This window comes from Zootoca vivipara, chromosome Z2 (genome assembly GCF_965207765.1).
Source record: "Zootoca vivipara chromosome Z2, rZooViv2.hap1.1, whole genome shotgun sequence".
In the NCBI taxonomy this organism is placed as follows: Eukaryota; Metazoa; Chordata; class Lepidosauria; order Squamata; family Lacertidae; genus Zootoca; species Zootoca vivipara.
Genome location: NC_142585.1, coordinates 40,720,007 through 41,007,746, shown reverse-complemented (window position 1 = coordinate 41,007,746; position 287,740 = coordinate 40,720,007). Strand labels below are relative to the sequence as shown.

The 287,740-nt window shown below is 45.3% G+C and overlaps 8 protein-coding genes and 1 pseudogene across 16 annotated transcripts in view; 4 read left to right on the top strand and 5 right to left on the bottom strand.

Moving 5' to 3' along the window:
• Nucleotides 1-964, bottom strand: part of LOC118084282 (P2Y purinoceptor 2-like) — a 1,434-nt gene extending 470 nt beyond the window's left edge. Inside the window, exon 1 of the mRNA XM_035113658.2 lies at nt 1-964. This exon is cut by the window's left edge and continues 470 nt beyond it. Within this exon, the coding sequence (XP_034969549.1) occupies nt 1-949 (949 nt within the window). The 5' untranslated portion in view covers nt 950-964.
• Nucleotides 965-7,715: 6,751 nt separating this feature from the next.
• Nucleotides 7,716-8,798, bottom strand: LOC118083371 (P2Y purinoceptor 2-like). The gene has a single exon (XM_035111670.2). The coding sequence runs from the start codon at nt 8,796-8,798 to the stop codon at nt 7,869-7,871; it is 930 nt and encodes a 309-aa protein (XP_034967561.1). The 3' UTR covers nt 7,716-7,868.
• A 20,598-nt stretch (nt 8,799-29,396) lies between these two features.
• On the top strand, nt 29,397-38,568 carry LOC148686643 (uncharacterized). The gene is made up of 6 exons (XM_088665427.1): nt 29,397-29,605; nt 31,047-31,137; nt 34,327-34,436; nt 35,921-35,991; nt 36,859-36,988; nt 38,022-38,568. The coding sequence occupies exons 1-6, from the start codon at nt 29,397-29,399 to the stop codon at nt 38,566-38,568; spliced, it is 1,158 nt and encodes a 385-aa protein (XP_088521553.1).
• Nucleotides 38,569-41,677: 3,109 nt separating this feature from the next.
• LOC118084110 (negative elongation factor B) lies at nt 41,678-66,184 on the bottom strand. 3 transcript variants are annotated; one of them, XM_088664963.1, is made up of 13 exons: nt 65,777-66,184; nt 54,254-54,417; nt 54,056-54,155; nt 52,617-52,847; nt 51,029-51,214; nt 49,370-49,482; nt 46,608-46,710; nt 46,056-46,151; nt 45,185-45,327; nt 44,482-44,588; nt 43,718-43,859; nt 43,133-43,241; nt 41,678-42,084 (listed from the first exon to the last, which is right to left on the bottom strand). In XM_088664963.1, exons 3-13 carry the CDS (start codon nt 54,080-54,082, stop codon nt 41,944-41,946), a joined length of 1,398 nt encoding a protein of 465 aa, XP_088521089.1. In that variant the 5' UTR covers nt 54,083-54,155; nt 54,254-54,417; nt 65,777-66,184; the 3' UTR covers nt 41,678-41,943. The 3 variants fall into 3 exon arrangements, with proteins under 3 accessions (XP_088521089.1, XP_034969314.1, XP_088521088.1); XM_035113423.3 differs by lacking the exon at nt 65,777-66,184 and adding an exon at nt 64,859-65,262; XM_088664962.1 differs by lacking the exon at nt 65,777-66,184 and adding an exon at nt 64,700-64,811.
• A 15,200-nt stretch (nt 66,185-81,384) lies between these two features.
• On the top strand, nt 81,385-122,829 carry CAMSAP1 (calmodulin regulated spectrin associated protein 1). 7 transcript variants are annotated; one of them, XM_088664960.1, is made up of 18 exons: nt 81,385-81,924; nt 84,106-84,268; nt 100,036-100,298; nt 100,532-100,693; nt 102,496-102,576; nt 106,543-106,684; nt 107,586-107,725; nt 107,805-107,901; nt 109,089-109,233; nt 110,701-110,792; nt 111,882-111,966; nt 112,601-114,947; nt 116,853-116,989; nt 117,101-117,315; nt 117,401-117,503; nt 118,428-118,543; nt 119,058-119,170; nt 121,459-121,599. In XM_088664960.1, the coding sequence occupies exons 2-18, from the start codon at nt 84,106-84,108 to the stop codon at nt 121,462-121,464; spliced, it is 4,407 nt and encodes a 1,468-aa protein (XP_088521086.1). In that variant the 5' UTR covers nt 81,385-81,924; the 3' UTR covers nt 121,465-121,599. The 7 variants fall into 7 exon arrangements, with proteins under 7 accessions (XP_088521086.1, XP_088521084.1, XP_088521087.1 ...); XM_088664958.1 differs by having other exon boundaries at nt 109,089-109,266; XM_088664961.1 differs by lacking the exon at nt 81,385-81,924 and adding an exon at nt 82,301-82,366.
• Nucleotides 95,373-98,160, bottom strand: LOC148686642 (microspherule protein 1-like; annotated as a pseudogene).
• Nucleotides 122,830-131,839: 9,010 nt separating the features above from the next.
• Nucleotides 131,840-142,955, top strand: LOC118084281 (uncharacterized). The gene is made up of 5 exons (XM_088665439.1): nt 131,840-132,161; nt 137,117-137,212; nt 137,501-138,025; nt 138,734-138,913; nt 139,326-142,955. The coding sequence occupies exons 1-5, from the start codon at nt 131,945-131,947 to the stop codon at nt 140,777-140,779; spliced, it is 2,472 nt and encodes an 823-aa protein (XP_088521565.1). The 5' UTR covers nt 131,840-131,944; the 3' UTR covers nt 140,780-142,955.
• Nucleotides 142,956-144,878: 1,923 nt separating this feature from the next.
• LOC148686641 (uncharacterized) lies at nt 144,879-154,933 on the top strand. Its single transcript, XM_088664965.1, has 6 exons — nt 144,879-144,912; nt 147,362-147,490; nt 148,946-149,794; nt 150,788-151,336; nt 152,014-152,856; nt 154,121-154,933. Exons 1-6 carry the CDS (start codon nt 144,879-144,881, stop codon nt 154,918-154,920), a joined length of 3,204 nt encoding a protein of 1,067 aa, XP_088521091.1. The 3' UTR covers nt 154,921-154,933.
• A 4,203-nt stretch (nt 154,934-159,136) lies between these two features.
• Nucleotides 159,137-283,511, bottom strand: KCNT1 (potassium sodium-activated channel subfamily T member 1). The gene is made up of 31 exons (XM_088664964.1): nt 283,211-283,511; nt 243,283-243,324; nt 229,295-229,374; nt 223,166-223,262; nt 222,309-222,368; nt 220,343-220,391; nt 219,523-219,582; nt 219,106-219,180; nt 216,699-216,782; nt 215,332-215,426; nt 214,709-214,889; nt 212,432-212,596; nt 210,860-210,996; nt 208,572-208,635; nt 207,038-207,146; nt 201,602-201,710; nt 197,287-197,436; nt 195,352-195,590; nt 188,806-189,022; nt 186,457-186,562; nt 185,000-185,172; nt 183,437-183,508; nt 182,867-183,001; nt 178,890-179,001; nt 177,841-177,942; nt 176,889-176,972; nt 175,740-175,868; nt 174,373-174,393; nt 173,484-173,790; nt 160,164-160,248; nt 159,137-159,594 (listed from the first exon to the last, which is right to left on the bottom strand). The coding sequence occupies exons 1-31, from the start codon at nt 283,360-283,362 to the stop codon at nt 159,474-159,476; spliced, it is 3,612 nt and encodes a 1,203-aa protein (XP_088521090.1). The 5' UTR covers nt 283,363-283,511; the 3' UTR covers nt 159,137-159,473.
• Nucleotides 283,512-287,740: the final 4,229 nt, after the last annotated feature.

Sequence of the window (287,740 nt, the reverse complement as noted above, 5' to 3'; positions counted from 1 at the left end):
TCTGAGGGACATCTTCCTTACACTTGGCAAAGAACAATCTTCGCAGGGAGACAGAAAAAGACTTGTAAAATTTCTCATTGGAAAAGTTGTAGATGAAGGGATCCAGGCAACAGTTGACCATGCTGAAGACTAAGGAGACATAATAAGCTATTTCTACACGGTACCGAAGCCCACAGGATGTCCAGTAATATCTCACAATCAAACCCACTGTCTGGCAGATGTGGAGGGGTGTGAAGCAGATGCCAAAGATGGCCAGAGTAATGGTGATCATCTGCTTGGACTTGGTCTTCATCACCTTGCCTCGAAGATTGGCTTGACTGATTTTAGCAACAAAGGCACCCAACATCATGTAGGACACCAGAGAGATGCCAAAGGGAATGAGGAAGCAGAAGATGCCCAGGATGATTCTGTAGGTTAGATAGAAGTAGGCCAGCTCCGACTGGTAGATGCTCAGGCACTTGATTGAGTTGCCGATGACTGAAGTCTTGAGGAAAAAGAAGAGTGGAAGCCCCTGCAGGAAGAGGAAAGCCCAGAAGATCAAGACCAACCTTTTCAAGGCAGACTTCTTCCTCCAGAGGGTCTTGGCGTTGTAGTGGACAATGGCTTGGTACCTGTGGATGCTGATGAGCATGAGGAAGTAGATGCTTCCATACAGGTGGGTGCTGAGCAGGAAGACTTGAAGCTGACAGACAAACTGCCCAAAGGGCCAGTGGTTGCCCAAGCTGAAATAGGTCACCATCAATGGCATGACCGGAAGGACAATGATGTCCACCAAGGCCAGGTTGAACTGAAGCATGATGCCAGAATTCCAGCGCTTGATGGCAAACCAGAAGATCCAGAGGCTGATGCTGTTGAAGATCAGCCCGCCCACTGAGAGGATGCCCCAAAGGATTGGGATGGAAAAGTGGAGCTCCCACGGCTGGCATTGTGTCATGTTGGTAGCGTTCATTAAGTGACGGAGACAGGTGGCTCCAGATGCTTTGGAAGAGATGTCCACACGACTGCTCGTCCGGGAAGAAAAGAGGAGAAACAAAAGACAGGTTTTCAGTTCCCTGCCACTTCCTAGAAGATATGGTTCAACTGTGTCCTTTCTGTTGTGTAGTTGTGTTGTGCTATGTCCCCCCCCCCTTTCATATGTTGTAGGTGAAGGTGCATTTCCTTTTAAGGTCTTCTAATATGTCCTCAGACAACGGGAAACAAACCCCAAAGGTGGAACCTGTTGTTCATTTCATGGCCCTTGCGGTGTGCTCAGAAATTATCTGGTCCTTCAAATGCTGGAGAAATCTGAGAGTGTCTTTAAAACTAGGGCACTTCAATTAGAACACTTGTTTATATAGCATTCATCCTGATTTGTGTGCAGAAAAATCTAAGAAGAGCCCTGCTGGATCAGGCCAGTTCTCACAGTGGCTGGCCAGATGTCCCAGTGCCAAGCCTGCAAAGCAGGACCTGTGTGCAACAGCTCAGATTTGATGACAATTGCCATTTTTGGAGCATGCATTCACGTTTGTTTGCACGGAGGCTAGATGAAGCTGTGTCAAAGTAAATATTATCCCAAACTTTGCAGTGCATTTACTAATTTCGAGGGGAAGTGGGTTTGCCCTGTGAGAGCTCCCAATGGGCTCTAAGTGTGTAACATACTAGCCATGATGGCTATGCTCTGCCTGCACAACCAGAACCAGCAATGCTTCCAATTGCCGGTTGCTAGATGTTTGAAGCTCAACATCAAAAAAACCAAGATCATGGCCACTGGTCCCATCACCTCCTGGCAAATAGAAGGGGAAGAAATGGAGGCAGTGAGAGATTTTACTTTCCTGGGCTCCTTGATCACTGCAGATGGTGACAGCAGTTATGAAATTAAAAGATGCCTGCTTCTTGGGAGAAAAGCAATGACAAACCTAGACAGCATCTTAAAAAGCAGAGACATCACCTTGCCGACAAAGGTCCGTATAGTTAAAGCTATGGTTTTCCCAGTAGTGATGTATGGAAGTGAGAGTTGGACCATAAAGAAGGCTGATCGCCGAAGAATTGATGCTTTTGAATTATGGTGCTGGAGGAGACTCTTGAGAGTCCCATGGACTGCAAGAAGATCAAACCTATCCATTCTTAAGGAAATCAGCCCTGAGTGCTCCCTGGAAGGACGGATCGTGAAGCTGAGGCTCCAATACTTTGGCCACCTCATGAGAAGAGAAGAATCCTTGGAAAAGACCCTGATGTTGGGAAAGATTGAGGGCACTAGGAGAAGGGGACGACAGAGGACAAGATGGTTGGACAGTGTTCTCGAAGCTACGAACATGAGTTTGACCAAACTGCGGGAGGCAGTGCAAGACAGGAGTGCCTGGCGTGCTATGGTCCATGGGGTCACGAAGAGTCGGACACGACTAAACGACTAAACAACAACAAGAGACCACAGGAGGAAAGAAGGTCCTGCTTGTGAGTGAATTTCCTATAGAGGCTTTTAAAAGGTTCAGGCTTTAGGGTGAGGGGTGGGATGATCATCATCATCATCCAGGTCTGAAAACAGGCACATGGTCAGGGAGCCAGCCAAAAATAAATCACACAAAGTAAGTGAAGTTAACTCTTTATTAGAGGAAACAAAGTCTTCTCAGGGGTAAAGGTAAAGGGACCCCTGACCATTAGGTCGAGTCACGGACTGGGGTTGCGGCGCTCATCTCACTTTATTGGCCGAGGGAGCTGGCGTACAGCTTCCGGGTCATGTGGCCAGCATGACTAAGCCGCTTCTGGCGAACCAGAGCAGCGCATGGAAACACCGTTTACCTTCCCGCTGTAGCGGTGCCTATTTATCTACTTGCACTTTGACATGCTTTAGAACTGCTAGGTGGGCAGGAGCAGGGACCGAGCAACGGGAGCTCACCCCGTCTTGGGGATTCGAACTGACGACCTTCTGGTTGGCAAGCCCTAGGCTCTGTGGATTGGCAAGGCCTAGGCTCTGTGGTCCAAAGAGGCTCCCTGTAACAGCATTGAGTCCAGACTCAAATATTGCCTACACACACCACAGATTTCAGTTCCCTAATTCTGACCACCTGGGTTCCCTATCTCCAAAATCCATTTCCTCTGTTACATACTGCCCTGCAAGCCAGAACAGAAGCAGATAATCAAATAGAGGTATGTACTTCCTGAAATCCATGCCCACTTCTGAGCCAAAACAAAACTGGGCTATTGGCAACTTGCATGGCAGTGGGAAGCCTTTGGCCGTCTTGATTTTGTTGAACCACAACTCCCATGACCCCCAGCAAGCAAGGCCAATGGTCAGGGCTGATGCAGGTTGTAGTTCAGCAACAATTAGAGGGCAAAATATTCCCCATATTGGAATTAGATCTTCGCCTTTTGCTTTCAGACCTCTATCTAATCATCTGTGCCTAAGGAAAGGCTGGGGGGGCTGCTTTTGCCTTTGGCCCAGCCCACCACTGGTATGCAGCCCCTAACATTTGTTCAGAAGGGAATGTGACACCCCTGGATTGAAAAATGTTCCCCATCCCTGAGATAAACCATTGTTTCCCGTTGCATCCAAATGCAAGAAGCATCGGTTTGGTGCAACCCAGAAGCAGAGCCTTCAAATTTCCTCCATTCATGCATAGATAGACAGATAGATAAACTTTATTTCAGCCATAGGCCCATAATACACAGCAAACAAGGATAAAACAGTATAAAACCGTCATACATAAAATTCATGCATAGAGGAAGGAGCAGAAGGAACTTGCAAGATAAGGGCTTGTGCCATTGCTTGTGATCTGGGCTAGTAGGTCACAAACTGGTGTGATTGTGAATCAAATCTAATGGCCTTAAAACAGGACTGGGGAAACAGCTGTCCTCCTGATGTTGTCCTCCAACTCCCAGCAGTCAACATCTGAGGGGGCCACCCATTCCCCACCATTCCATTTGAAGAGCTGGTCAACAAGATTTAGTGTTTGTAAATTAAAAAACACATATCTAGGGCTTCCCGAGTGTTCTGCGAAAACAGCATTTTAAAAAGCCATGGCTGCGACAATGAAAAGAAAAACAACACAACCAAGAGTCCTGTGATAATGTAACAACTAAGTGGTGTTCAGCCCAACCCGACTTGTTTAGTTAGAAGCAAGTCCTGTTGTGCTCAGTGAGGCTTGCTGCTTAGTAAGCATGCATCATACCACATCTTAATGGCAGAAGAGACATAGCAAGGTGCAGTGCCGTGCAGTTAATTTTTTATTTTTATTTTGCAGGGGAACAGTTAGGACCAGAGGTGCCAGCTTGTGAGGGCGATTGGTGGTAGTGGGGGTGGGGGTTGCACGTGTGACATTGCGATATCCTGGCATTGTGCACATGAACATCATGCCTCCCTCTCTAAGCCAGGCAGAAGCTTCCCAGGTTTTAGGAAGGAGGCACCAGATACTGAGTAGACCTGCCAGTATGCTATTTGCAGAAATAAATGGGTCCCACAGTAGCTTTCCTGTGGTTTGACAAGCCACAGCCCTAGAAATTTCTCACCGTTATTTCCTCTTCTGGGCTTGGTTTCTTGAGAACAATCAAGCATCGTCAGTCACAGGAAAATAAGGTTGAGGCAGAATGCCAGCAGCCCCTGATGCTCACAGGAGGCTCCTGCAAGGAGGGAGGTACCTGCGGCCATGATGAACATGGATGCTTCCTTGGTGTGCATTGGAGTCCTTGGGGTCCATTGCTTCATGTCTGGGGACAAGCGGGGCCTTTGCACCTCCCTTAGCATTTGGCCTGGCCTCCTCTGTTCTTTGTCCCCCTCTCTTCCCATGCTAGGTACATAGCTGTCAAGTTCTCCCTTTTTTAAAGGGAAATTCCCTTATGCTGAATAGGCTTCCTCATGAGAAAATGGAAAGCTTGACAGCTACGGCTAGGTAAGCCAGTGGTGGTTAACAAAAACTGGAATGATTCATCCAGGGCTGGGGTGGGGCAAGAACTACTGAATTATTATTATTATTATTGAAGAAGAGCAATAATCAGAGCCCTCCTGAATCAGCCCAAGGAAGACCCATCTAATCCTGCGTGTCAGGGTGCTACAGGTGAGAGCTGTGAGCAGGGTGTTGACCAAAGGTGGACAAACTAGCCCAGATGGAGAATGACCGTTCCCCCACCAGAGGTGCTACCCCTCCCCTAACACCCATACAATGAATCTTGAAAAGGCATGGTCATAACGAAAAGTTAAGCCAGAGGTCAAATCAAAGCCAGTTACTAACTGGGTTGAAACGAATCATTTATGTGTGTATGTGTGTTTGTGTGTGTTTATTTCACAGCATTTATACACAGCTTGATTGTAATAAAACCTCTGAGACAGTTTACAGGAAAAAACTAAAATTAAAATTGTCAATAAAATATATTAAAAAACAGGTAATTAGAAACATTTTAAAAAACAATTAAGATCAGCATTAAACTAAAAAGAGACTAAACCATGTAAGCGTCATCCTCTATGCGCCTGGGTAGGAGTGCTTGCTTAAATAAAAAAAATTAAGCAAGCATCGAAAAGAGTACAGTGAAAATGTGTGCCTAATGCCAACAGGCAGGGAGTTCCAAAGTGTAGGTGCTGCTACACTAAAATAAGAATTACTTAGAAGTGCACAATGGGTATTATGGTATGTGGCACCTGTAATAGCACCCGTTCTGCCGATCGAAGCTGTAAGGTGATCCCACAAATAAACCGACCCCAGGCGGTTAATGGCTTTCCACACGAATAATAACACCTGAACTTGGCCCAATAGCAAGTGAGCAACCGTTGCAGGTATCTGAGCAGAGATGTTAAATGCAGACAGAAGCAGGTCACATTCTGACAGCAACTGTGCTGCACCAGCTGCAGCTTCTGGATCAAGTACAGTCATACTTCGGTTTAAGTACGGTTCGGTTTGAGTACTTTCAGTTTAAGTACTCCACGGACCCTTCTGGAACGGATTAATCCACTTTCCATTACTTTCAATGGGAAAGTTCGCTTCAGGTTAAGTACGCTTCAGGTTAAGTATAGACTTCCGGAACCAATTGTGTACTTAAACCGAGGTACCACTGTACAAGGGAAGCTGTATGTAGGGTGTGTTGCAGACCTGGCCACGTAACAGAGCCAGTGGGATTTCTTTTTGGGAAATGGATTGTTGTCTCCCTTTCCCTCTCCTTCTGTACAACCAGATTGCAAACTGGTTTCTCTATGTACCCTACTGAGTAAAGATAAAGATGTTCTGCTTCCCCCTTTCACAATATTTGCCAATATAGGAGATAGTCAAACAGTGCTCCAGAGCCTGCTGTTTCCTCTTACTGTGCACAATGAATCAAAGAGCCAGGAGCCATGAACGTGAAGAGCATTCCGCTTATTTGCCAACCACCTGGCAAGCCTTAAAACTTAATAGGTATGCTGCTGATGCCTCACTTTTTAAAGAAAATATACCTGTGGTTAAAACTGTACCCTCCGGAGGCCACATTCATGTGGCAGTTTATTCCATTTCCCTAACTTATTTTTCACATGCTTTCATGCAATGTAAAAGCCATCTCTGGGAAACTAATGGACTGTAGTTCATGTTTAGTGCTCACTTCTGTTACCTGATTACAGAAAGTATCTCTATGCAGCCCTCTTAAAACAGAAAACTCAGAAGTAAAGCGAGGAAATTTGGGACAGCATACCAATTCTTTTCTGCCATTTTCATGGGAGGGTCACAGGGGAACAGAAGCAAGCATGTGCAGACAGGGTGGGGGAGCAGCAATGTTGACCACCGATATTCATTGGTGCGAATGAAATTTAGCATGACATGTCAGCATATTGGTTTTAATGCAACGGGCACCACAGCGTGAAAGGAGTATTAGAAAACATGAGAGAGGAGCTAGCATTATAAGGAAGACTAATGCAATATTCCCCACTCCCCTAAGTCTCTTTACCCTCCAACTCAGAAACAGTCCCTCTCATGAGTCTGAGTGTGCATATTATTAAGAATTTCACATTGAAAGCTGACTTCTGTTGCTTTTTCTTTGCTTATTTGTGTCCTCTGATTTTATTTAAATTGGCCTCGATGGTAGCACATGTGCCGCTTTCAATTTCCATATATTTCAATAAACGTCTGTATACAGATAAAAAACAACAACCCCAAAAGGCAACAAATACAACCATAAAACACTACGCAGCTGCAGGAAGCCAAGATTCCTATCAACTGTACTTTAACACAGGGATATACGTATTTTTTGTTTACCAAGGCTGGGGTGGGTGTGTTTGTGTTTTGCTAAGAGATCCAAAACTGCACACACTTAGAGGTAGGGTTGCCGGACTCAATAGTGGACAGGACTTCTGTGCCCTTAATTGCCCTGCTCTCTTTTGAGTCTGGAAACCTTAAAGAGAAACCAGCAGACCCTTTGGTCAAGGCTGTGGACCTTGTCTTCCCCTCCCCACTTTTTATAGTCACAGCAGCCCTGCGAGGTAGGCTAGGCTGTGACTTGGTAATTCAGTCCCCAAAATGGTGAAACTGCTTTGCTTGTGGTTATTTATCAGGCAATTTGGGGTCTCGTAGTTTGCTGTAAATATCACATGCTGCATTTAAGCTGCTTTTCTGGCCTTGTGCGTGTTTGTTTTTCTTTTCATGATCTGTGAATGACGCTATATCTTTGTAACTCGCTTTTCTTCCCAGATGCTCATAGTTGTGTACATTATCCTCCCCACCTTCATATTTGCAACAGCTCTGTGAGGTAGGCTAGGCAGAGTTAACATATGTATATAAGCAGCAGTTCTTGTCAATCGATTGCTGGCAGGAGGGGTAGAATCCACATAGCGTTTACGTGGTTCAGACCCTGTCAGCACCCGTGCACCTGACAATGTCTAACATTGCTTACAACCCCATACTGTTTTATCTCTTACCTTTCCTTTTCCGAAGGACATTTTCTCACTCGGACACCAATAATCCTCTTAGGGAATTGGAAAAGAGCCTGTGAAATTTCTCGTTGGCAAAGTTGTAGATGAAGGGATCCAGGCAACAGTTGACCATGCTGAAGACCAAAGAAATGTAATAGGTGACTTCTATGTGATATAGAACGTTGCAGGACACGCCATAATATCTCACAATGGCAGCCAGGGACCCACAGATGTGGAGGGGTGTGAAGCAGGTGGCAAAGATGACCAGGGCAATGGTGATCATCTGCTTTGACTTGGTCTTCATCACTCTGCCTCGGAGATTGGCTTGACTGATTTTAGCAACATAGGCTCCCAACATCATGTAGGACACCAGAGAGATGCCAAAGGGAATGAGGAAGCAGAAGATCCCCAGGAAGGTGCCATAAGCTAGGTAGAGATAGGTCAACTCTGACTGGTAGATGCTCAAGCACTTGACCGAGTTGCCGATGACTGAAGTCTTGAGGAAAAAGAAGAGTGGAAGCCCCTGCAGGAAGAGGAAAGCCCAGAAGACCAAGACCAACTTTTTCAAGGCAGACTTCTTCCTCCAGAGGGTCTTGGCGTTGTAGTGGACAATGGCTTGGTACCTGTGGATGCTGATGAGCATGAGGAAGTAGATGCTTCCATACAGGTGGGTGCTGAGCAGGAAGACTTGAAGCTGGCAGACAAACTGCCCAAAGGGCCAGTGGTTGCCCAAGCTGAAATAGGTCACCATCAATGGCATTACCGGAAGGACAATGATGTCTACCAAGGCCAGATTGAACTGAAGCATGATGCCAGAATTCCAGCGCTTGATGGCAAACCAGAAGATCCAGAGGCTGATGCTGTTGAAGACCAACCCGCCCACTGAGACGATGCCCAAAATTACTGGGAGGGCAAGGTGGATCCCCCCTGGCTGACATTGTGTCACGTTGGTGGTGTTCATTCGGTGAAGGAGACAGGTGGCCTAAGTAGAGTTGTCTGTACACGTTCCAGTTCAGAATACAGAGTCGGCAAGCAGGGGGAATGGTATTTGCTTGTGGTAGGTGAAGTCAGCTGCTAGCAGTGCCCTTCTGTCACAGGCCTGAAAGTGTGGCTGAGGTGGGGCCCCTCTCCCCTGCCCATTTCCTATTTTTCTAAGGACTTCTTCTGAGTCAGTTTCACGCCCAAAAGAAAGACTGAAACTTGTGTGGCTTCTCTTGCACAGAAATCTGGCATTGGCACTTCAAGTCTTTCGGTTTGTGTTTTTATTTCAGAGAGTTTAACACTGAAGTCTAAAAGCATGGGGCTGAATCCAGCTAAGGCCCCATCTGCACTATACGTACATTTAAAGCATCATCATACCACTGTAAATATTCATGGCTTTCCCCAGAGAGTCCCGGGGACTGTAGTTCAGAGTGCTGAGAGTTGTTAGGGGACCCCCTTTTCCCCTTCACAGAGCTACAATTGCCAGTTTTCCGAGCAAAAGGATGGACTCTTAGAACATTATGGGAATGGTAGCTCTGCATGGGGAGTAGGGGGTTTCCTAACAACTCTCAGCATTCTGAACAAACTACATTTCCCAGGATCCTTTTGGCAGGGAAGCCGTGACTGTTTACAATGATGTGATACTGTTTTAAATGTACGGCGCTGAAAATGCCTGTCATCCTAAAAGTAATAAGTCACTTTAATAAATGTTTTGTACTGTTTTTTTAAATGATGTTTTAGTGTTGTACACTGTACTGATATTTCAGTACTGTACATAAATGATGGTATATAAATACAAATTAACTAAACAAGCTAGCCAAGCACACTGATTGCACTAGGCCTGCTCTGGCTTTCATTGTCAGAGGCAGTAGATCTCTGAGTATACCCGTTGCCAGGAATTGCAAGTAGAGAGAGCGCTCTACTTCAGTCCTGCTTGTGGACTTTCTGTTGGAGTATGTGGCTGGCCACTGCAAGAACAGGATGTTGGACTATCCGGGCCACTTTTTTAAAAAAAAATAAACTTTATTATATTTCTCAGTCATTACAATAAAATGAGTTTTACAACTATGACTTTGTACAGTTATCTTATTCCGTTCTCACCCAGTAGATCCCCCCAAAGTCCCTCCCCACCCTTCCCGTCCCTTTGACTTCACAACCGTATCTAAACTTGTCCCATTTCTCCCTTATAAGTTCTGCATACCTTAGTCTACTATTCCCTATTATTTCTTACAACGTTTAACCTTCCTCAACTTCTTTGCTTTACTAGTTTCTTTACATTACTTCAATTATTATTTTGTTATAGAGCCCTTTAGATATCCGAGATATGTTTTGGGTTCTCTAGCTTCTTTTGTAAATAGTTTAAAAATGGTTTCCAATTGTTTTGTGAATCTTTATTCTTTATGCTATTGATTTCATCATATTTTTTTGCCAAATTATAATAGTTAAATAATTTTTCTTGCCATTCTTCTTTACTGGGGGCACTTGTAGTTTTCCAACTTTTTGCGATCAAGATTCTCGCAGCGGATACTGCATAGCTGATAATAGCATCTGTCTCTAGGCTTGATGTCATTCGGTATCATCCCCAAAAGGAATAATTTCGGACATTTCTTAAATGAGTATTTCAAATTTTTCTTTAGTTCTCTATGGATCATTTCCCACTTGACCCTCTTTCAGCTCCATCAAAGCTGGTGGCTATAGCTACCTCTTGTGGGTAGTGAGTTCCATCCTTTACTTCTGTGTAGAGTGAAGAAGTACTTTCTTTTGCCCTGAATTTTCCAACATTTCAGCTTCATTGGATTCCCTTGGGTTCTGGTACCCAAGGGATGTTCACCATTAAATGTCACCTGAGTTGAATTTCTCCTCCATCCCTACCTGTGATTACTAATGGTGCTGTGTAGTGTCAAAATTGCACTTGATTACCACCATTCCCCTGTGCATCCAAACTTCTCCTCAATCGCTCAGGTCCCGATGCATAGAATCATAGAATTATAGAGCGTGGGTGGCGCTGTGGTCTAAACCACAGAGCCTAGGGCTTGCTGATCAGAAGGTTGGTGGTTCGAATCCCTACAACAGGGTGAGCTCCCCTTGTTCAATCCCAGCTCCTGCCCACCTAGCAGTTCGAAAGCATGCAGTGCAAGTAGATAAATAGGTACCACTCTGGCAGGAAGGTAAACGGCGTTTCTGTGCGCTGCTCTGGTTCGCCAGAAGTGGCTTAGTCATGCTGGCCACATGACCCGGAAGCTGTCTGCGGACAAACGCTGGCTCCCTTGGCCTATAGAGCGAGATGAGCGCCGCAACCCCAGAGTCATCCATGACTGGACCTAACGGTCAGGGGTCCCTTTACCTTTAAAGCTGGAAGGAACCACAAGGGTCATTCTAGTCCAACCACCTGCAGTGCAGGAGGCTTTTGCCCAACATAAGGCCCAAACCCTGAGATGAAGAGTCTCATATTCCACCAACTGAGCTACCCCAGTGCAGATGGAGAGGTTGAAGTGCCAAGTACAAGCAAAGATGGTGGTGCCCACTGGGACTAGTAGGGCAGGAGAAAGGGATCCCTGGTGGTGCCAGAGCTAATGAATCACAGAATCATAGAATCATAGAGTTGGAAGAGACCACAAGGGCCATCCAGTCCAACCCCCTGCCGAGCAGGAAAGACCATCAAAGCATTCTTGACATATGCCTCTCAAGCCTCTGCTTAAAGACCTCCAAAGAAGGAGACTCCACCACACTCCTTGGCAGCAAATTCCACTGCCGAACAGCTCTTACTGTCAGGAAGTTCTTCCTAAATGAGTGGCAGAGACAACTCATTCTACTTTTGTTCCTATCCCCGTCATAGCTGCCAAGTTATCCCTTTTTTTAAGGGATTTTCCCTTATGCTGAATAGGCTTCCTCGCGAGAAAAGGGAAAACTTGGCAGCTATGATCCCCGTTCCTGCTGAGTTCCCTTATTGACTTATTTATTGCACTAATATTCCATGCTTTTCTCCAAGGAGCTCAAGGTGGCATATGTGTCTCTCCCCCTCCTCATGTAATCCCCACAACAACCCTGGGAGACAGGTTAGACCAGACACCCCCAAACTTCGGCCCTCCAGATGTTTTGGACAACAATTCCCATCTTTCCCGACCCCTGGTCCTGTTAGCTAGGGATCATGGGAGTTGTAGGCCAAAAACATCTGGAGGGCCACAGTTTGGGGATGCCTGGGTTAGACTGAGAGGCAGTGACTGGCCCAAGGCCACCCAGTGAGCTTCATGGCTGCGTGGGGGATTTGAACCCTGGTCTCCCCCAGCTCCCAGCCTGACACTCTAAGCCATGGGTAGGCAGACTAAGGCCTGGGGGTCAGATATGGCCCAATCGCCTTCTAAATCTGGCCCACGGATGGTCCGGGAATCAGTGTGTTTTTACATGAGTAGGATGAATCCTTTTATTTAAAATGCATCTCTGGGTTATTTGTGGGGTATAGGAATTCATTCTTTTTTTTCTTTTCAAAATATAGTCTCTCTCTTCCCCCCCCCCCCAAGGTCTGAGGGACAGTGGACTGGCCCCCTGCTGAAAAGGTTTGCTGACCCCTGCTCTAACCACTTTGCCATAGTGTCTCTCCAGTTCTACAGGGGCAACACTAAGGAAGAGGAAGCTGATAGGCATTGTCTGCCCCAGACAGGTTTTTAATAGGCAAGGCAGGCAGGCAGGTGACAGCAAGCTGAGGGTAGAAGGAGTATAGGGCACTGCCCCATATGTCCTAACAGAGCAAATTTGGTAGCACACAATTCTCACCCTGTTTTGCGTTGTGAAGCACGTGAACCACGTGGAGGGGATATTTCTCATACAATTAAGCTTAGTTTATAATCCAAAGTATTCCCACACTGGCCTTGTGTAAATATTCCTCATTGACTCAGCACTTTATTTCTCTGCTTCTGTTTATTGGTAGCTGGTCTTGCGGTGCATCTTTGCATTTCTGTATGGTTTAAATTAAAACGGATAAAAAATTAAATTAAGAACAAAGTGACCTGGAAGACTTCTGTGAGCTGAGCCAAGCCAGCCGCTTATGCAAGTAGCTATGAGGACGGGTTAAGCCAGGTTGGGGAAACCTCAGGACCGGGAGCCACACATGTGTCCCTCCAGGGCAGGGGTGTCAAACTCAAATTCATCGGGGGCCGCATCAGCAGTTTGGTCACCCTCAAAGGGCTGGTTGTGTCTGTAGGACTATGTGTCCACTCTTTATTATCATAAATTATTGTCACTGCATTCAATTATTACTGTTTTTTGTAATAATGTAAGCTCATTCCCGCCCCCACGCGGATCACATTCCTGCTTCGTGGCGCGTGTGTGGGAGGGGATGTAAACGAGGGAAATTTGAACAAAAGGTGGCGATCGACGGCTTCGGGGGGGGGGCTCAACTAAACCTTCGGCAGGAAGAAGAAAGCCACTGCTGGGATTAAAAACCTGCAGATGGAAAGAGGGCTTCCCTCTCCTGCCCTGCACACACCCAAACCCCGCTAGGCAGGATGCCACACGCTGCAACCCACCCCATGCTTTGGAGAGGGGCAGGAACATGCGGTGCAGCGCCAACTCCCTGCTTTGCTTTTGCATCCTCCCTCCTCAGCGCCAGAGTCCCTTCCCCTCGCGCTGAGGGAGGGCAGCGGATTTCCCGAGGAGGAAGGCGGCGGCAGCCCCAGCGGACGTGCATCTTCGCCTCAGAGCTGCTCTTCCCCCCACCGCCTTCCCTTCGCCACCGCCTCTCCCTACTGGGACTGCAGGCAGAGGAGGCTTGAAAACGTCATCCCCCCCCCCGAAAAAATTCCCCTCCCACCTACTCAAATCGCGAGGCGACTCCATCTGGAGCCCTACATCACGAGGGGCTGAGAGGAGGAGGTGGCAGAGCGTGAAGAGCAAGAACCCGTGCCGTCGCCGCCGCCTCCCTCCCGGCCGCCCCCCGGGGAGCAGCTCCGCCGGAACTGAGAAGCCAAAGGGCGGCCCCCCGGGGATGGGGGGCAGAGCAAAAGCCAGGCACCCTCCCAAGTGTCTATGAGGAGAAAACGGGGGAAGAGGGAAGAGAAACCCGGCTCCATCAAGAGAGCGGCTGTTGCGCTTCGCCTACTTCCCCCTCAGGCTCACTCCGCGTCCCTTTCGCCCGCTCGCTCGCCCACCTCCCGGATGCAGCCGAGAAGAGGAAGGGAAGCGGCAGGCGGCAGTTACCCAGTGCCGCCTCACTCGCTCTCGGAGACAACAGCAAAGCCCGCCAAAAAAAAATCCAGCGCTGCTCCGTCCCGGCAGCAACTTTGCCGGCGGCGCCTGTAGGGCTTTCCTACCTCCTCGGCGGGCTTCCTCCTCCTCCTCCTGCATCTCACTTCCCCGTCTTGCCGCTGTGCCACCGCCTCCCTCAGCCTCATTCAAAATTGAAATTCCCTGGCCAAGGCTGTCAGCACGGCTCCAGCGCCCCGGCCTCCGCCTGCAGCCCCGCCCCCAGTTTTGACCCTCGGCCAATCACAGGCTCCAGAACTACTGTCAGTGGCTAGTGTCGGCGGTGGCTGCGCGGGCCACATGACGAGGTCTGGCGGGCCGGATTAGGCCCCCGGGCCTTGTGTTTGACACCCGTGCTCCAGGGCTTTCTATCTGGCCCTCAGCACTCTCCCCAGGCCACGCCCCCTTGCTGCTCCTATTTTGCCCCCTGAATGTTTTTGTTTGCCTGGAATGTGTCTTTGTACTCTCTTCATGCTGCTTGCTTGTCTAGATTGAGGATAGGGGTGTGTGTTTGTGTGAGAGAGAGTGGAAACCAGCCTACTGTATGAAGGGAAAATATACATTAAGTGCTCCATCTGCTTTTGCCTCTGGTCTCACCCACCACTGGGATGTGGCCCTTGGAAGATTGCCTGGAAGGGGATTAGTCCTTGGGCTGAAAAAGCTTCCCACCTCTGGGTTAAAGAGTGAAACACTGAGCTCCTGGTGAGCCTTGGGTGGTGGTCAATTAGGTGTTCAACAAGCTATCTGTTTGGGCTGATTACCTGGGAATGCAAGTACTTTGAAGGTCACAGTAGTAGATGGTTAGTGGATCGCAATCATTATTGGGGAGAGGCGCAGATCATATTCTTTGAAGCTTTCACGAGAAAGGAGGGTGAGCTCTCTGTAGCTGGCGGGAGCGGATCTTCAGGCAGTCACCTGAACCCTTTGGCCTATTGCTGCAAAGAAGACTCCTAGACTAATCTCCGCCTCCTCTCAATCAACCAGACCTTAGTGAGGGTTCACAATTTAATTCTTGGCCCCAACATACTTCCAGTTCTTAGCTGAAGATCCATTGTGGGTTCCAATCCTGACAAGAGCTGTGCAGTACTTAAGTATGAAGTACTTAATTTATTAAATAAATAAATAAGAGCTGACCTTTAAAAATATTGGCAAGATTTATGTGTGCGAGGGTGCATTCTCCCTCTCCTCAAGTATGCATGCACAGATTCCTCCTCATCAGCCTTCACAAGTCAGAAATTTTGGGTCCCTCACCCATTGCAAGCTAAAACCAGGGATTGTCTGGTATGGCATAACCAATAGCAGGTTTATTGTAGCATAAGGTTCCACCTGACCATGAGGCCTCTGTCCAGTGAAAGTTTACTGTACAATAAATGCATTCTCCTTCATAGTGTGACAAGAAGACTTCCTTTCTCATTTTAAGCTTTCAGATGAGAAACATCAAAGTGCTAAGTCTGTACTGGTTCATATTTTGATTCACATCGTCTCTGCAACCACACAGCTTCTTTCAGCTTGGAATCCTTCCCTCTATTTCTAGTGTTTAGTGCATGTGTGCCGTTCCTTATGTAGCCGAAACAGTACCACCCAAACACAGGAGGGAGGTATCAGCAGCCTTGGGAGAACTCAAAGTCTGCAGAGGTACAAGCATCTTTTGGGGAGAGGGACCCTAATGGGGGAACCCAAAAAAACCCTCAGCAAGGATGGAGTGTGTTTGGTGGACACAGGAAACTGATTATTGAAGGGTGGGGACACAGTGGAACAGAGAGGTGAGTAGGGGAATGTAATGGAGTCACTGGGACCCTGAAGAGCAGCACTCTATGGGCCCCTATAGACCTGGGTTTTATTGCAAGTGTATTCTGCAATGTGTTCTTGACACAAAAAGAGTGCATTAGTGATGGTTATCTTTCTGCCTTAGTTTGTTCGGAGATGCTCCCCCAACAACACCACATCTTGGTTGTCCAGAGCAGGGAAACCAGAATATTTGTGAGCATGAAAAGTTCTGGGATTTCAGCAGGAAGTTATGGGACGTGCACAGATGAGAAATGAAGCCATGTGGCCACCCCAGAACATTTCACAGGTGGGAGACAGCATTGAAAGCAGATTTGCATCATACAACCACTCCAATAGCATTATGAGAACAAATAATCATGGTACACAATGAAAAGGCTGCATGGAAGGGCCCTGCCCTGCCACATTTTCTCACGGGTCCTTCCAAATGCCGTTTGTCCTTTACATTTGCCAACATTTCCTCAATCTAGCCCTCAAACCTGGAACCCAAATGCGGGTGGACTGATGCTGAATATTCATATTGTATCCTGTTTTAGATACAGAGTGCACCAGACCAGTGGCAGCGGAGGGAAGGGCGGAAAATATTCAGACGGGTGATGGAGCTGGTAGGCTACTGTTTGCAAGAGCCGCAGAAATAATCCTGTCTCACTTCTGCCACCATTTGCTCTTGCGATGGGTGGGTTTGTCTCTCATTTTTGTTTCCTCTTTTAGGCTCAGCTGGTTGGGAACAACCAAGCACCATGAGCCACAAGAAGAAAAAGCTGAAGGGGAGCTCCAAAAAGCCAATCTTGTCCATGGGGTGCTCCTGCCTTGGTTGCTGCAAGATGGAAGGTATTCAAGGTCATGATCGGCATGAAAATGTTTTTGCGTTCCTTGCAGTCAGTTGCTCAGTTGAGCCCCCTTGTGGCACTCAAGTGGGGTCCTTATACCTTCCTGAGGATTCGGCCCGGCTTCCTCCAGTCTTTGTACCGCTCCCTCCGTGGTGGGTAAACCAGCGGCTGAGAAAAGCCTGAGTGGTTCATCCGTGAGGAACGGCTGAAAAGAAGCAAAAGGAGAACATCAAGAAGAGTCCTGCTGGAATGATGCTGAAGTTGGCTACTAGTTTCCAGTTCCTTCTTTGCACAAAACTTCAGAATGCAACTTAGTCAGGCTGCTTTCAGACCGTTGCTATTTTCACCTGAGAGTCAAGAAAGTGTCTCCTTCACTGGAGGTTTTTAAACAGAGATTGGACAGCCATCTGTCAGGGATGCTTTAGCTGCGATTCCTGCATTGCAGGGGGTTGGACTAGATGGCCCTTGGGATTCCCTTCCAGCCCTACAATTCTGTGATTCTATGGTTCTAAGCGCATCCCACCACATTTAGGTTGCACAATTAAAGCTGATTTGGCACCTTTTGAAAACACACTTCCCTGAAATCAGACTTTTTGCAATAAAGTAACAGATGTGAAAATGCCATGGAAATTGTTGGATAACAATTGCTTGAGGCAACATCATCGAACCTCCCTGGAAACCAGTTGGCTTTTTCTTGAACATTCATTCAAATGCCATATAAGCCACCTGCCAACTTTGGCCAAAGGATCAGGAAGATGGCAGTAAACTTGTAAAAAAACCTTAAATGAGAATCAAAGTGAATATTCCCTGAACCCCAAAGTAAGTAAATAAGTGAATAAGTAAGTAAGTTTGGTGTACAATATTTCATATATCATATACCTACATGACTGAGCCAGCATGTATATTCTATAATCTCATACCCCTCCACAAGTACCTTGATTTTCCAGGGACAGTCCCAGAAATTACAAAAGCCATCCCAGCTTCTGATTTGATCCTGGAATGCCCCTGTTCCCCCCACCAGCACTGCCAGCGCAAAGCTTGGAAAGGAGGATGAGCTGGTGCTTATCCCAAGCTATGGCGAAGGTGGCTGTGGCTGCTGCAAGGGAGCGCCCTGCTGCCTCTCCATGGCTGCCACTGGCCTCCTCTGCTGGGCTGCTGGATAGGGGATGAGAGCAGCAGCATTGCGTCCTTCACTGGCACCCAGGGTACACATATGTACGCACATGCACCGGACAGGACCAGGGGATGGGCCCAGAGGGTAAACCCCCACCACCATACAAGCCCAAGTCTTGCTGCCACTGCAGAGTGAATGCTAATGAAACATCTCCTGTGTTGCAGACTTGAGTCAAAATACCAAAAAAAGAGAGGCAACACGTCGACCAATTCCAACGGGCAAAATATATTTGTTTTATCTTTATAAACTATAACGACATGCGAGACTGTGATCCAGGGTATGGGGGTTACCTACATAGCAGGGGTTACATATGTGTATGACCCCTGTTACGCAGATTGTATACAAACACTAAGTTAAAAAACTGAAGAAGACCAAACCGAAACAGTATGCATACCTTGAATCACTGTCTCGCATGTCGTTATAGTTTATAAAGATAAAACAGATACATTTCGCCCATTGGAATTGGTCGACGTGTTGCCACTGCAGAGTGCGCACACAGGGCAAAGTGGGTTCACAGGGCTGCGCTGTGCCACACTGCCCGCTTGCCCACCTGCACAGGGGGGAGCCCGGCCACACTGTAGTGGCAAGGCCAGGCCAGGCTCTGGGGCCCAAAGCGCCACAGTGGCAGACAGGGCAGGGATCCCTCTGTGGGGGCTCCAGTAGCATAGCTAGGGGGGAGGGGAGGGGCGCCCCCAGCAGCACTTACCTTTGGAGGCGGCACGCCAGAGCCCAAGGTGGCCCGCAAGCCCAGGTGCCCCGGAGCCCAGTGCGCCACTCCCCAAAGCACCATGGCCCAGGGCTGGGCTCGCAGGGCACCAAGCTGCTGCATCCCACCCCCCAGCCTCCAGAGGGTAGCTGAGAAGGACATAACTGGCACACTCTGGCCCCTGTAAGAAGCAATGGGCCTGCAGTGTGCCCAAGCCAGCAGGTTTCTCTTGGGCACCCTCCACCTGCCGCCTCCCCCGCAGCTGTGCTCCACCTGGAGGGTGCCTGGGAGTGATGTGGTGGCTTGGGTATCAGCCCCATGCTGCTTTTGCAGGCAGTGTGGGATCAGCGCATGCAGGCCACGTCCCCCTCAGCCCCCTTCCAGGTGGAGTGTGCCAGTGAGGGATGCAGCTCTGGCGGCCAAGCCCAGCATACTCTACCCTGGCCTGGCATGTCCCGCCTGCATGTTATGGCATGTGCATGCTGGCACGCACCCCGGGTGCCATGGGAGCTTCCTACACCACTAGGAGACACCTGACTTGCACACCCTCAAAAACCATGTGCCTGGGGCTATGCCCCCGCCCCTCTACGCTGCTTGCCTGGATGAGAGGTGGCCACTGTCGTGCACCAGCCCTGTGTGATGCTCTGGCTTGGAGGGGCAGGCAGAGGGCAGAGAGAAAGGTGGAGCAGAGGGCAAGGAGTTGATTAGTAAAAATAAAAATAATAAATGCTTTGTGCATCCGCGTTTAATCTTGCCCCTTTCTAGAATTTATTTATTGCTGTGCGTTTTTCTTTTTGTAAATCTCCCAAAGAATAAAACAAAACAAAGCTGGGATCAAGGGGTTTCTCGGGACGATGTGTGTGTGCTGTGTCCCGTTGGTGTAGTAGTGGTGACAATCGCCCTTCTTCTGATAGGAGGACAAACACAAAAATGGTAGGCTGAGGAAGGTCAGTTGTGGGGAGAGTGAGAAATGTCCCTATTTTCATCTGAGGAATGTTGGGGTATGTAATCCGTAGCCAGCTCCTGCAAGAGGAAGCTTATAAGCTTTGTGTGTAGTCTTAAATATTACTCAGGGCCGTCTTAAGCAGGTCGGGTGCCCTGGCGCCATGGCATGCAGATCGCTCCAGCGCCCCCGCCCCGCCCTGTTTCTTCCCGCGGCTGGTGGGCGGGTGCAGCGTGGTTTCCGAGCGGCTCCACCACGCAGTGCCCCCCTGCCAACCCGGCGCCCTGGCGCCCCGCACCACTAGAGTCAATGGGCAAGCCGCCCCTGGTATTACTATTACTATTACTATTATAAGAGGGACTCTTACCCACTTGGAGATTCAAGCCCTACACCTGGAGGGGGCCAGGAAAACCTGGAGAGACTGGAGCTCCAGCAACCATACCAGGAAATTCACAGATAAGGCATGACTAGGGTTGCCATATTTCAAACTGTGAAAATCCATCAGAAAAGTTGTTGAGCTTTTTTGGCAATTTTAAAAAAAGGTTTTTGCGCTTTTTGAGTTTTTGAGCCAAATACAACACCGCCAACATGGGCTGCCATACACCTGGATTTTCCCAGACAGTTTAGCGATTTCCGCCTGGACACTGCTTCAGACTGCAGTATTCCAGATATGCCATGGGAATTCTGGATGTGTGGCAACCCTGTGGGCACGACGGCAGGGGCCTTCTCTTGCTGTTGCTGCCCATCAACTGAGGGCTCATTCACACTTCCGTTTGTCCCTTGATTCCTAGTCACGGGTCTGAGATGTTTATCTTTTGCCCCACCGCTTTACCCAGAAATACCCACTGTTTACTGCTGAAATGGAACAAACATAAATCAGCAGAAAACCAGATCGACTTTTGCTCTGATTCAGCAGTACACCAGAGGTTTTCCTAGGGAAAGTGGGAGGGCAAAAGAAAAACCTCTTAGACCTGTGTTTAGAAACCAAAGGATAAACAGAAGTTAGAGGCATATGATGATGATGATGATGATGATGATGATGATGATGATGATGATGATACACAGCTTCATTTAGCAGTGCAAGGAGTGGGGCAGAGCTTCCCTCTCAACATAGCGTAGTAGTAGTAGTAGTAGTAGTAGTAGTAGTAGTATTCATATCCCACATTTTCCCTAGACTCAAGGCAGCTTACACAAATGAAAACCAATGATTTTTGCACTTGTTCTTATCCAAACGGCTGAGAAGCTATTGAAATCCAGTGGGTTTTCTTTAAGACTCATGATGGTAGGTGCTGTACAACTGCCCAGCTGCCAACCGCAGTAGACACTTCTGCATTCTAGTCCCCAGCATACTTCCATACTGGGAGAAGTCTAGAAAGCCATAGAAACAGACTAGAAAGCAAACAGACTTGTCCCTGCTCCACAGAGAGCTCCCTCACTACAAGCATAGCTACAGGAAGGTGATAAGGAAGAATATACAGTATTCCCTGTTGAAGAAGGCATTTGCCTTTCTCCTGCCACTTTGTGGCATCCATGGAAATGAATAAAATGTGTGTCTCATCAGAAGAATGTTTCCTAGCTCAAACAGTGCATGCGGTGTTGCTTTGGTTTGGTCAGGCTTACCGGGAGTCAGACATGTCAGCAAGAGAGCTTTGCCGTGACCCACCCGAGATGGCCTTGCAACCCACCTGGTGGTCTTGATCCACTGTCTGAAAAGTTGTGCTCAGCACTGATCAGCAGTGGCTGAGGGCTTCTGGGGTTTCAGATGAGGGCCTCTCCCAGCTCTGTCTAGAGATAACAGGGACTGAACCAGGGTCCTTCTGCATGCAAAGTGGGTGCTCTGCTTCTGAGCTATGGCCCTTCCCCTCCTCCTCGAGATCATTTAGCCAACTTGCAACATTCAGAGCCTGGCGATTCTGGATTTCGTTTTTCTTGCCAATCTTTCGACTCAGTGGTGGTGGTCTGTTTTGCATTAGAGTAATATTACCAGTATTTTTCAGGAGGGATTCAAGTGCATACAGTTTAATTTAGATCTGTGCTCTCTGTCACACTCTCTGTCACACTAGCTTAGCGATTTCACCCCTTTTATCAGACTATTTCCAGTTAGAAACATTGCAGGGAAAAGCACTGAAAACTGGTTTGGCCAAAGGAGGGCCCTGCTAGGTTGGTGGTCCCTGGTCTCCCCCTTCCCCCCCCCTCCCGCAATATACCATGGGCATAATAGTCCATTAGCGGTGGATTTATACTGGACCATCCACACATCATTCTGCTTTGTTAGTTGTTCTGCAAGACTTTCCCGATGTCACGACATTACTGCCGCCTTGTGCTATAGTGCAGCAAAGGTGTGACACCCTGCCCCTTGGGAACATTTGTAGTATAAAAAGTTACAGGTTTCAGCAGGAAGTTACGGAACATTCACCAACGGGAAGCACAGAAGCATGTCTGTCCAAAAACTTTTGCAAATGGTGTTGAAAGCAGGATTGTGTATATCCATCCTGAGGTCATCATGAGCACAAATAATCATGAATGCACAATTAAAAGGATTCCTGGTGGGGGAGACTTGATAGGAGGAAGACGTGTAAACACCCTGCAAGCAAATCAGGATGAGTGCAAGATGAATGCTGATTGTCTTAATGATGCTCTGTAAACAAATCCGAACAAATGCTCAATAAAGACTGGACGTGGTCTAACCCTACTGTAAGCTGTGTGCAAGCCAAGAGGGATGAATGCTCAATAAACATGCTGCCTGTAAGTAATTTGGGGTGTCAAAACCAGGGTTAGGCGGCCTCATTATTTCAGATGAATTAACACAGAGCATTGTGTGATATTGTGTGTATCTGCAGCACCGGTACATGCTGGCAGTCAAAAATTCTGCCACCCAATTATGTCACACAGTGTGCAGACAGAGAGTCTCAGGGGGCGACAAGAGCCCTAGTTCAGCGGCAGAGCACATGTTTGGCATGTAAAAATGTTTCACGTGCACACACACACACACATGCAAACATACACACCTATGTTTTGCTGTTCTGGGTGAATCCTCTCTTACCTTTATACTTCAGCATTAATCAGCTTACCTGGATGACCAGAGAGGCCCAGCTTGCTTCTTGGGTTTGGTTGCCTGCTTCTGATACTCCATCCAGCCGCTCACAAGCTCGTGGATGATCATCAGATAAAGGAGGAAGATGAGGATGGCCGGGTCCATTGGGGGCACTTCTGGGTCTGCTTCATTGGGCCCGGGGGACATGGATGCAACGGAGCAAAAGGCAGAGGAGGGATAATTCTTGTCTGCTCTTCCGTCTTTGTCTGGCAAACAGGAGGAGTGGGGATGCAAAAGCAGCTGTCATAAATGATGGCTTGCTGGCTGGGACCGTGCAGAGTGATTTACTGCTGTTGGAGTCAGGAGGCAGGTGCTTTCCATGCCGCTGAGCAGCTCTGATGTGGCCACACATCTTGTCGCCGTCTGCCCCTCTGCCTCCACCACCATCTCTTGTCTGTCCGCAGGCTAGCTCCTGTCCTCCGCTCTGGTGCTATTTACTGCATCGTTCTGCAGATGCCTGTGCAGGCAGACGCAAGAACAAAGGAGCTTTTTGCACGTTTCTTGAGACACAAAACAAGCTTGTCTCCAGATCAATCCATTTGGAGGAGCAGGAGCAGAAAAAGCACCGGTTAGCTGCCTCCCTTACAGTGTTGCAGGGGTCCAAAGCCAGCTTATCAGGAGGACCTAGACGTCTATGGACATTAGCCTTCTGCAAATATTTTGTGGAGGGGTAGCCATGTTCGTCTCTTGCAGCAAAAACTATAGAGTCTTAAAGACTAATGAAGATTTGGGAAACGGAGTCCTTATAAGAAGAATGGCTACATTTCCAGATTCACCACCAAGGCAGGAAAACGTTGGCATTATTCTCTCGCCTCTCTGTACATTTAGTATGGTGATCACCTAAACAATGTACTGCAAGTTTAAATCTGGCTTTGTTCACACCCTTACACCCACAGATTCAGTCAAACTCCTGAGTCTTGCTCCAGTATTACCTTTGACTGTGTAATAAGGATTGAGAAGATATTCAATTCAGCTTGCATTTAATTTGCACTTTTCAAAACAATTCAGGAGCTGAAACATAGCAATTCTTCAAAATTTACAGCTCCTTGAATTTTGCAGTGCAGTTCTCTAGCCAAGTAAAGCATGTGAAAATGGATAAACTGAAGTGCACATTAAAATGCATAATTGGTTAAAATAACATTCAAAAGTGCATTATATTAAGCAAAATTGCTTGTCATAGTGTATAGTAGGTCAACCTGCATATAATAATTTGTACCTTAGGAGAAATTTGCACTAAATTGCTGATAAATTTTCATGAGTCCTTTAAAAAAAAAGGAAGGTAATTGCAAACTGATGTGGAAGTGTGGAGAATTGAATTTAAGACTGGAAACATGGGGAACTGGGAGAAACCAAAATTGACGAAGCTGACCATCTCTAATTCCTAATGATTATATTGGCATTCTTTATTCAAAATGCTCTAGGAGGAGGAACAGGTTATAAAATACATGGAAATTAGCAGTTACATGGGAATTAGCAGTTCCAACCCAAAAGAGCTTTGCCCGTTTAGCACCATTTGTTGCATCAAGCCACTTGTTGTTATATAAAAGAAAAAAGCCTGACTTATGCACAGACCTTTACATATGCCATACCTATAGTGCGTATGAAAGAGTTAAAGCCTTTGTTATAATAAACTTCTGTAGTATAAACTGTAAGCATCAATACCGAAGTATTTTGGTACAGCTGTATCTATTATGGTATGCACATGTTAATGTGCTGGCTACTTCAGGAAAACTTGAATGTACATGTGTATATTATTACAGTATATGTATAATAATGTGCTTATAATTACACCTATATGTGTATAACAATGCAGGTAATATGCAGAAGGGGACGCAGGTGGCGCTGTGGTCTAAGCCACTGAGCCTCTTGGGCTTGCTGATCAGAAGGTTGGTGGTTTGAATCCCTGCAACGGGGTGAGCTCCTGTTGCTCAGTCCCAGCTCCTGCCAACCTAGCAGTTCGAAAGCACGTCAAAGTGCAAGTAGATTAATAGGTACCGCTCCAGCAGGAAGGTAAACGGCATTTCTGTGTGCTGCTCTGGTGTCGGTATTCCATTGCGCCAGAAATGGCTTAGTCATGCTGGCCAAATGACCCAGAAAAACTGTCTGTGGACAAACGCTGGCTCCCTCGGCCTGTAAAGAGAGATGAGCACCACAACCTCAGAGTCGTCTGCGACTGGACTTAACTGTCAGGGGTCCTTTACCTTTACCTTAATATGCAGAAATTGTTTGAGTGGAGCCAGTGTGGGGAATGAGTTGTTTCTCACTGATGTCCAGTACAAGACAGGAATGTGGGGGGCAGGGGAGTCTGTGTGGATAAGCTGGGCACAGAGATTTTTTTTTAAAAAAAATATCCACTGCTACTTCAGATGCAGGCTGCATTTAAAACACACAAATCTCCCCACTGCCGCCACCAATTAATCTTGGGAATTTTAGCCTTCTTAAAGTTGCTCAGAATTGTAGCTTTGTGAAGGTAAGCTACAGTTCACAAGATTCTCTGGGGTAAGCATTTTCCTTAAACATGCCAGATTCTTGCAATGCTTACCATGCTAATTTCGAGAGCTCGCCCAAAATCGTGTGAGATATTGCACACTCCACAAGATCTCACACAACTTCAGTCAACATCTCAACCAAAATGGATGTGCTGTGGCCCCAAACCGCTGTTTCTTCACCATTGGCAGCAGGGCACCCACAGGGTTGCTGGACAATCAAGCCAGACACCTACCTAGCCCAGCTTCCTGTTCTCACAGTGGTCAACCATATGTTCCAGTGGGAAACACGTGCAAGCAGGGCCTGAGTGTAGCAACACTCTCCCCACATGCAAATCCCGGGAATTGGGCATTCAGAGACCTACTGCCTCCAGTAATGAAGGGTAGAATGTAGCCATTGTGACTGGTAGCGGTATATTTCATTTCTTTCTCTGCTGCTCCTTTTTCTGAAGGAAAAAAAGAACTTTGTGTGGAGCGGGAAAAGGTTTTTTTAAATTAAAAAACCAACAACGAATCAAGTATGTGACATTTAAGTGGACCCAACCGTATGCGTGGAAAGGGGCTAATCCAGGAACAAAGTTTATCAACAGAGAAACAGATTACCACATGGAAGGAAGTTAGAATCTGGTTCCCATAGCAACAGAGGCAGTTGCCAGGGTACCTGAGAAAGGTATAACTGGCAGCTTCTTTGCTCCCATTGTGCAAGTGGACTCCCTCATGGGCAAATTTAGCCCATGGATTCTGCTGTTTTTATTAAGTCTCTCCTTCAGTCTTGACAGTGAAAGCAGCAACCTGCCCAAGGTGAGTGAGGACAGCAACAGTATTTTTGTTAAACACAGGAGGTGTTCTGCTGCATCACTCCAATGACCCATCTAGTCCAGCAGTCTGTTATCATAATGGCCAACCAGATGCCTTTGGGAATGCCATCAGCTTACAGAATATGATAACTTCACTGAAGTTAGGCAAATTGTAAACATAAAAATGTCACAATGGTCTGTTGATGCCTCTTCTTTTTAGATCAGGGATGGAGAAGCCCAGAGGCCTCTCTAACTGGCCCTGAGGACTCTCCCCGAGCCACATCCCTTACCAACCCTGCTTCACACCCTCCTGTATCATCTGAGTAAATGGAACGTCTGTGTGTTTGCCCTGAAGGTCCAACCCTGAGGGCACTGCTGAGTTTATTTCCACAACCATTCTTAAATGTTTCTGCTTCTACTTCTGGATGTCCGTTCACCCTCACTTGGGCACTATCTGATTTTAACTTCTCTTAGGAAAGGAGGAATTGGAGTGGCTCATTTTCTAAACTAATGCAGGGGGCTTATGAAAGGAGTGTGGAACAGTATTAGTAAGATAAAAATATAGGAAGATGGATGGGTGGGTGGGTGGTCTTGTGATGCGACAGGTCAAGGGAACAGAATGTTCATTGTTTGAAAGCTCTACCCCACTATTTGATAATTCTGGTGCCATTCATTTAACAACAGGAGTTAAGAATAAAACCTAGCACAGCACTTGAACTGGAAAAAACAAAATACAGTAATTAACACTAAAACAAGAAGAAATGTAGACCAGTTTTTAAAAACTATTTAAAAAATTTTATTAATGAAAACTTATTTTATTACTTGTTATTTTATTATTACATCTATATCCCACCTTTTCTCCAAGTAGCTCAAGGTGGTTGGTTACACACTTCTCCTCTTCTCTCTTATATCCTCAGAACAACCCTGTGAGGTAGGACAGACTGGGAGAGAATGGCAGCCCCAAGGTCACCCAGTGAGTTTTGTAGCTGAGTGGGGATTTGAACCCCAGTCTCCCTAGTCCTAGCCCAGCACTCTACCACCACACTGGGTCTCTCTTATTAATCCATTTCAACCAATTACATCTGCATTCATTTGCATATGAATCAAGACAATACTGTTAAATAATGATACGTTCTGTGTTTTTAGACAAAGCAGATGCCTCTGTAGAGAGGGAAGAGTGGTAATCTCTTCTGTTCCATCTGCAGTTTTCAGAAACACGTGTATTAAAAACAATTAACATTAGCAAACAAAGGATTGCGTCCAATGTTAGTCACATTTGGAATAGGCCCATTTAAATTAATAGACATGGCTTAGATCTGCCAACTTCAATGGGTCTACTCTGAGTATAACTTAGTTCAGGGGTGGGGAAGCTTTTATTGGACAGGGTAGCTAAATCATGTAATAATAAAATCATGTAATGGTGGAGTTGCAAGGGACCCTGAGGGTCATCCAGTCCAACCCCTTGCAATGCAGGAGTCTCAACACCTGGTCCCCCATCCAATTTGAAACCATACAGGACCCTGCTTAGCTGGGTCAACTGTGAGAGGTGGACAGGGGCGACTCACCTGTTCATCTTCTGACATCATGATGACATCAGGTGACTATTGGGTGGGCAGTCCCACCCTTCTGTGAAAGCTGACCCAAGGAGATGGAAGGCAGGTTATCAGCTTTGGTACTCCTAATGCACAGAGACATCAGTCTTGCTCTCTGCTTTGCCAGCGCATTTCCTGCATGGGATCCACAGACGAAGCTGCACCAAGCAGGATTGAACCCTGCCCCGCCCTGCCTATCAGCCAATGCCACCCAGTAATGTTGCCTCCTGCCCTAGAGGAGTCCTGACCACCACCATCACTGACTCAGATTAAGTAAAGGTAAAGGTAAAGGGACCCCTGACCATTAGGTCCAGTCGTGACCGACTCTGGGGTTGCGCGCTCATCTCGCATTATTGGCCGAGGGAGCCGGCGTATAGCTTCCAGGTCATGTGGCCAGCATGGCAAAGCCGCTTCTGGCAAACCAGAGCAGCACACGGAAACGCCGTTTACCTTCCCACTGTAGCGGTTCCTATTTATCTACAGTGGAACCTCGGTTTACGAACACCTCGGTTTATGAATTTTCGGTTTACGTACGCCGCGGACCCATCTGGAACGGATTAATTCACTTTCCATTACTTTCAATGGGAAAGTTCGCTTCAGTTTATGAACGCTTCAGTTTATGAACCGACTTCCAGAACCAATTACACCCATGCTTCGGGTTAAGTACGCTTCAGGTTGAGTACTCCGCGGACCCGTCTGGAACGGATTAATCCACTTTCCATTACTTTCAATGGGAAAGTTCGCTTCAGTTTATGAACGCTTCAGTTTAAGTACTCCGCGGACCCGTCTGGAACGTATTAATCCACTTTCCATTACTTTCAATGGGAAAGTTCACTTCAGTTTATGAACGCTTCAGTTTATGAACAGACTTCCGGAACCAATTGTGTTCATAAACCGAGGTACCACTGTACTTGCATTTTGCCGTGCTTTCGAAGTGCTAGGTTGGCAGGAGCTGGGGCCAAGCAATGGGAGCTCACCCCGTCACAGGGATTCGAACCGCCAACCTTCTGATCAGCAAGCCCTAGGCTCAGTGATTTAACCACAGCGCCACCTGGGTCCCTTGTCAGCCAATGTCACCCAGTAATGTTGCCTCCTGCCCTAGAGGAGTCCTGACCACCACCATCACTGACTCAGATTAGTAAAACCCAAAAGCAACATGTTGCCTGCTAAATTGGAGATGCCCTTTGAGTTGATTACAAAGGCTTTTAATTAATTATTTTCCATTTATTAAACATTTTGGCCCAGATAAGAAGTCAATCCCCCTTTCTGGGTTTGATTTGGTCATAGGCACAGTTCTGAGACCAAGGAGCTAGACCAGTGTTTTTCCCAAACTCATGCTGTGGCCCCCCCATTTATGCATTTTTCACCTGTGGTCCCCTTGGAATATCCTGGGGGCCCCTAGGGGGCCATATGGTCCCCGGTTAGACCACAGACTTATCGCAGGACAGCACAACCAGTTTGCTGAAAGGTTGCAGGGGTTGTGGGAGCCTGTTTCGTCTTTCTTACTCCAGGCCTTCTACATAGCAAGGAGACATTCCACCAAACATGCAGAGGAAAGCTCCCCCAGAACTACACAGCCAATCAGAGCACATGATATCTCACCAGAGATCATGCTACATGTTCTGGCTGCTAAGCCATTCCTCCAGCACCACTCCTTATGTAGTTTACAGAGAACAGAATTAATACTCTAAATTACAACCTAAAATTTGATCCCTGCTGTTGCATTTCCAACAATAGAGAGGCTGTGAGGACCGCTCATTCAGTCCCTGAGCCTGAGGTTCCCCATTCCTTTGTTAGAAAGCGTACTTCTGCCAGAACCTCCTCTTGCCCTATTGTGCCCAGGTGGCTCATCTCTTTCTCCATCCCCTCCCCTCCCCTCCCTGCTGTGTACATAATAACTCCCATCTTTGCAAACAGGTCACTGGGTACCCAAATGTACGGAGGAAGCTTACCGAAGGTTGCCCAGAAGGGAAAAAGCAAGCCCAACACCGTGGAACCCAGCTCAGCACAGCTCCTTAAGCAGCCACGGAAGAAGAAGAGGCGCATACGGAGGAGACGAAGAAAACCTTGCTGCTCCCAACGAAAAAGGACCAAGTGCACCAGCAAGCTCAAAGTGCAAGGCAGAAGCTGCTCAGCCCTTAGGTAAAGGGGCATCATCTCTCATTGGCTTCTCCCCATCCACACCTGATACGTGCACTGCCTCTGTAAGAACTCAATTGTCTCGTGTGGCAGCATCAACCCTTTGGAACTCCCTGCCTCTTGATACCAGGCAGGCATCTTTGCTGTATTCTTTTGGGATCCTGCTGAAGACATTCTTATTTAGACAGGCCTACCCAGATGTTTAGAAAGTTAGCATGTTATAGCCTATTTTTTGCAGTTTTAACTTTCTGTATGCTTTAAATTGTGGTTGTAAAATCTTTTAGTGAAAATTTTATTGTTTTATCTCATTGAGGGTATTTTTCCTGCAACCAAGCTTAAAATAAAATAAAATAAAATAATGAATGAATGCAGATAACAAACTGCCTGGGTGTTAGGTCAAAATTTGGGATAATGGATCTGTTCCAAATCCCAGGTCAGAGGCTTCATAAAGCACATGATAAAGCACATTTAACACACACTTAAAACACATCAGTTTCCCCTAATCAATACTGGAAGCTAGAGTTCCCCTCTCACAGAGCTAGAATTCCCAGCACAGGATCAGATGGCAACCTTTAAAATTCATGTAAAGGTGCTCTGGAACACAGGTCTTGATAATGGTACACTTTGAGATTATGAAAGGTTGGATGCAGGACACGTTGGACTAAGGGTTTTCACTTTTGCCATTTGCGGCAGTATTCTGCAACATGTCATTGTCACAATAATAGTGCATTAAAGGTAAAGGTACCCCTGATCATTAGATCCAGTCGCGGACGACTCTGGGGTTGCGGCGCTCATCTCGCTCTATAGGCCAAGGGAGCTGGCATTTGTCTGCAGACAAAGCTACTTCTGGCGAACTAGAGCAGAGCATGGAAACACCGTTTACCTTCCCACCGGAATGGTACCTATTTATCTACCTGCACTTTGGCATGCTTTCGAACTGCTAGATTGGCAGGAGCAGGGACCGGGCAACGGGAGCTCACCCTGTTGCAGGGATTCGAACTGCTGACCTTCTGATCAGCAAGCCCTAGGCTCTGTGGTTTAGATCATAGCGCCACCCACGTGTACTAATAGTGTGTTAGTGCTGGGTTTATACTGCACCATCCACATGTCATTCACTTTATTAGTTGTCCTGGGATGCTTCTTCATTGCTACTGCATGATTGTTGCTTATAATAAGTACATTAAAAACTGAGCAAAGTAAATAAAATAAACCAACCAGAGCATTTGTGGTATGAAAAGAAATGCAATAATTTCAGCAGGAAGTTACAGGACATCCACCGGTTGGAAACAAAGCGGCATGTCTGCCCTGGAACATTTGCAGCTACAAACAGTATTGAGAGTGACACCATGAGTGCATGGTAAAAAGGATGCCTGTTGTAATGCCAGGAGCACCGATGATTCCTAGCAGATGTTTATCTGCTTTTTGTCTGTTTTGTCTTGTACAGGCTGCCACTCCAAAGCCAAGAGAGGTGCAGTTTCAAGGGGGCCATAATCAACTTCACACCAGACCCCAAGGTTGAAATCCTTCCTTTCAAGGTATCCAAACTACATAAATTACAATTACAGTTTCAACCTCAGAATGTCCCTATTTCCTCCCCGACAGCGCTGCCACCATCACAGCCCAGGGAGGAGAATGAGCCAGCGCTTGTCCCTAAGCGGTGGCAGCGAGGGAGCTGAAAGGTCAGCCTTCTTTATGTGACCTTTCTATGGTCGCATTTGTCAACCTCCTCCCTTGGAGCTTGTAGCAGCTGCTGCGGGGTGAGCAAGGAGGAGGAGAGGCCTGCCACTGCTGGGGCCCAGCCCCATGTGACAAGCTGGCTATGAGGGGCAGGCAGAGGGCAGGGCTGCCCTGGGCAGGAATAAAGGGGGAGCGGAGCAGAGGGCAAGGAGTCTTTTTCTTCATTTTTTTTAAGCTTTGCGTGCCCACGTCTAATCTTGCTCCTTTCTTAAACATCATTTATTTATTTATCTCACCAAAGAATAAAATAAAATCAGGATTAAGGGTTTTTATTTCAGGATAGTGGAGGGTGTGTGCATTGTGTCCCGTTGGTGTAGTGGTGTAGTAGGGACCCAGGTGGCGCTGTGGGTTAAACCACTGAGCCTAGGGCTTGCTGATCAGAAGGTCGGCGGTTCGAATCCCTGTGACGGGGTGAGCTCCCATTGCTTGGTCCCAGCTCCTGCCAACCTAGCAGTTCGAAAGCACGTCAAAATGCAAGTAGATAAATAGGAACCGCTACAGCGGGAAGGTAAACGGCGTTTCCATGTGCTGCTCTGGTTTGCCAGAAGCGGCTTTGTCATGCTGGCCACATGACCTGGAAGCTATACGCCGGCTCCCTCGGCCAATAATGCGAGATGAGCGCGCAACCCCAGAGTCGGTCACGACTGGACCTAATGGTCAGGGGTCCCTTTACCTTCACCTTTTTACTATTTCAGGGTAGTGGAGGGTGTGTGCGTTGTGTCCCGTTGGTGTAGTGGTGGAGGAAATGTTCTGCAGGTGTGGGGGACAAAAAAATGGTGGTCAAGGAGGGCGAGTTGGGAGCAGTGAGAAATGTTCCTATCTTCATCTGATGACTGTTGCCATGTATTGTATTGTTTGGGGGGTGGGGGTGGGACGTTGCTGCTGTTATTGATGCTAATCCTTTATACCTTATCATGTGTGGAAATTGTTCCATTTGGCTGTGCGCTTTTTGATGTTGTTTTATTTATTGTTTATGGCTTCTTTTTGTAATTACGTTCCCCGCCCTGCCCTACCCCCATGTTGTAAGCCACCTTGAGCATGGGTTTACCTATGGAAAGGCAGAAGGAAAATAAAATTACTGTATTTTCCCATGTATAATACTATATTCCCCCCCCCCCAAAAAAAATTAAGTTTAAAATTGGGGTCATCTTATACACGGAATGTTGCAATTATTTATTTCTTAATTTTGGGCTAAAAAAAATAGGGGGTCGTCTTATATATGGGGGCGTGATGCATCTGGTTGGTCACTGTGAGAACAAAACGCTCAGGACCAGCCCAAGACGTTTTGGCCCTTTAGGTGAACCACAAAATGGTGTCTCCCTCTCCACAAGGGAAGAAGGGGGTGAGTGAAGATCCATACTGGGAACAAGTGGAGAATAACAATCTACATTAGGATCTGCTGCCCCTGTGGATCCTGCTGCCTTAGGCAGTCACCTCACCTTGCCTTATAGGTGGGCTGGCCTTGAGGTTGCTGGACTAGATCCAGCAAGGCTCTTCTTCACTGTTGAACCATTGCTTTGCTTTGTACACAATCCATTCTATTCCAGGTTAGTGGGAATTCTGTTTGTATGGTATAATGCATTTATATTTATGTTTTAAATGTAAGTCAGTTGGCAAACTTCGAGTAACAAGCAACTAACAAGTCTAAGTCACAGGGATAAAATGAAATAAAATCCTTCCTGTAGCACCTTAAAGACCAACTAAGTTTTTATTTTGGTATGAGCTTTCATGTGCAAGCATACTTCATCATGCACACGAAAGCTCATACCAAAATAAAAACTTAGTTGGTCTTTAAGGTGCTACTGAAGGAAATTTTTTATTTTGTTTCGACTCAGACCAACACGGCTACCTACCTGTAACTAAGTTTGTCATTGGTATGAGTTTTCGTGTTGCATGTACACTTCTTCAGATACACTGAAACAGAAGTCACCAGACCCATATATATAGTGAGAGGGTGGGGAGGGGCACTACTCAGAAGGATAGTGGGAATGGGGATTGGCTGATAGGTGTGGTAAACCTGTTGATGACTGTTAACGACTGCAATTGGTCTTACAGGAAAAAGCAAGGGGTGAGATGGCTAGATATAGCTTTATCATGTATAATGAGATAAGAATCCAATGTCTCTATTCAGACCAGGTCTCTCCATGGTTTTAAGTTTGGTTGTTGTTGTTTAGTCGTTTAGTCATGTCCAACTCTTTGTGGCCCCATGGACCATAGCACGCCAGGCACTCCTGTCTTCCACTGCCTCCCGCAGTTTGGTCAAACTCATGTTCGTAGCTTTGAGAACACTGTCCAACCATCTCGTCCTCTGTTGTCCCCTTCTCCTTGTGCCCTCCATCTTTCCCAACATCAGGGTCTTTTCCAGGGAGTCTTCTCTTCTCATGAGGTGGCCAAAGTATTGGAGCCTCAGCTTCACGATCTGTCCTTCCAGTGAGCACTCAGGGCTGATTTCCTTCAGAATGGATAGGTTTGATCTTCTTGCAGTCCATGGGACTCTCAAGAGTCTCCTCCAGCACCATAATTCAAAAGCATCAATTCTTCGGCGATCAGCCTTCTTTATGGTCCAGCTCTCACTTCCATACATCACTACTGGGAAAACCATAGCTTGAACTATACGGACCTTTGTCGGCAATTAAGTTTGGTAATAAGCTGCAATTCAGCAACTTCTCTTTCCAGTCTATTTCTGAAATTCTTTCGTAATAAGACAGCTACTTTGAGACCATGTATAGAATGTCCTGGGAGATTGAAATTGTTATCACAGGGATAACAATTTAATACTAAGTATGGCAACACCAGTGCTCTGGAACTCCTGCCTATTGATGCCAGGCCTTGACTACATTGTTTTAGATGCCTGCTGAAAACCTTCAGCATTCCTTTCCAGATCCACAGAGCCATAGCAGTCAATCAGGCTTGAAGCTGGTTTAGATTTGTGATGCAGATGTGCTGTCCTGCTCCTCCTCAGGTCTTTCTTTGCTTTGCAAACACAGGGACAGTTAAACATTCCTGAGGTGAAAGCTAAGGAGAAACATGTGCCCAGCAAAAGAGTGGAGAATTCTGGAAAACGAAAAAATGTTATCAGCATAAGAGAAAACCCAAGGTAATGCAACCACAAGACAGTGTTTTGAATAAATGTGTGGTGCCCTCTGGAAACTGTTATCCCCATCGTCCTTAGCACAGGTGCATAAGAAGGTGCCTTGTACTGAGTCAGACCATTGGTCCATCCAGTTCAATATTGACTACACCTACTGGCAGCAGCTCTCTGGGGTTTTAAATGGGGGTCTTTCCCAGCACTACTTAGAGATGCTGGTGACTGAACACAGGACCTTCTGTTTGCAAAGCGAGTGTTTTACCACTGAGCTATAGCCCTTGGATAGAAGTTACCTGACAACATCTCCCTATTCCCAATGTCATTCTGAGATATTATGATCCAAAAAGCAATTTAAAAATTAATTTAAAATTGCAATCCTGGATACCCAGGATGGGAATGGTGTCCCCCTTCAGAGCCCAGAATTGTGAGAGAGGTGCTTGTACTCTTGTCACAGCAGCAAACTACATCTCACAATGTCCTATAAAACTTTTAAAAGTCATCCTTAAAAACTTTAAGGACATTTCAGACTTTAATTAGCTGCTGTTGTGCAAAATGTGTGTCTGTTTCCAGGTGACTTTGCACACAGTGTGTTGCTGTGAGGAAGGACCCTGTTGGCTGAATATTGTACCTGTCTCCTTCTGCTCCAGACCCCAGAGCTAAAAAGCAACTTTGGGGGTGGGTATTTTGAGAAGGAAAACACCAAGGTTACGCACCACCCTCCTCCTGTGCTACAGTTTTCATCAACATCAGAGGCCTCCACTGGTGCTTTTAAGATTCTAAAAGCACACTGGGGTATCTGATTACAGATCACATTTAACTCACTTCTAAAACCACACATTATCTGTTGAAGGATGACTGACAGATTAACACTCCATGAAGCTGCTGATAACATAGGGAGCTTACCGTATTGAGGGTGTTATATGCAGCTCCCTGTCAGGGCTCTTAACACAAGCCTGCAGCAAGACGGTATCCTGGACCTAGAGCCTGTACTTAAGGACTCCATGAGCATCTAACTCACTGTGCCTTTGCACAACACGATTTGCTTTACAGAAGTGCTTTTGACATCACCACCCAGAAATAGCTCTCTGGCACATTTAACACAAAGTACGATTGCAAGGGCTCATCCCCACTTCTCTTAGTCCCGCGCCTAGAAAGCACGGGCTGAGTGGTTTTCTGCTTGTCGCATGCTTCCTAGGCACAGGTCCAAGCAGTTTTGCATTTGCCCCACAGCTTTCCCCCGGAAAACCCACTCTTTACTGCTGAATTGGAATAAACAGCAAACCATGGGGAACCCAATTGCCATTTGGTCCACTTCAGAAGTAAACCACAGGTTTTGCTGTGGGACAAGCTGAGTTGTGGATGAGCCCATACGGTCAACATCAAGAATGAATAGGTGGGCTCAACTTGAATGACAAGTCGTTCAATGTAATTTAATGCTTCCCTTCCTACATTCAATTCAATCCCTTTGTCTCCCATACTGTCTGGACAAAAAGGCTGAAACAACCCAGCGCTGTGGAGAAGAGGCAATATCATGCAGTCTCCGAATACCAGTTTATATATCCAGGTAAAACAAAACAAAAAAGTAAACCCATTGGCTATCTATAGCTGAAACTGGAATGCATTACAAAGACTGTCCCTGGACTGACGATATTAAAAATGGTGATTGGCTGTTGCTGAGAAAACAGCTCACAACTTAGAAGTGATAAACAGAGCAGGGGGAAATGGACAAACGATACACAATATGATGGCTATTTATTCCCTACGCAAATGAAACTGGTCTTAAAGATACTCTCCAAAGCATATTTGCAGATATGGCTGTTGCTGAGTAGTATGGCTTGAACTGTATTTTCCCCTGGGAAGAACAATTTGTAATGGATAAAACAACTTTCATGCTGTTCTCAGGACCTTATACGCTGGATATTTGGATTATCTGTATGGATTAATAGGAATAATCTATGTTAATATGCGGCTGGATATTTGTAATGAGTGTGTATTATGTTATATATATGTTACTGTGTATGTAGAAACCAATAAAGATTGATATATGTGTATATGTATATATGTATATGTATATGTATATATATATATATATATATATATATATATATATATATATATATATATGTATATGTATGTATTTAAAAAACCCCACCCTGTGCAGATCTTTGGATCAACAGGACATTAACCTCTCTGCTCTGTAAGACTATTAAGTCCAGACCAGGCATCCCCAAACTGCGGCCCTCCAGATGGTTTGGCCTACAATTCCCATGATTCCTAGCTAAGAGGACCAGTGGTCAGGGATGGTGGGAATTGTAGTCCAAAACATCTGGAGGGCTGAATTTTGGGGATGCCTGGTCCAGACAGTCTCAAAGTATGCCTTGATGTCAGACTGTTACCCTTTATGTTTTATAAATCTGTCTTTCCTCCGCAGGAAAGTCCTTTTACTATTGCAACAGCAAAAATGAAAACCAACAGCCTTCTACCCTCTCTACAACAAATGCAAGACATAAGCCATTGATCCACAATCTTCAGTGCCAGCAGGAGACAAAGAAAGCTCAAAGGTACAGTTAGGATTAGTTCTCATAACCTAAAACCCTGGGGAGCTTCTGCTTGTCAGTGTAGGCAATTCTGAACTAAATGGACCAAAGGTCTGGCTCAGTATAAGGCAGCTTTGTATGTACCTATGGCTAGGTAAGGGCTTCAGCTTGGTGGTAGAACATCTGCTTTGCATGCAGAAGGTCCCAGGTTCGTTCAATCCCCAGCAGCTCCAGGGAGGACTGGGAATGGCTCTGGTCTGAAACCCTGGAGAGCTGCTACCACTCAGTGTAGACAGTGAGCTGGATTATCTGATGCATTTAAAGGCAGCTTCCCATGCTCCTAAGCCTATGTAATGGTAAAAGATAAAGGCAAAGGGGCCCCTGACCATCAGGTCCAGTCGTGTCCGACTCTGGGGTTGCGGCGCTCATATTGCTCTATAGGCCGAGGGAGCCAGCGTTTGTCCGCAGACAGCTTCCGGGTCATGTGGCCAGCATGACAAAGCTACTTCTGGCGAACCAGAGCAGCGCACAGAAACACCGTTTACCTTCCCACTGGAATGGTACCTATTTATCTACTTGCACTTTGGCGTGCTTTCGAACTGCTAGGTGGGCAGGAGCAGCGTCGGCGCTAGGGCTTTTTGCGCCCTAGGCAAAATCACCTTCTGGTGTCACCCCCCGGCACATGCGTCATGAAGATGGGGAGTCCAATAGTATGTGGTGCCAGAACCAATGATAGGCCAAGCTAACTAATTCTAGCTTTGCCCCATCCTCTTCCTCCCCTGCTGAATTTTACAAGAGCAACACTGACACTAAGGAGGAGGAATCCGACACGTACCCTGGATTTGTCAGTATTTGGGCAAGTTGGGGCTGGCTTGGCAGACTGAGCTATCTGGGGTCAGTGCCCTATTTGCCCTAATGGACCAATCCCCACTGATGGGAAGAATGCATTCTGACTACCTACCCTGGGCCCAAATTCAGCGAGCAGTTCACGAAAAAGAATTAGTGCAACTGTCTCTCTGTGGTCCACACACCCCATTGCTTCTTTCTCTACACCTAGGAGGAAAGCAAGCACCGATACCAAATACCTGGTTGGCAGTGAGTTTCCGAGATGCATGCCCCTGAACACCCTACCGCACAGACTTTCCAGCCTGACGTACAAAATCAATAAATTGATGCTTGCCAACAAAAAGACAGAGGCAGTCCCTGAAAAAAAACCCACAAGCCCAGCAGAGCAACAGCAGCCAACTCCTGAAGAAGCAATGCCCACGGCAGATGTCTTCCGTGAGTACCTTGCAATGAAAGGAAGGAATGCACCTACTGCGTCCCAAACTTGTCCCTGGAGCCCCCCGGAGCTGAGACCCGTGTCAGCAAAGGATTGCTATGAAGGATTTTCTCTGACCCAACTCTTCAGCAGCAGAGAGAAATGGAATGGGGAGACGTTTAAAGAAGTGGACAGCACTGGAATACAGCCCGGCCTTGGCATGAGGAGAGCTGGTATCACTCATACCCGGAGTGCCATTGTCATCCCACATATCAGCCAGGACTCCTTCAGTGAAGGCACTGACACCTTGGGCCCCCAGGTCCCCCCCACCCCTGGCATGTAACCATTTGCCAGCCTGCAGTTGAGGGAGAATGTGGCTGGGATGCTTGTACCCCACACCCGTGAGGGAAAGGGGCAGATAAACTCTTTTAAAGTCATGAGGAGCTGGAGGTGCAAGCCCCCAGGAATTGTCACCTGGAAGACTTTGGATGCAGGAATCCCAATTTCACGGTCACATCTAGCTGAACAAGAACAATTTTTTAAAAATATACTCTAGACATGTGAAATGCTTGACAATAGCAACAACAAATAAAATCTTATTTTATAAAACTATTTTTTAAAAAATATATATATATACGGTATATATTAAGAGAATGAAAGCAAGGAGTCTAACTCAGCGTTCTTCAACCTTGGATTACTGGATGTTCCTGGACTACAACTCCCATAATCCCTGGCTTTAGGGCTAAACTGGCCAGAGATTATGGGAGTTGTAGCGCAGGAACACCTGCAGACCCAAGGGACCAGAATACTGGTCCACTTAATAAGTAGCAAATGGGTAGAAATAGCAAGGGTGAACATTAGGAGGGACTTTCTAGTACCAAAAGCTGTTTAGTGGAACTGCCTGCCTTGGGAACTGGAGATACTTAAACTAAAGCTGGACAGTCATCTGCCAGGGATGCTATAGCTGCATCCCATATTGGCTTGTAAGACTAGGAGTTAATTCTTTGCAGCTTGGCTTAGTAAAGGATCATTTTTCTATTCAAGGACCAGGGGGGAGAGAATTAAGAACTATGGTTCCAATTCAGAGGGGTGCATGGAACACTGGCTGTGGTACTTCTGTGTTTCCTTGCCAGTACCACAAACTCACCTAGAGCTACTTCAAAGCTTGTGGGTTATGACTTTGGCACTTTAAACTGCCTTCCTGCCCTGCATCCAGGAAGATGCTTACATGCACTTCTCACTGAAGATGCACTTCTTTGCCATTTCCTTTGATACCCGAGGTATTTTCAAGGCGACTGTGATTTGTTTTAACAGTTTTTAAATACTGAATTTGAAATTATTGTAACCTGGAGCTGCTGTTGAAGTGCAGGTAATAAACAATACAGTACCTTCAAAAAAAGGGCTGTCATGTGGATGACGGGTCAAGCTTGCTTTCTGCTGCTTCAGAGGGCAGGACCTGAACCAGCAGATTCAAATCACATGCAAGGAGTTTCTGACTAATAATAATAATAATAATAATAATTTATACCCCACCCATCTGGCCGGGTCTCCCCAGCCACTCTGGGCAGCTTCCAACAGAAAAATAAAACACAATAATCTATTAAACATTAAAAGCCTCCCTGAACAGGGCTGCCTTCAGATGTCTTCTAAAAGTCTGGTAGTTGTTTTCCTTTTTGACATCTGTTGGGAGGGTGTTCCACAGGGCAGGCGCCACCACCGAGAAGGCCCTCTGCCTAGTTCCCCTGCAACCTGGCTTCTCGCAACGAGGGAACCGCCAGAAGGCCCTCAGTGCTGGACCTCAGTGTCCGGGCAGAATGATGGAGGTGGAGACACTCCTTCAGGTATACTGGACCGAGGCCATTTAGGGCTTTAAAGGTCAGCACCAACACTTTGAATTGTGCTCGGAAACGTACTGGGAGCCAATGTAGATCTTTCAAGACCGGTGTTATGTGGTCTCGGCGGCCGCTCCCAGTCACCAGTCTAGCTGCCGCATTCTCTAATGCTTTAGAAAGAACTTTCTGATGATCAGAGCTATCTGACAGTGGAACACAGACTCCCTTAGAAGGTGGTGGACTCTCTCTCTCTCCTCCATTGAAGGTTTTTAAACCAAGGTGGGTGGTCATCTGTCATGGATTCTTTAGCTGCAATTCATACATATTGATGGGTTGGACTAGATGACCCCTGGGGTTCCCTTCCAACTCTACAATCCTATGAATAATGATGCCACCTCCCCCCAATAACCCTTACATGTTTCTAGGTAGGCATTTGCTGGCAGCCTTGACACTCCTCTGCATTTCTTGCCATTTCCTTTGCTTTTTATGTCTCTAGAGGCAATCGTGGGGATGATTCGGCAAGAGCTGGTCAGAAATCCAAGCAAATGTTGTCGAGACCTCTGGTCCTGGGATGGGAAGGGCTGGTTCTAATGGCTCATACAGGTCATTGGTGGTTGCATATCTCTGTTGGGAGGTCGTGCTTTGCCTCCGAGGGAACTCCAGGTCTGGGCAGAGCTGAAGCTTGATGCAGAAATCAAGAAAACCTTTTTCACTGGACCACAAATCCTGGAGGCTGTGCTCTCTGGTCACTAATACTGTGGCACTGTGATCAGCTGCCCCCTCTCTTAAGAGGCAAACTGCTCAGACCCAAGAGCAAGCTCTGAGATTGGATTTTTATGGGTTCAGAGATGCAGCCTGTCAGCCGACAGAATGCTCAGGCAGGATGGTACTGTACCCTAGATGGCACCACGGAAGCAAAGCACCAGCGCTAGGGCTGGGGAACCCTGTAGGCATTAGACTACAACTCTCATCACCCTTGACCCCTGGCCATGCTGGCTGGGGCCGATAGGAGCTGGAGTACCTCCAGCAGTACGTGGAGGGACTGCATTGTTACCCACCGCCCTGCGCTCAGTGGGTCAGGAGATAACTCTGGCGCATGTAAGCCACTATTAAGAGACCCCGCCTGGTACATTAACACATTCAGTGGGACTCACCCCCCAAACCAAAAGAGGAATTTGTGAAGTAAGAGATTAAGTAAATGGACAACCTTTGAAACTTCATTTCATTGTCTTCTTTAAAGACAATGAGAGCCAGCATGATGTAGTGGTTAAGAGCAGTGGACTCATAATCTGGTGAACCGGGTTCGATTCCCCGCTCCTCCACATGCAGCTGCTGGGTGACCTTGGGCCAGTCACACTTCTCTGAAGTCTCTCAGCCCCACTCACCTCACCTTGTGGAGGAAGAAGGGAAAGGAGATTGTTAGCTGCTTTGAGACTCCTTCGGGTAGTGATAAAGCGGGATATCAAATCCAAACTCTTCTTCATCTTCTTCTTTTAAAAAGAGAAGCCAAGCTTCACAAATAATTCATTCCCATTAAATTACGAGGCTTCTAGATGCAAACATCTAAAAAACCATACATATATGGTCAGTTTCCTCTCCCCCATAATACCAAATTCATTATTATTATTATTATATTTATTTATTTATACCCCCAAAGCAGTTTACAAATCAAATAGGAACAGCTGTATCAAATTTGCCCCAGAAGGCCAATCTTGAGGGCAGAGCTGTCTTCTAGAGCAGCAGGCCAGTAGAGATGAGGCAACTCCGGTCTGAAAGATAGGCAAAAGATTATGACTGGTTTGTTTCAGGAGTCAAGATGTTGGTCTGGTCTCTGCTGTGAGATCAACATAAGAAACGTTGTCCTATAGGCTCAGGTGAAGTGCAGCCTAGAGTGAGGTTGGCGGGGCCGCTGCTGGCAGGGGCAAGTCCACACTTGGGGTTTCGGTGGCGCCTTGGACAGGGCTGGGCTTGCGGAGTTCCAGTTTTTCGCTGAGCTGGTTGTAAAGCTCCTTCAAAGCTTCTCCACTCTGCCCAACAAAAACACAAGTTTTACAAAGGTGAAGAAACCTCAAAACGTGAAGCTGTTAAATCACACTTTAGCTGTTACTAGCATTTCTTTTCACTGTTTCTTGTAGGCTGCCTGTTAAAACACATATACACAAACTTTGAAAGGTGTGTTTATCCATCAGCTGAGTTTAGCTGTTGAGCTGGGGGCCCATGCAAAATTATGAATAAAGCAAATGGCACCAATGAAGGCAGACATGGAAAAGGAGCAGAGGAGAGAATGGTTACGTCTGACAGTCAACGAAACTCTCCTTCAGGAGTGGGGGAACCTAAGGATCGGGGGCACTGAATGAATGCAATTTTCACCTTTGTACATGAGGCTATTTTCTCTGCATCTCCTCCCCCCCCCTCCTCCATTAAGGCAGGTGGTCTTGAATTTAGGTTTTGAACTCTACGGCCCGAAAGACTGCACCATTCCCTCACTCTCAAGCATATGTGGTATGGATTGCATCCGCTTCATGCAGAAGTTCCTAGGTTCAGTCCCTGGCATCTCCAGGTAGGGCTGGGAAAGACTCCTTGCCTGGAACCCTGGGGAGCCACTGTCAGTCAGGAAAGACAATACTGGGCTAGATCTGACACAGAGGAGTGACCACCCAAGACAGGAAGTTCCACTGGCAGTAAATGAAGGCCACGATGCAAAGCTTGAGGTAGCCTGAGGCTCCTGAATTGGTACCCCCTGGATTCAGAACCCACCTACCACCTGTCTCAGACTCTTCCAAGGTAGCAGCTCCCTCTACACCAAGGGTCTCACTCCTTTTGGGTACAAAGCAGGATGAGTGAGCAGTGTGGCCTGGTGATAGTTGTGAGACCCATATAAAGTACCTGAAAGGCCATATTAGATCACAAGGTGGAGTCTGAGGTTCCCCACCAGAAATGTCTGTGCGTGTCCGTGTGTCCAAATTCAGATATGGCTTCTGGCTCAAAGCATAGCGTGCCTACCAAGAAAATCATTCAGGGCAAAACAAATGACTGTGGTACTTGTTCACTCTCATCTCCCACCCACCACTTTACCTGCTTGGGAGGCTCCAGTGACTTCTGCAGGGACTCCAACTTGGCAGGTGTCACCTTGTGGTGGAGGTGAAGCAGGAGCCTCAGGATGTGTCTATGTACATTCTCCTTCCTGTTAAGTAGCAGAAGAGATGAAAAGCCTAGAGCTGAAGGACTCTTGGCTAGGGGGTTGGGCAGCCCACTCCCCATCTGTTCCCTCTGGGTACATTGCTGTAGTGGGGAGCAGGTGGCCCTTAGTGTGGTGGGGGCTGGACAAACCCCAAACCCTCTAAAATGGCTTGTAGAAAAAAAATATAGAACATTCTTAAGAAAATACTAATAAAATTGAACCTTTTTTTAAAAAAAGGTAGATTAACGTTTATGAAAAAATAGATACAATCTCAGTTTTTTAAAAAACAAAACCGCCCAACAAAACGGCATAATCAGGTAGGCTTGCCTAAATAAACAAACAAAAGCTTTTAGCGGGCATTACAAACAGTAGATTGAATACAGTCCAGTTCAATGACAGCACCAGCCTAACAGGAAGGCCATCGCCTGCAAATTCTCTCACTGAGAGCCATGTGAGGCTGTTTCAGAAAAGGACAGTACCTCAAGCAGGTGGGGAGGAAGAAGTCGTCAAAAAGGCTAGTGCAGAACTCCTCTTGAGCGAACTCATCGCCGAGGAGGGTGAGGTTGCTGGTGAACAGGTGCAGGAAGATGTCACTGAAGGCCAGCTCATTGAATGTCTCCCCTGCAGGACCAAAGCAGCAACAGAGAATCCCCAGGTGACCCTGAGAGGCAATCCTTTTTACCAGGCACATTTCTATCCCAACTTTCTCCCAGGCAGATCAGAGAGGGGCCAAAGCATCCACCTTGCACACAGAAGGACCAAGGCAGGATCCCTCTCTTTATCTGTGACATGGTCTAAGTTGTACCGAGCCGTATGCAACCAATTCTGAGACTGCGTGCTAGCTCTCTTGTACAGCGGTACCTTGACTTACGAATAACTCAACGTACAAATGTTTCAAGTTACGAATGGAGCTCTGTCCGCCATTTTGGATGCGGTTTAGATAGGATTTTTTCGACTTACGATTCCCCCCCAAAAAAATTGGCTTCTACTTACGATTTTTTAGATTTACGAAGGTCCGTTTGGAACGGATTAAATTCGTAAGTGTATCTGATTATTCTGGGTTGCAGCCAAAATCTAATTCTACTCAGAACAGACACACTGAACTTAATGGATGTGGCTAACTCGGGCCCATTCACCTGGGGGGGGGGCTACTCCTAGTTAAAGTGAGTTAGCAATATCGCTTGGCTCTGCAGGCAACTGTTTAGGAAACAAAGGAGGGGGATCCTTTGGAAGGGCAACTTACCAAGGGTGGGGAGCAGCCGGAGAAGAGCATTCTTATTCCTCTGCTTAGTGATGTGAAGCACGTAGTAGAGCCCAATCTCGCAGGCGATCCGGTGCTCTTGCATAAATCTAGGGTGCAAAGGAGAGTTTTAAGCTGCCGTTCTCCACTATTTCCAGGAATGAACAGAGAGTGAATTGAATTCAAACTTTCATTGCTCTGGCTACAAACATCTTGGGAGTTTAAGAGAGAACTGGTGGTGTCCCATGCTGGTCCTACTCAGAGGAGATGCTCTTGAAAACAATGGGGAAGATTAACTCGGTTAGATGCGAGCCAGAGATTCCAAGGCCAGCCAACTGAAGGAAGCACTGGCTGCACATACATGTTAGATTCACAGAACTGCAGGAATCACAGCGAAAAAAACCCCTGACAGATGGCGAGCCAACCTCTAGTTAAAAATATCCAGTGAATGAGTCCAGCACTAGAGGCCACAGCCTCCTCAATTGTGGAGCTATCCTTGGAGGAGGGATGGAGCCTAAAGCTCTCTTCTGGCTAGAGCCACAGGAAACATATTACTTCAACCCCTTATGGTCTTTCCCCTCCATAGCTCTCTACTTTCTCTGGCCACAGAGTTAGCTCTCTTCCTTATGGGACTTTCCGGACACACCTCCACTGCTTTGCTCGCAAACTTAAATGGCAAAACGCTTCAGTGTTCGATATAACTCACTTGGGAAATACTTCTGGGATTGCGGTGGGGTAAGGTGCTGGGCCCTTGTCTTCCGAAGGCAGCTTCTGATCGACGGTGAATGTATAGTCATCCACCACGAAACTCATCAACAGTGGTAGGAACCTGGTAATCAAGTCTACTTCCTGAGGAGAAGAGAAGGAAAGTGAGGGTCAATGGACAGAAAATGGAAGGCAGGGATGGGAGGAACCTGTGGGTTTCCAGATGCTGTGGGACTCTTAACTCCCATCAGTCAGCATGGCTTATGGTCCAGGATGATGGAAGGTGTAGTTCCGCATCTGGGTCACAGGTTCCCAAGCCCTGCCCTACAGCCTGAAAACAGATGACCTTCCAAACCAATGGAGAAGCAACAGGCCCTGTAAAGCAGATTTGCTAAGTCTGGGCTGCCACTCTGAGCAACTTTTCTCATTAAGAAGTGCCACGTGGGGAACGGCAGTGGCTCAGTGGCACAGCACCTGCTTTGTACGCAGAAGGTCCCAGGTTAAATCCCTGGCATCTCCATATAGGGCTAGGAGTATCCCTCATCTGAAACCCTGGAGAACCACTGCCAGTCAGTACAAACAATACTGAGCCAAATGGGCCACTTCCTCTGCTCCTATGTAGATTCTCTCTTCTCGCTCCCTTGCTACCTGCCCTGTCTCTCCAATCTAGTGCTGTACCTCCAGCTTGCACACAACCACATCTCCTGTCTCTGGCCTATGCAATAATTACTGGTGTCCAGCCCAGACCTAGGAGAAGCACTCGCAGCCATACATGTCTGGAGTGGTCCAGCCCTGCTGCAGCGTGACACTCTAAGCGAGAATTAGATCTTAGGCATCAAAGGCAGCTCAAAGGGATGCACATGGGCACTTACCATTCTGGGTTCCTTAAATATCTGACTGTCAATCATGTCCCAGGCTCCCTGTCCCAGTGTCAACATCCTCAGGAGAAGCAGAAGATCAGGGCTTTCCTGGAAAGTCAAGAATAGCAAAGTAACCCATCACCACCCTTTTCAAAACCCGAAGAACTTTAGAGTCCTGCAGGATATCAGATCAAAGGCCTTATTGTTGGAATGGAAGAGCATCTTTCATGCACGCAGAAGGTCCCAGGCTCAATCTAAGGTAGAGCTGGAAATGTCCTCAGCCTGAAATGCTGGAGAGCAGCTGCCAGCCAGCGTAGGCAAGCGCTGAGCTAGATGGACCAATAAGGCAGCTTCCTATGTTTCCATCTAGTCCAGCATCCTGTATCCCACAGTGGTCAACCAGATTCCCATTCTGACTACAGACTGCTATACAAGTCTTCTGCACATTTCTCTTGGCAACTGGGGGAGACGAAATGGTACACCTCTTGGGGAGGTGGGGTGGAGATGTGATCATGGGGCCTTCAGTTGCTGACTCTATCTGGGAGGCATCAATGTCTCACTCACCCTGGGTAACATATCCTGCCCAATCAGTTCTTGCAGGTGGCGGATGGTGCTCAGAGCCAAGGTGTTGATGGCAAATGGATCACACAGTATCATGGATAAATCCCTGTTGGGGTGAGGTGGGCAGAAAGTAACAGCACATCAAACATATAGGCCCACAACTGAAATAGGTTTGTTCACACAAAAATATTATTCTGGCTCCTTTTGACAGCCAGAAAGTCTGGATTTCAGTCCTTTGACTCAGTTCGATATTTGAACATATCATTATTATTTTAGCTAGGGCCGGCCCTACGTGCAGGCTGGGTGGCGCAGAGCACCATGGCGCCGGCCCGCCAGGACCGCAACTGCGCTGTGCCTGCGCGCGCCGCCCACCCACCCACCATGCTGAGAAATGGGGCCACGGCGCCAGGGGCGCTTAAGGCGGCCCTGATTGTAGCCATCTACATATGTAGCCTTTGAAAATATGGAGGAAGATCTCTCCAGAGGAATGTGTAAATGTGAATGTTACCAGGTATGCCTTCCATTTAATTAAACAGGTATTGCAGCTGGGAGTTCTCAGTCTCCTAAAAGGACACTTTTTAATCACATGTAAATGAGCTTTCTAAAAAGAGATGCTCTGCTGGCTTCTTAGCACCAGCCTACTTATGGGCAATCAATTATATTCAGCTAAAGGCCTACAGCAGGCATCCCCAAACTGCGGCCCTCCAGATGTTTTGGCCTACAACTCCCATGATCCCTAGCTAACAGGACCAGTGGTCGGGGAAGATGGGAATTGTAGTCCAAAACATCTGAAGAGCCCAAGTTTGGGGATGCCTGGCCTACAGGTTAGATTGCTGCAATGCGCTATACATAGGGCTGCCTCTGAAGACAGTTCAGAAACTTCAGCTAATGCAGAATTCAGTGGCCAAGTTGCTCACCGGGGCAAGACGGTTTGAACATATTACACAGATCCTGGTCTGACTGCACTGGCAACCAATTAGTTTCCGGGCCCAATTCAAAGTGCTGGTTTTGACCTATAAAGCCTTAAACGGCTCAGGACCGCAATACCTCAAGGATCACCTCTCCCCATATGAACCTACCTGGACCCTGAGATAATCTTCTGAGGCCCTCCTTCGTGTCCCTCCTCCTCGAGAGGTCTGGAGGGTGGCAACACGAGAACAGGCCTTCTCTGCAGTGGCTCCCCATCTGTGGAATGCTCTCCCAAGGGGAGTTTGCCTGGCGCCTTCATTATACACCTTTGGGCACCAGGCAAAAACATTCCTGCATTTAATGTTTAATAAATTATTGTATTTTAATACTTCTGTTGGAAGTCGCCCAGAGTGGCTGGGGAATAAAAATGATTATTATTATTATTCCATTTTTAACCAGACCTTTGGTTTATCTGATTGACGACCTATGCCCTTTTAAAACATGGGTTTTTTTTGGGGGGGGGTTGTTGTTGATGATATATTTTGTGGTTTTATATTATCATTTTGTTCTGTGAATCGCCCTGAGACCTTAGGGTATAGGGAGGTATATAAATTCAATAAATACAGCTCAAACACAACTCCTCTATAACAGTGGTGGCCTTGCAGATGTGGTAGGACTCCTACTTCCATCAGCCTCAGCCAGCATGGCCAGTGGGCAGGGATGATGGGAGTTGTAGTCTCTAGGATGTTAAGTTCAGCTGAGGGGGTCCTCTTGATAGTTCAACCTCTCTCAGAAAATTTGGCTACGCTGCCCCTTTTTTCCTTCAAATGTCATTTCCCTTTCCGTAACTACTTGATTTCTTTTTTTCTTGAAAAACAAGCTGGTTTGATGTATAATGATCTTGGCTACCAAGTACCGGTATAATAATATGCAGTAATATTATTTTAAAAACTAAGTAGTTTAGGGTGGTGGCCCAGGGGAGGGCATCATTACGGCAGCCCCTACGTTATGGAATTCCCTCCCCACAGAGGTGCAGCTGGTACCTTCATCATACAACTTCTGGTGAATGCTGAAGATTATTATGTATTATTTATTCAATTTATGTACCACCCTTTATCCGACGATCCTGGGGTAACGTACAACATTAAAACCATAATTACACAGAATAATAATAACAGTAACAATAATACACAGAGGAGGGCCTTGGAAAACAAGCGTGGGGTCTGAGTCAGTTTGTAGGGGGAGAGGAGGTTCTTAAGGTATTGAGATCCTGAGCCTGGAATTGGACCTGGAAACTAATTGGCAGTGAGTGCAATCAGGCCAGGATGGGTGTTATATGCTCACCTCATTTTGCCCAGGCGAGCAACTTGGCCATCAAATTTTGTACCTCTTTATCCTGGCCTTTGACACACGAGACATGGTTTTTTTTAGCCCCCCAATATTCCTGTGCCTGTCATTTGTTATAACCATTTTTAATTCTGAATTTTAAATTGTTGTAACCTGACCTGGGATTTGTTGGTGAAGGGCAGACAGTACATTAGTAACAGTCCAGGAATACCTGAAGGAGTCACAAGTTCCCCTTTCCAAAAACATCTTACTATCAAAACAGGTAGTGGAACACTGTGCCTTCCGCTCAGGAATATTTCCATTCCTACCCCAACCCTTTTCAAAATAGGTATTAAGTCCTTTAACACCCAGTCTCAGATTCATGTGGGTAACTCAAAACCTGGTGAACCCACACTATGAAATCTGTTGGTGCTAATTAAAGACATTACCCCCCACTCTCTATGAAAACGGAGTGACACTCTGTACAGCGAAAGAAGCAGGGCTGGACCACCTGATTTGCAACGACTCACCCCAGGACTTGCTCTTGTCCTTTCTTCACTCCGTCGAGGAAGCCTTGTAGCTCTCTAGCCCGCTTGTTGTCCACAAACCTCTCTCTAATGCAAGCATCCAGGCACCAGGTGAACTGCCAAAGAAGCAAAAGGTTTAGCACACTCTGTGGGGACACTCACCCTTGGAGAACACACATAATAATTTCCTTTCCTAAGGAACAGACAAGAAACCATTGCAGCAAGCATGCCAGGTTGTGGAATGGGTGTGTGTGTGCCAACATGTGGTGCCATTGAGCCTGGCGGCCTTCTCAAGATCTCTCCCTGGTGCCCACAAGCCCTCTGAAATTTTCTCTGCTTTCTCCATACTGTGCAAATGCAACCATGCACTTCCAATGCATTGCCTCTTACTTGTCTTTTCTCTGAACTAAAAAAAGCAAGCCCCAAATTTATTTATCCTATATAATAATGTCCATGTTGTCCCTGCGTCCAGATGTCCCGTGTGTCCCTGGGGTACTGCGCATGTCCCCCAGAGACACAGGGATTGGACGGAGGGACAACCAGGGACACAGGGATTGGACCCGTGCTCTCGGGACACAGGGAACAGCCAACTGCCGCTCCGCCAACCGCCGCTCCGAAGCCCAGTCTCATGCTGGAGGTGCGCGGTGAGGCGGCGGGGGAGAGAAGCGCTCCCCCCCCCGGCAGCCTTGCCGCACACCTCCGGCATGGGACGGCGCTTCCTCGGGGAACCCGAGGAAGCCGAAGCGGCAGCGGGCGCGGAGGGAGGCCCGCTTTGGCTTGGCAGCGGCGGGAAGAAGGGGAGGAATTCCTCCCCTTTTTCCCGCCACCGCCAAGCCAGTCCCGGAGCCGAATTGCGGCGCGGCGGGGTTTTTCGCTGTTTGCCTCCCCCAGGGGAAGGCAAACGGCGAAAACCCCCCGCTGCGGACTGGCTTGGCGGTGGCGGGAACATCCCGCCACCGCCAAGCCAGTCCCGGAGCCGAATTGCGGCGCGGCGGGGTTTTTCGCTGTTTGCCTCCCCCAGGGGAAGGCAAACGGCGAAAAACCCCCGCTGCGGACTGGCTTGGCGGTGGCGGGAAGACCCGCCACCGCCAAGCCAGTCCCGGAGCCGATTTGCGGCGCGGCGGGGTTTTTCGCCGTTTGCCTCCCCCAGGGGAAGGCAAACGGCGAAAAACCCCCACTGCGGACTGGCTTGGCGGTGGCGGGAAGACCCGCCACCGCCAAGCCAGTCCCGGAGCCGATTTGCGGCGCGGCGGGGTTTTTCGCCGTTTGCCTCCCCCTCAGGGGAAGGCAAACGGCGAAAAGCCCCCGCTGCGAACTGGCTTGGTGGTGGCGGGAAGACCCGCCACCGCCAAGCCAGTCCCGGCAGGCCGCTTCCTCTAGCGCCCGTTTTTAAACGGGCTAAAATCCACTAGTTGTTTATAAAAGTATTTATGTACTCTTCCATTAAAAACAACAACAACATGGTTTTCAACAGTAATGCATAGAATCATATAAACCGTGGGAAATCAGACACCCATTAACCATTGTTATTGGCCTACTGTAACATTGCCTCCTTGGGTAGTTGCTCCACCCCTCTGGAAAGATGAGGAGGAGTTAGGAGGCCTTGTTTCTAACTGGGGGCACCCCCCACAACTGCACGCACCTGAGTCCTTGCACCCATACCTTGTGACAGGGGTCAACCGAGCAGATCTCGCTGATATCTAGGTCATGCAGCGACATCAGGAGCTCTGCCCGCAACGTGCAGTAATGGACATTGCGTGTCCGCAGGAACAAGGTCCGAAGGAACTGCAGCACCATGTCGTAGAGTTTCACGTTCTTCCCGATCATCTGGGTGAGCTTCTGGGCCACCTTCAACCCCAAAGACAGAAAAGAAACCTCTGATGCTAGAGCATCACCCAAACGTTCGAATGGGGAACACCGGGGCTTAAAATCAGGGCAGCAACATTGAGTCAAGTCATTTAGGTTCTCTCTCAGTGGGGAATTTGAACCCAGGTCTCTCCCCAATCCTTGTCTAGTGCTCTAATCCTCAATACCACACTTTTTGAGATTTGGCCCCTGCCAGAGGTTCATCGTGGCTACTCTAGAGTAACTCCGCTTGAGTCCAGTTTGTCTTTAAAGACTTTTATCGTGCAAAGTATTTACAGTGCAGAGATAGCTTAAAACATGACCTCTCAGTCCGAATCAGAATCCGGCAATGGCGTACGTCTGTTTCTACGCCAGCAAAGTAGTCTGGGCACCCCAAAACGCCTCCCCCTTGACCTGCGTTGCGGTGCTCTCAACTCTTGCGCCGGAAGGAGCAATGCCCTCTCAGCCTCCTCCTGCTCAAGGCGGTGGGAGGGCTCTCCAGCATCCTTGAGCCCTTGCCTACATCTCTCCTCCCCTGAACTTTCCCATTATTCCGCAAGCTGGCTTCTCTCTCCCTCCGAGTCTCTCCCCCCCCCCCTGGCTGCTTCAGACCCACTGCTGCTGCCTGTGCTTGGCGAGGTGGATGTTAGGATGATGGGGGCTGGCTCCGTGTAGGGAGTCACCCTTACAGCCCCCATACCACTCTGCGAGCTTTAGAGCAGAGCACAAATTACTCATTTAGTTTTATTTTTAACAGCCCATCCTTCTAATCTAACTCAATAACATCACAGCAGCATATATAACCTTCCCGACCCTCACTGCATTTTATCCTCACAACAACACTTAGGAGGGTAGCCTAAGTGAGATAGGAACTGGCTGAGAGTCACTCAGGGAGTTTTGAGGTCGAAGGGATTTATATTTGATCTTTCAAATCTTGAGTCTGATACTAGGGTTCACCAGTTATTACAGGGCTGGGGAACACCCAGGGGCCAAATGCAGCTATAAGTTCTATCTGGTCCTCAGGACTCTCTCCAGGCCACACAGATACCAGCCATGCCCCTCTCCCCAGGCCACACCCTTCAACTGGCCCTGCTTTGCACCCTCGAGTGCTTCTACTTGGCTGGAATGCATCTCTGAACTCAGATATAGCCTTTTGTTTGCATGGAGGACAGAGCTAGGGTGCGTGCGACTGTGTGCACAGAAACAAACCTACTGTGCAAAGGTAAAATTCATTGCTCCACCCACTTTTGCCTCTTACCCTGCCCACCACTAGCACATGGCCCCCAGAAGGCTACCTGCAAGAGAATTTGGCCCATGAACTGAAAAAGGTTCACCACCCCCCAATTTATTAAAAGAGCCCAGTTTCCCAATGCTCAAACCAATGCTCTGGGAGCTTGGACTTCACCTCTCCCTGGCGCCTCATTTTTGGAGTAGGGCTGAAGAAGTTGTGCAGGACAGAGAGGTCACAGCTGAACAAGGCATTCTCCTTCTCCAGGATGTACTGCTTCAGCAGAGGGGACACCTCATCACCAAACAGGGCCTGGTTATCCTGCCAAATCTGACGCTTCACCTCCACGGCACATGCTTTGTAGAGGTCCTTGTCAGCCATCACCAACTTCAGCTTCTTTTCTGGCACCTGTGGCAAGACACACAGGAGAGAATTTCAATGAGAGTTAATCATAAGGTTGGTCCCTTCATGAGACCCCTAATAAATAATAATAATAATAATAATAATAATAATAATTTATTATTTGTACCCCGCCCATCCAGCTGGGTTTCCCCAGCCACTCTGGACGGCTTCCAACAAAGATTAAAATACATTAAAAACAGAATCCATTGCATTTAAGAGCTGGCATTTTTATCACAATGCTCTTTCAACACTCCAAATTAGTTATTACTATTATTTAAGGAAACTTGTTTGCTGGCTTTCAGGAAAGAAGGCAGGGCTGCCCGATTCCTTTTGCTCCACCTTGATCACTGAGATCTTTTGATGGAGTTTGTGGAGACTGACCCGTCTCTGGAATGTAATCAAACTGAATAGGTCCAGTAACTCAAAGAACAAACCTCTTTATAAAAATATTTTAAAGTTCTGTTAAAGGAAAGTTACAGGGTTAAAAAAGAAAGATTTATGGTAACAGCACAAAGTAAAGTAAGATTTAAGCAAAACTGGCCCCAATCCCATGACTTGATGAAACCAATCATGATGCTTAACTGATGGAACCTTCAATACAGTGAACTCCCACGCCTCCCATCTTGAAGGAGGAACCACCTGATTCCCATCAATTTTAATTCTCTGGCCTTGGAAGATTATTAAGGGGCACCTGTGCCTGGCAAAAACTGGTGTTTGTAATACTGTACACACACACACACACACACGTTTTTGCTGTTAACATTACTGACTTTTTATTGTTGTTACTGCTGTATTTTTTTATGCGATGCACTGCCTTGTTATATTTTCTGTGAAAGAAACTTCTTGGCTGCCTTTCAAGATGCCCCAGATATATTTGCAAAGCAGATGCTCTAGAAGAGTCACAGCTCAATGGCAGAGCATCTGCTTTGCACACAGAAGGTCCCAGGTTCAATCCCCAGCATCTCCAAGAAGGGCTGGGAAAGACTGCTGCCCGAAATCCTGGATAACTGCTGCCAGTCAGCGTAAACAATACTAAGTTAGATGGACTAATTCAACCAGACTCAATATAAGGAAACTTCCTATGTTCCTGACACTGAGCTATAGCCCATCCCCATGAGAATACAGAATCCTAGGCCCAATACCAATTTCTAGGCATAGGCAGCCCCCCCCAAATCAGGAAATGCCAAAGGTTGAATGCTAGTGATTCAGTGTACCTTGGGCAGGTGTTTCATGACACACATCACCACAGGTTGGATTGATGGCGCCTTGACCAAGGGAAAGCTCTTCTCCAGGAGGTCTTCTAGCTTCTTGTACCTGGAGTGTGGGACAAGAGAGGCATACAGAACATGTTTAGCGCAACTACAAAAAAGAACAGGAAGATGTCCTTCCCCATAGAAGTATTCCAAACACACCTTTCTTCAGCCTTTCCTTCGGAGGCGATGGCCGAGACCCTCTCCAGCAGCTTCTCCCTCAGCTCGTCAAACACAGACTGGTGGAACTCAAGCCTGGGGGTGCCGTGGAGGTCCAGGAATGGCAGGGCGGACTGAAGAGTGGGCAGGAGGATGCCATTTTCTGTCTGTCAATGTCATACACAAACTGTGTCAAGGTAGTATGCTGCAAAGGGTGGGGGAACTGAGGCCCAGGGGCCAAATGCAGAATTCTGGGGATCTCTTATCTGGCCTTTAGAATTCCTTACAGTGTCCCCTGGATCCTTATGGCAAAGGGTAGGTAATAAATTATTAATATCGGACAATGCCTCTTACTTGCCTACATATTGGAGAGGGACGTTCAAATGTGTGCAGAAACTAGCCTACTGTACAAAGGTAATTTTTACAATTTTTGTCCCACTCAGTTTTGCATCTGGCCCTGCCCACCACTGGCATGCGGCCCTCAGAAGGTTGACCCGAAAGGAAAGCGGCTCTTCGACTGACAAAGTTTCCCACTCCTGCCCTAAAGAGACTTAATCGACAAGGTTCACAATACAGTGGTACCTCGGTTTAAGTACACAATTGGTTCCGGAAGTCTGTACTTAACCTGAAGCGGACTTTCCCATTGAAAGTAATGGAAAGTGGATTAATCCGTTCCAGACACGTCCGCGGAGTACTTAAACTGCTCAAACCGAAGCATACTTAAACTGAGGTATGACTGTAGAGTTGTTTTGCGTTGTACAGCTCTTCCTGACTGGACTGCTTTCAACTGAAGATGAAGAAAACTCTGGTTTGAACGCTCTCACATGGAGGATCCCCCAGCTGCCTAGGAAAGCAGCATGTCAGAAAGAAGGGCTCTATGATTTTCTCCCCAAACACTTTTCTGTTACCCTGGGTCTGAAGGAAAGCCCCATCTCCCATCAAACAACACACTAAAGGCCAAATGTATCATTTGACTATTGCTGTGTGTGTGTGTGTGTGTGTGTGTGATTTTAACCCTTCCCTTCCTTGCTATGTTTCTGATAAAATACAGTGGTACCTCGACTTAAGAAGACGATCCGTTCTGCGGCCGTCTTCGTAAGTCGAGGTTTTCGGATGTCGAAGCGCCGCTACGGCACATGTGCGAAGCATGATTTCGCACTTCTGCACATGCCCCGGGCACGCACGGCAAAAGGACTTCCGGGGGTTGTCGACTTTGGAAGTCAAAACCTTCAGAAGTCGAAGCGTTCAGATGTCGAGGTATGACTGTATTCCCCTTCTGAAAGTGCTATCAGAACCAGAAGGAAATTACTGGTTGGCATGAATCGCCTCATCAGGGGAAGGAATTTTATTCAGAACCACTACAGGGAATGAAAGGGCCTTCTCGGTAGTGGTGCCCGCCCTGTGGAACGCCCTCCCATCAGATGTCAAGGAAATAAGCAGCTATCCTATTTTTAAAAGACATCTGAAGTCAGCCCTGTTTAGGGAAGTTTTTAATATTTAATGTTGTATTGATTTTAACACTCGATTGGGAGCCACCCAGAGTGGCTGGGGAAACTCAGCCAGGTGGGAAGGGTATAAATAATAAATTATTATTATAATATTATTATTGGATTTCTCCCTGTACTCTTGATAATTATCCTCCAGTTGCTGTTATTTACATTTTTTTTAACCCTGCATGTTAAAGGCAAGTATGAATTCAATGTCACCCCCAGTTTGGCTCTCTACATATACAATCCATGGGACCCTAGAACACAAAATTTCCATCACAAATTGAAAGACTGCATTGAAAGACTGCATTGAAAGACTGAAAAAGAACACCCCAGTGAATTCCCAGTAAGGTGCTCAGAGATTCTAGATAGCAAACAGTGTACCATGAAAAGCATATTTTTCCAGCATACATGGGAGTGCCTGGATCCCCCTCCACAAACAAAGGAGAAAGTGTTTATTGCCCCACCTCTGCCCATTACATGAATTGTTGTGTTTCAGGGTCAAATAACGGATAATTGGTAATAAGGTGGATAAACTGATTTATAACGGCAACATGTTTCCAGACAAAACTGGCTCTTCATCAGGAAAAGTTCAACCTTTTTCATGAGGCCAATAGTTGCTTCTCTGAATTAAGGCAAATCCCAATTAACAAGTGGGTAAAGGTCCAAGGCACCACATGCATACGGGAAATCACATATAATTGAAACACCCATTGGAAAAGCCAGTAAACACCCTGTGAAAACCGTTTTTAAAAAACCAGCAGCATTCAGCAGACACTTTCCGAGCTTGAACTAGACCTCACCAGCACCGCCAGCTCCTCCAGAGTCAAGGCCTGTTGTCCCTCAATCAGTTCCTCCACCTCCTCCTGGATGAAGTCAACAAAGCCATTGCCACCACCTTGTCTCACCGTCTGAATGATGTTCCCAACCTCAGTGGCAATGCCTGGAAATCCCTTGAAATCGTGAAGGCACTCCTTCCACCGGTTGTACCAGCATGTGTTCCTGGTTTCAGACTTGATGGCCTACTTGACGAAGGTGATTCAGTCGGCAACGGTGAAGGGCTTCCGGAAAGCCACACGGTTGAGATCACGCCTGGCATCCATGGCATTGATCAGCGAGGCAAAGGTGAGCCTAGTGCAGGCATTCCCAGACTGCGGCCCTCCAGATGTTTTGGCCTACAACTCCCATGATCCCTGGCTAACAGGACCAGTGGTCAGGGAAGATGGGAATTGTAGTCCAAAACATCTGGAGGGCCGAAGTTTGGGGGTGCCTGGCCTAGTGTAATGCGCCTTGAAGCATTGGTCCAAAGGCTGGATGAGTGAGGTCATGTTTGCAGGGGAGAAAAGCAATGTAGAAATTTCCATCCCTGCGGTTGACCAGGAGCATTGTCCTCCAGCACCTTGAACCACAACCCTTTCTCCAGCAAGTAACCTCCAGAATGAAGCACATGTGGAACCACTCCAGGAAGCTTGTAGCAGTCACCCAGGCCCTTTTTTTTGGACTGCCAGTGGACAGTCAACGGGTTCTTGTTCTTACCCTTGAGGGCACAGGGGTTCTTGGACCTGTGCAACATGCCCAGCTTCATCAAGTGGCCAGCTACATTGCCACAGAGCAGCACAGTCGCCGAATCCTTCGCAGCTGTGAATTCAGGGGCTGCCATCTCTGCACTGGCAATGTAGGTGCACTCAGGTATCTTCTTCCAGAACAAGCCTGTCTCATCTGCATTTAAGATTTGCTTTGGAAGATAGCCCTTCTCCCGCAGCAGCCTCTGTGTTTGCAGATGCAGCTTCTTCAAGTTGAAGTGACTCATGAAGCAGTTCACCAACTGCCATCAAAGGGGACACACTGGGGATTAATGTCCTCCAGCCACAGGTTCAGCACCTTCTTTGTCTTCGCCAGGGTCTTGTCCTGCACATGGCTGGTGACCTTGGCAGTTGCAGGTGCATTTGCTGCCACAGTTGTTTGGAACTCCTTCTCCCGTATCTTGATGGCATGGATGCTGGACTCATTCCTGCCAATCTTGCATGCCATAGCACACAGGCTTGTATCTTCTTGCAAACAGTCCAGCACTTCCAATTTCTCCTTCAGTATGGACACCAACCGCGGCTTGTTGGATTTGTTAGCAGCACCCGATGAAGGTAACGATGCCTACCCCCCAAAAAAACCTCAACAAATTGGCAAGAAAAAGTAATTAGTTATATAGAATTGGCTAGATTGACAAACTCAATAAGGGGTGGTTTGAATAAAAAAATAAAAAATGGGAAAAATTTGGAATATATGTTAAAGAGCTTGGGCTAAAAACAAATATCTTGTGGAACTTCCAGGAGGAAGGTACATGTAAGCAGTGGAAAGGTAAATAAATCTGAAGCCAGGGAGGAGGAGAAGGGGAAGTCAAATTACAAAGAAGATGTGAATAAGAAAACGCATAAGTCAGGTTGAAATGACATTGTAGAAGATAGGATAAAGCATGCTTGAAATTTATATGATTGTTTATCTGTATATTTTTTTGGTATGTATTTTAGTTGGATGTTTTGGTTTATATTTATTTTAAAATCAATAAAGATCTATTTAATTTTTTTTAAAAAAAAAACCTCAACAAATTATCAGAACCCCCCCCCCCAAAAAAAAATATCCTGGAAAGAAATTTCAAAAAATTCAAATACCTTCACCAGCCACTCCCCCTAAAACCCCTCCAAACTCCAATGCACATACACAGTATGTGTATTCTAATCCCATTCTTCCAAACTCAAACTCTCCACAGGCCTCAAAGGTTGGTACAAGGGCTCTTGGAATTGTACTTGCAAAAGCTTATAGGATTGCTAGGTGCTGTTTCCATGCCTTTTCAGACCTTTCCAGGGCAGTTTTCGGCCATTTTTTTTTAACTTGTAGGTGAAATGCAGTCGCACACATATTGAACAAACGTAAAATGGGGAGTTGTCTGTATTATTTTTTATTCGAATCAGTTTTTCTTAAATTCCTTTTGCAAATTGGCTACTGCGTCTACAAGCTATATTGATGGTGCATTCCATTTTTGGTGTGCTATTTAAAAAGTAAAAGTGTTGTGACGTGGGGTTTGTGATTTCAGCTCTCTTGACAAAACATGCTGGAGACAGTTCTCTAGTAACAGCTCTTTATTAAAGTGAACAAGACTGAAGACTGAGGAGAGGAAAGCTACATTTATAGGGACAGGGGACTAGCTAGGAAGGGATACATTTTGGAGGGAACAATATCAAGCAATCACAGTGCTGCCTTTTGGAGGAAACCAATAAGACAGAGGATCCAAATACAGCAGCTTAAATGAACCAATAGTAGCTGTACCCTCTGGAACCAAAAGGCAGTTACTTTATCCTAATGCAAATACAGACAATAATAATACAGATATAAAATCCTTTGACTCAATACACAACACCCCTCCCCCCCTAGTGAGCACAGCAGACGTAATCCCTCAGGTACTGTGGGGTCCTACAACTTCTACCTGATCTCCTGACAACAGGTGTTGCAGGTTCTGGATTGGGTGTTACCTGTGGTGGAGGGGCTGCTATAGGGGTTTCATCCGGAACAGATGGAGTCCCAGACATCTCAGGGTCCCCGACCTGTACCTCGTCATCATGAGGACTAGCAGACCCTGGTTCATTTGCTGAAGTCCCTGGTGACTGCACCTCTGGACCATTTTCACTCTGGTCTCGCAGCTGTGGGTCATTAGCCAGGGATGAATTATCTGACTCCTCCCTGCTGAGCGCCCGGCGCCTCAGCTGATCTATATGTCTCTTCCAAACTTGCCCATTTTTCAAGGTCACATAATAGGACACAGGTCCACTAGCCCGGGTGATCACACCGGCCACCCACCGCGGACCTCGTGAATAGTTCCTCACCCAGACCAGATCTTCAGGGGCGAGATACCTTGTTGTGTCAGTCTCAGCCTGGGGGGTTGCTCTTGAATTACGGTTTGGCATTTTATCTGGGTGGACATAATCCAGCACCGTTACCAGTCTTCTACCTAAGAGCAGCTCGGCTGGCGACTTGCCCGTCGCAGTACACGGCGTCGCATGCTGCAAAAATAACATTCGCGCAATGCGAGCCGACCAGTTACCCTCCATTAAGCGCGCAATGGATTCTTTGGCTGTTCTTACCATGCGCTCAGCCTGCCCATTGGAGGATGGGTGAAAGGGCGCGGATGTGACCCCTCTTATAAAGTTATCAGCCAAGAATGCCCTGAATTCTTGGGATACAAAAGCTGCCCCATTATCTGATACAATGGTCTCAGGTAACCCGTGGGTAGCAAACAGCTGCCTCAACACCTTGATTACGGCAGCTGATGCCATGCTAGGGACCATCGCCACTTCTAACCATTTGGAATATGCATCAACGATAACCAAAAAGACCTTCCCTTGGAATGGCCCAGCAAAATCTATGTGCAGCCGGCTCCAGGGAGTCCTGGACTGCTCCCACCAGTGGACTGGTGCTCTGGCCACTTCTGGCCGCACCTCTTGGCATGCCTTGCATGTTCGTACCCATTGTTCTATGTTCTGGTCCATTCCAGGCCACCACACATAACATCGGGCTAGCGACTTCATCCTGACCATTCCCGGGTGTCCCATGTGAAGCGTCTCAAGAACCCTGTTTCTCAGTGGTGCTGGGATGATCACCCTATCTCCCCATAGGAGACAACCCTTATGCATGGACAATTCGTGCTGCCTTGTCGCATAAGGCCTGAATTTTTCTTCATGCGGACCACCTGGCCACCCCCTCCCCACCCAAGTGAGCACACGGGAGAGAACAGCATCTTTCCTAGTTTTCTCAGCTATATCCGTAGCTGTTACAGGAGCCCCCGGAAGTGTTTCTAGCATCATAATGTGCTCCGCCGGAGCAGGATCCTCATTGCTCCCGCCAGGAAGGGGCAATCGACTCAGCGCATCAGCATGGCACAACTGTTTCCCCGGCACATGGGTCAAGGTGTACTGGAACCCATTCAGGAATATTGACCAACGCAACATTCTGGGGGAGAGAATTTGTGGCGTTTGTTTGTTTGGGTTGAACAACCCTAACAGTGGTTTGTGGTCCGTTTCAATGGAGAAATGGCGACCGTACAAATAATCATAGAACCTTTTGATTCCGGACACAATAGCCAGTGCCTCTTTATCAATTTGAGCATAGTTGCGCTCTGTGGGCGACAACGTACGGGAATAGAAAGAGATGGGCTTTTCCGACCCATCCGGTTCCCTATGACTCAGCACAGCCCCCAGACCGTATTGAGAGGCATCACATGCCAGGACCAGCGGCTTTGACTCATCATAATGAGCAAGGACGCTCCTGCTACTCAGCATTCCTCGCAAGGAGTCAAAAGCCTTCTGCTGCTCCCGCCCCCATCGCCACACATTCTTTTTCTGCAATAGTCTATGTAATGGTTCAGCTACCGAAGCTTTCTGGGGTAAGAACGAATGATAAAAGTTAATAAGTCCCAGGAATGACTGCAACTCCGTCTTGTTCTGTGGTCGTGGTGCCTCGATGATGGCCTTAATCTTAGCATCTGTGGGGTGGATGCCTGATGCATCAATTTTAAACCCCAAGAAATCCACAGTTGGCACCCCAAAACTGCATTTTTCTTTTTTCAGTTGCAACCCCACCTCCTTGAACTTGAGCAACACTGCACGGACACGCGCAACCAGTTCCTGTGGGTCTTTTCCAGCAATCAAAACGTCATCAAAAAATGGCAAGACCCCCGGAAGACCTCTTAACAGGCGTTCCATGAGCCCTTGAAAAATCCCTGGGGCCACACAAACTCCGAACTGTAATCTGTTAACTCTGAACGCCCCTTTATGTGTGACAATAGTCTGTGCTTCCGCTGATTGTGGGGTTACTGGCAGCTGTTGGTAAGCTTGTGCCAGGTCAATTTTGGCGAACACCTTGCCCCCAGCCAGTTTAGCCAACAGATGTGATACGACTGGAATGGGGTATGAGTTTCCCCTGAGTGCCTTATTGATAGTACATTTGTAATCTGCACATATCCTGACTTCCCCATTTGCTTTAAGGGGCGTGACGATTGGAGTCTCCCACTTAGCAGAGTCCACGGGTGAGAGAACTCCCTGCTTGACCAATTTATCCAGCTCTGCCTCGATCTTGGGTTGCAGTGCAAATGGCACTCGCCTTGGTTTGAGTCGGATTGGAGCCACCCCGGGGTCCAACTCGAAGTCAACTGGGGGCCCTTTATAACAACCCAGTTTTCCATTAAAGAGACCAGCAAATTCCTTGCATAATACCTCGCTCATCTCAGGGCAGGTTTGGATTGAATTAAGCCCTGAGATACTCAGTCCCAGGGCAGGGAACCAGTCAGTGCCCAGGAGACTGGGGCGACTGCCCTTCGCAATCACCAGTTTGAGTACAGCCTGTTTGTCCCGGAACTGTACTCTCACGGCACACATTCCCATAACATGGATGCGGCCTGCTGAGTACGACTGCAAGGTTGCCGGAAAGGGCTCCAGAGGGGGCAACTTACCCCTGGGGAAGAATGTCTTCGCGGTCTGGTCCGACACGATGGTGAATGCGGATCCGGAGTCCACCTCCATGTCGCACTGCTGACCCTCAATCTTCACCTTGACGTGTGCCTTGCCTTGCGCTGGAAACTGCACGGCCCTCCCGTTGATCTCCGTTACGTAGTGGCAGTCCTTTAGAAAACGAGTTGCTGTGGGCGGTCTGCGATGCTCCAGTCTAGGTGCTCCTGTCGCTCCCGACGCCGCCGATCTACAGACCCTGGCGATGTGACCCGTCTTTCCGCACGTCCGGCAGATAGCATCCCTGAAACGACAACTCTTCCTTTCATGGTTTCCGCCACAACCTGGGCAACTGCCTCGGCGATCTCTGTGCACTGTGCAGGCCTGACGCACCGACTCAACCCCACGGACTGGGCTCTGGCTCGGAGTAGCCTCTAGCTCGTCCATGGCATGCACAACTTCTATCTGTGGCTTAGTGGCCTTGCGACTGGCATCAAGCTCCTCTCTTTCATAATTCTCCGTGGCGGTGGCCTCTTTCAAGGCTGAAGCAAGGGTAACCTCTTCTTTAGCCACGATGCGTCTTCTGGCTTTCTTGCTGCTCAGACCACCAATAAACCGATCCAGGAGAGTCTCTTCCAGATTTTGGAAGCCGCAGTGCTGAGCGAGCTTCCGGAGTTCAGCCAGAAATGTGGATACAGACTCCCCAGCATGCTGCTGCCTCTTATGGAACTCCATCCGCCGGGCCATCTTGGTCTCAGTAGGCGCCAAGTGGCTTGTTAGGCAGGCAAGAATATCTTTGAGAGATGTCTCACTCAGCTTCGCTGGAGCAAGTAATGCCTTGGCCAGCTTGAAGGTCTCGGGGCCACAGTAGCTCAGGAATGTGGCCCTTCTTTTGCTGGCATCGGTGATCCCTTGAGCCACTGCAAAGAACTCGAAGCGTTCGACGTAGTCTTCCCAGGTGTGGGGCTCTGATGGCTGGAAGGGCTCCAATACCCTTGGACTCTCCATTGTCCTAGCGGGCAGGGTCGTCTTCTCAGCTGGCCAGTGAGTCTTGTTCTCAGCTGCAATCCGGACTCTGAGGCAGGGTTGTGTTTAACCGCTCCTCAGCATTCCGGATCCCACCTTCGTCGCCAGTTGTTGTGACGTGGGGTTTGTGATTTCAGCTCTCTTGACAAAACATGCTGGAGACAGTTCTCTAGTAACAGCTCTTTATTAAAGTGAACAAGACTGAAGACTGAGGAGAGGAAAGCTACATTTATAGGGACAGGGGACTAGCTAGGAAGGGATACATTTTGGAGGGAACAATATCAAGCAATCACAGTGCTGCCTTTTGGAGGAAACCAATAAGACAGAGGATCCAAATACAGCAGCTTAAATGAACCAATAGTAGCTGTACCCTCTGGAACCAAAAGGCAGTTACTTTATCCTAATGCAAATACAGACAATAATAATACAGATATAAAATCCTTTGACTCAATACACAACAAAAAGCAACCAAGATTTCTAGAGTACTGTATCTTAAAGACGGACAAATACATCACAACATGTACGTTTTTGTGGACTAGAGCCCTATTTATCAGGTGTGTGATTTCAACCAGGTACAGGCCGAAGATAGATTTCTGGCTGCTTTGCAGCAGATTTACAAGATTTCTGACTCCCAACTGCTTAACCATGGCAATGACAAAATAACTACAGCCTGAAATTATACAATTGGAATGGAATTTTGCTGCTCGAAAACATCAACTATAATTCTGCAACCTGAATTTGCCAGCATGTGAATGATTCCTACCAGAAAGTAGTGATGGTGCAGCATCCTGTTGCGAATCTGAGCACACTGACTAAGAAGTAAGTTTAACCAGTCAATGGGCCTTACATTTAAATAAACATACTCTGCTCTGCATTGCTACAGGGAGAGGGGCTTTATGAACCAAAGTGGCAGAGGAGGATGTTATGCATGCAGAAGGCTGCAGAATGATGTGTAACAAAAAGCAATGAGAAAGAGCCATTCCTCCTAAGACTTCAAAGAGCTGTGCCCACCCGTAGGGCAAGATGAGGCAACTGCCTCATGTAGCAGAATCCATTGGGGCAGCAGATCTCGATCTAGATATTTATCTCACCCCACCCCACCCCCAACGTCTCCCTGGTGGGCAGGGGAAGCACTATTTTGCAGTTTGCCTCAGGTGCCAAAAGGTCTTGCGCCAGCCAGGATAGGCAGTACATACTGAGAGCCTTGCAGGACGATCCTGCGCAAGTCTACTCAGAAGTAAGACCCACTGAGTTTAGTGGGACTTATTCCTAGGTAAGTGTGCCTAGAATTGCACCCCAAAGCAAATTTTGCATGCATACTGGGTGTTTTTTTTTGTTTTGGTGTGTGTGTATACACACACACACCACACACACTCCCCATATATATATATATCGGTTTGCATTTAACAACAACAACCACCGAGCATGGTCATAAGGAGGTTTCCTACGCGAGAGCGTGATCGCACTCTGCACATGCTCCGAGAGGCCCCTTTCTTTCTTTTTATAGGAGGCTCGCGCGAGAGCACAAAGACGCAATCAAATAATCTCCAGCCGGTGCCTCAAGGGTTAAGCCTCCAGGGCCACGGGAGGGAGGGAGGCCCACGCACCTGGAACTGCTCGATGGCCTTTAGCGGCTCCGTGCAGTTGGTCAGCGTCTCCTTCAAGTCTTCCCCGTTAGCCACTCCGAGATCCTGCAGCCCGGCAAACATGGCGCAGCACCCTCCTCCTTGATTGGGGTCCGCCCGCCCCCTTACGACGAGGTCTCACATCGCAACCGGCCCCCCAGAGCGCCGCGGAGCACTCCCGTAAGGCGTCCTCCCGTAAACCGCTCCTATAGCACAAGGGGTTCCGCTCTGGCCGCAGGCTGTTAAGGTAGGTCTCGCCACGCATCCCTCCAAACTTTGCGAAGGGGACTGCGGCAAGGGCTCGCTCTTATAACCACCACGACGGTACCGGTGCTTTTCACTGCCAATAATCGTTCCGTTGCTCCTTCTGTATATGCTGCCCATCTAACCCAAGTTATCTGGAATGCTTCCAGAAACAGTCAAACACAATTCGGAATAAAACCTTGAAAAGACAACCTTCGTCTGATCTCAAACGCGCAGCCTTATTCATGTGGATTTTCATGAGCCGCCCAAAGAGTAGGATGACGGTGTTTTGTCGGCGTGAGATACACACGCTTCCTGTGGCTGGTGGGTGCATCAGAAATACAACCTTAAATTAAGCAGGGTCGGTGCTAGTTTTTTGGGGTTTTTTTTGCGCCTTAGGCAAGATCACCTTCTGGCTCCCCCCCCCCCCATTTCCCAGAGTTGTTGACCTTTTTTTAAGAAAAAACAAACAAACGTGGAATAAAAAATAAAATAAATAAAAATAGAAAATAGAAAAAATAAATAGAAAAATAGAAAATAGAAAAAATAGAAAATAGAAAAAATAAAAATAGAAAATAGAAAAAAGTAGAAAAATAAAATAAAAAGAGAGTTCCTTGGTTGTTGGTGAGGGGAAGGGGTAAAAAACAGTCTCTTTACCTTGTCAGCTAGCAGCCTTCCCTGTTTCTGGGCCTGGCCTTCCCCTGCTTCCTCTGGAGCCCGATCTTGGCACCCTAGCTGCTTGAGGGGTAGGCCAGGGTCGAGCGAGTGAGCGGAGAGGGCGCCTCCAGGGCCATCCCTAGGCCCGGGCTGGGTGGATGCGCCGGCTCTGACCTTAAAATACAGTCGTCATCTGTTTTCAAACACGCAGCCTTAATGTGGATTTTCATTGGGTGCCTAAGAAGTAGGGTGGCAATGAATAGGTCAGTTGGTTAGAGGGTGGTGTCGATAACATTAAGGTTGCAGGTTCGATCCCTGTGGGGACTGCTGCCTATTCCTGCATTGGACTAGATGATCCTCAGGGTCCTTTCTAACTACAGTTCTATGATGAATGTTTCCTATGTGTGTGTTTCTGTGAGACACACACACTTCTTCTTGTGGCTGGTGTGTGGAATGGCAGTAGTGGTGGTGGTGAGGAAAGTAACGAATTGTAGGTGGTGGTATTATACATACATGATTTTGTTAATCATACATGATTTTGTTAATGGTATAATGTAGTTATATTTTTTTAATGTGTTACAAGTTGCTTGGAGACTTTTGAGTAACAAGGGAAAGAACTAACAAATGACAATGACATTAGTTATGTAAATGTTTACATCTTGCATATATATATACCGGTATGGGAAGACTGGCAATGTGTTTGCATTATTTATTTATTTATTTCTAGCTCTGCCATATGTTGCTGTGGCTCATCCCTGTGATTTCCCTCACCCTGTTCCAATCCATGACATAGCCCGCCCCTCCCCCACCTTATCCCTGTGATTCCCCACCCCCACCCCGTCTTATCCCTGTGATTCCCCCCTCCCTGTCCTGACCCATGATGTATCACACCCCCTTCTCCCCCCACCCCCCCAAACCCCCACCCAACCGAGTCAGTACCTCCATTCAGCCTAGTCTGTAAAGGCTTCGGCGTAGCATGTAAACGGGAGCTTAGGTGCTGTTGAGAGGGAAGGTTTTTTAGGTATAGTATCAGTGTAGCCGCCGCTAGAGGGCGCTGGTTTGTAACCTAGTTCTTTTCCCAGCATGTACTTTCATCTGAATGGAGTGTTTTGAAACATGGGGTTTTGGGTGTTTTACTTGCCAGAGGTTTGACATCTGTCTTAGCAAACTTTATAACAACCTTCAGATATTCGCTTGGGTCGTTGTGTCCAAATTTGAATGCAATCGGTCAAGCGGTTTCTGAGAACCGTTCGGTGTCACACACATGCACCCTTTACATAGATAGATAGATAGATAGATACAGAACTTATACATTTCTTCACTGTAATAAAACCCCAAAGCAGTTTACTACTACTACTACAACCATATCAATTATTTTTAATATTAACAATATTAAAATACAAAACAAGAACAAAAAAACCTCATGATACATAATAAAAGAAAAGCAAACTAATAGCCCCCCCTCCCACAAACACATTTAAAAGGTCACAGAATGTTAAACAGCCAAAGGCCTTGCTATGGAGGAATGGTTTTGCCTGGTGTATAAAAAATATGCAATGAAGGTGCCAGGCAAACCTCACTGGGGAGAGAATTCCATAAATGGGGAGCCACTGCAGAAAAGGCCCATTCTCAGATTGCCACCCTCCGGACTTCTTCTGGAGAGGGCACACAAGGTTGGGCCTCAGATGGTGATCAAAATAACAGTTAAACTAATTATTTGAAACTTGCAATGCTTAATACAGGAACAATCCTTTAATAAAAAATAAAATTAAAAACAATGGAAGGAGGGACGGATTTCAGAAGGGATTTGAATATAGCAGATTGTCAGATGTCATTATGCTACACAGCAAAAGCAATCTCCCTCACACCATTTCCAGGCATTCTCAATACAGTCAGGGCTTTTTTTCAGCCGGAACTCACTCAGTTCTGGCACCTCTGCTATTCTAAGAGAAGGTAGGAGGCGTTCATGGTGAGTTCCGGCACACCATTTTCTAGAAAAACAGCACTGAATAAAGTATTGTTCTATTTTGAGTTGCTATTGGAGATGATATTTTTAATGTAATTTTGTGGGTTTGCCACCATGCCGAGTAATCCTAGCCATACAGGCATATCTCCTGTGTCAGTTAAGCAGTATCCTAATTGCTCCTGGCTGGGGCAGCACAGATCTTTCTTATCACAGAATCATAGAATTGTAGAGTTGGAAGGGACTGTAAGGGTCATCTAGTCCAACCCGCTGCAATGCAGGAATCTTTTGCCCAACATGGGGTTAGAACCCACAATCCTGAGGCTAAGAGTCATATTTTACCAACTGAGCTATGCAGATATATCCCTTTGCACCCTTCCACTGACTTCTATGTGATGCCTTGTGGGCTGTGTTCATATCATATGCATATAGCACCCACCTAGCCCCTCTAGGAATCTTGGGAACTGTAATTTACGCTTCACAGAGCTACCATCCCCAGTACCTTTAACAAAACTACAGTTCCCAGAATTCTTTGAGGGGGAATGTACAGTGTGTACCCTTTTGAAGGACCACTGAATAAAGAGAGCAAGGATGAAGCATTACTTTTTCCATAGGGAGTTGCTCCATCCCCTCAGTCGTTTTGAATGTATTCGGATAAAGAACCATCAGAAGGGAGAGTATCAGAGGCCTTATAATCACCCATCAGCAGTCAACGCAAAAGCACAATCTGAGCGGGTACACAGATCACCTGCTCACTGTCTTGCCAACTGCCTATTTCTACTTTCATTATAGTCATTATCATTGCTTTATATAAAAAAAGAAAAGAAAGGTGCCAGTACGATGAAATTGTTACAGTAAGTGCCACACTTTTAACATTTGGGGCAGGGGAGAAGGATGCCAGTACAGTGTACTCTTGAGTACCCCTGGGAGGGGAGGGGGGAAGCACTGGTCATTATTTCTAAATTTGCATCTTATTTACACATAATTTAGCACATGCAGACTTTATGCAAATCTCTCTTTTCTGGGTTGTGATGTCTAAGTGACCACCCTTGATGAGTGGTCCTCTCTATTCTACCAAGGCCCCTTTTAGGCTCTGTAGAATCACTAGTGCACAACATCACGTCTGACCATTGGCCTAGAACAAAGTGGAGCACGCCAGGCATCAGGGATGACACTGAGGACAAAGCACAATGAGGTGGAGAGAGTGGTTTTCCTCCTGACACAGAGGGGCTGGGGAAGGGAAGGCCTTTAGAAATATTGATAATCCTTCTTTCAAAGCCTGTTTAACAAGTGATTTATGCCTAGTGAGATTACCTTCGTTGTAACTAGTTTTCAGTGCTATATCTTCCTTCCTTTGTGTTTGTGTGCAAATTAGGAGCACTAATAAATATTTCATGGCAAAATTCACAAAATAGGAGACTTGGATACAATAGATTGCTGTGCCTCTCCTCTCTCCCCCTGCCCCACTTTTTTTTCTTTCGACCCAGAGGGCAGACGTGTTGGATTGATGAGCCCTTCCACTGAACCAGACGGCTGCTCATCTCATTTGGAAATGGGGGGGGGAGGGGGGCAGTCCAGACAACACAGTATCACTGCCTGCTTCTCGTTTGGTGTTTTATGCAGCTCTTTTGCTCTTCTTTGGAAGTGATATATGAAATGACATTGCCTTGTGTAATTCAACCAGTAAGAATCAGTGGTATGTTGTTCTGTGTTATTCACATGACACATTTGATTCAGTAGACACAGGTAAGGGTGCCATAGCTGACCTGGAGTCTCCAGGTTTGCCTGCCTCCCTCCAGGTGGCAGGTGGACGGCTGCAAATTACTGCATATACCCTGCTGGAGGGAGGTCTGCTCCTTCCCATCTCCCAAATAACCTCATTTGTTAGTCTTTGTGGGGTTTTTTGTGTGCAAATAGCATGCCCTCAGTGACTGTTGTTAATGCTTAATGTGCCATGCTGAATGACATCACCGGTGGCTGCTCCATGACATCACCAGGGGTCGCCCCAAGACATTGCTTTGGGGGGGGGGTGGGACAACCACATTGAGTTTTTTCTACAATCAAGTGGTTGATACATTTCATGAAATAAACATAATCACTGGGGCCAGCCCTCCGTCTCAAGTCTGACCCCTGAAATCTCAGGCTCTGGGATGCACCTTTCCTGCCAATCTTACACAAAGGCGGTGGGTGGGTGGGTATGGTAGGCCGAATGTGGACCTCCAGAACTACCTGGCCATCAAGACCATCCCAGGACATGTCTCTTGCTGTCCCTGCTCTATGCCCCCCACACCATGATTTTACCTGGCTGCCTCATGGGAAGCAAACAAAACCTGATTGCACGCGTTACTCTCCCCACTTATGGCTCCCAGCAACAGGCATTCAGAGGCATACTGCCTTCAACACTGGAGGCAGAGCATAGCCATTGTGGCTAGTAGCAACTGATAGTTTTATTCTCCATGAATTTGTCTAATCCTGGTACACTGATGTGGCACATTTCCCTCCAAAAAGCAAATGGCAGTTGCTGGGGGGTGGGGAGATGTGTTGTTTTAATAAGGAAAGTAGCATGAAAGGGAAAGGGTAGACATCCTCACTCATGCTTTGATTATAATCTAGTTCAGTGTTTCCCAACCTTGTGCCTCCAGATGTTTTGGGACTACAACTCCCATCATCCCTAGCTAGCAAGACCAGTGGTCAGGAATGATGGGAATTGTAGTCCGAAAACAGCTGGAGGCACAAGGTTGGGAAACACTGATCTAGTTTGTGGTTATTTTGGGGCCACTATTCTTTTTTTCCTGAAAGTGTCTTATAACAGCCCTCCTACATCACATCTACTTTCACTATCACGTGCAACATTCAAATACGTCTCATACTGTACTATTAATACACTCACTCACTTAAGGCACAGGCTCTCCATCTCCTTTAATGAATTACTTTATGTGTGTGAAGGTCACAGGGAAGAAGTGAATGACCAGCACGTCAAGTATACTGCCTACTTTCTTCTCCGCTGAACCCCTTCCCACTAATATTGTATAACCCCCATCTTCCCTTGGGCCTCATTTGCTGATGACGTTTTTTAATTTCTGAGCACCCACCCTGCAGAACGCCCTCCCATCAGGTGTCAAAGAGATAAATAACTACCTGACATTTGTTTAGAAGACATCAAGGAAGTTTTTAATGTGTGACATTTTAAATTTTTGTTGGAAGCCGGCCAGAGTGGCTGGGGAAACCCAGCCAGATGGGCGGGGTACAAATAATATATTATTATTATTATTATTATTATTATTATTATTATTATTATTATTGTCATTTAACATTTTGTAACACCTCAGCAACTCAGCCAGGTAGATAGTGCTGGGAAAGCACTCTGATTGAAACCTTGGAAAGCTGACGCCAGTCAGAGTAGACAACACCGGACTAGATGGAGAGAAAAGTGTGACATGATGCAAGGTAAAACTGTATTTTACCTCTGTTTCCTCATATGCCAATATTTGGTGGGTTGACAAAAATAAATATTTTCCTGCACACTGTATATGTGTCCTGCACTTTAATCCAGTCCTTCATCCACCTGTGGCTTGTGCCAACATAGTGGCAGCAGTGTCCCCATTTGACAAGTGTAACAAGTCTGTCCTGTTAACACTCCCTGTCACTTGTAATCCCATTACAAATGTGTCCAAGGTCAAGTTTCTTACATTGAGGAGTGTCACTTAAAGGTTAGGAGGGCATAGAGCAGGGGGTAAGAACCTTTTGTGGCCTGGGGCCACACTCCCTTCTGAGCAACCTCCCTGGGGCCACATGACAGTGGTGGGTGGGACCAGATGCAAAAATAGGTGGAATAACAAATGTAAATTTAAACTCTGCAGAGGTTAGTTTCTGCACACATCTACCTACCCATCCCTAGTCTCTATTCAGGCAAGCTAAACAGAAACGTGCTTCCACAGAAAGCAGCGATGGCTGCTAACTTAAGATAGCTTTAAAAGAGGATTAGACAAATTCATGGAGCGAAGGGCTATCGATGGCTACCGACTAAGGTGACTCTGCTCTCCTTCCACAGTTGGAGGCAGCAACGGCTCTGAATATTAGTTGCTGGAGACCACGAGGAGAGGGTGCTCTTGTGTTCGGGTCCTGCTTGTGGGTTTTCCATAGGCATCTAGTTGGCCACTGTGGGAATAGGATGCTGTCCATTGATCTGATCCAGCAAGCTCTTCTTATGAACAGCTGTCCCTGCCCAGCTATTCAAAAGCAGAGCATGGGGTGTGGGTCAATTGTTGAATCAATTGTTGGACCACATGGTAACGGTGACATGCAAGGCTGTTTGTCACTGAGCTCTGTAGTCTGCTCAAGTTTTACTTTGTTTTTATTTTGAACTAGCTGGCCCGGCCATGCATTGCTGTGGGTCATCCCTGTGATTCCCCCCACCCTGTCCTGATCCATGGCGAATCCCACCCCTCCTCCCTCCAACCCCCTGGCTCATCCCTGTGTTTTGGTAGGACACCCTTCCCTCTGTTTTCCCCAGGGAGTGTTGTCCTCCGCCCTGTATCGCCATACATCGGCCCCTGCGCATGCATTGTGAACATTTTTATACCGTGTTTCTCATATTATAAGACATGTCTTATATTAATTTTTTCCTCTAAAAAACACGACATGGCTTATTTTCGAGGGATGTCTTATTTTTTAATAAAGTGCACGCGGGCGCTGTTTGCCGGGCTTGTCAAGCCCAGCAAACAGCGCCCACCGATCTTCGGTGACAGGCGGGGGTGGGCGGAGAGCGGAGAACGATCTCCGCTTCCCCCCCACCCCCGCCTGTCACACAGCACAGGTCGGCGGGCGCTGTTTGCCGGGCTTGTCAAGCCCAGCTAGGAGCGCCCGCCGATCTTCGGTGACAGGCGGGGATGGGGGGAGAGCGGAGAACGATCTCCGCTTCTCCCCCACCCCCGCCTGTCACACAGCACAGGGCCGAAGATCGGCGGGCGCTGTTTGCCAGGCTTGACAAGCCCAGCAAACAGCGCCCGCCGATCTTCGGTGACAGGCGGGGGTGGGGGGAGAGCGGAGCACGTTCTCCGCTCTCCCCCCACCCCCGCCTGTCACACAGCACAGGGCCGAAGATCGGCGGGCGCTGTTTGCCGGGCTTGTCAAGCCCAGCAAGGAGTGCCCGCCGATCTTTGGTGACAGGCGGGGGTGGGGGGAGAGCGGAGAACGATCTCCGCTTCCCCCCCACCCCCGCCTGTCACACAGCACAGGGCCGAAGATCGGCGGGCGCTGTTTCCCGGGCTTGTCAAGCCCAGCAAGGAGCGCCCACCGATCTTTGGTGACAGGCAGGGGTGAGGGGAGAGCGGAGAACGATCTCCGCTTCCCCCCCACCCCCGCCTGTCACACAGGACAGGTCCGAAGATCGGCGGGCGCTGTTTGCCGGGCTTGTCAAGCCCAGCAAACAGCGCCCGCCGATCTTCGGTGACAGGCGGGGGTGGGGGGAGAGCGGAGCACGATCTCCGCTTCCCCCCACCCCCGCCCGTCATACAGCACAGGGCCGAAGATCGGCGGGCGCTGTTTGCCGGGGTTGTCAAGCCCAGCAAACAGCGCCCGCCGATCTTCGGTGACAGGCGGGGGTGGGGGGAGAGCGGAGCACGATCTCCGCTTCCCCCCCACCCCCGCCCGTCATACAGCACAGGGCCGAAGATCGGCGGGCGCTGTTTGCCGGGCTTGTCAAGCCCAGCAAACAGCGCCCGCCGATCTTCGGTGACAGGCGGGGGTGGGGGGAGAGTGGAGCACGATCTCCGCTTCCCCCCCACCCCCGCCCGTCATACAGCACAGGGCCGAAGATCGGCGGGCGCTGTTTGCCGGGCTTGTCAAGCCCAGCAAGGAGCGCCCGCCGATCTTTGGTGACAGGCGGGGGTGGGGGGAGAGCGGAGAACGATCTCCGCTTCCCCCCACCCCTGCCTGTCACACAGCACAGGTCCGAAGATCGGCGGGCGCTGTTTCCCGGGCTTGTCAAGCCCAGCAAGGAGCGCCCGCCGATCTTCGGCTCTGTCCCCCGATGCACTACGGCTCGGGGAAGCAGGCAGGGAGCTCCTGCTGGGTCCCGCGCCTTCGCCTCTCGCTCGGTCGGGGCTTTGCGATAGCGCTTATTTTCGGGGTATGTCTTATTTTTCACCAACCCTTAGAAATCCTGTCATGGCTTATTTTTTGGGGATGCCTTAAAATATGAGAAACACGGTATATTTAGATTACAAATTTTTGAAATAAGAACATGAGAAGCAGAAGTTATTATTGTTTAATTTTATTTTTGGGGTTGTCATTTATTTTGGTGGGTATTGTATGATTTGGGTGTTGTTGTGTGTTTTGGTTTGTGTGTGTGTTTTGTTATTTGGATTTTCTAATTTTGGAGTAAGTGACCCAGAGAGCCTAGAGAACTACTTTAATAATCCCGACCGGGGGTGTGTGTGTCAAATAGCGAAGACCCACAGCCCCGTAGCAACAGAAGGCTAGTTCCGAAGCACCCGAGCAGTTCGGTTCCATAAATGGCAAGGGGAAGGTAGGAGATTGTAAATGGGGGGGGGGGTAAACTTAAACTGGGGAGAGAAAGTGCATGGTTGTTGTTTTTTTAAGACGCAGAGGCTTGCAATCAGTCATAGTATAAAGCGTATATTAAAAGGGGCATGACTGCCCTTACTTAAAATGGCTGCCGGAGCCTTGCATGTGACACAACGCCCGCTAAATTTTAAAGTAGAAAGCCCTTGCTGTGCCCCCAAGTGCTTTGCTGAGGGTTATCCCCCCACCCGGGCCTAGTGGGGGCCTGGCAGGGGCCTACATAAAACAAAGGCCTTGCTGCGGCCTCCGACCCGGGCACTCGCCCACCCCCCTGGGCCTAGTGGGGGCCTGGCAGCCTGGCAGGGGGCTACATAAAACAAAGGCCGTGCTGCGGCTTGCGATCCGGGCACACACCCTGCCCCCCTGGGCCTAGTGGGGGCCTGGGGGCCTGGCAGGGGCCTACATAAAACAAAGGTCGTGCTGCGACCTGCGATCCGGTCACTCACGCTTGCCCTCCCCCCAGGCCTAGTGGGGGCCTAGCAGCCTGATAGGGGCCTAGGGGTCTGGTAATGGCCACCTTGGTGGTTTCAGTTGCTTGGTTGATGATGTCATTATTTGGTTTGTGGGTGTGGTGTAGATTTCGCAGGAAGGGAGGCGGTGTACTGTGGGAGAAAATCCACTTGAGGGAGCTGTTTTACTTTGTTGAAAAACAGGTTTTTAACTGCGGAGGTGTGAGATGTGTGGGTTTTTTTTCTCTAACAACAGTCGGGGAGTGGCCTGGATCGTTGTGTCAAAATTTCAGGACGATTGGTCAAGCGGTTATGGAGAAAAGTGGAGCCCGCACTTTCATGATTTTTACATTTTTATATATATAGATAGTTTTAAAGTTTCAAAGACGGTTGGCTCAGTAGTTAATTGCTACATACAGGCAAGGAGCATATCTGCCTATATCACGGAGCTGTGCCATGCCTTATAAACTTGAAACTTGTATACCTAAGTTGGGATGCTGTGCTGATTTCTTAAAGGAAACCTTTAAACCTACCAGTTGTTGGAATATTCTAGAAGAAACTTTAAAATGGTCTTGGACATGTTGCTAGGAATATGTATATGACCAGTGTAAAGTTTTGTAAATAATAAAGACTTTGAGAAACAGAACCAAATGGTGTTTATTCCTGCAATGGGAATTTCACTAAGAGGTAGCTGGAATGCTGCTACTGCTGCTGTAAAGAAGTGTAAGAGGCAGGAAAACTTTCTGTAAAAGGAACTCTGCTGCAGAAAGAAATGAAAGCCCAAGAGTAGATACTCACACACCAACAGTTATGAGTTAGAAGGGGAGAGCTATGACAAGGATTCTCCCTAAGACACCCCCCTCCCCCAACCAGGCCCAGCTTTGCACCCTCATTCAGTGTTTCTGCCTGTCTGGAATACCTGTTTGAACTCTGATGCTTCTAGCTTACCTGTATGGAGAAAAGAGAGGAGTGTTGTGAGCATGTGCGGAAGCAAGCCTATTGTACAATGGTAACTTTGGCAACAACTGCTGGGCAGATTAAACAGGGTGCACCAGTTGCTGACCTCTCCTTTTGGGCAGTAACTGTTTTCTCTCAGCCAAATTCTTATTTGTCTGTAAAAAGCTGGTGAAATCCTCAGAAGGCAATTGGCTGGACCACAGGGGAGGGGCAGGGATTAGGGTATTTTATCTTCCTTCTTGCCTGATGCATGAAGGTGAAGCTGGGGGTGGTTGGTAGGAATTGGGATGAAATAAATTTGGCCCACACTTCCAGAAATAATGGCTAGCAACCAGTGAAGTAACAAACTCTAGTTCTTCCTTCTCTAGGGAAGAGAAGGCAGGGCCAGTGTGGTATAGTGATTAGAGTGTTGAACTGTGATCTGGGAGACCTGAGTTCAAATCCCACACCTGACCATGAAGCTTACTGGATCACCTTGGGCCAGTCACTGCATCTCAGCCTAACCTACCTCACAGGGTGGTTGTGAGGATGGAATGGGGAGGGGGAGAAATGTGTACACCAGGCACCCCCCAAACTGCGGCCCTTCAGATGTTTTGGCCTACAACTCCCATGATCCCTAGCTAAGAGGACCAGTGGTCAGGGATGATGGGAATTGTAGTCCAAAACATCTGGAGGGCCGCAGTTTGGGGATGCCTGGTGTACACCATATTGAGCTCCTTGGAGGAAATAAGGCAATACTACTATTACTACCAAGGGACACGGGTGGCGGTGTGGGTTAAACCACAGAGTCTAGGGCTTGCCGATCAGAAGGTCGGCAGTTCGAATCCCCGTGATGGGGTGAGCTGTTGTTGGGTCCCTGCTCCTGCCCACCTAGCAGTTCGAAAGCACATCAAAGTGCAAGCAGATAAATAGGTACCGCTCCGGCAGGGAGGAAAATGGCGTTTCCGTGCGCTGCTCTGGTTCGCCAGAAGCGGCTTAGTTGTGCTGGCCACATGACCCAGAAGCTGTACGCCGGCTCCCATGGCCAATAACATGAGATGAGCGCCACAACAGCAGAGTCGTTCGTGACTGGACCTAATGGTCAGGGGTCCCTTTACCTTTGCCTTTACAATTACTACCAAACTGTGGGAGGCAGTGGAAGACATTAGTACCTGGCGTGCTCTGGTCCATGGGGTCATGAAGAGTTGGACACGACTAAACAACAACAACTATTACTACAATTACTACAAGAACAAGAACAAGAACAAGAACAACAAGAACAACAACAACAGCATCTGGAATGTTGTCTTCATCTGCAAACAGTTTGCTACTTGGCTCAACCACAGTATCCTTGTGAGAAGCTGGTGACGAGGGATCCCTGTAACTTGTGAGCTGTGGTGCTGGAGTGTGGCGTTGAGAAATATTGACGGCTTTCCCTCCACCTCTTATGACGTCACGTTGGGAAGCTGTTGTCGGAGCTGTTGCCATGGGGACACTAGCAATGCTCCTGTGCTTGCTGGCATCTGTCATGCACTTCTCGGTCTTTTGTGTGACTCAGGGAATGCATGCTGCTAGCTAGACAGCCCCCCACCCTCCCTTGCCCCGAAACACACATCACTGGGCAGCTTGGCCGAAGGACACCAGTGATTCAGAAGGTCACTTGGATCATGCAATTCCAAAGCTTGCACAGGAGAGGCCCAGGGAAAGAATGTAATGCATGGGGTGGTGAGGGCATTGGGTAGAACATAGATGAACCTTGCTGGATCAAACCAAAGTGCCAGCATCCTGTTCTCACAGTAACAACCAGGTGTGCCAATGGGAAGCCCGCAAGCAAGATCTGAGTGCAACAGTGCTCTCCCCACTTAGGAACAAAGGAAGTTGCCTTCCACCAGGTCAGACCTTGATCTATGTAGCTTAGTACAGTATTGTCTATACTGGTGGCAGCCGCAGCAACTCTCCAGGGCTTCAGGCAGGGGACATGCAATAGCCCAAGCTTCCTCAACCTCAGCCCTCCAGATGTTTTGAGACTACAATTCCCATCACCCCTGACCACTGGTCCTGCTAGCTTGGGATCATGGGAAGACACACATTTCACTTGGTGACCTTCCCCACTATGTGTATGTCTATTTACATTGAAATATTTATAAATTTGCATCTAAATGCGTATGTCAGAACCTGCACTTTATGTCAAACACTTCCTTTGGTGACATTTAAGCTGCCAGCCGAGATGCACTCATTCCTACCGACTATGGCCCCTCTAAAGCTCTGTAATCTCATGTACAGTGTGCAACATCATGTACAGGATGCACCCCTGACCAATGGCCTTGAACAAAGGAGAGTACACCAGACATTCAGGATGACATTCAGGACAAAACACATTTTATACTGTCTTGTGTGCAATGATGTGGCAAGTTCTTAGCACGTGGATGGATAGCAGACAGAGCAAACTCGCAGGTCACCTGGGTGCAGTCTTTCCCACTGTGTGTATTTCTTATTCAGAGTTATTACTTCTAAACTTGCACCTACACATATAAATTAGCATATGCAAATTGGTGTCCTCTTTTGGGGTGTTGCGTTTTCTCTTTTATTTTATTTTTTGGCAATGCATACGTGGCCATTGAGCTACTAGTTGGCTAGGGTGGGGGAAACTCAGTGTGCAGTAAGTATGGTCTCATGAAATGTGAGCTACAAATTTCACACATCTGTAGATTTAGGACCCCTCCAGACTGGTGTTTTTTGTTTCCTTTTTAAACAGGTGTATTCTGCAGCATGCCATGGGGGGTGCATTAATGGTGGAATTATACTGAACTGTCTGCACATCATTCTGTTTTATTAGCTGTCCTGTAATGTACTCCCAGTGTTACTGCATTACTATTGTCTGGAGGGGCACCTTTAGGCTAAAGCACAACAAAAGCACCCTTACCCCAACACATTTATGATATAAACCATTACATGATTTCAGCAGGAGGTTACAGTGTGTACATTGACCAGAAATGAAGCTGTATGTCAGCCCCAAAACGTTTGCAGGCACAAGCAGTATTGAAAGCTGCCCGATATCATCTTAAGTACATATTGTCATGAATGCAGCATAAAAAGTTGTTGTTTTTGTTTAGTCGTGCCCGACTCTTCGTGACCCCATGGACCATAGCACGCCAGGCACTCCTGTCTTCCACTGCCTCCCACAGTTTGGTCAAACTCATGTTCGTAGCTTCGAGAACACTGTCCGACCATCTCGTCCTCTGTCGTCCCCTTCTCCTTGTGCCCTCCATCTTTCCCAACATCAGGGTCTTTTCCAAGGATTCTTCTCTTCTCATGAAGTATTGGCCAAAGTATTGGAGCCTCAGCTTCATGATCTGTCCTTCCAGTGAGCGTAAAAAGTAAGGGGCCCTTTAAAAAAAATGGAATTCCCCTCATATTTGTTTGCTTTGCATAGAGAGGTGGAATCTAAAAGCTGAAATCTATAAATGTTTATTCTAATTGCAGCTTAAATTGTGCAATGGCTCCCCCTCTTTCCTCTCAAGGGGCTGTTCACCGTACCTAGAGTAAACCCACTGAAATTAATGGACACGACTAACCACAAGACCTGTTGAATTCAAAGGGACTTGCTTCCAGGTAAGTAAGGCTGGGACTGCAGTCTAAAATAGGTCCATTAAACTCAATGGGTCTTGTCCAGTGCTTTTTTTCTGGGGGGACGCAGGGGTATGCATAGCCTACCCCTAAATCTAAGCTTGAATCTACGTTTGGCCTCATTGAGGGGCAGTATTTCAATATGAGTAGGAAAATGAGAGTTTTTAATTAGAAAAAAAGCACTGCTCTTACTTGTCTGAGTAGAACTTAGATGGGTACAGTTCATGTTTTCTTATTTTCTCTTTGCCAAATTTAAATAAAATACTGTGTGGGTAGAATGATGGAATATATATGATATACAAAGGAAAATTTTAATTCAGTTGTTACCTTGGTAACATATTTTTAATATATGGATGTGTGTGCATGTATATACTCTGCTCCCCCACAAATATAATGGCTGTGCCCGGTTCATTTTGCAATCTGCCCTTCAGGAAGAAAGATCACATTAACATCCCAAGGAATACAACAGTCATTATAACTCAATTATGAGACGGAACCAGGAATGGCTCTGGCAATATAACACAGTTATCCATAATTGCTCCGTTCATAGAGACTGCCTCCTTCCATATGCCCTATTATGATACCTGAGAATGCCTTCATTCTGATACAATTTATGCATTGGACTCATATCTTTAAAACAAAAACCAATGGCGATTTCCATTTTAAAAATACATACAATTGCAATTACAATTATTTTTACCTTAAAGGAGGGATTGCAGTTGAAAGAAATTTAACTGCGCAATCCTATACCTGTCTCCTCAGAAGTAAGCCCACTGAAATTCAGTAGAGACTACCCTGCTCCTAGGTAAGGGGGTTTAGGTCTGCAGCCTGAGTAATATTTAGGATAGCCTTACATATTTCTTTGCATGTTTTAATTTCATTTCAGTATAACATGAGAGTGCCAATTATTCGTAAGCTTGGAATATCTATTGTCCTAACAGTCTGCGAAAGGGAGTAATTTTCATCATTCTCAAAGTATGTCAGGCGTTTTGAAGCCAGTCATCCATTGCAGGGTTTCTTCTAATGCTTTGCATTAGAATATCCGAGCCATGATAACCATGTTGTTTATCAAACACTGACACTATTTTTAAATATGCTCTTCCCAGTTAGGAAACTTCACGTCCTAAGGGGGCCATTTCTGTTGTTCTCTCTTGAAAATTCTAACAAAAATCTTGCTGAAACGTATTGCCATACAGTATTTGCATATGTGTCTAAGCCAGAGGTGTGGAACCTTTGGAGGGTCGGTTCCCAATGCCTAGTCAAAACATTGGGGTTCCACTCCAAAGGATTGTCTGCTCCTGCAGGGTGTCTGCCTACTCTTTGAGACCGGGTTTAAAGGCTTTGCCCTGGACGCCAGCATATTTGTGATATGAACTAGGGTCTTTATGCTGGTGGCATCCTAGGCATGGGCGTAGCCAGGATTCTTGTTGGGAGGGCAGACTTTTATTGGGGGGGCAGAACATCAGATTTGTATTGATTTTTCTTGATTGTGGTGGCAGCTGCCCCCCGCTACACCCAACCATGATCCTGGGCACATCGTTTGCAGCATTCAATAGAGGGCCTCCTCTCATTGCTGCAAAGCTATACAAGACTGTTTGCCTGCAGGCATGTGCTCAGGCTCTCAAGCTGAGGTATGCAACACCAGCAGCCTGCATGGTTGTCCTGACTTCGCTTGAGCAGGAGCTCCCGTGGCTGTGCTTTCTGCTCAGGCTTTACTATACAGGCTTCTGACACCCTTGACCTCAGTGACAGCTCTGGATAGTTGCATGCTACAGTCCACTTATCATCAGCACCAGCAGCCTACCTTGCAGCTCATAACCGAACCCAGGAGGCGGGTGACCCTGATTTATTAGCTTTCTCCTCCTCCTGACTCCAGGTAAGCCAACCCTTAGTTGCAGAGATAGCACCCAAACCCTCTCTCTACCAGCTAATCAACCCTTAGCTGTAGAGGACCCCCACCCCGAGCGCGTACACCCACTCTCTCTCCCCCCCCCACCTCCCCTTCCGGGCGCGCGCGCGCATTAAAGATACCGAAGCGCGGCTCGCGGATAGAACGTAGCGGGAGTCGGGAGTGGCGGCGGGGAGAGAAAGGAGCTCCGCGGCACACGCACGCACGCACGCACGCGCACTCCCTCCCTCCCCCCCCTCTCTGTCTCACACACTCACCCTCTACACCTACTTCACCTGGCGAGCGGGCGCATGCGCGTCCTCATTCTTCTCCGTTTATCGAGGCGCGCGAGCCTCGCGGGTGCGCGTCCCCCCCCCCGGTCTCGTTCCCCCTCCTTCAGTCTCGCCCGCCCCCTCAGCCGAGCCAGGCTGAGCTGAGGCGACAGAGGCAGCCCGCCCGCCCGCCCGCCTGCCAGACCAGCCCTGCCTTCCCCTGCCCAGCGGGGGTAGGTGGGTGCGGGGGTTACCCTTTGCCGCCGCCGCCGCCGCGAGGCCTTGGGCCCTGGGTGCGGCCGACGTGGTGGTGGTGGGGGCTCCGACGACGCGGGAGTGGTGAGGCGGCGGCGGGTGGGGAGGTCGGTCCGGCGTTGGCGGCGCCGCCGTTGGCATGAAGTAGCTGCGGCTCGGAAGGAGAAAAAAAGGTGAGCGGGGCGCACGGCAGCTGATGGCGGGGGGCGGCGGCATGATTTGGGTCTGTCAGAACTGAGAGGGACGACGAGGAGGGGGGAGCGCAGTGGCGGCGGCGGCTTGTATGAGGGACACACGGCGTGTGGGCGGGGGGAGTGGAGAGCTGACATCTTGGACGGAAGGGCTCTGCGGGGAGGGGGGCCTGGCTGTTTTTGAGCGGGGTGTGTTATTGTGTTATAACCTGTGTTAGCATCGTGAGTGAGCGACTGAGGATGAGCAGGGATTGGGGCGTGTTAAGTGTGTGGGGTGGGCGGGCCGGCCAGGATTTTTTTATTTTTTTGGCAGGGTGGGGGTTGGGCGGGAGGAGGAGGGGAGAAATCTGGTTACGTTGCTTGTGGTTGTTAAGAGAGTTGTGGGGTATATGGGTGCGGGCGGCAGAGGAGCTTGTGGGTAGAGGTAATGTCTGTCTGGGCCTGCGGGGTTTGCCCGGTTGTTGTGTGCATGGGGGAGAGCCATGGGTCTTATGGCCGTGTTGTGACGGGTGAGAGTTTGGGGGAGAGGAGCTGGGGTGGGGTGGGGGTCTGTTTTTTTGTGCGTGGAAGTAGCAGGTCATGGGAAAATCGTAGAAAAGTACAGGTTGGAGGATCAGGATTGGGTGTCTGTGTGGGTGTTTTATCAAGAATAATAATAACAAATCTACAGTATGATAAGAGTAGGCGGCGTTGAGGGGCAGTAACATGGACAGCAGGAGGCTGTTTGAGGGAATGGGTGGGCCAATGGGGGGGTTGATTATTGTGTGTGGGGGGGTGGTAGACAAATAGGAGCTACAGGGGGAGAGGCAGTAGATTGATATGTAGGAGTGGGAAGTTTGGGCCAAGGACTGGGTGTGTTGAGGGGCAGAAACTGGAGGATCAGGAGAGATGGGCTGTGAAGAGGATAAGGAAAAGGTTGGGACCAGTATCGCAGTACATGGTTGAAGGGAGTAATCGTAATGTAGGAAAGGATAGGATTTTAAACAGTAGTGTTGCTGTCTTAATCACCATTAATACTGTATCATATTGTGCTGTGTTTATTGTCCATGCTATTTATTACAAAAATGAATTGTCTGATGGGTGTCAGGTTCATGGATTTGGGTAAGGCAGTGTCTGCTGTGAAAAGAGACTGGGCTGTTAAGGATCTTTGTGTGTGTTTTTGTAGGGGGAGGTGAAAGTGACATTATGGGGTGAGAACTGGAGCAGAAGCAGGGGGAACAGAAGTTTATGGGCTACTAAGGGAGATGTGGAAATGTATTGGGGAGAGGTTGAGGCAATTGACAGGTGTGTATAGGCAGCACTGGGTTTAATACTCCTACACACATATGTAGTTACTGGGTAGAGTGGAAGAAGAACTGAAGGCAACTGAAAAAAGCTAGGGAGATATTTGGAAAAGGGAGAGGCGGGTGAGACAGCAAAAAAGGAGGATGTGACAGATGAGGAAGAAGGTGCTGAAGGGATGTCCTTTGTTGTCTTTGTTGGGGAGCAGCACTCTGGAAAAGGTAGGCTGAGGCACCTTTTGTTTGCTACCTTGGCCCTGGCATGTGCCAGAGTGTGTTGGTGAAGAAGGGTAAGGAAGATGTTGGTGGAAGGACTTCTCTCCCTTTATCCTCTTGCCTCCAGGGTGTCTGGTGCTTCTGTTCATCTCAGCTAACCGATCATCCTTCTTAGGAGTAGAATGAAGGAAAGAGATGGGGGTATGACAAGAATGGGAAACCCTAGGCCTTCTGCCTTCTGTTGCCTTCTTTCCCTGCTGTGCCTCCTTCACCTCATTTCAATTGTTAGAGAAATCATATGAGAATAGGTTTTTCCTTCCAACAATTTGCCTGGTACCTGTCTGTATTGTTAGGTTGTTAACATGCTGGAGAGGTGTTTGGAGAAAGACTATGACTACAAGTGTGATTTCTATGTTCCCTTTCATATCGTAGGGCTGAAAGAGTAGCTTTAGCATGTTCTCTCTCATATATATAAAAAATGGAGCATCAAATGAATATTAGAAGGGAAAAAGAATTCAGACTAAGATTTACTGTAATTGCAGCGCAATCCAGAGCAATAACCCCCCCCCCCCAGTGCTTCTGGGTCTACAGAATTTGTACTTGCTACTGTACATGAGCCTATTATGTGTATGAGTGCTAGACTGTGTTTCTTTTATTTTTGTTTCAGATGGCGGATGTTGATGTTTGTGCTGGTGGGGATAGCACCAGAAGAAAAATGGATGCTCTAACAGATAGCGCAGCTGAGATCGTTCCGTTGGAGCTCTATGATTCAGCTCGAGCAAAAATAGCTGCTAATCTACAATGGATCTGTGCTAAAGCCTATGGAATAGGTAAAAATCCCCATTGAGTGATTATTCTTTTATCTCTCTCCCCTTTTGCTTTCTCCCTGTCTTGCTCTCTCAGCTGTTAAATGGATTTGAAATGATCTGTGTTTTACATATCAATCATGTGCCAAACCGATTTGCCTGCTTGCCCTATTCCCATGTTTTTAGATACCAGGATATTAATAAGTGCTTGCTAGGAACCTTGTCAGTGTGCATCCCTTTTCCTCATTGAATGGTTTGTAGAAGTGCATATAACTGTGTTTTTGTTTTTGTTTCATGAAATAGTGCTCTCTCACACAGAACCTAGACCTACAAAGGCTGAGCTCTTGAAGGCCCTTAAATCCTTATTATTGTGTGATTCATTCTGGCAATCCTGTAGATCCTTGCTGCTACCTTTTTATGGAGCATAGCTGATTAGAGAATTAGAATCATGTGGCTTCTGTACCATATTGTAAATATTCCACTCATCTATTTTTTAACCAAGGCTCCTATATTCTAGAACATAGCAGTGAGGCAGCATTCATTTCTTTGCATAAAATTGTGGGAAATGAATATGAATAGATGGGATAGAAAAAAAATCTTGTTTGAAACTTTAGTTTTATTCCTACGGTCTTCTGAAGCACCATTGCCATCCAGTGTGTTGTATTAAAGTAGATTCTGCTTCGTCTACTTTGAGTTCTTGGTTTTTGTCATTTGTGCCAGGATTTTGCCTGCATATCAGTATTATACTTTTAACTGAAACAAAATGTAACATGTAGAAAATTAGATAGCCCTGTTAATCTGACTAATTTGCCAAACTCTAATATGCTTAATGGATTAACATTAGCTTGTGTTGTGTTAGTGCTAAGTAATACACTGTATTCCTGCAATCACATGGCTTTGGTTTGTTTTCAGCTTTTAGAATGGGGATGATTAGGAGCATTGAGCAAGTTTTTTGGTTCACTTCTGTTTATGAAAATATACTATAATTTCAATAAGCAGCAAAGCCAAATAATATTTTATCACAACACAAGCTGTGACTGCACTAATGGAAATATCTACAATTTCATCTTTGTGGGTTTTTGAAATAGCTTGCTTTGGTTAAAAAAAAATTGCATATAAAATATTGTAATGACTTAGTATCATGTGCAGCCACTAACTGGTCTACTTTGTGTAGAGCAAATTTGTTGCATGGCCTATGTTTGTTTAAAACCTTCATGGGAACTAGGCTTGGGCAGTCATGTGTGATGGCAAGTTCTAGACATAACCATACTTGGCTTCAATATTAATGTCAGATTCCCTTAATTGATTTCCTCACCTTTAAAAAAGTCTACTAATTCTGTAAACAGGCATAGAGGTTAGGCTAATTTTCCTGTGTTTTGCATATGAAACCAGCCATAAGCAGGTTAATAACTTTAAATTTCAGTGTTTTCCTCTAATACAAATGAGAAGCCTTCCAGTCCTTCTAGTCCTTAAATGATTTGGATTGCTTCTCAGAATACCTGGTAATACAGTATTGCCTCAAAATGATCATACCTGTCAAAAATGTCAATTGTATACAAGGCATATTAATCTGATTTCATATATGCTTCATCTCATCTAACCAATTTGTAAGGCATGGGTTCCGCTTATGCTAGACAGCACAGTGTCACAAAGGGCACCAGCACTTGGTGGAGTGAAAGAAAGGAGATGGAAATGTTTGTAATGCCATCTTCAGGTGAGGCCTTATTTCAGTTTCCTTAAGTATTTGAAGCCAGATTTATCATTTCCCTTGAAGAGCTGAACCTTCTCTTTGGTGGTGCCTTTCCTGTGGAGCACCTCAAGAGAGGCCCATTCTGCTGAAGCTTTTAGTAAATCTGACAAAACGAAAACATTTATGCTGTCTTTTGGGAGATAAAATTGACCTGTCTCTTGATAATGGTGGTGTTTCTATTTTAGTAGTTAAGTTTTATGGAGTTTTAAGTTGCTTTGATTGGTTCTCTCTTATTGTAGCTTAAACCTCTTTGCATTACTAATATTTAAATTTGTAAGGCATTTTAGAAGGACCTTTTCACTGCAATAGGTGGTATATAGCAGCCCCAACCCCCAAAATCAGTACAGTGGTACCTCAGTTTTCGAACGTAATCCATTCTGGAAGACTGTTCGAGTTCTGAAATGTTTGAAACCCGAAAGCTCAATAGCCAACAGCTAGGCCTCAGGATCTTGCACTCAGCAGAAGCCATGTGGCATGTTCAACTTCAGAGTCATGTTCAAAAACTGAAGCATTTACTTCCGGGTTTATGGCATTCGAAAACCAAAATGTTCGTTAAGGGAGAACCACTGTACTATATTGTACTCTTTGAAAGCACCTGAAACACTTTAGTTCTAAATCTCAACTAAAATGTGAGGCTTAAGTTTAGTTTAGTTTAGGCTGAATTATAGAATCATAGAATTGTAGAGTTGGAAGAGACCCCAAAGGTATCTAGTTCAACCCCTTACAATGCAGAAATCTCAACTGCATTGAGATCCAACCTCTACTTAAAAACCTCTGAAGAAGGAGAGTTCACCACCTCCTAAGGGAGTTTGTTCCACCGTCAAACAGCTCTTACAGTCAGAATATTCTTCCTGATGTTTAGTCAGAATTTTCTTCCTTGTAACTTGAAGCCCTTGATATGGGTCCTATCCTCTGGAACAGAAGAATAATTATGAAATTAATTGGTTAATTAATTAATTAGTTTAATAAGTTAATTGTTTATATTGGGACAACTTTTCTGCTTTACTTTATTGGAAGGAGAAAAATAATAATTTCATTAATAACAATTTAAACAATTTATTTAACTAAAACAATAACATTATAGCATATGTATCCATGTTTGTTAACTGATGTGGTTAAACAATTTTTCTATATATATATATATATATATATATATATATATATATATATATATATATATATATATATATATATATATTAGCACACATGAAAAACTGAAAACAAATCCTTATTTCTTGATTAATCGCCTTTGGACTATAATGTAACTTATAGAAAACTATCTTTAGAAATATTTTTCCTCCAAAAGCATTTTATTTTAAAAATCCGATTTAAATTTTTTTTAAAAAACCTTTAAAAAAACAACCATTGATTTTTATTCACTCTGAGTTTGCTCCATCTTGCATATGACAGCCCTTGAGATAGTTGAAGATGGCTATCATATCTCCTCTCAGTCTCATCTTCTCCAGGCTGAATATAGTCAATTCCCACAACCATTCCTCATAAGCCTTGGTTTCTAGACCTTTGATCATCTTGGTTGGCCACCTCTGCATACGATCCAGCTTGTCATCATACTTCTTAAATTGTTGTGCCTAGAATTGGACACAGTACTCCATGTGTGGTCTGACCAAGGCAGAATAGTGGTACTATTACTTCCCTTGATCTGGACTTCTGTTGATGTAGCCTAGAATAGCATTAATTTATTTTTGCTGCTGCATCACACTGTTGAACTATTTGATGAAGGCAGAAATGATGCTTGGCCTTTGGCTGCTTTTATGAGAACTACTTACTTGATCTGAATGATGTCATTCTGGCCAGTATTTTTTCTTAATTATGATACACTTGCAGGTTTAGGAATATTATACTTTGCTTTCTACTGTAGGAAATGTAGACTTCCTGCAGAAGGAAAGCAAAGCCTGGGAAAAGACAGAAAGTTGGAGAAGCAAACCAGGGGATCACTGACAATCCCCAGAAATTGTTGTTATTTATTAAATTTGTATACCGCCCTATACTCACAGGTGTCAGGGCGGTTCACAGGATAAAATCATAATATAAAACCACAAAATACATAATCAAAATAAAAACAAGAACAACCCAATAAACTTCCCCACCCCCAATTGCAAAAGTGAATTATGCTGTAGTGTCTCTTGTGCAGATGCAGTGAGAACAATTTCACTTGGAAATAGAGCTGTTGGATAAGGTACAAATTTTAAAATGCATTATAGAGTGAGGCTAACACCACATGTTGCAGTGTATCCCTGTTGTGTATAACCTGAGGTTGCAAAATAATAATAAATGCAAACTCTATGTTTATCCAACTTTAAGTACTTCATTTATTGCTCTGAACTGCTATGTTGCTTCCCCCTCTTGCTTACTACATTTTTGATTAACACGGTTTTTTTAAAGCCTCATGGCAAAACCCTATTAATTGCTACAATCTAAGTATCTTTTAGTGCAGTAAGTACAAGCAACTCCCAATTTATGTGGGGGTTATGTTCCAAGGGACCGTGCGTTTAAGTGAAATTGTCTATATTTGAAACACCATTGAAACATCTTGTAAACACCCCACTCTGCCACTGTCCTGTTTTGCCCCCTTTTGTGACTTTTTCACCTCAGTTCCAGTTTTGGCGCAATGCACATGTTTATGCTCGCACACATATCAGACATGCCTAAAACGGTTGCTGCCTACATGTTAACTCCCTCGATCAGTCTTTCTCAACCTTTGGTCCCCAGTATTATTGAACTACAACTCCCATCATCCACTACCACTGGCCATGCTATCCAGGAGTTGTAGTCTGACAACATCTAGGGACCCAAGGGTGAGAAAGGCTTCTCTAGATGTTAATAGACTCCAGGTCCCACTAACCGTCGTCTGCATAGCTAGTGGTCAGGTATGATGTGATTTTTTTAGTCCCTACAGCTTCTGGAAAGCCACACATTGGCTGCATCTTATTTCAGCTAGTGATAGTGCTTGCATGATATTCATCACAAGTATTTCTTTTTAAACAAGCTATGCATACAGTATTTGCTTAGAGTCTCATTGAAGAAATAGACTTAACTCACATATAAGTGTATAGGCTTGCAGTTTTTGGCTCCATTATCCTGGTTGGCTACTTCAGAAAATGAGAGTAGAAGTGTTTGTGGAAATCTGAGTTAGTGAATTCAGGTTGGGACTTTATTTAAACCATATATTCTGAGTTTCAGCTCATTGGTTTTCACACGGTCTAGTTTAAAGTGTGCATAGGGTATATGGGATGTTAGGGGAAGGGGTGTCTATGGTGGGAGACATGCCATGTTCTTTCTGGGGTAGTTTGTTCACCTTTGGTCCCCACCCTGTACTCAGCTCTCACCTGTGGCTCCTAGAAGCTGTCAGCATGTGACAATGGACACACTCCAGGAATCACTTCAACTGGCTAGCTAAACCACGTGAGAGTAGCCAATGAGTGAGTTAGGGACAGGCTCTAGTGGATTGAGCAGATGAGAGCAATAGTGGGTCCAACGGTTAACAAGGCTGTTTCTACATGTGCTGTAGAGGGAAGTGAGGAGCAGATGGGGCTCTTCAACCTGGGAAGGTAGCCCATCTAGGAGAAGGAAAACTTGGATCCTAGACCTCTGCTGTCTTGCGGGATATCTTCAAGAGAAGAAACAGTAAGAAGTTAAACCTACACAAATCTGAAGTGCAGTCCCTAAGAAGGTTGGATAGCACCTTGTATGCCTCCTTCCAGCAACTCCTGAAGCTAGGCTGGTGCCAAACGTATTGTTCTCTCTCTTTTTGGACCACATCAGTGAGGCTGAGGGCTGGGGTGCCCAGGACTTCCATAGACAATGTCCAGGCTTGTGCACCCTGGAGAGGTCACTTAGGTGCTGCTAACACAGAGGTTTGGGTGCACTCCATTGTTTCAACACAGATGAATGTGAACAACAAGACGTTTAAAGTAAGAATTAGATTTTAGGTCACATGGACTACAGTGCTTATTGGAAGGCTCTTCTAATCACAGTTGTACTCTTTGCAACACTTGTCTGTGCAATCTATTGTTTTGGATTCTTGGTAGGAGATGAGATTTTGTTTTATGAAAAAAATGGGAAATATAAAAAAGAGCTGCCCCCGGGTGGTGGCTGCTGTCTGTAGATGGTAGAGCAGGAGAATTGTTTGTTTTTAGAAACTGTGATCTATAGGTCTTTTGATCCTTACTTTATACCAGTTGGATTATCATTCTACTTATATTAAAAGGGGAAAGAGAATTTAATCCAGGATACAAATGAAGTTTCTTTGTTGTCTTTCTAAATCAGGTAGATGCAGTTTGCTTTACTTGGTTCTGCTCAAACAATGAATTGGACCTGATAACACTTCACTCTTCAAATGTTTATTAGGCTTTTAACATTGTCAGTAGCAATAAAGAATTAGCATGAAGACAAAATGTGCTTGACAGATGTCTAAAAACTGTAGAATATATAGTTCTTGGCTGAAAATTGATTGGTTTTTAAAGGCGATCTTGTGGGCTTCATCTACTGTTTTTTAGTATATTTAGTTAAGGGTCCTGTATCATGGTTTAGCAAAGCTGTCTAACTTGGGACTGATGCGAATGCATGCCATCCTATAATCCAGCATTTTACATGCATTTGATTTATTGAAGAATATTTTCTTTGTTATCAAAGTGCTTTATGTTCACAACTTTGTAATTTTACTGTGATAGTCTGAGGTAAGCCAGAATTATTCTTAGTATAAAAGGTGATAGCTAGGATTTACCTAAGATTTGCCTAAGCGGTAAGATTGGAACTGGAGACTGGTAGCTTTCAACTTATTATCAGAACCAATATACAGTATTACATTATCTCCAGTGTGCATGATAGGAGGAAGCTGCCCAGAGTTGCTGGGGAAACCCAGTCAGATGGGCAGGGTATAAATAATAAATTATTATTATTATTATTATTATTATTATTATTATTATTAAGGAGCAAACATAGATATCTGTGCTCACCTGGAACATTGACTTTCCATGTAATTGGGCAATTAGAATAAGATGCCATTATTTGGATGCAAAAAACTTGTTTGCGCTTGCCCTTAGGCTTGTTTCTGGGTGAAACATTTTCATGCTGCTTGTTTCTAATTCAAGGGAACCAGCATTTGTAATTAGCCAGGCACCAATCACATTTTGTGAGGCGGTGGAGATGTCCAGGTGCCATTGTTTGGCGCCTAACATCTCCACCTGGCTGACATGGCACCAAAAGACATGCCTCTTTCGCTGCTGCCCTGTCCTGCGAATCACCTGGTTGGTGGGGTATTCGGGTACTAGAAGATGCATGGCTTTTAGTGCTTCCATTCCAGCTCATTGGGCTTCAGTGGCTCCCCTTCCTGCTGAAACATCTGCGGTGTCAACCACTTCCTCTTCCTTTTTTTCTCACTCAGTGGAGGCCATCTGGGCCCAGTTTTGTTGGGGCCAAGGCAGCGACTCTCGAGCCCCAGAATTAGCGGACTGCTCCTGGTGGCGGCGGAGAGCATCAGCAAAGGTGACAGTGGAGGCCTCCGCCACTGTGGATTGGGGTTGCTGCCTGAAGCCCCGCCGACACTGCAAATACAGAGCTGCTTGTTCTGCTGCTCCAGCTTCCTAAACAGTTCCCACAGCTTCTGCAGTTCAGTGTAGGCCTGACTCCAAATAACCATGTGACCCTCTCATTGCACAAGGCAGCAGCAGGAGTGATACCTCTGTTGCTGCCTTCTCCTATTCTCCCTCTGTCAGGTGAAGCTTGCACCCTCCCTCTTCTTCCCCTTCTCCAATGCTACAGCGGGTGTCTGTCTTCCAAGCTGGCCTAAGGAAGGCGGGTCATCTCTACATGGCTGGGTGGGGAAGGCTACTCTCACTGCCACCCCGCGGCTCCTGTCCCAGTCAGCCAGCCGCCACAGTGTTAGGGAAAGGGAAGAATGTATTATTCTAATGCATCATTCAGTCATAATGTGATCAGCATTTTTGGACTGTGTACTGTTATTTGAATGTAACATCAAAATACTCAGCTCGAGACACTGATATGTGTTTAGTCTGCAGTCTTGTTTTGTATTTGTATTTTTGTATGGGATGCCGCTCATAGCTTGAGAAGTAAAACTGTAAAAACGGAAACTATTTTCAAGCTTAAAATAAAATAAAATCAAGTAACTTACTGAGGCTCATTTCCTTTACTAATGTGGTAAAATGAGGTAGTATCCTGACCATGTGAATAATGCATAATATGGACAATATGGACTAGATAAATTAATTGCTATACCAGGGGTGCTTCATTTGCTCAAGTGACTTTCTGTTCCACTGCTTAACATTATATTTCCAGCCACTTACCCCCCCTCAAGCCCTGTGTAGAGTTGTGCTTCATTCATTACCACATGGCTTCTCTTCAATTCTGTGTGAAACACAATTCTGTGTGAAACCTAGTACATTTGGATTGTTACATCTCTTGTATGGAGAACTGTTTTTTTTTTTAAGCTGCAATCCTAACTCCACTTATCTAGGAGAAAGCCCCGTTGAATTACTTCTGAGTAGATAAGGTTACAACTACACTGTTAGCACTTATTTAAAACATTTATGTGCCATCATTCTACCTGATAGCAAGCATTCTAGGCAACTCACAATGAAACATAGCATTATATTATTATAATAATAATAATAATAATAATAATAATAATAATAAAATTTTATTTATACCCCACCCTCCCCAGTCAAAAACCGGGCTCAGGGGGGCTAACACTAACAGAATTACAATAAAACATAAAAACAATTAATTAAAATACAGATTAAAATACAGTATTAAAATTTAAAGTGCAGCCTCATTTCAAGTAGGCCATAAATCCATGCCATGAGGGAGGAAAACACAGGGGTCAGGCTGAGTCTAACCCAAAGGCCAGGCGGAACAGCTCTGTCTTGCAGGCCCTGCGGAAAGATGACAAATCCCGCAGGGCCCTGGTCTCCTGGGCAAGAGCATTCCACCAGGTTGGGGCCAGTACTGAAAAGGCCCTGGCTCTAGTAGAGGCCAATCTAGCCATCTTATGACTCGGGATCTCCAGAATATTATTTGTGGACCTTAAGGTCCTCCGCGGGGCATACCAGGAGAGGCGGTCCCGTAGGTACGAGGGTCCCAAGTCGCATAGGGCTTTAAAGGTCAAAACCAGCACCTTAAACCTGATCCTGTACTCCACCGGGAGCCAGTGCAGCTGGTAAAGCACTGGATGAATGTGATCCCGCGGCCGGGACCCTGTAAGGAGCCCCGCCGCGGCATTCTGCACCCGCTGGAGTTTCTGGGTCAGCTTTAAGGGCAACCCTGCGTAGAGCGAGTTACAATAGTCAAGCCTGGAGGTGATCATCGCATGGATCACTGTGGCCAGATCGGGGCGAGAGAGGTAAGGGACCAACTGCTTGATGCGGCGGAGATGGAAAAATGCCACCTTTCCTTTACTAATGTGGAGATGCAGAGTAAAGTGCATAATAATTTAAAACTTGCAATTGCAACAAAAGTGTTATTACCAATCTGACAATATATTAAAATAATAGCTATTGAGCTGAGTGGTCAGGTAATACTAGGTAGTATTGTAGGTTGCTGATTTTGCACAGACACAGGAAAACTTGGGGTAATATTGATTAGGTACTTCCCATCTCTTTATTTTCCTTGTTTATAAAACAACTGAATAGATTTGAAAACTTTACAAATCTTTGTTAATGCTGAAAACTACTTTTGAAATATATTGGTAGGAGTAAAAAAATATATAACTTGAAATAAAGTTTTAGTACCGTAACTAGAATTCGTAAAACTCAAAACTGCAACTTCCTTGGGATTTTGGAATAGTATGGATATTGTCATGCATTGTTGTTGTAGTACTTTCATGAGAATTGGGTGAAACTAAGAAGCTAATAGTTTTATGTATATAGCAGTTTCTGAAAACAAATGTAACTCACTGGTGCTTTTGCATTGTAATTATTCCTGGGAAGCTTATAGCAACTAAACACTAATAAAAATAATCTGAGAAGGATGAAAAAATGTATAAAAGGTCCTCAAGCAGCAGCTTCCTATTCTTGAATGAGCCCTGCATTGGTAGACTTGAAGGTGGTGAGTCTCTCATAAAGAAATTTTGTTCAGAAATTTTCAGCAATACAGCTTGTGGATTATGTCAGCAGCATAAGAAAATCCTGCTGGATCAGGCCAATGGCCCATTTTGTTCAGCATCCTGCTCTCACAGTGACTGAACAGATGCCTGAGGGAAACCAGCAAGCAGGATTTGAGCAGAAGAACACTTTCCCTCCTTGTGGTTTCCATAACTGGTATCAATCTTGTTAGATCTGACTCTAACATTTCAATCAGCAGTAGTCATTCCCTCAATGATTTTCAGAGTGAACCTCCATCTAGAAGCACTTGTAGTCTTTGCCTGCATTTTCTCCTACTTTGGACTTTATGGAAGCATATAGTAATTATTTCCTGTTCCACTACAGCTCTCTAGGGCATAATCCGTCCGTTTGGTAATGGTGCATCATTTCCCTTCAGGGTAATGATAATATAAATTATGTCTGTACAGTATATGTAAAATATGGTATCCTGGGGAAAACCCTAGGATATTCAGCTGGGCTTGTGACCCTCAAGGGGTCATTGGGTGTGCATGCATGTACCTTCAGAAGGTCATGAGTGCTGGGATTCTTGGAATGTCAATGACTATTGAAAAACATGAAGCATTTTCTGGAATGTGTGCTCTGAAACGGCAAATAGTAGCTCTAGAAGAAGTAATAACAGAAAGCTGCTGAATTCCAATCAAAGCCCAGATCAGTCAGATCGGCTTTATCATTTTCTGGGCCAATGGAATGATAAACTTGATGCAATAAAGTGCTGTGCTCAGTGGGTGAAAGCATAATTGGACTAAAGGTATCCTTGGCAAGAGGAAGATGAGCACTTCTCCTGAAATCACTGCCTTGTTCTGAAGTTCGAGCTTTTACAGCCTGATAATGTGGACAGGACACTTGGTAGGGGTTAGGTTTACCACATGTCATTTGACTCTTTGTTTATCATGGTTTGTAATAGCTAATTAAGAGGGATTGACTGGATGCTCATTGTGAGAGGGAACAATGCCTACCATTATGAAAGAGGTAGTGCTGTGGTCCCTCCTTACCTGGACCCTAAGGTGGGTTAAAAAAGGGGAAAAAAGATTCACAACTATTTTATTAGCTCATTCTCCATAAAAGTTTTTGTCACTCTGTTCCAAAGAGAATCAAGGACAATAGCTACACCTATTTTATCATACATAGATCTGCTGATTGATGAAGCAGAGCTCCTCCTCCTCTGCAAAAGAAAAGGCCCCCAAGAAGTTTCAGTCCTAGCCTAGGAAAGGGCAAGATCTTTGAAGCTGCATCATCGTCATCAGAAAGCGTGGTGGTCTCTGCTGGCAAAAGGAGTGGGGTGTGAAAAGCCACACACAGGCCCACTGGTGCCTTTGGTTTGGGCATCCTCTGCCTTAATAAGCACAATCAGGTCTTGGCTGATGAGGAAGACAAAGCGCAAGCTAGCAATCTCCACCATCAAGTTACTTCTGAGTTTCCATTTGCTGCCACAAAACACAGGGTGTCCATCCACATAAATGGGTCTCTGGTCTTCATTTGCCAGGAAAAAGTCACCATTGTTTTTCAGCTTGATGATGCCTTGTTGTTGTTTAGTCGTGTCCGACTCTTTGTGACCCCATGGACCAGAGCACGCCAGGCACTCCTGTCTTGCACTGCCTCCCGCGGTTTGGTCAGACTCATGTTCGTAGCTTTGAGAACACTGTCCAACCATCTCGTCCTCTGTCGTCCCCTTCTCCTTGTGCCCTCCATCTTTCCCAACATCAGGGTCTTTTCCAGGGAGTCTTCTCTTCTCATGAGGTGACCAAAGCATTGGAGTCTCAGCTTCACAATCTGTCCTTCCAGTGAGCACTCAGGGCTGATTTTAGAATGGATAGGTTTGATCTTCTTGCAGTCCATGAGATTCTCAAGAGTCTCCTCCAGCACCATAATTCAAAAGGATCAATTCTTCGGCGATCAGCCTTCTTTATGGTCCAGCTCTTGCTTCTAAACATCACTACTGGATGACGCCTTGCTTGCGGGATATTTTCCAGGCTGGCCCCTGCAGTGCTAGATCCACATCAATCTGATTGTCTTTGGTGGCTCTGCCAAGTGTGATCTCCCAGGAGTGCCTAAGACAACGCACCATCCTTTCACGCAACACAGTCAATGTCTGGTTATCAAAATCAGGGGAACTCATTCCTGTTATACTGTCCACCAGCACCTGCCACTTACGCAGCTCTTGCTCCAGCTGCTGGATTTCATGCTTCTTGTCTCCAATCTGCCTCTGTCAGCTCATGCTCCAACACCTCATCTCAGATATCATTTAGTTTTCTGTCATCTATTATGTATTTGGCATCAGAAAGTTGAGCACCTGGTCTCCTTTGGGCAGTGGCTGCACTGTTCCCAAGATATATAGCTTCATGAGTTGCCAGTGTGTCGGTAGGACCTTGGCAGTGCAGGAGGGGCAGGGTGGATAAAAATCAATGATTTTTTAAAAAAAATCAAAAAAATCGGATTTTTTTTGATTTAAATCGGATTTTTTTGATTTAAATCGATTTTTTTGCTTTAAATTGGATTTTTTTAAATAAAATGCTTTTTGAGGAAAGCATATTACCATCCAAAGGTTATTCCATCATGAAATAAAGATTAGTTTTTTTAATTATGTAGTATAAGGTTGTATATGTTTAATTTTGGGGGTAAATAAATTCCATTAATCCATTCACCTCTTCCAGAGGTTTTTGTAAGATTATTGGGCAGTTTCTCTGCCTACAAGATATTATCACAGGTGCTTGGTTTACTTTTGCAGTTCTCAAAACTGAATTTGACTCAACAGAGATCACATGCCTCTTCTTCACAGCAAAAATGTTATAACATGAACAGAGTTGAGAAAAAGACCTTAATCCTATTGTTCTACAAACCTATGAATACAGAAACAACCCCTTCAGTGCTAAGTTTCAAGAAGTTCAGTGAATAGAATAGAAACAATATTTTTCTGATTGTTTGGACAGTATTTAAGTTTTTCATGTGTAGGCTGGGCTGACAGTCTAAGTTTCTTAAAATATATATATTTTGTTTTTGTTTAGCCAAATTAGTTAACAAACATGGATGTTTGTTTAAGCAAAAAACATTTGCTGAAATGTTATTGTTTCAGTTGAATAAATCTATTTAAATTGTTATTATTAAGGTAATGATTATTTTTCTCCTTCCTAAGTACAACAGTAAAGTTGTCCAAATATGAATGATTAACCTATTAAACTGGGGATAAAAAACTAATATGAAAAGTTGTTATTCTAAAAATCTTCATCTACCTGCATAATAAAGTTATACCAGCAAGAATTAGTCTTTATGATTTAAATCAACTATGATTTAAATCAAGCCTTACTGACTAGTGATTTAAATCGTGATTTAAATCGTGATTTAAATCAGTTTGGTTTAAATCAAATCCACCCTGAGGAGGGGTAGAAAACCTCTGGGTATCCATGGTGGGTTGGCTCCACTTCTTTGCTGAAGAGCACTTTACTCTGCATAGAGACTATGGCTTCTGGATGCAGCTGCTGTCAAGACAGCTTTGAAATCACAGGGTCATAGAGCAGAGCATACCACCTCTTCTGGATCTCCTACAGATTAAAACAGTTGTTGAACCCCCAAGTGCAAAGAGGTCAAGTCATGGTCTGAAACACAATGTTGATCAACAGCAAAACATCAGTGGGTTTCTAGCGGCCCAAATCCTTGGTGACCTTCAAAGGCTACTTGCACCTCATCATCTGCTTGGTGATGCTGGGGTTTGGAGCTGGGCTTGGAGTGACTTTTGCAAATTTGGACACCTTCTTCTTGTGACTGGAAGAAGGCTCATTGCCAGAGTAGTGCCCTGGCTCCACCCCACTGGAGTTCTTGGCCTGGCAAGGCTGCTGTCTACAAGTTCATCATCAATCTTCATCATGGCAGCCAACACCTGTGAGGAGCTCATTTTTTGTCCTGCCAGAGACTCATCTTCAGAGTGACTTGTGCCTGACACCATCAGTCTGGAATCCTGCATGTCATTCCCGAGTGTTATAGGAATGACTGCTGGATTCTACTGCCTCTCTCTGACCTCCAGCTCGGAGACGTGAACTTGAGGTGTTTTGAGAAGTACTGCCCAGTTGTGAATATCCCTTTTGAGGGTCAAGGTAATTGAGATGGTGGTGGCTGGTTAATTGCAGATGTTCATGGATGAAATGGATTATCTGAAACAATTTCAGTCTGGGCTTGGTTATGGCATCAACAAAGCCTTGGTCGTGCTGATTGAATTACCTTTACCAGCAGAGAGCGGGGGAGTGCTAGAATAAGAGCTGCAGATAGTGCAGAACATGGCTACAATGTTGCTGAGTAGTGTAGCTTAGTGGAATCGTATAGCACCAATCCTTAGAATGCTGTGCTAGTTGCTGTAACTGTTTTGTGTTGCTTTTACTGTACTGTACATGTTTTTTATGTACACTGCTTTGATATTTTGCAAGAGCGTAGTATATAAAAACTCTTCCTGAGGCCACGAATGATCAGATTCTATTGGTCTGATATAGTGAGGCAGAAACATATAGCATAGTGATAGTCTAATAAACATGCAAAAAACGCAAATGGTGTGTTGCTCTTGTTGGCTTGAAGATTAGTGTATGATGGAAATAAAACATTTTGAAGACATTGTAAAGTGGTTGAGGTCTGCTAGTTCACATCAAGCCTTTACTTAGAAATAAGTTCTGCTGAGTTCAATGGGACCTGCTTCCAGTTAAGTGTGTTTAGAGAGCTTCCTGCTGCGTATTTATTATTTGGACTGGTGCTCCTCATGGATGCAGATTTCTTCTAAATTCCCCATCAAAATACCAGTGCACATACTCCCCACACCTCCATTAATCCAGATTTACCCTTTCCAGGGGAAATCCAGTAAATGGAAAAACTCTTGTTGTCAATGTCCTGATTACAATGTCTTAGCAACTCAGTTGCAAATTAAGCCCCTGTCTGGAAGCACTCTCTGTTACATCAAATTAAAAAGGTTGTGTGCATGCCAAAGGTATTGATAAACTATTGCAAACTTTTAGTGAGTATCTCTGGTGTCATTAGCAGTATGCTAATTTAAACGGTATTAGTGTTTTAAATGTACATTTTAGATATCAAGTTATCATAGTGCAGTAAAGTTTATTATTTGAATTTGTCAAACTGTAAAGCATTTAAACTGTTAAAATAATAATATCAATATACTGTTGGCTACGGTTTCAGGGTTAGGTTGCTTCTAGATACACAAATACGGTAGTCCAGGCACACAAAGTGCTGCCCAGCACTGCTGCCATGTTGTGTGCTTGTTTGGGTTGCCCTTTCTCTTTTTCTAACCTCTTTCAGAAAACCATTGTGGTCTCACAAGGTACCTTAGCAAATGCACCTATTCTTTCTTGATGAGGTGTTTTGTGGTTATGAGGTTCAAGATGACCAGAAATAATCTGATGTATGTTCTGCTAACCATTATAGATTATAATTTATATAGTGCTGGCTACACACATAGTGCTTTACATAGAACAGTTGCAACAAGGCATTGCCTCAGTGGACTTACAATCTGAAATCGACACAAGGAAAGCAGAGGAAGGGGAGAAATGAAGGCAATAATTTGTGATTACTTCAATTTCATGTACTTTTGCTTGGTTACAAAAAGAACTTCCTGGAAAAAGAAAAGAGTTTTGTGGAGGAAGTTAAAGAAATGGGGGAGGTGGTCACATTGAGGTATTGGATGACTGAGGGTAGGAGAGCAGGTTCACCCAAGGTCACAGAAAGGGATGTGTTGGGAAAGAAATATTTTTTGCAGCTACTAAAGTAAGTTGCTCATCTATGTTCTCTAATATTCTTAAATGCCAGAAAGTAGTTTGTTTCTGACTGTGTGTGTCTGTTTTGCTTCTGTTCTCAATGAGCTTTTGTATTGCTTATAATGAATCCCCTTGTTAGACCTCATTCTTCTTTTCTTTCAGATAACATCCCAGATGAACTGAAGGACCCATTTTATATAGATCAGTACGAGGAAGAACATATCAAGCCACCTGTCATCAAGCTGTTGCTGTCCAGCGAGCTCTACTGCCGTGTCTGCAGCCTCATTCTGAAAGGGGATCAGGTGGCTGCTCTGCAGGGACACCAGCCGGTCATCCAGGCTCTGTCTCGGAAAGGGATTTACGTCATGGAGAGTGATGATACACCTGTGTCTGAATTGGATCTCAGCTGTGCGCCAATCAAAATGGTTAGCTTAAGAAAAGAGAGCTTAACTTTTCTTTGCTGTAGTACCCAATCTGTCCTTCAGAGTTTTTCACTTTAGCTTCCTCAATTGTAGCCTGTTTTAATTAGCCAGACACGCGCGCGCACACACACACACACACACAAACACAGAGTATACACACACACACATACACACACACACACACCCTGCTTTCTTCGAAGATATTTGAATGAAACATGTTCTTATTTGTTCCTTAGAGTCCTCACATGGCAATGATTGATGCCCTCATGATGGCCTACACTGTGGAAATGATCAGCATAGAGAAGGTGGTAGCAAGTGTCAAATGTTTTTCTACATTTAGTGCCTCAAAGGAATTGCCCTATGATCTGGAGGATGCAATGATATTCTGGATTAATAAGGTAAAAAACAATGGTGTAAAACAGCATCTTTAGATGTGAGTAGATTTGAACTCTATTGAAAACATTTCCTGTAGGGAAATGGTATTCAGTAGTCATTGCACTATTAATAAAAGTTAACCCCCGTCAAACAAGGAGTAATCATCATAAACATACATGTATTTTATATTAAAGAGTCTAAATTAATAAAACAGTGCTTTTTTTCATTTGACCATAATGACATAAGAGCAGCCCTACTGGATAAGACCAAAGGCATCCCTAGTTAGTCCAGCTTCCTGTTTCCCACAATGGCCAACCAGAGGTCTCCAAGAAACCTACAAGGAGGGCATGAAGACAATAGTCTTCTCCCACTGTTGTTCCCTTACAACTGATTTACAGGATATCTTGGTGGTAGCACATAGTCACCATGACTAGTAGTCCATGACAGACAAATTTATGGAGGAAAAGGCTTCTCTTGTTTGAAAGCTTTCTAAATTGGTAACTGCCGTCACATCTTGTGGCAGAAAATTCAGCAGTTTAGGTATGTACTGAGTGAAGTATTTCCTTCTGTTGTTCTTGACTTTCCCATGTTCTAATATTATGAGAGAGGGGGAAAGCACCTCTACACACTCATATCCACTCAATCTTTATTGTTTAGTATAGTGAAAAGGATCTGCTTGCTACCAAACATGATTTTGGGGAACTTTAATAAAATTATCCAATGTGGGAAGCTTTATTTATGAGGACTCCAATAAAAGCTACTCATTGTTCAGACACAGGTTAGCTCACACAGCCACTGTGCCAACCCAGTGTGAAAACCCACTTCTCAAAATTAATTTTAAAACTAAATAAAAAAATTCCTTCCAGTAGCACCTAAAGAGACCAACTATGTTTGTTATTGGTATGAGCTTTTGTATGCATGCACACTTCTTCAGATATTCTTCAGTAATTTTAAAACTGTTACTTTTGAAAGTGATTATATATGAAACCAGAGATCAGCCTTAATTTTTAAAATAGGTTGGAAGTCATACATGTGAAGTAAATCAATTGGGGGTGTTTATTTACGTCTAAACATAGCTTTTGTGTAGAGGACTTTTTTCACACTAAAGGTGCCTCGCTTCAGCTGGATTGTGCCCATTTTGCACTGATAGTGTAGAAATCAAGATGTGGAGTATGTGTGCATTGAGGTTGAGAACTTTAAAAGAATATTAACCTTATCCTTCATGATAGCCATATACTACTACCTCCATTGTCAGGCAGTATGCTTCTGCATGCCAGTTGCTGGGAATTGCTGTTGTGCCCAGTAGGCATCTCCTTGGCCCCTGTGAGAACAGAATGCTTGAATAGATGGACCTTTGATCTAAACTAGTGCAGGGTTATTAAATTCTTAGACTGTTGGCTGTGAGTCATTTGCAGTGCCATGTCTTTGGAGATTAGTTGGTTGGGAGAGGGGAGAGTAGAAAAAATAGGAAGACATTGGAAAATGAAACAAGCACGGTGTGGGAGAGAAATGACTGGACAAATCCCTGAAGCTGGATTTCCTGACACCTGCCTTAACTTGGGTGTCTGTAATATGTAGTGGAAAGCAGAAATGTTTTCTACTGTTTTTTAGCACCTAGAGCCTTAAGATAATGCGAGGAAAAACTGAGTGCAGTACCACTTTGATCATCAGCATGTGAAATACTTTATGGCTGGCTTCTGTTGCCCCTCTGGTTTGAGTTCAGAAGCATAGAAGACGGATAAGGCAAATGGCAGTTGAACTGAAGCAGTACAAATATTTTTTGGGAAACATATGTAATTGTCATTATCTTGCCCCCTATTTTTAGGTGAACCTGAAAATGAGAGAGATAACAGAAAAAGAAGTCAAACTAAAACAGCATTTATTGGAAAGCCCAGGTCACCAAAAGGTAAAGGACACTTTAGATGAATCATGGATTTTACTTGGCAGCTGAGTTTGCTGCCAAGTAAGCCATTGTAGGATGGCTTACCAAGTAAGCGGTTGAGGGATCACAATGCTGTCTTGCACTTCATTTACATAGAATTCCGTACTGTGTGTAATGCTTCTGGTTTCCTTTCCCTGCATTCTTTGTGATAACTGCAGGTCAATGTGTGCATTGAGCTTCCAAATGCTTGTGCTTTTCCCATGTGTGCCCAGATGTTCCTTGATTTCAAAGTCAATGAGGAAGCCTGTGCATTTGGAGGTTGCTCTGGTATTTTGGATTAGAGTAGTTGTCTGTACCCTGCATTTTACTCATCTCTTAAAATGTCAATGCAATATTTTCATAATATTTATAATGTAATATATTACTTTCAGCATTTATTGTGAAGTTATTCAGGATCATATTTGCTGTACACATTGATTTGAAGAAATTCAGGAACCCTTTCAAGTACTAATAAAGCATGTGCTAAATTTTCAAAAGAATTATCAGTGTTACATGTGCAACTCTTCCCCTCTTTTCTCCCTTTAATTATTTCAATGCACTAAAATTGTTAATAAATGCTACACTTTCATTACTGGGGAATGGAAGTTTTCCCTCAAATATAAATGACTGCAAAGTTGGTCTGATTAGTTGTGAATGTTTTGGCCAAACTGCACTGAGCTAAGTAGCACTAAATACTGCTGTAATGATGTTAACTGGTGCGGAGCAAAAAACTCTTTCAGTATCCTTTATTGCAGAAGGAAGCATTTAAATAACTGCCTATGAGACTTCTTAATTCGATGCTAGCATTTCCTTCTGAGGATACTGTTGGCTCAAGTATTTGCCTTTCAAGAACCTACCATGATATGAAAGTGTCTGTGGATTGGGTGCATTTAAGTATTGCTTATAACTTGCTCTGCTGATGTTCCTCTCCTGTTCCCACATTCCCTTCCCTGCTTCCTGAGCAGTCTCCTTCCAAATGGTATTGGAAATTAGTACCTGTAAGTGAATTAATTCTATGTGACAGTTGTCATCTGCAAAACCATGGCTTTTAGTAATTCTTTTATTGGTGTTCGCTTCCATTTAAAATGCTGCTTTCACAACTTACAATATACTCTCTGCTTAAGGATTTTTTTATATTAAAAAAATGTAGATTCCATTACATGAGTCCACATACTGTATGTACAGCATACTCATCACTATACAGCATTTAAGAATTTTGGGGATTCAAAATCTTAATTTGGAGAAGCAAGGAAATCAGTCAAACATTAGGAACAATCTATTGATTGTGTGTTACTGTTCTCCTGTTCAGAAAACTCCTTTTATGCAGTGCTAAGGTGAAGCTGGTCAGTTTAAAGTAATCTGATGCTTGTATGTCTTAGAAAATGGGTTGTGAGCAGTGCTTTTTTGTTTAGGGGTACTCTCATTTTCCTATTCATATTGAAATACTGCCCCTCAATGAGACCAAACTTAGATTCACAAAATGCTTAGGGGTATGAGTACCCCTGCGTCCCCCCAGAAAAAAGCACTGGTTGTGAGGATTGACTTCCACATTTGAGCTTTAGGCAGGGTGCTGTTAAAATGTTTCCTATACAATGCAAATTTTATTTCTTGTGCCCATGCACATCATAGCCACTTGATTCCGTTACTATTAGTATTTTGCCTTAAAGGTACAGATGCTTAGTACTTTAACAAAAACAAAAATATTCAGTATTTTGTGTTCTGCATTCCTATGGATATGATGGATTCTTATTTTGGTTCTAGAGGCATGTAACTTGATTCATTTGTTGTTCTGATGATGTAATTAATCAGCTAAGGGAAGGCTCTGGATTTGCGCCTGCAGTTGGCTTTAAATGCTCAGGAGAGTCTGGTTGTGGGCAGTGTTGGTGATGGAATATTAAGCTACGGTACATCAAGTATTGCTTTGCCCTTTTCTGACAGTGATCATTGAAATAGTAATTAAGAAAAAATAGCTGTTAAATGGGTCTTACATTCTGAAAATTCTTTTTGTGAACCACATTGAGGGTTTTTTGTTTTAAGCTGTGTAATTTTTTAATGAAATAAATGAATAAGTATTGCTGCAGTCCTAAAACCATATGGATATTATTGATTTTATGCTAACCAGTTCAAAGCTGGTAGCCAAATGCCCTTGATCATATTCAAGTTGCACTGGCATGCTCTTGCAATACTAGCATAACATTCCTCGCTGTCATCATTGTGCCAGAGCTCCTGGTGCATGGACAGCAGATGCCATCCTAAGCATTTATTGGATACCACAAAAAGTCTTTAAGTGATAGCAAATGTCTCTAGCTTGTAATAGTTTCTAAAATTATGTAGAATTAGCTTCCAGAATGAAGGCAATGCTAGATATCTCTCAAAACCAAGGCTTTCAATTTAGTAACTTTTAGTTTGCTTTGAAGTCATTCTTCTTCTGGTGTTGCTTAGGCAGTGGGGAGATAAAGGTGGGAAGTATGCTTTAAACTAACCAGATCACCTTACTATGTAAAGTAATCTGCTTGATTTGAATAATCATATTCACTACTTAATGGGTGTCAACTTGCTTGAATTTATTATATGATTCTGATTACCATCTTGTATCTTGCTATTTTTTGCGTAAGCCTGATCTGATGCATGCCCTATCACACTGCATGCTGGAACCAGTGGAATATGCTCGTGTGGTACAGTATGATTCATATTGCATTACATATTTATGGAGAGCTTCAGGCTGTGGGAAAAGTAACTTGCATCTTGTATTTATAAATCTCTTTTAATTCAACACATCTTATATGGCCCTTGCTCATTTAGTATGATATACCTTTCTTTTGCATCTTTTTTGTATAATATTGATATTTGACAAAGCTTTGATTATCCTGCTGGAAAAACTTTAAATTAAACTGAATTGAATAATTCAAAACTGAATTTGTTGCATTGCTTTTTCCCTGTCTTTGGAATTTGTAACCAAGTAATACTTGTTTGCAGAAATAATTTCTCAGCCTATGCTTTCCTCAAATATATACACGTTTCATACATAGATATGGCCTTAAGTAGCTAACTAGCAATAATGTGTATTGTGTAATATAGTTTAGATAAAAATAATGAAATATTTTTACTATCCTGTAGTGGTATAGAACTGATAGGTATTTAGTAAAATACTATTGATTGTGTGATTTATTAGCTTAATACAGTCTCCATGCAATCTATTGAATATTAGGATTATAGCACAATAAATGAAAATGCTTTCTGTTAGACTGGTAACAACTTCAGTTGCATCTGTTTTAAGCTATATTATGCTGTAGCCTTAGGCTTTAGTTAATATATTGAAATCCTTCCTACTGAAGTGGGAACTTACTGAGGTGCTGCTTTGCTTATTAAACTTGCAAGTAATTTTACTCGCTAGCAGAGTACTCTTGATACACTGTCAAAGACTATTGTGTGCTAAAGCAATTATTGATTTGGAGCACAGAAGAACCAAAGAACAGATGATATCTGTTTATGCCAACAACTCATTACATAAAATTAGTGCATGCTGGTAGTGGAAGGGAGACTGACAAGAAGAGCCTTGTAATACAAGTACCAATTGTTTTTCAGGTTGCCTGTTGGATTTATTTGTAATTCAGCTTACAAAACTTTGGGTCTACCAGACTTAATATTTGCTTCACTGTTTCTCTAGGATTGGTGGGTTGGTATCACTATTTCAAATGAGGTGTATTCTAATGATTTTAAGGTACAGTTTAACCAACTAAAAATGCCTCAAGGAATTAAGTTTGTAGTTTTGTAGACTATTTATTATGGTCAGCCGACCAATGCAATAGAATATCAAATCACAAGATCAGTGATGAATTATGAGAAGTATCAAGCTGAGGAATGGCAATCGTAACATCACTGCTTCATACTGTTAATTATGACAAGACATATAGCTTTGCTACAGTGACAAATTCTGCCTTCCTCTATCAGGTACGTTATCGCCGAGATCACCTTTCAAATAGACAGTTACCATTTTTCCCATTGCTTGAAGACTTGATGAAGGACTGCAGTGATGGAGCTGCTTTATTGGCTGTGATACATTATTATTGTCCCGAACATATGAAGCTAGATGGTACGTGGATAAGAAATTCTAAGTGACCTAGTTTTAAATAATGTCTGAGAAAATGTTACGGATTTACCAAAATAGCTTTACACAAATCTAATTGTGGTATTCATTATAATCTAATTTAAATGATCCAATAACTTTTAGTCCTACTGTTTGCAGTAGGAGATACTTAAGCACATTTTGAAAAATATATCTGAAACTAACTGGACAAAAGTCCTTCACTTTGGTTGGCTCAAACCCCTGGTCAATTGTCCTTTTTGCTTATTATGTGTATCTATGATGGCATGTAAACAAGGATGGCAATGCTGCTGCTGCTTCTCAAACAAGGTTGTTGCTTCCAAGTTACCACCTTTGGGGAGTTGTGATGTGTATTCTAGGCTTGTTCTCCATGCAGTACTGATCCATATCAACCCAAGAGATTGATGCAAAGGGATTAGAGAGGTGGCATTCACAAGGAAGCGCCCAGGTTGAATATGTATAATGTATGGTGAATCACATTTCTTACATCTAAGTATGGGCACATTGTATCCAGAAACTACACCCTTACATCTAATTTATCACTCTCCCCTCTCTCATGCCCATGATACTCATTTTATCTTTCCTGGCTGAGAATATCTCCACTGCTGATACAAATTGGCCTCAGTATCCCTAGTGCAGCCTTTGCTAACCCAGTGTCCTCCATGCTGGCTAGGTTGGCAAAGGCTGCTCCTAGTGTGCTGTTGGGAATTTGAGCTGCACAGTTCCTGTGTTGTCTTTGAATACCACTCCTGTAGTTTGACTTACAGGCTGCAGCATCGCACTCTTGGGAAAGTGTTGACTGTTTTTCCCTACATAACTGCATGAGCTGAGGGTTAACCCATTGGGGTTCCTTGTGACACTGATCCTTGATGCTTTTATCATTGGTTAGAGATCTGCCTAAAAGAGGTAACATCGATTGCTGACAGCATCTATAACATCCAGCTGCTTCGGGAATTCTCAAATGAATATCTTAGCAAATGTTTTTACCTCACACTGGAGGACATGCTGTATGCGCCTTTGGTCCTAAAGGTAAGGAAGGCATGGAGGGATTCACCCAAATTTTAAAAGACATGTAGATAGCTTATTAATGTTAAAATCCTTTTTCTAGCCCAACATGATGGTCTTCATCGCTGAATTATTCTGGTGGTTTGAGAATGTTAGGCCAGACTTTGTGCAGCCCAGGGACCTCCAAGAAGTAAAAGATGGTAAGATATTTTGAACTTCTGTAGTAGTAGTAGTGGTAGCAGTAGTAGTAGTAGTAGTAATATTTTATTTGTATACCGCCCTCCCTGGCCAAAGTCGGGCTCAGAGTGGCTAACAACAGGTAAAAATAGCAGTGTACATAAAATCTCACAGTCAGTTAATTAAAATACATTCTAGAATCAATTCAGAATCAAATTAATGGCAACCATCGGGTTAGAGTTCTATGAAGATGACAGAAGGCAATTTCACTGATGTGGCTAGAACGTTTTATATCAAAGCACTTTTTTGTTAGCCTGTGTGGCATTCCTATGTGTTTCCTGGCTTGATTATCAGACACTTAGGTCTTCCAGTGGATGCACAGAGAGTTGCTGGATAAGTGTCTTTCTTATCCCTCCTAACTAGAGCTTAGTTATTTTTAAAAGTGTAGTCAAAATACCAGCTTACCCTACCTAGTATGCAGCGAGTCCAGCTTGTTAAGTGTCCCCCTCCCCACATTTGGTCCTGTACTTGGTGGCAGTGAGTGTCTGGAAACACTTGGCACCTGGTTAAAATATATTGAGGTTTGACGCAGGAAATTGAAGTGGCATCGTCCTGCCCATAAATTAATGTGGGGCACCATTCATTAAGAGACAGCCCTATGCAGGTCCTGCTGAAATGGATGGTAATTGCACAAGAACATTTTATTTAGTTATGACTGGCATTGTGCTCCATGGGCTGGATGTGTGTCACTTTCTGCACTCCTTAATCATTCTATCTCCAATAGCACCCAAAATTGGCTCCTTATCCTTTTCTCATGGAAGCACTCTATTTTCATGGTCCTTTCCCCATCCTCATTTTGTTAAATCCCTCACTCATCTCCTATCCTTTTGCAATCACTGACTGCCTCTACTTCTGGACTCCCACTATGCTTTGGGAATGTTAAAACAGTTGACTTTTTTTTTAAGTGCAGGTAAATTTGTTATAAGGTTTCAGAATCATTATTAATATACATTCTGCCAATTTGCTGTCCAAAACATATCTGATTACTGTGAATTTTATACATGCTTATCTGAGTTTATTGGATTTTGATGCTGATAATTTGCAATGGCAAGAAATTTCATAAAATCTTACTTAGAGAATGCCTGTTAGGGCTCTTGATTGGTGGTAGCTCATTTTTAAGGCAACACTAACACTGTAAATGAATGTGCAGCAAAAACAATGTTGCAGCAGAAGAGTAGCTGCCTGCCTGTTCCTATTTCCAACGCAACGAAACGCAGTTTCATGGTGAATCCAGCTGCTTCCAGTTCAGCTGATGTACAACTCCCAGTTCAGCTCCCTTTGGAGTCTTGCAACAGGTATTCCCTGCATCCTGAAGAATTTGAGTATCTGTAAGTCTGTCTTTCTATCTCTACATTCAGTCTTGCTTTCCTTACCAGTTTGGGAGCTACAGCCTATTACTAGTGTTACCTTTAATTGTGCCCAGCAGACCAATTCCCTCCTTCTTCCAACAATTCAAATTAGGCAGCTGTGTGGACTTTGCTCCACAGGTTATATTATTTTGTTTTGGTGAGGTACACAGGCTTACTGAAGGATCCTTATATTTTAGAAATGAAAACGTACTATGAGGCCTCTGTTGTCTTTCAGTTTGGTCTGTAGACTTGTGGGATACTGAAGGCAGCAACATTTTCTTGGTTCTGCATTAGGTTCCTCCCACTTGTGTGAATAAACTTGGTGAGATAGTGCTTGAAAGCCACTGATACACAATACATTGCTTGTGATGGAAAATGTAACTCAGTTCTGGTTGGATGGCCGAATCTTGATTGTGCTGCTTATATACCCAAGTCTCTTCTGTGGTTGAGAGTCTCCTGGCTCTTTTAGTCCCCTGCTGTGAGAAGCTATGGTGGTCAGAGTCAACCTCTTTCCCTCTCCTGTGCATTGGTGCTTCAGCCCCCTTCTCTCCTTCCCCTCCAAAGCTCTATATAAGATTAAAGAGGGGCAACTGTTGCAACCTCCCAGTGCAGCATCTTTAATTTGGTTCTTAAGAGCAGGTGTGTCTGAAGAAGCAACTCTAGTTGAATTTTAGGCAGAATCTTAAGACATACACATTTGGTAAAAAATAATAATAAAGGAATGTATTCAAGAGCAAGAAATGGAAGAAATAAGGAAGTACAATTCTCAATCTGTTCAGGCACTGGTTGTGGTGGGAACCTTTTGCAAAAATCTGTAAGCTAATTCCACATCCAGTGTGAAAAAGATACCATTTTCTGCGACTGAGTCTGTTTTGTCATTTATAGGATTCTTTCTAGCTTTCATGGGGTCCTTTTAACCATCCATGTAAACTGAAAGCTTCTTAATGTAAATTTCAAATGTCTCCTACATTAACTATTAGTTATTCAGTAACACATTGTGTACAGTAAAACAGCTTTAAAGTTTCAGTAACTTGAATCTTCCTAGTCGGGATGTAATTAAGTTCTGTAAAAGGCTGTTGAGACTTAAGTCTCATTATTCACCCTTCTCTTTACTCTTTCCTTTCTTCCTTTTCCTTCTGTTTTTTCTTTTAAATATGGTTTCCTTTTAAGAATGTAGTTCATTGGCTTAAGCATAGCCTCTTAATTTCAGGTAGCTGGTACAATTTTGTGTTGTGAGTCACTCTTGTTGACTGGCTTAATTTTTTTTTTTTGCTTTGTTTTGGCATTTGTGGGTGGGGGGATGATGGGTGTTGTGTAGTAATGTGTGTTTTTCCTATTCTTTTGGTTTTTTCTCTTGCAACAAAACCTCATTAATTGTGTGTGTGTGTGTGTGTGTATGTGTTTTAACAATAGCGGAAAAGGAAACCCTGCCTTCAGCCCATCCCATCCATTGCTGCCTTTGAGACAAAAACAACAGAAGTCCCTGCAGGGGGAGGACAGTTCAGGTAGGCACCTATTTCTCTTGTGAACATAGGAGCCAACTCCTAGGGGCTGAGGGGGCTTTGGCCCCCCCAAAGTTGATGGGCATTTCTATTCAAATGGTGTACTTGCACCACACCATGTGATCAATTATGCAGGGTGGGGCTTACCTGGACCCCCCAATAATTTATTCAAGTTGGCACCCCTGCTTGTGAACAACTTGATGCAAAAGTAAGAGCCACATCACAGAACACAGTTTTGGGTATTTGGTCCCTCTGAAGTTGACAATAGAAAGCTCCTATTACTGAAAGATCAGGGAAAACTCTGCAACTGAGTTTTCCCCACCAGGACTCTGAGTCTCTGGAACTGCAGCTGGGTCAGGCAACAGTATGGCTAGTTTAATCTCACTTGTGAAAAAGGAAAGAGGTGGGGATAGTAGTGGGCCCTGACTTACATTTCCTTCCCTTCCCCTCCCACCCATGTGATTCAGTCATTGAGAACTCTATCCCTTCTCCCAAGCTGGACAGGGTACCTTGTGGGTTACAACAAACTTTTGAAGCTGTTGCTCTAGATTGTTGGATATTGCTGTGAGTATTTTGGTAGGGGAAGGATGAGCAGTTTTGGTTAATCTGAGCACCATTTGCAGAGAGAATAACTTTGATAGTGAATGCCTTTTGTGGTGTTGCTTGGGCTGATGTGGAATAATCTTCTGACCTTCACAGTTCTACTCATACTATGCATATGTATAAGGTAGAGAAACTCTGGCTGCAGCTGTACTTGGCTATTTTATATCAAGAATTCCCCCTACCAACTACTACTGAGGCTTCAGTCCTAAGCATGGTTATTTGGAATTGAATTCCACTTAGATTAATGAGTTTTCAGTGCCAATCAGCAACTCACGATACCTAGGCTTATAAACAAGTGTACTTGTCATAATAGTGCAGCAATTTTGAGCTATTTTATGACAGCAGTTTTATACTGCCCTCTAATGGTGAAATCTTGTTAAGGGGACATTTTGTAATAATAATGCAAAAGTGTAAAATAATTAAAATCAAGAGTGTTTGAAAAGTTGTCCAACATCCTTTATATATATATATCTATATATATATTTGTAGATCAACGGCATCGTTCTAATTCATTGACAAGAGTAGATGGGCAGCCACGGGAGTCAATCCTTGCATGGCCAGAGAAGAAGCAAAGGTAATATATACTGGATGATAATGTATGGGAAAGGCATCTTAATATATTTACATGCTGTTGACAGGTGGTATGATTTTATTGGTAAAAATGTTGATAATGGTGTTCATGCAGATAGTGTAGTAGTCTTATGGCCTGATAAAAATGCAGCATGCTACTGTTGATCCAGTGGTTAGGTGTTGAACCTGGTCATAAAAGAGTTTTGTGTCTTGGTTTCTGTGATTGGGAACTGCATAGCATCCTCTTTCCAGTCTGTAAAATGGAAATAATAATGTCCTGCCTCAAATAACGGTTGGATTCTATTTGTGGAGTGAAAGTGATAGCATCCTACCTCAAAGAATTTTTGAATAGTATCAATGTGTAAAGAAGTTCTTTGATAATAATATGCTAATGTCCATTCATTGAATTTTGGCCTTCATAGGAAGCAAAAATTCAAGGAAAATAATCAAAGCTGACTAATTCTAAAGACATTAATGGCTTTAGAATTAGTCAGCTTTGATTCTTTCCCTTGAATTTCTGCTTCCTATGAAGGCCAAAATTCAACAAATTACACAAATTCATGTGAATTCCATAGCTAGTTGGGCAATTTCTGCTAAAGCACCCCTATCAGTTCTAATGGACATTTTGTTACTTCTAGACCTGTTTCTCAGCCAGCACCATTTGCACTTCATTATGCTGCAAGCAGTGATGCAGACCCCAGTTCTGGTGACAGCATTAGCTTGGCTCGGTCAATCAGCAAGGACAGCCTAGCATCAAACATTGTCAACATCACTCCAAAACAGCAGCCTCAGTCTGCACCAGTGAAAAGTGATGGGAAAAGTTTGCTGAACAATGTAGAAATAGAGGATGAGGATGAGGATGAAGAATTGATCGCAGTAATCTGCCCAGATGCTACACTGAACCATGGCAACCTGGAACTTCAGAGTGTGCCAGCTAGATCACCTAGTCAAGTTGCAACTGCATGGGCTCAGAAATCACAAAGCGAAGCCTGCAAAAGCAAGACAGATAGCTTTTTCCTTGAGCCTTTAATGCCTGCTATTCTACGACCAGCAAAGGAAAAGCAATCCATCAATAAGGAGGATGAATGTGGGGAAGGAAAGAAGAGAGGCTTTGTATCAAAGAGAGTGAGTGAGGGGCCCATGGCTTTAGTCCGTAAGAAAGCCAATAATAATCATGCAGATCACATCCTCAGCAGAACTTCTAGTTCAGAATTATCAGCAGTTGCTGGTTCCAGCATAGCAGATCCGTCAGTGCACTCAGAAGTCAGAGTAGAGCCCTTCCATCCCCAGACAATTAGTAGCTTAGATACTTCATCTCTAGAACAGTCCGCCACCAAAGCACACGAGGATATAGCTTGCAGTACAAATGTTGGCTACATGAAAAGTCCAAATTCTCGCATTGCAGACACCTCATGGACAATGATCAGGCAAGATTCTGATTCAGACATTCTGGATATGGAGGAAGTCGAACAAGATTTAGTGTCAGACGACCATCCAATAATTGCCAAGTATATAGGAGAAGAGGAATCAGCAAAGCTGCAAGAAGACATGAAGGATAAAGAACATGAGGATAAAGATGATGCCAGTGGACGTTCAAGTCCATGCCTAAGTACTATTTCTCAGTTAAGCAGCTCATCCGTGACCAGTGGGAGTGCCAGAATGACTAACTTTGCTGAACGGAAGCTTCATAGATTGAACAACTATGAAACAAAATCCAGCACAAGCAGCTCACAGAAGACCACACCAGATGGATCAGAGTGTTGTCCTGCCCTGTTGACCACATGGAAGCAGAAGAGGGAGCAAAGCCCCAACAGGCAGAGCAAAGATAATGTTAACCTGCTGGCTTCTGAACTGGTCCAGCTTCATATGCAGCTGGAGGAGAAGCGGAGAGTGATAGAGGCTCAGAAGAAGAAGAAGGAGGTGTTGTCGGCCAGGCAGCGGTTAAAACTCGGCAAGGCAGCATTCTTGGGTGTGGTGAAGAAAGGGAAAGGGGCTGAAGTTGCTCAGCCACTTAAGCCAGAGCACTTCACGAAGGAGTATTCAAGACACAATGGGGAAGGCTTGGATGCTACTTTGAACTCTGAATCTGAGGCCATCTTCATGAAAGAGGAAGGAGATGAAGAGACTCTTGATGCTCTTGAAGTGCCCAAAGTAAAGGCCCAAGAAACTGTTGCTTTCATTGAGCAAAACAATCCAAAAGAACCCAGTATACATGAAATAGAGAAAAATAAAATGATTTCTGCTGCACTTCTAGAAGAGAACATCGAATCTTCTGAATGTGATCTCCCCATTGAGAAACTAAATGAAGTGATCAGTGCCCTCCGGCAAGATATCCTGAAGATTTCTCGGCAACAAGAGCTTCTCATGAAACGGCCAACGGTATCGTCACTGAGAGGCGTCTCTCAGGACCAAAAGATAAAAGCACCAGTTCATTTTGTTGAAGCTCTGTCTCCTACTGACATGAGTAGTCTCCCTAAGCCACCATGTCTCAGTCAAGGACGGAGTCCTCACTCGGGGAGACCATCTGAACTGAAAGAGGGTAAGGAGCGTCAGCAAGCCATGATGCACATCAAAACCCTGACTCCTAGCACTGACACCTTGCCACACTTAAGGCAGTTCACATCAAACAATTCATCCAAGTCCCCGAGTGAAGCTACTGTCGAAAATAATTTTGACCTGGACAGCACTAGAGAGAAACAGCGAGCAGGATTTACCCTGTCCACTTCCAAAGACACAATTATCCTCTCTGAGGCTCTCAAAGATGTGAATAGTAACATAGAAGACATTAGCTGTGCTTCTTGTGATAGCTCAAGGAAAGAGAACATCCCAACAGAGGAGTCCACGAGAAGCAAAGGTAGTCTTATTGAAGTAGACCTGTCCAATTTAAAAGCCCCAGATGAAGGAGGAGAAGATGAAAGCCAGGACAACGCCACATGCCTGATTGGTGAAATTGATCAGAAGTCAGGAGTTATTATTTTCTTTAAGGTAAGAACAAAACGAGATAGGGTTGTTGAATCCCTGATTATTTGGCACAGCAGTAATCTTGCCTTAACACTTGCTTTTAACTGGGGTGGGCTGAATAGTTCATTTTGTACATCCCTATCCTACATGTAGGGGACGCAGGTGGCGCTGTGGGTTAAACCACTGAGCCTAGGGCTTGCCGATCAGAAGGTTGGTGGTTCGAATCCCCGCGACGGGGTGAGCTCCTGTTGCTCGGTCCCAGCTCCTGCCAACCTAGCAGTTCAAAAGCACGTCAAAGTGCAAGTAGATAAATAGGTACAATTCCGGGGAGAAGGTAAACAGCATTTCTGTGCACTGCTCTGGTTTCAGTGTTCCGTTGCGCCAGAAGTGGCTTAGTCATGCTGGCCACATGACCCGGAAAAACTGTCTGCGGACAAACATTGGCTCCCTCGGCCAATAAAGTGAGATGAGCGGCGCAACCCCAGAGTCATTCGTGACTGGACTTAACTGTCAGGGGTCCTTTTTTAAGAACTTCTGTTCTCAATAATGATAGAACTCACAGGTGGAGAATATTTTTATTTTTATATATCTTTGTGTGAGTTACAACTTAATACTTTATATCCCTTTGGCGCTGCATCTTTGTACTTTTTTTGTCCTTCCAGTCTGTGACTCTTTATTGTTTACATTTTTTATGGTTTTCTTGCTTTTTGTTAGCACTTTTCTTATTTTTGTAACAAATCAATGAAAAACATTTAACAAAAATGCAATGCAATGAAAAGACAATACAGTGATACCTCGGTTTATGAACACAATTGGTTCCGGAAGTCTGTTCATAAACTGAAGTGTTCATAAACTGAAGCGAACTTTCCCATTGAAAGTAATGGAAAGTGGATTAATCTGTTCCAGACGGTCCGCAGAGTACTTAAACTGAAGCATTCATAAACTGAAGCAAACTTTCCCATTGAAAGTAATGGAAAGTGGATTAATCCGTTCCAGACGGTCCGCGGAGTACTCAACCTGAAGCGTACTTAACCCGAAGCATGGGTGTAATTGGCTCCGGAAGTCTGTTCATAAACTGAAGTGTTCATAAACTGAAGCGAACTTTCCCATTGAAAGTACAGGTGGGTAGCCGTGTTGGTCTGAGTCGAAACAAAATAAAAAAATTCGTTCAGTAGCACCTTAAAGACCAACTAAGTTTTTAATTTGGTATGAGCTTTCGTGTGCATGCACACGAAAGCTCATACCAAAATAAAAACTTAGTTGGTCTTTAAGGTGCTACTGAACGAATTTTTTTATTTTGTTTCCCATTGAAAGTAATGGAAAGTGAATTAATTGGTTCCAGATGGGTCCGCGGTGTTTGTAAACCAAAAATTCATAAACTGAGATTTTCATAAGCCGAGGTTCCACTGTAGAGAGTACCTGGATGCTTGCTTCACAATGTCCATGAGATTCAGTGGGATTCTTTTATTTTCTGTGTTTTCAGGGCCCATCTTTCTGTGATTGTAATCTGTTTTAGTTGTTTTAAATTATCAATTGTTATAACCTGCTCAGGAACTTGCTGTAGAAGGGCAGATGATGATGACATGTGTGTGTTTATATGTATCTCATTCCTTAATGGGACTCCAAATGGAGGGGTTCCAAGCTGCTTTCTTACTCAAGCACTGACCAGATTCCAGACCGGTTAGCTTCGGAGAGTTGCTGAAATCACTACCTTCAATTAACTGTCCTGAGGTCATACACTGTAGAGTTTGTGAGCTTAGCAAGAGGGCTGACATTTGTTGCAAATATGGAAAATGGCAGCTCCATAGTTAAAGCAGCCAAAAAAAATTTTTTTTCTGTGCTCAAAGTGATGGAAGTCATACAACATTTAATATTTCTACACCCCATGCTGCAAAAACACTACTTCTCACTTGAATTTTAATTTGACAGGATGGGCAGAAAGCAGAAGATGAGCTTGCAAAGAAACGTGCCGCTTTCCTCTCGAAGCAGCAGCGCAAAGCTGAAGAGACACGCCTTAGGAAACTGCAGTTTGAAGCAGAGGCTGAACTAAAGAGAGATGAAGCTCGGTAAATTCAATGTCCTGCCACACAGTATACAGATGAGTACTTCATGCTTTTATGTTCTCACTTGAGAAATTGGTAATGATGGGACTTCAAAGCTGCCCTTTGCCTTTTCAGTCGTAAAGCTGAAGAAGACCGCATACGGAAGGAAGAAGAGAGAGCCCGGAGAGAGCTCATCAAACAAGAACACTTGAGAAGAAAGCACCAGCAAAACTTGGAAGAACAAGGCCGTGGGAAGCCCAAGCCCAAGCCCAAGCCCAAGCAGCCTAGGCCAATATCTGTTCATCAGGAAGAATCCTATAGCAATTTGGAAAGAAAGTGTTCTTCTATCCGTAAGCAGCAGCACTCATTTTGGTTCCTACAACAGTATAATAAAGTAACTTTTTTCATTGTGTAACACCCTTTTTCTTTTGCCAGCTGATAATCTAAGTAGTGCTCAGTCGGGTTCTAGCCTGTCTTTGGCATCGGCAACAACAACTGAACCTGAAAGTGTTAATTCTGGTGGCGCACCTTCCAAACGGTAAGAGAAAGCATAAAGGTTTAGGATTCTGATGTTGAAACATACTTTGGGGTGGGAAACGTTGCCCAGATGCCACATCCAGGCTGCAATAGTAGCCATGAACTTTCTGCAAAATAGAGATAATTGCAACTTTTAGGTAACAATAGTGTAGTAGCGACTGTCAAGAAATTGTAATGGTGCACTACTTTTAAAGTACTCGCTATTAGTGAATGAGAAATAGTCATTGGGGCAATATAAATAAATTGTCAGTGTTATGGGTACTGTAAACAAGATTAACAAGTAGAACTGGGATGGGAAATGTTTGCGCTCCAGATGTGGCTTCATTACAACTCCCATCATCCTTAACCATTGCCATGCTGCTGGAGACTGATGGGGATATGGGTCCACCTATAGGTTCTCAATCCATTGGAAATAACTGTCTCATTTCAGGTGTTAGCTGCTAATTTTGCAATTATGATCATTGTCCACTAATGAAGAATTTGTTACAGCTAACTCTTGATTGGTTTATTTATTCATTCATGGACTCTCTCTATAAAGTTGTGACACACACATAAGCACTCCCTTTCTTTTTTGTGGGTGTGTGGGTGCTCCATTCTGTATAGATGTGTGTGTGTGTGTTTGTGCCTTTGTCTTTGTACACACACACACACACACACACACACCATTTTAAGAGACCATTTCATGCTTCTGACAAAGCATGCTCTAGCCCGTAAGAAATATTCTAAAATAATCCGTTAGTTGCAGATACTATGTTTTTTTAATAAAGCAACTTAGCATGGCTAACCCTCTGAAGCACATCTCTTTTCTGAGAGAGAGAGAGAGCGCAAAATGTGGGGAGATGGAAAGTTTGACACACTTGCTTTCCCCCCAAATAATATGGTAGCTATGAACACACTGCTCATGTTCTTCTGATTCTTCTGACAGAGTGAAATCAATGGAAACCTTGCCCATATTGAGCAGGAACCCAAGTCGAAACATGGAGAGAGACTGGGAAAGCACCTCAGCAGCCTCTTCAGTTGCATCAGTAGCAGAATATACTGGTAAACCTAATACATTTTATCTGTACCTGTGTAATTAATTATCAGGATTATATAAATCTGGTTGCCAGTATGTGGAACAGTACAGTGCAGTCTTCATTCTATGGTCTCATGCTGAGGCCCTCTGAACATACATTAGGAAGCTGCTTTGAAACAGTCAGACCTCTGGTCCATCTGGTTCTTCTCAGAGTAGACTCATTATAATTAATAAACCTTATTGATGTCCATCAATTTTAATGTTTTAATGGGTCTGCTCTGAGTAGGACTAACACTGGATACAACCCTGTTTTATGGGACTTTTTTCATGGTATGCAGAAGCTTTGCAAACTTGCAAATTTGCCTTTTTAAATATTCCTAGTGAAAGAAGGAAGAAATTTCTTATTTAAGTGTTTTTTTTCTTTAAAAAATCTGCCTTTTCATAGTTGCTCAAGGTAGTTCGCAACACTGATAAAGACACATGAGACTTCCATTTTAGTTGAGTTATCAAGCCACTTGTTTAAAATTTATCTTTTATTAGGTCCAAAGATGTTTAAAGAACCCTGTGGCAAGTCAAACAAATCAATTATCCACAATGCTATTTCCCACTGCTGTCTTGCTGGAAAAGTGAATGAGCCTCACAAGAATTCTATACTGGAGGCAAGTATTTCTGAGAACAAGAGTTTTGGAATTGGTCAGTCGATTTCCATGCCCATTGTTTGATGTCTTCCAAGCATAGCAGTACAAACACTAATAATATATTACATATAATTTTAAGTATTAATGCAACTCTTTGTAACATGCAAAGTTAGCATTGGTTTTAAAATTTTTGCTTGTTTTTTTACTTTGTTACTGTCCCATATTGAATAACCCTGATCCCTGGGACAAAGTGCATTTACAGTGTGGATGATTTCATATGGAAAGCTCTTGAGTGGTCAGCTTGGTGGTGTGTATTGCAGGTCAAGCTTAAATCATAATAGACTGGTTTATGCATAATGCTAAACTGTGGTTTATTAAACAGTGGCTTATATGGTTTCTTAAATCATGGCTTAGTGTTTTACGTGTAAGGTTTGACCAGCAACTTATAGATTGTTTACTGCAAGGATGGGGAATCTGTGGCCTTCCAAATAGATGCTGCTCAAACTGAAAACTCAAACTCATCAGTGGCAGATCTTGGTATCTCAAATTTCAGTGGTGTCCTGTGTGATGCCAAAATCTGGCACGCATCCCCTCCACCTCTTGCTTTCCATTGGATGTCTTAGTTGTGGTGCCTGCTGCAACACCCCAGAAGCTCCATGCCCAGTCTGACCAAACCAGTCATGCTCTCTTAGATCCTCCTTTCCTCTCTTCAGCCCCAACTTGCATGACCAATGGTCAGGGAAGATGGAAAGTTCCCCATTGCTGGCTTACTACCAACAAACCACTGAAACCATGTTTGTTGTTGGTTTTCAGACTTTAATTTAACTATGGCTCGGTGTTACATTGAATCCAGTACAGTGGTGCCTCGCTAGACGAATGCCCTGCTAGACGAAAATTCCGCTTAACGAAAGGATTTTCTGATTGGAGGTTGCCTCGCTATACGAGGAGGTTTTCTATGGACACCGCTTTGTCTTGCGAAGCGTGGCCATAAAAACCTCCGATCAGAAAATCGGGGCATTCATCTAGCGAAAGGGGAACCAGCTGTAGCAAGGGAAGAAGGCAAAGGAAGATCAGCTGAGACGCGCTGACAGCTGTCACCGCCTCTCAGCTGAACTTCCTTTGCCTTCTTTCCCTGCTGCAGCTGGTTCCCCTTTGTGTTCCGCTGGTCTCTGCCCCGGCAGAGACCAGCGGAACACAAAGAGGAACTAGCGGGGGAGGAACTAGGTGTCTGCCCGCTTGCCTTTGCCAAGGCGGTGCTTTCTCGGCAAAGGCAAGCGGGCGGGCTAGGTGTCCCCCGCTTGCCTTCCCTGAGAAAGCTGGGCGCCTTCTCGGGGAAGGCAAGCGCCCTACGATCCCTGCTGTGTGTCGGGCAGGATGGGGGGGAAACGCAGGATCTTTCCTGTCTTCCCCCCCATCCTGCCTGTCACACAGCGGGTATCGTAGAGGGCTTGAGAAGCCCCCTACGATCACCCGCTGTGTGTTGGGCAGGATGGGGGGGAACACAGGATCTTTCCTGTCTTTCCCCCCCATCCTGCCTGTCACACAGCGGGGATCGTAGAGGGCTTCTCAAGGGATCCCCCGCTGTGTCGGGCTTGCCCGGGCGCTTCAGCTCGGGGAAGCAGGCAGGGAGATGGCAACAGCCCGGGAAGCTGCAGGCTGTTGCCGTCTCCCTGCCTGCTTTCCCGAGCCCTAGCGCATCGGGGGACAGAGCCAAAGATCGGCGGGCGCTGTTTACCGGGGTTGACAAGCCCCGCAAGCAGCATCCGCCGATCTTCGTGTGAAAGGTGGTGGGGAAGGCAGGCAGGCAAGAGAGCAAGTGCCTGCTTGCCTGCCTTCCCCGCCGCCAGTCCCCCGGAGCCCATAGGAACGCATTGATTAAGTTTCAATGCATTCCTATGGGAAACCGGGACTCGCTAGACGAAAATTTCGTTTCACGAATTGACCTGTGGAACGAATTAATTTCGTCTAGCGAGGCACCACTGTGCTCTGTTTGTTCGGCCACTCTACTCCAGAAACTCACCAAACTACAAATTCACAAGGCAAGAAAATACAGCAGACTTGGGAGGAAAAAGCCAGTGTTTGATTTATCAATTGTGGCACAATTTGCGGTTAACTCATGACTTGTTTAAAAGAATCATAGCTTAGTGTTATGGAAACCAGGTCATTGTGGCACTGCAATTTAGAAGTACCATATGTATCTCCTGACCTTCATCTTGGGTATGTTAGACATTGCCAGCAGTGTGCTGGGGTCATTTAGCAGTCTGATTTCTGTGGTCATTGCTCTCAGAATTTTTCTCTTTCACCTCTAGGAGCTCAAGAAGTGTGATGCCAAGCACTACATTATTTTGTTCCGTGATGCTGGCTGCCAGTTCAGAGCACTTTATTGTTTCTATCCTGAAACAGAAGAAATCCACAAGCTGACAGGAACAGGGCCAAAGAGCATCACTAAGAAAATGATTGACAAGCTTTATAAATATAGCTCGGACAGGAAGCAATTTAATATCATTCCAGCCAAAACCATGTCTGCCTGTGTAGATGCTCTGACTATTCACAACAATCTGTGGCAGCCCAAACAACCTGTAGTGCCAAAGAAGACTCAAACTCACAAATGACATTACAGTTCAGTGGGAGACTATTGTAGATTTCATCGCTGGGGAGAAATGAGTTTCCTCACCCTCTCTCTGGTTTGGGTATGAAATGAGCAGAACCATAATCCCTTTTTTAAAAAAAGAAAAGAAAGAGGCTTATTCAACGTGGATGCAAGGAAAGAATGAAGGAACAGCTTCAGTGTTCTTTTTGTTTGTTTGTTTTTGGTATGAATGATAAAATGGCTGTTATACCCATTGATAACCAGGGAGGCTTTTCACATGAGGGAAGGTGCATGTAAGAAGAATGGATTTCTTTTTACTTGAAGTTCTTCATTGGTACAGATTGGGACATCTTTTCTTGTTCCTCTCCTTCCCGCAATCACTCTTGGAAGAAGCTGGAGAACAAGAAACTGGGCACTGTGGCAGGTTTTCAAGGAATATCTTTTAGACTCTGGAGACTTGATAACATACAAACAATTGGTACTTGTCCCTACTGCCAAACCAGGCTCTGACTTGTGGAAGGAAAAGGAAAACACTCCAACCCGAGCCCCTTGCTGCTCAGAACCAAGTTTACCTAAAGTATCAAATCATTTTTAAAAGCACTGAAAACTCTAAAATTCGCCTTTTTTAAAAAAGAAAGAAAATGGAGGACTTATGCAAATAATCATGGCTGAACATTTCTGCAACGCAATCATGAAGAGGCAAACAGGTGCTACTTGTTGGAATATTCCCAATTTGAAACTTGAGGCAAGCTGAATGGAGTACAGTCAACATTGCTTTTCTGTTTCAAGTAGTATCCTAACAGGATTTTTTTTGTCTTTTTAATAAAGACAGATTTTATTGAAATAGTAGAACATCTTCACTCAGAGCATGTTACTCCTGTATAATGGTGCACTTAATGATCACAAATTTTAATGCTCTTAAATTATGTCCTGAAATGTAATTTTCATTTGTTTTGTCTTTTCTTTTTGCTTTGAATGAGTACCATGCTCTAAAATGGAGTGTGTTTTTTGTTGTTGTTTTTTGTTGTTTCAACTTTTTTCTTTTGTGGCAAGAGTATATACTAATAAAGGATAAAATAAACCAGTTTCCATATACTAACAATTTTCAAACCTGCATTTTGTTTTTTCGAAGGCTCAATCTGATGGTTTGTTTTCCTTTTCCATATTGAAATATTGAATAATAATAATAATAATAATAATGTATTTATACCCAGCCCATCTGGCTGGATTTCCCCAGCCACTCTGGGAGGCTTCCAACAAAATATTAAAATACAGTAGTCCATCAAACATTAAAAGCTTCCCTAAACAGGACTGCCTTCAGATGTCTTCTAAAAGTCTGGTAGTTGTTGTTCTCTTTGACATCTGGTGGGAGGGCGTTCCACAGGGTGGGTGCCACTACTAAGAAGGCCCTCTGCCTGGTTCCCTGTAACTTGGCTTCTCGCAGTGAGGGAACTGCCAGAAGGTCTTCTGCGTCTGGGCAGAACGATGGGGGTGGAGACGCTCCTTTGGGTATACAGTGGTAACTCGGGTTACAAACGCTTCAGGTTACAAATGCTTCAGGTTACAGACTCTGCTAACCCAGAAATAGTACCTCGGGTTAAGAACTTTGCTTCAGGTTGAGAACGGAAATTGTGCTCTGGCGGTGCGGCGGCAGCAGGAGCCCCCATTAGCTAAAGTGGTGTCTCAGGTTAAGAACAGTTTCAGGTTAAGAATGGACCTCCGGAATGAATTAAGTTCTTAACCAGAGGCACCACTATACTGGATCGAGGCCATTTAGGGCTTTAAAGGTCAGCACCAACACTTTGAATTGTGCTTGGAAACGTACTGGGAGCCAATGTAGGTCTTTCAAGACCGGTGTTATGTGGTCTCAGCGGCCGCTTCCAGTCACCAGTCTAGCTGCCGCATTCTGGGTTAGTTGTAGTTTCCAGGTCACCTTCAAAGGTAGCCCCACGTAGAGTGCATTGCAGTAGTCCAAGCGAGAGATAACTAGAGCATGCACCACTCTGGCGAGACAGTCTGTGGGCAGATAGGGTCTCAGCCTGTGTACCAGATGGAGCTGGTAAACAGCTGCCCTGGACACAGAATTGACCTGCGCCTCCATGGACAGCTGTGAGTTTAAAATGACTCCCAGGCTGCACACCTGGTCCTTCAGGGGCACAGTTACCCCATCAGGACCAGGGAGTCCACACCTGCCTGCCTCCTGTCCCCCACAAACAGTACTTCTGTCTTGTCAGGATTCAACCTCAATCTCTTGGCCGCCATCCATCCTCCAACCACCTCCAGACACTCACACAGGACCTTCACCGCCTTCACTGGTTCTGATTTGAAAAGAGGTAGAGCCCAAACCCCCTGATAATCTCTCCCAGAGGCTGCATGTAGATGTTGAAAAGCATGTGGGAGAGGAACCCACAAGTGAGAGCCCAGGGGTCTGAACACTCACCCCCCCCCCACTTTCTGAACACAGCCCAGGAGGAAGGAGCGGAACCACTGCATGGCAGTGCCCCCTGCTCCCAGCCCCTCTAGACGGTCCAGAAGGATGTTATGGTTGATGGTATCAAAAGCCACTAAGAGATCCAACAGAAGTAGGAAACAGCACTCACCTTTGTCCCTAGCCCGCTGGAGATCATCGACCAGTGCGACCAAGGCAGTATCAGCCCCATGATGAGGCCTGAATCCCAACTGGAAGGGAACCAAATGGCCCGCTTCTTCCAGGTGTGCTTGGAGTTGTTCAGCAACCACTCGCTCAATCACCTTGCCCAAGAATGGAAGATTTGAGACTGGGCGATAGTTGGCCATACTGGCCGCGTCTAAGGATAGTTTTTTAAGAAGCAGTTTGATAACAGCCTCTTTCAGCGGGTCTGGGAAGGCTCCCTCACAGAGAGAAGCATTCACCACCCCACGAAGCCTATTGCCCAGCCCTTCCCAGCTAGCTTTTATAAGCCAGGATGGGCAAGGGTCAAGGAGACAGGTGGTTGGTTTCACTCGTCCAAGCAGCCTGTCCACATCCTCAGAGGTAACAGATTGGAATTGATTCCACGCAACTTGACTAGGCAGGACTCTAGCACTCTCCCGCCCTGGCCCTGCTCCCACTCTTTCCAAATCCGAGCGACTTTATCTGCAAAAAACTTAGCAAAATCATCGCAGGAGATCTGTTATGACCTTAAGGCTGTTTGTTTTCCCCACTACAAAAAATAACTTGTTTGTGTCTATGTCTAATGAGGGCCATTTTGATTACTGATAATTATAAAGCATGTCTGTTCGCTCCCCACCCCCAAGCTCACTCTGACTCAGCTGCCCAGAAATTTATTTTTAGGTTACGACTTTGGTTTGCACATATTTTACTTCTACTTGAAGTGTTACTTGAATGTGTTTAGTGTACGGCAGCCCAGCCAGATGGGCTTGGTATACCGGTAAATAATAAAATAATTATTATTCTTAGTGCAAAGGATACTATGCCAACATTAGAGATTGAACAGTTGAAACTCCAAAACACAGTCCAGTGTAATTTTGTAATTAATCTAGACATAATAATAATTGGAATTAAAGTGAGTTTTGTACAGAAGTGGTGAGAGAGAGGGTAGTGAATACTAACTAGAGAAATAAGAATGAAGGTCTATTGCAGTCTTATTGGTTCCATCCCCTTGCAGTACATTTAGGTCAGCTGTACATTTTATTTAATAGTTGGCTACCCTGTAAGAAAGGAGATGCTTTATTATTTCTAAAAGTATTCAACACTGTCATGAGTGTAACTTTTTTCTGTTACATGCTTTATTTCTGACTGTTTGATATTATACAACATATTTATTTTATGGAAGCACTGAATCTTAATAAAAACCATCACCTAATTTTTGTTATTCCATGCATCATCTTTGTTGTTTCTGTTGGACGCCTCCCTTATGCTGAGACACAGACACATGGCTTTATTGGTGTGCTTTGCATTTTGTTTGAAGTGGTTCTTAAACTAGGGATTGGGAACCTGAGGCACTCCAGATGCTATTGGACTCCAACTCCCACCCACCCCAGCCAGCATGGGTAGCAGTCAGAGTCAGGGATGATAAGAGTTGTAACTGAGCAATATCTGAAGGACCACAAAGTTGTCGTCCCCCCCCCCCATTAAAGCAAAGTTGTCATGACCTATGGAGAGCAAGTAGCATGGTATTCATCCCAGCTGGTGGAGCTTAAATAATGAGCTGAAAACCAAGTTTACACTTTGTTTTCTGTGCTTCATCTGGAAAGACCCTGATGGGTTCCTGTAAAAGAGGTGTCTGAGTCTGCAAGTAAAGAATCTAGAAGGAATTCCAGAGTTTGCTCCCTGAGTAAAAGCTTTATGTTTGTTAGAACTTGTGCCTTTGGGAGATGTCCAGTATGCATGCCTCATAGTGTTCCCCTTATCATGAAACAAGTCTGTGACATGTCCACGATTTTTACATACCATTGTAGCTTAAACTCTGGATTCATCTACCAGCTTTATTCCTGAGCTATAATGGGCAGCTGCTCCCCCTTCTTCCTTTTTGGCGTTTGAATTATTGGGGGAAAGTCACAAGGCATGAGTATATATTTGCAACCTTCATATTGCTTTCACATCCAAGTAAGGATTAGCAGCTTTATTTACAAGAAATAAACCTTTTTCGTATTTGGCTGTACAGTTCAGGTGGAATTCTTGCATGTAAAACAAAGATGGAGCTCATTTTGTGTAGTTGTTAGGCATTGTTAGATTCTAACAATATGATAAATAGTCATCTTTTCTAACAATGTGATAAATAGCCATCTTTTAGCCTCAGACCTTCTACCATCTGCACTATGAGGAAATCTGGCCTCTTTTACAAAGGAGAACAGGAGAAGGCAAGCATATTATGCCTTCAGCAAGAAACTTCTGAAACTTCTAAGTGGCTTCTAAGATGACTAACCATCTCAAAGCTAGCCCTAAGCATGTTTACTCAAAAGTCTCCTTAAGTTCATTGGAACTTCATAAGTTCATTTAGGATTACTGTTTCTGAGTACTTTATGAACCTTGAAAACAAAAGTGAAGCTGAGTTAGAGTATGCTCAATTTTGTGTGTGAAGGCTATGTTTTCCCGGTCCGACCTGGCCACAGTGATCGTTGCGACCGTCATCTCCAGGCTTGACTACTGTAACTCGCTCTACGCGGGGCTGCCCTTGAAACTGTCCCAGAAACTCCAGCGGGTGCAGAATGCTGCAGTGAGGCTCCTCATGGAGTCCTTGCCATGGGAGCATATTCACTCAGTGCTTTACCAGCTGCACTGGCTCCCAGTGGAGTACTGGGTCAGGTTTAAGGTGCTGGTTTTGACCTTTAAAGCCCTATGCGGCCTAGGGCCTTCGTACTTACAGGACCGCCTCTCCTGGTATGCCCACAGAGGACCCTAAGGTCCGCGAATCATAACAGCCTAAGGGTCCCAGGCCCTAAAGAAGCCAGATTATCCTCCACCAGGGCCAGGGCCTTTTCAGTGATGGCACCGACCTGCTGGAATGCTCTGTCCCATGAGACTAGGGCCCTGCAGGACTTGATCTCCTTCTGCAGGGCCTGTAAGACAGAGCTGTTCTGCCTGGCCTTCAATTTAGCCTGATCCTCCATTCCTTTTTCCCTCCCCTTTTTCTATGAAGAAACCTTTCTGGGTCCCCACATTTAAATACTTGCTGGCCTTAGCAGGACTAACGTGGCTAGTTAGTGCTGGCAATGCTATATTTATGTTGTATATTATGCCGCCCTGAGCCCGGGGTGGGTGGGTTATACATAAAAATTATTATTATTATTATTAGTTTTTAAACACTGGTGATAGTAAGTGATCTTACTCTTTGGACAGTGTGATTTACTCCCTACTAAATGTCACACACCACTACTTGGTCATCTGCTTTGCATGCAGCAGATCCCAGGCTCAGTCCTTGGCATCTCCAAGTAGGGCTGGGAAATTCTGAAACCTGGGGGATCCAGCCACTGTAGATTGTACTGAACTAGATAGACCAGTGGTCTGATTCAGTATAAGCCTAAGGCAACTTCCTATGTACTTGTTTTAAAACTAAGGCTGTGACATATCTTTTTATAGTAGCAACTTCTCCAACCCCCTTACCCCTCTTATTTGGCTGTGCATGCTACATAGGGAAACTTTCTATTGGCTTCATGGGAAGACTTCCTTTGTAGCTGCTTAACTTCAGACTTACTGGCATTATTGAGAATAGGGACCATTTGAAACAGTTTTTTGGTTCACAAGTAAGTAGAAATCCAAACCACCCTGGCTTAGCCCCCCAGTCCTGAACACAGCACAATGGATCTTTGAAAGGTTTCTTTTAAAAAACCCCAACAACCCCGAAAGCCAACCATCCTCAGATATGCAGGTAAAGGACATCATACATCACTTGACAATGCCTGTCTTATTTCCCCAAGGGGAAAGGTTACCTGAGTGGCTGAAAACAAGAAAAGCACGGAGATGACTCGTAGGTTGCTTATTTTGGGCATAGCGCACTGTTCAACAAAATTAGGGCTGCTAATAATTACGCAGTTTAAAAATACCAAGAAACAGCCTCGAGGTTAGTTCAGATATTTCAAATACTGTTGGGAAGCGGTGGGTGGCAGCAATGGATTGCAAATATACTACTTTACCACAGTAGTGTAAGAAGTGGCCAAGGCTTTCCTCCCATTGAGTGCAAGCCTAGTGGAGTGTGTTTGCAGTCCTTGGGTGTTCCGAACAGTGCATATAGCCTGCCAAGTTTTTTACTGCTTAGTCCAGTCACTTCATCGAGGTCCCTGAATAACAAAATTCTTTTATTAAAAACTGGAATAGGGAACCTTTGGCCCATCATCCCTCACCATTGGCCATCCAACAGCACCTGAAGTGTCCCAGGATTTGCCATCCCTGCTTTATAACAAAGAAAAGTTTGGCTTGCAGGAAGACCTGGCAGGAAGATCTGGTCTATGCAAATATTAAATCAGGTAGCAAAACTTATCAGGAAAACATTTTTGTAATACTAGCCTCCTTTAAACCTAGCTTTGTACATGAATATTTTTCCTTCCTGAACTGGGCACCACTGTCATAGTTAAAGAGCTAAACTCAGCTGCCTGTTCATGAGAACAATTTCTCATTGGGACATATTCAAGATCTCTGATGTTACAATGCACTTTTAAAATTAGTTTTTGCTCCCTCACATTTCAGTTCAGGCTTGCCAGTGGCTTCTGCTAAGTTTGCTGTTAGTGTAGAGGGAATGATAGGCACCTTTATATATTACATACAAAACCTAAAGGATATGCAGCATTAAGAACATCGAAAGAGCCCTGCTGGATCAGGCCAAAGGCCTATGTAGTCCAGTATCCTGTTGTCACAGTGTCAGCCAGATGCCCCACTGGGAACTCCACAAGCAGGGCCTAGCTTCATGGGAAGATACTCAGTATCCTGGAAATCTGATTCAGTGATCGTATGATTTCTAAGGTTGTCAATAGGAGATTGCCTTATTATTATTATTATTATTATTATTATTATTATTATTATTATTATTAGCACACAGCGTCTGCTTTCTAAAAAGAAAGTTGGCAGCCAAGAAAAAGGAGCAGCTGCAATTAGAGACTTAAGAATAGGTTTGATGGAGCAGCATTTGTTTATAGATTCCAAATAAATGAATTGGTCAATGACTTAATAATTTCCTTGGTAGCTATTTTGGGTTATGGTGGACAAGCCTGCTGTACCCCTTTGAAGTGAACTACCTGCAAAAAATGTCAGCGCTGACATTCCCCTCTTGGCTTACGACTGGTAGTTTGGGAGGGCAGCAAACTTTTAGCTTCTCATCACTAATCCCTTTATAATTGAGTCATTGGTCATCTGCTGAGGCCTATACTACTGCAGAGGGCACACTGCCACACTCTGGAGTAGGGGTCACTAATCTGATGCCCACAAAAGCTTTAATTGCTGCCGCTGGGCAAGTGCCCCAGACTCTGAATTCTAATTGAAAAATAAAAGTCTCTTGTCCTCCTAGAAAGAAAGTTATGGGGCAAAATGTGCAGGTATCTTCTAAGCAGCTTCTGTGAAATTAGCGTGAATGTGATGCGGCCCCCTTGTATATTTTTCCTGGTTTTGAGGAATGCTTCCTGTTGTTATTAGACAGCACACCATTATTCTGTGTGCATGTCATCAGTATTGTGTGATCTCCACAACCAGAAGCAGCAGGACACATCTAACTTCCCATGGTAAATGGAAGGTTGCGAGGAGTGGTCGTTTCTAATTTTGTGTTCTGTCATGTTCCCTATGGCAACCATTTCGTGCCCACAACACACTCTCAAAATCCAAGATGTGCCCACTGGTCCAAAAAGGTTAATAACTCCTAATCTAGAGGCTCCTGTTTCTGGTGCGGGCAGCGGTGTTGGGGAGCTTTTTGTGCTAAAATCCAGATCTTCTCCCTCTGCATGAAAAACACACTTTGTTTACAAGGCAACCAAGCCCATCGCGAACAAACCACAGCATTGATGAGACCTCAGAAACATTAATTTGTGCAGAGGTACCTGCATCTATCACTTAGCTAACACCCATTTCTGCAAGTTTGTGTCCTGGTCCGGCTGTTCCAAGTTCTCCTGGTCCCTAGCAGTGTTCCTGTTGCCCGCTTGCTGCTCTTTCCAGCTGCCACTGCCTGTTTACCTGACCTCTCTAAGACCACAAGCAGTGAGCAGATGCAGCAAAGGCAGCCTCCATTTGTCTTGCTTTCTCCCTCCAGGTGGTGGTGCAGATTTGGGGCCAGAGAGAGAGGGCAAGTGAGTGGGCATCAATGCCCTGGAGATAAGGGAGAAGGGGATTTACTTGGGGGACCTTGCCCAAGGCCCCCATTCCATACCTGAAGATCTAAAATAGGGATGGCAACTCCCATGCTCAGAGGCCAAATGTGGCCCCCACATGCCTCTCTTTCTGGCCCTTGGAATGTTCTCCCCAGGCCACATCCTTCATAGGCCCTATTTTGCACCACACTTGACTGTTTCTGCTTGACTGGAATGTGTCTTTGAAATCTTCTAATGAACCCTTCCTTGCCTTGATGGAGGATAGGTAGGAGTGTACAGTGGAACCTCGGTTTACGAACACCTCGGTTTACGAAATTTCGGTTTACGAACTCCGCGGACCCATCTGGAACGGATTAATTCACTTTCCATTACTTTCAATGGCAAGTTCGCTTCAGTTTATGAACGCTTCAGTTTATGAACAGACTTCCGGAACCAATTACACCCATGCTTCGGGTTAAGTACGCTTCAGGTTGAGTACTCCACGGGCCCGTCTAGAACAGATTAATCCACTTTCCATTACTTTCAATGGGAAAGTTCGCTTCAGTTTATGAACGCTTCAGTTTAAGTACTCCGCGGACCGTCTGGAACAGATTAATCCACTTTCCATTACTTTCAATGGGAAAGTTCGCTTCAGTTTATGAACGCTTCAGTTTATGAACAGACTTCCGGAACCAATTGTGTTCATAAACCGAGGTACCACTGTATGTAGAAACTAGCCTCCTGTACAAAGGCAAAATTTGCATTCATTGCTCCACCCACTTTTGACTCTCGCCTCACCCACCACCAACATGTAGCCTCCCCCCCCCCCGAAGCAAATGCAGCTCTCAAGCTGAAAAGGGCTCCCCATACCTGCTGTGAAGCTCTATTGCAAAACAACATTGCAAAATGTTGCAGTGGGTCGGTGATGACCCCTTCCCTTTTGTTCTGTGGTGTATCACAACCATGCTTGTGAAGAAGTGTATAGAATGTGCAACTGGGTTGGGTGGGTGGGGTGTAATGCCACTCAGTTTTAAAGACAGTTGCTTAGTTGCTTTTTGGCAAATGATTTGGGCGGCATCAGGAGTGACTCGGGTTTGACACCCCTGAGTGGCTGGGGAAACTATTATGATCTACATGTGTGCAGCATGAATGGACAAGGGTCGCCTACAAGCCTGTTGTCATTTTCATTCATGACCCTCTAAAAAGTTTGGTTTCTGCTGGAGAAAGTAATCCAACTCCCAGTGACTTAGCAATGGCTGAAGGACCCCAAGGCCAGACATATTCATATTTGATCTATAATTCTCTACATCCCCACCAGACTGTGTTGGGAAGGGGGAGCCTAGGAAAATGGAGCAGGGCTCCTGGTTTATCCTGTAAAATGGTTAACGTATTTACTGGTAATGGGAAGGCTCCATGGTGATGCTATGGAGATGATGTTATACTAACCATGCATGAGGCCTCACTGGGGAATGAAAAGCCCCCCACAGAAGGGAAGAGTTCAACATGTAACAGGTTTCAACTTGCCTGTGTCCACCAAATGGAGGCTGCAAACACCAGCCCTGCAGTTTTATACCTCCCACCTCCCAGGCAAAGTTGCTAGTGTGCTCAAGAGGAAGCCCAAGCTGACTGCTTCTCTCGCCGAAAGGAAAAGCCTGTCCAACATGAAATGTAAGTAGGGGACTCTTAGAGTGCCATGTGGATGAATAACAAACTTTTAGTTGCAGGTGCTGTAATTATTGTTTTGTTTTGATTTATTACCCACCCATCACCCTTAAGGTCCCACAGGTGGTCAGAGCAATGTAAAAACACACCATTACAAATGCCTTAAATCAAATGCCAAAATAGCTCCGTATCAGGACCAACACAGCAGCATTCAGGTTGCCCAAAATATCCAGTGCAAGGAGGAAGGGATCAGGAGGTTTTTTTGGGGGGGGGGGAGTTAGGTGTTTGGGACTGAGAGTGTTGCACTCAATGTGGTATAGTGGTTAGAGGATTGGCATAGGCTATGGGAGACCAGGGTTCAAATCCCCATGAAACTCACCAGGTGACCTTGAGCCAATTGCTGCTGCTCAGCCTAACCTTCCTTGTACGCCACCTTGAGCTCCTTGGAGAAAGAAGTGGAGTATGGATGCAATAAATAAATAAGAATAGGGTGGGTCCTGAAGTATATATAACTTAAGTGTCAAAGGCTAGGATAGAGATGTTTCTTCAGTATATGACAAAAAACTCTATAGTGAAGGGGCTAGCACAGATCCTGCCACAGATAATGCCCTCTCCCAAGGCTGCCACCCATCTTGACCTTCTATGGGTGGTGGAACTACTAAGAGGAACTGCTAAGAGTTAATGTTGAGCACCTTGAATTGGGCTTGGAAACAAAATAGCAATCAACTGAACTCAGGTGCAGAATTCTGGCTAGAGATGGAGAGAAAACCAATTATGTTAACATTATAATGAAAGAAACCACCTAACTACCACTTCGCAAACCAACCCACAAACTGAACAGCATGTATTCTTTGGAATTCACACTTTCAAAATTTTGCAGTGCAGTTCTCCAATCAGTTCAGTTCATAAGTTTATTGCTCTAGCCAAAAGCCATGACAAACCTGTAGTAACAAAACAACATATGTCCATGATATAAGCTAATATCCATGATGTAAGAGAGAGAAGAGGTCAGATACACCAACAAACTCGAATCCACCTTGATTTCAGGCTAAATCTTTGAATCACCACAACAATTTTTTTATTAATTTATTTTGCCAATTATTTTTTATTGATTTTCCAATATAAACCTAGTTACACAAATTAGTTCCAAATTAATACAATTTTGTTAAGAGGCTTCCCACGCACCATTCCTGATGGATCTTTATTATCTAATATTACTGCATTTCATATTCTTATTTATTTCTATTACATTCCATTTTTCCAAATTATCACACAATTAAGAATTGCGCTCTTAATGATTTCTGCTTGGTGTTATTTTATCATTTGACTTCCAAAAAAAGGCTTCAAGTGAGGATGCATAGCTTTTTCCTTTTCACCCTGCGTGCGCTACATCCAAAAGTCAGTTCTCCGTCTCTTGGCCTTATATGTCTCTCTGGCGTTTTCCTTTTGGGGCTACCTCCTTACTCCCACTGTTGTTTTACTCCAGCCTGGTTGGGGGCAGAGCTGCAACTTCAAGGTTAAACCCTCTTCTTTCTCCTGCTCAGCTTCTTCCCATAACACTCAAGCAGTTCCAAATCGACAACAGCAGATCCCTCCCTTCCACTAGCACTGATAATCAACAAGTTCCAAGTTCCAGAGATTCGCCATTTCTTCTTCTGACTGGGAAAGGAGAGGAAAGGTAGTGTCATTCCTCTTCCAACATCCAAAAAGCCCCCATGCAACTTTCCTTTTGCTGCTACCATTGCATATATATATATATATATATATATATATATATATATATATATATATATAAAAGGTTATATCACCTCATCTCCACGATCTCTTTTTTGGGGGGTGGGGGTGGGCTCCAACTCCCAGCGACAACCTTCCAAACAAAACAGCTCTCTCTCTCTTTTAACTCCTTTCAAACTGCACACAGCTTTACATCTTTTAAATTTTAATGTTACAGCAGTACATCATGCATCAAACCTCCCTTACTTGTATATCTTTAAAAATTCAATATTAGGAGAGGGTTGCTGAATCATAAATGTAAAATATTCCATAAAATATAGCAGAGAGCCCCCATCTCCCCCACCCACTTCCAGCACAAGATAGATTCTTCTCCCAATTTCAAACCTCAGTTCCATTCAGCTGATTGTTTGCAGTTACAATGTACATGTCCTCTTGTGTGCACCTATTCTTATTGCCAATTAAAACCCAATTATAAGGAGAACCTCCACATCCAATGGCAATTTCGGGGGTTTCACATCAGGCAAAGTGAGTAAGCGCCCAGCACCTCCACCTGTCCCTGTGCTGATCTGTGCGGGGGCAAGCCATTGAGGTGGCAGCAGGTCGTCAGCACCCTCCGTACCCCAATAGGTTTATAGGTATGGTTTAACCACTTCCATCCTCTTTATTCAGCCTGTGCCTCTCTCCTATGTTGAGAGAGTCGTTCCCATGGCATGGGACAGGAACTGGAAACAACCACCACGACAATTTATAGAGATTTTATATAACTCCTTTTTCTGGATTATTTTATTATTATTTTTCAGTCAAAGCATAGAGGGCTACCCTCTGTGCTATAAAGCTGCTATTGTCACTCAAAAGAAACCAACCAATTTCTGCCGAGGTGTGGCTACTTGCTTGTGTGAATAAAGGTTTCAGAAAGTCTCTGGATAAGAGGCAGGCTAACGGATAATGAGTGATGTCTTCCACCTGAGTTTAACCACAAATGTAAATCCTGTCCACATACATGACCTTGTTTGCTGTAGTAGCCATCCAAGGCATCACTTGAAAATGCAGCTCAATAAAGGCATTTATTGAGGAAGCTGGTGAGAGTTTCGTCAGATGCTCTAAAATACTCTGGAGTGGATACCAAGGGGTAAATATGGTATTTCTAATTAGTTGCAGGTCATTTCTGGGTTCTATCCAGAATCCAGATTCTGGGTTCTATCCAGAAGAACCAGTCTCTTAGTTGACACTTATTCAAGGTCAAACCAGAGCTCAGTTCTGGAATATAGTAAATGGTCTAAAACATCTTGACAAGCTGCTTTCCAGAGCAGGTTATCACTCAAATCTATATAGCACAGTGCAGGACAAAGCCCAAAAGGCATAGCATCAATTTAAAAAATATACTTTAACTGAGCACAGTTCGCTTTTGCCTTAATTGTTGGTGTCCCAGATTCTGGTACAAAGAAGAGCTGCTGATATTCCTGGTGGTAGAGAGTATAGCTTCTAGGGGGGGGATATATTCTGCCCGGTTTCCAAAACCTTAATGGCGTTCAAATCAGAGCCCCAGATTTCAATGTCATAAAGAATTTGAGTAAGCACTTTGCTATCAAATATTTCATGGCAGGTTCAATCAGTTTGTTGTAACAGAACTTCATCAATGCCCCAATAGTTTTCTGTGCTTTGACTTTCACTGCTTCCATATGAAACTTCCAAGGCAGGTTTCACTAAAGAGTACACCCAGGTATATAAATGAAGGAGTTAGTTTTACACCTTGTCCAATTCTCCCCCTTTTTAAAAAAGTCCTCAGAAGTATGCAAAAGTGCATATATAAATGAGCAGTGTGCAAACAAATGAATATATTGGTTGAGGGCAGAACATATAAAAATGTGTATATTAGTCAAAACTGCATGTTTGTTAGGAGAAATTCACACCTAGATGCTGATGAATCATAGAATCATAGAGCAGGTCGGGCGCCCTGGCGCTGAGGGGCGGAGATTGCTCTGGTGCCCCCGCCCTCGCAGGGTGCAGCATGGTTTCCGCGCTGTGCGGCGCCCCACCTACCGGCCCGGCGCCCTTGTGCCCTTGCACCCCGCGCCACCGGGGGTCTAACTAGAGCCGGCCCTGCATAGAATCATAGAGTTGGAAGAGACCACAAGGGCCATCTAGTCCAACCCCCTGCCAAGCAGGAAACACCATCAAAGCATTCCTGACATATGCCTGTCAAGCCTCTGCTTAAAGACCTCCAAAGAAGGAGACTCCACCACACTCCTTGGTAGCAAATTCCACTGCCGAACAGCTCTTACTGTCAGGAAGTTCTTTCTAATGTTTAGGTGGAATCTTCTTTCCTGTAGTTTGAATCCATTGCTCCGTGTCCGCTTCTCTGGAGCAGCAGAAAACAACCTTTCACCCTCCTCTATATGACATCCTTTTATATATTTGAACATGGCTATCATATCACCCCTTAACCTTCTCCTCTCCAGGCTAAACATACCCAGCTCCCTAAGCCGTTCCTCATAAGGCATTGTTTCCAGGCCTTTGACCATTTTGGTTGCCCTCCTCTGGACACGTTCCAGCTCTGGACACGTTCCAGCTTTTCAATATCCCGCTTGAACTGTGGTGCCCAGAACTGGACACAGTACTCCAGGTGAGGTCTGACCAGAGCAGAATACAGTGGTATCATTACTTCCCTAGATCTAGATGCTATACTCCTATTGATGCAGCCCAGAATTGCATTGGCCTTTTTAGCTGCTGCATCACACTGTTGACTCATGTCAAGTTTGTGGTCTACCAAGACTCCTAGATCCTTTTCACATGTACTGCTCTCAAGCCAGGTGTCTCCCATCCTGTATTTGTGCCCTTCATTTTTTTTGCACAAGTGTAGTACTTTACATTTCTCCTTGTTAAAATTCATCTTGTTTGCTTTGGTCCAGTTGTCTAATCTGTTAAGGTCATTTTGAAGTGTGATCCTGTCCTCTGGGGTATTAGCCACCCCTCCCAATTTGGTGTCGTCTGCAAACTTGCTCAGGATGCCCTCAAGCCCATCATCAAAGTCATTGATAAAGATGTTGAATAAGACTGGGCCCAAGACAGAACCCTGTGGTCTGTCACTACTCTCCAGGATGAGGAGGAGCCATTAGTTTTGCTTTTAGCAAGGACTTGCACACTAGAGGGAGAGAGAGACTGAAGGAGTTGTATGTACATTATTTTTTTCTGTGTTGGACTAACATAACGCCTCCTTAATGTTGTAGTGCTATTTGGACTTACTTTGGTTTGGGTATCAATAAAGCTTTCCAAGTTCCAGTGTGTCCTTGAAAAGGAGTACTTCTGCTCTTCCATTCCAAATGGTGAGTCATCCATCCTCCCAAAGACTTATCTATGCTGGGGCATGATTGTTAGAAAATTGTAGAGGGACGAGCTTCCAAAGTAATCACTTTAAGTTTGGGTTTTTAAGAAGATCCTTGCTGGGAAACTCTCTGGAGGTCACATGCCAGTGGTGGGCAGTAACAGAGGCGATTGTGTGTGGAGCGAATTTTACCTTTGTATGGTAAGCTAGTTCCTTTCCCCACACAATCACATATAAAACATAAAGCTACGGTATCTCTTAAACATTTTCTGTTTTCTGCCACTTCTAGGTTTTCCAGAAGGGTTGACCTCCATTCTCTTTGTGGTAACCAACATCGGGATTCTCAACTCCACGGTCTTCAGTAGCCCAAGCTTGGCTTCAGTGTCCAGCCTCGCCCTAGCAAACAGTGGCATAATGAAAATCACACCAGGAGCATTCAGCATTTTCCAAAACCTCCGCAAACTAAGTTTATATCAGAACAGCGTGACTGAGGTTACAGCCTCTTGGCTTTCCAACCCCGGGCGTCTAGAAAACCTGACAGTGGCTCAGAACCTCATTGCCCGTATAGGACCAAAAGACTTTTCAGGGTTTTCCAACCTTACATCGCTGAACTTAGCAAACAATCAGATCTATCAGATATCTAGCAAGAGTTTTAAGGAGCTGACCAAGCTAACACTGCTTGACCTGTCTGGCAATAACTTAACAACTTTAGCAAGAGATGTATTTGATGGACTGATGCTCCCAGTGGTGAAGCTTGGTGGAAATCCATGGAACTGCTCCTGTCAACTTCAGGATTTTGGATTATTTCTGCAAGGTATGTGCCCAAGGTGGCTAACAACCTAGTTGTGAGAACAATACAACTAAAATTAATTAAAAGCAGCTAAAATTCGCTCTGCAACATCTTGGAGGTTACAAATGACACTTAAAATTAAATAATATTTTGATTAATTGTGGGATTTTGCAGCTATGGCCAAGCTGACAGGGTTTTTTGGACCTACTTGGAAGGAAGACAGAAACAAAATAATTTTGGGGGTCAAATGGCAGACATATATTGATTACAAAAACAGAGAACCAAATGAATTATGTGTTTACAAGGTGTTAGTGAATTAATGCCATAATGTTTTGTGAATATATGTACTCTCTTAAATTTGACAACTCTTTTTGAAATTGTGCTTTTGGGAGTTTTGTAAATTGTGATCAATGTGATAAATAATATCTTTCTGTTAAATCTTCATAGTTACTGTTTTGTAGCTTAACACGATTCAACACTTAATGTGATTCAACACAGGTTGAACAGTTTAAAAGTGGGAAGTGGGCCTCTTCTAATCAGAAGTTTGAGAGAGGCTGGCTTAATCCTACAGGCTAACTTTTAAAACCAATTTAAGCAATGCCTTCATTTTTATTTTAAAAAATTAATTGCATAAACCATTGAAAATATAAATGGAACCAGACACAATAGATTTCACCAGTGAATCATTTCCCAGTCTGTTTTTCCACTGTTCAAGACCGCGTTTCCTTACAGAGTTGATCAATGCGTCACTGCTTGAAGATGCTGCCTCTGTCATTTGCCGAAGTCCACCAAACCTAGAAGGGATTCCTGTCTGGAACATCTCTGACTTGAACTGCCTGCCAGACTTCTTTTCATCAGCCTTTGAGAACAGCTTCCATAAAGTTGGACTACCAGCTTTGCTGGTATGTTTAGGTATGTTTCTGTGTATCTGTTAATGTTTGATAACATATCTCTGTTGACATAAGAACACAAGAAAGGCCCTGTTAGATCAGGTCCAAGGTCCATCTAGTCCAGGCATCCCCAAACTGCGACCCTCCAGATGTTTTGGCCTACAACTCCCATGATCCCCTAGCTAACAGGACCAGTGGTTGGGGAAGATGGGAATGGTAGTCCAAAACATCTGGAGGGCCAAAGTTTGGGGATGCCTGATCTAGTCCATCATCCTGTTCTCACAGTGGCCAACCAGATGCCCCAATGGGAAGCCCTAGAGAGGTCATTGGCTTGATCAGGCCTGCTTTTATTACCTTGTTATGTTCTATCTGCTTCTTTTGGAATTCATGTACCCTTTTGAGCTAATATTTTACCTTTTTTTTACTTTGGGCAGTGTTGATTTCGTTCATTTTGGTGCTGCTTTTGATCTGGATGGTGAAACGCAGTAATAAACAAATCCAGCCAAGCAAAGAAGCGATTGATCTAACCACCAATGGTCAACCATCTCACTGTGCTGACTCCATGGCTGAACACAGACTGACTGATGGAAAGATCAGAATCACAGAGACAGGGGTGATGTCTCACTCTAGGTTGTTGAGAGTTCGTGCCAAATCTGCCTCAGCCATATTGTTGCAGGCAGAGTTCTGCCCCAGACCATGTCAGGCCACCAATTCAGCTGATGGAAAGCAAGGGCATATAACTCCCTACACACTGTTAAATGAAAAAATGCACATGAGAAGTGAGGATCTGTGTAACTTTATGGAACTGTGGTATTACCACAAGCTTGAAACAGACAACAGAAAGGAATTTCAGAGGCATTGCAATGTGAACTCATTCCCAACTGAAGTGTATATAGAAACTCCAGATATGAAAGTTACTTCAGAAGTGGCAACAATAAGTTTGCAGGAAAATTGTATTTTGGGAGCATCTGAGAATGATGATAGTAAAGGCTGTGACAGTGTTGAAAATCCCGAACCCTTCTTATATTTAAGTGTTGCTACGACAACAGTTGAAGAGCAAATTGATGTCCCACCTAAAAAAGATGTGCTTCTAAAAGCGGATAGAAGCTGCTCAGTTTCTTTGAAGCGCGCTTTGACATGGCCTTATGAAATAAAATGTTGGGGGCAGAGGTCTAATGTGTTAAGTATTAGAGAATCATTTAAAGGACAGTTCCTCCTGCCTACTCTGAACCTTGAAGAGAAACTGGATGTTGGGAGTTCAGAATTGCAGGATGAGTGGCTAGAGGTTCATCCCAGGAAGGCATGTCAGCCATTCAATAATGGTCAGCTTGGATTAAACCAAGAGGCAAAGCTAGCCAAGGAAACAGAGTTTCCATATCAGCAAGAATCAAAGGCCGAAATTGCCTTAGAGCCAACAGATGTTGGAAAATCTGAATTCACTGTAGATCTGCAAAGACAGCATGATCTGAGCACATGCCCCAAAGAGGGTGATCAGATAGTCAATGGCAGAACTCAATTAAAGACAGAGGTAAAACCAGCTAGCAAACCAGAGTTTTCACTTCAGCAAGAATCAAAGGCAGCAGTTGCCTCACAGTCTGGACTCAAAGCAATGAGGGACCCCACAGCTGTGAAAAGGAAACAGTCATCAAAACCAGTATCTGCTCAATCTAAAGTCCGTCAGGAAAGTCATCCCTCTCCGCTCTCATCAGCTGATGTTGCTTCCACTAGTCTGCCCCTGTATGATGAGATCTCACTTGAAAACGATGAGTATAACTATGCCAGCCTTCTGCATGAAGTTGTGGAGAATCGTGGGAGGTGGACTAGGGAGAGATGGAGACAGACCCACCGGAAGCGTTCAGTGAATCAGCCCCCAACCAAATCCAAGTAGATCACATCAGACTCCAGTTTATTGCTTTGTACATTAATCTTTGTAGTAAAAAAAGAGAGAGGAGTTGTATCTAAGTTCTACTGAGAGTAAACCCACTGGAATTAATATTCAAGTTAGCCATAATCATTGATTTCAAATCAGTCTAGAACTAATGTTGGATACAATTATATCAATCAATTAATATAATCTGCATAGCAAGAAGATGAGTATGACCTTTGGGGTCCCTTCCAACTCTACAATTCTATGATTCAATGACATATACATATATTATGAAACAGGATTAGTGGATAATGCTGATCTGACACTGGTAAAAGAGGATGCTTCCTGTCGTTTCATGGAAAAGAGGGCTTCGGAAGCTACACACAATTCCTCACAATGCCATTCTAGAATATCTTGGAGGCATTCTGCAAGCCATGTTGATGGTGAGACATCCTATGCTGAGCAGCTTCAATTCAACTTTCATGATGTTTCTTGTGATGTGGCTTTTTGGCAGGCTCAGTTTTTCATCAGGCACCCTTCCAAAACTACCCTCAGAATGGACAGTGAGGTTTGGCCAACCTCAGCATTACTAAAATAAGATTTATGGGGCATGCTTGGTGTGTTGAATGTAGTTGGTGATCCTGCCTGCCCCTTGCAATGACCATCAGTGGGAGTTTGGCAGGGGGAGGGCATGCGGACAAGGCACTGTGACTAGACTCCTCTGAACAGCGGAGTCTGTGTCTGTGAGATCAGCACAGTGGTGGGTATCTACTCATTCAAATCACTCATGCAAATCTGAGCTATGTACCTAATACAATATCCTCTTGGATATGAACTTAGCTAATGTTATGCCCAGTGCTGCTATCAATGGCAGTTTCTCTCCAAGCGCTTCTGGAGTGGGAAAGCATTTCACCAGGGCTGCAGCATGGTAGGTGGTGGTGCAAATGGTTAACTCCCTCTCCCTGAGTACTGGGGTCCAGGTCCTGATTGTCTTTCCTTCAAGGCTCCTATTTAGGTTTTAACAAACAGGTACATGAAACAGTTATGTGATTAATTCCTGAAGTTTATATTCCCAAACCAGGAAATACAGGGTTTAGCAGAGGTTGTTGGGTTTTGTTTTTGTTTTTAAAGTTGACTATTGGAAATATCCTTTTTTTTTTAAGTTGACTATTGGAAATATAAAGGGACACAGGTGGTGCTGTAGTCTAAACAGCAGAGCCTAGGGCTTGCCAACCAGAACGTTGGCGGTTCGAATCCCTGCGATGGGGTGAGCTCCCATTGCTCAGTCCCTGCTCCTGCCAACCTAGCAGTTCAAAAGCATGCCAAAAAAGTGCAAGTAGATAAATAGGTACTGCTCCGGTGGGAAGGTAAATGGCGTTTCTGTGCGCTGCTCTGGTTCGCCAGAAGCGGCTTAGTCATGCTGGCCACATGACCCAGAAGCTGTACACCGGCTCCCTCGGCCAGTAAAGCGAGATGAGCGTCGCAACCCCAGAGTCGTCAGTGACTGGACTTAATGGTCAGGGGTCCCTTTACCTTTACCTTTATTGGAAATATATTTTGTATCCATGGCAAAAACACCATCCAGAAAGCCACCAAAATATTTATTTGGTTTGCACTGTGTGATCTTTTGATGCATGTTGACATCACATGTTAATTTAAGCATGTGATATTGTTGGCACTTAAATTATTGACTTGTGGTATAGTTGATAAGCTGCATTGACAGAAGTCTTTATACTGTACACAGAAATCCTCTTTGCAAATTTTCTTTTGTGTTGGGATGGTTCAAGACTTGCTATTTTCTGGTGAAATTCAAGCAGGGGCAAATTATTTAGCAAAAGGCTGTTTCTTGGGGTGGGGGTGGGGAAGCCATGATTGTTAAAGTTGTGTAAAAGTGCTTTAAGTATATGCTGTGGTCTACCATGTTAAGCATGCAGTCTACTCTGTTCAATTGTCAGCCATAGTCAATAGACACATAATCCATTTTATATTCACATGGGCTCAGTAAACACTGTTGCTTATTTACTTGATATTTTATGATGTTTTGTAATGCAGGATGTATTTTACAATGGAGATGTTTAATTTATATCTGTTAGCATGCTTCCATGATGAAGAAATGCACATAGATATAGATATACATTAATATAGATATATATAGTGTGTTAGGAGACAAATATCTTGTGTTTAATAAAAACAAAGAATGCACAATATCCACCACTAGTATTCTGATTCATAGTTCATTTTTGTGTCTAAAATCTGGCTGAAAATCTGCTTCTTTTCATCATTTCTTATCCTGAATGGGTTCCTTTTTCTTAAAGAGGCATCCATTCAAAGTTAAAACAAAGCAATGCACATTCAGATTAGGTGGCAGAGGAATGAAATGTAGCTTGATACCTTGTTAAAAGATGCACTATGACCTTAAGAGACTGGCGAACTAGACTAAAACTAACAAAATGAATTTCAATAGAGACAAATGTAAGGTTTTTAAGCCTTCGGCGGCAGTCATCAGATGCAAAAATACAGGATGGTGGCTTTCACTCCTGGCTTGTAAAATGACCTAGGGGTTTTTGTAGGCCATAGCTGCCAAGTTCTCCCTTTTTTAAAGGGATTTTACCTTATGCTGAATAGGCTTCCTCGCGAGAAAAGGGAAAACTTGGCAGCTATGATGTAGGCCACAAGCTTAACATGAGTCAACAGTGTGAAGCAACAGGAAAACAAAAAACTAATGCAATTCTATGCTGCATCAAAAGAAGTATAGTGTCCTGTTTAAGGGAAGTAATATAATATATGCTCCCAGCCTATCATCCAACCAGTTCAGGGCAGATTACAAGAGATTATCCCATGTCAGGGTGAGAGATAGTGACTGGTCTAAGGTTATGTTATGAGCGTCACTGATGAGTGGGAATTTGAACTCATGTTGCCCCTGGCTGCAACTTAATGGAAGAAGGGCACTGACTCTGCAGATGTTGCTGGATCTCAACCCTGACTTTTGGCCATGCTGCCTGCAGCTGATGGAAGTTGGGGTTGCTTTCCATTACCTTTTACTGAGAGTAGGCACAGCTAATTCTTCAAAATTCACACTTCAACCTTTTCAATGTAGACCCCCCCCCCCAAAAAAACCCTATCCCAAAGTGTACACTGTGGGGCAATGGGGTGGGGGAAAAATATGTACAAATGGCAAATTTGTGTGCAAACCTTTTGTTTTAATGAATGCAAACTGGTGTGAAAAAAATCAGGGTGAACTCATTTGCAGCCTAGAAAAACGAGAAACCTCAAATTGACAAGTTCGCCCATCGCTGCCTAGGACTAAACCTCATTGAACACAGTGGGACATTGGACTACTACACTGCTGGTAAGATAGTGGCCACATCTGCACCGTATATTAAAAGCACTTACTATACCACTTTAATGCCATGCCTTCCTGTAAAGAACCCTGAGAAGTATAGTTTGCAGGGGTGTGGTGCTGTTTGCCTGTGCCTGGGACAGGTGCACACCCATGCGCGCTTAGTGGGGGGTGGAGCATGCTCACCCAGCTCTCACCATCAGGCAGGCCCTCATGTGCCAGGCAGCAGTGTGGCACAGAGGGTGCTCTTCACCTTCTGTGTTCCCTGCCTTCGCCGCCAAAAGGCAGGTGGGGAAGGGCCATGGACAGCAAGCAACAGGGATCTCTGTGGGGGGTGCCTGGTTTGCGGCCCCCTTCCAATTGTGCGCTTGGGGCAATGCCCCCCCCTGGCACCACCCATGCTATGCCACTGGTAGTTTAAGAGGGCCCGGAGTTACTAGATGCCCCTGTTCATCTCAGGGAACTCTGGGAATTGTTGCTTTGTGAGGGGATAGGGGCCCCCTAACAACTCTCAGCACCCCGAACAAGCTACAGTTTCCCAGATTCTTTGTGGAAAGCTATGATTATTTAAAGTAGAATAATATTGTGTGGATGTGGCCATTGCATTCAACATATTTCATCTCCAATGTTAAGTGTTTTAGTTGTTTGGTTTGTTCAGGCAATTGTTCATCAATCATGAACCTTAAATCCGGATGACTGGTCCACTTGCAGAATCTCAGAGAGACATAAATATTCTGGCATTTGCGAGATCTCCATCATATAGCGGATCTGAAGTTTGCAATGGCCAAACCCAGGGTACCTCCGAGGAAAAGTTGTAAGTTATTGCAGTATTCGTTTTAAAACACTCATATCTAGATATTGTTTGAACGTATGGAGAGAGCTGTCCATCTTGGTCCAATAAATGCAGCCCCCCAGGATGTGTATCAAAATTATAGAGTTTTAATCCAAGATAAAGCTCTAAAAATGAATGTATATAAGTGGGTGACATGATTCTTGGGAGACAATTGACTACATTATGACAGGGATGGGCAACCAAAGCTAGGAAGGGCTGTGGCCTTGTAGGAAAAGCCAGTCAGGAGCCACAACCAATGGTAGGTGAAACCAGAACATAAAAGTGGGAGGAGTCTGAGCACTACAAGAATACTACTTCCCCCCCCCTCTCTGTGACACCCCAGCCCTTCTTGACCTCTCTCATACACACATGAACCAGAAGCGTATGTAATTATCAGAGTAGGTGACCCAGGGAGCAAGAGTGGGTGACCAGAAGCGTGCAAAGAGCCAGATGATACTGAGGGCTACATTGTCCTGATGGAAGCATTGACCTCAGCAGAGTCCAGGGTACCTTGGACAACTTCACACAGGTCTTAGGCCGAATACTACTGTTCATAAGAGCAGAGCTCAGATGTTGCTTCAGCACCTGTTACTTTTGGACTGCGCTTTATACAGGAGCCAAGGCCCTGTCTCAGTAGGTGGTTCCCCCTTCACTGAGAGGGGCCTATTCATTTAACGGGGGGGGGCAGTGTCTTCCAATAGACATTTATAGAGTGGTATAGACTCCAATTGCACTGGAGCTTCTGAGATGCAGTCCTCAATGTGATGTCTTTGAGACGGGGTGCTGGTTCCATGACTCCTTTGAGTATGTTAGATGCTTTTGGGGCTGGCCCTGAGGACAATCCTTCCCCCCACTCTGAATCCTGGTTTCTGGTCTCATTCTTTGAAGAAGGGGGAGTCAAGCCCAACATACATTAAGTTAGGGGTGCATATGTGGTCTACATGAGGGCAAGTCATTTGTGTATGTATGTATATGTGTATACACACAGACACACACACACACAGACACACACACACACAGTACACACACACACACAGTACACACACACACACACACACACACACACACACACACACACACACATAATAATCCCCGTCAGTAAAAAAAAATCCAGCATGCCAGGAGCAAAGTTTTTATCCTGCCCATTTCCCTGCTGTGTTTAATATATAGGGAAGTTTTCCTACATAATGCTATCTTGCAAAAATGATATTCCCCACAGCTAAGGCAAAAGTCATATAATCCAGCCTACTCTGATTTGCCTCCTTGTGTATGTAGACTGAGTTTAAGATGGCACTAGTCTGAGGGATGAGTTGTGCTTTTCCGTACAGTGGTACCTCTGGTTAAGAACTTAATTCATTCAGGAGGTCCGTTCTTAACCTGAAACTGATCTTAACCTGAGGTACCACTTTAGCTAATGGGGCCTCCCGCTGCTGCCACACTGCCGTGGCGCGATTTCTGTTCTCATCCTGAAGTAAAGTTCTTAACCTGAGGGACGCAGGTGGCACTGTGGGTTAAACCACAGAGCCTAGGGCTTGCCGATCAGAAGGTCGGCGGTTCGAATCCCCGCGACGGGGTGAGCTCCCGTTGCTCGGTCCCTGCTCTTGCCAACCTAGCAGTTCGAAAGCACGTCAAAGTGCAAGTAGATAAATAGGTACCGCTACAGCGGGAAGGTAAACGGCATTTCCGTGCGTTGCTCTGCTTCACCAGAAGCGGCTTTGTCATGCTGGCCACATGACCTAGAAGCTGTACCTTGGCCAATAACGCAAGATGAGGGCCGCAACCCCAGAGTCGGTCACGACTGGACCTAATGGTCAGGGGTCCCTTTACCTTTACTATTTCCAGGTTAGCGGAGTCTGTAACCTGAAGCGTTTGTAACCCGAAGCATTTGTAACCTGAGGTATCACTGTACTGTTATTGAGACCTGGGACATTATTTTTCAACTCCTGCTGGGACACTACTGCTTGTTGAGGTCAGAAGTCCAAGGTCACAGAAAGTAATGGTGGCTAGTGTCCCCTGGGACTGGTGGGGCAGGGGTAGGAGGCAGGCGTACCAACATTTCTTTATTCTTTCTTTGGTGATCACTTGTAGCCAAGTAAGATTGTCTTCCATTAACATGGAGCCAACTAATTCTGGTTTTGCTCCCATTCTCCTCCCCACTGCATTCTACAAGGGCAACACTGAGATTAAGTAGGAGGAAGCTGGCAGGTTGTTCTACCCCCTGGGATGGGCTGAAAGTTAGAAGGCTGGCTGAGGCCTGACTAAGGCTGGTGTGGGGAGCTCCCCATTCACTCCAGTGGAGCGGCCTCCATGGACAAAGAGAGTCTACTTTGCAGCTCCTCCTTATGCCAGCACCATCACTCCTGGGAACCAAAGGGACTCTCTGAAGGGACTCCAAAAGAGATTTGAGTTTACTCTGCTTTGTACTGAACAGGTATGGTGGTGTTCGGTGCATTGCAGCTGCTGCTGCTTTCCAAGGAAGCTGCCCTGTTCTGTCCTCCCCGGTGTCAGTACTGCTCTATATCTGCAGCAAAATGTGAGCACGTCTCAGCACTCTCAGAAGGTGAGTCTGCCCCACTCAAACCCATGCTTCCACTTCCTCCTTCCCTCAATTCCTGTAACTGTCTCAGTGGATAAGTCGGGGATGGGGAAATTTTTTTTAGCATGTGGGACATGTTTCCTTCTGGGCAGCCTTCTGTCAGTGGTGAGCACAGCCAGATGCAAAAGTGGGCAGAGCAATGCATTTAACTTTTACCTTTGTACAGTAGGCAAGTTTCTACACACACTCATGTGCCTCTCCAAAGCCTCCATCCAGGCAAGCAAGAAGCATTATCAGAGTTCAAGGATGTTCCAGCCATTCAAGGAAGGTGTGAAGAAAGGCCAGTGTCGGGTGTGGCCTGGGAAGAAGAGAGAATGTGTCCTGGGGAGAGTTCCAAAGGACAAGTAGAGAGGCCTGGAGGACTACATTTGCCCTCTAGGCCTGAGGCTCCCCACCTGTGGGCTAAGCCGTTCTGCAAGGCACCAACTATCCTTATCTAGTGCCTGGGGCTGCTATGCACTTGGATTTTCCTGGACATTACTAGAATTTCAAAGGCAGAATTGACGTCTGGGGGGAATTTCCTAAATGTGGTGCTTTGTCCTGGATCTTAGGCAAGTCAATTGAAAAAAAATGCATTTGTTGGTGATTTTATAAAAAAGAAAAGAAAAGAAGTCAACAACTTTCAGGGTGTCCTGATTTTTACTTTTTGAAATACGGCAACAGTGGTGCCTAAGCATGGGCATATTAGTCTATTTGGGGGCTGTGTCAATTCCATTTGTGTCTACTCGTAAGTCTGCTCTGACCAATTTCTGTATTAAACTACATTTAAAATAAACATTTTCTCTCAAGATGCACATTTTAAGAGTATTTTGCTACAATACATTTTATTAGTGGTGGTTGGACTTCAAAAACTATTACCATGAGATCCAGTGTGGTGCAATGGCTGGAGTATTGGATTAGGAATAGGGAAGCCTAGATTCAAGTTGCCATTCAGCCATTGTGATCCTTGGTGACTATGTGCCAGCCACACACATCGTAACACACATCACAGGGTTGTTATGAGGATAAAATGGGTGAGGGAGGAACTAATGATATAGACATAGATATCTCAGGGTTCAGGAACCTGGGGTACTCTAACTCCCATCAGCCCAAGCCAGCATGGCCAATGATCAAGGGTGATGGGATATGTAGTTTGGCCAGATTTGGAGAGCCACAGGTTGCCTACCTCTGATGTAGATAATCCTGAGAGAAAGAGCAGAATGCAAATGTAATAAATAAAACAAAACAAAAGAGAAGCACATTTGCCTTTTCTGCTTGATGTATGCAAACTGCAGAATCCTGCTTCCCTCAGTGCAGAATGTGAGTTTACCATATTTTGTGTATTTCCAGTAAGAAGTCGTAAGTCCGAATGTTGCTTTGCCTTGTAGATTTCTGTCTAAGTGTCTCCCCACCCTCTCCCACCCTTTCCCCTGTATTCAGTCTTAGTAGGTTTGTCAAGTTACACAGAGAAGATACATCTACGTCATGGGAGCCTTAGTGAGATTCCTCCGCTGTCCTTCACAAAATTCTCCAACCTCCAGTTCCTGTCAATCACTGGATTCCGAGTTTCATCCCTGACCAACCACACCTTTTCCACAATTCATGCCAACCACCTGAGGGTATTGAATCTCAGCAATAACCACCTCCTTAGTTGCATGATTCAGCCAATGGCTTTCTCAGGTCTTCTGCTCCTTGATGAATTGATTCTGACCAACAATAGTTTGGACATATTGAGAAGGTCATGGTTCTCAGAGATGCCAATACTCAGCAAACTCTTCCTTGGGGCCAACAGAATTGCATACCTTCCTCCAAGAACATTTGAAAGCCTGGCCAAGCTGGATGAACTGGTTGTGTCTTCTAATTTGATCCAGTATCTTCCAATGGACACTTTCTATGGATTGCCTTTGTTGACCAAACTGGACTTATCAAGCAACAAAATCATGTTCATCAACCATGAGGTTTTTCAGCCTTTGCAAACACTCAGACATCTTCTACTGTTCCAAAACAGGTTGACTGTCTTGCCCATCCTTCCAGGTTCTATAAACTTCTTATTTCTTCACAAAAACCCATGGGAGTGCAATTGCCAACTGGCAAGATCTATGGAGCCACTGATGGCCAAAATCCAGTATCTCGATGATATTGTTTGTGATAGACCCCCCAACTTTGCAGGACACCAAGTGACGAGCATCAGGCTTGGAGATTGTGCCTCTCTGTCTCCTGCTCCATCCCCAACCACACCCCTCCCGCCATCAACTCTACGGAACCTCAGCTTTTTTTATGGCTTTCTAGGTAAATGTTATTTAAGCACATGTTTGGAAGCTGGACCTTTTGATAAATCAAAACACTGTCAATTGATTAACTTAGTCACCTAAATGCTGCAATCCCACCAATAACAGTAGCAGAATCACCATTCCTGTAACCATCATTTTCTGACTAAACTATTTTTTACAAAGTTTGCTAAACAGTGTTGGATAGCTTTTTCTTTAAATGTAGTTGAACTGTGCAAAGGACACAATGCAGAAGAACATAAGCAAGGCCAATGCACACCCCGCCTTACAGTTATTTACAGCTTAAGATTTCAAAATGTAGTCGCATTCCAAACATTGCCTGCATCCAACTTCAAAACAAATAGGCACCTTTTGTGTAATTGGAAGGAGGACAAGTCCATCACCCCACCCCACCCCACTGGGACATTTTCCCTTCTGCTTTGATGCTCTTGCATCAGATAGGAACATAAGAAACTGCCTTAATGCCAACTCAGGCTGTTGGTCCATTTAGGGCAGTATTGTCAACACAGACTAGTAGTGGTTCTCCAGGCTTTCAGGCAGGGAGTCTCTCCCAGCCCTACCTGGAGAAGCCAGGGATTGAACCTGGGACCATCTGCATGCAAAGCAGATGCTCTGCTACTGAGCTACAGACCACTCCCAAGATCTTTTTTTACAGAGGAATAGCTGGGATTTCATACTTTGCACAATGTCAAAGTCCTTGTGCTTTGTTTATTTCCTGATGGGTGGGAGGGCACCCTGTGAGCTGGATGAAATCTGCTTGCAGGCTGTATGAAGCCACAGGCCAGGTCTTCCCAACTTCGGATCCAGACAATACTGAGCTTGATGGAAAGATAGCCTGACATTGGCATGCATTGGGAAGTTCCCTTCCCAATGCATGCCACAGTAAGCTTCTTGGAGGAAGCCTGGGATGCAAATAGAACAAAGCAGACAAAATAAATTGCAGATCATGAAGCTGACCATTCATCTCTACCATGCTTTATCTCCATGGGTGCAGGAGGACTCCTCGTTGGTTTGATTCCAGGCCTGGTCATCTGTTGCTGCATTCCCAGATATTGTAACTGCACCCCCTATGCAAAGCAGACTGAAGACAAACCACCCTCCAAAAAGAAACCGACCAAATCATCCTCGAGCAAACAGAGGACCTCAGATGTGGACCCACTGAAACCTTTCAGTTTTCCCATCATGGAGAATGCTGCAAGCCATTCTGAAGGGGGCCACATTGCTAGATTGCCCTTCTGTGGCTGCTTCTGTGGAACCTGTAGAGCACAAGATTTGGGACAGGCCAAATCTGTACCCAAGAGGCCAGTGGTTGCCTTTTTATCGACGGATCCTGTGGGTAAAACCGTTGTAACTCTCCATGAGAAAGGAGACAGCCTACCTTGCTGTCTGGCACACAGGAAATGTATCAACAGGGTGAATGACGCCTCTAGATGCACCAGGGCCCATAGCAGTCAGGAGCAATCATTTGCAAAGAGGGGTACAGAATCCTGCTGCCCATCCATCCAGCATGCAACTTTACATCAGATGGAGTGGAAGGAACATGGTGAGTGACCAACACAGAACAGAGAAACCATTTACGACTTGTAAGCATTGGATTATACTATTGATTCCTCCACACCATACATTTTAAAGCGCATGGTTTCTCCTAAAGAATCCAGGGAACTGTAGTTTATCCCTCACAGGGCTATATTTCCCAACAGTTCCTAGGATTCTTTTTTTTTGTGGTGTGTGGGGGAAGTCATGTGTTTTAAATATATGGTGTGGAAATGACTTGTATCTTTACCAGCAGATTTTCCTGGATGAAACAAGCTGAATAAATAAATCAGGTTCATGTAGTTCAGGGTTTGGTGACTGTGTCTGTCAAGGTTACTTTATGTTGGGGGCAATCAGTCAAGGGTTTGCATGCTGGTGGCGGGTGTGGTCGAAGCCATTGATGGGCAGAGCAAGAGCCAAAAATCTGTGGAACCTCCCTCTGTCCAGCTTTCCCTCTTCTCTTTCTCTCTGCTACTCCCTTCTCTCCCTCTTCTTCACTGTCATGGAGAGAGAAATGGACAGAGAGACAGACAGACCAGGGTTAGATAGAAATGCGGCTGAGGGCCTCTGGTTAACGGAGCACTCCAAACAAATTTCTCAAGTTAATTTTTATTGTGCATTCCATGTGTCACCTGTATTTGTAATGTAGGATTTGCGTTTTCTCTCTCTGGCTTTTCATGTTTTCAGAGTTGAGGGAAGGAGCTGATCACCAGTTGGATGGACAGATATCACACCCAGAGACTCAGCTTGGTGGAGTTCAGGACTCCGAAGCGTTGGTCCATATAGATTTTCCAGATGGAAGTGCTCTAAAGTTGGAGAGAGACTGTTCAATGTTTTACAAGACCCCTTCCAAGAGAAAAGAGTTGGCTCAGAGTGGATTGAACTTCTCTACTACCCATAGTTGGCTGGCAACAAAGAAGAAGAACATGTCAATGTCTGGAAGTCCTAGTCATCAATACCAGGGTGGCTGCACATCTCGTAGATGCAGAAAAGTCTCTGAGGAGAAACTGTATGGAGAACGCTTCAAAGAGGGAAGCCATCCTAAGCACCCAACCACAAACAAACAGTCATCCTGGAAGACTGATGTTTATTCCAAAGGCTATTCCTCCTTGCCAAGCAAGGGCAGAAGAAAACAGCAGAGGAAGCGACCAGGTGATCTACACAGCCCTCCATACTGTGGCATGACTTCCACTTCTTGCCTTTCCATTGTGCCCAGCCAGTCAGAGGATTACAGCCTTGCACAATATCCAGAGGAAGGAGGGAGCAACTCCCAATGCTTGGATACTACACAGGCCAGAAGAGTTCTTGAACATAGAAAAGCTGGGATCCAGCAACAAGGCTCAGACATTTCCTTGTCAAGGAATGCACCCACCACCACAAAAATATGGAAACATAGAAGTGACAGAGAGGAGTCCAACCAGAACTGGAGAGCTCAGAAGTGGCACACTCAACAGAGCACCACCCCTAGGATCTCCAGAAGGCTAGATAAAGCTACCCAATGGTCTTCCACTGACAAAGTCCGCCTGAAAGGTAACATTGAGCATGCATTATCCTTTTTCAAGTGGGACAGTTTAGCAGCAGCATGGAGAAAAACAGGGAGTATATGTCCATGGACCACAACAGCAGCCCTGGCTCATCCTCCTCTGATAATGTTTGGTTAAAATGAGGTGCATGATGTGGCATCATTATGCAATATGCAATGTCACTACAACATGTATTCCCCCCCCCTACCAGACATATGACTAGAAAAGGAAGAGATAAGGGGTTATGGAGGTGTTTTCAGGAGCCACAACACATTCTCCATATTGAGATGCATGTGAATACAGTGGTACCTCGGTTTAAGTACACAATTGGTTCCGGAAGTCTGTACTTAACCTGAAGTGAACTTTCCCATTGAAAGTAATGGAAAGTGGATTAATCCATTCCAGACGGTCCGCGGAGTACTTAAACTGAAGTGTACTTAACCTGAAGCAAACTTTCCTATTGAAAGTAATGGAAAGCGGAGTAATCCGTTCCAGAGGGGTCTGCGGAGTACTTAAATTGAAAGTACTCAAACCGAAGCGTACTTAAACTGAGGTATGACTGTATTTATTTGATTAATTCTTTGATTATGGTTGGATGGCTGGATAGACAAATTCATGGAGAATAATGCTTTCAGTGGCTACTAGCCACAACGGCTATGCTCTGCCTCCGCATCTGGAGGCAACAATGCATCTGAATACCAGTTGCTGGAAACCACAGAGGGTGTGTGTGTTTTTGTGTTCAGGTCCTGCTTCTGGGTTTCCCACAGGCATCTGGTTGGCCACCGAGGGAACAAGATGCTGGACCCAGATGGGCCATTGGCCTGTTCCAGCAGGCTCTTATGGCAGGCATCCCCAAACTGCGGCCCTCCAGATGATCCCATGATCCCTAGCTAACAGGACCAGTGGTCGGGGAAGATGGGAATTGTAGTCCAAAACATCTGGAGGGCCGAAGTTTGGGGATGCCTGTCTTATGGTGTTCTTACATTCATGTCCATCATCAGCCTCTACTTCCTAAATACAGTACATTAGAAGGGGAACTGAGATTATGAGCCCCATTCCCACCCCACCATTGGCCTTGTACTCAAGACCAACGGCCATTTGGCTCTTGCTCTCCAAAAAGAAGAGGAGTTTAGGGTTTAATTTCCTAATTAAATGTGATTGAGAGGCAGGAGCAGGAGATTGTGTGCATCTCCTTATCAGTTGGAAAACCTGGAACATCATAAACAAATGAAAGAAACATACAATCCCTAATTTTATGTTTCATCCTGCAGAACATGAAGCAACCCTTGGTCTGCATCACAATGCTGAGAGGTCGATGTTGGAAGACGTCTGGCAACCAATCCCTTTGTCAGCCCATTACCCTTCCTGTGGAATTCCTCATCATGGGCAGAGTGAAGGTGATTTAGAGACACCTCCTCTGGCCAGCACAACAGCACTTGCCACTCTCTTCCCGCCAACTAAGAACACCATGCAATTGATTCTAAAAGGTCAGGATAGGAGCCTGGGGGTTGTGGGGACATTAGACACTAAGATGGTGGTTGACAGCAGAGTGGACATGTACCCTCCAAGGGGTGTGAGCCTCAGAAGCTTGAGTGAAGAAATTCTGGATGCAGAAGCGCCTTTAGAGTCTTTTGCCATTGGCACTGCCAATCCACATTTTGCAGAAGGTAAAGAGGATGGTGTTGGTTCATCTTCCAAAGCAACGGATCTGAATTCCTGCTATGACACTCCTATCGGCCTCCTCGTCAAGACAGATGAGAATCTGTGGCTGCTGGAGCTTCCTACGTCTGATAAGAGCTGCAGCAACATGATTTTTTCAAGCGTTCAAGGGGGTGGATATGAAGAGGCTGCAACTGTCACATCAAGCTGCCCTTTGGTTCAGAAAATGTGCCAGATCAGTTTCCCCCTTCTGGCTGAAGAGGAAAACACAAGCTTGCCAGGTGAGCATAAGGAGGCCGACTCAGCTGATATGAGGGAGGACTGTGTGGTTGCCTATGAAAGCCCTTCAGGAAATGTTGGGGAGCAAGAAGGAAGCTCAAAGGCTGAACTTGATGCCAAATCTAATAAGTAGCTCAGTGGGTTCCCCCACCCACTCATTTGCTACCAAAGTAAAACTTTGTCAAAGGTGATGAGTCTGTGATCTTCCCTCAATGGAAGTTGGTTCCATTTTTCAAAAAGGAATGGATGAATATGTCAATTTCACTGTGCTCAGTTTCTCATTCCCCCAACTCTCGGTATTTTAAGTTCACATTTATGACATTGCAATTTAGAGTTCAAAACATCACCCTAAAATTTGAACATTTTTATTTTATTTTATTGCCATCGTTTTTTTTGTCCAAATAAAATAATAAATACCATCTCTACAGTCTGAAAAAGTTCTTCAAGATCAAAGTTTTCTGTTTGTGATATAGGGGTATAAATTGATAAACTCTCCTTATATAAATAATCACCCTCCCATATATTTGGAAAAATTACAGATAACTTGCAACTTAGGCACATTTAGCTTTATACACTTGGCAATTAAAAAAATAAAATAAAATAAGGGGGTGGAAAGGGGGCAGGTGTAGATGGGGGGGGGGGATGTTGGCAATCCCATCTGCCATTGAACCCAATGTTTTTCTACTATATGCAATTTTGGCTTTAGGCACAATCCCCGGAGCATAACCCCAGCATAAGTTGAGAGTCACCTGTATATAATTTCATAAACAGAACAAATTTGCTCATATCATTAAAATGATACCCAAGTAAGCCAAGAATACATTTCCTTGACAGAACATTTTGTAGATAAATATTCTTCCTTTTTATGAATGTCCGCTGGCAGGACAGTTACAAAAATAAAATATTTATTTTACATATGTCTTCAGATTGAAAGTAATAGAAAAATTAAACATTTGAATTCAGTAGTCCATCAGCCATTGCTAAATACATTGTTTTTCTTTGTATGTCTCATTAGATGTAAATTTACACTATACTGTAGAAGTAATCTATGAAAAATGTTTAAGGTGAGATGTGTTAAGCAAGTACTGTTTCATATAAAGATTGATAGGGGAAAAAAAATGAAACCACCATAATGCCATCACTCTAATTTTAGATGCTGCTTCATCAAATGGGGGAGGGAAGAGGGGCAATGAATTTCTCTTCTGTTAAGTCATGTTGGTCCTTTAGAATGAGAAACAAACAAAATCAGGGATGGAAAACAGGGAGGGATGGGCAAATCTATTAATTTTGGTTTCTCTCATTTTTCAATCTTAAGTTCAGTTCTCTACATTTTTGCCTCAATTTGTGCATTATTATTATTATTATTATTATTATTATTATTATTATTATTTTAAGTCCTCATGAAAATTCATCAACATTATCCTGTGAATTTCTCCAAATACATTGCACTTAATTCCCTCTAACATAATGCATTTTCCCTTTTTTTATTAACATAAGTATTTTTAATGCACATTCTATCCTATCAGCAAGATATACTGTATGGCTTGCTTGGCCGTAGGAAGTGCATTGCAAAATCCAGAGGTGTGCAATTGCTGAAGGATTGCTCCAGTTTGATTCATATATTGTTTCAGGAGTACTAATTAGGCAGGTAAAGGTAAAGGGACCCCTGACTGTTAGGTCCAGTCGCAGACGACTCTGGGGTTGTGGCGCTCATCTCACTTTACTGGTTGAGGGAGCTGGCATTTTCCGCAGACAGTTTTTCTGGGTCATGTGGCCAGCATGAATAAGCTGCTTCTGGCGAAACCAAAGCAGCGCACATCAGTGCCATTTTCCTTCCCGCCAGGCGGGACCTATTTATCTACTTGCACTTTGACGTGCTTTCGAACTGCTAGGTTGGCAGGAGCTGGGGCTGAGCAACGGGAGCTCACCCCGTCATAGGGATTTGAACCGCCGACTTTCTTATTGGCAAACCCTAGGCTCAGTGGTTTAGACCACAGCGCCACCCGCCTTTTCTAATTAGGTAGGCTCCCCTTTAAATGTGTACTGAACTAAATTTCTCCCCCCACAACCCCAGTAGCCGCTGGATCTGGTCCCCCAAAGGAACTTTCTCTGGCCCTACTTTCTCTGGCCCTACATCAGATTTTAGTCATGGTGTGACAGAGTACTGTCTCTCTAGTTTCACTCATGAGGAAAAGAAAACACTACCAAGTTAGAACCAAATGGAATATTCCACTGTTGCAACATTACATCTCTCCTTTGGCTTTTTGTAGACTCTGATGACATTGAGGAACGTACACTGAAAAATAGGGGATGGAAAATCTGTAGTGCCCCAGATGTTGTTGCATGCCATCAGCTTCAGCCACCATGGCCAGTATTCAGGAACTATGGGTGTTGTAGTCCCAACAACATTAACAAATGCTGGTTTGTTTATTTACCATTATAGTTTTGGCAATGGTGGCAATTTCGCTCTAAGGTGCTGCTGGGCATCATCTATAACTTCCAATATTGACTCGCTCAGGGTTCTCATTTTCCCCAGTGTCCACATTTCTGCAGTAATTTGTGAACTTTTAATCCTCATGAAAATCCTTCCATATTTTAGTGTGAATTTATCCTATATAAAAAAATCTAATGCAGTTTTAACATTTTTTGCAAGCCATTTCTCTGAATGTAGCACAGTTTTGTATGGTATTTTCACCAACAGATTCATTTTAAGGCACACTTTTACCTAATATGTGCATTTTTGTAAATTTTTACCTAGAAATATGCATTGCAAAATTTAGAGCCGTATGAATTTTGAAGGGCCAGTTGTGTTTCCTTTCTCATATTGTTTTAGGAGTTGCTGATTTGCTAGGTTTTCCTCCCATCTGTACCCTCAGGTAGAGAAGTTGAAATGATGGTTGAGTTTTGGTTTACTTGTTCAGAAAAGACAAAGTAAATTCGCTTTGAACTGCAAACTGAACCAAACTTGACCTCCCCAACCTTACCCACAAATCAACAGAATGAGTGCAGAAAGCATGAACCTTACTCTGATTTGCCTTTAGATGTCATCCTGCAGCAAAACCTCACTGGCTATGTGGTGTTGTCATGAAGCCAGTTTAGGAATTGAATGGACTTTATCTCCTGGTCATCCACTGGACTTTGATTTCTCTTGATATGTTCTGTTTGCATGATGTGTTGGTCTATGGAATTACACTTTGTGAGATATTATATGTTGAATTGTGTTTGAAATAGAAGTTACATAGTCAAAAACCGTCTGTTACGTTGTGGTGTTGTTAACAGGATTGTATTTACGTAACCTAAGGTTTAGTAGTGTTTTGCTTGAAGCCAAACCAGAGCAAAGTCACTGTTTCCTGACCCCTCACTGGTGACTTGTTGGTAATTATTATTTTTTAAACAACCACCCACCACTCAGCAGCATTATATATGGGAGAACTATCCCACCACCACCACTCAGGCCATGAAGAGGTAGAGGCAGTGGAGGAGATGAACAGCAGATAATCATTCTTAGAACCTTACACACACACACACACACACACACACACACACACACACACACACACGCACACACACACACACACACACCACTCCAAGCACCACTTTTGAGTCTAGCAGGTTTACTAGCAGACTTCCATCTCCTCTCAGACAAATGCCTCTAAATTACATCACGGCTGGTCACCAATTCATCAGTTTCAAGAAAATGTGGACCTCCATACACTGTCAAGACTCCAACTCCCAACATCATAGGCTGCTACCCATGCTGTCTGGAGCTGATGGAAGCCAAAAAGCATCTGAAGGCCCACAGGCTCCCCATTCCTGGTTTATAGGATGGGAATAGACACAATGGAGAGGTGCATTCCTAACTCAAGGAAGATAACTCAATAACATACTTAGCCAAGGCTCCCTGCAGCTTGACAGCGCTTATCCAACAATGAAGTTGTTGTCCCTCTGTAAACAATTCTACCCAAATGAACGTCTTGAGTCTTCAGCAAATGGTTACAGCCAATTCTCATGACAGTTATGACCACTCTAATCTGATTCCTTGTGTTTACCAGATTTCCTCTTATAGGACATGGCAACACATGTCTAGAGGATAAGATAACTAGCAAATCATAAGTAACCACCACTGGGATGCTTCATTGTTTTCAGTTTTGAAGCTCTTCTGCTTTGTACAGAATGTGGCCGTGCTTCTGGACTAAATGGGTGGTTGAAGCACCTGGTGCAACAATCACCTGTGGAAACCCTCCAGTCTATGAGAATGAAGATAGTTTTGGTACATTTTTAAAAACTCATCCCACCTTCCCTCTCCCCAAAAAACATTTTAAAAAGAAATGATCAAAACTGAGACTTGTACGAATCATCCATGTCTTCGATTGGACCATGTTTCCTTTAATTCTGAAACACTCAGGACCTTCCATTGGAAGCATTTTTTGGGGAGACACAAAGCCAGGTTGGGGAGGGGGGGAGGGAATGTGACTTTTTCTCAGTGCCCTGTGGGTCACTTGGTGAGCTGAAGTCAGGATCCCCAACCAAGCGGTTGTCTTTGTCTTTTCGATGAGGAGCTCATCTTCAGTCCCTGCAGAAAACTGTCCATCCCCTTCAGCAAAGTTCATACATTAAGTTCTGTTATAGTTCCATGCATGGACAAGAGGGGGAGGCAATAGTGTCCGTGCAAAAGGAGGGAGGTTCTTACAGCTGCGTCTCATCTCTCGTTTCGGGGCTACAAGGGTCCAGCTTGTTACTGCAGCTGCTCTTTCGACTGTGGGTCTCATTTTCGACATGAGCTAAGGGATCGGGTCGTATTAAATACCTAGGGAGAAATTATTATGCATTGCTGTTATGTTATTCTATTTCTTGTGCCCCAGTCCTTCCTCTCATGAGAACCCAGGGTGGGTAACAATAACAACACACCATGAAAGCAAAATCAAAACCACAACTACATTGGGTTGTATTTAACACAGTGCTATGTAGTGTTTTGCGTGAGCAGAACAACTCTCCTCTCCCCTTTGCACCCCCTAAATTTGGCGATAGGTTGTATGTGAGGAAAGGAGGGGAGAAGAGTCCTGTTGGGCAAGTGGAGTTCATTTTCTAGCTGAATACCACCCAAAATATTGTAAATGAAGCAGTAAGATGGATAGCAACAAATTATCCAGCTAAAGGCCTGGAAGAATAAATAAGCCTTACCATGTTGCCAGAATAATCTCAACAGGGTTGGAGTTTCAGAACTGGGGTGCCACCACTGAGAAGACCCTGCTTCTTCCAGTGGTCCACCCCAGCCGTTTTACCCACATAGAACTCATGGAGCCAGATATGAAAGGTGTTCCATCTATTCAACTTACACCATCAATGGTTTCAGTCAACCACATCAAATGTACTTACACAATGTCGTTGAGTTCCAGGCGTGTGTCTGGAGGAGGGTTGATGAGAACATAGGACAGTGTGTTCTGATGGTCATTCATTTCGTCTGCAAGAAATACGGGGAGGACTGGTAAAACAGCAAATCCTTTAGTAAAAAATGGCAAACCTTTGAGCCCTTTGGTGTGTTTAAATCACAACTACAAGAAGAAAAAAATTCTGACCTGCCCACCTGCCATAGTATTTTGAGGCATGCAGGTTTCCAGCATGCAATAGCCATTATTATCCCAGGAACAGTTCTGGGATTGACCTTAGCTCAGGTGTGGTGAACCTCAGGACCAGAGCACAAATGTAGCACTCCAAATGTAGCACTTGACCTGACCCCCATAATTCTTCCCAGACCTCACACCCCTCTTCTCATGCCACACCCCTCACTAGCCCTGCCTTGCATCCCCCTGGGGTGTTTTTCCCTGGCTGGGATGTGTCCTTTGATAATACCCCTTGCTTGCTTGGATGGAGGACAGTGGGTGTAGAAATTATCCGGCTGTATGGAAGGCAAAATCTGCATTCCTTGCTTCACTCACTTTTGTGTCTGTCCCTTCCCGCCACTGACATGCAGCCTCTGGAAAGCTTCCCAGGAAATAACGCAGCTCTTGGGCTGAAAAATGCTCCCCACCTCCTAAACTAGGCTAGAGGTGTAATGGCAGATCTCTAGCAACTTTCCTTCTCCCCTGGCCACGGGCATTGCCTTGCACCCCACCCACTTGAGTGTCATTTGCCTGGCTATATTGTGTCCTTGCCTGGTGGGAGGATTGAGATGGATGGATGAGTGTGTAGAAAGTGAACTTTATATTATTTCCTCCACCCACTTTTGCCCCTGATCCCACCCACCATGGGCATGTGGCCCTCAGAAGGCTGCTCCCCAAAGAATGCAGCCTCTGGTATTCGGAGGAGGAGGAGGAGGAGGAGGAGGAGGAGGAGGAGGAGGAGGAGGAGGAGGAGGAAAGAAAGGTTATCCACCTCTGCTCCGGTTTAAAACACCAAGCACAACCCCACTCAAACTGATGAAACATGGCTTTATGCAGCAGCATCTTCTCCCCTTGGAAGTGGGTATGCTTGGCTTTCTGCAACCTATCTGAGAAACTGGTGTTCCACAAAGAATCTGGTTGTTCCACAACAACAGAAGCATGCATGAAAAACAGAGTGATGGAAAGGAGGGGCACACGTCGGAGGGGCAGGCCATGGGAGCATGCTCAGAAATGCTTGTCAGATGTTGGTTGCTTGTCAGATGGATAAATTTGGGGCATATGAATTCCTTTCAGGCGGAGCCTGTGTGAAATGTTCACACATTGCCCCACCAACTTCAGCCAGCCCTCCCTCCAGCTGCTGGACTTCTTGGTTACATCCACCCCAGAGGGCAGCCCTGTCAGCTTCCACTTCCTTAGTCTCAACATTGTCTATGTAGAGCCTGGCAGGGAAGAGAATGGGGACAAACTAGAAGGAGTTGGCGCCACCTGCTGTTGGCCTCCTTGCCTTCTGTTGCACCAGGCCTAATGGACGGCAGCCCCCAAACGACTCTGAGCATCTCTCTGTGTGTCCCATATTCCCATCTGTTCTCTGCAGAAATTCATTGTATGAATGCCTGGAACACCTTTTGACACACACATCTGTGACGCTTTCAGAAGGCGTCGCTCTAAGAAAGGCTTCTCTATTCACTTCACTGGCAGGACCAGTTCCATTAGAACCAAGTGCAATAAGGAGGTGCATAAGGTGGGCGGCAGTGGCGACGGCGGCGGCAGGGGAATCTTTGGAATTGAAGGCTATGCTCAAGGCCAGATAGTAAATCTCTGTGGGTCTAATGGAGCTGCTGGCTTGCACTGGCTACCCCAGCTCTGGACATTCACTGGGAAATGAATGAGTGTTGTCCCATTTATAGATATGGATAGAAGGATCTCTAAATTCAGGGAAATTACTTAAATCAAGCAGAAAAGAAGAAAAGAAAAAGAAAAAGAGAAAAACCTTGATTTTAGCCCTTCATCTGGATATTTAATGCGTTCCCTGGTGACCCTGTGAAAGCACAAGTTTGTTGCGTCTAGTATGCTGTGGAAGACTTTAATTGGAGAAGGGCTACAAATGAACCCATGGGGTTGTCTAATACCCTCCCTCTCTCTCTTAGCCCCAGTCTTATATACACAAAATGAGGGATATTACTGCCTTACATTATAGAACTTTGTAAGCAAAATTGCAGTGACTTATATTTTTAATAAACACACAAAAGTGCAAACATTGTTTTATTTTTATAGCATTATAAAATGAATCTTCACTTTTAACCAATTAATATTCATTGATGTTTTAAGAATGTTTTTGTGCTTATATTATTCTCATATGTTGTATTCCACCTTTAATTAAAATAAATAAATAAAAGTACAGATGATGATAAACAAACAAATACTTTTGGGGGAATGAGGTAAGGGATTGACACTCTGAAAACTAAACTCACTGTTGGCGTATAGTATTTGCTTAGCTCTGCTCCTCTGCTCTGACTACTGAAACCTGCCCAGGCACTTTCAAGCCTCAAGAATTTGAGGACTATAACCTTAATTTGGAGCAGAGATTCTCAAGGATGCCAAATTATGTGCAACTTGTGGGACTATATCAAACATACCCTGTTTCTCATATTTTAAGACATACCCATAAAATAAGCCATAGCAGGATTTTTAAGCATTCAAGGAATATAAGACATACCCCGAAAATAAGACATAGTGATAGGTGCAGCAGCAATGCCGGCCGCGGCAGGAGGAGAAGGAAAAAAATAAGACATCCCTTGAAAATAAGCCATATTGTGTTTTTTTGAGGAAAAAATAAATATAAGACATGTCTTATAATATGAGAAACACGGTACATGCACAGTCCTATTAATATCCACGAAGACTCATTTGAGGCCAGGGATGTGGGTGCTGCAACCTTCCAGAAGTTGTTGGACAACAGCTCCCATCATCCTGGCTGGGAGTGATGGGAGCTGGAGTCCAAGTGCAACCAAGCTGGGAATCTTTATCCATAGCTATTCACATTGTACTTGAAACGGCGGGTTTGACAGGACCTTGGTTTCTTCATTTTGGTGCTCCCAGAGTGTGACCCTGAAAATGAGGAGCATTATGACAAAAGCCAGCTCGACAAGCACAGGATGATGAGATGAGAGCCAATGGGATTCTGAGAAACAATAACATGCATATGTGAACCAGCCTATACAGTGAGGAAGTCCATCCTAATGCCCAGCTCAGATTTCTCTCTCTGCAGTTTGATCCATCATTCTTCGCCTAGAACCCAGCAGAAGGTGCAATAGATTTTTTTTTATAATAATTTTTTATTAATTTTCAAACAAAACTAAACAAACTACACAACTACACAAACATACAATACAACACTGTCCCTTCGTTTTCCCTCCACCCACTGGTCCACCTCTGCCACCAGTGAAACCCGTGCGCTTTGAGAATCAAAGGGGGTCCATTGTAAGTTGGGTTTGACCTCCCCCCTCCCTCCTCCCCCCTCTTCCCCCCCCCTGCCACTGAAGGGACAGGAATGGAGGAGCTCTGAGGATTGGTTTCCCCCAGCTCTTTCATAAACATACTTAAACAAATATACACATAACAATAATAGGGGAGAATTTTAACTCCCCAATTCTTATTATCTTAACCTTATAATTGTGACTTCCTCGATAGTCTTCCTCCTGGTTTTCCCTAAACAAAATCTAAAAGCTTATGGCGGGTTTTCTATTTCAGTTTAAAATCCTTTTCTTATAATATTAACTCAATCCTCCACCTTTTCCGTGCTGCCCTCCCACAGGCCCCCTCCTGCCACAAGAGGAACCTGTAGGGCACAGCATTTCCAAGGTTCCATTATATCCCCTCCTCACCCTTCCGAGCACTCCCTGCCACTGAGTATCTCAGAGTAAGGAGAGGAGAGTAGGCAGCTTTCTGCCTAGAACCTAACTTAACTTACAAAAATTTACATTAGCTTAAATATTTTCCTAAGCCGTTCTTATTCCTCCCTCCAGAAAACCCAGCTTATTTTCTTTCATTTTTACACTCCATCTCCTCTCCCTAAGTCTTTTCCCCCAATTGGATTAGCATTTCCGTTAACAGGCCAAAATTTCGAAAACCGTCTTTCAAAAACTAAAAGTAAAACTTTTAACTAACATTTTCATCCCACGCCCATTCTTTCCCATATCCGTCTCCAGGCCCTTGTCCCCCTCTGCCCCTGTCTTTCCCATTCCTCACTGACATCACCCCACATTCCAACCCCTCCAGGATCTTCAAGTCCATTAAACCTCAAGTTCCTTTGCTTCTCATTTTCTTGCTCTGCTTGTTTTTCTTCCTTTTGAAGTCCATGCTTTGCTTCATCCCAAGCATATTTTTTATAGTCCAAGTCCTCTTTAAAATTTTCATCAAATTGTTTCTCCTGGCATCCAGTCTCAATCTCCACAGTCTCCAAATTCAAATTTTCCTCTAAGTCCTGGACTTGGACTTCAACCTCAGCTGCTGGTGAATTGGGATGTTGCCGTTCCTTGTAAATGTCCTCCCATATTTGTAGATAGTTTAGCACAGCCTCCTGGAAGGCTCGAGAGTACTTTGTTTTCATACTTTTCCTAACCGCAGACAAACAGGAGGTGGAGAACAAAGGGTGCTGGAAAATTCCTTCCTTAGACGATCGACTCCATTTTGGCTGTTCTTTTCCTTTGTCTTTTGATTCAATCACAAATCCATTCTTAGTTCCAATATTAAATAATTCTACCACGTTTTCAGTCAATTTTTACTAATCACAACAGTGCAATAAATCCACCCGGTCTTTTGACAGTTTGACAGCTTTTGACAGCTGTCAAAGCACTCTCCCCCTTGATAATGCTGTACCTCAAGGGGTGCCGGACTCGGGAGTTGAGAGGGTTCGAAAAAGTCTTTCTTTCTCTCGGGTCCACAATTCCAAATACTTTTCGTCGTTCGGCTTAAGATTTTTTAAAGCGCCTCCCAGTTTTCCATTAGGAAGAGACCGACTTCCGTTTCTTTAAAGTCTCTCCTATTTTTCCAATTAATGAATTTAGAGTCCATAATCAAAATTCCACTTACTTTATGGAAACCTTTAACTTTGTTCGGAAGAATCTGCCGCTTGCCGGGTCAGGACTCGGAGCTTCACTTCTCGGAGGTAAGATTAAGCCCAAAATGGCTCCCACGGTTCCACCCCGCCGGCTCTCGATCGCTCTACTGAGCTCTCGGGCAGCGGGGGATCCGCAAAACGGAGCAGCCGCTGGGCGTGTGAGTCACCGGGACTCTCTACCCGGTGCTTTTACGGGGAGTCCGCTCGCTCTGCGGACTTCCCCCCCCTCCGCGAAGCCAGGGACTTCGGCGCGCGAAGTCCCTGCGTCCTTCTCTCCGCCGCGACAGACCGGAAGTCAGAAGGTGCAATAGAAAGGACCACAGCATTGGGCAAGTGTCGGGAACTACAACTCCCATCAGCCTCTGCAAGCATGGCCAATAGAAGGGATGATGAGAACTACAGTTCAGTAACATCTGGAGGGCCAAAGCTTAGGGCTATGTCCTAATGCCATTATGTTCACTGTGTGATCTCTGAGTGGGTAGGATCACCCCTGTGGCATTTTCCATTTGTAAGTTCAGTTTTCTACAGTTCCGCATCAATCTGTGATTTCTTTGTAAAGTCCTCATGGAAATCCATCAACATTCCTAGTTTTTGTGCATAAGTTTGCCAAAGTTACTCATTTTTCTGCAAAGCAAATTTCCTTACTTTAATGTGTTTCTGTGTGAAATTCACTGATATATACATATCTATGCACACTTTATCCCAGTATTTGCATTTTTTTTTTACACATTACATGGCTGGAGAACTGTGTACCAAAATTAGGAGATGTGTTGAGTTCCAAAGGATGGCTGTAATTCAGTTCACATATTGTTTCAGAAATTAGGTACAGCCACCTTTAAAGGCAATAAGATCCTCTCCAATCCTTAGCTGAGACTTGGAAGACTATGAGAAAAAACTCTTGCATCCTCCGTCTATTTTGGCATCTATGAGCACCTCCATATGACCTATATATGGATCATAGGAACATAGGAAGCTGCCTAACACCAAGTCAGACCATTGGCCCATCCAGTTCAGTACTGCTTAACCTGACAAGCAGCTGCTCTCTAGGATTTCAGGCAAGAGCCTCTCTTTTAGCCCAACCTGGAGATTCTTCCAGAGATTGAACCTGGGACCTTCTGCATACAAGGAATGTCTTCTACCCCTGAGCAATGGCTCTTCCCAATAATCCAATTCTGATTTGTTCATGGGGAGGTTAGATGGCATTGCATCAAACAACGGTCATCCCATATTTTCCAGCCCATTTCTCCACCACTTTCCTCACTGCAAAAGGTTTGATCTTGGAAAGGGGTGGGAGTGGGCTTGATGCTACAAATCAACTTTGCCACAAGCTGAGTTTTCTGGTACATGATAGTCACTATCCGAAACAGCGACAGTTTAGAAGCTCCTGATGAATTATTAGGATTTAAAAGGTCGCCCCCATGGCGCTGTGGTCTAAACCATGGAGCCTAGGGCTTGCTGATCAGAAGGTCGGCAGTTCGAATCCCCATGACGGGGTGAGCTGCCATTGTTCGGTCCCAGCTCCTGCCCACCTAGCAGTTCGAAAGCACGTCGAAGTGCAAGTAGATAAATAGGTACCCCTCTGGCGGGAAGGTAAACGGCGTTTCTGTGCACTGCTCTGGTTTTGCCAGAAGCGGCTTAGGCATGCTGGCCACATGACCCAGAAGCTGTCTGCGGACAAACGCCAGCTCCCTCGGCCAGTAAAGCGAGATGAGTGCCGCAACCCCAGAGTCATCCGCGACTGGACTTAACGCTCAGGCGTACCTTTACCTTTAATGTGGAATGGGGGTGGGATGGATTTTTGAAGAGGAACAATGCATTGGCCATTTACCACATCCTCCTAAAAGGCCACTGGATTTTTGGTGGTTATTTTGGGAAATTTTCCAGAACCCCCCAATTGTTGAAACAAAATAAAAAAATTCCTTCCAGCAGCACCTTAGAGTTTTACCTGTTGTTAGGTTAATTGAAGTTTTTACAAACTCAGTTGTTCAATCAAATTGAGGGATCAATGCCATTAGATGCTGTTGCACTAGTAGAGGCCGCTTTGAGCTTTCGTGTGCATGCACACTTCTTCAGATGCACACGAAAGCTCATACCAATGACAAACTTAGTTGGTCTCTAAGGTGCTGCTGGAAGGAATTTTTTTATTTTGTTTCGACTACATCAGACCTGTAACTCCCAATTGTTGTGATGATGAAAAATGGTCACCTCTGTGCCCTCCCCCCCATGAGCGAAAGCTCATACCAATGACCAACTTAGTTGGTCTCTAAGGTGCTGCTGGAAGAATTTTTTTTTATTTTGTTTCGATTACGTCAGACCTGTAACTCCCAATTGTTGTGATGATGAAAAATGGTCCCCTCTGTGCCCTCTCCCCCCATGAGATGCATTTAACTTGAGCCTCTGTATGGCATGTTCTTGGTCATGCAGTTTAAGCATGAGTCAAGCCTGACTCTCAGGGAAAAGAGATTTACCTTGCAAATATCCAAGGTTTACACGATTCATCACATCACAGGCTGTTAAATTTGCTACATCCTCTACAGAACACACAGAGAAGGAAAAACGACAACAAAAAAAGAAAAAGAAAAGGCACAGACATAAACGGAGAGAAAGAGAAGAAAGAGAGAGAGATCAGCGAGCAGCGATTAAGAAAGTACTTAAGACACCAGCATTGGTGATTATATGCGCAGGAATGTAGTAAAAATATATACACACACAAAATAAATAAATAAAAATAAAATAAGAAGGAAGCCAGACTTAGGTGTTCTGTTCATGGCACTGTGCAGACTTCAGACACCAGCGGGTGATATGGAATGAGGATGCATTCAGAGAACCATTGAAATGATCAGTGATGTTGGTCTTAGACGCCCATCCCTCATTAGGTAGTTCTTTAGGAGAGTATGGCTGAGTCTCTATAGCAGGAATGGGCAATTTGCAGCTCTTGAACTGATTTAATACTGCCCTCAGGTAATTTCAAAAACCCTCTGCCAGTGATGGCTTCAGACATCTGGCAGGCGGAATCTGTCGCTTCCCCAGCGCAGCACACAGCGGGAAGGAGGTGGAAGATAGAGGGAGGGAAAGAAGGAGAAAAGAGTGAGAAGAAAGTGGTGGCAAGAGAGAGGAGGAGTGTTTGTGTCAGAAAGAGATAGAATGGTATGTAAAAAGAGGATGAGAAAGCGCACACATACAGAGGGAGGGAGGGAGGGAGGGAGAGACAGAGAGACAGAGAGACAGACTGACAAACAAACAGAAGTGGTGTCTGAATGAGAAGGAAGTGGTGGGAAAAGGGTCTCAGGAAAAGAGTAAGGAAGAGAAGGGGAGTCAGAAAGAAAATGGGGTGTCAAAGAGAGAGAGAAACAGAAGGGGGCAGGCAGAGAGAGGGGGGAGAAAACTGGCATAGGTAGGAAAGACACTGAGAAGGGAGTGTCTGAGAGAAGGAGAGAATGGGAATTCAGAAAGGGAGAGAGGGGTGGCAGAAGGAGACAGAGAAGGGCTGTTGTACTCCTCAAATTTGAGCTGGGCGAAGCTCAAATAGGGTTTTGGCTCAGCTCAGATTTGGGGAAATTCATTCAAAGTGAAAGAGGGAGGGGGAGGGGAGGAGTAAAAGGGGAAGCGTGATCTGTCTATTTGGGGTTTTGCCTGTCCCTGTTGACACTTTTGGTCCATCCACCATTGCCACTCAGTGCCCCCCCCTAACCCTGCAATAATGCTGCTGTTGATGGAAATCTGCCCACTCCAGTCAAGCCAGTTCTCAGAACCCACCCCAAGACACCCTAGCTAGAGGAAAATATTTTCACTCTTGCTATTTTTTCACTCAGCTCCTGTAATCTTGGTTCAAATCTACCACTGCATTTGCTGAGAGCCATCCTCCTCTGTGTCTGCCAATGTGCTCCCTAGTTCGCAGTCAATACTAATCTTTAGGTTAATCTTCTAGAACAAGCCCTTCTCAAATGGCAGAGATGAACAGACCTTGCCAATACCTAAATTTGCATTCCCCCCTCAAATTCCACCAAAATATTTGAATGTCTCCTCATAGGAAAGCCCTGGTTTGAGCCTTACTCTCCCCCTACGTCTACTCAAGTAGGTGAGGATGTGTGTGTATGGGAGCCCTAAAAAGAAATAGCAGGCTACAACCCTCTGAGATATTATGCTGGTTATAGCTCCATATCACTTTAACCACCGCAGTGCCCCCACAATGAATCCTGGGAATTGTAAGTTTGTGAAGTTTGAGAATTTTGGGAAAGTTAGGGATGGGGGACCTGTGGCCCTCCCAATGCTGTTGGACTCCAGCCCCCTCCAGTATCTACAATAATCAGGGATGGTGGGAGTTGGAGTCCAGTGACATCTGGAGAGCTACAGATTCACCCCTGAAAAGTGCTTCTTAAGAATCTAGTTTCTTTCCAAAAATAAAAGTCTTTGTGGATTGATTCTGCATTACCCCACAGCGTGTCCATTTGAAAAAAGATGTAAGGTGGTGCTAGCAATTGGGGTGATGGCCTATCCACAGCATTGTGAGTGGGTGTATACAAAGATTGTGACCACCACTTTCTTCTTCATTCACCTGATAATCATGGATAATCTAACGAAGGGGGAGGTTTTCTAAATTTATATCAAAGAGCCTTTGTGGATGGCACCATCTAGTATTAGCAGCAGGTTGAGGATGGGCATGAATGATTCCATATTGAGAAAAGCTACATTTTTGTGCAAAAAAATGGGTGTATATGCAGTCTTGGTCTTTTCCTCTTATGGCTCAGATCCTTTAACAGTTGCTGAATTTGGGGGGGTGGGGGTGGGGATCTATGGACACAGCCAAACAATGCAGTCTCTGGGCGATGTGAAGTTGTTACTCACTACTAAGGAAGGAGAATCACATGCATTCACCCATTTAAATATTTCAGGGTGAACTTGCATGTCTCTTTCAGTCCACACATTACCCCCTTTAATTGGGGGGGGGCACATACAAAGAAGTCTCCCTGAACCTGTAGTAGCCTCTGGTTCTGACAGCCACTACAAGCAGCTGCAGCTGTAAATCCACCTCCCAGCTTTTGCCTCCGTCCCCTGCTGCTGGTAAGAAAGCTGAACGTTCCTGTCCATCCCACCTTGTAGCAACACCTCACTTCATTGCCAGAAAAAAATAAACAAGGAAATGGCTGCATCAGAATTTTCATTGCTTATTATCTTATTTCTGACTATGGCTACTCTTGCCTACAATCTGAAGGGGGAAGAGGAGGAAAGTAAATTCCTTTTTCCATTTCTCAAAAGAGAAAAGAAAAAGAAAAAAGAGGAACATCTGTGAAGGTGAGTAGACAGAGGACCTCTTCTGTGCAAGATTTTTTTTTGGTTTGTGTGTGTGTGTGTGTGTGTGTGTGTGTGTGTGTGCAATATTTATAAAATATTTTTTATCACACTGGGGAAAGAGCCCCATAGGCAGAACCTCTTCAACTGTAGCCATTTGTAGGGATTATTATTATTATTATTATTATTATTATTATTATTAATTGAATTTATATACCGCCCTATAACCTGAGGTCTCAGGCTCACAGAACAAAATCAAAATATAAAACCCCAAAATATATAATTAAAAAACAACAACAACCCAATAACCCTTGCAAACCCCCACATTTTAAAAGGGCACAAGGGTAGTCAAGCCAGCAGGGAGGCTCTGGTTTATTGGGTCCTCCCTCACTAAATGATGCTTGGAAAGTAAGAGAATAGCCATCTACTGCTTCTTTCCATTTCATTGTTAGCCTGTTGCATTCCAGGCTTTTGGGGGGAGTGGAGGTGGGGAGTGTCAGTGGCAAGAAAATGCAACTCCAAAGCCTGGATGCCTAGCATGGACAGGCAAAATGCTATTGAGTCTTTTAAGCCCTACTCTTCCTTTAATCAAACACCCCTCCTTCTTATTAGTTTCTTTAATAATAATAATAATAATAATAATAATAATAATAATAATAATAATTTATAGTGCTCTTTAAATTAATGAAAGGGGGGGAGAATCAATTAGGGGAAATAAGCCATCAAATGTTCATCCCACCCGTTACAGTAACTGAAATTGAGAGAGGTAGTTCCAAGAGTAATCTACAGGTTCTATATCATGAATCCTGTGCCTACACTCATCAGGAAACAATACAGCAATGCAGACATACAAGGAGGAAACTTTTAATTAACATTGCTGGAGTTCTTTATCGACTGGGACAATGGTGAGGCAAGCATTCCAGGAGGACCTTTGCTAAAAGATAAGGCTATTACTGGATAAGGGATGCAGGTGGCACTGTGGTCTAAACCACTGAGTCTCTTGGGCTTGCTGATCAGAAGGTTGGCGGTTCAAATCCATGTGATACAGTGAGCTCCCATTATTCTGTCCCAGCTTCTGTCAACCTAGCAGTGCAAAAGCACGCCAGTTCAAGTACATAAATAGGTAGTGCTGCAGTGGGAAGGTGAACAGTGTTTCCGTGCGCTCTGGCACTCATCATGGTCCTTCGTGCACCAGTAGTGGTTTGGTCATGCTGACCACATGACCCAGAAAAATGTCTGCGGACAAATGCCGGCTCATAGCTGCCAAGTTATCCCTTTTTAAAAGGGATTTTCCCTTATGCTGAATAGGCTTCCTCGCGAGAAAAGGGAAAACTTGGCAGCTATGTGCCGGCTTCCTCGGCATAGCCACCTTTGACTGGACTTAACCGTCCAGGGGCCCTTTACCTTTTATTACTGGATAATGCTCTGAGAAGTAGTGGTGCTGAAAATTGGTTTTAATTCCCCTACTAATTTACTCATAGGAAAAGGAGTGCAGCAGTCACAACACTAAAGAGCTCTAATGTTGAAGTAACTTTTTTTCTATTTGGCTTAAGGATGTGCAAAAAGACCTCTGTAGGTTTCTGGACCTCATTGAATCAGTTCTTCACGAGAAGAAGATTAAATTCTTTTGAAACACTCTTCATTCCCTTGAATACATTGGGCATGGAGGTGGGGACCAGCACCAACACTTTGATTTGCCTGAGTTGCTTGAGATGTTTACCCGCAAAGCATCACACACCAGCCCTCAAAATTACCAATTTTGGTTTGGAAGGTCTGGCTCTGTTTTTGGCAAAACAAATGAATAAATAAATCCTGCTTGCAAACAGGTGCAGGGAGCCATTTCCTAGGCATAAGAAGGTTCAGTAAGGTATAGACTAGAGTGTAAGAAGAGCAAATGGCCAACAGCACAGGATGGCAAAAATCTAGAAAGAAAGGAAAAGGAAAGAAGCAAGAAAGTTCTTTGTGTTTTAATTGTAAGAGTCTTCTTCTTTTCAGTATATAGTCAATGGAAAAACATTCCATTTTGTATGGATTTCCCACAGAAATAGCTCTTGGGCTTGGATGGAGTTGCCATTGGCAGGTGTGTCATTGTTTTTTCCTGGGAGAGGAAGGGCCTAAGGCAGTGGAAAGGCTGGTGTTGTGCAAACAGCATAGCTGCCAAGTTATCCCTTTTTTACAGGGATTTTCCCTTATGCTGAATAGGCTTCCTCGCGAGAAAAGGGAAAACTTGGCAGCTATGGCAAACAGACCAGAGTGAGTGGTGGATTGGGTCCGCTGGTCTGTTTGCTTCTCGCCATCTTGCCTCCTCCCTCCTGGTAATCAACACTGACCTATCTGCCAAAGAGCTAGGGTAGCCGCTCTGTCCCACTCAGAAAGTCGCTTCTGATTTCCAATCCTAACTCTGAGACAGCCTCTTTAACCCCTCTATTCTTATGTTATGTTGATCTCATCGCTCTCTTTAAGGCTTGGTTTCCTGAAACCCTGTGACAGTCCCCCCTCCCCCCTGCCTGCTGAAAAAGGTGGGTGATGGCAGAATAAAACAACCATGGTATTTGCATGGCAACAGCAGTGGTTGCATGATAGTCTGGTTTTGACTCACCACCAAGTCCATCTCCTTTTATGTATTATTTCATAGAATCGTAGAGTTCGACCTAAGGGATCCTCCAGTCCAACCCTCTACAATGCAGGAATCACAGCTACATAACAACACAGGAACAGCCCTGTTGGATCAGGCCAGTGGCCCACCTAGTCCAGCATCCTGTTCTTGCAGTTATCAACAGCTTCCCTGCCTGCCTTCCACCACAGAACTCAAGGCAGCGTCTGTGGGGCACACTGGGCTGAATGTTACATCGTTACATGAAGAGGCGCTGATTGGAGATGCCACGAATGAAGGGGGCCACTACTTACCGTACCCTGTTGTCGGCAAGCCTAGATGTTTCATCCGGTTCTTCACCAGCTCTGAAAGCTCCTGCCGCTCTGATCGCCGGTAGAGGCTCAGCCTCTGCTGGTTGATCCACTCAGCTGTTTTGGGTGTGTGTTTGTTTGCTCCTTTTCGACTCAACCGACGGGCCCACTGCATGCTCTTGCGCCGAAGCAAAGGGTACTCTGCTTGGTCGGTGGGGCATGAGTTCCGGTGATGAGTGGGTTTGGTGTTCCAGTGGTCCTTCACCTCTTTTGTATCCTCACAGTCTTCCACGTTGATTGAGATCTGTGACTGGGAACACCAGTAGGCCATGAGGGAAAGCAAAATACTGTATGGTTTTTGGTCCCCTGATGGGCTACTGATGTCATTCCATGGAATCATAAGGGAAAAAAAGCTTTCATTTCCCCAAAACTAAAAGCAAACTTTTATTGGAAATACGGTAGATCACAGTTCAGTGATATGACCCATTCTTTAATACTGGGGTGAGAAGCCTTTTTCAGTAGTAGTAGTAGTAAGTAGTAGTAGTAGTAGTATTTGTTTCCCCCCTCTTTCATTTCTTTCATTATTTTATTTTATTTCCCCCCCCCTTTTTTAAGGAAAGCTGTATAAAGTGTTAGGTCACACAGGGTGAATTTATTGACAGCATTGGCTTACTTGGTATGCACTATTTTGATGTTATATAGAAAAAATAAATCTTTCTTAATGTAGTTATCTTGATTCTGCAACTCATCAAATGAAGGTGAAAATGTGCACTACTCACCCAAGGAAACCAAGGGCATCCTTATTCTACCTTTAGTTGAAAAGTTGTAAGGCTACAATAACTTTTCTCAGCTTAAAGACTAATAAATATTTTTTGACAGAGGCCATACTCACCTGTGTCCTGATGTCATGAGGCTGAGGTTGCAGGGAGAAAGAAAGAAATAATTCTTGAAAAACATGATTTGAAAAAGTGCATCTTTGTTTTGGCCTGACATTCCTTTGCTGAAACACAACACTGCGAAGATTCTTGTTTAAGTAATGTTTACTTTACCTCTGTTGCTCCCTTCTCAACCTAAACTGTATAACAAAAATGGTCCCCTACTTATCAACTGTGGGCTCCGTCTAAATCAGTGGGGATGGGCAAATCTGTCCATTTCAGATCCTCTCAGTTACTGAAATGGACCAATTCAGTCTTAGGTTCCAGTCTTAAGTTTAGTTCTTCACCTTTCTGCATCAGTTTGTGATTTATTTTTATTAAGGAAAAGTCCTCATAAAAATTCATCTCTGCAAATTTCTCCTGATGCACACATTTTTGTATGCAATTTTGCTTGAAGTAATATAATGCATTCATATATTATTTTCACTAACACATGCATTTTATCGCACACATTCCCCATAACATACACATTTTTGTATGTGTTAGTTGGCTGGGGAACTGCAATGCAAGACTCTGAGAAGTGGAAATTTCATAGAATAGCTTTTTTGGTTTTCATACTGCTTCAGAATGTGAGGAATAGGTAGGTTCACATTAAAATCCTAACCAAACCAATCTTCTTTTCTATCCCCTAATGGTCAATGGTGATATTAGTCTGGATTAGGTTTATTATATCTGTATGTCGCTTCCCATTAAAGGTCCTGAAATGATTTACAAGCAAGTAAAAAACCCAACAACAAACCCAACAAGAAAACTACAAAAATTAGAACAGAACAGAACAATAATTGGTGGTGCCCACATGCCTGGGAGATAATCTATTTGCCTGGCAGCAAAACAATGACAAGGTTGGTACCAGGTGGGCCTCCCTGAAGACAGTAATCCATAAATGGGGGGCTGTTACAGAGAAAGCCTGCTCTCTCATCAGTACTCTCTGGATCTCCTTTGAAGGTGGTATGCCTGTTGATAGGGAGGAGCATTCTAGACCAGGGATGGGTGTCAAGATGTTTGTGAACATTCTAGCCCACTGAATGTGTCAGTGGCAGAACCTTCACACTAGGCAGAAGGGGGTCCAATGGTCTTGGCAGAGAAGGAACAGGAGGGCATGGGAGAGTGTGGCTAGCAGAGATTCAAGAAGAAAAAAATGGTCCAAGAAGTATGGGTGGCTGAATACAGGTCTGGATTTGATACACTCATTTCTCAATTAATTGCAGGTCCCCAGTTGGGAGAAGCAGCAGTAGAGAGAAAGGAAATCTGGATTTGGGTGGGTGGATATTAGGGATTAGGGATTCTGAGGAGAAGCCAAACAGGTTGATTCTCAACTTCTTACATCCATGGTGGAAAACATGTGGGACTCAGTCCTATAGATGCCAATGGGGATCTCAGCACTGGAGGAGCATAGTTTCTGGAAGAGACGCCCATATGTCCGGATCCACAGGTCATCCTCAGTGATTTTCATCTATCCAATAAAGGAAGGGAAGAGAGAAGGAATGAAAAGTCATTGCTGCTCTTTTACAATGAGTGACAAAAACAGATTCCTTTGCATTGACAAGTTCCCATCAACCTCCATGCATTGGAATATGGGATGGTGCATTATGCTGAAGTCAGACCATTGGTCCATCTTACTCAGTATTGTCCACACTGACTGGCAGTGCCTTCCCAAAGTTTCAGACAAGAGTCTCCCCCAATCCTACCTGGAGATGCTGGGGAATGAACTTGGGGCCTTCTGCATGCAAGGCAGATGGCTCTACCACTGAGCCACGACCCTTCCCCTACTTCAGATCACTGAGAACAAACAGAATAGGGAGGCCTATCACCTTTAGGCATCAAGCTTTCTCTCATTGGTAGGTAAAGGTTGGCAGAAGCTGGGACAGAGCAACAGGAGCTCATCCTGTTGCCCGGATTCGAACCACCAACCTTCTGATCAGCAAGCCCAAGAAGCTCAGTGGTTTAGACCACAGCGCCACCCGTGTCCCTTCTCATTGCGAAGGACCTTCACTAGAGAGACTAGTGAGAAAATGCTGGGGCTGAACCCTGAAAAGAATGGAAAATTCTAGCAACTCATGCTTAAAACATTTTTACAGAGCAAGAGACTTCAAAGGTTATCCAGTTTGACCTCTCTACTGATGCAGGACAGCTGATGCTACAGCACCAATCTGCCCAATACTGGTCCCCACCACTCCCAGAGAACACGACCCAGCACTGTCTGCTCCATCTTCTCTGTCAAAAACCTTTAGATGTGTGAAGACAGCCTAACGTCTCCCCTTAACTTTCTCTTCTCTGGGCTAAACATACCTGGATATTTTGACCATCCCTTGTAGGATTTGGTTTCTACAGCCCCTCACCATCCTGGGTACCTTCCCTGGATAATTTGGAGGGTAGATCTTCTTCACTCAGACTGGGCTAGGCAGGGAACCTACAAAGCACTACATCTGCCACTTTTGTACCACTGAAAAGAATGCAGAAACTCAACACTTACAGCACAGAGGTAGCCGGACCCTGGAGTGGTGTCTAGACCGAGAAGCAGCCTTGTGATGGTGATCATATAGTCTTTCACGAATGACTGCAAGGGAAGAACCCATCAACAATTTGGCAGTGGCCTCTACTAGCGCAACTGCATCTAATGGACTTGATCCCTCAATTTGATTGAACAACCGAGTTTGTAAAAACTTCAATTAACCTAACAACAGGTAAAACTCACTCCCACAGGAGGCAGTGATGACCACCAACTCAGATGACTTTTAAGAGAGGATTAGACAAATTCATGGAGAACAGGGCTATCAATGGCTACTAGCCATGATGGCTATGCTCTGCTTCCTTGGGCAAAGGCAGTATTGAATGTAACAACATAAGAAGAGGCCTGCTGGATCTGGCCAAAGCTCAACTAGTCCAGCATTCTGTTCTTATAGTGACCAACCAAATGCCTGTGGGAACCCCCCAAGCACCCCACCCCAACATGGACCCCCCCTTGAGAACAGGTCCCCCCCATATACAGTGTCTACCAATCAATCCATGTATCAAAACTCATACAATACATTAACTAACATTTCTTTAAAGTGTGTGACAGCCCTTCCGCCATCTGGTGGCCTCCAGACATGGTTGGATTGAAACTCCCACCAGTCTGACCAACGGTTAGGGATGATAGGAGTTGCAGTCTGATAACAATTCTACTCAGAGCAGACCCATTGAAGTTAGAAGGTTGGACTGAGACCTGGGAGACTGGGGTTCTAGTCCCAACTCAGCAAATTTACATTTACATTTAGAGAGGTCCAGACAATTCCTTTCTTGAATCGGGTTCCTTCCCTTCCTGGAGATTCAGTATGACACAGTTTGCAAAAAAACAACAACAATGCTACAGGGAATCAAATGCTACCGCTAGAAGGTCCCTCTTTTGGAATGAATGGTGGTTTTCTCCTTCCCTTCATTGTTACCTGGTAAAGCAGCGTATCCAACATGCTGATGCTGAAAACTCTGCCGGCAGCAAACGGAAGGCGGAACATGAAAGCCAAGTTGGAACCGTTCTCCCGCTCTTTCTGTGGGGAAAGCAAGAAAGCGGAGATGAAAATAATAGTATGATAGCCTTCCTGGATTAGACCAAAGGCAATCTAGCCCAATACCCTGCCTCTAATGGTGGTCACCCCAAGGTTTGCAATAAACAATATTTATTTTTATTTTTTTTAAAACAAAGTTTGAAGGTGGAGACCAAGACAGCCCCTGGAGTAGTTAGAAAGTGCATGGCTGGCTAGCACCGTGATCAGGTGTGCTTCACAATGTAGCACTTTGTTGCAGGTCCCAATTTCTGTTTGACTTTCCAAGGGTTGAATTCAATACTACTCTGAGTAGGACTTATTGAAATCAATGGGCAAGACTTTTTTAAGGCTCTTAATTCAATGGGTCTATTCTGTGTAGGACTAGAACTGGCCACAACCTCAGCACTCATGGCTTTTTAAAATTTACTATATTAAGAGGTAGCAGGGCAGTGGGCACACCCACACCCACAGAACACTGCTGGACTGTCCTGTGAAAAGAAAGAGCACTATGAGAATTGTGCTTCATCTTGAACCTTGCAGCCCTAAAATGTCAGCATGGAATCTCATAACAAGGGAGCAGCTGGGACATGACCTGCTTGGTGGGTAGCAATGATAGTAATGGTGACCATGATGACATTTTCTTCAACAATGGGAATCAGGGGGAGGTGAGGGGGCAACAAATCAGCATTAAAAAAAATGTATACCATATATTATTTTTCTCTCCAAAATGCCTCATACCACCATAAATTAGGAATCTAATAACCAAATACAGTGGTACTTCGGGTTGCAGACCCGATCCATCCCGGGGTGCCGTTTGCACCCCGAAAAGTCTGCAACCCGAGCGGCGCTTCTGCGCATGCACGCGCGGCGAAACCTGGAAGTAAACACTTCCAGGTCATATCATGAAAAAACGCAACATAACTGTTTGCACATTTTTGTTTGTTTGTTACCTTTTCTAGTTTGGAAAGGGCCAGTGAGTAGCTATCCTTTGCTCGGAACTGCATGAACCTCATGTTGGATGGATGTGTTAGCTCTGTAATGATGCTCAGGCTTGGGAAAAGCCTAGAATGAAAGTAAGGGGTGTAGGAGAGAAAGCAAATACATTTCTGTTATACATTTTAACAAATCTAAGAATATCCCTGATGGGTCACAGTGTGAGATTCATAATTCAGCATCATGCTCCCCGAAACTGGCCAGCTGGTTGCTTCTGGGAAGCCCACAAACAGGGCACAAAGACAACAGCCCATCAGTAGGGATTAACCAATCAAAACCTAGAAAAGCCCAATGAAGAGTGGCCACAGAGTACAGTCATACCTCGGTTTAAGTACGCTTCGGTTTGAGTACTTTTAGTTTAAGTACTCCGCGGACCCGTCTGGAACGGATTAATCCACTTTCCATTACTTTTAATGGGAAAGTTCACTTCAGGTTAAGTACGCTTCAGTTTAAGTACTCCACGGACTGTCTGGAATGGATTAATCCACTTTCCATTACTTTCAATGAGAAAGCTCGCTTCAGGTTAAGTACGCTTCAGTTTAAGTACTCCACGGACTGTCTGGAACGGATTAATCCACTTTCCATTACTTTCAATGGGAAAGTTCGCTTCAGGTTAAATACAGACTTCCGGAACCAATTGTGAACTTAAACCAAGGTACCACTGTACTATCTAGCCATTGCTATGGAAAACGCTGCTGAGATGGAAAACGAGGAAGGGGCATGGAATAGTGAACACCTAGCTACCCCATTTCATTTTTGTTGGATATAGAGATAGAGATGAATTCGTGGATGCCAAGATCCAAGTTTGGGGCAAATAGTCTTTGGTAAGAGAACCCAGCAGATATTTAAGGTTACAAAATATGCAGCAAAGTAAAGTTTGGAAGTATAGACCATAGCTGCCAAGTTATCCCTTTTTTACAGGGATTTTCCCTTATGCTGAATAGGCTTCCTCGCGAGAAAAGGGAAAACTTGGCAGCTATGGTATAGACTGTTAGACCATTAAAATATGCTTTTTCCAAGTAAATTCCAAGATTTCCTTCTCTTTCCAGCATAGCAAGGGACTGCATGTTTGGTAAGTTTAAAAATGGATTACTTACAAACTCTCCAAAGGTCAAATTTATGAGCTTTTGCATACATCAGTCAGGAAAGCTGCACAGTAAGCAATATTTAGTTACAAAGTGGTAAATGTTTCTAGATTATTAGTATAAGAACTCAAGAGTGGCTTGAAAGAGCCATATGTAGTTGAGCTGGACCTGGAATTTCTCATGTAGACTGGGGGTGAACAAAGGTTTGGTTTCCTATTTTCCCCAAGGTAAAGGGAAGTGACCTCACTAAGCTTATTCTAGCTTATTAAGACAACCCCTTCATGTATTAATTGACCCAGGTGGCGCTGTGGGTTAAACCACAGAGTCTAGGGCTTGCTGATCAGGTCGGCGGTTCAAATCCCTGCAACGGGGTGAGCTCCCGTTGCTCGGTCCCAGGTTCTTTCCACCTAGCAGTTCGAAAGCACATCAAAGTGCAAGTAGATAAATAGGGACCGCTCCGGCGGGAAGGTAAACGGCGTTTCTGTGCGCTGCTCTGGTTCGCCAGAAGCAGCTTTGTCATGCTGGCCACATGACCCGGAAGCTGTCTGCGGACAAACGCTGGCTCCCTCGGCCTATAGAGCGAGATGAGCGCCACAACTCCAGAGTCGGACACAACTGGACCTGATGGTCAGGGCTCTTTACCTTTTATGTTGGTTATATGATGCTGGTTAACCCACAACTTTAATTGCTACTCAGTTGGGAATTGCCAAGGAGGGCAAATGAGTCTTGCCTCCCCCACCCTCAATCAAGTACAGCTGAGAAACAGCCTTCCCATGGCTTTAAGAGCAGCAGGTGCAGCTGGAAAGGGAGAAGAGGAATATGGGGGGAGAGAGAATTATTTTAAGTTATGTGACATTATTGCTCAATTTGATCTGTTTATATGGTTTTTATGCATTGTAATTTTGCTGTTGTTTGTTTGTAATGATTTTTTAAAATTCTTAAGTGAATTTCTATTTAATTATTGTTGATATTATTGAGTAACTATATGCTGTCTTAATTACACCACATTGCTTTATGTCAACTTCATGTGCATAGGATTGTTCCCAGTGGTGGGAATAGCTCAGGCTGCATGTCTGAGGACCCATTAAAATATGCAGAAACCCCTGAGCCTTATTCCATTTAACTCTTGCCCTAGTTCTGTCACTGGATAGCTCAGCTAGTTAGAGTGTGGTGTTGATAACACCAAGGTTGCAGGTTCAGTCCCCATACAGGACAGCTGCATATTCCTACATTGCAGGCAGTCCCTTCCAACTCTACAGTTCTATGATATTTTGAGAGTTATTTTTATGTGCTATTATATTACTTTACAGTGGTGCCTCGATGTACAAATTTAATCCGTTCTGAAGGCACCTTCATAGGTCGAAAAATTTGTAAGTCGAAAAGCGCCATTGGAAACACGATTTCTCATAGGAATGCATTGGAAATGGAAGAATTCGTAAGTCGAAGCAAACCCATCTAAAAATTCGTAAGTCGAAAAAACCCTATCTAAAACCGCCACGGTTTCCATTCGGATGTCGAGAAATTCGTAAGCTTGCGGCCATTTGCCCCATTCGTAAGTCAAAAAATTCGGTTGTCAAGTCGTTCGTAAGTCGAAGTACCACTGTATTTCATATAAGCTGCTTATTCTAAGTCATATTTTTATTATGACTTTTTTGGATCAGATTGTTATGAGTAATCTTTGGTGTATATTTTGTTGCTTCTTCAGCTTGTAAACAGCCTTGCATATATAGGTATAAAGAAAGGCGGTATACAAATTTAAAGTGAAATGAAAATATGAGAACCCCACATTGCAATGTCTCATGGGGGGGGGACTGTCAATTTTGATTCTGTTTCTCATTTTTCCTATCTTAAAATTCAGTTGTCCACATTTCTGCTGCACTTTGCGTTAAAAAAAAGTTTATTCAGCATTTATATGTGAATTTATCCTATTCAACACATTTCTGTATGCAGCTTTGACTAACAAATGACATATTTTCAAGCAATTTCCTTTGATATAATGCATTTTGCTATGTTATCTTCACTAATATAGGTGTTCTCGTGCAGATTTCCTTGCCTGGTGAGCAGTTGATAGCCTTATCACTGAATTTGTCCAGTGTTCTCTTAAAACCACCCAACCTGGAACCAGCTCTCCATTATGGGATGCAAGAGAAATACAGTGGTGCCTCAACTTACGAATTTAATCCGTTCCGAAGGCACCTTCATAAGTCAAAAAATTTGTAAGTCGAAAAACGCCATTGGAAACACGATTTCCCATAGGAATGCATTGGAAACGGGAAAATTCGTAAGTCGAAGCAACCCTATCTAAAAATTCGTAAGTTGAAAAATCCCTATCTAAAACCGCCACGGTTTTCTTTCGGGTATCGAGACATTCATAAGTGTGCGGCCATTACCTCCATTTGTAAGTCGAAAAATTCGGTTGTCGAGTTGTTCATAAGTCAAGGTACCACTGTAGTGGGAGTGGGGAAGTGAGGGCAGAATACAGCTTGCCGGGCCTCTCTATCTGTCCCTTAGAACTGTCCCCAGGACACACCTCCCATTGGCCATGCTTGGCCCTCCTAGTGAACTTTGCCTGGCTAGAATGTGACCTTGGACTTTGATCATGCTGCTTGCTTGACTGGATGGAGGACCGAGAGGTGCATGTAGCAACCAGCCTGCTGTACCAAAAGTAAAATTGGCATTTGTTGCTCCACCCGCTCTTCTCTCTGGCCCTGACCGCCACTGGCATGTGGCCCCCAGAAGATATCCAGAAGGAAATGCAGCCCTCAGGCTGAAAAGGGTTCCTCAACCTGGAGAAAGAGGGAAGGTTATCATGGCCAGAGACGCTGAACCTTCAAAGCACTTTGTCTCACCTGAACATGGTTTGGACGTTGACGATGGTCTTGGCGTCTGCCATGTAATCCTCTTCGGCGCTCATGGTGCTCTCCTTGTCCACCACCACCAAATTGTCAGCATAAATGATCCCACACTGCAGCAAGCTGTCAAGGCTAAAAGGCATTCCCCAAAACAAGTGACAATTAGGAGGCTGTTGGAAGGCAGGAGGGGGAAGCCAGCTTTGATGCTCGAAATGTCTTGGAAAAGTATGTTCACAGCAATTTTCTGGCAATTTTTTGTTGTTGTTTTGAGATCACCCCATCCCAAATTGTTGCATTGGGCCAACATGGGAAACACTGCCTCAGGATAGAAAATTTAGGAATCAACTTAAGGAATGTACAAAGGCAGAACTGTTTTGCATATTTATGGATCTGAGTATGAATTATCAGAGGGGTTTTTTTTAACCCAACAAATTAAACACCTCCAAGTTTCTGTCCCTCATGGTGGTGCCTTAGGGTTGTGCCTTGGGGCACTGAACCAAAAGAGACAGAGACAGGCAGGCAGGGAAGGAGAGAGAGAGAAAGAGAGAGAGAAAGGGGAAAGCTTACTTATCAATTGTGCCTTCCATATAATAGACCATTGGAAAACAGCAGATGGCTTCCAGGAAATGATGGTCAGGCCTGAAAAAGAAACACTCAGTTTCTCTTTTTTCCAATCTTAAGTCCAGTTCTCCACATTTCCACATCAGTCCATGAATTCTTATTACGAAGAAGCGCCCATGAAAATTCTTCAGCCTTTTAGTGTGAATTTCTCCTAATGGACACATACCTGCATGCAGTTTTCCCTAAAATATACACATTTTGGCAAAGCAGCTTTCCGTAATAAAATGCTGTTGGTATTCTATTTTCACTAATGCGTGCACCTTTATGCACACTTTGCCACAGCATATGCATTTTTGTGTGCGTCACTTGGCTGGAGAACTGCACTGCAAAATCCAGAGAAATGCGAATTTTGAAGGATGGCTGCAGTTTGATTCTTGTAACATTTCAAAAAGTGTGAATTAGATAGGTCCACTTTGAAATGCAAACAGAATTGAATTCCTTCCCAGCCCCCAACCACCAGCCCTGCTTTCTGGTACTGTGCTGTCCAAATCTTTCACCCTTCTTGCCACTCTGACCACGATGACACCCCACCTTCAGTCTCTGCATAGGTCTCCTCTCCTTCCCTGGATCCTGTGCCAGCTCCCCATCCTTACTTTCAAAGTTGTCCTTCTCCACTCTCACAATAAACCTCCTCCCGTGACCTTTGCTGGTCACAGGGGCTGTAGCTCAGTGTTAGAGAGTTGGCATTTGGAAGGTCCCAGGTTCAATTTCTGACTTGTCTCCAAAGTGGGCTGTGAAAGATGCCTGCCTGAAACTGTTGCTGCCAGTCAGTGTTTGTGCAATCATTTCTTAAGCTGCTCTAATACGTCAAGGACCGCCTCTCCCCACATGAACAGACCCAGATCCTAATATCGCCATCTGAGGCATTTCCCTGTGTGCTGCCTCCATGGAGAGGTCTGGAGGGTGGCAACACAGAAACAGTCCTTCCCAGCAGTAGCTCCCCAACTTGTGAAATGCTCTTCCCAGGGAGACTCGCCTGGTGCCATCTTCATTTTTAGATATCAGCCATTCCTTTTTACCTGGGTGTTTGGCCCTTAATTTGAAGGGTTTCAACTACTTGTGCCCTCTTTTTGAAGGCAGGATCCGTAAGACTGACCTTTATTTGTATAGGTGTTGTGTGTGTGTGTGTTTGTGTGTGTGTGTGTGTTTCCATTTGTTGCTTTCATTGTAATTTGTGTTTGTAAATTGTAGTAGTGTTTGTGCACTGTGCTTGTAAGTCACTTTTGTGAGTAAAGCAACAACATCATCACGTACAACACCAGCAGAAGCAGTCTGCCTGAGTAGGAAGAATTTCAGAGCAGAGCATGCCACCATCTTTCTTAATCACTCTCTGAGCATCAGCTTTAGGTAGAGCCTTTCCCCTAAAAGCCTAGTTTTCTATTTGCAGTGTGTGTGTGTGTGTGTGTGTGTGTGTGTGTGTGTGTGTGTGTGTTGGGCTCTGCTGTAGCACCAGTATATTTGTATGTTCGTGTGTATATATGAGCTGGAGGGGGGGGGGAAAGTACTTACTTGTTGTCAAGCAACAGTACGATGGGGTTTAGCTCTTTCCGTGACCGGTAGTAGGCGCGGAGAGGAACAATGAAGTTGTACAAGCCGTTCCCAGCCGTCTCTGCTGACACAATGATCAACTTGTTCTTAAAGCCGTAGGCCTTGGCATCTTCATAACTGTTGTGCCTGCAGCCCTGGAAAAATGCCGGGAAATGTTTTATTTTACACTTCCTGGCTGGCGCTCAATAAAGGGCCAATGTCACCTACTCTCCCCCATAAGAAGATAAGAAGAGACCTGCTGAAACACATCGGTGACCCACCCAACTAGTCTAGCATCTAGTCTCACAGTAGCCAACCAGATGCTCCAGTGGGAAATCTGCAAGTAGGACCCACTCACAAGAGTCCTCCCTCCTCCTGTGGTTCCCAGAAACTGGGATTAAGAAGCACTGCTGCATCCGAGAATGGAGGGAGGGAGAACTTAGTCACCAAGGTTAATAATCCTTCACAACGAGGTAATAAAAGCAGCCGCAGCAAGCAGGGCAGTTGGTAAACTAGCCCACTTTCCCAACAGAATTATCCTCCCTCCCACAGTAACCATTTCCACCTCTCCTGGATATGAAGGAACCACAAAGGAACAGCCAGCTGAGAGGATGAAAGGAACAGGAAGATGAATGAAGTAGGAAGACGGTGCAATGGGGGCAGGGAAGCTGCTTAGACGCAAGGACTGGGGGGGGGGGAGGGAGGAGAGAAACAAAATTTTCAGCTCTGTTTCACTTTTATCAGCTGCCAATGTACCAGATGTTTCCACTTTATAGAGAAACCCTTCCGGTCATTCCAACAGTTCTTCCAGCATCAGTGATGTTTGTGCGGCTTTTTAGACAGCCCAGTCCAGGTAGCAGCTTGTGTACATGCCTGCATCTCCAAAGCTCCAATTCCTACAAACCCCTGGGCATTTTGTTTAGCCTAGGGTAGCTAACTTCTTGCTCTCTAGATGCTGTCGAACTACAACTCCCATCAGCCCTTGGCAGAATGGGCAAAAGTCAGAGACGATGGGAGTTCAGCAATATGCCGAGGGCCAGAGGAGACCTTCTCATGCTTCTGATCATTGAGCAGGCATTGTCTGTACGCCTTTGCCACAGTAGGGACTAGAAACCTTAAGATAAAATAAAATTGGTGGTTTTCAGGAAATATTTTCGGTTGCTGGTGTTTCTAAATTAACCTTGGTGCCCCACAAAAGGGTAGAAAAAGAAAGAACCTGTTCAGAAATGCATGCCTTCCAATATGAAGTGGCCCCAAACTGGGATACCATTTTCTGGGAATGCACTCCTTCACAAGTCATGCAACACAAGATCCCCCCCCCAGTGCTTTTTTGGGCACAGCACCCAAAAATGAGTGTGCAACCCTAAATTGTGCAAGATTACAGTGGGCATTTGGGTTACTGTCCTCTCACAAGAAATGGGAATGTGATGGGTCCTTACCTTATCCAAGCGCAAGCAACAGAATGGAGCTTTAACAGGCAAAAGGTGGCATAACGTGGGAGAGCTTCCAATGTAGGGAGAGTTGGGTGGGTAGCCTTTCACATACCTGTAGAAGAAGGGGGAAGTGTTCAGGATTTGGCCCACCATTTTGCTTGTTGTTGTTTCCATTTCCACACACAATGCCCCTTGCAAAGGGGAATTCCAGGAAACGTAAAATGGTTGCAGCAAGCCCAACTGCATACTCTCCAACATTTCTCCAATGAAAATAAGGACATCTTATTCCATAATAAAACAAATAGTACTAATAATTGTACTATTTATACCCCAACCATCCAACTGGGTTGCCCCAGACACACTGGGTGGCTTCCAACATATATAAAAGCACAATAAAACATTAAACATTTAGAAACTGCCCTATACGTGGCCGCCTTCAAATGGCTTGGGGGTCAGATAACTCCATACCCTCCAAGATTTCTCTGATGAAAATAAGGACATCCTACCATGAGTGCGCAACCCCAGAGTCATCTGCGACTTCTTTGGGCAAAACAAAAAGAAGCTCAACAACTTTTCTGTCGGGATTTTCACTTTTTGAAATATGGCAACCCTAGTGTTTTTGGTGGGTTTTTTTTTTGAAGTGGAGGGCGGGGGAAAACATTTAACTCAGCCCCATACTAATTTTGCAAAGCATTTAGGGACCCAGGTGGCGCTATGGGTTAAACCACTGAACCTAGGGCTTGCTGATCAGAAGGTCGGCGGTTCGAATCCCTGTGACGGGGTGAGCTCCCGTTGCTTGGTCCCAGCTCCTGCCAACCTAGCAGTTCGAAAGCACGTCAAGATGCAAGTAGATAAATAGGAACCGCTACAGCGGGAATGTAAACGGCGTTTCCGTGCGCTGCTCTGGTTTGCCAGAAGCGGCTTTGTCATGCTGGCCACATGACCTGGAAGCTGTACGCCGGCTCCCTCGGCCAATAATGCGAGATGAGCGCGCAACCCCAGAGTCGGTCACGACTGGACCTAATGGTCAGGGGTCCCTTTACCTTTACCTAAGCAACTTAGCTATTACAAATGTGTCCGGAAGATGGCACTGTGGTGCCACTTTAAGAAAACCATGGCAGAGTCCTTCACCTCCTGCTTGCTCTAGTGAGATCTAGGCAGAAAGGAATGGAATACAAAGCATGCCACCCAGGAACAGAGCTGAAATGGAGCAGAAAACTGTTAATGGGAGGCTAATTTATGCAAATGGCCCATTAAGTGCAGGAAATAATAATAAATTTGCACGGCAGTGCTCCGCAGAACAGCAAGTTGGCATCTTGCTGGGTTCTTCAATACCCAGAAGCGACACTTTCCACTCTGCTGCACTCTAAAAGCCACCCCATTTGTTGTCTGCATGTGTCTTGGAAGCAGCATGGCTCTAATGTGGAATCTTGGCATTTCAGCAGAGGGATGCAGGGGCGTAGGAAGATAGGGGTGGTGGGGACGGGCTCCAAGGGGTGCCATAGCAGGCACCCACCCCACCGCCAAAATGCCCACCCTGCCCCCAGAACGCGTGTAACGCCCTCTGTGAGGCGCGCCCCACCCCTGGAACGTGCGCCCTGGTCTCCATGAGGCGCTCCCCACCCCCAGAATGGGTGCCAGCCCCGCCCCCGGAGCATGAAGCTCCACCACTGGAGGGATGCAGTAAACGTCCACCAAGACTTGAGAACACCTGGTCCCAGGTCAAGAACTGTAAGGCAGGGCTGGACTGAATGATTCAAACATACAGTATACTGGCAAGCCTCTGCAATTCTCCGGCCTTTGCCATAGCTTCCTGGCATGTTCGTTATGGAGTAATTAAGCGAAGCTGTTGTGCCCCCCCGGCAATGCATTCTAATGCTGCCCAGCTAGCTAGAATGGTCGTTTGTTGGATGCAAGGGGAAGATAAGATGAAGACAAAGGGTGACATAAGCTAATGCTCTAGAATTCCCCAGGATTAAAATCCCCATGCGTATACAAAACTAATGTATCAGAAAGAAAGTTAGGCTAAATGCTGCCTTCTTGACATGCTAATTGCCCAAGTGTGGGGAGCTATTTAATAAAAAACGGGAGGCGGGGACCATGCAATCCGTCCAGTCGCCTAATGTGGTGCAATCCAAGAGTCAGCTTTACTACTCTGCAACTTGCAACCTACCGTAAGAAATATATTTCATTTGTTTGTTTGTTAAATGTCTATACTGCCCTTCACCAGAGGATCACAGGGCAGTTTATAATATAATAACACAGAAAAACATATCATAGCAACAAACAAGAACAATACTCCCTCACACACACATAGTTTAAAAGGCCATAGATATGAACTAACAGCTCACTGACTCGATAACAGTGAGTCCTTCATCATCCGACTGAGTCATCTCGTCCTCTGACTGGTCACTGAGCATGTCACACGGCAAGAGGGAGGAACTGTCGGCCACCTCTAGGACAGGGGCAATACTGGGCCTCCTTTTCCCAGAGCCATTTTCTGCAGGCAAGGTGAGCTTGCTGTTGTTGATGGGCCGGCACTCTGTGTTCTGCAGATCCATGGCCACCGTGCCTATGGGACAGAGGGAAGAGGCAGGATCAGACACTAAAGGCAGCCACTACAGGCAAACAATGCCCATATTGCACTTAAAAACAAACACACACCCCCCCCCCCAATTTTTAATTTTTGCTCTACATTGCAAGCTGCCTTCAGTAAGGGTGAGCAGCAGCAGGCCTGGTGGCCATGTCATGCACTGGCCTCGGTCATACCCAGAGCATTTCTGCCTGGCTGGAATATGTCATTGAACTCTGAACATTCCTCTTGCTTGTCTGGATGTGGGATAGAGAGGGTGTGTGTGTGTGTGTGTGTGTGTGTGTGTGTGTGTGTGTGTGTGTGTAGAAATGGGCCCTACTTTACAAAAGGTAAAAATTGTGTTTGTTGCTCTGCTGACAGGAGCAAGCCAGAAGTAAATCACACTGTACATGTTGGGGTTAACTCTTTATTAGCAAGAACAGGATCTGCACAGACTTGGTGGAGTGTCAGGCCTTATGAGCACAGGAACTAATCCCTGGTAGGTCGTGCCCCCATGGATCAGATGCCAAGACTAAAGATCCTTGCGTCCTCACAGCTGCCTGTGTATCCTCCTCTTCAGAGTCTATCCTTGCTCCTCCCACTACATTCCTCTTCTGGTTCTGGGAGATTGTGGGGGAGAGGAGCTTGTCAGAACAGGAGGAGGAGGAGACACCCATGACTCTTCACCAGCCAAACTCATCTCTGCCCCTCCAGATTCCACCCCTGCTTCTGCTTCAGTACTTCTGTCTGCCATTGACTCTCCCAGCTCACTAAGCCCTGTTACCCCTTAAGCTTGTGATGCCTCCTCTTCCCACTCTTCTCTTTCTTTCTTCTCATTGTTGTCCCACTACCACTCCCTAGGCTCTGAGCCTTCTTCCCTTGGGGATTCCCTAGCTGGTGCCTCTCCCCCCCCCCAATTCCTCTGCATCAAACCAGTCCATGACATCTGCCCATTTTAGCCTCTGGCTCCACCCACCACTGACATGTGACCCTTGGAAGGTTCCCCTGAAGGGAGTGAGGTCCTCAAACAAAAAACAGGTTCCCCACCCCCAGCCCAGAGACCCTTTGCTATTAGGTGACCTAAAAGCAACCCAGATAAAGAAATCTATATAAATAAGACTCCTGCTGGAACAGATTAAAGGTTCACCTAGTCTAGCAACCCGTTTCCTACAGTGGGATTCCACTGGGGAATCCACAAGCAGAGCTAATAGGCAGCAGCCCCCTCCCCACTACAATTTTTGCTCCCCAGCAACTGGTATTCCCAGGTATACTGCCTCTGAACATGGAAGAACATTCTTTAGGTCCCAGGGTAAATCTCAGGCATCTCCGAGTCAGCCTGGGAATGTCACCAGCCTGAAACTCTGGAGAGGCACTGCTTGTCAGTATTGAGTTGCATGGACCAATGGTCTGATTCAATATGTCTGCTCCCCCCCCAAATCCTTCCATCAGTCCCCCCCCCCCAAAAAAATAAGCTCCTGCAGTGTAAATTCTTTCCCAAGAATTATGGTAAGCTGTTTTGGAACATCTGACGAATGTCTGTATATTTGTTTATGTCCCACATTTCCTTCAAAGGTGGTGTAAATAGTTTCTCCGCTCCCTATTTTCTCCTCACAACAATCCTGTGAGGTAGGTTAGTCTGGGAGACCACGATTGTCTCTAGGTCACCCAGGAAGCTTCATCATGGCTGAGTTTGAACCAAGGCCTCCCAGGTCCTAGTCCAACACTCTTACCACTGTAACACCACATTGAGCAGGATGGGTCAAAGAAACTCATTCTTTGCATATTCAGCAGCACTAACATCTCCAGCAGGTGTGTGACTGTGTGCCATTTATGCAGATCTGTTTCAGGTAAAATGCAGACTGCTCTTTATTCTGCAAAGCGACGGTAGGTGGCCCTAATTATCTGGATTGCAGTTTGACAGAAAGCAGCATGAAAAGCCACATCACGCATGGACTTCTGGGTAACATCTTTGCTGAGACGGGTGAATCAGGGCTCCATGGGAAGGCCAGCAACAGATTCTAATTGGTGAACCCGAGGAGAGAAAAGGCAGATGATGAGAGGGACGATCTTTGACTCTGTTTGGAGGAGGAGAGCAGGGAGGGAGGGAGGGAGGGAGGGAGGGAGAGCCTTATAATGAGTTAACAGAGTGGGCGGCAGAGAGGCAAGATTGTATAAGGGAGGAATGATTCAGGAAAGGCATAAATAGCACTCCTGGATTTCGCCTGTGGTGCTCCCTCTGCCTTGCGACAAGACAAGGATGCAGGATACATTTTCAAAGGGCCTTTCAGCTGGAGAGGAAATGCATAGCCATTGAGGATGAGGCTGTGTATTAGAGGCTGCAGTGATGGCTGGGATCATTGGCATGCCATGCGGGGACACTGAAGGTAGGGGGAGCCAGAGCCAGTACAGTCATACCTCATGTTGCGTCCACTGCGGGTTGCGTTTTTCCGGGTTGCGAATGTGGCGGACCCGGAAGTGTTTACTTTTGGGTTCCGCCGCGTGCGCATGCACAGAAGCATTCTGCACGCTTCACGCATGCACAGAAGCGCTCTATCGTGCTTTCGCCAAGGCGCTCTAGCGCCGATCGGGTTGTGGACTTTTCGGGGTGTGAAGGGCATCCCAGAACGGATTGGGTCCGCAACCCGAGGTACCACTGTATTGGGCGGTTTGGCACCATCAGGGATGCTGTAGCATCAGATTTCCTGAGTTGGCAGATGGGTCAGACTGAATGACACCGTTGAGGTCCCTTCCAGAGACTCCATCTCTTAACAGCAGCGCCACATGGTATCTACCATCAGTGGTGCCTGGTGGAGCCCAGCAGGGACAGAACCAGAGCCAGTGGCAGGCAGAGCCAACGAATTCCAGCTTGCTCCCGTACTTCTTCCTGTTGAGTTCTACAAGAGCAACACAGAAACTAAGGAAGGGAAGGAAGCAGACAAGCTGTGCCACTCCCTGGACTGGTTATAAGTAAGCAAGCAAGCAGGGGCTGGGGCTGGTTGAGAATGATGGGGCAACTCCCCCCCCTGAATGTTTAAACATCACACTGAGGTCCAGTGCCAAGGGCCTTCTGGCGGTTCCGTCGCTGTGAGAAGTGAGGTTACAGGGAATCAGGCAGAGGGCCTTCTCGGTGGTGACACCCGTCCTGTGGAACACCCTCCCAGCAGATGTCAAGGAAATAAACAACTATTGGACTTTTAGAAGACATCTGAATACAGCGTTGTTTAGGGAAGTTTTTAATGGTTGATGTTTTATTCTGTTTTTAGTGTTCTGTTGGAAACCACCCAGAGTGGCTGGGGAAACCCAGCCAGATGGGCAGGGTATAAATAATAAATTATTATTATTATTATTATTATTATTATTATTATTATTATCATCATCATCATCATCTGTATCTATATCCAGTGGCAGGTGGTGCCTTTTGAGGTTGGTTGGACAGAAGGCTGAGACACAAACAGTAGGCGGCGCCACAATCCAACTCATTCTAGTTCTTTCTTCATCTTCCTCCTGGGATCTACAAGTGCAGTCCTCAAGACTCAAAGAGGAGGAAGCTGACAGGCAGGGCCACCCCCTGGACCAGGTGCAAGTAATATGGCAGGCTGGCGGTGGCTGCCTGGGTTTGAGATTTTTCTTAATGAACCAAACTCCACCAAATGGCTGTATGCTAATTCCAGAATCAGAAGCACCAAACCTCTGGGTACCAGTTACTGGGGTGAGAGCACTGTTGCACTCATGCCCTACTTGTGTGCTTCCTATAAGGGTATCTGGTTGGCTACTGGGAGAACAGGATGCTAGACTAGATGAGCCTTTGGCACTACTTATGTTATTGTGACTTTGCTGCCCTCCCCACTCTTGAAAACTTTAATGTCAGACTCAGAAGTTCACAACATAGCCTTTGAATATTTGCTGGATAATCTGCAAACATTTGATATCTGCATCTGATAGCCAGTGGCCATTTGCCTTCAGTATTTGATATTAGGCAGATGAAACTGGATAGCCGTCATACAATGGTGTGCAGTATTAGAATAAGAAAAAAAACACCTGTGAAAATCAGGGCACTGGTGATTTGTGTGTGGCCTCTGTATATAGGCCAAATAATGAAGCAAAGTGAGGTGATTCAGGACTTTCTCTGCCCCAAATGTTGAAGCACAGTGCCAATAACCCCCACCCCCAAGTTGGATCAGAGCCCCCACAAAGACTTGTGTCTATTCTGCACCATATAGTTCTGAAGTTTCTGTATATCTTTTTGTTTTGTTTTTGATCTATGGGGCTTTGCTGCCTGTGACACAATGAAGGGACCTGAATTGTTCTTTGTTAAAGCAACATTGTTTTAAGCTGTTTTTAGTATTCTGCTTTACCATTGTTACCTGCCGTGGGACCTTAGGGCAAAGGGTAATAAATTATAGTAACAGTAACAACAGCAACAACAACAGCGGAAAAAGCAGGCAAGCCTCAAAAATCTTACAGAAATCTGCATGATTCTAGATCCAGGTAGGTAGCTGTGTTGGTCCGACCCAGTCAAAATAAATAAATAAAAATAAAAAATCGTCCAGTAGCACCTTAGAGACCAACTAAGTTTGTTCTGGGTATAAGCTTTTGTGTTGTTATCTGAAGACGTGTGCATGCACACGAAAGCTTATACCAAGAACAAACTTAGTTGGTCTCTAAGGTGCTACTGGGGGACCCAGGTGGCGCTGTGAGTTAAACCACAGAGTCTAGGGCTTGCTGATCAGAAGGTCGGTGGTTCGAATCCCTGCAACGGGGTGAGCTCCCATTGTTCAGTCCCAGCTCCTGCCCACCTAGCAGTTCGAAAGCACGTCAAAGTGCAAGTAGATAAATAGGGTACCTGCTCCGGCGGGAAGGTAAACGGCATTTCCGTGTGCTGCTCTGGTTCGCCAGAAGCAGCTTTGTCATGCTGGCCACATGACCTAGAAGCTGTCTGCGGACAAACGCTGGCTCCCTCAGCCTATAGAGCGAGATGAGCGCCGCAACCCCAGAGGCGGACACGACTGGACCTGATGGTCAGGGGCCCCTTTTACCCTTTACCTTTAAGGTGCTACTGGACAATTTTAGAACTCTGCATGGTGGGAAATGGGGACAAAACTAGACTTATTTGGCTCTACCTGTTATAGCCTCTGGTGTCCCCAACTGTTGGGCTCTCGGCCTTCTGCCCTGCCAGTCCCAGTGGGCAGCAGACAGCACTGCCTTTATTCTTTATGGTAACCTTTGACTGATACAGTTATGCAACTAGTGCTTTTCTTTCCCTTAATCAACTGCCAGCTGAGTACAGCCTCATTTTCTGGGAGATTAATCATTCTGACACTTTTTTGTACAAAGCACCTCTCTGAGGACCAAGTGCAGCAGTGCAACAAGTAAATTGCACTTTGCAAATATATTGGCATTGTGCTGTGTGGGTAATAAACTAGAGCAGGAGATAAGACGGATGGAGGATAAATGGGGACACAATTTGCCTGGGCCTTGAATCTTAGGCTATGCCTTCGGATGGACAGGCTACTGCCTGCTTCTACCTTTCCTGCCCCTTCTGCCTGATGGTTCACATGCACTGTCTTGAGAATGAATATTGCCAGCTTTTCACTCCTCCTCTCCAAGCTGCTAGCCCTCATGACTGCAGGAAAGGGTAGATGAGATAAGAAAACACAGAAAAACCTAATATGTCCTGGTATTGTTTTTACAATAAAGGGCTGGATACAGATTTTGGAAGGAGAAAAAAAAGAAAGGTTAATGCAAAAGGCCAAACTACACGTTTTCATGAATGCACAAGTCTGCAGGGTTCTTTGTTTCTAGAACCAAGGTTTCCAGCAGTCTTCTAGACCACCAGTGTTCTGTTTCATTGCAAACCTGGTAGACTTGAGACCTGTCCTTTAAGGGTGACACGTAGGGTGCAGATCTGGCTTGCATGGGGTAAGGGCCAACCCCTGTCCATCCAGTTGTATAACAGTGTTAGGGAACTTTTTCAGCCTGGGGGTCACCTTCTGGGGCAACCTTCTGAGGGCCATATAACAGAGGTTGGCAGGGCAAGAAGCAAAGCCAGGCAGAAGAATGAATGTAAACAATAGACTAGTTTCTACACACACACCTCTCTCCATCCTCCATCCAGGCAAGCAAGAGGCATTATCAGAGTTCAACACCTCCCAGCCAGATAAAAACATTCTCTAGGTGCAAAGCAGAGCCAGTGAGGGGTGTGGCCTGAGGAGTTCTGAGAGGTAGAGACAGACCTTGCGGACTGCATTCAGCTGCCAGACCTGAGGTTCCCCACCTCTGCTATAGGGCTATCTTGCAATGCAACCTTGAAAAGGGGCAGACTAACTCACCCATGCTGGCAATGATGCTATGGACTGGCAGTCTTGACGGCCCATCATAGATGCCTCTCCCTGCAAATCCTTTCTTCTTTTGCTTCTCCTCCTGCTTGAAGATGAAGGCTGAGTTCTCCTCCTTCGTGATGTTGATGTAGAAGCATGTGTCGGAGGCACTCAGGATGTGCCGTGGTCCTGGGTTGAGGAGGATGCTTTTATTCTCCTCCCTCTTCACACCCATCAAGCAGACTCCATACCTGAAAGGAGCACCAAAGAGGTCTTTGATAAAGCCAACTTCAGTGGTACCTCAAGTTACAAATGCTTCAGGTTACAAACTCCGCTAACCTGGGAGAGTTACCTTGAGTTGAGAACTTCGCCCCAGGATGAGAATAGAAATCATCTGCTGGCGGCGCAGCGGCAGCAAGAGGCCCCGTTAGCATAGCTGCCAAGTCTCCCGTTTTTCACGGGAAACCCCCGTATTTTAAACCGTTGCCCACTGGCAGCCTGGATTGGAAAAAATCCCGTAAATCCCCTGGATTTCAGTACCTGCCAGGGAGGCTCCTTCTGCGCATGTATGGACATGCGCAGAACTGATTTCGAGTGCTCTGCCCATGTCTGGGCACCAGAAATCAGGCAGCGTCGGCACTGGAAGTTGCTTCTACGCATGTCTGGAAGCAACTTCCAGTGCCGGTGCTGCTGATCCCGGAGTTTTCTAACCGGGAGTTGGAAGGTATGCTCATTAGCGAAAGCGTGCCTCTACAGTTTCAGGTTAAGAATGGACCTCTGGAACGAATTAAGTTCGTAACTAAAGGTACCACTGTACTTGGCATGATCCAGTTCCAAGTTGGAAGCCCAGGTATGGTCGTCGTCATTGTCGTCATCCTCCTCCTCCCAGTGGCAGAGGAAGGGGAGCAGGGGGGTGGTCTGCCCCAGGTGCCCTCTCTGAGGGGGGTGACAAGAAGGCACCCCACAGGGGTGTTCGCCCCACCACCCCTGGGCGTGGTGGTGCGAGCTGCCACCATTGTGCCGCCACTGCGTGCAGAGGATCACTCCACCACCACTGCAGCCGCCGTCCGTACGGTTAACCCAGCACCGAGTGCCGGTTAGCCTTCCTTCGCCCCTGCCTAAAACCCCCACAATAACCCTGTGAAGTAGGTTAGGTGGAGAGTGAGAGTGAGAGTGACTGGCCCAAGATCACCCAGTGAGATTCATGGCCAACTGGGAATTGGAACCCTGGTCTCCCAGATCCTAGTCCAACACTCTAACCACTACATCACCTTTAAAGCAGCTTTGCAGACATTCCTTGGCTGGAGAACTGCATTGCAACATTTGGATGAGTGTGCATATGGAAAGACAGGTAGGGCTGCATTTAAATGTGAGCTGAATAGATTTTCTCCCAGATCCCTACCTAGGTGAGAGACAGGGATGCCACAGGGTTAAATGCCATGCCTAACCATATTTAGTGCGATTGATAGGCATTTTCTGATTTTGTAATTTTATATGCTTTCAAGTGATTTTTTTAAAAAAAAATTACTTAATGTACTTTAACTGCACACCAGCAGCCTTGTACTCTGCACAGTTTTGAAAAGCTCAGCCCACCATCTTGATTCAAAACAGAGTCCAACTGTACCCAAACACACATGAAAGCCTGCCCCTTGATCTCAAGAACCATCATGCCAAAATTGCTTACAGTATCTTGAGAGGTGTCCAAATGCCTAGCAATAAATAAACAACACCCCCAAATATATAATAGATGACCTTTTGTATTAATACTTTGTTCTTCACTTTGGAAAGGGCTTTATTCCTATGGAATCACAGAACTTCAAAGCTGGAAGGGACCCCCAAGGGTCCTTTAGTCCAACCCCATGCAATGCAGGGAATCCCAGCTGAATCCTGAACAGTAGTGTGTGAAATAAACCATATAACATCACATCGTCAGGCTTTTCCTCTCACTTTTTATGGGCATGGAAGGATGCGTAGGTGAAACTTTTCCCTTCGTACTCCATGAAGAACTTGCTGTCGCCCATCCGGATGTGGTAGACCTCATTGCCAGAGCAGCGACCATACATCCTCTGCCACTGCTCTGGTGATTCCTGACCCTCTCTGGAAACAGATCAGAGGAGAAGAAGAAGAAAAACACCTCTTAGGAACTGGACGGGGTTGGATCCAGGATCCATAGCATACTCAGCATGCTTTATCTGTTTAGACAAAATAATTTGCTTTGCCAAACGAGTAACGGAACGAATTGGGCAAGTGCAGTTGAATGGCAAAACAAATGAGACCTTGAACAAAAATGAACGGGAGGTAATGCAAGAATCGAGGCCCGTTTTCGGTCTGAGGGCCTTCCAGGAAACTTACAGGGGCCGGAAGCAAAAACAGGCAGACCAATGAATGCAAACTTTACCTTTGTCTAGTAGGCTAGTTTCTACATACACACACAGCTCTCTCAACCTTCCAACCAGGCAAGCAAGAGGCATAATCAGAGTTCAAGGAACATTCTAGCCAGGCAGAAAACACTCAGGGTGTGTGTGAGGCAGAGCAGTGAGAGGCAGTGGCAGAGCTTCATGCGCCAGCAGAGGGGGTGGACAGCAGGCAGGGGTGGGGCAGGCGCGCATCCTGGGGGCGGGGCATGCCGCCCAAAGGGGCGTGGTGCACTTTCTGGGGGGCATGGTGTGCGTTCTGGGGGCGTGGCGTCCAACACGGGCGGGGGAGGCAGCCGCAGTGGCACCCCACTGAGACCGCGCTGACGGGGGCGGCACACTCCCATCGCCCCCTCTTCCTACGCCCCTGGTGAGAGGTGTGGCCCTGGGGACCAGACAGAGAGGTCTCAGCCTGAGGTGTCTTCAACCCTGATGTAACAAAATGGCCAAGTTCTTGTTTATCTTTATGGCTTCCAGGATAGGCACCAATGCAGAGAAGAAACTTCTTGGAAATTGTGCTGAAAGCCAAGCCAAATGAGAAGTGATGAGGACAATTGATACAGCCACACTTGGCTAAAGATTGGTGGTATACTAGCTGGTGCTATCATTAGGCCAACCAGGCAGCCGCCTAAGGCACAGACCTGATAAGTCCACAGTACTGACCTTTGAAGGGTGCAGTTTTGTACAGATTTGTTTTTGCTTTATCTGTGCTGTGAATTTACAGCAATAGCTAAAGGGCTTCCAATGTCAATGCTGCCACAAGGAGTATTTCTCTCCACACTACAACAAAAAAATCCTGGATGTGCCCAATGTTTACATTGTTCTAAGCATCCTTCTCACACTTCCAGTGTCCATGGCAAGTGGGGAATGCAGTTTCTCAAAGCTCTGACATATAAAAACTTGCATGCATTCAACAATGTAGCAAAAGAGACTGGTTGGCTTGGCAACTACTGTATATCAATTCAACATGCCCAAGCATCAGCACTTGACCTGAAAGAATCAGTGACAAAATTTGTGAAGGAAAATGCATGCAAGGTGACATTTTTGATGTGCGTGAAAATGAAACTTTTAAGATACGTAAATTTTAACACCACAATTCACAAGATTATCCTAAATGATTTGTGTGCTAAAGTGTTTTCTTTTGTGTTTGAGAAAGATAAGATTGTTGTATTCCTTGCAATTTAAAATAAATTTAGTGGTTTCAAGTTTTGTGCTTTTCATTTTTTCACCAAGACATTTTTGTCTGTTTTTCACAATTGAAGTTATTTGCTGGGGTGAGGGTGGGAATGCAAGTAGTTAGCCTTGCCTAGGGCACAAAATAATAATAATAATAATAATAATAATAATAATAATAATAATAATAATAATAATAATAATAATTTATTATTTATACCCCACCCATCTGGCCGGGTTCCCCCAGCCACTCTGGGCGGCTTCCAACAAAACATTAAAATACAGAAATCCATCAAACATTAAAAGCTTCCCTAAACAGGGCTGCCTTAAGGTGCATTCTAAAGGTCTGGTAATTGTTATTCTCTTTGACCTCTAGTGGGAGGGCATTCCACAGGGTGGGCGCCACTACCGAGAAGGCCCTCTGCCTGGTTCCCTGTAACTTGGCTTCTCGTAGCGAGGGAACCGCCAGAAGGCCCTCGGCGCTGGATCTCAGTGTCCGGGCAGAACGATGGGGGAGGAGACGCTCCTTCAGGTATACTGGACCGAGACCTGGCACTAGCTGTATATCCCTCTGTGCCATCCTGTAACAATTTGCTTTAGTTCTTCCTCACCTCAAAGCCTAGCCAGCCGAAACTCCAGAACACGGAAAATAACTCAACATGTCATCATTCATAATCAGCAACAAGATCAGTCACTAAACATAATTTATTGAAGCTTGTAATGCATGCTTGGGAGAGATTGGCCTAAAGAGTCCATGAGTCAAATATCCTTCCATTGAACATGAACGTACAACATGAACAAGGATGCTTTTCTCTCTCTCTCTCTGCCTGCAAGCTTTAGGCTGATGGTGTGTCCTCCAGCAAACGCTCCTTCCATTCCCAGCTACCGGTATCATACTCTGTGACAAAACACTGCCTCTTTCCACCTTTCCATTTATAAAAGAGCTTGGTGGAACAATTCAGCATGGCATCATATCAATAAGAACAGGCACCCCCAACCTTCAGCCCTCCAGATGTTTTGGACTACAATTCCCATCATCCCTGACCACTGGTCCTGTTAGCTAGGGATCATAGGAGTTGTAGGCCAAAACATCTGGAGGGCCGCAGGTTGGGGATGCCTGAATAAGAAGCTTCATTCCCACTTGAAAATATAATGCCCCAGTTTCAAGGAAGGGATGTAGTTCAGGGACAAACCAGAAAGGTCCCTGGTTTGATCCACAGCATCTTCTGGTAGGACTGGGAATGTCTCCTGGTTGAAACCCTGGAGAGCTGCTGCCAGTCAGTGAAGAGGAAACTGAGCTGGATAGATCAATGGGTCTGCCTTTATTCAGCACCATGAGAACTGGAATCACACTTTGTTTTTAGAGGAAGGGCCATAGCCCAGTGGCAGAGCAGAAAGTCCCCGGTTCGATCTACAGAATCTCCAGGTAGGTCTGGACATTTCCCTTCCTGAGACCCTGGAGAGCTGCTGTCAGTCAGTGTAGACATCAGTGAGCTAGGTGGACCAATGATCTTGGTCCACCTAGCTCACTGATGGCAGTTTCCTGTGTTCCTAAAGGCTTTGGTTTGACCCACCAACATTTCTGGGTTGTATCATTTCTGGGTTGAGGAGGACTCCCCTGCTCAGCGCCTGGAGGCCCCAGTCCTCCCACTCACCACCTGGCCTGGGCGGGGCCAAGGCCTATAAGATCTGCTGTTGCTGCTGCTACCAGCCAGGAGGACTCCCCTGCTCAGCGCCTGGAGGCCCCAGTCCTGCCACTCACCACCTGGCCCAGGGCGGGGCCTGATGGGCTTTACAAAGGACTGTTGCCGCCGCCGCTGCTGCTGGGCAGAGAGGGCTCCATTTTGTTTTGTTTTTTTTTGTTTAAATTCCTGTTATTTTTTACCTATGTTATTTTAAACTGTATTAAGGATGTATTCTTAGTTTTAGATTTTGATTCATGTCGAAATTGTGTTCTATTCGGTTGTGTATTTTTTGATGTGGTTTATGTATTTTTTGTGACTTTTGTAATTGTACTATTGCTGTATTGTTTTGATATTCGACTGGAAGCCGCCCAGAGTGGCTGGGGAGACTCAGCCAGATGGGCGGGGTACAAATAAAAAATTATTATTATTATTATTCATATTATATCATATGTGTTAGCACATGTATAGAATCATATATTTTTAATGCATATTTAGATCAGGGCTAGCTAAGTTGCAGCTCAGAGACTATATCTGACTCTCACCCAACAATTTGTTGGAGGTGGTGGTGAAGAATTGTCTATTTTATTAAAAAAACAAAAACAAAACAGTGAGTTGACCTCCTTGTGGGAGGTGTTGGTCATGATAGTTTGGGTGGAGATGTTCCAACCTTTCTGCTCCAACCCTGCCTATCAGACTTATTGGACACACCCACTTTCACTTTGACCACACCCTCTGCTAGCATGGGGCACTCAGGAAGCTAGATAACAACAAATGTGAAAAAGTTAGCCATCTTTTTGATCTCAAGAGGGTGGGTCATTTGAAATCTATCTGCTAAGGAGGGAAATGGTTTAATACACATGTATTTGCAGCATTTGCTTTCAGTGCACAGAATGGAGATTCAAACCACTTCCTCCCTACCAGCCTCCCCTTGGTGAGGGTGCCCATCTATCTTCACCCTGCCTGACTCTTGCTGGTTATTCAATTACTTACTGTCCTCTGGACGTATGAACAAGGAGGGTTATGAGCGTTGAGGTAGCTGGGCAGACGCAGTTCAGAGCCAGCATGGCGTACTTACATTCCTCTTCACACACGACGTGATCTGAAATTAAGAGAGGCCTTCCCATTATTCCCAAAGCACTAGGATTTGAGCCACCAAACACAGTATGTTTCCCCTTCCTTCCCATGCAAAGGGCCTGTTCTTTGCGCTGCTGCATTTACAAGGAAACCAGTGGAAATACTTGTTTTAAAACTCTTCGGACAGTTTACAAATCTTCAACAAAACAGGAGATTCCCTGTTGTGCTATTGATTTTTAATGCCTGGCTAAAACTATACAGTACAATCAATTTGCTGCGGTGTTGGGGTTTTTTTGGGAGGGGGGGCGCAGCATCTATATCATTGAAATAATTTAGCAAAATGATTGCACTGAACTATATCTCCTTCATCCCTGAGGGTGAGTAACAGGTGCACCACATGCCCATGGATACAAAAGGCTTCATAAACCATGATCAAGTGAGACTCTGAGCAAAACAGGAATCTCCATTCACAAGAAGACCTGGAGCCTTTAATGCTGAGGTGGAGAATCTGTATCCCTCCAGATGTTGTTGGACTCTACGTACCATCATATTCCTCTGTTGTTGTTGTTGTTGTTGTTGTTGTTGTTGTTGTTGTTGTTGTTGTTGTTGTTGTCATCATCATCACTATTATCATTATAAACACCACCACCTCCTTCATTTAGATTTCCTGTCTGCCCTTCACCTTAGGTATCAGGGAGGGTTACAACAACAGCAATAAAAAAGTCTCTGGGTAGGGAACAGCTATGGGGCTGCCACAGAGAATGCCCTCATTTCAGTTGCCACCCCACTGAACTTCTGAAGGAGGTGGAGCAATGAAAAGGACCCCCTCTTCTGATCTTAACACTCCAGAAGTTATGTAAGGGTGGTTTTTCAGATATTTGGAGCCTACGTCATTTAGGATCTTAAATATTAGAGTGAACGCTATGATTGATTTAGTTAACAAAATATATATGTGCCACTTGGTTGCAATAGAAGTTCAAAGTGGAAACCAGTGCAGGTGTTCTAGAACAGGGGTCTGTGATCTCTGGATGGAACAACAATCTGGCCACTGAGTTTTGGACCAGTCAAAAATTCCAAATCTTCTTCAAGGGCAGGCCCACACAGAGCACATGGCAACAATTCAGCCTGGAGGTTACCAGAGCATGAAGTACAGTGGTCAAGTCATCTCTGTCCAACAGCAGCTGAAGCAGTGGCTGGTAGCCACTGACAAACGTATCCTCCTTCGCCATGCTCCTTTCAGGCTGCTGGTTCCTCATTGAAGAAGAAGAAGAAGAGTTTGGATTTGATATCCCGCTTTATTACTACCTGAAGGAGTCTCAAAGCGGCTAACGTTCTCCTTTCCCTTCCTCCCCCACAACAAACACTCTGTGAGGCGAGTGAGGCTGAGAGACTTCAGAGAAGTGTGACTAGCCCAAGGTCACCCAGCAGCTGCATGTGGAGGAGTGGAGACACGAACCCGGTTCCCCAGATTACGAGTCTACCGCTCTTAACCACTACACCACATTGGTTCTCTCTCTCCCCACCCCCTTTCTCCCTCTCTTTCTTTGCAGAATAACTGGCCATTTCTTCTGAATGCAATTCTCCCTTGCCATTTCCAAGGTACAGGAATGGGTCACAGCATGGGATCCAGTCTGTCAGCAATGCCCTCCATAGGAAGCCTAGAATCTTTTTGTTTGATGCCCTAGTCCCTTTTCAGATGTTGATTACACACAGCAGAGAAAGCACATTATCTTTCTATTCCAGCCCACCCATGTTTCCAGATGATAGGAAGCAAACAAACAAACCCACCCAGAGAACAAGTGGAAAAGAGGATGAAATAAAGGGTCTGTGAGAGTGGGTGGGGGTGTTGTGGGGTGCTAAGAATTGGAAGCTAGCAAAGCAGGATGAGTACCAGGGAGGAGAGAGAGACAAAAAGGTAGAAGGAAGAACTAGTCTGGCATAGCAAAAGCCTTATCCAACCTGGTGCCCTCCATATGTTTTGGGCTACAGTACCCATCACACTTGAACAATGGCTAGGCCGGCTGAGACTGATGGGAAATGTAGTGCAGAATGTTTGGAGGGCACCAGGTTGGAGAAGACTTGAAGTTCATTTTAAAGCTAAAGAATCAGAAGGGAGAGTAAGGGGAGCCAAGAAGTCACCCATCAATATTTAGCACCTGAGCGACAGACAGCAAAAGAATGGGCAAATACCGGTAACATGTAAATTTAATTTTCTATCCATTTCGTTTTTCAATCTTGAATTAAGTTCTTCACATTCTATTTCAGTTTTTGACACACACCCCAGTCTTATATTTATGTCATTGAATGAATTGCCAAGATTGTCAGCTAGCTGTGAGATAGTCTTCTACATAAATAAGCATGAGTAGCTGGAGGTCTAACACTTAACATCACTTCTGTTTACATAGTTGATATACAGGGGCCATGCGTTGTCAAAAAGACCATGTTTAGTTTGCTCTTTAGCAGCCGTATTATGTTAGAATATGCTTGGAAGGAGCCAGATCCAAACTCTTCCCTTGCCATCTCATCAGAGGTGCGGGGCAGTGGGCCCCTGGACGGTTAAGTCCAGTCAAAGGCATAGCTGCCAAGTACCCCGTTTTCCCCGGGAAACCCCCCGTTTTTACTTACCTTTTCCTGGTGGTCCCCTGTATCACTTCGTCTCCCGTTTTTCTCCGTTATTTTCTCCTGCCGACGGCCATTTTTTTCTTTCCAATTTGCCCTTCTATGGGCACCAAAAATGGCCGCCGCCAGCTTCAAAAGTCGCATCTACGCATGTCCGGAAGTGCATAGACGCGACTTCCAGTGTCGGCGACGGCCATTTTTGGTGCCCATAGATGGGCGGAGCGACACCGGAAGTTGCGTCAACGCACTTCCTGACATGCGTATAAGCGACTTTCGAAGCCGGCGGTGGCCATTTTTGGTGCCCATAGAAGGGCAAAGCGACACCGGAAGTTACGTTGACGCAACTTCCGGTGTCACACGGCTGCCGGTCCTGGATTCTGCAGTCCGGGACTTGGAAGGTAAGGTCAAAGGTGACTATGGGGTGTGGTGCTCATCTCACTTCAGACCGAGGGAGCCGGTGTTTGTCCACAGACAGTTTTCCGGGTCATGTGACCAGCATGACTATACTGCTTCTGGTGCAATGGGACACCGTGACAAGGGCCATAGGACACGGGAAGGCATTTGCCTTCCCGCTGCAGCAGTACCTATTTACAGGGGCGTAGGAAGAGGGGGACGATGGGAGCGCACCGCCCCCTGCAGTGCGATTCTGGTAGGGTGCCATCGCGGCTGTCCTCCGCTCACGCTGGGAGCACCACCCCCAGAATGTGGCCCCACCCCTGCTGGCGGCACACTCTGCCCCGACCCCGCCTGCTCTCCACCCCTGGTGCCGGAGCATGAAGCTCCGCCACTGCCTATTTATCTACTTGCAATTTGACGTTCTTTCAAACTGCTAGGTTGGCAGGAGCTGGGGCAGAGCAACAGGAGATCATCACCATCGCGTGGATTTGAACCACCGACCTTCAGACTGGCAAGCCCAAGGGGCTCAGTGGTTTAGACCACAGCACCACCCAAGTCCCACATCTTTACCTATTGCAGCATTGCAGTGGAACCTCCGTTTACAAATGCAATCCGTTCCATGGAGGCGTTCATAAACAGAGGCATTTGCTCCCCGAAGGCACGCTTCTGCGCGTGCGTGAAGCGCCGATAGAGTGCTTCTGCGCACGCACGCGCTGCACAGATCGCGTCTGTGCATCCGACGCTCCAGAACCCAGGTGTAAACACTTCCGGATCTGCAGCGTTCGTAAACGGAGGCGTTCATAAACAGGACTGTTTGTAAATCAAGGTACCACTGTATATATAAGGGGTGGATGTAGATTGGCATCTATTGACATAAGGTTTCCCCCCCCCCTCAGGCGACTGACATAAGCATGTAACTCAACAGGTTTCATTGGAATCAATCCATGCTATCTTTCTACAAAATTAAGAAAACATTCTAAATAACTGAAACAATATTATATTCACATGTAGTTCTATTATTTTCTATCCGTTCTGCATATAGCTCTTAAATGACCTTCCTCTATGTTCTTTTTCTATGGTTTTTTTGAAACTATGTGGGGTATTTTTTTGTAATTGAGACTCTATGTGAAATATTTTATGTGATGGATTAAGTGTTTGAGTTTCTTGTAAAGAGGTAAGGATCCTCCCCCTCACTCTTTTTTTCTGTGTAGTTTAAAACTAATACAGTGGTACCTCATGTTGCAAACGGGATCCGTTCCGGCGGCCCGTTTGCAACACGAACGGGCCGCAACATGATTCGTCGCATCTGCGCATGTGTGTGATGCAATGCAGCACTTCTGCACATACACAAAGCACGATTTAGCACTTCTGCACATGCGTGCAGGTCAAGGACGCGGCAAACCCAGAAGTAACCCATTCCGGGACTTCCAAGTTCAGCATGTCCGTAACCTGAAAAGATGCAACATGAAGCAGACATATCCTGAGGTATGACTCTAAACGTATTTTTTTTAAATTAAAAATATCCTCATGCAAATTTGCTGTAGTATAAGGTCCAGGTGGCGCTGTGGGTTAAACCACTGAGCCTAGGGCTTGCTGATCAGAAGGTTGGCGGTTCGAATCCCTGTGACGGGGTGAGCTCCCGTTGCTTGGTCCCAGCTCCTGCCAACCTAGCAGTTCGAAAGCACGTTAAAATGCAAGTAGATAAATAGGAACCGCTACAGCGGGAAGGTAAACGGCGTTTCCGTGTGCTGGTCTGGTTTGCCAGAAGCGGCTTTGTCATGCTGGCCACATGACCTGGAAGCTGTACGCCAGCTCCCTCGGCCAATAATGTGAGATGACCGCGCAACCCCAGAATCGGTCACGACTGGACCTAATGGTCAGGGGTCCCTTTACCTTTACCTAAGGTCATATAAGAACATGACGGTCAATCTAATCCAGCCTCCTGTTCTTGCAGCCCTATGCCTCACTCGGAAACTTGGAACTGATATTCAGAAGCATTACTGTCTCTGACCCTAAAGGCAGAGCATAGCCATCATGACTAGTAGTCATTGATAACCTTGTCCTCCACAAAGGCATCTAATCCTCTTTTAAAGCTATCCAGGTTGGTGGCCCTCACTGCCTCCTGTGGGAGCAAGCTCTAGAGTTGTCTGTTGTCACTACTGAATCTTCCAACATTCACCTTCATCCCCTGAGTTATAGTCTTATGAGAGACAGACAAAAACTTTTCTCTATCCAGCTACTCCATGCCATGCATTAGTTTATATCTTGTCACTTCTTATGTGCTTTATCCCTAAAGTAAAATGAAACAAGAAGAAAAAGGAAGAAGAAGAAACCCACCAGCAAATTTTACATGAAACTTATTCTCTGGCTTCAAAATCTGAACATAGAGAGGACAATTTGGAGCAAAGTCCTTCACCGCCCAGGCCCTCAGGATAGTTTGATGATCCTACAGAAAGAGGAAAAAAAATCAAAAATCAGAAGCCTTCCTTGCATTTATTTTCTGCATTGGACAAATTTTGTCGAGTGAGTTTCACTTCTAAAACTGAAGGGTACACGTATGCTTGAAGCGCAAGCATTAAAAAGCTTTGAAATGTGGCTTTTCCTACTGAATGCAAAATTTCAAAATTGAAATCCAAAATGTGAATCTCAGCATTTGAAACTGGAGAGTTGTACAGCACATTTCTATGCATGTCTACTCAGAAATCAGCCCCACTGAGTTAATTGAGCCTTACTCCCAAATAAGCATGTGTAGGATTGTAGATGTCTTGGCCAGAAAAACACACCTACGGTAGTTCCCTTGGCTGTTGGACTTTGGCAGGCATCCCAGATGAAATCTCATCCAAAGCTGTCAGGGTCACATGACATATACCAAATGCAATCAAACCCCAAATAACACCACACAAATACAATTTAAAAACAAAAACAAAAAACAAACCACATTGCCTATTGAGAACTGCAATTCCTAGCTTAAAAGAAGTGATTTGTTAAAAAGTTCTTCCACATTTTTTTATCATTCTCCACTGAAAAGAAATTGTAAGAAATTATCAAGGAGTAACAGGTGGGTGCTGCTTTCCCAGCTCATTTCCTGCAGGTAAAGCACAGCCTTGCAGCCACCAGGAGTGGACCCTTCACTCACCAGGTGGTTCTGTCCTGCTAGGTTCTGCTTTGTCTATTCTATGGGTCAACTATGACAACTGGATGTGATCCATGGGTCCCCTGATGTCATCATAATGATAACATATGATTGACAGGTTCAAATATATAAAAGGATGTCATATAGAGGAGAGAGAGAGATTGTTTTCTGCTGCTCCAGAGAAGCGGACACGGAGCAATGGATTCAAACTACAAGAAAGAAGATTCCACCTGAACATTAGGAAGAACTTCCTGACAGTAGGAGCTGTTCGGCAGTGGAATTTGCTACCAAGGAGTGTGGTGGAGTCTCCTTCTTTGGAGGTCTTTAAGCAGAGGCTTGACAGGCATATGTCAAGAATGCTTTGATGGTGTTTCCTGCTTGGCAGGGGGTTGGACTGGATGGCCCTTGTGGTCTCTTCCAACTCTATGATTCTATGACAGGTAGACTCACTTGACAAAGTACACTGCCAGGGGTTGGGTTGAGGAGTCAAATTTCTGGCCCAAGAAACCAAAATGGTTCCCCACCCCTGGTGTAGAAAATAGTTTCATTTTGGGGGAGGCTATTGGAAAAAAAAGCTATTCCCAATCTCAAAACCGTCAGGTGAGAATTGCAAGAGCAAATGCTCTTCAACTCTCCTTTGTTTGTCAGGTATAAAAAGCCCATTTTCCCCAACAGAAACTTCTTCATCAGGAAGAGTGTTAAGCCTTGAAACAGCCAAGCTGATTGTCCAGGACTTACAGCAGCTGTGCGGTCCACCTCATTTCGGCTGCTCAGAATGAAACAAGCTTCCCCATTGTCCATCCTGAAAGCATAAAAGATTCTGTCAATCAGACCCAACAGGAGGTCAAATTCCAGATAAAAGCAGGAGAGCAGAGTCTGTGTCTCGAAATCCTTTATCTGCAAAGCCTTTGGCTTAACCTCTTAATCCCCATCCCAATAGCAACAAAACCCAAATATTTGGGTAACTTCCTTTGATCACTTTTGTTGGCCTTACATCTCCCCATATCCTTCTGTTCTCTCCCCACACCAATTTGGAATGTCTACATGCATGTACAAAACGCTGGATGCAACCTACCAAATTCAATAGGACTTATTTCAGGATTACACAGTCTATTAAGTGCTATGTTACATTGATGGCAAGGTACAAAAAATGGGTTGTATCCCATGCTAGAGTAGATCCATTGGAAATGATGGGCATGACCAGTGCTTTTTTCCTTTAAAAAAATGTTTAGGGGTACTCTCAGTTTGACTCAAGAAAATCTCCATTTTATAGTTCAAATTGGGGAAAATAAACAGCCTACAGTAAATGGACAAAAGTACAAAGATTCACGAAATGTTTAGGGGTATACGTACCCCTGCATACCCCCAGAAAAAAAGCACTGGGCATGACCAACTGTGACTCATTAATTTAAATGGGCGTACTCCAAGTAGACCTAGTTGGATACAACTGTGTGTGTGCGTGTGTCTTACCCAGGTAGCAACAGCTGAATCCAATTAAATTTTACTCAGAATATGCACATGTTTATTTCAATGGGTTTACTCAGAGTAGGACTAGCACAGGATATAGCTGTGGGTGCAATTCTTCCTTTGCTGACCCCTATCCTTCAGATCCCTCACCTTTCCTTAGTTGTTCCCTGGGCTGAACTCTAAGACTATAAATTTATTGGGGCAGAAACCTGTCTACTTTCATGTGGATGGCACTAAATTAAGAACAATATTACAACTACCGGTAGTAGTGCATAAGAACATCAGAAGAGCCCTGCTGGATCAGGCCGATGGCCCATTTAGTCCAGCATCCTGTTCTCACAGTGGCTAATCAGATGCCTGTGGGAAACTTGCAAGCAACAGGCCTCTTTCCACTTGTGATCCTCAACAACACATATACTGAAGCATTACTGCTTCCAGCTATGCAAGCAGAGCACAGCCATCATGGCTAGTAGCTATCAATAGCCTTATCCTCCATGAATGAATCTAAACCTCTTTTAAAGCCATTCAAGTTGGCTATCATTACTGCTTCTCCCATGGGAGCAAGTTCCTTGGTTTAATTATGCACTGCATAAATTATGCACTTTTATCCATCCTTAATCTTCCAAAATGCAGAACTTCATTGGATGCCCATGAGTTCTAGTGTCATGAGGGAGAAAAACTTTCCTCCGTCCACTCTCTTCATGCCATGCGTAGTTTTATAAACCTCTACCGTACCACACCACCTCTTTCTTGCCTTTTATCTAAACTAAAAAACCCTAAATGCTGCAACCATTCATCACAGAATAGTTTCTCCATCCCATAGATTAGGGGTCAGCAAACTTTTTCAGCAGGGGGCCGGTCTATTGTCCCTCAGACCATGTCGGGGGCCGGACTATATTTTGAAAATAAAATAAAATAAAATAAAATGAATGAATTCCTATGCCCCACAAATAACCCAGAGATGCATATTAAATAAAAGGACTCATTCTACTCATGTAAAAACACCAGGCAGGCCCTACAAATAACCCAGAGATGCATTTTAAATAAAAGGACACATTCTACTCATGTAAAAACATGCTGATTCCCGCACCGTTCGCGGGCCGGATTTAGAAGGCGATTGGGACTTAGGGCCCCTGGGACTTAGTTTGGGGACCCTGCCATAGATCCTTTTGGCTGCCCTTTTCAGAACTCTGAAATATCCTTTTTGAGGTGAGGCAACCAGAACTGTACAAAGAACTCCAAGTTGCAAACACACCATAGTTTTTTCCAACCTTACCTGGCGATGCCAGGGATTGAACCCAAGGCCTTCAGCGTGCAAAATTTGGAGCAGAAGCCCTTCCACAAGGATGGGATAGGAAAGAGCGCAACTCAGTAATTCCAATCTTTAACACACCTTCTTCCAAGTGAAAAAGGAAGCAGGGAAAGGGAGGCTGTCATTCACTGGACTAACACAGAGGTGCGCAGGTAGACATTGGCAAACAAGTTTAAGCATCCGAATCTTACAGATCTCTTTGCGAGGCTGTGCACCTGCTAAGCTCACCCCCCCTTTCCAAACTCACTTTGCTCTCATGAGATCCTGATCTTTCAGAGCTGATCCCTGGAGATAGATCACCCTTTGAGACCACAGTGGGATCTGCAGGACCCGGCGCACTTGAATATCCATCTCTGTCGGGCACAGGATCACCACATAGTAATCCTGAAAGAGAAGCCTAGGAATATTTAGGGCCACATTTACACAAAATCATTGTGAGCAACTTTGGGACTGGAACTAGAAAGACTTCTCACAGGCACCCACACCCCAACAAAAAGTCTCCAAATAGTAGGTCTGCAAGGAAGCTGCAGTTTTATTTGTATGGAAAACCTTTTCAAAGCTATTAGTTCAATGTGCAATTCCATTTAACACATTCATTCATTCAAAAAGAGGATCTGCAATAGTGCCCAAGCAGGATCAGGACCATGAGACTTAGTGAGGAGGGTTAACCGCTTCTCCATGCACTGTTGTTGGGTTTTTTGGGGGGGGACCCCCTGAAATCCAGGAGGAAGAACAGCTTGTGCATTTGGAGGGGGCAGATTTTCTAAGGACCCCTACATCGGAATAAGAATGTTAACTCTCCTCTCCATTGACATGAAATTGATTTCCCTGATTCCATGGCAGCTACCTTAACTATGAACGCACACAACCAACACAATTGTTTGTATGGTTTTATTTTCAATACTTGCTTTTAAATTGTGTTGATTCTACCTGTATCTTATTTTTAAAAATAAAAAAATAAAAATTAATACTTGACACTATTTTATGCAAACTGTTCAGCAATTTTTCATTTGCAGTTGATGGACAACCACGTGAGGGCATTATCCTACGTCAGACTGTGAATCTCTAGGCAGGCTTTTGAGCCTTGGTGTCTCTCTCTTTACAACGGGGCTGGAGAGCATTTTGCATTTGAGGGCGACATACCCTTCAAAGGGGTCAGGTGCTAGTGGGGGTGGGGTGGGACCAGAGGCAAAAGCAGGAGGTGCAATCTGAATATATTTCCAGCCATGCAGAAGTGTCTGGTTTCTACACACAAACACACCCCTCTCTCTATCATCCATTCCGGCAAGCAAGAGGTGCCATCGCAGCTCAAAAGTGTTCCCGTCAGACAAAAGCACTTAAGGAAGGTGTGAAGTAGGGCTGCCGCACCCATGAGGCAAAGTGAGGTGACTGCCTCAGGTGGCAGGATCTACGGGAGCAGCAGATCCAGCCTCCAAGGAATGTATCACCCACTGTGGCGGCACACTCCTTCGAAGCCAAATCCTTTATCTCCTCAGCAGCAGCTGCCTCTACAGTGGCCTCTTGGTGAATAGGAAGCGTGGCTGGTCTCCTCCCACCCTTGCTCCCAATGTAGACCTTTATTGTCCCCTTTCTCCTGATGTAGATCTTCACTCACCCGTTCCTCCCTGGCCAGGGGGATGCCATTTTGTGGTTTGTCTCAGGGGCCAAATGTCTTGGGCCAGCCCTGGTGTGGAACAAGGTGAAGGGTGTGGCCTAGGAGAGGGGCAGTGGCTGGACAGAGAGGCCTGGTGGGCCACAATTTTCCTCCAGGCCTGAGGCTCCCCCCCCCTGCTTTAGAAGCTGATATAAAGGTCTTCACCTGCAGACGAGGGTGGGCATAAAACTCATTGAGGAAGTCCATGAGCAGGTCAATCTTGAGGGAGCTGACACAGAGGACCACGTGCTTCTCTGTCTGGGCTCGGTGGCGACTGTAGTTCCCTCCTGACTTCTGGCGCTCCATCCACAGGTACACAAGTTCTTCAAACTGCAGGGGGGGGGGGAAATGAAGCAGGTCACCCAGCAGCATAGTGGGCTTCCGAATGCTGATCCTCCTGTGCCAGCTCTTGTTTCAGACAGCCCCAGGGTCATTTGAGGGTCATTAATTAAATGGGTGGGGTGAACGATTGAGAGATAGAGCTACTAGAGCTATCTGCGAAAATGTCACTTTCCCACTGAGAACACTGTGATTTGTAGTCCCTGGTACTGTAGTGGGACTACTCAGACACTCAGGGGTAAGCTGTATGTCAAGCCAAATATGTAACAAATACCCAACTTTTTTAGAGAGAGGGAAAGTTTTGAGAGGTTGTGATTTTGATTGGGAAAGTGGTGGGAGAGTATGCTTTACCTTTTACCCTTCCTCCAGTTTTACTACTTGAATCAGCACTGTGTAGAGGAAGCCATGTGGAAGGAAGGAAGGAAGGAAGGAAGGAAGGAAGGAAGGAAGGAAGGAAGGAAGGAAGGAAGGAAGGAAGGAAGGAAGGAAGGAAGGAAGGAAGGAGGTGGTAGCTGGTGCCCATTAGAACTGGCAAAGTAGAAGGCAAGGAAATCAGCAACTTGTGGTGCCAGAGCAAATGACAGGAAGAACTACCCTAGTTGTAAGTGAAAAGGCAGGCATACAGGGGCTGGCTGAAAACTGACTGAGATTGTTGGGTCCCCTCTCTGGCCCGCCCCTTGCCACCGCCCCAGCAGGAAGAAGCAAAGCGCGCCAGCCAAAAAAGTGATCGAGCAGCCAGCTGCCAAACGAGGCTTTTTACCGGGCGGTGGCTGGCTGCTCATTCGCGGGGGGGGCACCGAGTGTCACCCCCCCAGAGTGGAACCCGGGGTGCCCCGCCCCATCGCCCCCCCTTGCTACGCCCCTGCCTCTGGTAGTGGGTGCTGGAGGGGAGGCAGAAGCAGTAGCTCCCTCCCACACAAAGCCACCACCACCTTTCATCCCGAATTCCCTGGGGAAGTGGCAACCGCCTCCTCTTTTGCTTTTGAAATCAGTCTCCTGGGAATCGCCTGCTCAAGCTGTAAACAATAAAGCCCAGCAAGCTACTGACTTCTCTTTTTTTCCTCCCTGGAAAAGCGATGACTTCTCTTTTTTTCCTCCCTGGCTCAAGGTACCAGCCAGTCACAGCTCAACGAGTTTGTGACAGTTTCACAGCTGAGTGAAAACTCTGGAAATGACTGTGGAGCATGCTTGTTTGCCTCCAAAGGTCAACTTGGCAGCCAACTGGTGGGCAGCCAAGGGCAACATCCCCTGGTGGACCTGTCAGCTCATAAGCCATAACGGGGAACTACGTCAACAGGTCCAGAGACTTGCACACTTCAACTTGAATATGCTGTGGCTAGGGATATCAAAGAATTCTGGCAAAAATAGAAATGGGAGCAGAAATTGCCAATGTTCCCTTATTTGTTCCATGCCTGGAATGAAAATCAATCCAGAGAATATCACTATTTTTTTTGCTTTCAGTCTGCAAATGATACATGACTGATTATAAACACACACCATTTATGTTTCCTTTGCATTGAAAATGGAAAAATGCAATGGAAAAATTACATTGGAAAAATGTAACGACAACATACCGTAGTTTTTAACAGAAGACAAACTGCTGCAGAAAGAAACAGTGCTGCATGCAATGAATATAGGGCAGACGGAAGCCCATGCCTTACTTCATCCCTAGCTGTGACTTCTCTCTATTGAGAGTTCCAGATAGTTGTGTCCTAGAGCTGTAAATTCCCCAAGAAATGTTAGGGTTGATCATGGCTGTACAACAGCGGAGCTTGCTAACTTGAGGCAAAACATCTTGACATATAGAACTTGTTGTTGTTGTTGTTGTTGTTGTTGTTGTTGTTGTTGTTGTTTTAAGGGGCTCAGGTTAAAAAGTATTTGCATGAGACTTTAAAAGCTCAGTGCTTATAACTTACTAGCCTCATAGAACCTGAGCTGTTGAGTCAAAGCTGGACTCCTTAACAAGCCTTTGCAATGCCCTTTGCAACTCAGCTCTGGTCCATCACAAGGTGAGCTGTGTGGTTCAGCTCCTGAACTGCTTTGATTCTTCAAGCACATCTTGCTCATGACTTATCTGATAGAACAACAGGAATCACACCTTACCTGCAATGGCAATACAACCAGGGCCACACAAATCATGATAACCACAAGCAGCTGCGAGGGCCAGATCTTGGGTGTGACATCACCATAGCCCACCGTGGAGAAGGTGACAATGCAGAAGTAAAAGGACTTGAAGAGGGAGAGGTTTTCACCGGCTCTTTCTAAGTGCTGGATGCCACAGGTTCTGTATGAAATGAAGGAAAGAACCAAAAGAACTGATTCCACACACAGGACCAGGATTCTCCCCCCAAACTGAGGATAATTTCAACCTTTTTCAATTTCAAAGGCACAATATGCCTTCCATAACTGGGAACCAGTTAAGAATTCCACTCTCGGTTGTGTCATCACATCAGGCCTTAGCAGAAAGGCTGATCATGTTTTGAAGTAAACAAGTTAATCCTAGGGCTATGTGCCAGCTCTGGCTGAATCTTGAATACCAAACTGAATCAGTCCAATTTGGGTCAACCCACGATCACGTCAGGGAGCCTCAGATCAACCTGGGTTGGATAGGAGAACTTTGGAAGCATCCCTTGCTGGGGATTCTGTTTCACAAAAAGGCTTCTATTTGCATGATTTACACAGCAACTCCAGTTTTAAAAACAAATATTTGCCGAGTGAGATCTTACCCCGTGAAAACAAGACACAGAAGCGTGCAGATCAAAATGAGCACCTGATTGAACATAGCGGACTGGGTTCTTTGTATCGCTCTGTGTAGGTCATTCTGGAAGAAAAAAACACACATAACCTTCATATTTACCAAAACAAGATAACAAAACCTGCTCCAGATTATGGCAACTGGTGAACATTCCTTCATTAGATGTTTCTCAGCAGAGGCTGGATGGTGGGCTATCAGGAATCCTGCAGCAGTAGAGTCCAAGCATTGTCAGTGGGTTTAGACTAGATTATGGGGAGAGCCATAGCTCAGAGGTAGAGCATCTGCTTTGAATGCGGAAGCCCTCAGGTTCAATCCCCAGTTAGGGTTGGGAGAGAGCCCTGCCTGAAATTCTGGAAAACTGAGTATCCACATTGCCAACTAATTACCAGTTTTATGCCCCATTAGAGCTCCCAGCTTCCCACCAAAGAATCCTGGGAGCTGTAGCTTGGGGTGGATGCTGAAATCTTTTCTAAGTCCTGCCTGCCCTCACAGAACTACAATTCTCAAGGCTCCCAGGGAAGGGTGGGAACAACTATTAAATCAGTTTAACAGTTATGTGTAGAAAATACAGAGAAGTGCTATTTACCATTTGCTTGGTAAGGATGCGGGAGAGGGCATTTCCAGAAGCTGGATTGACTCCCTCTTTGTTGTCCTTTAGCCAGCAGGTGAAGACTTTCCTTTTCTAACAAGGCTTTTGGGAACTGACTGCTTTTAATGAAAAACTGGGTGTGGGTGGGGCTACGTTGCCTGCGCCTCCCCGGTCTTCCGAGGAGGCGGCCCCAGGCTCCCGCTCCCGGCGCGAAGCCCCAGAGGTGCGCAGGGAACGCGAGCCTGTGGCTGCCTCCTCCGCGCCTCCCCGGTCTTCTGAGGAGGCGGCCCCAGGCTCCCGCTCCCGGCGCGAAGCTCCAGAGGCGCGCGGGGAACGCGAGCCTGTGGCTGCCTCCTCCGCTTACGCTCCCCACTCCTGCTTAGCGCTCCTCCGCTTACGCTCCCCGTGCGCCTCTGGAGCTTCGCGCCGGGAGCGGGAGCCTGGGGCCGCCGCACCTGCGCCCCTCAGCCTTTTGCTTCTAGGGGGGGCAATTGCCCCCTCCTGCCCCCTTGCCTACGCCCATGCTGTATTTAAAACTACACTCAAGACCACACTGTGCTACTTGCAAGGAAACATGGCATATAGACACACGGCGTAGGTTTTGAAAGAGACTGTGTGGCTGCTCTGCTGTTAGGCAGGAACTACACACGGCCTTTCCCAGATCAATCGTGGCAACCCAAAGCGCAGAACAGATGGAGAATGTTAAAACAATTCTATCTGTTACAAACAACAATTTCCTGGTCACTTACAATCATGTTTTCCAAGGCGTGTTTTGCCAGCCAGCAGTTCAGAAAAACCGGGATAAATAAATTCCGCAGCGGCGGCCAAAATATCTAGGCAGAAACAAACAAACTGTAGTTATCTGCATGTTTGTTGAATTGTAGGTATGTATGTATGTATGTATGGGTACTTTAGGGATGTGGGTGGTGCTGTGGTCTAAACCACTGAGCCTAGGGCTTGCCGATTGGAAGGTCGACAATTCGAATCCCCGTGACGGGGTGAGCTCCTGTTGCTCGGTCCCAGCTCCTGCCTACCTAGCAGTTTGAAAGCATGTCAAAGTGCAATTAGATAAATAGGTCCCACTCCGGAGGGAAGGTAAACGGCGTTTCCATGTGCTGCTCTGGTTCTCCAGAAGCAGCTTAGTCATGCTGGCCACATGTCCCAGAAGCTGTACGCCAGCTCCCTCGGCCAGTAAAGCGAGATGAGCGCCGCAACCCCAGAGTCATCCGCAACTGGACCTAATGGTCAGGGGTACCTTTACCTTTGTGTATGAGTACATTTCTGTGCATAGACAGATGGATAAAGATATACTCGGGGATCTGCACCCCTGCTTGTTAATCTCACCAACCCGGTCCATCCCTTGGTCAACCACCCTTCCCCACACCTGTCCATCCCCTTGCTTCATCTATCCCCTCCCCTATTCCATCACATCTTGCCCTTCCACTCCCCACAGTTTTGCCCAGAGCTCGACTCTGGAAAATCAGAAGTAAGAGAGGGCAAATGTTCTCCTGAGCCAGTGCAGAATGCTTTTCCTCTTCATCACTGGGTAGCTACCAGAAAGTCCTGACATATTCATATAATCATGGAGTTGGAAGGGACCACAAGGATCATTCTAATCTAACCCCCTGTAATGCAGGAATCTTTTTCCCAATGTGGGACTTGAACCCACAATCTTAAGATTAGGAGTCTCATCCTCTGCTGACTGAGCTTAGATGGAGCAGCTTCCATTCAGACTTGAGTTTTACTGCCTATATTTTCTAGAAATCAAGCTATCCTTTTACCCTTAATCATGCAGACAAGTGTATGATTTTCACTGACAATGGGGATCTGATTGCAACCAACCTTGGTGACCGCAAAATACAAAATACAGGCAATATAGCCTAATACGGTTGAAATAGTGGCTGTATAATGATTAGGCCGCAATTAGATCCTCATTGTCAACAATAGTAATAACTCATCCCCCAACAATTACAATAATAAAATATGCATGCCAACCCTCTCCTTAAATAAACTGTCAGCCACTCGGGGTGCAAACTGTACATTGGAAAAGAAAAAAAAGAGCTTTGAGAGGTTGTGGTTTTTGGAGTAGTGGGAGGGTATTCTTAATCCTTCTCCCTCCCGCTGATTTCCCCATCCATATGTATCTTTTAGTTCAATGTTATCCCACTAGAGCGTGCGCACGAAAGGAGCCCCAAGATTTCAACTGCCTAGGGGGCCTCTGTTGTGTGTGTGTGTGTGTGTGTGTGTGTGTGTGTGTGTGTGTGTGTGTATGAGAGAGAGAGAGAGAGAGAGAGAGAGAGAGAGAGCGCCAATGACAGGAAGAGCTATCCCTGATTGGTCATAAGTGAGAAGGCAGGGATATGGGGGCTAAATGAGGAAAGCCTGAGGTTGGTGGAGTGCTGTTCCTTTCACCCGAATGGAAGAGTCCCCATTATGGAAAGAGTGTGTGCATGTGGCAGTGGCCGGGGAAAGATTGAAGCAATTCCCCCCCCCCCACCTGCTGTTTCTCCACTCAGATTCACAACCCCCTGAACCTGCTTTTCTCAGCAAAAGTCTCCAATGGAGACATATTTGCATGTGGATATGCAGTTTACCCTTCCAACTGGACCCTAACAGTTAAGGTTATATTACATTGCTATTTCATCTGAGGATTGTTTCCTCAGCTTGGCATGTTCAACTCCTCACAGTTTTATCTCACAACAACCCTGTGGGGTAGGCTAGGCTGGGAAATAGCCTAGTGAGCTTCGTGGCTATGTGGATATTTCAACCGGGCTTCCCTGGCCCCAGTCCAGTACTCCATATAGGCTTAAGCTCTGTCTCATCTGGTTTCAGTGACAAAGAATGGACCTCTTCGTGTGTCATTATGGCAGCTGATTCCAAGCTTTGTCCTATAATCCTGCTGTAATCTTTGGAAGCCCAGCACCAAATTGCAGTGGGGTGGGCTATTTGTTAGCAGCTGTGCTCTTGCAAAGCTCATGTATCTTTTGAGTGAGCTGTTGCTTAATCAGCCTTACCAGCAGCTGTTCCTTGCCAAAAAATCCTTTTTAAAATTCTGAATGGCAGTGACAACTGTTCTCTCTCTCTCTCTTTTTGAATGAGCAGGAGAACCTCTCAGCAATCATTTGTTTTAGCAATGTCTATCTAACACACACTTACTGTAATAATGAAGGGCACAGTGTTGATCATTTCAAGGATGAAGGTTACACGAAAGATCTGCTCACAAATGTTTCCCTAAAAAGAAAAGGAGATTCATATTTGTTATCCCTGCATTCATGCATGCATAACAGGCGTGCCATATATGTGGGGCAGTGGGGGCTGAGCTCCTCCTCAGAATTTTCACTGAGGGGGCAGTGCCCCCTCAATATTCCACAGTTGGCTGGGCCCTGTCAAGCCCTCCCATGGCTGCAACTAGGCCCCACTGGGGCCTTCCGGAGGGCGTACCAGCCCCCTTGGTCTTCCCCCCGCCGTGTGACATCACACATGTGTGCCGGGCCCCTGCAATGTTGGGCGGAATGCAGTGCACCGGATGCACGATAAGTTTAACCAACCTACCCCCCAAGGCCATCATCTTACCTTGTAGCTGAGATAAATCAGAAGCATCGTCTCAAGGAAGCTAATGATTGCTACGCTGACCTGGAAGTGGTGGTAAGGGGAAAGCAGAAGGATTTTTAGCACCGCTGTCCAACATGAATGGAGAATTCTGCAATAGTCTAACCCAGGAATGGCTGACTTGAAGGCTATTGGCTTCCTCCTTAGGGTGCTTACAAAGATATATACAAATCAGGGTCTCGCTGTCAGAGGTGTTTCCCCTGGACCTTCGTAATTTCTTTTGACAGACATGTCAGCTAGCAAATTAGTCACTGGTCCTGGGGACACCTGTCAGACACCTGTAACTAACAAGATATACTTAGCCATGAATCCGACTCTGATTCAGTTATCTGTCCTGTCCCTACCTCAGGTGGGATGTAATATTTTTTATTTTTTAAGTGATGCTATTATTCAATTACATGAAAGTGTGTGTGTGTGTGTCTGTGTGTGTGTTTAAAAAGTGGAATAAGCTTGTACTGTGTTGAAAAATTGCTCTGGAAAGGAGAAGGGGGTTAATGATATCACTGGTCCGGGACAGTCAGTGCTGTGCATAACAACAACTGATATAAATAAGTAGAGTGAATTTCCTTCAGTTTTATTTCAGGGAGAAGAAGATTATGTTTAAATTACCAAAACATGGGGACTGCACTTCACCTGTAAAATTATGTATGCCTGGATGGCTTTTTTTTGGGCTCCAAGTGGCCCTATCCAATTTTTATCAAGAATATATAAAACTATGTTTCATACCCTTGACCACTGCATTCGTTTGTGTATTTTTATTTTAACAATTTTCTTCTTCACTTACCTGTATTGCCCATAATGGTTTGTTTCGGTCCACCCATATAACTGGAGTCCTGTACAGAGCATGTAATAACAAAGACAAAAAAATCTTGTTGGAGGATTTGATTTGAAAGCAGTGGACTCATTATGATTGTAGGAAACTTGTCCTATTGAGCTGTTTTCAGACTTTGAACACAAAATGGAAACAGCGCTTCTGAATTTTAAATATGACATTTTATCTCAGGATTCAAGATCTGGGAATTTTAGGCTTGCTGCCATTTCTCCTCTCTTTTGATTTTGACAGGCACAAAACATGAACTAACATTGCAGTGTCATGGATCACATCTCATCTAGGCTAGGCAGTAAAATAATAAATTTGCATACTGTCTATAAAATACTACACAGTACAAAATACCACCGCATATAAGCAATAAAATACTAAGGGCTGTTCCATGTCAATAACACAACTGAATCAAATATTAAATCCCATTACATGTGGAATATAAAATACTTCCCAATACAAAATACTGCTGTATTATCAAATAATAAATACTGTTGTATTTACTATTTAATCTGTTCGGTAAAATATTAAATACATCTCAAGCCAACTATCACATACTGTCTAACACTATGCAGCTTTGCATGTCATGTAAAAACCCCAAACACAATTGCATGCTAGCTATCCAGTAAAGACAAACATAAAATGTTATTGCATATCAACTACCAAGTACTCTTAAATATCAAATATTGAAATAAAAGATCTTTAGTGTCAAATACCAGTTGACTATACCATTTGGGAAGCTGTTTGTTTGCTCCACATTTGGACTCCTCTTAAGATATTGTAAGCAAACTTTTCATGGTTCCTGAGATCAAGGAGCAGGTGTTTGTCTATGGGTGCCATTTTGAATCAAGATGGCAGACAGAACCTTTCAAAACTGCACTACTTTAAGGACTGGTCTCTAAACCACGTGGATTTTTCAGTTTCTCAGAATTCCAAAGTACACAAGATGGAGAGCAAAGATCTTCAGTGCCAAATATCAATATCACACACACAAAGAGAGAGAGGGGGGGAGGGAGAGAGGAGAGCTCATCTAGTTTCAAAAGTAGCAGTGAAACGTTCTGGGGACAGAGGTCAAGTTAGTTCAATTCTTCCGTACACTTAGTTTCACTCAGCTCTGGGAGGCGACATTCATCTCTTACCCAAATCATTTCTACAAATTGCTGTCTGGTGTAGCGGTTTAGTTAAGCAGATTATTAAGTGAATTCCTCCATGGGGGATGAGCAATTTCCAACCCCCTTCTTTGCTTGCTATGCATCCTAATATCTCACTTACTGGAATTTGCATATTCTCCCTTTTAAGCTCCAACCTGGGAACACAGAGCACTTAACAGCAGCCAAAGGTACTGTATATCTTCCCCTGATGTTCGGGCTTTGAATAAGTTGTTGCTTAAAAAGCCCTCCCTTGGAAAATCTCCTTTCCTTGGGATCATCGAGCAGCAGATCATGTGGAGTGACCCATAGGGGGTGAGTCCTCCCCACACTGCGAAGTGGGATCTGAGGGCCTCCAGGCTCACCTTGGACAAGGAACTGCAGTGCACAGGTAACAAAGTTGGCCAGGCAACTGCCTGCAAAGTGGGCCTGAACAATTACTTCCAGGCTTCAGCTTCTGTGTTGGGAAAGAGATCCACTGCCCCCAAACCTGGACAGAAACGGCCAGCTGGTGTAGGCAATATTGAGCTAGTTTGACCAATGGTCAGATTTGGTAAAAGGCAGCCTCCCATGTCCTATCTATGGACCTGCATAGAGGCTCTGCCTCACTTAGTGAGCCACTTTTTTGTGCCAGGAAGGGGTATTTGAAAACATTATTATGGGGTGTAAGCAACTCCCCCACTCCCCATCAACAACATGATTTTGCCGATTATATAAACTAGCCTGTCATTTGAGCAAATCCACAGATATATAATCAGAAGGGCTGCCGGCCCCCTACTTACCAATTGATTTGTGTTGATGACTGGTTGAAAGTTGAGGAATTGTGTTTTTCGCATTCCCAGCTGAGTGAAAATAGTATAAAAATAAAATGCCTTTTAGAAACCGTATTCAGGCTACAGGAAGCTACAGCAGGGAGTTCGTATTTTAGAAGACAGCATGTTGCCTTTAATTGAAACGAGCTGTGTTAGAAAGCGCTTTGGATTGGTGGGGTTTGGGACGGAGGATTGTATTTTGCAACATGCCATTGACACAACAACAGCTCACTAGCAGTGGATGCATGTGGGGCCATCTACACATTATTCTACTTGTCCTGCGATGCCACCCCATGTTACCACATTAACGCCATCGGGAGGGGCACTCTTGAATCACAGCATGAGAAGGCAGAGACAAAACAAAACAAACAAATAAGCCTGGAACATTTGTAGTAGGAAAAGTTTTAGGATTTCAGTAGGACAGATCGTGAAGCTGAGGCTCCAATGCTTTGGCCACCTCATGAGAAGAGAAGAATCCTTGGAAAAGACCCTGATGTTGGGAAAGATGGAGGGCACTAGGAGAAGGGGACGACAGAGGACAAGATGGTTGGACAGTGTTCTCGAAGCTACGAACATGAGTTTGACCAAACTGCGGGAGGCAGTGCAAGACAGGAGTGCCTGGCGTGCTCTGGTCCATGGGGTCACGAAGAGTCGGAGACGACTAAACGACTAAACAACAAGGTCGGTTATGGCACATGCCGTGAAAGCAGAGTGTCCGCCCTGAAACTTTTGCAGGTGCAAACAACATTGACTGGCCCATCATGAACACAAATTATCATGGATGCACAATGAAACGGGCATGCTGTAGCAGAGAGAGAGGCACTCACCACCCTATCTGTTGTGGGTCATCTAGCAGAACACGGACAATGTAAAGGAGGCAGGTGAGGAGCTTCAGGGAGAAGTTGAAGAGCCGGATCCTCAGACCTGTAGCAAATGGAACAAATGAAGAGATATTGGGTAGCCCTAAAACAAAGCTCACACAAACCCAAGAGTTCCCCAGACATGTTTTTGAGCTTGTGATAACAGCAGACACGTCACTTTCAAGAACCATGGGCCATCCAGGACAGAGAACGGTGACAAGCGATGCTAATGGCCTGGAGAAGGCATTTGGTATTGCATTACATTAAAATAATTTTTAAATACCGATGTATAATTATAAATTCTCAAAAATGGTATAAAAATAACAGTAAATGATATAATCAACAAAAACATAAAGCAACAGTCCAAATAGCACAATATTAGGTTGGGGTATTGGTTTGTGTGTGGGGAATTTGATTTATGTGGAATTTTTAAAATTTGGTTGTGTACTTCTTGGTGTTTCATTTATTGCTTGTGGCTACTTTTGTTATGTTTGCAGTTATGCGTATTTTATGATGTAACCCTCCTTGTGGGTTAACTATAGAAAGGCAGCATACAAAAAAAAACTTACACACCACTTGACTGTAATAAGAAACCTCAAAGTGGTTTACGAAAAGGTAAAACAATAAAATCAAGAAAAATTCACAGCCATATGTCAAAACATACAGAAGTGGGGAAAAACGGAAGCAGATTAAAACTACCTCAACTTTCTAAGCATCTGGGTGGGCTTGTATAAACAAGAATGCTTTTAGGAGGCAATGTGGAAGTGCTGCCACACTAAATGATTGAGAGCTTACAAATGAGGAATGTTTATTATGTGGCACTTGTAGTTGCGACAGTTTTGCCGATCAAAGTGGTCAAGTAATCACATGTGGAATAAGGCAATCTTTATGCACACTTTACCCCAAAATATACATTTTTGTGCACAGAGCTGCACTGCAAAATTCAGAGAAGTGCAAATTTCAAAAGGTGGCTGGGTTTTGGTTCCTGCACCATTTTGGAAAGTGCATATTAGATAGTCCGCCTTTAACTGCAAACTGAATTTAATTTCTCTCCCCCTCCCCTTAATCCAAATGCACTACTCACACTGGGGGTGGGGGAACAAAAGGGGGAATGTTATCTCATTATGTTAAAAATGCTTCCTTCTGGGAACATCTGCTTTCAGCAACATTTAAACATCTACTGTCACTTCATCAGGAGAAACAACACACACATAGTAATTTGTGTTGCTTAATATAGCAAAGCTGCCTAAGGATCATTTCTCTGAGCTGTGTTAGCAACAATTGCCCCCCCCCAAAAGATCGACTGCCGTTTGCCCAAGAGCTTTGTGCTGCACCCAACATTATTTATCAGCTTTGTGCTTTAAATAAGCACAAATATGATAAATAAAAGAAGAAGGCATATCAGCTTGTTGAAATTATTCCACACTTCATCTTCCCGGCATGGGGAAAAGTGCAGGACAACTGTTATCAGAACACGCAGAGAAGAGAGCTCTGAGGATATTGCTTTAATTTGTTTTCCCACCCTTAATAATATGTTCATTTAAGAAGCTAGCAAAATCCTATCCATTAGTTGTAATAGTAGTATTAGCTTTGGTATTATTACAATTTATTGCCTGCCATTAACCTCAACGTCCCAGGAAAGGTTACAGCAATCAAAACACAACATCAACATTAAAATACAATATTACACAACATGCAGAGGGTAGGGATAAAAGAGCATAAGATGAGCCCTGGTGGATCAGGATGAGGCCTATGCTAGGGGTGAGGAATCTTGTTCAGTCTGAGAGCCACATCCCCTTCTGGGGGGTCAACTCACGGAGGTGGGTGGTGCCAGAGGTACAGTAAAAGCAAGCAACAAATGGAAATTTTACCTTTCTCCACCAGGCTGCTTTCTGCACACCCCTCCCTATCCTCCAAGCAAGACAAGCAAGAGGCATTGTCAGAGGTCAAGGACACATCCCAGTCAAGCAAAAATACTCAAGGAGGAAGCAAAGCAGCCCAGTGATGGTGGTGGCCTGGAAAAAAGGGGGGGCAGCTTGGAGAGAGTTTGGAGAAGGCAGTAGCGGTGCACCCCATTTCGCCACCTGAAGTGAAATGGGAAGATGCCACCCTGTTCATGAGCCAAATACCAATTCCCCCATTGCTGCCCCAGCCAAAGCCTTGCTTGCTGGGGTTGTGTGGCTTCTGGGTTCCGGCAAGATCTCACAAGAGCTGCATGAGATCTCTCTGGAACCCACTGGAGCTGCTTCCCCAGTTCAGGTGGTGGGGGCATGCCCACAGAAGTGCCTATTGGTTCCTGCCACTTGAGGCAGCTGCCTCAGTCTGCAGGGAAGACTCAAAGGGTTTGGTCTATAATAATAATAATAATAATAATAATAATAATAATAATAATAATAATATATTTATACCCCTCCATCTGGCTGGGCTTCCCCAGCCACTCTGGGCAGCTTCCAACAGAATATTAAAATACAATAGTCTATTAAACATTAAAAGCCTCCCTGAACAGGGCTGCCTTCAGATGTCTTCTAAAAGTCTGGTAGTTGTTGTTCTCTTTGACATCTGGTGGGAGGGCATTCCCTGTACCCACTGATTCACCACCACGCTGCCTTCCCCAGACAATCCACCACCACCATGGAGAGGGAGGTTTATTTCAGTTCTGGAGCCTTGCTTAGTAGGAGATGTTATGGGTAAGAAGCAGTACTGGTGGAGGAAGGGAGGTGTGGGGGGGAGCGCACCACCCCTGGCACCATTGGGGAGGGGGATACCATCATGGCCGCCCCCCCAAACGCACCGCCCACCCTCCACCGTGCCGGGCGCCATGCCCCTGCGGTCAGTGCCACGCCCCCGGAACACGCGCCACACCCTTGCAGTTGGCATGTCACACCCTCGGGATGTGTGCCAGCCACGCCCCCATCTGCTCTCTGCCCCCGGTACCGGACCATGCAGTTTCACCACCGAGAAGTAGTAAGTATAATAATGGTTCAGTGCCCCCTCTCCTTTATTGATCCTTCCCACTATAATCCTCTCCTTTCCATTCGCACACTAGCATAATGAGGCAAAACTGAGTTTGTGGAGTTTTTCCTGAAGCATCAATGTGCTCCTTCGTCAAGTTCCCATTATCTCTGCCTAGAGGGAAGACTGTGATTCTGGGGGAGGCACATCAAAGAGCCCCGCCCCACTCCTTTAAGTGCGCTTTGGTCAGATTTCTACTAAAATTGAATATGAATTTGCAAGAAGGGTTCCACCCCTCCCCCCTACGCAAAACTGGGAACTTCCTCTCCCAGAATGTTGAAAGTTAAAAAGAAGAAGAAAAAGAATCTTGCTTCTATGGAGATTGGAAAGGGCTCAGAAAACCAGTCATGTGGACATACAACGCTGTAGCATTTGCAGCCAATAGATGGAGCCATTGTTGTCCCGCAGCAGCGCTCCAGAGAAGACATACTCTTATTTGTAAAAGGAAAAGGCTTCAGGTGTGAGCAAAGCTGTATTAACAACAATTGATGGCTCAAGTTCAGAAGCAGGAATGTGTGAAAACAGATGAATCACGCTCCACATTAAATGATCTGTTACTTCCACCAGCTGTTAAATCACCACCGTTGCAACCCACAATATAAATCAAATAGATCAGCATGGTCAATTCAAGTCCAATTCAAGCTATGGCAGGATATGAAGGAGGGGTGGGATCTGAAAGCACTTTTGCATGTTTAAAAAGCTATTGGGCGCTTAGTGTCCTCTCTGTACACTTTAGGGAAGCCTTTAATGTTTAATAAATTATTGTATTTTAATACTTCTGTTGGAAGCCGCCCAGAGTGGCTGCGGAAACCCAGCCGGATGGGCGGCGTATAAATTTATTATTATTATTATTATTATTATTATTGTTGTTGTTGTTGTTGTTGTTGTTGTTGTTACACTCTGTAGGACTCACTAGCAATCTTCACTTCTGCTGGCACCAGAGTCTGCAAATTATAGACTCCCTGTGCACTCTCCCCAGTTCATACATTCCAACTGTCCTCATTTATCGGAGACAATCCCTATTGTTTTTCAATCAATCAAATTTTATTATAATGATCTCAAATCAAAGCCACTAGAATAAAGTGAACCACAAGCAATTTTACAGTTTACAGGCAAAAGGCTCTTTGGGATTCACAAAAAGCTAGGATATGAGTGTGCATCATCACACATTCACAAACACACTAGAGTGAATTACTGAGGACTAGAATGGTTGGTAGTGAGCTTTAATCACCAGGTTCCTAGCAATGCAGAATTTTGCTACACTGATGGTGATTTTGTTAGTGGAGTCTGTCAAAGGGAAGGGAGTGTAAAAAATATCTGGTCTCCCTGGGAATTTTATTAAAATAGGTGTAATGTATAAGTAGCAAATGTCCTTATAGTATAAGCAGTAGAGTAAAACACGCTTTACTATTTCAGTGCTGAATTGACAGAAGCAGACATGCTGGTTATATGGAATGTAAAGCTGATAGTAAGGCAATAAAACAGACCAAAGTGAAGGTTCTGTGTTATTTGCAAATTTAAGTATATAAGATAATCAGCAAGTGCTGTTTTTGCTACAGTTTCCAGCTGCCAGTTCCCATTTTGAGGCTTGTTCCCGAGTAAACATTGCTACCTATTATTTATTTTATTTATTAAACACCTTTACAAACCACTTCATAGCACAGAGTCATCAAGACAAGGGCAAAACAGAATGAAAAACTGAAATACAAGCTCTAAGAACAATAAAGTCAATTAAGCAACATCTGGAAGAGTAAAATCAAATTATAAATCAATCGAAGCATTTCATCAAATCATTCACAAACAGGAAGGGAAAGCCTTCCTAAGCAACACACACACACACACACACAAAACAACAGCCCACAAACACACAGCATTAAAGCAATTGCATATGTAAGAACAATTAAAGGAAACATCACATATAACAAAACAATCTCATTTATTAAAAACATTGCATATGTAGAACAACTTCAAGTAAACTTGGATACCAGTTTCAATATTCCTTCTAGCAGGCACCGAGAAGACAAAAAACATGTCCCCTGTCTCATATGCAATGGGAAGTTCAATGTTTGACCTTTAATGCAAAACTGGGGGTATGTGCATTTTTAAAAGCTGGGTTAATAAGCTGTTTTTCATAATGACAAGTGCCCATTGGGACCAGTGGGGCAGAAGGCAGGGAGCCAAATTGTAGGTGGCACCAGAGCCAATGAGAGGCAGAGCCAACTCAGTCTAGTCTTGTCCTCTGCCATCCTCCTCCCTGCTGAGCAAGGGCAATACTTTAGACTAAGGAGGAGGAAGTTGGCAGGCAAGGCCACCCCCTGGACTGGACGTAAGTAAGACATTGCTGTCAACTCTCCTGTTTTTCGCAGGAAACCCCCGAATTTAAATCCGTTTCCCACTGTTATCTCGAATTGCAAAATATCCCGTAAATCCCCCGGATTTATAAGAAAGCAGCTCCTGCTGGCCAGGGAAGCTCCTCAGCTGCATAAACGTCCTGACTCCCAGCTGGCTGCTCGCTCACTTGCTGAGTGCTGCCGGAAATCGCCTCTGTGCATGCCCAGGCATGCGCAGAAGCGATTTCTGGTGCCCAGACATGCAGACACAGGCAGCCTGGCACCGGAAGTTGCTTCTGGCATATCTGGACATGCACAGAAGTGACTTCCAGTGCTGCGCCGCTGCTGATCCCTTATTTTCCAATCCGGAAGTTGACAGCTATGAAGTAAGAAGGGAGGCAGGTGGGAGTGGCTGAGGGCAGAATGAGGTCAGTGGGACAAAGCCCCATTTGCCCTAATGGACCAACCTCCATTGGTTCAGTGCCCCATCCACACCCTTAGTTCTCCTACAGCACTTCTCAGACTGTGGGCTAGGGCCCACAAGGAGGCTACAGAGTGGTTTTTCAGGGTTAGGCTTTTGCTGCCCTAGATGCCCCCTACCACCATCACCCCACACACAGAAGACCGGGTGCCTTGAATTTGGCATGAGTACATGGAAGTATATAGATTGCCTCACATCAAGTATTTTAATAGTTCTGAACCCATATACACAAAGAAAGATAACTGCGCAGAGCCCAGTGGTGCAAACACTTACTTGATCTTTGGTTTTTGATGAAGAACAGTTTGAGGCGCTCCTTAAACGTGTTTTCATTCACATAAAACTCCACTTGGACCCTGCCAAGTGAGAAAGAAGCACGTGAGGAGTTATCCAGAGCTCTTACAATATCACTACAACCAAGTTGACACTACAATAGGGTTGGGTTGCCATACATCTGGACAGGTCTTCTATTGGGGGGGGGCTACATGTTCATCTGGACAACCGTGTGGTGAAAGGGTGCCCCAAAAAGCTCAAGAACTTTACGTGTCCAGCACCCCTACACTACACAACCTATCTGCAATTGCTGTGCCACGGCTAGTTTTGAGGGAAACATATTGACTATCCCTCCCCCTCCCTCCCCCTCCATTTATTTATTTATTTAGGGGGGGAGAGATGGGGCCTTATGGACAGATATTGTCTCTGAAAAACTAGACAAACACGCAACCTCTGCTGGTTCTCTTGCAATGGCCACATGCCATCCTGTTTTGGTCACAGTGTGGCAACTCTCCCACTGATTTTGCTATTAGTATCGAGGGAATGATATGGACATTTCGATGTTACATGCAAAATCTAAAGAGGAGATTCAGCATTAAGAAGACATGAAAAGCCCCGCTGGATCATTCTGAAGGCCCATCTAGTCCAGCAACCTCCACAGTGGCCAACCAGATGCTCCAATGGGCAGCCCGCAAGCAAGGCCTGAATGCAGCTTCCCCCACTTCTGATTCTCAGCAACTGGTGTTCAGAAGCAGGCTGTCTCCTAAAGTGGGCGAGAACATAGCCGCTGTGGCTAGTATCCATTGATATCCTTATCAATACCCCCTGTGAATTTGCCTAATCCTCTTTAAAAGCCACTGCAAGTCGGTAGCCATCACTGTTTCTCGTGGGAGCCAATTCAACACCTTTGTGAATGAAACTCAGTTTCATTGGATGTCTCTAAGTTATATTTATTATGAGAAAGGGAGACGTTTCTCCACACCCATGCCTAATCTTATAGCACTGAAACACAGGGTCCTTACAACTTGCAAACATTTCCTCATAGGGTCACCGGGGACCAGGCAGTGTCCCTTCATGATGGATAGCAACATGCAGCTCCAGGGCTATCAAGTGGCCACCCCTGCTATGCAACAAACTTTACACATGCACGCACACACACACACACACACACACACTACAAATTTAACAGGGAAAAAAAAATAAAGTTGCACCATCAGTTCACATTAGCAATAAGCATAATTCATCACTCCTAATTTCCACACATATATAAGCAGACCAAAAAATCCAAAAAGATATCCCAATGAGAGTGATGAGTATATGATATAGAAAGCACAACAATATCCTACTTTGCACCAGACTTTTTCAGTTTCTGCATAGTGGCCAATGAGAACATTTTTGGGGGGGAAGAGAGCCAAAAGCTTGGCGTTGACACTTTTCTTTTAAAACCTTTTGTCTTATTTAGAAGATAAATAATTGCCATCCTTACTTATTGCAGGTTTTTTTTTAAAAAAAGATGTCTTAAATACAAGCAGCAATTCCATTTTATTCAAGCAAGAAGCAGCTCATTAGTTACAACCAGCACTTTTTCGGGGGTGGGGGGGGAGCAGGAATACGCATACCCCTAAACATTTTGTGAAACTGAGTTTGGCCTCATTGAGGGGCAGTATTTCAATATGAGTAGGAAAATGAGAGTACCCCTACACATTTTTTGGGGTGGTGGTGGAAAGCACTGGTTACAACCAACATCTAAACACATCAAACACTAAAAATGAATCAACAATGTTTGTTTATGTAGCAGGCTGAGGAGGAGTGGAGAGAGTGGTGGTGAGAGAGTGGTGGTGCCCATTGTGTCGTTCCCCCAAACATACATACCGGTACTCACTGCCCCTTTGGTCCTGAGCTGCTGAGAATGGTTACCCTTTGATCCCTTGAAAAGTTCATGAAGCTGAAGGAGGAAGTTGGAAGAGGCTGTCTTTCCCACTTCCTTTGCCAGCTCTATGTACTTTTCAAGGCTCATATTAGTTCTACTGAGAGTGGAGAGAGGGTGTGGCGCCCACAGTACCAGCTCAAAGATGCAAACAAGAGAGTCTGAGACACTTCAAATGTTCATGTAAGCTGTGGACCCCCCCCCCGGCTGTTGCTGCACTTCAATTCCCATTAGTTAGCATGGTCATGACTATAGATACTTTGAACAATGCATTCATGTTGGGAAGCATCCTTTGAAAAACAAACAACCATTTTGAGCACACATCAATTGCTGTTCTGCCTTTGTTACACTTTTCCCTGGAGTTCCTCAGGAGGGAGGGGACCAGTATTCTGTCACAGCTACCGCTCAACAGATTTACATTTGTCAGCCTGCAAGTGTTAAAACAGTAAAAAGGTAAAGGACCCCTGATCATTAAGTTACAAATGTAACCATAAATAAAATACATAACACAAACCCACCCATGCCTTGTATTAGCTAACGAGACATAGTTCTACTGATGATACCCATAAAATACATTTGCTTGCACCACAATCTGTGCAGGGAAGAAGAAGAAGAAGAAGAAGAAGAAGAAGAAGAAGAAGAAGAAGAAGAAGAAGAAGAAGAAGAAGAAGAAGAAGAAGAAGAAGAAGAAGAAGAAGAAGAAGAAGAGTTTGGATTTGATATCCCACTTTATCACTACCCTAAGGAGTCTCAAAGCGGCTAACATTCTCCTTTCCCTTCCTCCCCCACAACAAACACTCTGTGAGGTGAGTGGGGCTGAGAGACTTCAGAGAAGTCTGACTAGCCCAAGGTCACCCAGCAGCTGCATGTGGAGGAGCGGGGAAGCGAACCCAGTTCACCAGATTACGAGTCCAGCCCTCTTAACCACTACACCACACTGGGAGAGACAACATGGTTTCCAGCATTTATCCAGGGTGTAGTTTCCTATGGATGAAGAGTGCTGGATACTGTGGAGTCTTTAAGATATATGATTTTTATTTACGGTACACATGTCTGCAACCGAGAACAAGGTGGAAGAGCTCACAGAAAACACTTCAACAGAACTTGCTTCCTCATTAGATTTCTAGGAGGGTTTCCCAAGGCCATAGCTTTGGATTCAGCACACAGCTAGACAAGCTTCTGTGTCTCTTTTCCAGCTGCCATATTCAGGCCAGGCAAATAACCATGGCAAGCTCTTGTTCACATGCCTACATGATGATGTGGTCTCCAGCCAGGCGAGCTGTTAGGAGAAAGTCTCACCTCCTCCTTTTGGAAGCATCATCAAGGAGTATGACAACATGACCAGCTCTTTGGCCATGTAACCAAGGTGATGACAGACCTGCTCAGAGACACTGACTTAGCAAGGAGACTGTTTTGGCCATTTCAGCAGTCTCTTCTACTACAAACTACCACGTTACAGATATGAACTCACAACCTTGGTTGGGACCCAGAGACTTAATGCAACTCAATGCTGCCACCCCCAATCCTATAGCAACACTAGCAGCTGTGCCAGCAGTACATGATGCTGCACATACTTTAAACTGCTGGTGAGAAAAGATAGGAAAGGAAAGAAGAGAGCTATAAAAGGAGTCATTTAATGAAGTGCTCGGAGGTGACCAGCTGTTGGGAAGGAGCCAGGAGAAGGGATCCAAAATCCTTTCCTTCAGTTATGATTTATATGTATGGGAAGAGAAAAATATCCAAGGAGTGGGGGGGGGGATGGAGAAGAAAAGCAGAGGTGGGTTTTTTTGGGGGGGGGGGTTCATATGCACACATGGCTGGGCAGGAAAGCGAAGAGAGGAATGCTTGTGGTAAACAATGTTCACATCTATTTACAATTTTGCCCCCCCCATCTCCATCTATATATATATATAAATGTAAACTGGGCATGTGGGTGGGTGTCCACTTTTCTCTGAAACCGCTTGACCGATTACGTTCAAATTTTGACACAACGTCCAAAGCGAATATGAGAGTGACCATATACAAGTTGCGTAGACAAATGTCACACCTGGGCCATGCAAACCCCCCAAAAAACCGTGTTCCAGAACTCACAAATCACCCTCAAGTGCATGCTGGGAGCACAAGAGATGCTGCCAAACAGTGCCCTCTAGCGACGGCTGCACTGGTACTGCACCTAGGAAAGCTCCCCTCAACACAGCATCTCGGCTCGGCTTTCCAGACTGGGCTGAATGGAGGTGGGGGCTTGCCTGGGTGGGGGATGGGGGGAGGGGGCGGGATAGGTCATGGGTCGGGACAGGGTGGGCCCAATCACAGGGATGAGCTGGGGTGGGGGGGGAGGGGACGGGATTCATGGGTTGGAACAGGGTATGCCCAGCCACAGGGATAAGCCGGGGGTGGGGGGAGGAGGGGATGGTACACCTCATGGCTCGGGACAGGGTGGGGACAACCACAGGGATGAGCCGGGGGTGGGGGGAGGAGGGAATGAGATAGCTCATGGGCATAACTGTCAAGTTCTCCCTTTTGCTGACAGTTCCCTTATGCTGAATAGGCTTCCTCGTGAGAAAAGGGAAAACGTGGCAGCTATGCTCATGGGTCGGGACAGGGTGGGGGGAGTCACAGGGATGAGCCTGTGTAAAAAGAACACACATAAAACATTTCAACAAAATGAAGGGGGACTCTGAAGGTGAGGAGAGTCTGAAGGGGGACTCTGAGGGTCCATTTAACAGACTGCGCCACAGTAATGTGTGGTCGGGCCAGCTAGTTATTCCATAAGGATGCTATGTGAACTGCCTCCCCCTCCTTTAAATGGTGTTGGGGCAAGCTGTGGAGGGAATAGGCAAGAAAGTGGGTGACGTGTTGAGATGGGAGAGGGTTGGTCAAGGGAGCTAATGGGAAGTTAACAAAGGGGGAGGCAGTGTTGCGAGCAGAGCAAGCAGGGGTGACAGTCCTCTCTCTCTCTCTCTCTCTCTCTCTCTCTCTCTCTCTCTCTCTCTCTCTCTCTCTCTCTCTCTCTCTCTCTCTCTCTCTCTCTCTGTGTGTGTGTGTGTGTGTGTGTGTATTGATAGGTCAATAGGTCAATAGATCAATAAATAGATATGAGAGAGATTTAACATGAAAATGATAACATGAGCATCTGTGACCATGTACGTGCCTGGCTGGCCAGTTACTAACTATAACATCTTTTGGAAAATAAGGTAGGAAGGTAGGAAATGACCAGTCTTGGCCCCGGATACCCTGGTCTGCTCATGTTGGCTCTGTTGCTGATGAGACTTTTATGCTGATGCCCTCTCGGTAGTCAGTTGGAGGTCTTGCCCCAGGCTGTGCTGCTTGGATTAACCATAGATCATCACAATAGGGGGGAAAAGGAAATATGTTCATTATATAATGAATGAGGTGAGGAACAAAAGAAACCCACTTAAGGATAAATTGATTTTAAAAAAGGAAAATCTAGCAATCACCCCAAGAAATAAAATCATTGCTAAGTACAATTCAACAAGTTACATATCTAAATTTAAAACCCCATTACAGGATTTGTTTTTATCAGCAACTACTAAAAAGAACAAGAAAGGAAATGTACAAAGCCAAGTAAAAACTAATTGAAACAACTAAATCAGTAGAGTCTTTTACATCTGCCATATATGCCAGCAGGAAGGACAGATCCTGAAGCTGAGGCTCCAATACTTTGGCCACCTCATGAGAAGAGAAGACTCCCTGGAAAAGACCCTGATGCTGAGAAAGATGGAGGGCACTAGGAGAAGGGGACGACAGAGGACAAGATGGTCGGACAGTGTTCTCAAAGCTACGAACATGAGTTTGACCAAACTGCGGGAGGCAGTGCAAGACAGGAGTGCCTGGTGTGCTCTGGTCCATGGGGTCATGAAGAGTCGGACACGACTAAACGACTAAACAACAACAACATAAGCCAGCAACCCATCTTTATACCTTGACATCCTTACTAAAGTATATCTCACTGGTGGAGAATCTGCAGTCTTCTGATGCTGTTGTACTCCAGCTCCTATCAGTCCCACTCGGCATGGCCAGTGGTCGGGGTGATGCATGTTGGAATCCAGAAACTTCTGGAGGGCAATTAAAGTTCTCTACCCATGGTCAGTATTTTGACTAATCAGTACAATAATAATAATAACAACAGATCAGTATGAATTTTCTGCTCCAAAGCCTTTTGTGTAAACAAAAAGATTACACAAATGGTAAGGGATGTTCCTTGATACTAAAAAGAAAGTCATGCCCTCTGAGAATTATTATTAAGCCAGCATCTCTCCTCCTTAATTCTGAAAGCTTGGGTGCCTCCCAAATGTTTCAGGTCTGCTCCACATTTTCAATCTGCAGCACCTGAACAGTTATTCAAATAGAAATAATGCCATGTGGTATATTTTTAAAACAAATGCGCCAAAGAGTCAAGGACACAAACTGCAAATGTTTTGAATGCAATTGGAATCATAAGAGCATAAGAACACACCCACACACCCACATACACATCCATGGAATGGAGGTAAAATCAGTTCTAGACTACATGAGGTGCCCCTTAGGGCAAAACTATCATACCTGTGTGTTTTCCTCTGCAGAACAAAAATGGGTGAGGTTTTTATTATCAGGAAATAGGCAGAGAGGAAAAGGGTTAATACCCCCCCCTTATGCTGCAATCCTATCATATTCAAGCGCTCCATTCCAGATTGCTATTAAAACTTCTATCACCTCTGCTGCCGACAGTGCATAAACTGCAGAAAATCAGAGGATGATTGTTCCTAGCTATTGTTTTTAGAAGGTCACCAGGGTTTGGGAGGTGGATGTGATTTGGCTAAAGTTGTTAGGCTCATGGATTCCATTAAGGGACTTTCTATTTTTTTTCCTCCATACTGTATAATTACATGGCCTGTCCAGGACACAATAGAATTAAACAGGCTGGTAGTTTCAGCACCACAGATAGTTCCAAGTGAGCAAACTGTTCCAAGGAAGGCTGAGAGCGAACTGGGAACTTTCAAGTCTCTGCTTCCAGTGTTGCTGAACTGATAGTTCCTTCCAACCTCTCCATGAAGATTGAATCCAGGTGGATACTCTAGGCAGGGGTACAAGCAGATTGCAAGGTTTCCCCTACTGTGTAAACTCCCGGACTAGATATTCAACTTTCAGAACCCTTGGACCCTTCTGCTTTTAAGGCTACAAAGAACTACCGTAGTTCTGACTGTGAGCGCACAGCTCTCAGGTCCTGATAGACAAGGTGGGGAACCAATGGCCCTGCTGATTAACCATTGGCCAGGGCTTGGTGGGAGTTGCCACCCTACCACATCAGGAGAGCTGCAGGTTCCCCACTCCTGGAAGGCTAGAACAGGGATGGAGAACCTGTGGACCTTTTTTTAAAAAAAAATAAATTAATTTTTATTAGTTTCCGCATACCACATATTCCATTATCAAACATTTGGGCTCATTACATTCATTACAAATTCTCTATAATTCTCAAATGAAAATTCAACTTAGTATAGTAATAATAACAACAACTCTTAAAGTTCAAACCTAAAGTTACAAAAATTCCCGATGATCGACTTCCACACTACTTTCTTCTGCTGTTTTTATATTCATGTGTTTGGTTGCGCGGTATAACATTCCTTATCGTTTCAGTCTATTTTCAACATTATTCATATCGTTTTTAAACCTTCATCCTCTTTCTTTTTGTACTTATATTTTCTTGTTTAATCCTCTTTTTGTATATATATAAATATATATATATATATATATATATGCGTATTTATTTATTTACTATACATTGTACTTGTATTTTCTATCTGTATGTCCAATGAAGATTTCTAATTTGTTGTTGTGGGTTTGTTTCCTTCTGTGAGTAATTTCTTATTTAAGATATTATTTTGTCTCAACTATCTTATCTATATATGCTATAAATTTTCCCCATTCTTTCATGTACACCCTGCTGCCTTGCTGTCTTATTCTCGATATTAGTTTTGCAATTTCCAGATATTCCATCATTTTCTTTCTCCAGTCTTCTACTGATGGAATTAACTCTTGTTTCCAGACCTGAGCTAGAATTACCCTCGCTCCTGTAGTCGCATATAGGAACCATTTCACATCATCCTTCGCAACATCTTTCCCCACCATTCCCAACAGGAATGCCTCCGGCTTCTTTTTTATTGTATATTTAAGAATCTTTTTGATCTCATTATATATATCCTCCCAATATTTCTTGACTCTTTCACAGGACCACCACATGTGTATGAAGTTGCCTTCCTTAGATTTACATTTCCAACATTTTGTATCTCCTGACTTGTACATTTTGTATAGCTTAGTTGGTGTAAGGTACCACCTGTATATCATTTTGTACATATTTTCTTTTAAGATTGTGCAAGCCGTAAATTTCATTCCTACATTCCATAGTTTAAACCACTCTGCATATTCTATATTGTGTCTCAGATCCATCGCCCATTCAATCATCACACTCTTTGTTTCTTCATCTTCAGTGTTCCATTCCAGTAGGAAATCATAAATTTTAGATGTTTTTCCCCTCACTTGATAATACTGTTTTTTCTAATATTGTCTTAGAATGCTCAAATCCTTTTGATTTCCTATCCTTTGTGAACACACTGTATATTTGTTGGTATTCCCACCAGCCCTGTAGATGTTCTTTAAGTTCTTCATATGGTTTCATCTTTAGCTCATTGTCTTGCTCTGTCAGGTTATCTCTATACGTTAACCATTTTGTTTTCATGTTTATTTTTTTCACTGACAGGGCCTCCTGGGGTGATAGCCAACCTGGCGTTTTCCTTTCAAACCATTCTTTATATTTGGACCAGACTTCGAATAACGATTTTTTTTTTACACAGTGGTTTAAAAAATCCTTATGTACCCTCACCTTATCGTACCCAAGATACGCATGCCAGCCATACCGATTTTGAAATCCCTCTAAGCACTTCTGCATTGTCTAATTTCAACCATTCCTTCAACCATACTATACATGATGACTCGTAATATAGTTTAAGGTCAGGTAATGAGAAGCCTTCCCTTTCTTTTTTGTCAGTTAGGATTTTATATTTTACTCTGGGCTTCTTGCCTTGCCAGATGAATCTCGTAATTACCTTCTGCCAGTCCTTGAAATGGTTGTTTCCCGTAATAATTGGTACTGTTTGAAATAAGAATAACATTTTGGGAAGTACCATCATTTTAATTACTGACATTCTTCCCAGCCAAGACAACTTCAGTTTACTCCATACTTCCAGGTTCAGTTTGACCTCTTTCCAAGTTGTTAAGTAATTGTCCTTAAATAAATTTACATTTTTGGGGGATAGCCAAATGCCCAAATATTTTACCTTTTTTGTAGCCGTTATTCCCGTTTCTGTTTGAATCTGATCTATTTGCTCCACTCTTACATTTCTAAACATCATTTTTGTTTTATTTCTATTTAATTTTAAGCCGGCCAATGTTCTGAATTCTTCAATTGCTTTCAAGGCCTCCGGCACTGCAGTTTGAAGATCTTATAACGTTAAAACTACGTCATCTGCAAACGCCTTCGTTTTATATTCTCTTGTGCCGTGTTTAATTCCTGTGATGCTTGGTGTTTTTCTTATTTTCTGGAGCAATATTTCTAATGTTGCTATAAAAAGAAGAGGCGATAAAGGGCAGCCTTGCCTTGTCCCTTTAGAAATATGGAAACTTTCTGTTAAGTCATTATTTATAATTAATTTTGCCTGTTGTTCTTTATATATCGCTCCTACACATCTTCTGAATGTTTCACCTACCCCCATCATTTCAAGATTTTTTCTCATGAAGAGCCAAGATACATTATCGAATGCCTTTTCGGCATCGATGAAAATCAGAGCCGCTTGTTTATTTATTTTAGTTTCTAGGTATTCGATTATATTTAGAATATTTCTCCTACCTGGTGTCCAGGTAGGAATCCGTTCTGATCATGGTGAATTTGTTGTGCCAGTATCACTTTAAATCTTTGCACCAATATATTTGTAAATAATTTATAATCATTGTTAAGCAGTGATATTGGCCTGTAGTTCTTAACATTAGTTGGATCAGAACCTTGTTTATGTATAAGAGTGATGTGTGCTTCTTCCCAGGTTTTCGGCAGTTGTCCCTTTGTCATTATGTTGTTCATCACCTCCTTGAGAGGAGGGATTAGTTGTTGGCTTAGTTTTTTATAGTAACTAATAGGTAAGCCATCAGGCCCCGGCACTTTCCCATTTTTTCCTCTTTTTATTGCCTCTAGAATTTTATCTTCTGTAATTGGACCTTTAAATATTGATGGGCCATTGTCCCAGGGCTGATGGGAGTTGTAGTCTCAAGCACTCACAGGAAACTGGAAGAAACTGATATGCCCATGGAGGAGACTAATGAGGCCGCTTGAAAATGAACAGCCCATAGCAGCATTTATTTCAAGTAACTGGTAACTGCCCGAAGTCCCTTGCCATATAGCCACATCACCACCAATTTTGTTGAGCACTTCCTTGTAAGTAAAAAATGACACATCATTGTCAAGCCAAATGCATGGAGCCACATGCAGCAACATAATTAGCCCCAGCATTTGATGAATTTATTGGACAATATTCCATTGAATCCCCAAATCTATTTAACAACTGCTACTTTCATAAATGGAAGGGGTGACATCTGTTCTCCAGCAGTTAATTGCAAACAGCTGCTTTCTCTGGGGATGCAATACTGGTATACAGCAATAGCAGGCACTAGTCTTTTCAGATCCAGGGCCCATGTTAAAGCACAATCTGCAAGATATTGAACCTGGGACTTTTTGCATGCAAAGCAGATTTTCTACCACCAAGCTACAGCCCGTACCTTTCAAAGAACATAGGAAGCTAAAACATTGCCCTATTTTGCTCACTATTGTCTCTCCCAGTCCTACCTGGTGATGCCAGGGATTGAACCTGAGAACGTCTGCATGCAGAGCAGATGCTCTACCACTGTACATACCCCCAGGCCTGAAAGAAGGGGTCAGAGATATGTAAGGTGGCTGGTCTGATGATCCAACAGACACACTCCACTTTCAGAACTGATTTCCCTGAGATGAAATGTATTTGAGAGAGACCATGGTCCTAGTTTCTTCTATATATTTTTTACTTGCTGGGGCTTCAGTCAAAACCTGCAGGCTGAAATTGTAGGTACTTAGTATATATCACCGTGCAGTACAGACATGACTAGTCTGGCAAGACAGCTGGTTGAAAGAATACGAGCTTAAGGTTTATTACTCCTGGCAAACAAAGCCATTCTAAGTACAAGCTTTTATACGGTAAAAATGGAGTCATAATAACCTTATGACACTAACATTAAAGAAGCAGCAGGAAGGAAGTGAAGCCTGAGAGCCAAAACAATCCACATACTAGTTACAGGTAGGTAGCCGTGTTGGTCTGAGTCGAAGCAAAATAAAAAAAAAATTCCTTCAGTAGCACCTTAAAGACCAACTAAGTTTATATTTTGGTATGAGCTTTCGTGTGCATGCACGAAAGTCATTATTTATATAATGAAGAATATATCTGAAGAAGTGTGCATGCACACGAAAGCTCATACCAAAATATAAACTTAGTTGGTCTTTAAGGTGCTACTGAAGGAATCCACATACTGTACCACATGGTATCTGAAGAAGTGTGCATGCACACGAAAGCTCATACCCAGAACAAACTTAGTTGGTCTTAGTCTAAGGTGCTACTGGACAATTTTTAAAAAAATTAAATCTACATACAGTTACTCAAGAAGGAATCAGTGAGGGAAGAATAAGTTGTCTTTCTGTCAACTGTCAACTGTCTATTGCGAGTGTTGTTGCTTCACTCCCAACAGAAATAATCTTGAGAGACCATCTGAGAAATGTCCATTGTGGCTGCTGAAAAAGTGCTTGCCTGTGAGGATGAATCTTCATAGGTTGGGCATTAGTGTGATGACTTTTTTACAACCTCATTTCCCTGTATCATAATTTGATGAGCTTTCATTAAAGATTAGATAAAATCTTACTTTCAAAGAGATTTGATTAAAAAAAAAACCTCACACACAAAATGATTTTAAAAATTTTATTTATCAGTTTTTTGACCATTTTTGAAGTCACTGTAAGCAGATATAAAATTGAACCCAAGCTTTAGAGTCACATATATACAACATTTTATAGGGTCATCAAACACACAAGGAAGCTTTTTTTTTAGCTGCAGTAACAGTATAGATGCCACTAGAGGACAATGTTTTGCTACCTCTCCTGTAGGTTCTTTTCGCAGCATGCCCGGCAGGGTCTGCTGGCTGAGTTTTGAGGTCCCAAAAAGGGGCTTTTACCTTGTGCAGGTGTGACATTTGTATACCCTATGTTGCTAAGAACACTCCCCATTGTGGAATGTGGTGTTGTTTCCAAACTTGATACGAAATATATGTAGAATTGTTAATACAATTTTATGAAATGGTAAAACGGCATACAAAAAAATGGTTTGTGCATAACCTTTTTTAAATATTTCAATGGAATAAACCTCACTTTAGTCATTAATAGGCAAACGTTCATCCATTTGTGCTACAGGAAATAATTTTTGAGAAAAAAATTGAAAAAGTCATCACCCTATTGGGCATCTATGTTCTCTGAGACAGAGAGTTATATATTCCTTGCCAGCCCTGACAGTAAGCAAGGAAAACACACAAATTCTTTCTTACATAATGAATGTAGGCTAATGACTCGTATGGTATAAAGCAGAGAGTTATAGAGGAAAAGTCACTAAAGATACAGAAAGAAAAAAAATGTTGATGGGAGCATTCTCAGGAAAGACTGTGATCTACAGTCTTGGGGATCTACAGCAGGCACCCCCAAACTTCGGCCCTCCAGATGTTTTGGACTACAGTTCCCATAATCCCTGACCACTGGTCCTGTTAGCTAGGGATCATGGGAGTTGTAGGCCAAAACATCTGGAGGGCCACAGTTTGGGGATGCCTGATCTACGGCCTGTTTTATATATGTTTAGCCGACATGGCTTCCCCCAAAGAATCCTGGGAACTGTAGTCCGGTGATACACTCAGAGTTCATTAGTGATCTCTAAATCTTTTCCACATCATAGAACTACAGTTGGCAGAATCCCCCAGGGAGAGGAAATGGAAGTTTGTTTACTTAACAAGATTTCTATAACGATCAACAAACATACCGTACCTCTAAGCAAGTTTACATGAAACAATATGAAATACTCATTAAGGAAATACTAATTTAATCAACAGTCTTTGAAAACAACTAGACATAATAAAGTTATCAAATCGTAAGATAAAATCAACTGTTTAAAAAACAAATATATATAATAAAATTACATGTCTGAATTAGCTGACCTAAACTAAAAAGTTTTCAGCAGGTGTTGAAAGTGATACAATGAAGGGACTGCCTAATATCAACAGGCAAGAAGTCCCAGAGAGTTGGCACTGCCACACTAAAAGATCCATAACATACTGGAGATCCTGAGTCACAAGGTGGTTAGGCTGGCCTCGACCAGGACCAGGACTCAGTACTGGCCCCGACCTGGTGGAACGCTCTGTCTCAGGAGACTAGGGCCCTATGGGATTTGTCATCTTTTCATAGGACCTGCAAGACAGAGCTGTTCCGCTTGGCCTTTGGACTGATGCAGTCTGACCCCGGGGTTACGCTCCCCTAAGGTTTTATCTTATAATGGTTTTATCTTACTTGTAGATTTTTCATTTTAAAATTGAATTTTAACATTGTATTAATCTGCATTTTAATTGAATTGTTTCTTTTATACTTGCATTGATATTTTTGTTGTTAGCCGCCCTGAGCCCGGTCTTGACTGGGAAGGGTGGGGTATAAATAAAATTATTATTATTATTCCTCAAATGCATGGAACAGATGTTGTTACATAACACTTGTGAAAGTCCCAGTTCTGGTTTTAATAGTTTGAAACCAATTTAAGCTTCTGGCCCCTTGCTTAAAAACTGCTCACATTCTTTCACTTTCACTCACAATCCTCAGTGAATAACCTTAAGAAGAATAGAATGCAAATGAGTTTCTCAAACCAGAGTACTGTTGCCTTCTTGAAGCGCATGCAGTTTGGAGCTCACTTACTGTGAAAGGGATGAATCCATACTGAAGTCTTCGGTATGTGGCCTATGGACATGGGGCAAAAGGAGCATTAACAGGTCAGGCACACATCAACAGAACATTTAGAGGGTTATTGGACACAACCGGTAGAAATGGACAGGATGGAGTGGTGCAAAAGTCTATCGGCACTGGAAGACATACCACCAAGATGACCAAGGAATACTTCAATGGAGTCGCAGCTCTCATGTGAGTTGGAACAATAAAAGAACCCCTTCCATTACCAAACCACAGAAGACAGGAGGTGCCAACTTGTGAAAGTATCAGATTGGCCAAATCTACATTGTCCAATTCTCAAGACATGGCTGGAGTAGTTTGTCAGGAGACTATGGGGAAGTCTCACCCATGTGGATAAAGAAGTGCATGCCCCACCCTGAAAGTAAATAGAGTTGACTCTCTTCCTCAAAGAGGGAGGGCCTGTAGTCCTCCAGATGTAATTGGACTATAGCTCCTACCAGCGCCTGACCAATGGTCATGTAGGCTGGGTTGATGGGAGTTGTAGTCTAGCAAGATCTGAAGGGCCATAGCTGCTATCCCTGCTATACAAACTCTTCTTGGGACTCCTGAATATCAGACATTGCTAATTTGAACTAGCTAATATGAAAAGTGGTCTTCATCTGTAACGCAGACAACCAGAGTGAGGAACCTGTGGCTCTCCAGATGATGTCAGACAACAACTCCCATCATCATCCCTGACCAATGGTTATACATTTCGGGGCTAATGTCAGTTGTAGTCCAGAAAAACATCTGGAGAGACACAGGTCTGGAGAGACATTTGGAAGGAGCAGGAAGTTTGGATGTTTCACACTTCCTGCATCCATATTCCTTTGTGACTTTTCTAATGCAGAGAGTTCTGGGGTATGTGCGTGGACATTCTGTTTCAGATGGGACAGAGATGTAAGGGAGACAGGAAGTGTGGATGCTCACGTACTTCCCCAGAATCTGCCATTGTCTTTCAAGTAGTCCCAGCCCTAAAGCTCAAACTGGGCTGATGTAGAGTTGACTGTGGAATTAATTTGTCTGATTCTATGGTTCTTCACTAGAAACTGGAAGAGGGGCAAAATAAAAGCTTCTGAATGTTGATGTTCAGCATGAGCAGGGCACATCACTTGTACCGCCACTGATACCAGTAGTCATATCAGCAACACACAGAGACAGAAGGGAGTGCTCACCAGCTGCAGGATCTGATGACTGCCAGAAGATTCTGCACATTCTAATCCCCAATGAAGGTGGCAGAAGAGTACTACTGAAAACTCTGTAGTGTGTGTGTGTGTGTGTGTGTGTGTGTGTGTGTGTGTGTGTGTGGTGTGTATCTACTCACTGTAGAAATAATCCTCATAGACCAAGGAACTGCTACTGAGAGCTGTCACATTCTTTTGCTAGGTCAGCGTGAGTACAGTAAATATTTTACAACTGTACTATGCTCATTTGGGATTGCTTTGACTATTGTTCAGGCCTATTGCACTGAAGTTCATCTCTCCCTTTTAGTGAAGAACCATCAAATAGAGGGGTGAGGAACCCTTTTCAGATAGAGGGCTGCACTCTCTTCCCGGGGAACTTTCCCAGAGCCACATGTCAGTAGTGGGTGGGGTCAGAGGCAAACATGGGCTGAGCAGCTGCTATACCTTTCCCCTTTGTACAGTAGACTAGTTTCTACACATACTTACATATCCCTCTCTGCCCTCCATCCAGGCAAGCAAGAGCAATTATCAGAGGACACATCCCAACCAAGCAAAGACACTCAAGGGGAGTGCAAAGCAGGGCTGGTGAGGAGTGTCATCTGGGGAGAAAGGGTGTGGCTAGGGAGAGAGGATCAGACAGAGGGTCTGGAGGGCTGTATTTGGCCCCTAGGCCTTAAAGGTAAAGGGTAAAGGGACCCCTGACCATTAGGTCCAGTCATGACCGACTCTGGGGTTGCGGCACTCATCTCTCTTTATTGGCCGATGGAGCCGGCGTACAGCTTCCAGGTCATGTGGCCAGCATGACAAAGCCGCTTCTGGTGAACCAGAGCAGCACGGAAATGCCGTTTACCTTCCCGCTGGAGTGGTACCCATTTATCTACTTGCACTTGATGTGCTTTCGAACTGCTAGGTGGGCAGGAGCTGGAACCAAACAATGGGAGTTCACCCTGTCATGGGGATTCAAACCGCTGACCTTCTGATCGGCAAGCCCTAGGCTCTGTGGTTTAACCCACAGTGCCACCCGCACTAGGCCTTGGGTCCCCCCAAATAATAATAATAATAATAATAATAATAATAATAATAATAATACTTATCATCATTACCACCACCCATCCTTTACCATAAGGTGTCAGGGCAGGACAAAGCAATTTAAAAACAAAAAATATACTCAGAAGCAGTTCAATCAAGTCCAATGGGGCTTTATTCCAAGATTACACACTGGTGCACTGTTCAGATAACTGGAATCTGTGCACAATCAGTGTGTTTGTGTGCTAGGATGAGAAGCAGAAATCATATCTGAGCCTGTCTATATAAAACTGTCCTGGACACCAGAAGTTCTGCATGCAACTATTGGATCAAGGCATGGTGATCCTTGGGGGGGGGGGAGGTGTTGATTGTACAACCGACATTTGCTTGGGCAACTGATTGCACACAGCTGATATATGTGTATGGAGGGCTGCCAAGAGGAAATGTTTTTGCAAGTTTTGTACACAGAATGCATATTTTATCCTCCTTATACAGTATACTATCAATGTGTATAAGAGCATAAGGGATAATTTCAACAAATGGGAGATAAGAGATTAAGGGAAATGAGGGAAGAATATGCATCCTTTTCCAGATACATTATGTGTAAGGCTTAATTGCAGTGGCTTATAACCAATGAAAAGTTGCTTATTGGGAACTGGGGCCTTTTAGATGCTGCTGTGCTACAACCCCCTTTATTCCCTACCACTGGCTATGCTGGTTGGGGCTGATGAGAGCTGGAATAAAACAAAAAACAAAAACTGGAGGACCACAGGATTCCCATCTCTGGGTTGTGTCAAAGGGGTCACGTAAAAGGTGAATTCCAAGAAGGGGTATTGATCTTGTATCACAAGGTTGCAGTACCATGTGATTCAATCTCAGGCTTCAGTTTTGAAAGGATATTTATTGCATTTTCTTCATTTGCACAGACATAATAGGAGGATAAGACAATTCTCCCGGTGCATTTCAGCACTTGTTTCCATAGCAATTAGCATTAGACTTGAAAGCGTAATGTGATTATCATACTCCCCTAAGGAGCACTCTTTTCTTTTGTGCTCTGTGTTTGGGGTGCCACTTTAACCCCTTCCTCCTACTTGGTTCAACGTTCATGTATATGTCATCTTGGTTGCAATATTAATACTTGCTTATTTGAGAGTAAGCCACACTGAACTCAGCGTGACTTAAGAACATAGGAAGTTTGCCTTGTACTAAAGCAAGACCATTGGTCCATCTAGCTCAGTACTGTCTGCATGGACTGGCAGGGGTTGTATAGGATTTCAGACAGAGTTTCTCTCCTAGCCCTTCCTGGAGATATCGGGAATTGAATCTGGGACCTTCTGCATGCAAAGCAGATGCTCTATCACTGAGCTTGGCCCCATCTATAGGATCTTGCTATCATTCTCGAAGCTTGACAATATACAGGTTCATGGAAAAGTCATGGTAGGGCAAGTGATGGGATTTGTGTTGTGGGTCTTTATATGTCATACTCTGTCTATTGAGCTACTAAAAATTAAAATTAAAATGTTAATAAAAATGTAAGGAGAATTACATGATTTGAAATGCCTTTATCACATTTTTTCAGGGAAGCACCAAAATACACCTCCAATCCTTACGTTGTCTTGACATGGTTCTTCTCAGCAACCTTCCTCCATTTCCACAGTCCTCACCCTCATTTGCCTACACTGCCACTTGCTCCTATTGGTTGAGCCAGTCCATGTGATTTTCTGATGGCTTACCAATGTTGGTATTTCTTATACACTGGATACAGCCATGGGTGTAGCCAAGGGGGAAGGGCAGGGGGCGGCAGCTGCCCTCCAAGTCAAGTAAATCAATAACAATACTTAACTGAGGTTCTGCCCCCAACCAACATGAAGCCTGCCCCCCTAACATAAATCCTGGCTACATCCATGCATATAGCAGATGTTCATAAACAAAGTCTCATGAGTTGTCACATCCAGCTGGATTCAACAGTAGTGTGGGCAAGTGAGGGCAAGCACACTGAGGGCAAAAAAGGAGGAAGGAAAAGGGGGAGCCTATATCAGGCCAATGACCCATCTAGCCCAGGATCCTGTTCTCAGGATGACAGCTAGATGGAAACCTGAAAGTAGAACCTAAGCACTTTCCCTGCTTGTGATTCCCAGGTATTCTGAGGCAAAATGCCTCTAACAGTGAAGGTAGAATACAGCCATGGAGGTTAGTAGACATGGTTAACCTTATTTTCCATGAATTTGTCTCATGCCCTTTTAAAGCCTTCCAAGTTGCTGGTCATTGCTACTTCATGTAGAAGTGCGTTGCGCAGTTTAACTAAGTCCCTTTGTCCCTTTGTCTACCTTAAATCCTCCAACATTCAGCTTCATTGGATGGTCCCAAGTTCTAATATTATCAGAGAGGTAGGAAAACTTTAAGCATGCCATTGTTGACCAACAAGGTTCTTTTCTCTGATCGCTCATGTCAGGGTAGCCACAGAAAACTGCTGAAATAATGTTTAGTGGGGCAATTTAAAAAAAAATAATTATGGTGGAAGGACATAGTTCCTCTGCACTAAATGTGCTACTTTTGAAGCAAATATGGAAACACAGGAGTAACTCTCATTAACAGTACAATGGGACTTACTCCTAGGTGTGTAAAGGATTCCAAGTTAAGTTATTGCATTTTTTAAAAAAAAGTTAAATCTGCTGGGTGGGGGGCATTCTGCTAGCATGGCAGAGGGTGTGGTTGCACCAAATTTATTCCATGGACATCCATTTTACATCTTACATTATTTATCCACGAGAAAGAGAAAGAGAGAGAGAGAGAGGAATAAGGAAACAGCGATAGAGTGATGGACAAGAGATGAATGGACATAAGAAGAAACCAATATAATCAGAGGAAAGTTTCCATTCCAAATAGTTACAAATATATGTATGTACTGCATATTTCCCAGTGTGTAAGTTTGACACCTGCTGATGTTGACCCTGCCATCATAGAAAACGTCCACTCTTAATGATATTAAGTAATTCCCAGAGAATTTTTATGGCTGAGGATGCCCCCTAAAGCAGCCATAGGCAAACTCTGGCCCTCCAGATGTTTGGGACTACAATTCCCATCATCCCTGACCTGGTCCTGTTAGCTAGGGATGATGGGAATTGTAGTCCCAAACATCTGGAGGGCCAGAGTTTGCCTATGCCTGCCCTAAAGGCAGGTCTACACCCACCCACACACCATTTAAATCAACCTTAGGTAGCTCAAGAAAACTTTGATGTGCATTACATTGAGAAAAATGCACCAGCTTCTTGAATTCAGCTGAGCTCTTCTGATGTTCTTCTGACGTTCTTAAGATTCCTGCTGGATGAAAGCAAAGGCCTATCTTGTTCAACTCCCTGTCATGGCCAACCAGATTCCCCACCTGCAATTCCCAACAACTGGTATTCAGCAATGGGCCGTTACCACAAAATCTATGAGACACATCTTTCAACAGCTATTTTACTTTCCTGGATTTACTTGTTTAAGAATTTTGTTGCCTACAAAGTCCCAGGACGGGCTACAACCATTTGACCAGATAATGATAAAATCTAATGAAACGATTTTAAAAATGAAACCAAAAAGAAACCGAGGTCATTTTACAAGAAACACAAAAGTGAAGAGGTTGGGCTTTCAACAAACTACCGTATGTAAACTTCATAATCAGCAGGGCTTTTTTTCCAGACAGAACTTGCTGGAACTCACTTCCAGCACCCCTCAGGTGAGCACCATTGCCATTATAAGAGAACAAGGGAGGTGTTCATCATGAGTTCTAGCACTTCTTTTTCTAGATAAATAACACTGATAATCAGGATCCACTTAAAATGAAGGTTGTAATGCAATGAACAACAACAAAAAAGTAATTTTAAGGAGCTTAGTTTTAATCTCCAAATCTTACAGCAGCTGCTAGAAGCTACCCAATGGCCAGGTCAGGTGAGAAACACAGCAGCAGTATAGTGTAAGATTTGAAATGTATGAGCTCATAACAACAGCCCCTGTAGCTGCCCTGTCCAAAACTACAGCCCCTGTGGGTTTTCTTATTTCCTCTGTGTTGTTCTCTCATGTAGAACTTAAAAGCCTCATTATCACCTCAATCACATGCCTGTGCTAATTTGTCACAAACCGTTAGTGAAAAACTTGGAAGCCTCGTTATCACCTCAGTCACTAGCTAGATCAAGACGAGTCTGCCACTGGCAGATGATGCCATAGATCTTGCTATGGAAAACAACATCATCAGAGCTAAGTGCCCCCTCTTCTCCACCACTGCCTCCACCACACCACTGGTGTACAGTCTTCCTCCAGCTTATCCTGTCCCTTCTCTGGGTACACTTTCTTATATGCTATGTTTGTCTTATGACTAAAGGTAAAGGTAAAGGGACCCCTGACCATTAGGTCCAGTCGTGACCGACTCTGGGGTTGCGCACTCATCTCGCATTATTGGCCGAGGGAGCCGGCGTATAGCTTCCAGGCCATGTGGCCAGCATGACAAAGCCACTTCTGGCGAACCAGAGCAGCACATGGAAACGCCGTTTACCTTCCCGCTGTAGCAGTTCCTATTTATCTACTTGCATTTTGACGTGCTTTCGAACTGCTAGGTTGGCAGGAGCTGGGACCAAGCAACGGGAGCTCACCCCGTCACAGGGATTCGAACCGCCGACCTTCTGATCAGCAAGCCCTAGGCTCAGTGGTTTAACCACAGCACCACCTGGGTCCCTACGTCTTATGACTAAGCAGGAATAATTAAAATAAGATATCCCTCTATGATATTTTAAACACTAGATGTTTTACAACTATTTGCTGGTTTATCTGATAAGCAAAGGCAGCTGTGTTGGTGGATAAGATGGGAAATCTACCCACCCCCCAGCTCACAGTTGGCAATACTTGTACAGTGGTACCTTGGTTCTCTATCTCTCTTTTTAAATGATCTTTATTGGTTTTACAGATTTTACAATTTTCACCATCATAATACATAACACATACCTTATTCCTTTAAACCTTAATACTTTAACTCTAAACAAGGTTGTACTTCCCTCCCTCCTTCTTCTGGTTTCTCTATGTTGTTGTTTAGTCATGTCCAACTCTTTGTGACCCCATGGACCAGAGCACGCCAGGCATTCCTGTCTTCCACTTCCTCCCGCAGTTTGGTCAGACTCATGTTGGTGGCTTCTCTATATTTTCTTTATATTTACGCATTTGTCATGTTTACATTCTATGTGCACTTAATACTATGGAATAATGCTATTCAAAATTTCATTAAATATACATCCTTCAATTGTTGTGGTGCCTTGGTTGTCAAACACCTTGGTACTCAAAAAACTTGGAACCCAAACGTTGCAAACTCAGAAGCAAGTGTTCCAGTTTGCGAACTTTTTATGAAAGCCGAACGTGCTCTGTTTTGAGTGTTACGCTTCCGATTTGAGTGCCACACTTCCGTTTTGAGTGTTATGCTGAGGTCTGTCAATTTATTTTTCTTTTTTGATTTTGTGGCTCTTTTTTGTTTTGTTTTTGTGACTGTGTGGAACCCAGTTCACTACTGATTGATTGATTGAGTGTTTGAGTGACTGCAGTACACTGTTTATTGCTTTCATTTTATGGATCAACAGTCTTGTTAGATAGGAAAATTCATTAATTTGCCGTTTTAAAAATCTGGAATAGATTAATCCATTTTGCATTACTTTCTATGGGAAAGCGCGCCTTCGTTTCGGAACGCTTTGGTTTTGGAACGGACTTCCAGAAAGGATTAAGTTTGAGAACCAAGGTACCACTGTATTACAATGGTGCTGAACTCTTAGGCCTGGGGACCTAATGTGCCTTTCCAGGCCTCTATATCTGGCTCTCAGAACTCTCCTAAGGCCATACCTTTCACTGGCTGTGGTCCATGCCCCCCAGTGTTTTTGCCTGGCTGAAGTATGTCCTTAAACTCTGATCATGCATATCCGAATGAAAGATAGTGAAGAATGTGTGTAGAAATTTACATTGTTTTGCTTTGTTCCCTTGTGCCTCTGCCTCCACCCACCACTGGCATGGTCACCCAGAGGAGAATGTGGCCTTCAAGCTTGTAAAAGAGTCCCCACCCAGCTTTATTTAGGACCAATTAAAACGTTACAAAAATAGCAAGCCAGCTGTTGTGTCCTGATTTTCTTTTCTTCTTAGATATAACTTGCTTTTGCAGGCCCTTTGAAGGTCTATCAAGGAAAAAATAGGGCTGGAAGAAAGCTGGCATTCCCCAGGCATGTAATCTGTTGTTTTTTAATAAATAAATAAATAAATAAATAAATAAAGTTGTTTTGTGGTATTTTTAGGGTGCCTAGCAGACCCTGTTTTGGAAGGAACATATGATTTTATCTCTCCCCCACCTCCACCCCTGGTGTAAACCACATCAAAACCATGTCTTCAGAGGACAGGTACAAATAAATTAATGCCCCCCCCCATTCTCATAATAGATAATAGGCAGCACTAGGGCTCCACCAGAGAAGAAAGATGATACATTCCCCCCCCCCCAAATAAATAGTACTTATAAGAAAACCAGACCTTCCCAACCGTGATTCACAATGCTCACCATAGACATCAGTGTTATCCTCATTTTAGAAAAGAGGCATTATTTAGTTTCAAGTGGGAGTTGTAGGGCAGGAGCAGGGATTCAATGCAGAGCGCTGCTGTTCAGGATTCGAGCCTCCCACAAGTTTTCAACTCCCTCCCTCCAAACTATCAGCATTCCATGCCATCTAAGCCTGCTCAGTTTTCACTGAACTGTTTTTTTTTGGGGGGGGGGGTTTCCTCAGGAGTTCCGGCCCCCTCTTTTTCTGTAGCAGCCAGCCTTCCCCCGTGTTGCATGTCCGCAGCATCCTGTGGCCAGGCCAGAGGTCTGTTGTTGTTGTTTAGTCGTTTAGTCATGTCCGACTCTTCGTGACCCCATGGACCATAGCACGCCAGGCACTCCTGTCTTGCACTGCCTCCCGCAGTTTGGTCAAACTCATGTTGGTAGCTTCGAGAACACTGTCCAACCATCTCGTCCTCTGTCGTCCCCTTCTCCTAGTGCCCTCCATCTTTCCCAACATCAGGGTCTTTTCCAGGGAGTCTTCTCTTCTCCTTCATGGATCAATGCCTTGTCGTGGCGAAGGGGCTTGAATAACTCAGAGAAGCTATGAGCTATGCCATGCAGGGCCACCCAAGATGGACAGGTCATAGTGGAGAGTTTTGACTAAACGTGATCCACCTGGAGAAGGAACTGGCAAGCCACTCCAGTATCCCTGCCAAGAAAACTCCATGGACAAAGACAACAGGCATATAAAAGTTATGACGCTGGAAGATGAGCCCCTCAGGTCGGAAGGCGTCCAACATGCTACTGAGGAAGAGCGGAGGACAAGTACAAGTAGATTCAGAGCTGATGAAGCGGCTGGGCCAAAGCCGAAAGGACGCTCAGTTGCGGATATGCCTGGAAGCGAAAGGAAAGTCCGATGCTGTAAAGAAAAATATTGCATAGGAACCTGGAATGTAAGAACCATGAGTGGAGGTAAGCTGGATGTGGTCAAAAATGAGATGACAAGAATAAATATCGACATCCTGGGCATCAGTGAACTAAAATGGAAGGGAATGGGCGAATTCAGTTCGGGTGACTATCATATCTACTACTGTGGGCAAGAATCCTGTAGCAGAAATGGAGTGGCCCTCATAGTCAACAAAAGAGTGGAAAAAGCTGTAATGGGATGCAATCTCAAAAATGACAGAATGATCTCGATACGAATCCAAGGCAGACCTTTTAACATCACAGTAATCCAAGTTTATGCACCAACTACCAGTGCTGAAGAAAGTGAAATTGACCAATTCTATGAAGACCTACAACAACTTCTAGAAATGACACCAAAGAAGGATGTTCTTCTCATTACAGGGGATTGGAATGCTAAAGTAGGGAATCAAGAGATAAAAGGAACAACTGGCAAGTTTGGCCTTGGAGTTCAAAATGAAGCAGGGCAAAGGCTAATAGAGTTCTGTCAAGAGAACAAGCTGGTCATCACAAACACTCTCTTCCAACAACACAAGAGACGACTCTACACATGGATATCACCAAATGGGCAGCATCGAAATCAGATTGATTATATTCTCTGCAGCCAAAGATGGAGAAGCTCTATACAGTCAGCAAAAACAAGACCTGGAGCTGACTGTAACTCAGATCATCAGCTTCTTATAGCAAAATTCCAGCTTAAACTGAAGAAAGTAGGAAAAAGCACTGGGCCAGTAAGATACAATCTGAATCAAATCCCTTATGAATACACAGTGGAAGTGAGGAACAGGTTTAAGGATTTAGATTTGGTGGACAGAGTGCCTGAAGAACTATGGATGGAGGCTCGTAACATTATACAGGAGGCAGCAACGAAAACCATCCCAAGGAAAAGGAAATGCAAGAAAGCAAAATGGCTATCCAACGAGGCCTTACAAATAGCGGAGGAGAGGAGGCAAGCAAAATGCAAGGGAGATAGGGAAAGATACAGGAAACTGAATGCAGATTTCCAAAAAACAGCAAGGAGAGACAAGAGGGTCTTCTTAAATGAGCAATGCAAAGAAATAGAGGAAAACAATAGAATGGGGAAAACCAGAGATCTGTTCAAGAAAATTGGAGATATGAAAGGAACATTTCGTACAAAGATTACCATAATCAAGGACAAAAGTGGTAAGGACCTAACAGAAGCAGAAGACATCAAGAAGAGGTGGCAAGAATACACAGAGGAATTATACCAGAAAGATATGGAGGTCTCATACACCCCAGGTAGTGTGGTTGCTGACCTTGAGCCAGACATCTTGGAGAGTGAAGTCAAATGGGCCTTAGAAAGCATTGCTAATAACAAGGCCAGTGGAAGTGATGATATTCCAGCTGAACTATTTAAAATTTTAAAAGATGATGCTGTTAAGGTGCTACACCCAATATGCCAGCAAGTTTGGAAAACTCAGCAATGGCCAGAGGATTGGAGAAGATCAGTCTACATCCCAATTCCAAAGAAGGGCAGTGCCAAAGAATGCTCCAACTACCGCACAATTGCGCTCATTTCACACGCTAGCAAGGTTATGCTTAAAATTCTACAAGGCAGGCTTAGGCAGTATGTGGACCGAGAACTCCCAGAAGTGCAAGCTGGATTTCGAAAGGGCAGAGGAACCAGAGACCAAATAGCAAACATACGCTGGATTATGGAGAAAGCTAGAGAGTTCCAGAAAAACGTCTACTTCTGCTTCATTGACTATGCAAAAGCCTTTGACTGTGTCGACCACAGCAAACTATGGCAAGTTCTTAAAGAAATGGGAGTGCCTGATCACCTCATCTGTCTCCTGAGAAATCTCTATGTGGGACAAGAAGCTACAGTTAGAACTGGATATGGAACAACTGATTGGTTCAAAATTGGGAAAGGAGTACGACAAGGTTGTATATTGTCTCCCTGCTTATTTAACTTATATGCAGAATTCATCATGCGAAAGGCTGGACTAGATGAATCCCAAGCCGGAATTAAGATTGCCGGAAGAAATATCAACAACCTCAGATATGCAGATGACACAACCTTGATGGCAGAAAGCGAGGAGGAATTAAAGAACCTTTTAATGAGGGTGAAAGAGGAGAGCGCAAAATATGGTCTGAAGCTCAACATCAAAAAAACCAAGATCATGGCCACTGGTCCCATCACCTCCTGGCAAATAGAAGGGGAAGAAATGGAGGCAGTGAGAGATTTTACTTTCTTGGGCTCCTTGATCACTGCAGATGGTGACAGCAGTCACGAAATTAAAAGACGCCTGCTTCTTGGGAGAAAAGCAATGACAAACCTAGACAGCATCTTAAAAAGCAGAGACATCACTTTGCCGACAAAGGTCCGTATAGTTAAAGCTATGGTTTTCCCAGTAGTGATGTATGGAAGTGAGAGCTGGACCATAAAGAAGGCTGATCGTCGAAGAATTGATGCTTTTGAATTATGGTGCTGGAGGAGACTCTTGAGAGTCCCATGGACTGCTAGAAGATCAAACCTATCTATTCTTAAGGAAATCAGCCCTGAGTGCTCCCTGGAAGGACAGATCGTGAAGCTGAGGCTCCAATACTTTGGCCACCTCATGAGAAGAGAAGAATCCTTGGAAAAGACCCTGATGTTGGGAAAGATTGAGGGCACTAGGAGAAGGGGACGACAGAGGACGAGATGGTTGGACAGTGTTCTCGAAGCTACGAACATGAGTTTGACCAAACTGCGGGAGGCAGTGCAAGACAGGAGTGCCTGGCGTGCTATGGTCCATGGGGTCACGAAGAGTCGGACACGACTAAACGACTAAACAACAAAGCAGGCAGTGTAAGGGACCCAGGTGGTGCTGTGGTTAAACCACTGAGCCTAGCAGTTCGAAAGCACGTCAAAATGCAAGTAGATAAATAGGAACCGCTACAGCGGGAAGGTAAACGGCCTTTCCATGTGCTGCTCTGGTTTGCCAGAAGCGGCTTTGTCATGCTGGCCACATGACCTGGAAGCTATACGCTGGCTCCCTCGGCCAATAATGCGAGATGAGCGCTCAACCCCAGAGTCGGTCACGACTGGACCTAATGGTCAGGTGTCCCTTTACCTTTACCTAGCAGGCGGGGTGGCATAAAGAAGTATGCTAAACTCCCCCTATTCTCTTAACTTCTCTTATGTGTGTAATATTGACTAGTTTGCCCATATGAGCTGTATCCCAAAATCTTTATTATTCAATCTTCTAATGTGGGACTGGCCAGTTCCCCCCCCCCCCGCTCCACAAATTATATAACAGTGTAAAACAAGCATAGAACAAGTTACAGGTAGGTAGCCGTGTTGGTCTTAGTCGAAGCAAAATAAAAAAATTCCTTCAGTAGCACCTTAAAGACCAACTAAGTTTTTATTTTGGTATGAGCTTTCGTGTGCATGCACACTTCGTACATGCTGCAATATGAGCAATAGTAATGTTCAGTCAGTAAAGCATGAGACTCTTAATCTCAGAGTCATGGGTTCAAGCCCCACATTGGGCTGAAGATTCCTGCATTGCAGCGGGTTGGACTAGTGGTCCCTTCCAACTCTATACTTCTATGATTACCAGGCCTACGTCTACTTGCATCACTTTTAATCTTCCTGCCAGAAAGGAAGCTCAATTAACCTAGTAAGGCATGGGTCCCCACAGGTGTACCGCCTTAGTCACCTACCAACCAGTATGCACACAAAAATAGCTGGGCCATGTGGCACCTAGAGCACAGTGTTCCAAACTACAAGACTTTGCCTTGTTAGTGAAATTGCACAGGTGGCCAAAAGATCTATCTGAGATCCAAGAATATTAGATTGCTCCTACGTGGCTCTGTACACTCAGCACCCCCTGCCCTGGCTGCTTTTGAGTTATTAAAACTTAATTCAGTCACTGACTAGCCATTGTGAAGGGGAGGGAAAATCCCCTGGAGGAAAGAGATGAATGAAAATTAAAGAGCACCTGACAGATTCAGGGCCATTATGCAAGCCTCCGTAAAACACAGTGTGTCAAATCACCCAGGGAGGTGATGACCAAACTACAAAGTGCTCCTGCAACAGCCAAGTGAAGGAAATGGGAGCAGTGAGATAGAAATTACCAATTACATCTCCCTAATCTTGTTTTGCAGCTAACATGGCATTTCAGAGACTGGCGACCTGCCCACTTCCCTCAGCCCTGCAGGATGCCAAGCAGGAAGGAAAGTGCTTCTCAGGCTGCAGGACATCTTGTTGACAAAACAGGGCTGGAGAGAAGCAGAGCAATACTTGCCAGTCATTTGGACCACAAAATTACAGTCTAAGCATTACACCTGTGGCATGAATATGAAGGTTTCTGTAAGCCTGAAATATACTCGTAGTCGAGAGTGAATTCCATGCTCTTTATTCAGCTTGTAGTAGCAAAAGGAGAAGAAGAAGAGAAGAATGGCTCCTTCCCCCAAACACCTGCTTATATACATTATTTACACAATGGGCCTTGAGAGATTGGCTACTTCAGGGCTGCACCTGTAGGCCAATCAGGTTGCAGATTCACTTCCACCTGGAGCTGGATTGGGTGGCTCCTGCGGACCAATCAGACTGCTGCATTCTGGATCCTATTGTTCTAGGATTCAGCTCAGTACATAACAAAGCCTAACTCTGATCATTTGCAATCCTGAATGCTCTCCTGGGAGACGGGCTAATTGTTCCCATTCCTCCACCGCTCCCAACCCCTTCAAGGAAAATTAGCTTCTGCAGGAAAGGTGAGACAAGCGCAGATAAAACAACACAGAGACAGGCAACCAATGAGGTCTTCCCTAGACAGGGAGAGAAAGCTGAAGAGCATCACAGCTTCCATTCAGTGAAGAACTTGAACTCATGGTGCAGCTTCTACCAAATTCTTTACTGCAACACATAGGCAAAACACTGTTCAAAGGCACAGCTGGTGTCACACATAACAACACAAGCAAAGAAGTTGATCCAACTACAACACACACCTTGCAACTCTGTTACAAGAGAAAGGGGTGGGCTCAACTTAACATACTAAGCGGTTCTGATCCTTACACTGGAGAAGCAACCTACAACTTTGCCGACAAGGCTGAACATGTCTGTTCACACCTGCATTGGTGCCTCCATGATCTGGGTGATGGAGGAGGCACAACTGCCTCCTCAGAGGTAGATGAGCCAGGTGGGGTAACCTCCTACCCCGGAGAGGAGAGGCTGGCCATATTTTCTGACAACTCTGAAGGTGGAGTTCATAGAATCATAGAGTTGGAAGAGACCACAAGGGCCATCCAGTCCAACCCCCTGCCAAGCAGGAAACACCATCAAAGCATTCTTGACATATGCCTGTCAAGCCTCTGCTTAAAGACCTCCAAAGAAGGAGACTCCACCACACTCCTTGGTAGCAAATTCCACTGCCAAACAGCTCTTACTGTCAGGAAGTTCTTCCTAATGTTTAGGTGGAATCTTCTTTCTTGTAGTTTGAATCCATTGCTCCGTGTCCGCTTCTGTGGAGCAGCAGAAAACAATCTTTCTCCCTCCTCCATATGACATCCTTTTATATATTTGAACATGGCTATCATATCACCCCTTAGCCTTCTCTTCTCCAGGCTAAACATACCCAGCTCCCTAAGCCGTTCCTCATAAGGCATCGTTTCCAGGCCTTTGACCATTTTGGTTGCCCTCTTCTGGACACGTTCCAGCTTGTCAGTATCCCTCTTGAACTGTGGTGCCCAGAACTGGACACAGTACTCCAGGTGAGGTCTGACCAGAGCATAATACAGTGGTACTATTACTTCCCTAGATCTAGATGCTATACTCCTATTGATGCAGCCCAGAATTGCATTGGCTTTTTTAGCTGCTGCATCACAGTTGGTGGTGTGATAGGCAAAGTGGAAGAGCCAGAACCTGCCTCCAACAGCTCCAGAGGCAGAGCCCTGGAGTTTTCTGTTGGTCACTCCTCCTGACCCAGCCAGCCCATCTGCTCAGGTCTCATGTCAAAGGGGATCATAAAGACCCTGGCACCTTTATTTGTCTGTTGTGTACATCTGCTTACCTTACATTGCTGTTGTAAGGATTACTGAGAAATGCAGTAATGATGCATTATCATCATCATCAACAACTACTGCTGCTGCTGCTATTGGTGGTTAGAGCAGGTGTAGAGAACCTCAGGTCCAATGGCCAAATCCAGGCCTCTCTCTGGTTCTTGCAACATTTCCCAGACCACATACCACACACCACACTGGCATTGCTTCATAACATCATTGGGTGTTTTTGCCTGGCTGGAATGTGTCCTTGAACTCTGGGAATGACTCCTTGCCTTGATGGAGGGCAGAGAGGAGCATGTGAATGTGTGTAGAAACTACTGCACAATGGTGAAATTCACATCCATTGCTCCACCCTGCAACTGGCATGTGGCCCCTGGAAGGTAGCCCAGAAGGGAATGTGGACCTCCAGCTGAAAAAGCTTCCCTAAGTGTGGGTTAGATCAGCGTCCCCAAACTAAGGCCCAGGGGCCGGATGCGGCCCAATCACCTTCTCAATCCGGCCCGCAGACGGTCTAGGAATCATCATGTATTTACCTGAGTAGAATGTGTCCTTTTATTTAAAATGCATCTCTGGGTTATTTGTGGGGCATAGGAATTCGTTTATATATATTTTTCAAAATATAGTCCGGCCCCCCACAAGGTCTGAGGGACAGTGGACCGGCCCCCTGCTGAAAAAGTTTGCTGACCCCTGGGTTAGATCAATAGAACAACCATGTGACCACTTTCCTGGAAGGGCAAAGTGAGTGAGAGAAAAAGAAAATAGATGTCCTTAGACATAATGAATGATGATAAATTGTTATGTGGTTGGATTGTTTTCCCTCCCAAAGCATTCAATCAATACCAGCCCTTAAGGGCCCCAGTTTGAGGAAAACCTTTTCTGAGGGGACTTTTGCCCGGGAGGCTGTTATTAATGGAGGATACCAGCTGTATCTGAAGCTAAGAGCTACAGGCAAAAAGGGTTGTCTGGAAAGAGTTCCTGGAGCAGCAATATGAAGGAACGCAAACTCCTAAGAGCCCTTTACAGTTTACATTTAAAAAGAAAGCCTGCGTTGAATAAAGCAAGCAACGATTTTCCAAATGCATTGCAAAACCGTAATGGCAAGGAATAAATAAATATTCCATTAATTAGGAAGCAAGTCTACCACCAATCCTTGCCTTATTCTTCTTTATACCATGGCTTGTGACACAGAGGATACCCTTTCCCCCAAACTGCCTCTATCATCCCTGCAACTTTTCAAAAACCCAGAAGCTTACAACACCAAGGAAACATAACTAGTTCAGTTGCCTACATATCCTTACATCCTGTACCAACATCTGGATTGAGGAGGAGGCTGCTCCCAGCTCTATGTTGTATGACATTATGCTTCCGCTTATGAGAAAAGTTCCTTTAATATGACTAGGGTAGGGGTAGGGAACCTCAGACCTGTGGGCCATATGTGCCCGTCCTTGCCTCTCTCTGCAGTAGGATGTACTGAGCTGAGCTTATGCTGCAGGCCCTGGTCATTCCCTTCTGGTATGACTGACCCAGCCACATGCACTCAATTCTGCTAATGTCATAGGGTGTTTAACTAAGTGGGCCTTTGGTCTGATTCAGTAGGACTCTTATTATTTTCTTATGGAAGCAGCTGCTGAAATGATGGTCTGATTTATTGTCCTTGGGGTTTTCTTTGTGTGTTTCTTTTTTAGTGGGTTGTTGTGGTGACCTGCTATTTCATTTCTGTTCTGCTCTTCAGTACAGTAATTGAATCTGCACCTGTAATGTTCCTACGCTCCATCTATATAACGAAATAATCCAGCCAGCCAGCAGTAGCATAAAATTCAAGGAAAAGCCAGCAAGAATAAATAGGAAGGGAGTTTTGTAGGCATAGGGCCATCACTTGACAAGTCTTCTCTTTCATTTCTGCCAACTTGTTTGATTTCCTAGGGTCCCAAATCACATCAGGAGCTTATAGGAGTGGAAGAGACTCTCTGCTGCAGCACAAAATTAGCCCATAACACATGCAGATTAGTGCAGGGGTCAGCAAACATTTTCATCAGGGGCCGGTCCACTGTCCCTCAGACCTTGTGGGTGGCTGGACTATATTTTGAAAAATATAAATACCCTGCAAGCCAGTCCTGCAGCTGCCTCCTGACCTGGAGGAGGAACGCACTCTGCACGCGCTCAGGAGCGCATCTCGGCACCAGCTGTTGTTGATGAGCAGCAGCCCACTCCATTGGCCCATCCCTGTGGAGCTCCCAGGTGGCATGCACCATGCACTGTGGTCCATCGTCCGAGGCTAGGTTAGCGGGCAGGCCACACACGCGGAGCACTGGGCAGGTGGCATGCAGCTTGCCCTTCAGCTGCTCCAGTATGGCTTCCAAATGCACCACCACCAGCAGCAGCACCAAAGCCAGGCACCAGGCACGGGGCCAGCAGGCGCACCAAGCTCCGTCTGAAGCCCCACAACGTGCCTGTTATCATGGTGCAGCCCAGACCTGCCCACTGGCCTCTCTGTTTACCTCAGCCATGGGTGGCGAGGCTTGGGATTGGCTGCAGGTACTTCCTGCAGCCAATCCAAAGCCGCGCCACCATCACTGCCCACCCAGAAGCCATGCCAGCATCACGAAAGTCAGCCCCTGTGCGGTGAGGTGGCCGCAGCACGTGGGGACTGACCGAGTGGACAGCAGGGTCCGCGGGCTGGATTTATGGGCCTTGGAGGCCGCATCTGGCCCCCGGGCCTTGGTTTGCTGACCCCTGGATTAGTAGAACTCAGTTCTAAGTAGGTGTGTTTAGAATTGCGCTGTAAGCCACACGCAGGAATGCCTCATGTGCTTTCACTTATGGTCAGATCGAAACAATAGCTCACCAATTGAGACTGGTCTATTAGGGCAAATGGGGCACTGCCCCACTGAACACAGTTTGTCCTCAGCCAGCTCCCACCTGTCTGCCTCGTTACTTACAACTAGCCTGGTGGCTGATCCTGGATGCCAGCTACCTCTGCCTCAACATTACCTTTGTAAAATGATGTCATGGATGAGGATGAAACCAGAATTAGTTGAACTCCATCTTTCGTTGGCTCTGGCACCACCCACTGTTGGCCTCCCTGCCTTCTGCCCTACCAGTCCAAACAGAGGCCTGCCTCCACTGTAGTCCACTTAACATCAATCTCCTTGCCATCCTCACAATTCATCCTAGTTCTTCTTTCTGCCAACTCTTCCTAGACCTTAATAATATAATAAAAGCCTTGCTGGATCAGGACAAAGGACCATCTAGTCCAGGCACCCCTCAAACTTCGGCCCTCCAGATGTTTTGGACTACAAGTCCCATCATCCCCGACCACTGGTACTGCTAGCTAGGGATCATGGGAGTTCTAGGCCAAAACATCTGGAGGGCCGCAGTTTGGGGATGCCTGATCTAACTCATTACTAACTACACTGACTGACTGGCTGTGGCTCTCCAGTGTTTCAGACAGGGGCTTCTCAGTCCCACCTGGAGAGGTTGAGGGTTGAACCTGGGACCTTCTGCATGCAAAACAGTTGCTTTACCACTGATATCCTCCCCACAATTAGATGCTTACGGGAAGCTTTGAAGCAGGATGTCAGCAGATCTGAATTCAACAATACTCTTCCCACTTGTGATTCCCAACAACCTATTGACAATGTGATTTCCAGCAACCTATATTCAGCAGCCTATTGATAATGTAGAGTGGTAAGGCATAGCCATCATAACTAGTCGTCGCTCACAGCTTTATCCTCCATGAATTTGTCTAATCCATCATGGAGACAAGGCCAAAGTTCCATAGGCTTTGATCAATGGGTTCTGTTGAAATACATTTCTTGCAGCAGCATCTCTGGCCCAAATTAAAAGCCTTTATTTTACAGCACTTCGAATGCAAAATAAATAAATAATGAAAACAAAGTAATAATAAAAATGCATGCATTTGCCATTATTGCAAGTTCTTGCTGTGATGAAAGCAATTTCCTAGCAGTGAAAGGCATTAGCCTTTCTTGCAGGTCAGCAGTTCAGAACAGCAATGCTCATTTCTCCAGGGGAATTTACATCTGAGAGACTAACTTCCTACTTGGCAAGAATGGAGATTTTTGAGAGAGCTAAAAGGCACAAAGAAAAAGCTCCCTTGAACAGAGACACCAGGAAGCAAATTGCATTCCTTCTCTAAGATACATGGAAAGAACCAACACTCACGTTAGATTCACACATGTATACTTTCCACTTCTGGACTTCTGCATCAAATGCTTGTTTGCATCAAATACTTGAGACATCTTCATAGACTAATCTACCAGTGGCATCAATACACAGTCCCATGGAAAAGAATCAATGGACACAAATTGGACATCAGAAATTGCAATATTCAGAAACCAATAAGAGAACATTTTAATCCCCCAGGACTAGGGATGCAAGAAGGCATCATTCCCACTCCACCTTGCATTCTTTGCATGCAACACAGCTTCCATTCTACTGCATTTCGTCTTTTGCCTAAATACAACAACAACAACAACAACAACAACAACAACAACAACAACATTTGTTGACTAAAAGCATTTGCTGGATTGATTTCCATTCCTGACATGGGATGTATAAGCCAATGCCGGCAATTTCCACTCCCATTTCTACTTTCTTTGGAATTCTTTGACATCGCTAACCAGGGCACACTGCTACTGAGCTTAATGTGGCTCATAATTGGTTGGGAACACTGAGGAGTGAGAAAAGAATGGCTAGCCAGATTGAACTAATAAGAACTTGTTCCTGAACTTGCTTTTCTCTCCTCGCTCCTATTTCCTCAAGTGCTATGTCTTTTTAATGAGACTGAGGACAGGGACCATTTAAGTACTGATTTTTCTGAGCTTTAATGACAGCCTTTTTGACTAAAGGTGTGGCAAATAAATTAGGGCTGTGTGCTGGCTCCAGATGGATCCTGGATCCTGAATTGAATTGAATGGATTCAGGTTGACTTGGGATTCAAATGGAGAGGGTTGAGGTAGTCCCAGAGGAGAGCAGGTCTACCCAGAGTCTCTTAGCTGCCAAGTATCCCATTTTTCGCGGGAAACCCCCGGATTTTAATCCGTTTCCCGCTGTTCTCCCGAATTGAGAAAAATCCCGGAAATCCCCCAGATTTCCTACCTGCCAGGGAGCCTCCATTTTGGGTGCTGCTCTTCCCATGTGTGGGCACCGGAAATAGGGCAGAGCGGCACCAGGCAGCTGGGCATGTGTAGAAGCTACTTCTGGTGCTGCTCTGCCCTACCGGTATTTCCAGTGCCCACACATGGTCAGAGAGGCCACAGAATTTGCTTCTACGCAACTTCTGGTGCCGTGCTACTGCTGATCCTGCATTTTTCAGCGGGAGACTTGGCAGGTATGACCCAGAGTGACTTCGGGTTGTCAAAAGGAGGAGGCAGGCAGGCAAAAAGGAGAGGAGAAGGGGATGTACATCCAGACTGCTTGGGTAGCTCACCTGAAATATGAGAACGAAGGGCATGCTTTGGGCCTAAACAAGATTAGTGTTTACAGGTGCATGTATCTGCCTTGCAGACTGTGAAGCCAGAACACACTGTCATTTCTTTTCTGTTCACCTTTGCTCTGAAATTGGATAATCAAAATGTCTGCAACACTATGGTGCTCTGATGTAAACGAACAAACAAACAAAACACCTTAGAAACTCACAGCCTTGGATCGTGCATTGATTATTCATGACCCTGTTGGGGATTCTTTCCATTTAAGAGGAATTATACAGCTCCATGGAACTCAACAAGCCATGTTTATGATGTGAGTGGTGCTTATGGCATCTCAGGCAAAAGCACTGACGGACTAAAGCAATGGAATAACTTCTGGCTGACCTGCTAATCAAGCACCACCTACAAAACCATCAGCGTCAAAAGGAAAAAGCAGTGAGGAAGGGGTGCCACAATTTTACAGGAGAAGAAAGCAGAGGATGTGGTAACTAGGTGCAACATTCAAAAAAAATCTGAGAATTCCTCAACATTCTTTTTTTTAAAAAAAGAGAAAAGTTACATACCCTCCAACATCTCTCTGATGAAAATAGGGACACCCTACATTATTATTATTATTATTATTATTATTATTATTATTATTATTATTATTATATCCCGGATCATGCACAGTCTTGTAGTCAGACAGTCACCCTCCCAACCACATGTTTAATCAGGTTATTTAAATCCCAATTAAATATACTATCAGGCAAGACAATCATGCTGTTGGCCCCAACCCGCCATCCACTGGCACCCTGCCACACTCCTTTTGCTAGATCCACATTGCTCCAGTTGGACCTGTTCTGACCCAGGACAATCTAGGCCTGTCTCAACCTGTTGTGGATGGATCCTGGGTCGATGCAGATAGCCCCACTTCGGCTCATTATCTGGCATTTGTCCAGATCTGCCTTCCTAATTATGTTACCATCCTTTGCTGTTGTCACTTTAAGTAATGGCCTGTTTATGCATGCGACAAGTTTCAGATTAATTACTGCAGAATATAACTACTACTGTGCTTGTAATAAAATGAACAAATTGTCAAGGGGAGAATTAATTAACAATGGTACTAATGCATGAAACAAAGTGGAGTTGGATGCAGTCTTTGGATAACTGCAGTCCAAAGGTGGGGAAATCATTTTTCTTCTGGGGGCCATATTTCCCTTCAGAGTCGTAGCTACAGGCCGGGGAGGCTAGCCAGTTTTCTTGCACATTGAGAAGAGCCATCAAGATTGGCTAGGTCAGGTCACATGGCAAGGTCTCATGATACTCATCAAAGCTTGCATGCAGCCCCCATAGGGTTACAAAGAAGGCAGGGGCAAAAGTCAGCAATTTTTCATCTGGGTCAAAGACCCAGTTTGGCACACACACACACAGTGCACTTTTGTGTACACACACACAGGCTGGGAGCCTCAATGTGCAAGAAAACTGGCTAGCCACTTCAACGGATAAAAAGACCTAGCCAATCTTGATGGCTCTTCTCTGATGCTTCCTTTTCTATGGTCAGTATCCGCCAAGTGACTGTGTAATGCAGCCTCCCTTCTAACCTTGGACCACATATCCCATCATCTCTGACCACTGACCATACTGGCCCGTGCTGATGGGAGTTGTAGTCCAAAACAAATGAGAGTTGTATGTTGGCTGAAAAAGGTTCCCAACCACAGCAGTAGAACTTTCTAATACGCCCTTAGTGAAAAAATGTAAGCTACTCTGCAGAATTCCTCCTGCTGGGCTAGACAGTATTACTCATTAACGTGCCAGCACTTTATGGCCTTGAAAAAGACAAGCACCAAGCAAGCAAGCAAGCAAGCAAGCAAGCAAGCAAGCAAGCAATAAAAAAACACCATCTCAAACAGTATTGGAAAGATTTGAGGTTAGCTTCCAGAATAAACATTCTGGGGTGCAAATCACAAATAGATGCCCACATTGCTTTTATCCTTTAAAAAAAATGTTTAGGGGTACTCTCATTTCCCTACTCATGTTGAAATACTGCCCCTCAATGAGGCCAAATTTAGATTCACAAAATGTTTAGGGGTATGCGCACCCCTGCGTCCCCCCCCCAAGAAAAAAGCACTAGATGCCCAACACCAGCCCACAAAACCAGCATTGAAAGTAAATATGAAATTAGTAAAACATTTATCATTTGTCTGGATAGACTTGCTAGAACAGAAGATTTTTCAGCAAATACCCGGTAATAAAAGGAGGGCACACTTGTTTAACATCAATAGGCAGGGAGTCCCAGAGAGCCTTCCCCCACAAAAATATACATTGGGGGGACTACAGGTGTTTTCTTCTCTGCCCCTCCCTGAGCACATGTTACATAGGGTTATAAACCCTGGTTAAACACGTGGTCGGAGGGAGAGAAGGAGACTCATGCAGTCAGTCTCAGTTCTTCTCACTTTCCCAATCTTACTTTTAGTTCTTCAAATTTCCACATTTGTTTGCTTTCTTTTTCGTTTCATGAAAATTCACTACCATATCAGTACAATTTTCTCCTAATATACACGTTTCTTACGTAATTATTCCAAATGTACATATTTTTGCAGAACGATTTCTCCTAATACAATGCATTTCTGTATGTGATGTTCCACTACAATATGCATTTTTAGAGCGGTACCCATTTATCTACTTGCACTTGATGTGCTTTCGAACTGCTTTCGAACTGCTAGGTGGGCAGGAGCTGGAACCAAACAATGGGAGTTCACCCTGTCACGGGGATTCAAACCACTGACCTTCTGATTGGCAAGCCCTAGGCTCAGTGGTTTAGACCATAGCGCCACCCGCGTTGAGTACATTTGAGCAATAGGGACCATTTTGATGTCTCATTTCACGTGCACACAGATAGAGACACATACAAACACACAAGCCACACACAACTGCAAGGAATCCCAGAATGAGAGAGAAAGCTGGGCTGCAGTTTCCCAGATCAAATTTCGGAAGCCCACCGAAACTGCATCAAGGCGCATAGCCATTCCCTTGCCATGCCTCATGTGCTTTCAAACAGTCCATCATCAGGAGCAGCCGAAGATTAATCAGGCAGACACTGGGAAAATGAATCGGCAGACATCTGTAGGACTCGCATCCCACACAAAGAGCTCAATTTAGATTTGTGGCAGCGTTACAACGGGAAGGAAACTAAAGCAATATTGAGACAGATGCAGAACGGTACTGCACACAGAAGGGGGAGAAAACTGCAGGAGGCATGCACAGACACCCAGCCCCTCTTTCTTTAGCCCCTGAAGAATCTTGCTTTGGAGAAAATGCGGCTTAGCAGCTACAGTATGCAAATTGTGTGAAATAGTGGGTGTCTTAAAGGTAAAGGTAAAGGGACCCCTGACCATTAGGTCCATTCGTGACCGACTCTGGGTTTGCGGCGCTCATCTCGCTTTACTGGCCAAGAGAGCCAGCATGCAGCTTCCAGGTCATGTGGCCAGCATGACAAAGCCGCTTCTGCCAAACCAGAGCAGCACATGGAAACACCGTTTACCTTCCCTTCAGAGAGGTACCTATTTATCTACTTGCACTTTGACGTGCTTTTGAACCGCTAGGTGGGCAGGAGCTGGAACCAAGCAACGGGAGCTCACCCCATCGCAGGGATTCGAACCGCTGACCTTCTGATTGGCAAGCCCTAGGCTCTGTAGTTTAACCCACAGCGTCACCTGCGTCCCAGTGGGTTTCTTAAGTAAGACCAAAAGAAAATTCCTGCTAATTGGGGGCAAAGGCTGTAGCCCCATGGGAGAGCATCTGCCTTGTGTGCATAAGATCCTAGGTTCAATCCCTGGCCACTGTGTTAGCTGGAAATGTCCCCTGTCTGAAATCCTGGAGACCCACTTCCAGTCAGCATATACAATACTGAGCTAAATGAGCTAATGACTCAGAGGAAGGCAGCTTCCTTTGTTCAAGGAATTTATTTTCTCTATTATGTTATTTAATATTACAAGGGTGTTGCTTATTGTTTCCAACACTATTGGTTGGCATGTGTCTTTCTTCTCGGGAGACAATGGAGGAATCCGCCCTCGGGGGTGAGGTCAAGCTGTTGGAAGGTTGCAGCACCTGCTGTGGCTGTGGAGACCGATGCTTGGGAGGGACATGGTTCAACACCACTCATATTGTAAATTGCTTTGGAAACTGATTCTGAAACCAATAGATAAATAGTACAAGGAGGAGCAAAGGAAAAGGTAGATGGATGAGGAGGAGGAGGAGGGAGAAGAGCCTTCCTGGATCAGACCAAAAGTCTGCATAGTTCAGCACCTCTACTTCCAAAAGTGGCCAATCAGATACCTTCAAGAAGCTCCCAAGCCCTGCCACACTCCTCCTCCTCAGCAACTTGCAGAAATTGCATGGGAACATAGGAAACTGTATCATACCATGACATAACTTTTCTGGACTTTGCTATCTAGCAGGAAGTACTGAAGCTCAGTGGCAGCACTGGTGGAGGCAGAGGAGTGCGGGGGGAGTGCACCGGCCCCGGCAGCGCGATCCCGCTGGGGTGCCATCGTGGCTGCCTTCCTGCCCACGCTGGTTGCCACACCCCCGCAGGCAGCGCACCACGCCCCCCAGGACACGTGTCACGCCCTCAGGATGTGTGCCAGCCCCGCCCCCGCCTGCTCTCTGCCACTGAGTGGTAGAGCACTTGTTTTGCACACAGAAGGCCCCAGATTCAATGCCCTCCCCACAACACCTCCAGGTGCAGCTAGGGAAGAATTGCTGTGTGTAATCCTTGAGAGCCTCTGCTAGCCAGTGTAGATAATATTGAGCTGGATGGACTGGTTGTCCAGCTCAGTATAAGGCAATTTCCTATGTTCCCATCTAATCCAACTAGCAGCAGCCCTCTGTGGTCTCAAGTAGATGGCTTCCCCATAACTACTAACTGGTTATTTTAACATGGTCCTTAAAAAAAAATAACCTGACGGGAATCCAGTACAAAACATTCTGCATACAAAGCACATCCTCTACCACTGTGTAGTGGTCCCTGCTAAATGAAATTGAGCCCAAAGTGCATGGGTTGTAGCCAGTGTTAGCCCTACTCAGAGTAGACCCATGATGACTAAGGCCCCATCTGCACTGTACAGTACATTTAAAGCAGTATCACAGACCCTCCAAGTGTCCCTATTTTCCAGGGATGTCCCAGATTTACAGAAGCCATCCTGGTTTCTGATTTGATCCCTTAGGACACCCCAATTTTCATCAGATGAATGTTGAAGGGTATGGAGTTATCCGACCCCTGAGCCATTTGAAGGAGGCCCTGCAAAGGAAGGGGTTTTTTTTAAAAAAAAATGTTTAATGCTTTATTATGTTTTTATATATGTTGGAAGACTCCCAGAGTGGCAAACCAATCAGATGGGTGGGGTATAAATCATTAATAACAATAACGATAATGAAATAGGATGTCCTTATTTTCATCAGAGAAATGTTGGAGGGTATGCTATTGTACCACTTTAAATTACCACGGCCTCTCCTCAAAGAATCCTGGGAACTGTAGTTTGTTACAGGTACTGAGAGGTGGTAGAAGACCCCCTATTTCCCCCTAACAGCTACAATTCTCTGGGAAGAGGGACTGACTATTAAAACATTCTGAGAATTGTGAAAGTTTGCGTAATAATGCATTGTGAATACAATAAACAAAATTGTGCTGTGTTGCATACAACGTTGGTAATAAAAAAAGGCCCACTGTCACTGAAATTAATCAACATTACTAATTTAGGGTTGTAGCCAATGCTAGGGCTACTTAGAGCAGATCCACTGAAGTTACTGCACTTGAGTAACTTAAGATCATTAACTTCAATGCAGCTGATTTGAGCATAACTGAGTTGCATGCAGCCCTCAAGTCTATTAATTTCAAAATAATTGGGTCTATTCATTCAGTGGCGAAGCTGCATGCTCCAGCACCGGGGGCAGAGAGCAGGCAAGGGTGTGGCTGGCATGCATCTGGGGATGTGTGTGATGCGTGTCCTGGGGGCATGGCACACTGCCCCAAGGGATGTGTTGTGCGTCCCGGAGGTGTGACATGCTGCCCATGGGGGCGTTGCATGCGTCCTGGGAGCATGGCGCGCTGCCCGTGGGGGCGTAGTGCCCGGCGTGGTGGGGTATGCATGGTGCATGCCCAGGTGTGGCCGCAGTGGTACCCCCCTCCCCGATGGTGCCGGGGTGATGCACCCCCACCCCCCATTCCTCCGCCAGTGTATTCATTTTAACTGAGCAAAGATTAGTTGGATGTGACTCATTAGATGAGGGGGAAATATTTTTTGGGGGGGATATGCACATTACTATATTAGAAGGCATATGCATGAAAATAAGTATGGGTTTTCATGTGCACTTAAAAGAAATGGTGATGTGGAGTGTGCTGAACTGAAGACTGGTAACTACAGGAACTGCGAGAAGCAAAACTCGACACTTTTGTCCTGTGCCACTACACACACACACAAATTTTGCAGGTGGCAAACTTTCTGCTTGAAGACTTTCACCCTCTAGTGTAGGATAATCTAGTCTATACTTTGCCCTGCCATTTAGGATCATAGGAATGTGCCTTATCGTCAAACCAGCTCAGTAATGTCTACACTGACTGGCAGTTGCTCTCCAGAATTTCAGGCAGAGATTTCTCCCAGCCTTAATAAGAAACGCCAGAGATTGAACCTCGGGCCTTCTGCAAGCGAAGCAGAGCTACACTGAGCTACAACCCTTACTTAGCCATTGGATCATCTAGCTCAGTAATGTCTACACTGACTGGCAGCAGTTCTCCAGGAATTCAGACAGGAAGCTCTGCCAGTCTTACCTGGAGAGTGCCAGTGGGGATTGAAACTGGGACCTTTGCATGCAAAGCAGATGCTCTGCCAATGACCTACAGCATTACCCTGAGTCTCCTCTATTTACAACAGTTCTGTGCAACTTACTCCCTTTCTTTCACCATTATGTGCCTTTAGGTGAGACATTAAAAATGTGTGGTCTGTGGAGTGATAAAAACAGCATATGCTTTCAAACAATCAGTTCTGCTGAGTTCTTTATAGAAGAAAACTAATTTGTATTCCTGGGAGCAGTTTGCAATATGGATTTTCTTTTCACTTCTTACTTCTATTCATCACATTAAGATTCGTCTCAGTAAAAAAACAAAAACAAAATAAACCACCTCTTAGAAGATGCACTGGTACCCAGACTAGAGGAACTGAGCTGATCATGACTAGAGACCGGGAGAAGCTTGATCCAGTTCACATTCAAAGGCAAACCTCCTAACTTGCACTTTCTGAAACAATATTAGAACCAAAACAAGTCATCTTTAAAATTTGCACTTTATCAAATTTTACAATGTGCTTCTCCAGCCAGGTAATATGTGCACAAATGCATATAACGGGGCATAGTCACTAAAAGCCCAAGTGTGCTCTGTGGGTAGAAGTGCCTTTTATCAGCTTCATCTGGTTCACCAACCAGAAGCTCCAGCTAGTGCAGAATGTTCAGTCAGATCGCTGATGGGAGCTTCTGGTCAAGAACATGTGACACCATTGTAAGAGCAGCTATATCTTCTACCAAGCCAAGTTCCAGGTTCTTGTGTTGATTTACAAAGCCCTGAACATCTTGGGTCTGGGATACCTCAGAGATCACTTGAAGCCTTCTATCATCTGCAGGAGCATATCTAGCTGCTCCCAGAGACGGCGAGGCTCATTTGACAACAACGAGAGAGCAAGCCTTTAGTGTCATTGGCCCAGTCCTATGGAACCTCCTGCCAACAGAGATTCAGCAGGCGCCTTTTAAACACCTGCTCCCTTATGCTCGTGTTGCCCGCGCCTGCGCGTGGCGCCCTTTTCTTCCCGCCATTTTTGGCTCCCTTCAGGTGGCGCCGACGCCAAACAAACCCACCGCCTGAGACACCGAAGGTGCCCGCCGAGCCCGAGCGGCGCGGGATCCATGGCCTCCCCGGGAGAGGATCGGCAGGGAGGCTGGGCTCCGTGGGAGCAAACCGACCGGGGAACAATGCTGGATCTCAGCAGGGATGAATGCAAAAGGATCCTTCGCAAACTTGAATTGGAGGCATATGCCGGTGTCATCAGTGCCTTGCGCGCTCAGGGGGATCTCACGAAGGAAAAGAAAGACATCCTTGGAGAACTCTCCAAAGTGCTTAGCATTTCAACAGAAAGGCATCGAGCTGAAGTTCGAAGGGCGGTCAATGATGAGCGATTGACGACGATTGCTCACAACATGTCTGGACCCAACAGCTCTTCTGAGTGGTCTGTTGAAGGCCGCCGGCTCGTCCCACTGATGCCCCGGCTGGTTCCCCAAACCGCTTTAACTGTCATAGCAAACACTGTTCCCCAGCAGACACAGGAAACAAAGAAGGTGAGGTGGTGGTTTGCTATTCCTATACAAGCACCACCTCAACCCCGACGTCCACCCCAGTCCTGAGCGGCAGCGTCGCCCCGTGAAATCTCTCAGACCCGCCAGCCCAGCTTCCAACGTCGTCGTCTTGCCAAGTGGGAGCGCCATTTACGTCAGGAGTGTGAGCTGCTCAGATGACGACGAGAAGCCCCGCAAACGGTGCTGCACCAACTCCTCGAGCTCCTCCCCAGTCCTCTTGAAGGAGGTCCCTAAGGCCGCCACGGCGGTCACCAAGACCATCACGGTGCCTGACAGCGGCAGCCCCAAGATGAGCAGCATCGTGCAGAGCATTGCCAACTCCTTGCAGCCCCACATGTCCCCTGTGAATATCACCTTCACGAAGCCATCGACACTGACTACCAACACGACAACCCAGAAGGTGATCATAGTCACCACGTCTCCCAGCTCCACCTTTGTCCCCAACATCCTCTCCCACAACTACGCGGCCGTCACCAAGTTCGTCCCGTCGTCGGTCATTGCCTCGACCACCCAGAAGCAGCCGGTGGTCATCACCGCTTCCCAGTCCTCTTTGGTTAGCAGCTCTACCAGCACCTCTACCAGCGCCTCCATCGGGGGCTGCTCAACCCTTTCCTCCGCTCCCAGCATGGTTACTGTGACCACCGCGGTCTCCTCAACGGCCTCCGTGGTTATGTCCACAGTTGCACAGGGAGTCTCCACGTCGGCCATTAAAGTCGCAGCAGCCTGGTTGCCTTCGCCCAAGACCCTGGTGAGGGCACCGACCTAGGTAGATCCTGACACCGTTTCCTAAGCAGCAGCAGCAGCAGCCGTCTCCCAAGCAGCAGTTTCAGTAAGCCCAGCCGCAGCAGCAGCTAACCCAGGCTTCCCCCGTGGCCACACAGCAGCAGCAACAACAACCCTCCCAGAAGCACCTGCTGAAAACTCTTCCATTCCCCCAGACCTATGCAGACAGTTAAGAGCAGGCAGCCCCAAACTGCAGCCCTCCAGATGTTTTGGCCTACAACTCCCATGATCCCTAGCTAACAGGACCAGTGGTCAGGGATGATGGGAATTGTAGTCCAAAACATATGGAGGGCCAAAGTTTGGGGATGCCTGGTTAAGAGCACACCCACCTACCCCATGGTCTACTGATGTTCTTTTTTAATTATTTTGCTTTTAACTTGCTTTTAACTTTTTATGATTTTACTTTATGGTTTTATGGTTTTATATTGGAGCAAATCGCTGTGATACAGTGGCATATAAATATTTTAATAAATAAATGTGTCCTTTAAAAATCCCTTAATAAGGGAGGTGGGTTAAAAACAACAACCACATAATCCTGTAGTCTGAAGTGGTGCAGTCTAGAATTCAGCCACTTTATTCTGCATGTTGTTTGGATGGCCATCTCTGAAGCAAAGGAAGCAAATGGAAAGGTTAAACGTGAAGTTGAATATGCCCCAGTGTACAGCTCATTAAGGCTGTGATAAGGGGCTGTGGTAGACCACCTGCTCTGAATGCAGAAGGTCCCTGATTCAATCTTCAGCATATCCAGGTAGAACTGGAAATGTTCCTCCACCCCCACCCCCACTGCGGCCCTGAAACCCTGGAGAGCAGCTGCCAGTCAGTGTACGCAGTTGTGGGCTGGATGCCCTGAGCTAGATGCATTGACAGCCTTGGTGCAAGGCAGCTATGTATATTACAGCATTGGAAGCAATCAGGCTGGATACAGAATAGCAAGGTGGAGGGAAGAGTGATTACATTGACCAAAGATATGCCTAGGATAAAAATCAAAATTCTATGGCTGCAGCTTCCTAGTGCAAAACAGAAAAGTCAAAGACAAGCCTGGTTAATATGTGGAAGAAGGGAGGGAGACTAAAGCAAGAGCTAGTACACCCACACCCACCCCCTCCAACACAGAGTGAGTGTATATTTGTGAATACTGTGGGGTGGGGTAGGATGGGGTGTTGTTGTTGTTGTTGTTGTTGTTGTTGTTGTTGTTGTTTTGTGTTGTTGTATTTATGAATTTTTATGTTTTTATCTTGTAAACCACCCTGTGATTCTTGGATGAAGGGCGGTATAGAAATGAAATAAATAAACTAAACACAAACACACACAGACCAACCTCCATGCAAGCCCCTTGATTTTCCATCAGGCAATTATTAGGGCTGAGATTAACATGGGACACTTTTCGCAAACTTTTTAGCAACTAGTGGATTATGTGGAGGTGTCCTTCTGCCAAACTCCCCCAGCTAAGCTGGCCTTCTGCTGCCCATCACTGCAAGAGCACCAGCTCTGTTGGTGCAGCAACTCTGCTCCTGCCTGTTAAATGCGTAGGTGGGAATATCATCACAAGAATGCCCATTGGCAGCACAAGAAGGGGAAAGGCTGAGGAGGAGGAGGAGGAGGAGGAGGAGGAGGAGGAGGAGGAGGAGGAGGAGGAGAGGTTTGGATTTGATAACCCGCTTTATCACTACACTAAGGAGTCTCAAAGCGGCTAACAATCTCCTTTCCCTTCCTCCCCCACCACAAACACTCTGTGAGGTGATGGAGGCTGAGAGACTTCAGAGAAGTGTGACTGGCCCAAGGTCACCCAGCAGCATAGCTGCCAAGTCTCCTGTTTTTCACGGGAAACCCCCATTTTTAAAGCCGTTTTCCCGCAGTTATCCCGTATGGCGAAATATCCCATAATTCCCCCGGATTTTCAAAGCAGCTCCTGCTGGCCGGGGAGGCTCCTTCTGTGTATGTCTGGACATGCTCAGAACCGATTTCGGGTGCCGCTCTGCCCATGTCTGGGCACAGGAAATCGGGCAGCGCCGGCACCGGAAGTCGCTTCTACGCATGTCTGGACATGCGTAGAAGCGACTTCCGGTGCCACGCCGCTGCTGATCCCGGATTTTTCAATCCGGGAGTTGACGGGTATGCCCAGCAGCTGCATGTGGAGGAGCGGCGAAGTGAACCCAGCTCACCAGATTACAAGTCCACTGCTCTTAACCACACCACCACATGGGCAGAGCCGATTTCAGCTGCCCTTGCTATCTTTCTGTGCCTCCCGCTTTCTGCTGTGAGCAATGGGGTTACACATGTGCAAAGCCCCACCACTGTAGTGGTGGGGAGAGGTAAATTAGGATTGTGCCCTGTGAAAAGCAACTCCACCAATCTCATTTTTCAGGCTGTGTTTGCCTGTTCAGAGGGACAGCAATGCTGTGGGACCTCATTCCCATTGCCTTTGTTCTACCTCAGTAGTTGTCCTGTGAAACCAAACTTTGTTGGCGGGACCACTCTTTTTGTGTGATCTCTAATTGGTCGGGGCCATCCAGGAAGGAGAAGCAGCACTGGGGGGAAATGCGAGACAGAAACAGTGGCTGTTATTGGCCCAAAGCAGCAATGGGGGGGGGGAAATGCATTTTTATGGAAGAGAAGATTTTGGGGCACTACTTTCAGTCCAAAAATTGAATGAGGAACTTTTGGTACAGTCCAATCATTCAGCATTTGATAACTTGCAGCTGAATGCATGAATGGACTCCGTTAAGTCTGCATTGATGGAAAAGGCTTGTGAGAACACTGTCTCTATAATGTTAAATCTGGGATCACCCATCATACATGCAAGTCTCAACTGACTAATACAGTAATGAGTGGTGCTGTGACAAAATTTCATTCTACCTTTTTTTAAAACATTCTCTGTCAATTTATCTACTAGGGTGGCCACTGACACATCTCCCCACATCCCCCTCAAAAAAGAAAGAGGCAGGGAAGGGACAAAGATCACCATAAAATTGGCTAATTTATATGAATAGATGCAAATTTAAATATAATGGGTGGTATCCAATTAAGTTCTACTCAGAGTACACTCATTGAAGCCAATGGGTCTAAGTTTGGCACGTCTGTTAATTATTCTGAGTAGGATTGGATATAGCAGTATTAGGCAGTTGGTCCTTTACCTTTCCCGCCCCGACCTGGCCACAGTGATCCATGCGACGGTCACCTCCAGGTTTGATTACTGAAATTCGCTCTACACGGGGCTGCCCTTGAATCTGTCCCAGAAACTCCAGCGGGTACAGAATGCTGCATCGAGGCTCCTCACAGGGTCTCTGCCATTGCAGCATATTCACCCAGTGCTTTTCCAGCTGCACTGGCTCCCGGTGGAGTACAGGGTCAGGTTCAAGGTGCTGGTTTTGACCTTTAAAGCCCTTTACGGCCTAGGACCCTCATACTTATGGGATCGTCTCTCCTGGTATGCCGCGGAGGACCTTAAGGTCCATAAACAGTAATACCTTAGAGGTCCCGGGCCCGAAGGAAATCAGATTAGCCTCTACTAGAAGCAGGGCCTTCTCAACACTGGCCCTGACCTGGTGGAATGCTCTGTCTCCTGAGACCAGGGCCCTGCAGGACCTGCTTTCTTTCCGCAGGGCCTGTAAGACAGAGTTGTTCCACCTGGCATTTGGCCTGGAGCCAACCTGATTCCCTCCCCCATTTTCCCTTTCTTTTTCCCTTTTGTATGAGGCTGCATCTTAAATTTTTAATGTCTAATTTTTAATTTAATTTTGATGTATTTAGTTTTGTTGTTGAGTTGTATTTTGACCAGTTGTTTTATGTTTGGTGTTAGCTGCTCTGAGCCCAAGGGCAGGGTATAAATAAATAAACAAACAAACAAATAAATAATAATTTATTATTTATACCCCGCCCATCTGGCTGGGTTCCCCCAGCCACTCTGGGCGGCTTCCAAAAAAACCCCAGAAATTCTAAAATACAGAAATCCATCAAACATTAAAAGCTTCCCTAAACAGGGCTGCCTTGAGATGCCTTCTAAAGGTCTGGTAATTGTTGTTCTCTTTGACCTCTAGTGGGAAGGCATTCCACAGGGTGGGTGCCACTACCGAGAAGGCCCTCTGCCTGGTTCCCTGTAACTTGGCTTCTCGTAATGAGGGAACCGCCAGAAGGCCCTCGGAGCTGGACCTCAGTGTCCGGGCAGAACGATGGGGGTGGAGACGCTCCTTCAGGTATACCGGACCGAGGCCGTTTAGGGCTTTAAAGGTCAACACCAACACTTTGAATTGTGCTCGGAAATGTACTGGGAGCCAATGTAGGTCTTTTAGGACCGGTGTTATGTGGTCTTGGTGGCCGCTCCCAGTCACCAGTCTAGCTGCCGCATTCTGGATTAGTTGTAGTTTCCGAGTCACCTTCAAGGGTAGCCCCACGTAGAGCGCATTGCAGTAATAAATTATTATTATTATTATTATTATTATTATTATTATTATTATTATTCTCAATCACTATAATTTAAAGCAAAATACTGTTGGTGTGATTTAATACATCTCACCAGCCTAGTGTGGAAGACTGACCAGGTGAGATCCTAACCAGGTGATAAGGCAGTTTCAAGGCTCCTAGTCTCCCCTTCTGATGGGTCTTTAGCTTTATAAAACTAGACTTGGCTTGGAGCATCCTTCAAAACAAAGCCATCCTCTGCCAGATCTTCAAATAGAGGTTCATGTCTAGTAAAACAGGGAGCACCGCCACCCTAATTCCTGGTCTATTCAGTCACACCAAGGATGGAGTTGCCCTCAAGACTCAGTGGAGTGGTGACTTCTGCCACCACATTGAATTATCACAGCCCTGTGGATCTGCACCATAAGCCAAGGAGCATCCACCAGCTTCTCTGGTCACCCCTTATTAGAACTGGGATTTTGTAAGGACAGTCAGTGACATCAGCCCGCCTGAGAGTCCGTACCTTTGGGATGCAATCACAGACAGCAGAACAGGCTGGTTTTGGGAGCCCTGCCAACAGCATATCCCTATGCCTGCCTATACCTGGGATGCACTTCCTAGAGGGCATAATGAATTAGTCATGCCTTTCCAACCCGTGTGAAAATCTTTCAGAAGCAGAGAGCTTGGATGTGACATGAATGCTGGGGAAGAGTACAAGCAATTCTAGATGCCATTGCCCTTCTCCTAAGCCCATTCACAGATTACCCCACTCTTAAGCTTATTCATGCATCACTACACTCCTAAACCCATTCATGGCAAGGCATGCCACACCAATTGATTTCAATTAAAATATCTGCCATGTCCATGAGGAAATTCCATCCTGTCCTGCTGGCTTGCTGAGGCTACTCAGGAGGCAAATAGGGATGTGTGGATCACTGCAGGCCTCTAACCCACAGGTGAGGCAATAGGTCTCTATTCCTGGCATTCAGTTCAGCTGCTGGCTTTATTAACACCCCAAAGCAGGCATGTCAAACCTGCGGCCCTCCAGATGTTTTGGACTACAATTCCCATCTTCCCCAACCACTGGTCCTGCTAGCTAGGGATCATGGGAGTTGTAGGCCAAAACATCTGGAGGGCCGCAGGTTTGACATGCCTGCCCCAAAGGTCTTTTCTGTGGAACATTTTTTTTGGGGGGGGGGGAGACACATGCCTGCAGTGGGTGGGGCCAAAAGCAAACATTAGCAGAGTATGTATGGATAGCTCCTCCATACATTCACATGCGTCTCTCTGTCCTCCATCCAGGTGAGCAAGAGGCCTGATCAGAGTTCAAGGGCATATTCCATCCAGGCAAAAACACTCAAAGGGTTTGAAGCAGGGTCAGTGAGGTGGGCTGCCTGGGGAGGGTTCTAGAGGCCAGATGGAGGCCTACATTCAGCCCCCGAGCCTGAGGTTCTCCACCCAATGTAGGACCTGGAAGGGCAGCCGCTAATGGTCAGCTCCTTACCTAAAGATCACTTAGGAAACTAGGAAGCTGCATTCTAACAAGTCCCATCATTGGTCCATCTAGTTCAGTACAGTGGTACTTCGGGTTAAGAACTTAATTCATTCTGGAGGTCTGTTCTTAACCTGAAACTGTTCATAACCTGAGGTACCACTTTAGCTAATGGGGCCTCCCACTGCCGCTGCGCCACCACGGCGCAATTTCTGTTCTCATCCTGAAGCAAAGTTCTTTTATTATTATTATTTTTTTAAAAAAGATATATTTATTGATTTTATAAACATAAAAAGCACTAAGACACAAAAATACACAAAAATAGAGAATACCAAACAAATTACAAAAAGAAAGAAACCATAGTTAGCATTCATATATCCTAACATTGTTGACTTCCTCGTATCCCTCCTTACTGCGTTTCATTATATCTGAAGCAAGGTTATTAACCCGAGGTACTATTTCTGGGTTAGTGGAGTCTGTAACCTGAAGCGTCTGTAACCTGAAGCATCTGTAACCTGAGGTACCACTGTACTGTCTACATTGACTGGCAGTGACTCTCCAGGATTTCAGACAGGAGTCTCTTCCAGCCCTACCTGGATATGCCATTGGGGACTGAAACAGGGGCCTTATGCTGTCTCTCATACTTCTTGATACTGCTAACAACAAGTGATGCAGCAGGCTTTAGCATCACCGGCCCTGGACACCCAGGCTCTCTATCTCTGCCCATTCCTGCCCCATTGAATATGTGGCACTCAAAACTGCATGTCAATGTCACACCTTCCAAAAAGGAGAACCCAAAGAGTTGAGAGAGAGAGAGAGAGAGAGAGAGAGAGAGAGAGAGAGAGAGAGAGAGAGAGAGAGAGAGATTACACCAGCAAGAAAATCTACTGGGTCAAAAGTGGGAACAGTGGTCGCAGTGGTGGGGAACATTTTTCAGTCAGGCAAAATGGCTCAAGGCAGAGAGGTGGTGAAGCAGGACTAATGAAGCAACCTTCACATGAGAAAGGTTCTGGCCTCAAGGAGTCCCATGATGGAGAGCCCTGGAAGTCTGCATTTGACCCCTAGGCCTGAGGTTCCCCACCCCCACTGTAAAGCCCATAGCCCTCCAAAGTACTGTTGACATGGATTTTATCTACCCATGTTTAGGGTTGCCATATTTTGAAGAGCAAAAAAGAAGATGTTATTGCAACCGTGATTTTAAATGCCCCTTACTATATGTAGGCTATAGAACCACTGATATATTGCAGAGGGGGGCAGGTCTTCAACCACCCAGAATTTTGGCAAATTAAAAAAATCCACCTGGACAGAAATTTTACCCCTAAAAAGAGAGGACGTGTCCTGGAAAAAGAGGACACATGGCAACCCTACCTGTTTAGCCCAGGAACAGCATGTATTCCAAGTAGAATCACAAGGAAACAGGCTCTGTGTGGTTATTAATTATACAGCATACTTGTTGTGCCCCATAATTCCCACCCACAAGTACATATGCGAGGTTACCCCCACTGACTTTTATGAACTTCACAGGGTAGGAGGAAAAGACAACATCAATACCACCCAGTGCATGTCAAAGCAGAATCAGGCTGGGTCTCCCTAATCCACTAGCTAGTATTTGAATCCACAGTAGGTCTTAACAAAAGAAAGTACTTCTTCACACAGTGCAGAGTTAAAATATTAGAATTCACTCCCAGAAGAAGCAGTGATGGCCACCAATGGTATTCTAGTCCTTTTATCAGTTTTGGTCAATATATCAATGATGAGCCTAAATGGGGAAACAGATTGCCAAAGGGGAACAGATTGCCAAAAGGAGCATGTCTTCCCATACCTAAGTGTCTAGTCCTCAAGACTCTTCATGAGAGAGCCTTCTCCAGGCCCACCACTGACATCTAATGAAGTGAGGCAGTGTAGCCTCTAGGAAGGGAGCCTTTTCAGTGGTGGTGCCCTGGTGATGAGATGTTTCCCCCTAACCAACCACAAATACAATTTCAGCAGGTAGACTTCCCTATTCAAAAAAATTGGTGGTCACATATAATACCCTCATTAAAGGACTGGTTCGTTATGGGAGTGCAGTCTCATGGCACAATTAACACATTACATCAGAGCAGGGGTCACCAGTTTGGCATCTGTTGGCATCTTTGGGCACACTTGGGCTCTTCCCTTAGTGTCTATAAAACTTGGAGCTTTCTGCACCCCACTGCCCCCTTGGTCATGAGGTATTGAGGGAAGTTACCTTGTTTTGCCATGAAAGGTACCTAGAGCTAAAGGAGGAAGTTGGAAAAGTGGTGTTCTTTCCAACTCCCTCTTTTGGGTAGATTTCCTGTGCCTCACTCAGCAGAATGACCAGGAAGGTCCAAAACTGGCTTACCGCATTTGGAAGTCAGTTCAGTGAAGTAATACACATTGCTATCTAATGCATGGCTGACTTTTGCTTCAAGGGGGGGTGGGGGGTGGAGGGAGGAGCTGCAAGTGGTACTCAACCCTGCTGCTGGCACCTGTCCATCGCCACCCTTGCCAAGATCAGTCCACCAGCCTGAGCTCATCCATTCAGAGAAGCAAACAAGTACCCAGGTGCCTTTTTGCCCTGCAGAAGAAGACCTGCTATTCCCACAGCTGATTTCCTATGTGCCCCTGCTGTCCGTCCCCCCGCCCGCCAGCAAACACACACACCAGGTAGATCCCCTCCCCCAACAAGGAAATACCCGCCTAATTAGACAGTCCTTCTCCTTTTCATGCACTGCCTTGTTTACATGGACCCCCTTCGCAGTCGGGGAATGAATAAAAGGCGCCAGCCCGCCTTACAACCCAGAGATATATGCAGTACATACGGTGTTTCAAGATTTAGAGAAAACAGACAAGACAGAGCATGCCGGTGGGCGGGCTGTGGAAGGAATGATGGATATAAGAGAAAGGATGGGAAAGGGATATCATGGAACAGAGGTAAAACTCGGTCCTGCATCTATCTGCAATGCTGGGATCATTCATTCAGGCTGTGAGCTGCCCGCCCCACCGCCCAAATGAAATGGACGGTTTCAAAGGAAACGCAAAAACACCTGCCGATTTCGAAGAAAAGGCTTGCCCATCCCTTGCCTGTTAATAGATGTGTATCCAGAAGATTGTGTTGCGTGGTTGATTTGTTCTCCCCACCCCCCCTGGTTAATTTTCTTTTATCTGCATGCAAACCTTGGTGTGAGCGCGCGCGAGAGGTTCTTTACGCAAAGGGGTGTATTTTTCCAAACCGTGTGCTCCTGCCTCTCCAGACAGCTTCCAAAGATGGTGCATAAGCACACACCACAAATTGGGAAGACTGGGGAAAGGGCTTCAGTTGCAACCCCCCACCCCTCGCACAGATTAACGCACGCTGCAAGTTAACAGGGGCTGAAGTCACGCTTTCAGGGTTTTCAATAGCTGGCATGCAGCAGTTTTGTATGTTTATTTGAATCTCATCCGGGTTTGGTTGTTTTGGAATCTTTGGTCTTAGTTAATAATGACACCGCCCCCCTCCCGCGGGGAAAAAAAATACAGGTTTGGGATGTTAAGGAGCATGGGTGTGGGTTTACAATAAGGGGTGGGGGTCCAATTTTCCACATTTTTGCTCCAATAAACCCATTCGGCTCCTTGTTATGTCCGAAGTCCACTACGGGGGGGGGTGGTCATCTCCACACCGAGGCATGCAGTGCTGCAGTACCTGTGTCCAGTTTCGCTCCCCAAGGACCCCAGCCTCCGCGCGGGTAGCAAGGGGCTGACCCCCGGGACATCCTCGGTCGTTGCCAGAGGCGGGATGGTTTTCTGGTGGGCATTGCTCTCGGATGGCGACTTCTTCAGCTTTGCCCTGGCCATCACGGAGGCTTCTTCGGAGAAGGGGGCTGCCTTCACTCCACCCCTCAGCAAGAACTCTTCTCTCTTCTTCCTCTTTCACTCATAGCAATCCTTTGCTCGAAATGCAGTTGGGTTGAGAGCGGGAAGCACGTACCATTTTCCCTCTCCCAGGCACACAACACACTCGCCCCCCAGACAAAGCTGCACAGTGGAACAATCCTGCCCTTGTGGATTTATTGTGGTACTGATGAAGGGAAGCTCTGGCTGGCATGGTGGTGCAATGAATCAGGTGGCATGCAGCGGAACCGTGGCAATCTGAGAAGAGAAAGTGCTTCCCCTGGCTGATAGGATTTATGCTGGTGGCACTTCCACTGCCTTGACCAGTTAATATGATGATAGGTGATATTTTTCAGTGGCTGTAGTGGTAAAATGCTGAAGTGCAGGAGCTCATCACACAGCACTGTATGACGAGCCCTAGAGAACCCTAGATCCTTGCACCTGTGGATAGACGCCACATAGAGTAATAGAATTGTAGAACTGGAAGGCGGTCAAAGGGTCATCAGGTGCAAACCCCCAGCAAAATATAGGCAGGAATTTTGACTGTATGTGTATGCAGTGTCATAGTTTGTACAGGCACAGGAAATCTCAGGCCCAGGTGGGTTGAATGTGGTCCTCTGATCCTCTCTATCTGGCCCCTGAGACTCTTCCCCAGGCCACACATCTCAATAGGCTTGCTCCACCTCCTTAATGACAGGAGTGCTTTTGCCTGGCTGGATTGTGTCCTTGACCTGTGATAATGCCTCTGGCTTGCTTGAATGAAGGATGGAGAGAGGGGTGTGCTTGAAAGCCTTGTTGTCACCTCATTCTGTCAGTTAAAAAAGGTAAAGGGACCCCTGACCATTAGGTCCAGTCGTGACTTCTGTCAGTTACCCTGGTGTAAATATACATATGCAGCACGCACGCGCACACACACACTTTTGGTAACAGAAGCAAGTGAGACAACATGGGAGTAGTTGCTAAAGCAGGAAAGGGGAAGCTGCAGCCATTCAGAAGTTGTTGGACTACAGTTCCCATCAACCCCAGCCAGGATTGGTTGTTTTTATATTTAAAACATCATTTTAAAAAAGTGGTTTATAAACGATTTAAAATATAATAAAATATTAAATCTGCTTTCCTCTTCATTTCCAAACCAGAATGATGTCACGCCTATCTGCATTCATGCCTGCATGGATTGGTCACTGATGCCATTAATGCAAGCGGAGTCCCCTAAAGAGAATTCTCCTGTGATTAATCTACTTCGGTGGCAGCTGGTGCCTGCTGAGCCTAGTGAGGTGGAAGGCAGGGAGCCCAACAGTAGGGGGCGTCAGAGCCAATGACAGAAGGAGCCAACTTGTTTTAGGTTTGCCCTCCTCCTCCTCCTCCTCCTCCTCCTCCTCCTCCTCCTCCTCCTCCTCCCTGCTTGATTTCTACAAGGGCAACACTGAGACTAAGCAGAAGGAGAAGGTTAGGGTTGCCAGACTCAATAGAGGACAGGACTTCTGTGACTTTAATTGCCCTGCTCTCTATTGAGTCTGGCAACCCTACTGACAGTCAGTGCTGGAAGGGGGGCAGGTGGGTGTGGGGTGGGTGAGCAGACTAAGGCTAGTTTAGCAGTGCCTCATTTGCCCTAATGGAGTAGCCTCCAGTGATTTGCTCACAGCAAGCACACTGGCTTAGCTTTTAGCGAGAAAGGTAAATGTTTCTAGTTAGGGAGACCGCTGAACAGGCCCCTCCAAGACTTGCATTTTGCATGCATCTCTGTGATTAATACCAACTGTCTGAGGACTTGCCTTTTTAAGGTCAGAGCAGTGGGGTACTTCACACATACCCTATAATTTTGATTTAATTACACACTTCTTCGGATTTGCATCCTTGTGAGCAATTTAACAAACAAAAGTCACTGCCCATCATTAGAAGGGAAAGCTGTCTTTCCTATATACTTTCCCATCCCCCAGGAGGGTAGCACACCTGAATCACAGACATAAAATAAGTACAGGTGAAACTCGGAAAATTAGAATATCGTCAAAAAGTGCATTGATTTCAGTAATGCAACTTATTATTATTTATTTTTCTTTTAATTTTTACAAATGCTTTCTTTTGGAAATTCCACAGGAATAAAACAAATAGTTACAATAATACAAAAATAAACATTGCTATTACATTTCATTAATTACAACCCATTTATAATTGACCTAACGACAAATAATTGCAACAAATAAAGGCTTGACATATCTTGCTTTTCATATCATGCATCTATCTCATAGATTGGTTTCACCTTTTAAATTGCGTTACTGAAATAAATGCACTTTTCAACGATATTCTAATTTTCCGAATTTCATCTGTAAGTGTGCCCTTGGCTCCTGGCTCCACTGATTAATCAGCTTAAAAGCTTTTAGTTGATTAATCTACTCCAGTAACTCTCAAATGGCACAAGTGAGCTAAAATGATTCACAGCCACTAAATAATGCACAATAATTCACACTCCCTAAAAGCTTTGAAAGTCAGAGGTTGGGAATCTTTTCCCGCCTGGGGGCCACGCTTCCTTCCAGGGGCGTAACCAGGATCAAAACTAGGGGGGGGGCAAGCCATGGTCGTTCAGGGGCTGGGCCAAAGCACGGGAGGGGAGGGGGCACAAAGTGGGAATGTGGGCGGGGCTACAGGGCCAGCAGGCCCGACGACTCTGCGGCGGCGGCTGCAGCCTCTAAATGAACCCCCTAAACTCTCTCAAACGAAATTCCCCTGCTCTGAAGCAGGGCCGTCTCTAGGCCTGGGTCCAGTGGCGTGGAGCGCCAGGGCACCAGGCCACCAGGGGCGCCACTGCGCCCGCTGAGAGGTGCGGCGGAGGCCGCCCCAGGCGCACCTCTCAGCTGTTCAGCGGCTTCAGGCTGCTTTCCGGAGAGGCGCGGGCCTGGGGCCGCCTCTGCCGCGCGCAGGGGCGTCACAACAGGGGGCGGGCAGCACCCCCTGGCCCAGGGCCGGCCCTACGCCCAGGCTGGGTTGCAGAGGGCTCCGGCCCTCCAGGCAGCAGCCGCGCAATGAGCTATGCCCGCCGCGCCAGGAAACGGGGCGGGTGGGAGCACCAGAGGGATCCGTATCCACCACGGCACAAGGTATGCTTAAGACGGCCCTGCTCTGAAAACACCGCTCCCATCCATTTACGGCTAGCCACCCCCCTGAAAAAACCCTTTGGGCCCCGCTTTCCCTCCTCCAGGTCCCCCCGAAGCCTTGCCAGTTCCCACCCTATATATCTGGGATGGGGAAGGAGCTCAGAGGTCTGCTAGTCCTGGGGGGCCACCCCCCCTGGCCTGAGAGGATACTGGGGACCCCCCCTGCCAAGCTGAGACCCTCAAAGAAGAAGAAGAAGCTGCCACCGCCGCCTCCCCATCGTGAGGGAGCAAAAGATGGAAAAGGTGGGGTGGCGCAGCGCAGGCGAGCCCCCCCCCAGCTGCGATGCTACGGCGGCGGCAGTGGCTCCCCCGCCCTCAACGCCCCTGTCTCGGCAGGGGCAGCAAGGGAGAGCGGCTGGGGGGGCGCATTGCAAAGAAGGAAACAGCAGCCAATGCCCGGAGAGGGCAATGCCCGCAGGGGGAGTGGAGAGCTGTGCCGCCCCCCCAAGGCAGCTCCTTTCCTATTGCCGGCAGTGGGGGGCGGTGAGGAAGGGTCACTGCCGCTGGGCTACTCCTGCCGCCGGCAATCCGGTGCAAACGCCCCCACGCAGCTTCCTTGCAGCAGCCACGACCACCGCCTTCAGGCGCCGCCCCCCACTCCTCCTTTGCAGGCTTCTGCCCACCGAGGCTGAACTGGCTCCTGTCGGTGCACTTCCTCTCCCAGCCCAGGAGGAGTCTCAGTAGCAACTCCTAACTCAGGGGGGTAGGGGGTGCGGAGGGGGGAAGGGGGCAATTCCCAGCCCGCTGCGCCGATGATCGCAGTGCAGCCTACCGGGAGGCAGAGCGCAGCAGCAGCTGCAACCAATGCAGGGAGCCGCGTCTCCTTCGCTTGCCAGCCCAGCAGAGCTCTTAGGCAGGAGAGGTTGCCGCCTGGCAGGGCTTTCCATTGGGAGGCGCGAAGGCTTTAGTGGGCGGGGATTAGTGCAAATGTAGGCAGGGCAGGTTGAGAGGAGGAGCTGCCGCCGAGGAGCCGCGGCACCAGCAGCGTTTCCTCCCCCCTCACCTCCCGTGTCAACAAGCGGGGCACCTGCGCAGGGTATTTGCTTCCCTAGTCAGGCCCACGGTTTGGCCTTCTGGGGGGGCAGCTGCACCCCCCCTGCCCCATGCTGGGTACACCCATGCTTCCTGCTGAGTAGCCTCAGAAGGACCACATGCTAGTGGTGGGCAGGACCAGAGGTAAAAGAAGGTGGAGG

What these genes read in the sequence shown, in the direction of transcription:
- LOC118083371 (XM_035111670.2), bottom strand. Translation starts at nt 8,798, where the DNA reads ATGAACACCACCAACGTGACACAATGTCAGCCAGGGGGGATCCACCTT.
- LOC148686643 (XM_088665427.1), top strand. Translation starts at nt 29,397, where the DNA reads ATGTACGGAGGAAGCTTACCGAAGGTTGCCCAGAAGGGAAAAAGCAAG. An exon ending in AGAAGCTGCTCAGCCCTTAG is followed by an intron (nt 29,606 to 31,046) that starts GTAAAGGGGCAT and finishes TGTCTTGTACAG; the next exon opens with GCTGCCACTCCAAAGCCAAG. An exon ending in TTGAAATCCTTCCTTTCAAG is followed by an intron (nt 31,138 to 34,326) that starts GTATCCAAACTA and finishes TTGCAAACACAG; the next exon opens with GGACAGTTAAACATTCCTGA.
- LOC118084110 (XM_035113423.3), bottom strand. Translation starts at nt 64,960, where the DNA reads ATGTTTGCCGGGCTGCAGGATCTCGGAGTGGCTAACGGGGAAGACTTG. An exon ending in ATCCCAGAAGTATTTCCCAA is followed by an intron (nt 44,589 to 45,184) that starts GTGAGTTATATC and finishes TTTGCACCCTAG; the next exon opens with ATTTATGCAAGAGCACCGGA. An exon ending in CACTGGAGCCTCCCAAGCAG is followed by an intron (nt 42,085 to 43,132) that starts GTAAAGTGGTGG and finishes TTTGTTGGGCAG; the next exon opens with AGTGGAGAAGCTTTGAAGGA.
- CAMSAP1 (XM_060270418.2), top strand. Translation starts at nt 84,106, where the DNA reads ATGGCGGATGTTGATGTTTGTGCTGGTGGGGATAGCACCAGAAGAAAA. An exon ending in GCAGGGGGAGGACAGTTCAG is followed by an intron (nt 110,793 to 111,881) that starts GTAGGCACCTAT and finishes ATATATTTGTAG; the next exon opens with ATCAACGGCATCGTTCTAAT. An exon ending in ATCAGTAGCAGAATATACTG is followed by an intron (nt 118,544 to 119,057) that starts GTAAACCTAATA and finishes ATCTTTTATTAG; the next exon opens with GTCCAAAGATGTTTAAAGAA.
- LOC118084281 (XM_088665439.1), top strand. Translation starts at nt 131,945, where the DNA reads ATGAGGCCTCACTGGGGAATGAAAAGCCCCCCACAGAAGGGAAGAGTT. An exon ending in CTGCTCTTCCATTCCAAATG is followed by an intron (nt 137,213 to 137,500) that starts GTGAGTCATCCA and finishes TGCCACTTCTAG; the next exon opens with GTTTTCCAGAAGGGTTGACC. An exon ending in TTTTGGATTATTTCTGCAAG is followed by an intron (nt 138,026 to 138,733) that starts GTATGTGCCCAA and finishes GTTTCCTTACAG; the next exon opens with AGTTGATCAATGCGTCACTG.
- LOC148686641 (XM_088664965.1), top strand. Translation starts at nt 144,879, where the DNA reads ATGGCCAAACCCAGGGTACCTCCGAGGAAAAGTT. An exon ending in CGTCTCAGCACTCTCAGAAG is followed by an intron (nt 147,491 to 148,945) that starts GTGAGTCTGCCC and finishes CCCTGTATTCAG; the next exon opens with TCTTAGTAGGTTTGTCAAGT. An exon ending in CTTTTTTTATGGCTTTCTAG is followed by an intron (nt 149,795 to 150,787) that starts GTAAATGTTATT and finishes CCATGGGTGCAG; the next exon opens with GAGGACTCCTCGTTGGTTTG.
- KCNT1 (XM_088664964.1), bottom strand. Translation starts at nt 283,362, where the DNA reads ATGGCCAGGGCAAAGCTGAAGAAGTCGCCATCCGAGAGCAATGCCCAC. An exon ending in ACGCCTTGGAAAACATGATT is followed by an intron (nt 215,427 to 216,698) that starts GTAAGTGACCAG and finishes TTTTTCTTCCAG; the next exon opens with AATGACCTACACAGAGCGAT. An exon ending in ATGGAAGGCACAATTGATAA is followed by an intron (nt 183,002 to 183,436) that starts GTAAGCTTTCCC and finishes AATGCCTTTTAG; the next exon opens with CCTTGACAGCTTGCTGCAGT.